This window comes from Mesoplodon bidens (genome assembly GCF_964165515.1).
Source record: "Mesoplodon bidens genome assembly, chromosome: 13".
Classification (NCBI taxonomy): Eukaryota; Metazoa; Chordata; class Mammalia; order Artiodactyla; family Ziphiidae; genus Mesoplodon; species Mesoplodon bidens.
Window position 1 is genome coordinate 80,916,974 of NC_138169.1, and position 288,358 is coordinate 81,205,331.

Genomic DNA, 288,358 nt, shown 5'->3' on the forward strand with positions numbered 1-288,358 from the left:
TTTGTTTCTCCTTCTCTCTCTCTCTCTTTCTCCACCCTAAAAACTGCTCCTTGTGAATGATCACCCAATGGGCCCACATCTCCCACAGGGCATTTTTTCCTCTGAACAATCTACAGATCAGGGGCCAACACCTGATGGAATTGCATAACCAATCTATCACAGGGTACAGTTTCCCCTTGAGCCTAGCATCAGCCACAGCTTTATTCTAAAACACAGGAGGTAGGTTTTGGCTGAAGCATATGACCCAGGGAGGGTCACTTCAAGGAAGACTCCAATCCCATACTCCCATACCTAAATGCCAAGTAATTATCAGATTTAGTCTGGCTAAATCTATAACAGGCTTGGTAGGACTCAACAATGCAACACAAAGTGGACAGCAGTGCAAAGGGCATGCTTGCTATCAAGCAGATTAGCAAAGCAAACAAGAGAAGAAAGACCCATGGTGATGCTGGTCATTGTCTTGACATCCTAATCACAAGGCCAATTTGTTATGGCCCATCTGCCTTTGCAGGTGAACACACCTTCCCAAATAAATGACATAATGCTTGATGGATCCTACTTAAGACAGAACACTTTTATCTTGGTAACCAAACTGCCCACCTCATTTGAGCAACTATTCTTCACTTATTCCATGCCTGGTTGCTAATCACACTTCCCCCATTCTCTTTGGCCACAGGAATGGGTGCTCAGGCCATGGCTAACCAAGCTGAGTATCCTAGGTAACTGACCAAAGTGATTGTTCAAGGATTGGTATATAACTCAGTCTAGGTCAACACCAAGACTTGCCTTGGAATTTTATTTTGGATCTATTTAGTGGAAGAAATAAACTCTCTTTACTGAGGCCTAAGATAATATAAACCTGCAATCACAGTGTTGACAGCTGGAGAAGGTCTATCTGCAGAAAGAGAAGATAAAACCATTTTGCAGAAAGAAACAGGGACAGATTCTGGTTTGGGGTTGGAGAGCAAGACTGTGAGCCAAAGAGAGAGCCAGAGCATGAGAGAGAAAGAAAAAAGAATACAATGAACATTATAATAGGAGTTCATGGATCCCGCAAAGTCTTTATCAGTTATTTAAACATACACACACACACACACAATTTGTTTCAGCTAGTTTGAGCTGGGTTTTCTGATGTGCCAAATATCCCAGATATTATGTATTCGTATGAAAAGTGGGACAGATTTAGTGTGGAAGGAGAAGAGATATTTTTTCCTAATAGCATATCAGCAAGAATGAGTTTGTCTAGCTTATACAATGACCTATTGCCTTGAAAGAAGTAGTCTAGCAATCAGAGACATGATGGATAAGTTTAGAAAGGGGTTTGTTCTATTTCTGGTCCTTATCCCTTTATTATATTTATTGTTGCACATTTTCTTTCTTATGAGACATAAGCAAGGTAAACACAGAACCTACCACTGACATGCTCCTACTACCAATTCCATACTCAATAAATATGTATTGAGTGAATGGATATAAGGGTAGAGCTGAGATAACCTTTCAAATATAAAAAAGTAATGTGAACTTAGATTCTCTGAAATATCAGGTGTCTAACCCCACTTCTGAAAGCTCTCACAAGATGAACTATTTGATCCATTCAGAATATTTCAAAGAGTAACCATCTCACATGGCATAAAAATAAAGATCTTAAGCTCCAAACCTAAAACTTCAAAGGAAAAGGAATGCCAAATATAAACCTTGTGTTTTTTTTAAATTTCTCTATAAATCATTGACTTTGTCTTTCCTGTATTTCTTTTTAGACACTAGTCTTATGGAAAAAAATTAATGTAAAAGTTGAACCATAAATCTGAGATATAATGCAACCAGTGATGAAAGAAAAATAAATATAAATGTGTATATTCTGGACATCTGACTGCCTTAATTTTATTATTCAGCCAAATAAAAATTCTAAATTTACTGATTTACTGGTACCATTCTTCAATATCCCTCTTTATTTTTACCTAATTTATATTATTTCATTACAAATAGATTTACATATATATATGGTGTTTAGAATGATCAAAATGTTGGAGATTCAATTTTTAAATTCTGATGAAAAGTTATGAAGCATCTATTTAGATTCTCTAAATAACTTATACCTATATTTTCTATTTTATGTTTTCTAAAAGATTGAAGCTGACGCATAATGATATTGCTACTGTTCCAGTCTACTTTCTTTTATTGTCTATATTCTGCAATGTTTATTCATCACTTTGAATATGGCTTTAAAGTCATGCATAGAAATACATGGTATTAAAGGGGGTTTTGTTATAGTAAAAGCCATTTTAATCTGAGCTGAACATAAAAAAAATCATTTAGCTCTAGTTCTTGACATATGTTTTTAAATGAATTCTTTGTTTTCTGAAAAGCAATTACAGGTGCAAGTAGTACTTTTCTGCCTCTCAGATCTCAGGGTATGGATCCACAGAATACAAGGAAGGAACTTAGCACCATAATGTAGTGCATTGGGATCAAAGTTAAAGTACTTTCCTTAAATTGGCTCTTTGCAAAAAGCTTTCTGACATAGAGATTGATGTTGGCAGTTAATTCCATAATTTTTATAAATACACAGCACAGTAATGTTGGCTCTTACAGGTCTTTGTGTAATACAATGAGGATTCTCAGAGTACTTGAGAAAAAAGAGACTTATTGAATTTCCAAGATTTCCCCTCCTGCTGTTTTATGAGTCATTTCTGTCTTCGTTGCTAAATTCTAAACAGTTCAAAGCAAGAATTTCACCTTCTTCTTTATATACCTCATGAAAACTTTGAAAATGTTTTGCACACAGGAGTCCCTAAAAACTCTGATGTATTATGGACAGAACTGAAAAAGCTCTGGAATCTGCCAATGATTCAGAAAGAAATTTCATGTATAGAACGATCACCTAAAGCAGCAAGCAAACAAGTTGTAAAACAAATAATTTTCAATGTTTTTGGTTCAATTTTGTTCCTGCATTTGATTTTTACATTTGTTTTTATACTCTTAGGAGACATCTATGATTTTTACCAAAAAAATAAAATAATCAATGCCTTGTTAAAAAAAAAAAAAAAAAGAAATCGTCACCTCAAGGCACTCATTAAAAAGTGAAACTCCTCAGCCAAATGTCCCAGGTTGGAATTCTCTGGTGCTCTGAAGATCTCCATATGCTTCTTATAAATTTTAACTGCTCTATATTCCATGTTCAGTGATCCAAAGTGTACACTTCAACCAAAACTAGTTTTATCCAATCAAGTATGGGGAAAGAGGGAAAAAAGAGGGGAGGAAGGAAGGAGGGGAGGGGGGGAGGCAGGAAGGAAGGGCTTTTCCACCTGACTTCTGCCCAATTAAATAAGACATTTTACTATTTGATGAGGTTCATGTAGAATATTCTACCAAGGACTAAATTAAGCCTGAGAAACTAGCTATTTTTAGGAAAGACCTGTTCACCCATAATGACTTAATTTGTGTATATGCACCGCAAAATGAGGAGAGCATTGGTAATTTTCCAGTCAATTTTATCATCAAACATAAGGAGTTTGGATGTTTTGCTCCATAATGATACTTTCTTTAGTATCTTGCAATCTGAGTTGTATTTTCTTCCTACATAAACCTTTTTATTCCTGTCTCCATACTCTGTACATTTTGAATCCCTCCCACATCTAGTTATTGTCATTTCATACTGTTTCCAATCTGTGCCCACTTCCAAAACTGTGTCTTTACAAATCTTTAAGAAATTAAGGCTCAAAGCATGTTTTCCTTTTTTTTTTTTTCTATTTTCCTAGAGGTGTTTGAGTCTGGCAAAATAAAAGTAAAGTAAAGGTTATTATTGATCTTATATCACTCTTTAAAATCTACCATATATATATATATATATATATATATATATCCAAAAAAAAAGAAGAGCTGTGTAAATTTTGGACAAACCTGGCAAAATAAAAGATTATTATTGATCTTATATCACTCTTTAAAATCTACTATATATATATATATATATATATATCCAAAAAAAATAAGAAGAGCTATGTAAATTTTGGACAAACCTGAATCAAATTTCAAGCAGATTCTTATATGATAATCCTACGGAGTTTACTCTCTTTCATTCTCTGTCTCTGTCTCTGCCTCTGTCTATTTCGATCTCTCTTTTTTTCCCTTGCAGTGCTCCTGTTCCCAGCTGGAGAAGGTGGATTATTTTTAAGTTGATACCTATATATGCTGGCTTCCACAACAGAATACTCTCTGCTTTGTATATATTCTTAAACCAGGATTTGTTTAAAATATTGTTGTTAGCAAAATCTACTATGCAATTGCCAAATTACAGTCAAAGTTAATATGTACTTCCTGAGTGAGACCTCTCCTAGTATACTCTTGGTTTCTAAACTAATGATTAATGTGTACCTATCAGGCACATAATTATACATATCAACAGATATAAATCAATAAAAATACATTTAGTTTTTGTTAATGTGGGGAAACATCTTACCGCTTACAACTAATAAAATCAATAGAAAACATCTCACTGGAAGTATTATTTTTAGAGTATATGCTGCTTATTCTATCCCATAGACATTCAGTTAGAACTTAATGTGTCCGGCTCTGGGCTTTGGTCAGAAGATGGCTCCTCATTTGTTTTTAAAGGAAAAAAAAGAACCAAACAGGTCAATATGTGTGCGATTGTGTTTCACCATGATTAATTCCAGGAAAATTTTTGAGATTTGAAGCTAGGTGAGCATCAGCAGGAAACCTGTGTGATCCCAGAAAAAGAGTACAGACACTTCAAATTATGCTAGTTTTAAAGTCTGAAATTTTCTTATGAAAACAAAAGAATAGGAAATTTCAGACAGCAATTTATTGGCATCTATGATTTCCTATTGTTGAGGTTAATGCATATTTCTTGAGAAAACTTTTACATGTAAATCACTTATTTTGCCATTAGAGAAGAATTGTTTGTTCAAAAAGAATCAATGAAGACTATATCAGAATCACTTGGTGATGAATTTTAACAAGATTTATAATTATAGAGATTCATGTGTTAAGACATTTTGAACTGATCTACAAGAAAAATGTGCATAGATATCTAAAGATATTAAATTACACAAGTCCCATTTCATCTAAATGCCAACTCTTTAAAAAACACTACATTAGCATTCATATGCATATCTGCTTTATAATTTACTATCAACAATCTGATTTTTAATTTACATTAAATAACTGATTTACAAATTAAAATTATCTTTGAAAGCCACATTGATAATATTTACAGTTATGAGAAAACTCCTAGAGTTATTCACATCACCCACATCCACAGGAGGTTCTGTGGAAGCTTCCTACTTACTAAAGAAATCTTTTTTTTTTTTTTTTTTTTTTTTTTTTAATTACCTACTGGACTTTTTTTTAATTAGTTTATTTTTTATTTTTTGGCTGTGTTGGGTCTTTGTTTCTGTGCGAGGGCTTTCTCCAGTTGTGGCAAGCGGGGGCCACTCCTCATCACGGTGCGCAGGCCTCTCACTGACGTGGCCTCTCCTGTGGCGGAGCACAGGCTCCAGACGCGCAGGCTCAGTAGCTGTGGCTCACGGGCCTAGTTGATCCGTGGCATGTGGGATCTTCCCAGACCAGGGCTCGAACCCGTATCCCCTGCATTAGCAGGCAGACTCTCAACCACTGCGCCACCAGGGAAGCCCCCTAAAGAAATCTTTTGAATACACCTTATCATCATTTCATAAGCAATAATTAGTTATAAGTAGCCAATCTATCAAGAAGTAACTATACATAAAGTCCTCTCTTCAATTAGTCTTGGCTTGGGTTAATAATATTGGGATGGCTAGAATATAGGAGAAAAATAAGGAAAAAAAACAGTAATGACTAATTTCTGAAAATGGGAATCTTTGAGAAAAGATAGGAAGAATGAATCAGAGAGGTGATTGTTTTCACAGAATGTCACTTCCTGATGTTGTAGGCACTGAAAAATTATCTTGGTTGACACAATTCTCAAAGGGTTGAGTCATCTCACTATTTGCAATAATAATATTACAATAATTACTGTTTTTATTATTGTTTCACGTCTGTAGTTAGTTAAGATGATAAACATCACTTGCTTATTAACATATATCAAAACCCCAAGTTGGATTTATGCATGTTTTACAAACTGGTTCAAGAGAAAAATGATTCATCAGAAACCTTATATCATGTACTAATGTACTGTGTGCTGCAGCCAAGAGAAGCCATTTGGAGAGTCAAATGTGGAGAGGGGGGTTTATGAAAGTCAACATTCAGCATTGAAAAGAATCAGCCTTACCTCTATAAACATTTAGATTCTGACATAGAGATGCGTATTTAGCACTTGGCAAGAAAAATGGCAGAGATAATATTGTTTCTACTGAGTTTGATTAACTTTTCTGTTGAAACCACAACCTTTGGTATTTACTTTATAGATTCTCAAGAAGAGATGGCCTGCCTGTGACAAATTCAATTAGAAAAAGGCTGATAGCCTGAAACTTAGTTAAGTTTAGTGATAAGGAATGTCATCAATACCTGGCGTGGAGAGTGTCACTTCATTCTGAAGTTGAAAAGTGTTTTCAATGCACAGAATGCTTGTGTTACTATAGTAGCAACTGAATAAAGGGCTGATGATATGTCTTATAAAGAGTTAAACAGGAAGCAAGAGTACAGGAGTGACAAAACAGTCAAAGAGAGAAGTAACAGATGAATTCTCAGAAGAAAAAAAAATAATGCATCTTAGGAAATTTAGAGCCAAGTTAAAACCATATAGTAGACGGGAAAATATTTGTGGAGTGAGGAATGACCAGAAAATATTATTGCTTAGCTAACAGATATTTAGAGTAGCCCAAATAACCTAAATCAGAAGATATAAGTGGAAATGGAAATGATTAAACAGCAAACTCTAAAAAGTCAGTTATTAATGCAAAATTATATAGACCTCTAAAGGGAAAGCAGGTGTTATGAAAGTCCACAGTGCAGCCAAACCTCCAAAATAAGAAGGGAGTGTAGTATTAGAAGGTTCCAGAAAGAAAGTAATTTCCTAAATCCAACGTAATCAGGAAGTTAGTTTCAGGGAGGTCTGGAAGTGGAATATGGTCACGGGAGGTAGAACCCAGAGACTGAATGCCAGTCCTGTCCCTGTCATGAGGAAGGAAAACATAATCCCAGTCCTGAAGTAACAAGGACAAAAAAGAGAGTCAGACATAAACCTATTCAGACCAAGATACATTTTCTAAAACTGTTACAAAGCAAGTGTTTGGGCATAGGGAATTATGGCAAGAACCAAATCACTAAATTAGGAAAATAGAGTGGGGCTCATTTGCAGTCACCACTGTGTAGACCTGTGTTGTTCCCCATTGTAGGCATCATAGGCTGGAATCGTAACTGTGATGTGGGAATGAATAAAGACCACCCAAATGAGAACAGAGACTATTTATTAGGAGCTCGTTCTGGCAAGGGGGTCAGCCACAATCATTCGTGTTTGACAAAGTCCCAAAGGCAGCAGGAAAGTGGGAAAGTTTTAAAGTTAATAAAAAAAAAAAAAAAAAGGAAAGTGTCAGTTCTACCCTAATTGGACTGAAAATTCCAATTTCCTAATTGGGGAAACTGAAAATGGGTTATGTAGAAATGGGACATCTTATGAGATTGTTTAGGGGTACATATTTTATTTTCTCTGCTTAATTCTAAATTGAAAGTGGGAGCAAAATTTAGGGCAGCCAGCAGTTTCTGATCGGGTCCTGCTAATTTGGGATGGATTACTACAGAAGCTGTGATTTGGCTCCCCGGGGTAGTTGCTCAGAGATTGTGGGTCAGAATTCAGTTATAATACAGGATCTGGCCACTGTCTGTTTGTATAGTCTGTCTCTTAATGAGTTAATGGCTTTAAATATAAGATGGGCAAAAGAAAGGGGAAAAGATATAACAAATGGGTTATACCTCTGTCACAGGGAAAAGTCTTGGCACACAGTGAATGGCAATCTGGGAGTTCCTAAACAATAATCAAGCACTCTCATTCCTAGGAGCAATGATAAGAAACAGAACACAATGCCCAGAGGATATGGAGCCCAGAGAAAGGACCATGGGAAGAAGAAATGGAACTAGTCCCCACAAAAATGTGAAGAAACAACTACATTTCTTCACTTTTTATTGAGTTTTAATTGACATATAGCATGTGTAAGTGTGTGTACAATGAGTTGATGTGATAAATTTACATGTTGCAATATGATTACCACCCTAGCTTTAAAACCTTGATCCTGTCACATAATTACCATTTAGTTTTTGTGGTAAGAACATTTAAGATCTAGTTTTAAGAACAGAGTGTGAGCTCTCAAGATTATATTCTTGCTAAAGTACTGACCTATGGAAGCCTAAAAATCAAAAGATTGGAAATAGACCCTAACCTGTATAATATGACAAAGTTTGCAAAAAAGATTGATCTAATCCTGATGGCAGGGACCAGAGGGCTGCAGACCCAGAGGAGATCTCCAAAGACACAGATTTATACCTCAGCAGATACTTACAGACATTGCAAGATTGTTCAGCTTGGAATCAATTCAGAGAAGGGAATGGTGTGGAGAAAATCCTAATTGATTGAATTAAAATTTCAGTAACTTTAGAAAATGAAAAAAAGGATGAAGCAGGAATTGACTGGATTTTACCCTGAAGTCTCTAGATTCATTTTCTACTCTCTGGGACAAATAAGTCTTTTGAAATAAGTAAGATCTATTAAATACATTTAAAAACTTATATTATGTATAGTTGAGTTCAGAGATTGTGGAAATAAGTTCACAGCTATGATATATCTTCTAAATGCCAGTTTCTCCTTCTGGTAGAAGGAGGGCTATCACTTAGGAATGCATCGCCAGACTCAGGTTTAGTGGAAAGAATGAAGTTCTCCAAAGGGGAAAGAAAAAGCAATCCAACAAAAAAAATCAAGAAGTAAAAGATTCCCTTAGAGCATTTTTTTTTGGTTCTTAGAGTAAATTTGCTTTTTATGATTATAAAATTAATGCAAACTCTTCACAGGAAATTTAGAAAGCACAATAATGAAGAAAGAATGAAAATAGAACTATTAAAAGTTGACCTCAAAATAGAAGAAGCTTTCTAAGGGATCATTTTTTTTTAGATTTCAGCAAATAGGTAAATATTGGCTTTAGAAGGACTACTCCAGGAAGATTCTTCTCACAGGGTAATTTGGTGAACACTTACTCCTGACCTACTTCTCTCAGAAAAGAGCTATTCTTCTAAGATGTCTGCAAATGTTGCAGTACACAGTCTTTTCCTTTCGTACATTAATAGATCAAAGGCTCTCAAAAACCCTGTAGTAAGGAAACAAAGTTAATTTACTAAAACCATCAGTCAATTTAACTGTCCTCGATGAAGGGGAGAACATAGCAGAGGCTGAAAAGAGAAAGGGTGGTACACGTAGGCAAAAGCATATGTATGTTGAGCGAGTGACTTTACTCTTCTGAGTTCTCCACTGCTTTTGGAGAACAGCGTCCACTCAGGATGTATTAACATGGTTAAGGAGAGCCACAGGCATAGGAGTTACTTCCGGGACTGTTCCTGCTCAGCTTTGTGAATTTCACCGTGTGGCTCACAGGGCCCTAGCCCTCTGACCTGTGTCAGGCCTGAGCCTCTGAGGTGGGACAGCTGAATTCAGGACATGGACCACCAGAGACCTCCCGGACCCACATAATATCAACTGGCGAGGGCTCTTCCAGGGATATCCATCTCAATGCTAAAATACAGCCAATGACCAGCAAGCTCCACTGCTGGACACCCCATGCCAAACAACTAGCAAGACAGGAACACAACCCCACTCATTAGCAGAGAGGCTGCCTAAAATTATACTAAGTTCACAGACACCCCAAAACACACCACCAGACATGGTCCAGCCCATCAGAAAGACAAGATCAAGACTCATCCACCAGAACACAGGCACCAGCCCCCTCCACCAGGAAGCCTACACAACCCACTGAACCAACCTTACCCACTGAGGGCAGATACCAAAAGCAATGGGAACTATGAACCTGCAGCTTGCGAAAAGGAGACCCCAAACACAGTAAGTAAAACAAAATGAGAAGACAGCGAAATATGCAGCAGATGAAGGAGCAAGGTAAAAAACCACCAGACCAAAAAATGAAGAGGAAATAGGCAGCCTACCTGAAAAAGAATTCAGAGTAATGATGGTAAAGATGATCAAAAATCTTGGAAATAGAATGGAGAAAATACAAGAAATGTTTAACAAGGACCTAGAAGAACTAAAGAACAAACAAACAATGATGAACAACACAATAAATGAAATTAAAAATTCTTTAGAAGGAATCAATATCAGAATAGCAGAGGCAGAAGAAGGGGAAGGTGACCTGGAAGATAAAAGAGTGGAAATAGGGACTTCTCTGGTGGTCCAGTGGCTAAGACTCCGCACTCCTAATGCAGGAGGCCTGGGTTCGAACCCTGGTCAGGGAAGTAGATCCCACATGCCGCAATTAAAGATCTCATATGTGGCAATGAAGATCCTGTGTGCCTGGTGCAGCCAAATAAATAAATAAATATTTAAAAAAAAAAGAGTGGAAATAACTACCACAGAGCAGAATAAAGAAAAAAAGAATGAAAAGAATTGAGGAGAGTCTCAGAGACCTCTGGGACATTAAACACACAAACATTCGAATTATAGGGGTCCCAGAAGAAGAAGAGAATAAGAAAGGGTGTGCAAAACATTTGAAGAGATTATAGCTGAAAACTTCCCTAATATGGGAAAGGAAATTGTCAATCAAGTCCAGGAAACGCAGAGTCCCATACAGGAAAAATCCAAGGAGAAACATGCCAAGACACATATTAATCGAACTATCAAAAATTAAATACAAAGAAAAAAAATTAAAAGCAGCAAGGGAAAAGCAACAAATAACACACAAGGGAATCCCCATAAGGTTAAGAGGTGATTTCTCAGCAGAAGCTCTGCAAGCCAGAAGGGAGAGGCAGGACATTTTTAAAGTGATGAGAGAGAAGAACCTACAAGCAAGATTATTCTACCCAGCAAGGATCTCATTCAGATTCGACGGAAAAATTAAAACCTTTACAGACAAGCAAAAGTGAAGAGAGTTCAGCACCACCAAACCAGCTTTACAACAACTGCAAAAGGAATTTCTCTAGGCAGGAAACACAAGAGAAGGAACAGACCTACATAACAAACCCAAAACAATTAAGAAAATGGGAATAGGAACATACATATAGATAATTACCTTAAATGTAAATGGATTAAATACTCCAACCAAAAGACATAGACTAGTTGAATGGATACAAAAACAAGACCCATATATATGCTGTCTACAAGACCCACTTCAGACCTAGGGACACAAACAGATTGAAAGTCAGGGGATGGAAAAAGATATTCCATGTAAATGGAAATCAAAACAAAGCTGGAGTTGCAATTCTCATATCAGGCAAAATAGATTTTAAAATAATGACTATTACAAGAGACAAAGAAGGGCGCTACACAATGATCAAGGGATCAATCCAAGAAGAAGATATAACAATGGTAAATATTTATGCCCCCAAGAGAGGAGCACCTCAATACTTAAGGCAAATGCTAACAGCCATAAAAGGGGAAATCAACAGTAACACAACAATAGTTGGGGACTTTAACATTCCACTTTCACCAATGGCCAGATCATGCAAAATGAAAATAAATTGGGAAACACAAGCTTTAAATGACACATTAGACGAGATGAACTTAATTGATATTTACATGACATTCCATCCAAAAACAACAGAATACACTTTCTTCTCAAGTGCTCAAGGAACATTCTCCAGGATAGATCATATCTTCAGTCACAAATCAAGCCTCAGTGAATTTAAGAATATTGAAATGGTATCAAACATCTCTTCAGACCACAATGCTATAAGACTAGGTATCAATTACAGGAAAATATTTGTAAAAAATACAAACATATGGAGGCTAAACAATACACTACTAAATAACCAAGAGATCATAGAAGGAATCAAAGAAGAAATAAAAAACTACCCAGAACAAATGATAATGAAAACATGATGACCCAGGATCTATGGGATGCAGCAAAAGTAGTTCTAAGAGGAAAGTTTATAGCAATATTATCCTATCTAAGGAACCAAGAAAAATCTCAAATAAAAAACCTAACCTTACACCTAAAGCAATTAGAGAAAGAACAAAAAAAAAACCCCAAAGTAGCAGAAGGAAAGAAATCATAATGATCAGATCAGAAATAAATGAAAAATAAATGAAGGAAACAATGGCAAAGATCAATAAAACTAAAAGTTGGTTATTTCAGAAGATAAACAAAATTGATAAACATTAGCCAGACTCATCAAGAAAAACAGGGACAGAATTAGAAATGAAAATGGAGAAGTAGCAAATGACAGTGCAGAAATACAAAGGATCATAAGAGATTACTACAAGCAACTCTATGCCAATAAAATGGAAGAAATGGACAAATTCTTAGAAAAGCACAACCTTCTGAGACTGAACCAGGAAGAAAGAGAAAATATAAACAGACCAATCACAAGCACTGAAATTGAGACTGTGACTAAAAATCTTCCAACAAACAAAAGCCCAGGACCAGATGGCTTCACAGGCGAATTCTATCAAACATTTGGAGAAGAGCTAACACCTATCCTTCTCAAACTCTTCCAAAATATAGCAGAGGGAGGAGCACTTCCAGACTCATTCTACAAGGCCACCATCACCCTGATACCGAAACCAGACAAAGATGTCATAAAAAAAGAAAACTACAGGCCAATAACACTGATGAACATAGATACAAAAATCCTCAACAAAATACTAGTAAACAGAATCCAACAGCACATTAAAGGATCATACACCATGATCAAGTAGGGTTTATTCCATGAATACAAGGATTCTTCAATATATGCAAATCAATCAATGTGATACACCATATTAACAAACTGAATGATAAAACCATATGATCATCCCAATAGACGCAGAAAAACTTTCGACAATATTCAACACCCATTTATGATAAAAACGAAAGTAGGCATAGAAGGAACCTACCTCAACATAATAAAGGCCATATATGACAAACCTACAGCCAACATCGTTCTCATTGGTGAAAAATTGAAACCATTTCCTCTAAGATCAGGAACAAGACAAGGTGCCCACTCTCACCGCTATTATTCAACATAGTTTTGGAAGTTTTAGCCACAGCAATCATAGAAGAAAAAAAAAATTAAAAGGAATCCAAATCAGAAAAGAAGAGGTAAAACTGTCACTGTTTACAGATGACATGATAGTATACATAGAGAATCCTAAAGATGCCACCAGAAAACTACTAGAGACAATCAATGAATCTGGTAAAGTAGCAGAATACAAAATTAATGCACAGAAATCTCTTGCAGTCCTATACGGTAATGATGAAAAATCTGAAAGAGAAATTAAGGAAACACTTGCATTTACCACTGCAACAAAAAGAATAAAATACCTAGGAACAAACCTACCTAAGGAGACAAAAGACCTGTATGCAGAAAACTATACAACACTGAAGAAAGAAATTAAAGATGATACAAATAAATGGAGAGATATACCATGTTCTTGGATTGGAAGAATCAACATTGTGAAAATGACTCTACTACACAAAGCACCCTACAGATTCAATGCAATCCCTATAAAACTACCAATGGCGTTTTTCACAGAACTAGAACAAAAAATTTCACAATTTGTATGGAAACACTAAAGATCCCAAATAGCCAAAGCAATCTTGAGATACATAAATGGAGCTGGAGGAATCAGGCTCCCTGACTTTAGACTATACTACAAAGCTACAGTAATCAAGACAATATGGTACTAGCACAGAAACAGAAATATAGATCAATGGAATAGGATAGAAAGCCCAGAGATAAACCCACGCACATATGGTCACCTTATCTTTGATAAAAGAGGCAAGGATATACAGTGGAGAAAAGACAGTCTCTTAAATAAGTGGTGCTGGGAAAACTGGACAGCTACATGTAAAAGAATGAAATTAGAACACTCCCTAACACCGTACACAAAAATAAATTCAAAATGGATTAAAGATCTAAATGTGAGGCCAGAGACTATCAAAGTCTTAGAGGAAAACATAGGCAGAACACTCTATGACATAAATCACAGCAAGATCCTTTTTGACCCACCTCCTAGAGAAATGGGAATAAAAAGAAAAATAAACAAATGGGACCTAATTAAACTTAAAAGCTTATGCACAGCAAAGGAAACCATAAACAAGATGAAAAGACAATGCTCAGAATGGGAGAAAATATTTGCAAATGAAGGAACTGACAAAGGATTAGTCTCCAAAATTTACAAGCAGCTCATGCAACTCAGTATCAGGAAAACAAACAACCCAATCCAAAAATGGCAGAAAACCTAAATAGACTTTTCACCAAAGAAGATATACAGATTGCCAAGAAACACATGAAATCATGCTAAACATCATTAATCATTAGAGAAATGCAAATCAAAAGTACAATGAGATATCATCTCTTACTGGTCAGAATGGCCATCATCAAAAAATCTACAAACAATAAATGCTGGAGAGGGTGTGGAGAAAAGGGAACCCTCTTGCACTGTTGGTGGAAATGTAGATTGCTACAGCCACTATGGGGAACAGTATGGAGGTTCCTTAAAAAACTAAAAATAGAACTATCATACGACCCAGCAATCCCACTACTAGGCATATACCCTGAGAAAACCGTAATTCAAAGAGAGTCACGTACCACAATGTTCATTGCAGCTGTATTTACAATAGCTAGGACATGGAAGCAACCTAAGTGTCCATCAACAGATGGATGGATAAAGAAGCTGTGTCACATATATACAATGGAATATTACTCAGCTATAAAAATAAACGAAATGGAGTTATTTGTAGTGAGTTGGATGGACCTAGAGTCTGGCATACAGAGTGAAGTAAGTCAGAAAGAGAAAAACAAATACCATATGCTAATACATATACATGGAATCTAAAAAAAAAAAAGGTCATGAAGAACCTAGGGGCAAGACTTGAGAATGGACTTGAGGATACGGGGAGGGGGAAGGGTAAGCTGGGACAAAGTGAGAGAGTGGCATGGACATATATACACTACCAAATGTAAAATAGATAGCTAGTGGGAAGCAACCACATAGCACAGGGTGATCAGCTTGGTGCTTTGTGACCACTTGGAGGGGTGGGATAGGGAGGGTGGGAGGGAGGGAGGGAGGGAGACGCAAGAGGGAAGAGATATGGGGATATGTGTACATGTATAACTGATTCACTTTGTTATAAAGCAGAAACTAACACACCATTGTAAAGCAAGTATACTCCAATAAAGATGTTAAAAAAAAAAACCCTAAAAAGTATTCCATAAAACTGAAAAAAAAATTCCATAAATAGACACTCACTTTTAAAAGTGTAGTTAGAAAAAATCATTCTGATTTATGTATCATTTTCAATACACGGTTGAATGTTTTTTAAAAAGGTTTTAAACCAAGTCAATTACTCATTAATTATCCTTTCAATGATTTTCTCATGTAATGTCATTTACCAAAAATGGAAAAGTATTAATTTTCCAAAATAAAAATTAGTAATATTTCTTAACTGGCTGTACATTCATTCTAGGTCAAACTTCTATGTCAATAAGAAAATATCATGAAAATTAACATATATTTTAGAAATTTGAGTTGCTTTATAAATATGAGAATGGTTTTCCTGACTAAGAATAATAAAAACAAAAGTTATTAACCCCATAATGCTAATAACTATTTAATATTATATATGGAAACCTCTATCTTTCATTATAAGTTTGGATTTAAAAATTCAAATTTAGTTCAATTAAAAATAATACATTTTAATAAACCTATACTTTTAAACTTTTTTCATTATAAAAATACAGGAAAGTACAGAAAAATAATGTATAGGTTTAATTGTGTCCTCAAGAAGATATGCTGAAGTCTTAACCCCCAATATCTGGGAAAGTAACCTCATTAAAAAACAGGGTCTTTCCAGGGTTATTTTTGTATTTTTATTGTGAGCATTTGTTTCATAGATAGATAGATAAAATCAAACAAAATACAATCACATAAAAATACATTGGTTTAGATATGACTTTCACTGAAAAATGTTCAAAGTATCTTTGGGTGTCTCAAGATCAATTGGAGAAAATACAAACTGCCTTGCCATATCAGGGGGGCAGAAGATGTCATATAACTTCAAGTATTAAGGTATTCTCTCTTCATGTTTGATGAAGTATTGCATTTTTATATTTTCCACATGTTATATGGGAAAATCAAGCAGAAGTGTAGAACTGCTTGAAAAAATCAAGATATCTTGATACATAATTTTTATTTGTCTCAGTGGGAAACATCTTTGGTGGCCATACATTCCTAATGTTTAAAGCATGGCAACATTCTTGAGGAAAAGTAAAGCTAAATGTCCTAGAACTAATTCTAAAGCCAAAAAAAGATACATGAATTATTCTCCTTAAGATAAATTTGTACAAACATTTTCATTTTTTTGGTAACATGATCCAAGTTAGAGTGCCCCATCTAATTAAATTTAAATCATCCATTGCTTTCAATATCCATGGTCTTCCCTAAGGTGTTTGCAGCTATCAAAATAAGTAGTAGAACAGCTTAGTAGGTAGAATTTTGTTAATGTAATTACAAACGAATTCATAAATAATAGTTTCTGTTTCATTTTTACATAATAATTTCCATCCAGTTGAAACCATTACTTTTTCTTCTGACAGAAAGTTTAGGGTGACAGAAAACAGTGTGGACAGTATGGCCATCCACTATCTGAGTCCCCACCGGTGAGCAGGCAATCTACAGACTCATGGGGCTCATTCAGTCTTTCATTTATAAGCATAAGCACTACATTCTTTTCCCTAGTCACCCCCCAACCTGGCCCAAACTTTGAAAGAGGAGCCAGTGACTCAGAGAAGCAAGGCTTTAAGGACTTCACTTATACAGATAGCACTTATATTACATGGAGAGCAGGTGAGTTTAACAAAGAGAAGGAAGTGGGACCCGTGTGGGGTCATGATTTATAGGATGGACCTGCCTGTGACGGAATCAAGTAATGGATTTAGAGTTTCCAAAGGACTCCTACAATTTAACTCATAGCCTGCCAGTGACTAGAGAAGGGGCAGGGATTGCTCCAGCATCTGAGAAAAAGTTCTTTTGTAAATCATGTAGGTTTTGAAGACTTCAGTCAAAAAGGTTCAAGTCTACTTTATGGCTCAGTCCTAACAAGAAATTGGCATGCACATGTATTTTAAAAGGTGTGGTTTGGCCTCATAAACCAGAAACAAATTAAGAAAGATGTAAAAATTTCAAGTGGCCTTTTATTGTCAGCAAACCTGTGAACTACAGAATCACGAAAAGTGCATACTTTCTTTGTCAATAATATTTGCCCAGATGTATAAATGTATAAGATCTGATAGATAACATTCTAGAACTAATCACAGAGGAATGGTTCCTAACACACAATAGAGTATTATGAGTTTAAGAAGCTTATTTTACAAATGAGAAAACTGATTTCTGAGGACATTAGTTTGCTACAATAAAGCTCACAAAACCACTTAGAAATACTTAAACCTCAAATTTATACATTCTTTCTACAATATTCCCTTGACACTCCTATTAAACTTGCACTGTATATGAAGTACAGACAACATGCTATGTCTTAGCAATGGAAAACACTTTCTTTTTAAGTGTATTACATCCAACAGGAGAGAAATTTGCAAATAAAAAATATAAAAATATTGTACTTCATATTTGAATTACATAGCTGTATTCTGTATGATAATATTCTAAAATTACCAGAATAATTAGAAGTAAAGGATATAGCTAGGAAGAGTTAGCAAAACATATCTAGAAGTGAAGAGTCATTAACATAGCTATAAAAAAATAAAATAAAAGGCTGGTGGAAAAGGAAAAGGGGGACATTCCTAATGAAGAAGAAACAAAGTGTGAAAGAGTCTTATCATATTATGCATATTCATGTTCCGTCTAATGGCCTGGCTGCTCTTCACCTGTGGACACCAGAAGCTCTTCCTCACCATCACTCCACCAATATAGCACAGGCAAGGACACTTGGATCAGTTTTCACCTACTTAGCATATGGAGATGGGTAGCAGTAATTAAATCCTGCCAAGACACCTACTTTAAAACTGCTGCACCTTCACTATAATTACCTCATTGATCATCACCTCCCTGTATCCATACACCATGTCGGCAATGAATGGACAGTTGTTAAAGCCATTAGGCAAAATTTACTTGAAAAATTGGCCTTATGTAATGTTTTAAAGAACATTATGTACAAATTCTATTAAAGTGTACAAAGTGCCTAAGATAAAGGTCCTCTCTGGGTAAATGTTCAAAATAAATTAAAACGACAAACGTCATGTCCTCAGCCTTGCTGGGAATGTTGTAAGTGTAACAGGAACTGTTGATCACTTCTCAGTGGACAACTGATGAGTCCGCAAAGTATCATGGATCTAACCACCGTTCGCTAGAAATCTTGTACCCATTTCAAGTCAAGGATAGATGTGGCCACTCCAAGTTTAAAAAGGCCAGAACAATAGACAAATTTTTTTCCAATATGGGCGAGATGGAGGGCTCTGCACTTACACCACCAAGATCCACAAATATTTAGCCAAGCATTCAGTAAGTTTCTGTTAGATACTAAGGTTATTAATATTTTATACAGAGAATCTCAAAACTTTCTTCATGATAGTAATAATACCTGAGTATATGTACATATAGATATGCAGGCCATGGCTTACTCTATCTCAAAGCAATTATACTGGATTTTCAGCTAGTAGGATCTGCGTATGAGTACTGAAGTTCCAGGTGATTTTACTGTGCACCAAGGACACAATACTTCTTTAGATTGATTAAAACTATTCTTAACAACCTTTGGCTAAAATCAGAGGCCCCTATACATTTCTTAATAGAAGTCAGAATAAATACCCCATTGACATTACAACCATTTACTTTCTATTCATTGAGTATTTAATGTTATAGCATAGTAATACATTATCAGGAATAACCCAGAATCTCTGTACTAGAGAGTGAGCTTTATTTCATTTTCCAGCCAGTTGAACAGGTTGCGGAATTAGGGGTTTCAATACAGGTGAAAGAAAATGAAGGGGCAGTAGATTCAGCATTGAAAATGCAACTCAGTAATATCTGGTCTCCTCTCCTCTGCATAGACTAAGTACACACTAATCAAAGTCCTAGGGAGCCCTCTTGCACTGTTGGTGGGAATGTAAATTGATACAGCCACTATGGAGAACGGTATGGAGGTTCCTTAAAACACTAAAAATAGAACTACCATATGACCCAGCAATCCCACTACTGGGCATATACCCTGAGAAAACCATAATTCAAAAAGAGTCATGTACCACAATGTTCATTGCAGCTCTATTTACAATAGCCAGGACATGGAAGCAACCTACGTGTCCATCAACAGATGAATGGATAAAGAAGATGTGGCACATATATACAATGGAATATTACTCACCCATAAGAGAAACAAAATTGAGTTATTAGTAGTGAGGTGGATGGACCTAGAGTCTGTCATACAGAGTGAAGTAAGTCAGAAAGAGAAAGACAAATACTGTATGCTGACACATATATATGGAATCTAAAAAAAAAAAAAGGTTCTGAAGAACCTAGGGGCAGGACAGGAATAAGGATGCAGACCTACTAGAGAATGGACTTGAGGATACAGGGAGGGGGAAGGGTAAGCTGGGATGAAGTGACAGAGTGGCATGGACATGTATACACTACCAAATGCAAAACAAATAACTAGTGGGAAGCAGCCGCATAGCACAGGGAGATCAGCTCGGTGCTTTGTGACCACCTAGAGGGGTGGGATAGGGAGGGTGAGAGGGAGGGAGACACAAGAGGGAAGAGATATGGGGACATATGTATATGTATAGCTGATTCACTTTGTTATAAAGCAGAAACTAACACACCACTGTAAAGCAATTATACTCCAATAAAGATGTTAAAAAAAAAATCCTATGAACAGCTGCTTCAACACAGCCAGGGTAGAATATTAGTTTCTGAAGTTGAATGTTCAGGTTCTGCCAGATACGGGCAGAGTGACTGAATAGAGGAATGGGAACGGGATCATTTCCCTTTTAATTTAAGGGAGTCTATGTCCTTCATGTTAATGAAGAGGAATTTACCCAAATTTTAGTTAAAGTGACCGACCTATTCATGGCTTTTTTGGCTGTCATTTACATTTCATGTCTGAAGAAGTCAATTAAAGTAATTTGATAAAAGCAAAGTCACAATCTGTTCAGTGTTTAGCGTTTCAAAAAAATTCTCTTTTTGTTTGACATACTTTAACACTAAGCAATGTTTTCTAAAAACCCTATGAACGTTTTCCAATTTTCAGCAACGTAATAATAAAACGTAAATTACAACAAAAGCACAATGTTAATTTCAAGCTCCATTAGAAACACAGGGTGGGGAAAAGCTACTGTTTTCCAATTGAAAAGGATAAAATTAGTAGGGAACCAAATCCCATTTGAAGTCTTAAAAGGGGATTGCAAACAAAAGGCAGGAAAAAAAATTATGCTATGAAAAACTATTCGACAGTATTATTTTAAGGCACATTATCTCACTTAATGGAAAAACATAGTGCTTATTTAATTTCATCAGTTTCTGTAAAATGAGGTAATGTGCTGTAAAAGTTAAGCACCTATAAGGGGGAAAAATTTCAATTTAAAGTTTGATGCTAACTGCTAAAACCCTTTATAGTATCTGTGGCACATATTGCTGTATTCAATGCTATGTTCCATGCTAAGCCTGCCTGAAATAATCAAGAGGTAAGGTTTTATTAAAATTAGTTTAATATATTCAATATACATCCAAAATATTTCTTTAGGTTCCTCAAACAACTGACTGGATATAGTGATGACAAAATTCAATACGAAATGAAAAATTAACATGAATACCTATATTGTAATGGAATATTAATTTGTTTTCAACTTATATTAACTTAATTAATGTCCATGAATATTTGGTGTAATTTCTATCATACACCTCAATGTGCATTTCAAAAATGCGCATCCTCTGTGTTCAAAGGCTCTTTCAATATACTGTTCTATTTTAAATAAAATAAAATTAATAATACTTCAGAGACTAACAATGTTAAACAGAATGGTGTTGGGAAATCTATGCTTCCTGAACTGATTAGGGAACCATCTAAGTGACCTTTATAATCAGCATAATTGGCATAGTCTCTTTGACAGTGTAAATACATTACTGTACATCAATGTCTTTGTACTAGGAAAACTCTGCTTTCCCCTGCAGATCCCAAATATAACCTTTGTTCAAGACAGTATGCTAATTCAAAATGCTTACAACTAGAAATATTTCAAAAACAAAAAAGGTTACTGTAATGTTTTATCCCAAATGAAATAAAAATATTCAGTTAAAAAAATCCCAGCTTGGAACATAAAGAATGTAGCATTGGCTATTAGGTAGCACTGGCTTTCTTTACAGATTAATTTATTAAAAGGAAGTAAGGTTGAAGTAAATTTTATACCATTTCCCTGCTACCCAAGCCTCATGAAAACAGTTTATTTCATACTTGTTACCTATTCTTTTGATCGATGCAAGCTTCAAGCATTGGTAAGAAAAGCACTCTCAGATTACCTCCATAGGAAAAAAAAATGCATAATAACTAGTTAAGACTTAAGTTTCTTTCAAAGGTCAAACTATTTTCATAGTATTTTCAACTGTGTTAAGAACTCATAGAGGGCCTCCCTGGTGGCGCAGTGGTTGAGAGTCCGCCTGCCGATGCAGGGGATACGGGTTCGTGCCCCGGTCTGGGAGGATCCCATATGCCGCGGAGCGGCTGGGCCCATGAGCCATGGCCGCTGGGCCTGCGCATCCGGAGCCTGTGCTCCGAAACGGGAGAGGCCACAACAGTGAGAGGCCCGCATACCGCAAAAAAAAAAAAAAAAAAAAAAAAAAAAAAAGAAAGAACTCATAGATTCTTTACTTCCTGAGGATTTCATCTTCATCTTTTATTCTCTAGTGATCTGATTTCCTTGTTAATCTCAATATCACTAGAAAGTGAAGAAAGAAAAGGAAAAAATAATTCATTCCAACCAGTTGGTCTCAGTCACAGCCAATAGTTTTAACAGTGTTTGAAGTGATCTCATTGTTGGAAACGCTTGCATCCTTTCTCACTTTTTCAGGGCCCCCTGCGGCTGAGTGTCTGTCTTCAGGGTGGTGTTGCAGTAAGTACGTGGTCTGACCTCATGGTGAAGGGAGAATGGATCCTCAGCTCACCTTTATCACCAGCTCTTCACTAGCCAGCTCCATGGCCTGGCGACCACAAGGTCTGGCTGGTTATAGCTGGCTTTGGGGGGCAAGGAAACACTATCTGATGACATTCTCTGCTAGAGTCTGTGGTCCCATCTTTTGCTACTGATCTTGAAGAGTCCAAACAGTATAGAGCCTTCCCTCCAACTCCATGACTCTACCAGAAGGCCAGCCCTCTCAGCATCAAATGCTTCAGTGCAGACTTGTTACATTTTATACAAGTATTGGCTACAGGGAACCAGGAAATGCCACAGAGTTTATTCTATTGAGTTTCTGCCAACAACTCAGTAACATCATTTCCACAGTTTTTTTTTTTTTTTTTTTTTTTTTGTTTGCGGTACGCAGGCCTCTCACTGTTGTGGCCTCTCCCGTTGCGGAGCACAGGCTCCAGACGCGCAAGCTCAGCGGCCATGGTTCACGGGCCCAGCCACTCCACGGCATGTGGGATCTTCCCAGACCGGGGCATGAACCCGTGTCCCCTGCATTGGCAGGCGGACTCTCAACCACTTCGCCACCAGGGAAGCCCCGCCATTTCCACAGATTTTTGAAAGGGGACCTCATTTTTGTTTTTCCTGGTATGTTAAGGGGAGCATGGCACTCTACTACATTTTCTACAGCTCCTCCGTACCTGATGTTTCTAAAGCCCCTCCTCCCACCTGCAGGCCAAGTGTTGGGGGTAGTTAGAGGTTATAGCAAGAATAGGGATTTTCTTGCCTGATTTTCTGCATTCGCCTAAGTGTGCCTGAGTTACCTTCAACTGGGACTGTAAAAAAGCAGGCCCTCTGGAAGAGTATATAAGAAGACTGCCATTCCTTTAACGACCAGTATAGCTCAAGGTCACAACTATAAAGTGCTTTCTAGTTACATGATTTTGAATCCATGGAGAAAAAGCCTGATTGGATTATAATTGCCTTCTACTGAATCTATTTTTCATTAGCTGAATTTTGCAAAATTGACATCCAAACAATATTGAACCTTCTGATCTACAAGCATGGTAAATTTCTATCAGAGATATTTTGAAGTTTTCAGTCTATGGATACCGTGCAAGCTATTTTCCCAAGTAAAATTAAAATCTAGTTTGGTCATTTCTTATAAATTTAAACATAAACTTATACTATGACCCAACAATCCAATTATTAAGTACTAGTCAAAGGCTTATATGAAAATGTTTACAGCATCATTTTCCATAATAGAACACCCTCAGAAGACAAAATATAATCTAAGTGCATTACATTATAAACTGATTTTTAGAAATAAATCTGCTGTTTCAATAAAATGATATTTATTTGTATTTCTGATATTGAAAGTAAAATTGAATTGAACTACACACAAAATAAGTTATTTTTTTAAATAGAGCCTTCATTTGGCATTATAACATTAGATCCCTGAAATTTATAAATTTGCCAGCTAAATATTTTCCTAAATTCTCAAAGCATTTAAATTGGACTCCCCCATGCCTATCCATAATCATGTTTAATCATTTATAAGATAATTTTTTCACATTGTACATTTCTAAAAATTTTGATGCCTTTTACAGTTAATGGTATCTTAGAGACAGTGAAATGCAAATTGCTTCTGAAGTGTTCATTTTAAGGCCAGGTATGGACTGAGAGGCTGAGCAAAGGACAGAGGTCTTGGCTGTTAAGAGTGAAACTAGAAGAGAGTAATTGGACTTAACGATCAGTGTTCCATCTATTGTTAAACACTGTCCTGCTGTGCTCAGAGTAATTCTTTTCTTAAGTACATTGGACATATATCAAAATATTTTTCTCTCAGTCATTTAAAATTTACCCTAATGATGACAATTTATTGCAAGAAGAATGAAAAGAATGGAAAGTGACAATTTTCAGATAAACTGCATTAGTTAGATATTGCTATTCAACAAATTATCCCAAAATTTAGCAGATTAAAAAGACAAACATTTATTATTTCACAGTTTTGAGAAGTTGGGAATCTCAGTTTGATTTATGTAAAATGGACAAATTCCTTAGAAGACTATTCCTTAGAAGACTATAAATACAAAAGCTTATCAAGTAGAAACAAATAGCCTGCATAACATTACAGATAATATGAAAATTAAATTTGTAGTTAGAAGCATTTGTAAAAGAAAAAAAAACCAAACAAACAAACAAAAACTTAAGCCCAGATGGCTTCAGTTGTGTATTTTATAAAATATTTAAAGAAGAAATAATAATAATTCTACATAAACTCTAAACTTTTGATAGATACAACATGGATGAAAATCAAAATAGTTATGATGGATGGAAGAAGCCAGACAAAAGATAGTGCATACGTTACGATTTCATTTATATAAACTCTAGTAAATACAAGCCAATCTTCAGAGACACAAATCAGTTAGTGGTTGCCTGGGGATACAGATAGGGATGTAGGAGAGGAAGTGATTACAGAGGGATTACAAATATGTTGGGCAGATGGGTACCCTCATCATCATTAATTTGTGATGGTTTCATGGGTAATTACACATTTAACAATTGTAATTGTTAAATATGTACACTTTCTTGTATGTCAATTACACCACAAAAGCTGTTTAAAAATAGATATGCAGGGCTTCCCTGGTGGTGCAGTGGTTGAGAGTCCACCTGCCAATGCAGGGGACATGGGTTCATGCCCCGGTCCGGGAAGATCCCACATGCCGCAGAGCAGCTGGGCCCGTGAGCCACGGCCGCTGAGTCTGAGCGTCCGGAGCCTGTGCTCCGCAATGGGAAAGGCCACAACAATGAGAGGCCCACATACCGCAAATAAATAAATAAATAAATAAATAAAATAAAAATTGTTCATCCTGTTGATTTATTGCATAAAAATAATAGTCATTTTTCAATCATAATCATGTTAGAAAATCTTCAAATACTGGCATTTTTATGTTCTATCTCTTTTCCCCTCTTCTCTTTTTAAAAAGAAATGAAATTGAGCTATTTGTAATGAGGTGGATGGACCTAGAGTCTGTCATACAGAGTGAAGTAAGTCAGAAAGAGAAAGACAAATACTGTATGCTGACACATATATATGGAATGTAAGAAAAAAAAATGTCATGAAGAACATAGGGGTAAGACAGGAATAAAGACACAGACCTACTAGAGAATGGACTTGAGGATATGGGGAGGGGGAAGGGTAAGCTGTGACAAAGTGAAAGAGCGGCATGGACATATATACACTACCAAACGTAAGGTAGATAGCTAGTGGGAAGCAGCCGCATAGCACAGGGAGATCAGCTCGGTGCTTTGTGACCGCCTGGAGGGGTGGGATGGGGAGGGTGGGAGGGAGACGCGAAAGGGAGGGGATATGGGAACATATGTATATGTATAACTGATTAAATTTGTTATAAAGCAATAAATAAATAAATAAATAAATAAATAAATAAATAAATAAAAATCATCAAAACTCATAGAATTGTCCCAACTCTTTAATATCATCAACTTAATATCTTTATCAGTTTATACATAATTTACTATAAAAATCATTTCTGATTTATTTTTCTTTGGTTTGTTCTTGGTAATTCTGTAGCTCTAAAATTTTTGAAAGTACAAGTAAAATTCAAGAATATACAATAGTAACTTTTCCCTACCCATTAATTTTACTGCACATATATATGACATCATATATGCCCTCAGGTTCATATGAGCAGCTTTCTCTCACTCTCTCCCTTACCTTACTGGTAAGGCTAGCTGCAATTGATAGGAAATCCAAAATATCAGTTGTTTGAATAAAAGAGAAGTGCAATTATTTCTCATATGGAAGTCTAAACATGCGAAGCCAAACCTAGTGTGGTACTCCATTGTATCATGGATCCAAACATCCTATATTGTGTTTTTCTGTGTTATTTGCCTGTCTTCCTAAGAGAGACTCATTGTCCAAGATGTCTGGTTGAGTGGAGGTATTATGTCTACATTTCAGCCAGCAGGGAGATAAAAAACAGATTAAGAAATGCACCAATGATCTTTTTAAGAATATTTCCAAGAAGTTGAAAAACCTCTTTCTATTTATAGGACGTTGGCCATGACTGAGTCACTTGGTCACATCAAGTGGAAAGAAAAGCTGGGGGAAAGGTCCAGGTAAATATAAGATCAATTATTAAAGAAGAGGGTCATTTTGATGTTGGGGTCAATTAGAAATCTCAGCAGTGTAAGGGAGGAAAAATTCATCTTTACTCTTTTAGAATCTCTGGTTGGGCCTAAGAATCAAAACTAACATAAAACAGATTGAGGGGAGAAAAGCATACAATTTTTATTAAAATTTTTACATACCTTCACAAGAGAATGAAGATGTGGAGAAGTGACTAGAGAAGAAAGCTTTTATACTTTATAGAAAAAGAAACAATAAATTTATGAAGGACTGATAACATAGAGGGGTTTGAGCTACGAGTAGTAAATTGTGCAGAAGGGACCAGGAAGATAAGGGTTACTTTAACAAGGTTTGTACAGACTTTTCTCAGCCTCTGTTCCCCACCTCTCATGATAAAAATGTCTTCCTTCCTCCTGGTACATGGGAGACACTTTTCACAAGGGGAGTTTTATCTCCTGCTTTTGAGAATAAAAAAAAGAAGGTCAGGGGCTTCCCTGGTGGTGCAGTGCATTCCTATACACTAATGATGAAAAATCTGAAAGAGAAATTAAGGAAAACACTCCCATTTACCACTGCAGCAAAAAGAATAAAATACCTAGGAATAAACCTACCTAGGGAGACAAAAGACCTGTATGCAGAAAATTATAAGACACTGAAGAAAGAAATTAAAGATGATACCAACAGATGGAAAGATATACCATGTTCTTGGATTGGAAGAATCAATATTGTGAAAATGACTATACTACCCAAAGCAATCTACAGATTCAATGCAATCCCTATCAAATTGCCAATGGCATTTTTTACGGAACTAAAACAAAAAATCTGAAAATTTGTATGGAGAAACAAAAGACCCCGAATAGCCAAAGCAGTCTTAAGGGAAAAAACGGAGCTGGAGGAATCAGACTCCCTGACTTCAGACTATACTACAAAGCTACAGCAATGAAGACAATATGGTACTGGCACAAAAACAGAAACATAGATTAATGGAACAAGATAGAACGTCCAAAGATAAACCCACGCACCTATGGTCAACTAATCTATGACAAAGGAGGCAAGGATATACAATGGCAATAGACAGCCTCTACAACAAGTGGCGCTGGGAAAACTGGACAGCCACATGTAAAAGAATGAAATTAAAACACTCCCTAACATCATACACAAAAATAAACTCAAAATGGATTAGAGACCTAAATATAAGACCAGACACTATAAAACTGTTAGAGGAAAACACAGGAAGAACACTCTTTGACATAAATCACAGCAAGATCTTTTTTGATCCACCTCCTAGAGTAATGGAAATAAAAACAAAAATAAACAAATGGGACCTAATGAAACTTCTAAGCCTTTGCACAGCAAAGGAAACCATAAACAAGAAGAAAAGACAACCCTCAGATTGGGCGAGAATATTTGCAAACAAATCAACGGACAAAGGATTAATCTCCAAAATATATAAACAGCTCATGCAGATCAATATTAAAAAAACAAATAACCCAATCCAAAAATGGGCAGAAGACCTAAATAGACATTTCTCCAAAGACGACATACAGATGGACAAGAAGCACATGAAAAGCTGCTTAACATAACTAATTATTAGAGAAATGCAAATCAAAACTACAATGATGTATCACCTCACACCAGTTAGAATGGGCATCATCAGAAAATCTACAAACAACAAATGCTGCAGAGGGTGTGGAGAAAAGGGAACTCTCTTGCGCTATTGGTGGGAATGTGAACTGATAGAGCCACTATGGAGAAGAGTATGGAGGTTCCTTAAAAACTGAAAATAGAATTACCATATGACCAAGCAATCCCACTACTGGGCATATACCCAGAAAAAACCACACTTCAAAAAGACACATGCACCCCAATGTTCATTGTAGCACTGTTTACAATAGCCAGGACATGAAAGCAACCTAAATGCCCAATGACAGATGAATGGATAAAGAAGATGTGGTACATATATACAATGGAATAATACTCAGCCATAGAAAGGAATGAAATTGGGTCATTTGTTGAGACGTGGATGGATCTAGAGACTGTCATGCAGAGTGAAGTAAGTCAGAAAGAGAAAAACAAGTACCATATGCTAACACATATATGTGGAACATAGAAAAATGGTACAGATGAACCAGTTTGCACGGCAGAAATTGAGACACAGATGTAGAGAACAAACGTATCGACACCAAAGGGGGAAAGCTGTGGTGGGGGGGTGGTGCGTGGTGGTGGTGTGATGAATTGGGAGATTGGGATTGACATGTATACACTGATGTGTATAAAACTGATGACTAATAAGAACCTGCTGTATAAAAAAAAAAAAGATTTGTTCATATGGTGGTATAAGTAATCCCTCTCTTGTATGTATGTTGTAGTTATCTTTTCTCAACTTGTCTTTTCTATTTTGCCTGGCATTTTACTGTTTCTATAATTATACATATGATTTGTTTTAAAAAAAAAGTAGCATAACTCAGATATAAAGGTATATGACACCACAAAGAAAAGGATAAAACATTACTATAAACCAACTTAATTTATCAATGCATATGTAAAACCTAGCAATAAAACATTACCAGTTGAATCCCACAGTATATTAGAAGAATAACATACCATGAACAAATAGGGTTTTTTCCAGGATAGCTCAACATTAGAATACTATTATCTTGATAGATGTATTTGATAAAGCTCAACAATCATTTCTGATGTAAACTTATAGTAAACTAGAAATAAAAATCTGCCTCCTTAATTTATAAAAGAGCATTAGCAGAAACCAATATCACATATCAAAATTAAAGGAAAAAACAAGAAGTTTCTCATCAAAGTCAGTAACAAAATGAGGATGCCAACTCTCACCACTATTCCTCAGCAAAGCCATGGAGTCCTAGCCAATCCTAGAAATAGGTATAAATGTTGGTGAGGAATATTTATCAACCTAGAAAATTGTAAAGAATCAAACAAAAAACTATTATAACAAAGAAAGTGTAGAAAGATGGCCAGATAGAATATCTTTCTTATACATCCTAGTAATAAGTCAACTGGAAAATTTAGTGGGAGGAACATATCTTTAAAAGAAAAAAAAAAAAACAATTAAACATATGAAAATAAACTAAATGATGCATGTTTGAGACCTAAATAAAGAAAATGCTACAAAGATGATTTAAATAATTTAAGAGATATACAATGCTTCTGGAACTAAGGATCAATATTGTAAAGATGTCAATCCTTCCCAATTTATCTATAAATTAATTGTAATTTGAGTTAAAGCTGTGAGTAACAATGCAGGAACAAACAAATGGAATGATGGAACAAAATAGCATCCGAAAAGAGACTCGGGTACATAAGGAGATTTAGTATTTGATAAAGGTGGAAAAATGATGATTTGTATTATTGAATGAATGCCATTCAATCAAATTACTATCCACTTCGTGGAAAAAAAGTTAGACATTTAACTCTCATCATAAAACAAAAATAAATTCCACATTGATAAAGATCTAAACATATAAACAAGAGTTCTGTAAACCATAAAGAAAAAGATTGACATATTTAATAACATCAAATTTTAAAAAACCTTTATGTGGCTAAAGAGAACTTAAATTGAGAAAAATATTTGCATTATATTACAGAAAAAAGCTTAATATCCATTAAAAAAAGAACTCCTAGTCAATATATAAGAAACACAGCCCAAAGGACATGAATAGAAGAAAATTCACAAAAGAAATAAAATTAAATACTAACCCTCACTAATTAAAGAAATGCAAATTTAAAAGCTCTGTTTTACATTCTCTCTAACACAGTAACTCTACTTCTAGGGCTTTTTTCCTCAAGAAATAATCCCATGGACATGTAAAGATATAAGAATGTTCATTTCAACAGTGTCTCTAAAAGAAAAATATGCTGAAATTGATTAAATAAATTGAGGACAAGACATATAAAATCCTACATATACATAATATGGAATACATAGAAAGAGAACCACAATTATTGTTATATTGAGTTAAAAATAAAAATGTGCTATAGACAGTATGCTATGATCCAATTTTTGTAAATATAAATAAATAAGAGCAAAAAAAAGTTTAAGCGAAAGGGTACATTATTTTAAAAAACCTTCCATTAACCATGAAAATTTGATGAATTATAGCCAATTATAAGTGCATTCAGCACTGTGAGCCACCACAGTTCAAATTATTAATATTTAACATGACAACTACAAAGTTATCAAATACAATGAGGGATTTTTTTTTTTTTTTGGTCTTTGGTTCTATAAGCAAAGGAGGTCAAGGTTTAAATGAGCAGAATAAATTGATTTTAAGCTCCAGCTCTTCCAATAAAAGTGCAACCTAATTAAGTATAACAGCTACAGCTTTAGACAAATGTAAAACATTCAGTAGAAATTTTGACAAAAAATGTATTTGCCACAAATTGGTTGTAGCTATGATGTGTGGAATTGGAAAGGAATGTAATGAGCTGTTAACAGACATTTTTAACCAAGGATATATGAATTGACTTTGGCCACATTTTCCATCTGTTACAATGACTTATATAAGAGCTGATAAAGCAGATGAAGTACCATTGTCCAACAGGAAGTTAACATTAAATTATGTGTACCAGTGAGAAAAGCTACTCTTAAACTCCAGTGAGCTGATTCAAAGATTATTCTTTCTTTTCGCATACAAAAGGGAAATGGTTTTCTAGAGCAAAAGTTAAAAAAAAAAAAAGATCATCTCAGACTGAGGCAGGCAACTGGCATCATAGACTGATTTGGAAAGCACAGAGAAGGAAAAGAAAGAGCAACGGACATGAAACATTTACATCTTCGTGGTTTATCCTGCATTTGGTGTGTTTCCTCCCATCAAAAGCAAACCTGGTTAACCTAGGCTTTTTTTAGATTTAATTTAGGTAATGATCGTGCTCCAAGTGAACAGTAGGAGAAATCTTTCAAAACCAATTTTAAGTTCGATAGAGATTTAAGCTTTGTTTTTAGAAAAGAAATTTATTAATATCTACTTATAGAGCTGTATAAGTTAATTTAACTTTTTATTTTGAAATTTTAGACTTATGGCAGACCTGCAAAAATACTACAGAGGTTTTCTATATACCACCCACTCTCCTTCCCATAAGGTTTGCCACTTGTAAAACCATGGTACGATAATCAAAACTCTAAAGAATAAACATTGGTACAGTACTGTTAACTAAATGACAGACTTCAGTAGGATTTTTGCAGTTTCTCTACTTTTTTGCCTTCTCTGTTCTAGGATCCAAGCCAAGATCCCACATTGCATTTAGTTATCACTTCTCCTCAGTCTCCTCCAGTCCCCTCCAACCTTCATTCTTCCCATGTCTTTCATGACCTTGGCATCTCTGAAGAATGCTGGGCAGATGTTTTGTTTATCTCTCTCAGTTTGAGTTTGTCTTATATGTTCTCATTATTCGATTGAGGTAGGAATTTGGGAGAAGACTACCACAGAGTTAGTATGCCCTGCTCAGCACAACCTATCTGGTGGTACATGATGCCAGTCTGCCATTATTACTGATGATGCTCATCTTGATCATTTGCTTACAGTGGTGTCTGCCTAGTGTCTCCACTGTAAAGTAACTATTTTCCCTTAGTAATTAATAAATATTTTAATTAATAAATATTTCAAAATTATGTAAATATCTTGTTCCTCAAACTTTTGAAGTGGGTGGGTCACAGAAGAATTAGGTAACAATCTGTTACGGAATGGAATTCATTGGTGTAAAATCACGTTAAGGATATATTTTGAACTATATAAATACAAATCAATTCATCTAATGTTGACTCTATGTAAGTGAGAGTTAATTATCCACTTTAAAAGCAGTATTAGGTATTTTACTGCTTTTTATTTTTATTTAGAAGTTTTTGTGAAAACTGAGGAAAAAACTCAATTAGTCTTGAAAAATTTATTGCAAAAAGTGATAGAATTCATACAGTTCTTTCCTGCAATTCAGTTAGAAGAGTATTCCAAAATATCTTAATTTATTTTTTCTTTGTCACACTTGATTTATCTGAAATCAAGAGTTGTAAACATTTTAAGTCTAAATAAAATATGTATTTATTAAAGGTGAGACAAATTATACTTTTACAAATAATTCCATGTTTAACATAAAATTATCAAGACTTTTTCACTCTACAGAATGATTTTTATTTTTTAATTAAGTGAATTAGCATTTGATATAGATATCTGTTAGATTTACAAACTATTTCTCATCAAAATCCAGATTTTGAGTTTAATTTGAAAAGACAGAGAAGATCTGATAATCCTGATCTTATCTCAATATTCCAATAATTCGCCATTCTTGAGATCTGGCTATCATTCTACATTTTGCCACAAATCTTACCAATTTCTACCACATTTATAAACTGACTCATGTATTTAAGATACCTTTTTGAAATCTCTGGACATTCACATTTCCGATCCTTGATGCAGAGTGTACAAGAGAAAGTAACTATTAAAATATCATTAAGGACACCACTAAATGCAGCCACTTGGCTTTTTTGTTTTTTGATTGGTTTTATTTTGCTTTGCTTTTTAATACTACCCTGTGAAAACATAAAGATAGAAGTTATTTTTAACTATCAAATATCACAGTCATGATAATTGGAACATTTCATTACACTAATTTCTGGTAAAATTCTATTTAAAATAGTTGCTATTTATTTTTAAGCAATTTATAAAACTGAATTGCGACAGAAAAAAAAACAGCTGGGGATGAAATTAAAATGGAAACAGCAACTGAATAAAAATTAAGAGAAATCCCTCTATTAGCCAGCACTAATGAGGCTCTGCCCCTTACAAAAGGCTGTTTTAAAGATCAAAGACACTTGACTAGGACCTCTAATTAAAAAGAAGTATTGTGTTACAGAAGACAAGTTTAACTTTTTAAAGTAATCTATTTAAAACTTAAGTTATAATTAATGGGCCAAATGCTCAACATCCCAAGGTTTATCACCTGATGGTTTTAAAGATGACACCATCCCAAAAGCTTTATAAAAGCACAGGAAGAGATTTTGAGAAACATATAAAAAGTAAGCTCTTCGAAAAGTTCTTTATGTAATAATAAGCATTATATAAATAGCAACAGAAGCAAATCAAGCTATACTTTTAAACCAAAGAGCCCTTACAGAAAATCATTTTTATACTCACATTTTACACTATTGTACCTCAATGACACTTCACTCATTTTGTCACTGATGAAATGGAGAAACTAAGAGTGTCTACCTCAGAAGATTGTTTTGAGAATGGATGAATTAATATTCTAAAGTATTTTAAGCAATATTACTATTAATATAAGGGCTAGACAAATACATAACTGAATTCAACCAACATTAATGGAACATTTATCTAGGCACTGGAGTTACAACAGTGAATAAAACAAAGTCAGAGAGACAGTAAATAAATAAACTATGATAGTAGATGCATGGATGTAGATATTAAATAAAAAGCAATGAAGTTATGGCCAAGGACAGAGGTACTGTGAGGTTGGGCACTGTTATTTTATCCGGGGCATCCAGGGAACGCATAAACCATAGTGTAGGACTTGAAAAGTGACAGGAGGCACCTAGGAGTCATGCAAGTATCTGTTAGATGAGCTTTCCAGGGAGAGGTCATAGCTCAAGCACAGACAGGGAAGCTGGAGCTTGGCTAAAGGCACCATGGGATAGTAAGGAGGCCAGCCTAGTTGGAAAATAGCAAGATGGGGTAGAGTGGAGAGAGATGAGACTAAAGATTGGCTACATCATGTGGGGACTTTTATAGAGACTCTGGTTTGTCTACTGAGTAAGAAAGAAAGACCATCTTTCTGGCTGTAACAAAAGTATCATGCAAAAGTGAGAAGTATCGGTTATCTTCTCATGGAAATTTTGACATTTAATATTTAGTTTAAATGGAATAACCCACTGTAGGCAACTTTCTGTTGTCTAGGATCAAACAGGATTATACTCTAGTAACTATTTAAAAATAAAGAATGGAGAAAACTGATCTTGAGCCCTTCCCTTTAGCCTCAGGGACACCTGAAGATTAGCCCTTGGTTGTATTTTCCTACTTTGCAATAATGGTAAGGACTCTTTACCACATACAACAACTGTTCAATTCATGAATTAGCTCAGATGAATCAACACAAAAATAATTTAGAGGAATTTCTCAACAAGAGCCAATAAATAAGAAATGAATTGCTATACATAATAGACTCATAAATATTTATTACCAGCTATTCAAAAAACTGCTCTTTCTCTGATCTTATTAGATCAAACCAATCTTTGATTAAAAATTGAGCAGTCAATATGCTTTGAATACACAGTTGTTAATTATATAGCACCCTAACTAACTATCACAGGTGTGACGGAAGGAGTAACAACCAATTAAATATGTCCACATCCAAATTCCTGGAATCTTTGCCAAACAGGTTACCTTCTATGGCAAAAGGGACTATATAAATAAAAGTTAAGTATCCTGAGATGTGGAGAATATCATGGATTATCCTGATGAGTCCAATCAAAGCACAAGAGTCATTATAAAGGGAAGCAGGAGGTTCAGAGTCAGAGAGAGGGATGGAAGATGCTATCCTTCTGGCTGTGAATATGACATTTTGGGCTACAAGCTAAGGAAACGTGGGCCATTTCTTGAAGCTAGAAAAGACAAGGAAATGGACTCTTCCCAATAGCCTGAAGAAGGAACACAGTCCTGCTCTCGACTTCAGGATTTCTGACTTTCAAAACTATAAGAAAATAATGTTGTTTAAAGCCACTGTGGGGGCTTCCCTGGTGGTGCAGTTGTTGAGAGACCGCCTGCCGATGCAGGGGACACGGGTTCATGCCCCGGTCCGGGAAGATCCCACATACCGCAGAGCGGCTGGGCCCATGAGCTATGGTCGCTGAGCCTGCGCGTCCGGAGCCTGTGCTCCACAATGGGGGAGAGGCCACAACAGTGAGAGGCCCGCGTACCGCAAAAAAAAAAAAAAAAAAAAGCCACTGTGTTTTTGGTAATTTGTTGCAGCAGTAATAGAAAGCTAATATAGCAGGTAAAATAAAAATGCATGATTAGATTTTCTCTGTTTAAAGTTTTTTTGGGTTTTTTTTTCCCTACTTAAATCTAATTAGAGAAGTAAGATTGTTTGCATGGAAAACTGAAAACAGAACAACAAAACCTTAATCCACTTTTGTTATCTGTAAATAATGAGGGTTGAATAGTTATTTCTACCAACTCTGGAATTATTATCACATTTGCCTTTTATTAATAATCCAAAGACGTGTGACTGATCTGCCTCTTCTAATTTTGCACCAACTCTCCAAATTTACAATACAATAATAAGGATTTTAATAAATTATTTTACTTTTTAAAATAATTATTTTACTTTTAGTTATTCTGACATATCAACTTCTCACAAAATATAGGCATCCGGTAAGTATTTCTTGAATAGATCAACATATTAAAATGTACCAACCCATCAAAGCCAACATATCCAAAATTAAACCAATCTTTTGCTCAAACTCATTTGTTTCAATCTGTCTTCCTTAGATTCTCTTAATGAAATTTTCAGTGTCCTAGTTTTCAAGAAATTATTTATTACCAAGCACTTATTTTCCATAGACAAATTATTTTTTCAAGTCAAACAATACAAGGCTATATTTAATTAGAATTACCATATATCTATACTTTAAAATCAGCAGCAAATTAACCTACCTAAATGAAATGAAAAAAGTAAAATTAATTAACTTCTCATAGAGTAATGTGACCTTCTCTTTAAGCTCTAGTTTCACAATAACCTAGGGAAAATGTCAGTAAGATGCATAACTGTTTAACAATTATAACTTTTTTTTTTTTTTTTTTGCGGTACGCGGGCCTCTCACTGTTGTGGCCTCTCCCGTTGCGGAGCACAGGCTCCGGATGCGCAGGCCCAGCGGCCATGGCTCACGGGCCCAGCCGCTCCGCGGCATATGGGATCCTCCCAGACCGGGGCACGAACCCGTATCCCCTGCATCGGCAGGCGGACTCTCAACCACTGCGCCACCAGGGAGGCCCAACAATTATAACTTTTATAGAAGATAATATGGCCACACAGTACTTGGGCATGAAATTAAAAAGGTAGATAGAGAAATTTTAGGCAGAACACATAAAATATATGATAAGAATTAAAGTATTTTATAATGTATTTTTTATGAATGAGGACATATCTAACATTTTTGAACCAGACTACATATAATGTCATCAAATTGGCTTCAAAATATATGCAATATATTTTATATTATAATATATAGTATATCATAATTTATCTTAATATACTATATCTATGAAAAATTAGAAGCCAATTTGTATATTTATATTTTTGTAAATAGGAAACATTTGACCTGGAGAAGACTCTGAGGGAATAAAATATTGTTATCACCAAAATTGTAGAACTGTTTGAGGAATGAGGATTTGGAATTGTCTTTATTTCTCCCCAAAATCAAGCTAGGTCATGAGCAAAAGTTTCCAGTAGCCTACCTAACAGGCTCCAAAATAATTATCTGTAGTGGAGCTTCCTAAAAGTGTTTTGTTTGTTTCTTTGTTTTTTTTAATTTATTTTTTCTTTTTTTTTTAGTTTTATTTATTTTTGGCTGGGTTGGGTCTTCTTTGCTGCACACGGGCTTCCTCTAGTTGCGGCGAGCCAGGGCTACTCTTTGTTGCAGTGCACGGGCTTCTCATTGTTGTGGCTACTCATGTTGTGGAACACTAGGAGCGAGGGCTTCAGTAGTTGTGGCGTGCGGGCTTAGTTGCTCCGTGGCATGTGGGATCTTCTTTGACAGGGCAACAATACAACTTTGACAGGGCCCAAACCCCTGTCCCCTGCATTGGCAGGCAGATTCTTAACCACTGCGCCACCAGGGAAGCCCCCAAAAGTGGTTTTATTTGAGCACAGACCACATGAGTTTGATTCAGATTACAAAGAGTGTTCTTTGTAATATAGTTACTCTTTTATAGTTATATTATATATATAGTTATATTATATAGCAATATAGTTACTCCTTTCTCCAAAAGATTACTGTGTTAAAATAAGTTTGAGGACTTGCTTGATTATTGACAAAGCACTAGCAGAATTAAAACTCTAAAAAGTAACATATGAAAGAAACCTGTATATCTTTTCTAAATCCTTTGTATCCACTAGGAGTATTATGTACTATCCATAGATATTCTTGAAATTTTCCAGGACCTTCAGATATAGATGAGTCCTGAAAAAAAAGTTATTGTCTTTATAATTTAATAAAAGCCTTTGAAAATAATACTAATAAATACTTTAAATGTCTACAAGATATATTGGGTGCTGTTCAGGCACTGCTTATTAATCTGTTAATATGTTTAAGCAAGAATAAAGTGAGTTTGTTCTTAATGGAAAATTATCATTATCAACATAGGATTATGGAATATAAGAAATATGAGATAAATGAGATCTTGGCACATATTTATTATAACACCTCCTTTTTAGGTATTTGAACTGCTGCCTTGAGATCATGTGGATTCTTTCCATTTCCTGAGGGGCTATCTTGGGATAAGTGGAATATGAAATTTATTCTGAAACATAATTTAATAAATGGTCATACTGCATTTTATAGTGTATGCTATTACTACTGCTGATTAACCTGAGAAATGTTAATTTGTTTTTCAGAACTGAAAGTAAATTGAAAATTATAAGCAGAAATACAAGAATTTGATGAATTAATGAATTACTAATTCATTCATTAATGAAGATATGTTTTGCAATATTTACATATTAAGGTAATCTCCAGAAAATTACTAGAATTCATCAGTAATAAAGATACTGTATTTTAAAAATTAAATATTTTCACCTAGTTTTGCTTATTAAAAGTCTTTGTAAATAAATGTTTTGTTTTGCTCATAAAAGACAATAGAAATACAGATATTTGGGGATTAGTAGCAAAATCTGTGGCTCAGGAAATTATTCTGGCTTTAGAATAAGAAAGAATATGAGATGTTTTTATACTGACTTTAGTTTCAGATTAGTGAAATTTATGAGGCTAATAGGATTACATTTTAAAACAAATTCTCTTTATGTTTTCTGAAGTGACATAATGCATTATTGGTAGGATTAAATAGATTAGAGAAATGGAATCAGATAAATATGAGAGACAATAATGTTAAAATTTTTTTACTTGGATGAGACACATTGTGAATACAGTAGTGAAAAGATTCTTGAAAATTTACTAACATTTGTTTACAGATATACAACTTTGATGATGAAAAACTACTGGTAGGAATTTATATTCTCCTATGATTTATTCAAATTAAGTATGCACATAGCCATGATCCAGCAATTACACTCATATATATCTCTAAGAAAATTCTCACAGGTCCATAAAGAAATATGAATAACATTATTTACTGCAGCACAACCTTTTGTTGTGATTAGTGAGAGGCTAACTATTCATCTATCTGGAAGATTGGGTAAGTTTTATACGGAAAATTATTTAGCAAGAAATAATAATGGATATTGAATATATACATAGCAACAAGGTTGGATCTGATATAGTATAGTATTCATTAAAAAAAAAAAGAAACAGATGATGAATGTATATATACATACATACATGTATGTGTACATATGTGAATGATTTACCTAAAAAATAATATTCTGAAAGAATAACGCAAAGAAAAGATACATATTAAACTATATGTATTGATTAGATTGATTATAAGTGTGTAGAAGCAAGAGGAAAACAGGAGAGGGGCATGGGATAAAAAGCAAATAAATTATTAAATAAAAATAGAAAGAGACTTTCTGGAGGTTGATAAAAAATGTACCACAAATTTGGAAATGTATTTACCTCAATCGCTTATTGCAGAACTTTTTATTAGTTTTTTTTCATTTATACAGGTGACAGTGATTCATTTTTTAAATCTATGTTTATTAAGTTCTCAGCAACTGTTGTATCTCATTTTAGATGCTAGCAATGCAGCAATGAATGACACACAAAAATACTTTCCCCAGGGCTTCCCTGGCGGCGCAGTGGTTGAGAGTCTGCCTGCTGATGCAGGGGACACGGGTTCGTGCCCCTGTTTGGGAAGATCCCACATGCCGCGGAGCGGCTGGGCCACTGAGCCTGCGCGTCCGGAGCCTGTGCTCCGCAACGGGAGAGGCCACAGCAGTGAGAGGCCCGTGTACAGCAAAAAAAAAATTCCCTGATAGAACTTACATACTGTTTTAATATAAAAATATTTGAAAGTTATATTTTATATAAAAATTATTGGAACATTCAAATAGAAAATTTAAGATCTTTCCTTGTTTACAAAATTATTTAGAAAAATCAGATCACTGCTATTGGCCAGCAGAAAACATTAAGGTAGACCTAGAATACAAGCCTTAGAGACAGCCAATCAATAAATATTTTTTGAATGTTTGAATAATTTATCCACTCCACTTTCAATTATAAATGCAAAATACACATTTGGAAAGACCAAATTGGTAAATCTATGATAAACTTTAAAGATTTCAATTCACTAAATTGAATTGTTAAAACTCAGAGAGGCAAACTTAATTTTATGTGTAGAATATAGAAGTTTAACTCCATGAAGAAAAAAAAAAAAAGTTAATCCAAGATACTCAAAAGCTAAAGTCAATTCAAAGAGGATTATTTCCCATTAAGGGTTCTGAGCTATTGAACTGTAGCTTCAGAGAGAAGAAAGTGGGAATTTATGGTGGATAGTAAAAGTAATTACAATGTGGAATTAAGTATATCACTTGCAAATACTCTGCTTTTTAACTAGACTTTTAATCTTCAGAAATATTACACCAAATGAAATTTTTCATGGGTTCTTTATAATATGAATAATATGAAAAGGTAAAGTTCAGAAGTAGCTTTCTGCTTTGCTATAAAGGTTTGCTGAGCTCAGAGTTAGGTATTGACTCAATAATGCTAAGGTTAATATTTACCCTCATTTCAGTGCATCTTGTAATTGACAAAAAGCACTGAGCAATTCAATCATAATTAAAATGGGATGAGTATGAATACCATGTAAGACTGCATCCCAGTAAATCTCTTCAGGTAAACTAGAGCTTAATTGAACTGAATGATGACTATTGACTTGAGGCATAATTGGTTGGAGATTATGTAAGGAAAATATTATTTTCTAAAAACTGAATTTTTTGTTGTGATTTTTATTTATGTGAAGGATGCAATTTTATGTGTTTTAAATATGAATCACTATTATGTTTTATTTTATTAGTTTGGGTTCTGTCTCAGTTCAGGCTGCTATAACAAATATACTATAGACTGGGTGGCTTAAGCAACAAACATTTATTTCTCTCAATTCTGGAGGCTAGAAAGTCCAAGATCAAGGTGCCAGTGGAGGGGGTGTCGGGTAAGAGCATGCTTCCTTGTTGGCAGATGACTGCCTTTTTGTATTCCTCACATGACGGAGAGCAGAGGGACAGCAAGCAAGCTCTCAGGTGCCTTCTTATCAGAACACTAACCCCATACATGGGGCCTCCATGTTCATGACCCAGTCACCTCCCAAAGACTCAAGCTCCTAATACCATAACACTGGGAGTTTCAACATGTGGATTTTGAAGGGACACACTCAATCTGTAGCAGTTTCTGCCATATAAAAAGATACTAAAGCAAGGACATTAATATGGGTAGTTTATTCAGAAGGTGACCCTAAGAGACCAGAGTGAAGAAGTGAGGACAAGGATTCAGGAAAGCAGAGTGAGCCAATAAAGTGGACTTGACCAAGTTGCCACAGCATGGCTGTGCCAGTGATTAAGCCATTGTCTCTCAGCTCCAAATCCACCCTTGTACACATATCAGCTCCAAATCCACCCTTGTACACGTATCAGCTCCAAATCCACCCTTGTACACGTATCAGCTCCAAATCCACCCTTGTACACGTAACCTGGGCAATCCCCATTTCTGTTTTTCCAGCTTGCTTACTGTTAGGCTCTGCTAGTAAGACAGCCAAAAGGGGACTATAGGCCTGGAGGGGAAAGAAGCCACTAGCTCCTTCCTCTCTGCCACCAGGTGGCAACTGATTGGCCTGCCATTCCTGTAGGCTCCCTCCTAACAGGCTCTGCTTATACCAGGCAGCAGTTCTTCTGGTAACAACTGTTTTAAAGTTTCTCTACGACTTTCAGAACCAAAACTAATTAAGTTCCCCTCAGAAGCCAGCACCAGAACGCGTCCTTTCTGGGACATCCGGACTACTTGCCACTTCCTGTTACAGCAGGGACAATTAGCTGAATTTCACGATGCTCTTCAAAATTTCAAGACAACCAGGGTTCCTGTGGACTATACTGTGACTAAGAGCAGAGGAGTTTAAATAGCCTCAGTATTTTTCCCACGTAAAAGCTATTTATTAACTATTTTCTCCATTTTCTAAAAGGCTTTGTAAAGAACACATGTGCCACATTAACTTGCTGATCTGATTTAGAAAGACATACCTGGCACCACAGCTGCAGTTGGAACAACCTCTTGGTTAAGATTACAGCAGTCCCCACTCTTATGCAAACATCTATTTGGTAGTTGCAGGGGCTGCAGAATAGATATGGCAGGACAATGTCTTTGATAGTGTCACTAACTACAATTCCACTGCTATGAGGAATCACTATGCTTTATCATCATGGTTAGGGTTGGGAGGGCAGTTTCTGGGACCTCCAACTGGCTTTTTCTATTGTGGCAGCTCTTACTCTGCAGGAAAGGAAATTAATTTAAGGGCTCTGCCAGCTGCTAAGTAGATTCATCCCAATTATGTACTTGAGGACCAAGGCAATGATGACAGAGGACCGACAGCAAGAGACTCCAGCCAGGACTCTATTCACACATGAGCACCATCTGCCTCCACTCTAACTGCCTGGCCATGCTAGCATTTGGGGCCCCCTTCTATCTTCAACTGCTCTCACCTAGCCTGGCATTCTTTTCCTCCAGTGTGCAATCCAGCTGACTAATGGGCACAGACAAATTTGGATAAGATTTGAAAGAGTATTTATGGTTTTTACTTGTAATGATATTTCAGGGTCATTTCCCAGAGGGAACCAGACAATCCACAACCAATGGGTCTCAGATCTGAGATCTGGCTCAGGCGAAAAACTGGGCAAGGCTTCACAATTTTCCCTTTTAGTAGATGACATAAGTTTTCTATTTAGTTGCACTTAATTTTTTTCTGGTTGTATAGGTAAGGAGTATCCTACTGGACTTCTCATCTACATGAACTGTAGGAGCACCAGGCAAGGTCTGTTAGACCTCACCATATATCCCTGCAGGCCACACTCACTGACACCCCAATATTGCTGATCACGACAGTAATTATGTCAACCATGCCCATGACAGGTAAGTGCCACCACCTGCATTCTGCTGATTTAGAATTCTTTCATTCTCATTGACTTTAGGGAGTCCTTGCACAGTGTTGGTGGGAATGTAAATTGATGCAGCCATTGTGGAAAACAGTAAGGAGACTCTGCAAAAAACTAAAAATAGAACCATATGATCCAGCAATTTCACTCCTGGGTATTAATCCAAAGAAAATAAAAACGTTAATTCAAAAAGATACATGCACCCCAATGTTCATAACGGCTTAATTTACACACACACACACACACACACACACACACACATATATATATATATAATGGAATATTGCTCAGCCATAAAAAATGAATGAAATTTTGCCATTTCCAACAACTTGGATGGACCTGGAGGGTATTATGTTTAATGGAATAAGTCAGACAGAGAAAGACAAATACTGTATGATATCACTTATATGTGGAATCTAAAGAAATAAACTAGTGAATGCAACAGAAAAGAAACAGACTCACAGATACAGAGGACAAACTAGTGGTTACCAGTGGGTTGAGGGAAGGGCAAGATAGGGGTAGAGGATTAAGAGGTACAAACCACTGTGTATAAAATAAATAAGCTACAAGGATATATTGTGTAGCACAGAGAAGAAAGCCAATATTTTATAACTATAAATGGAATATAAACTACAAATATTTTGAATCAGTGTTGTACTTCTGAAACTAATAAATGTAAATCAAAAAATAAATAAAATAAAACATACTACACAGACAAAAAATAACTCCATCCTGAGGGACTGCTTTCTTGGGCCACTTTCATTATATCTACCTTATTTTTGTTTGCACCCAAAAGCAGAGCCTGAAACAAAAGTTTGGTTTTAAGCCCATTATTTGGGAGGTAATTTCAGGAACTAGGGGAGAGACTGAGGAGAGTGAGATGGGAAGAGGGGGAGGACGAGGAACCACGCATAATTGATCTGCACTGTTGTGGGAACATGGTGCTCATTCCTGTGGGGGATCCTCTGAGGATCCAGGAAGGATGCCCCTCAGTTTTTTCCTCTGATACGGTAAGAAGAAATGTGTCCACTAACTCCCATCCCATTTGGTTGACTGTTACCTCTGGGGGCCTTAATATTCCAAGATTTTAGGCAGCCTCTTTGTGCTGCTTGGATGACTTTCCTTGCCTTCAGGTCAAAAAAAAAAAAAAAAAAAAGAAAATATGCAGAATGAGGCTGCAGAAACTTGCTTGTGGCAGGGCAGTGGCATCAGAACCACCACTGTTGCAGTGATATCAGATGAGTGGAGGGGAATATAAAATGGGCACAAAATTAATAGATTGTGAAAACAACTGTTGTGTTAGTTGATAGATAAATGAGGGGCTCAGAAGTAGACTCAAGTCCATGTAAAAATGTATGATGAAAACAATATTTCAATTTAATGGACAAAATATATAATTTTCACAATACACCTTCAGAATTAATGAATCATCAGTTCTTTGAATTATTTGACTATCCAATCATCTTTGGAAAAAAATAATGAAACTTATTGCAATGACCGTAACATATTAATGATAACTGAATTCATATAACTGTGTGATTTAATGTCACAACCTTACCCTATACCGCAAGTTTAACAATCACTGTGTCATCTTCAGTTTTCCCAAAGAAAGGCACACATTAGCATTTATACAAAGAAACTCAGTGAATTATTAGTTACCATTGTGTATGAAAAGAATTCAAAGATTTTATTTTGGATATTATCATTTTTAAAAGAGAATGAAAGCTTTTTTTTCAGAAAGCTAAGGTTTTTTAATAAGGCATAATATTCCTGAACAAAATATTGATGCCTAATTTATTTTCCATAAAAATGTAACAGGCAAAATTATATGTACATTTAAAGTAATAACCCTACTAACTATACTATAGAAACAGGGAAAAGAAAAAAGTAGAAAAAGCATCAACGGGAGGATTAGGAGATTTGCCCAAGTTTAAGAGCCTTAGGAATTGATCTAATATTTGAAACCATTTCTGACTCCCAAGAAAATTGACTGTGTGCCTATGAAAGAAAATTACCATCAGAAAGAGCACAGCAGGAAACAGATAAATCTTCTAGAAAAAGTACTTAGGCAATATTTAGAGAGGTTTTGTCTTACGTCTACAGGAGAAACAATGTGAGAACTGAGGATTAAGAGTTCTTCATAGAGAAAGAAAAAAACAAATGAAACAAGATTGACAGCCTACTACTGATAGATTTCATATCCAAGAAAGGAAAAGAAGGAGGAAGAGGAAGAGGAGGAGGAGGAAGGGGCCAAAAATGTGTCAATAAGGACAAAACAGAACTGCTACATAGACTGTATTATACAACAAATGGGAAGTAAAACCAATACAGGCTTCTTCTAATGGGAAAAAAATATCATAAGGAATTTATATTTTAATGATGGTTATAAATGTACCACTTTTCAAGAAGTCTGGACAAAGCCACAAAAATAAATTAAATGCAGTTGCTCTGAGTTTTAAAGAAAGCATTTACTCAGTGACATGAGAAGAAATTTTATCTGATCAAAAAACAGATCAAGAACTAACATATAACATAATAAACAGAGGCAGGGCCTATACACTAAAGAACCTAAAAAAAAAGACTTGAGTCAAGAGAGAGAGCTATGTTTCTTTAGCATGGAAAGTTCCAATGTTATAAAAATAGCAATTCTCTTTTAATTAATCCATAATTAAATCCACTCCCTGTATAAATTTTTATTTTGAATTTGAAAGGATGGCTCTAAAATTTACCCTGAAAATGTGTAAAAATGGCTAGAAAATGTTCTGAAAACAAATGAAAAATAAAGTAAGATTTGCTCTGTCATAAAAATAATAAATTATAAAAATAATTGTGGTGCATGTAGACACTCAGATTAATGAGGAGCCAAAAATAGGCTCAAATTCAGATAAAATCATATTATGTGATGAAGACAATTTATTAATGCAGTGGACAAAATGTATCATACTCACAGTATGATGTTGAGTCAACACATTTTTGGTACAGCAATTCATATTTCTTGTTTTAGTTATGATGTTTAGGACATGCTCATTGTTGATACTGGACCTATAAACAAATATGTTCTCTCTTTGTTTACCAGATTATTCACTAAATTTCTTGAAGCCTATAAATCTCAGTTGTAAGGTGAGGCAACTTTGCCAAAGTAAAATAGCTTGACATTAGTTTGGAATGCTAGGTTGACTTTAAGAGTGTGATTGATTTTCATGACAAATTGAAATAATTGCCAGCTACTTTTATCCTTCAATTCCCAGTTTTTAAATGCCTGAATGCTGTTAATATCTTGATCTCTATATTCAACCCAATTTAAAAAATTCCTGTAGCTTTCTTTCTTAGTCATAATATAGTCATATATAGTACGTAGTGAAAAGCTGTAACATTTAGTTTCCAGTTGGTTGGGGTCCACTTGTTTGAAGTAAAAAGAGCCCACTCTTGTGCTACAATTTGAACAAATTAGACTGTAAATGGGCTAAAATATCTGATATATTAGCTTAGACTCTGTGTGGCTAGCCTACCACAAACTACAACTTAGCAAAAGGCTAAAGGGGCTTCAGATCTCAGTTGGGAGATATAAAGAGCTTGAAAGTTGTAAGTCCCACCTAGAAAACATGAAAAATCTGGACTAACTGAAAGTCAGTGACATTTCTTGGATCCACCAGACAACTAAGTTTCAGGACAGCCTTTCTATTAGGCATCTAGAAAGATGGTCAAATTCAGAAAGAGCCAAGATATGCTTAACTGGAACAGAAGCCACTGGACTCTTTAACTGGTAATAACATGTAAATGGTAATTTTGACAAACTGCTGGAGGCTGAGTGTGAACTAGGATGAGAGTGAGAAACTGTTGAGACCCACAGACTTAGGGGGAACCCCACATATTCATGGGGTAACTTACAGGAACCTAAATAGGTTTTCACAGTGAAGATCCCCAAAAGGTGTCCTCCTAGCCATGGTAGGGAGAAGAGAAGAATAATCCTTGTGAAAACACACTCAGACTCTCCATAAAATATGCCTATTTTCAAGGAAGAAAGATGTTCCAGAGCCTTGACCCAGAGCTGAGGGGGAGAGGCGTTCTTCTCATATCAGCTCCTTCTAACATTCCACATTTACAGGGAGGTAGAGGGAAACTACTGAAGAAAAAACTCGTGTGAAGTTCACAGACCAGAGGCAGAGGTCCACTGAAAGAATGAAATGTAACTGAATTCAACTGGTATCCTCCCTGACACCTCATCTCCACAGCAGCAGGGCTCCAGGATAACAACAGTAGGAACAGACGAAAGAGCTGCTAGACACAGACTCACTCTGAGGAGTGGTACTTAAGAAAGCTCAAATGGGGGAGGCAAAAACAAGAACATTAGAGAAACATGGCAACTCTGGCACTATCACCAAACAAAATGCAACTCCTAGCCAGATTAACACAAATCTTCACACTAGAGGTTTATTTACCTCTACTTCTGTTACCCAGTACAACATATATGGCTTTCAACAACCATCACAAAAACTCACAAGACATACCAAAGGCAAGAAAAGCAAGTCGGAAGAGACAAAACCAGACTCTGAGATGATGAGGTTGGAATTATCAGTGAATTTAAAACAACCATGAATAATATGGTAAGGGCGCGAACGGAAAAAATAGACAAACTGCAAGAACAAATGGGTAGGGTGAGCTAAGAAATGGGAACTCAAACACAAATCAAAAGGAAACCCTAGAAATCAAAAGTACTGTAACAGAAATGAAGGATGTCTGCTATGGGCTCATGAGTATATTCGACACAACCGATGCAAGAATCAGTGAAGGTCATGATAGATCAATGGAAACTCCTCAAACTGATATATAAGGGGAAAATGCTTTAAAAAAAGAACAGAACATGCGAGAACTATGGGACAATTTTTGAAAAATATAGTGTATGCGTAATTTAAATCCCAGAAGGAGAAGAAAGAGCAAATGGTACAGAAGAAATATTTGAAGTAATAATGGCCAAGAATGTTCGAAAATTGATGACAGACAAGAAACACAGATCTGGGAAGTTCAGAGAATACAAAGCAGAAAAAAAAAGTCCTGTAAAAACTGCACTGAAGCATATATTTTAAAAGTAAATAAACAAAACTTAAAACTGTGAAAAGGAAAGGCAAAGAAAAAATCTTGAAAGAAGCCTGTGGGATTAGGAGACAGCTTACACATAGAAGGATAAGAATTACAGCAAACTTCTCAGCAGAAACAATTCAAGCAAGAAAATAGTGATGTTAAATTTTGTAAGTGTTCAAAGAAAAAGCACCAACTTAGAGTTTCCTATCAAATGAAATTAACCTTCAAAAGTGAAGGGAAACTAAAGGTCATCTAGACAAACAAAGAGTGAGGGAATTAATCACCAGAAGACCTGTCCTGTAAGAAATGTTAAAAATTTTTCACCAAGAAGGAAAATCATGTAGGTCAGAAACATGGACCTATGTAAAAAAAAGGAAGAGCATCACTTAAAAATGTATATTATAAACAAAAGATAGTTTTTTTTCAAGTGGTGCTGGAAAAATTGGATATCAGATGGAAAACAATGAACCTCAAGATATTCTTCACATATTATATGAAAGTTAACTCAAATGAATAATAGACAAATATAAAATATAAAAATATGAAATATTTAGAAGAATAGAATCTTCATGATGATGGTTTAAGCAAAGAGTTCTTAAATATGACACTGTAACATAGTCTATAAAAGAAATAAAACTATACACTTAACTTTAGCACAATTAAAATTTTTGTTCCATGTAAGACACTGTCAGTAGAATGAAAAGTCAAACTACAGATGGAAGAATATATATGCAAATTGTATACATCTTACAAAGGACTTGTGTCCAGAATATATAAATATTCTCTAATCACAAAAGTAACAAAAAAGCACAACTCAAAAAGACAAAAAAAATTGGTGAAGGTTTTATAAGAGACTTCACCAAAGAATATATGTGAATGGAAAACAAGCACATGAAAAGATGTTAAATATTATTGATCACTAGGGGAATTAATACTAAAATGAAATACCATTACACACCTATTTAAATGTCTAAAATATAAAATTCTGATGAAACTAAGTACTGGTAGCACACTGGGATCTTCAGCTCATCTGAAATGTATTTTTATGTATGGTATAAATTAGGGGTCAAGGTACACTTGGAAAATCAATCCATCATCAATTATTGAAATTATCACACTTTCCCCACTGCACTGCAATGTCACCTTTGTCATAAATCATCTAATGCAATATGTGTGTTCTTAGACTCTCTCTTACTTTCTATTGATCACTTTGTCTTTGTGCCAAATTTGCACAATAGATATTAATATGTATAGGACCTGGCACATAGATTTGGGGTTTTGTTTTGTTTTTTGTTTGTTTGTTTTTGGCCACACTGCAGGGCATGTAAGATCTTAGTTCCCCAACCAGGGATCGAACCCACACCTCCTGCATTTGGGAGTGTGAAGTCTTAACCACTGGATCGCCAGGGAAGTCCTCTAGGCGCATAGTTTAAATGTTCCAGTTTTCTTCTTCAAAATTGTAGTGGCTGCTCCTAGATGCAAGCTGTTCTGTATTTTTTGAATTTGTGCCCCTTTCCCCAAAGAACTTTTAGGATTTTGATTGAGATTGTTTTGAGTCTATTGATTAATTTGTGGAGAATTTGCAACCTTAAAATGTATAGTTTTCCAGTCTGTGAATGTATTTTTTCTTCCATTCAGTTAGGTCTTCTTTAATTTCATCTACTAATGTTTTGTGATTTTCAAACACAGAGGTTCTGTACATCTTTTGTTAGATTTATGCCAAAGTGTTTGATACTGATTCTAAGTGAGATATTGTTAAATTTTGTTTTTGTTTGTTTACTGCCAGTGTATAGAAATATAATTTAATTTTGTATGTTGGTCTGGTATTTAGAAACACTAATAAATTTATTTATTATTTCTACAAGTTTGTCCAGACTCACTTTTGAATCTTCCACACAGGCAAACATGAAATGAGTGTGTAATGAGAATTTTATTTTTCTTCCAATTTTTATTATTATCTTTTTCATTTCTTTTCACAAAGCCTTATTTTACTGGCCAGGGCCTCTGGTACAATGATAAATAGAAACGGTAAAAGTGAGCATCCTTGTTTCATTCTGCAACTATCAAATGGAACTAAAATAAAATGTTTACAAATGAAAGAATTTCATTTTGAAATATGCTGAAAATAGTCAGAATCTCTCAACAGAAGAAGCCAAAAAAGAGGTGCAACTTAAAGTTTTAAACATTCATAACTGAGATTTTTAGCCTATTACCTCATTTACTTTACCTAAGACAATTGTGTATGCCTATAAAAATAATTATAGCTGATATAAAAATGAGCTTATCAAAATATTAGATTAATATATATCACTTTTCAGACAAAACAATAGCAATGCCAAGAATTCAAATACATTTGTCCCTTCTCAAATTTTCTCCTTCCAAATCTATTGACTTTACCAGTTGCTTTCTAACTATTTGCAAGCACAATAATGTTTAGTTACAGCACAAATAGCAGTGCGTCATTTATATACAATGGAACATAGATACTCTGAAGTGTAAGTCCCAGAGTTGTGTAGAAATGTAAAGAAAGCTTGATGAATAATTCCACTCCATTTAACTGACTGAGGGAGAGTGATTTAACATCTACAAATGGGGAAAAAAATCAATCTCTCCATGTAACACAATTCTCCAAATTATTTCACTTGCAAAGAATAAGCTTAATTCTCAAAGCACACGATAGAGAAGGATAATTGCATTGTTTACAGAGTATATTAGCTACTTTGACTTCCAGAAAAGTAAAACAAAGATGATGTATTGAAATGCAATTTAAATGTAATTTCAAATTGGCTTCAGAGGCTTTTATATTTTATCTCCACATAGTACAATTCAGAACTTCACACCCCAAAATGTGCACATGCACACATACACACAGACACACAGAATTGGCTTAATCTTTATGAACACTTTATACATACTCTGAAACATTTTGTATATCATAGTACAGAAGCTTCAAAATGCTAGTATGAAGATATTCTCCTAACTTATTCTACAATTATTCCAGAAAATGGAATCTGAGCACTAGACATTAAGTTATCAATTATGTTATAAAGATTTCACTTGGGATAAAATAATAATGTTTGTTCTGTAAGTATTTCTGCACATTTCTTTTTCTCCACTGTAGTTGGCTTCTATTGCTGCCATTAAAAAGTACAACAAACATAGTGGCTTCTAACCACACAAGTCTATTATCTCACAGCACATAAGTAAGAAGTCCAATACAGGTCTTACCAGGTTATGATCAAGGTGTGGGCAGATCTGTATCCTTTTCTGGAGGCCCTGGGGGAGAATCTGCTTCTAGGCTCATTTAGATTGTAGAGCTCGGTTATTTGTGGTTACAGGACTGAGGTCTCCATCTCCTTATGGGCTTTCAGCTGAAGATTATTCCAAACTTCTAAAGGTCACTTCATTCCTTGTTTCATGGCTACCTTCCTCCATCTCTAAATCCAGGTCAACAATGGTGAATTGAGTCCCTCTTACACTTAGATCTCCCTTGCTTCTTCTTCTATATCATCTGTCTGACCCACTCTTCTACCTTCCTCTTCAAATTTTAGGGACTCGTGATTACCCAGATGATCTAGGAAAATCTCCCCATCTCAAGGTCCTCAATCTTAATCACAATTGCAAAGATCCTTTTGCCATGTAACATAATATATTGACAAGTTCTGGGGATTAGGGTGTGGGCATCTTTGGGGACCATTATTCTGCACATCCATCTAGACTCTCTGTGATTTTAACTTACTTTTAGAAGTAAGATATTCATTTCCTTCTTCCAGGAAGCTAATCTATAGCGTGGAATTTGTCTCTCAAGGCACTGAAAAATAATATACTGCTACAGTAATAAAGAGGTAACTTACAGATCACCTAAATCATCCTGTAAATGTTCAGACACTGAGTTTCAAGGTAGTACAGCATAGCAAGCATGAACCAAGCCCTCCATTTACTTGCACACAGGGAAATGGGAGAATTAGAGAATATAAGAGCTCTATACTACCATGACACATGATTGCCTGAATATGGCCTTGCACTACAGAAATAGAGTTGAATTTGGGGCACAGGGAAGAAAGCAAAAATGACAGGCTTCAGAGTATGGTTTTAAACCATCCACATAAACATTATCTGGGTAATTTACCGAAAAAGCAAAATTTTGGCTTTACTCAAGGCCTTACAGAGTCAGAATCTCTAAGAATGGTCAAGGGATTTTTAAGTTAGGAAGTACCCCATGTGACACAATGTATTAAGTGTTGCAACAGACTTTATACCTTATATGTAAAGGTTTGCTGGTGTAGTTGCCTAAATATCATAGGTAATATGGGAATATTTGTCCTGATTTATTTATTGAATAAATAGTATTTTATTAAACATAAAGAGATAGATGACTAGACATAAAATCCAGGCTTTGACTTGAAAAGCATGCTGATTACAGAAAACTTGACAAATATTAGTTCTTCTTTGTTCATCGAAATGCAATTATAAAGTAATGGGGGCTGCATTCCCTCCTAAGAGAAAACCAGATGAGCTAAAACGAAAACAATAACCAGAGAAGCATAGGAACTAGGTCCTGAGAAATGAGTACTTTTAGTGTATGCTTAGTTATGAATAAAGAGGAGAAGATTAACACAAAATCTCAGGACCAGTAAGCAAGTAGGAGGCAAAAGCAGGTGAAGGAAATCTCAACTATTTAGACTACCATGAGAGACGTAAGAACAAAACAAAAACAGGCAAATTGACAAAACAAACAAACAAACAACCTATATGTAGGTTTTGAAAGATGATGAATCTATGATGCTATTGAAGGAAAAAAAATTGTACTCAAACTATGTGACTGTTACAGCCAATTAAAAGTTTTAAGGCAAATACAGTTTCCTTTATTTTACGTATTCAACACAGAATCATGTTATGAATAACTGGTAAAAGACGCTTGCCCAAACCCTATTGCCCTGTGCTCTTTGAGTATAAAAGTAGAAGTCTTGTGTGTGTGGAAGATTTGGGAATCATGACAGCTCTACTTCAACACTTAGAATATAAGGGACAGAAAAGAGGAAAAGGTAAATAGGTCTAATGAAACCTGACCAGTTATTATTTGTCTCAGAATGATAACAAATACAGCTCTGCAGAGCTGAAGCCTTTCTGATTAAAGAGGAAGTGGAAAGAAGCCTTTAGAGAAAACGTGTGTTTTGACAAATGCCTACAATGGCCTTTCCAGAGATAACCAAGGATGCTTTAGTTGCTAAGGACCCCATATGAAGTCCACGGAAAATTGGGTATGGCTGACACCTAGGCAGCAACATTCCACCAGGTATCTATGTGGGAGGGACAAGCCCACCCTGAGATATCTAGAAGCTTTCTCCCAAAACAAACACATCCACCAAATCATCTCCAGTAGGAAGGACACATCACACTCCTATGGTGATGACTAAAGTTACCCAGTGTTCTGTAGAGTTCTCAAACTTCTGGTCCTCATCGTCAGAAGGTGGATGTTGGTTAGTTTTTGTCTCTCCTTTCCACAATCCCTTGGACTGCGACACAAAGATTTATCACTAACTTTCACACACATTAATTCCTTTGTTGCAGAAACAGTAACACGTATAACTGGAATTTTCTTGGACACATTTTAACTGCATCACCATGCTTGAGCACCCAAGTATAAGGAAATGTCTAAGTCAAGAAAACAGAGAAAAATTAACTCTGAGTAAAATGTTCACTTGTGTGAGAGAGAAGAGGAAGAGCTAGGGTGACTGAGGCAGTGAGAGACCAAGATAGAGAACAGGTCAAAATACAGTCAAAATAGTAGAAAAATGACCTGTGGAAGTTTAAACAGCAAGTTGAAGAAGACAATGAAATAGTGTTGGAAAGGAAGACAATATTGGGAATAGCAAGAAATAGATCATAATTGATCATAACGGTATTAATCACATGTACTTTATTTTTATATTAACTCATTGATACATGAATTTATCTTTATATATGTATTTATTTGACTTTTCTTAGATTTTTATTTCTTTATCTTTTTGTGTTGGAGATATGACTCATTATAGCCATCCTTTCAAAACCTGGTGCTAAGTACAGTGACTAAAAGAGACATGAGACCTGTTCTTACAGGGTTTACTGTCACGGAACATATTATCTAATACATCATTTGTACTACTATCCATAGAGCTATCCCCACAGTAATAACATTTAATGGACGGCTGACCCCAAATGACTGCAATATTCATCGAATTCCTCATGGAACACATGCAAATATGTCGATTTCATGGTCAATTGTTATTCTGAGTCTTTTATTTGACCACTCTTCCCACTTCCAAACCTGCTTGTAGGAATAAGTAGCAGCATCTACCCACTTGCTGAAGCTCAAAACTTGAACTCATTCTTTTCTCCCTTTTTCTTACTCCACAAATCCAATCTTCCAATTCTTGACAATTCTATCTCCCAAAAATGTCTCTTAGTGTTATTTTACAGCCAATGGCAAAACTTTTTATGCAAGTCATCAAATTATTTTCCCTGGACTACTGGAGGAGACGCTTAGCTTTTTAAAATTTTTCTACTTAAAATTCATTTCATATACAACCACCATAGTTCTATATTCGAAATATAAATTAGGTCATGTCAATTCCATATGTAAACTCTTCTCATTGCTAGGTAGTGCTATTAAAGAATAAATACCAAAATGTTAACCATGGTGCATGAAGACCTTCATGATTTAGCCCTGCCAAACATTCTGAACTTGCCTCTAGCTCATTCTGCTAGAGCCCGTGCCTTTTCTATTCTTTGGGATAATTTATACATTGTTTTTCTCTGCTAGAAGGTTTCTTGTCAAGCTAACCCCTCCTTTTTTGCTTTTTTCTTATTTGCTCCTTTTTATCCTTCAGATTTCAGCACAAAATCTAATAGGTTTTTGTGACCTGGAGTCATAGAAAACCATCACAGAGTATGTTTACCTTGAAGAAGAAGAGACTAGACTGAGAAAGCATAATGAGAAGATAATTCAGTTGTGTTTGAGAAAGAGACCCTCATGAGCAAAAATCCCATTTAAAAGAGTAATCATAGCAAGGATATGGCCACAGTAAGTGTCCAGATATGACTGTGTTTTTTAAACCTGGCAAGGAGCCAGATGACTGTTGAATCATTTTTCAGTTGTGTGAACAACTCAATATGTAGGGGATCAAAACAATCATTTATTTAGCTTACAATTCTGTGAGCTGGAAATTTGGACTGAGCTTAGGTAGATGGTTCTGGTCTGTGCTAGGTTTGGCTGACCTCAGCCTGGCTTGCACATGTGTCTAGGGTTGGGTTCCTGTCACCTGGGGCTGGTTGGCCTAGGATGGCCTCCTCTGGGACAGACTGCCTCTCCTCTGTATGATATCTCAGTTTCCAGTAGGATTGGCTGGGGCTTATTCACAGAGTGGCACAGCAAAGTTTCAAGAAAATAAGTAAAGTATCTAAGGCCTTTTGACGCCTAGGCTTGAAACTGGCATGCTATCCCTCTGATGAGTTCTCTCTGTCAAAGGAAGTCACAAGGCCAATCCAAAGTCAAGGAGTGGGAAAATCTGCAATGTCACATTGCAAGAAGGCATGGGTATAAGAAAGGGAATACCTGTGGCCAATTTTTTTTTTTTTTTTTTTTTTTTTTTTTTACCATCTGTAACTGGATTCAGAATTGGAAGAAAGAAAAGAAACAGAAATAGGAGGTTATTTACCAATCCCTCAAATACCCTAATATTCATGTGTCTTGGTTAGAACTTTTCTGGTTTTAATTAAGAAATCTGAATTGACTGATATAGGTTAAAATGATAGTTTACTTAAATAGTATTTCATAGACTCCAGGGACAAGATGTAACTGTTTTTCTTCTGGTTGTTTGATGGATTTTTATACTAATAAATAGGGTTGTTTCAGTAAGTACTCTACTTTGTAATCTTTAGAGCATTTTCATAGGTATTACCTGCTGGTAATAGTATAATTTTTAAAACATATATTCCCTACCATTAACTTAATGGATTTCAGGCCTCAGTTTTGTAAGCATAATTGTCACAATTATTTAAAGAAAAGATTGTTTTGAAAGAGCAGCCAGCTCTTTCATGACTGCTTCACTCATAATTTTTATTTGAACTCAACCATTTCCTGAAGCATGGATTCAAGTGAAATTTTCAAGTAATGAATACTATAATTCTTCAGTGCTTATGTGACATGGACAATATTCTGTTCCTTTTTACTTGGATGATATCCTGTTTAAGTTGAAAATTTTTTTTGATGTGATTTTTTTTAATTGGAGTATAGTTCCTTTACAATGTTGTGTTAGTTTCTGCTGTACAGCCAAATGAATCAGCTATATGTATACATATATCCCCTCTTTTTTGGATTTCCTTCCCATTTCTGTCACCACAGAGCACTGAGTAGAGTTCCCTGTGCTACACAGTAGGTTCTCATTAGTTATCTATTTTATACATAGTAGTGTATATATGTCAATCCCAATCTCCCAATTCATCCCACCTCCCCTTCCCCCCCACTGGTACTGGTATCCATATGTCCGTTCTCTACGTCTGTGTCTCTATTTCTGCTTTGCAAATAAGTTCATCTGTACCATTTTTCTAGATTCCACATATAAGCGATATTATACAATATTTGTTTTCCTCTTTCTGACTTACTTCACTCTGTATGACAGTCTCTAGGTCCATCCACTTCTCTACAAATGACCCAGTTTCATTCCTTTTTATGGCTGAGTAATATTCCATTGTATATATGTACCACATCTTCTTTATCCATTCATCGGTCAGTGGACATTTAGGTTGCTTCCATGTCCTGGCTATTATAATTAGTGCTGCAATGAACATTGGGGTGCATATGCCTTTTTTTTTAACATCTTAATTGGAGTATAATTGCCTTACAATGGTGTGTTTGTTAGTTTCTGCTTTATAACAAAGTGAATCAGCTATACATATATACATACCCCCATAACTCTTCCCTCTTGGCGTCTCCCTCCCTCCCACCTTCCCTATCCTACTCCTCTAGGTGGTCACAAAGCACCAAGTTGATCTCCCTGTGTTATGCAGCTACTTCCCACTAGCTATCGATTTTACATTTGGTAGTGTATATATGTCCATACCACTCTCTCACTTTGTCCCAGCTTACCCTTCCCCTCCCCGTGTCCTCAAGTCCATTCTCTAGTAGGTGTGCGTCTTTATTCCCATCCTGCCCCTAGGTTCTTCATGACCATTTTCTTTTTTTTTTTTTAGATTCTATATATATTATGTATTAGCATACGGTATTTGTTTTTCTCTGACTTACTTCACTCTGTATGACAGACTCTAAGTCCATCCACCTCACTACAAATACTCAATTTCATTTCTTTTTATCGCTGAGTAATATTCCATTGTATATATGTGCCACATCTTCTTTATCCATTCATCTGTCGATGGACACTTAGGTTGCTTCCATGTCCTGGCTATTGTAATTAGTGCTGCAATGAACATTGGGGTGCATGACTCTTTTTGAATTATGGTTTTCTCAGGGTATATACCCAGTAGTGGGATTGCTGTGTCATATGGTAGTTCTATTTTTAGTTTTTTAAGGAACCTCCATACTGTTCTCCATAGTGGCTGTATCAATTTATGTTCCCACCAACAGTGCAAGAGGGTTCCCTTTTCTCCACACCCTCTAGAGCAAAAAGCTTTTGCATGGCAAAGGAAACCATGAACAAGACGAAAAGACAACCCTCAGAATGGGGAAAATATTTGCAAAGGAAGCAAGTGACAAGGGATTAATCTCCAAAATATACAAACAACTCATGCAGCTCAATATAAAAAAAACACAAACAACCCAATCAAAAAGTTGGTGGAAGACCTAAATAGACATTTCTCCAAAGAAGGCATACATATGGCCAAGAGGCACATGAAAAGATGCTCAATCCCACTAATTATTAGAGAAATGCAAATCAAAACTACAATGAAGTATCACCTCACTCCGTTCAGAAAGGCCATCATCAAAAAAATCTAGATAGAAAATCTTAGAAATAACTATTTGCCCTTAAAATTCTGATAAGATTTTCCATTATCTTCCAGCATCTTGTGTTATGAGAACTCTAGGGCCAGGTTCATTTTTCCCCTAGCTTTAGGGACTTATATTTATTCTGCCTAAATACCCATAAGATAAAGTATTTTTCCAGAAGCTTAGATTTTTTTTATATTAGGAACTCAGTTTTATTGGAACAATGAACAGTATAGCTCTGTATTCATGACATTATTTTTTTTTATATACAAAGTAATCATCCTTAATTCATGATGAATTTTCATTGTATTCTCCTCCATAGGAATAGTTGTTGTACACAATGTTATACACAACTATTGTTACACACAATAGTTGTTATACACAAGGTTAATGAATTAACCTACATTTAATTCCTTTATCACTTGTATTTGATACTATTCCAGTGTGTTCCACACTTTATTTTTTATGCTTTTTTTTTCTGTATATTGATTCCATTTTTTCCAAAATTATTGACCTTACATATTACTTTTTGTAACATTTCTTAAATGATTTTACTCTTTTTCTGTTTTCATACCAGTGTCCAAGGACACTGAAGTAATATACTGGAGTGATGGAGATTGAGAAGACACGAAAGAAAATGTTCTTACACATGGCAGAAAACCCTATCCTACTTTTATGCATCATTCTAGGTGTAGAATTGCAGAAGGATTCCTCTAGAACAGAGTTACACAAAATGTGGTCCATACACCTGCAGCGTCATCATTAGTTGGGAGATCATTAGGAATGCAAAGTCTCAAGCCCTGCCCCATCCTACTGAATTTTTTTCTTTCTTTCTCTCTTTCTTTCTTTCTTTTTCTTTCTTTCTTTCTTTCTTCCTTCCTTCCCTTTCCCTCTCTCTCTCTCTCTCTCTCTCTCTCTCTCTTTCTTCCTTCCTTCCTTCCTTCTCTTTCTCTCTCTCTCTCTCTCTCTCTCTCTTTCTCTCGCCATGCCACACGACTTGCAGGATCTTAGTTCCCTGACCAGGGACTGAACCCAAACCCTTGGGAATGAAAGCGCAGAGTCCTAACCACAGGGAATTCCCCCCATCCTACTGAATTTAAATCTTTGGGACTGGGTCCCAGGAATCTATGTATCACTGACCTGAGGTGGTAGGTTTGAAAGCTAAAGTTTGAAAAGAGGATGCGCCCTGTGCACCATGGAATTGATATCAATGCAGTTGCAGGAAAATGCATATTGAACTTCTGTGAAATAGTTGCAGTAAGTGGATGGACCACTGTAAGGCATACTTGAGTTCTCCCAGTCTAGTCTCCTATAGACATACAGAGCACAATTGTTCAACAGTAACATCTTGATGCCAACAGAGCAACTATGAAGATGACAGTCTCTATAGACCAAGCCCTAAACCCATTCAACAGTTTCTTTACTTCATTTAAGAACTGGATGTTTTAATGTGTCTATGAGTTGGAGCCTAGCCCCAATACAAACCGATGATGAATGTCTTTCCATCTAAGTGTGCAAGTATGGGTGTAGAGATAAACAAACAAACAAACAAACAAAAAACTTCTGATTTAGGGGAAATTTTTAAATGTATTATTTGTTAATATCAAATATTTTAATAAAGTCTATACACACCACACAACTATATTGCACTTTTTTCTGTGAATGTGTTTTCCTTTGTTAAAGGCAGGCTTATACAGTCCTACCATAAACTCAAAAAGATGACGTGGCTTATCCTTTGCCAATTATCTATTTATAGATGAACACTGGTAGGTGTTACCTTTCAGACTTGATCAGGGTTCCATTTAGAAATGCACTGCTTGTGTGAGGTTGAGGTAAAGTGGCCAGAAAGAGAAGAGGTTGGCTAGAAAGCGAACTGCAAAAACACTCAGCTGCTGTCCAGGTCAGATGATCTACAAACACATTTCTTAAAATGTTCTTGGAGCATTTTGTTCATTAGGACCACCTATTTATCAAACCCCTTAGTTCAACTTTTAACAATAACCTAAAGTAATACACTTTTTTGTCTTTAATGTCTCTAGACAATCCATTCACATATCTCTTTTAGAATGAGGTCTCTCTTCTAAGTAATAGGCTTCTAATCCAACTACCTAATCTAGTAGTTTTCAAACCATATTCCATCCCTCTCTAGGATTTGGTTAAAGTGCCCCTGGACTGCTGTTGGATAAGAGAACGAAAATTGATGTGGTTCAGGGTTTCTTTCATTAATCAAATTGCTCCATCTCTATTTGCATCTGTTACATAAAATTTTACTTTTTAAAGGTTCTGGTTGTTAAATTTTCTTTGGGTGTTGAATAAGGTTTGCTTATTTTAAAAAATTCAAAGTTTGAATAATACTTATGTATACTAATACTCAGGGAAATATGTTAGCAAATGATCTAAAGTTCATGGTAAACTCCAATAAAACACTTAACATGTGCTAAGTGTTCTCTGGAGGTAATGTCTCAAACAACCTTATTCTAGCAAAGGAGAATTTAGGTAACCTTGGCAGACTGCTCTGGAATATTTATAAATCAATGATAACTGTGTAAGCACACCCATTAGGAAAAAGCTTAGACTTCTGTCAGTAATATAAAAAGTCACAGAAGGACTAGATATGAGACAGGGATGAAGAAACATCCTTACTCTTTCATATATTATTTTTTACTTTCTATATTATCCAACTTATTTTCTCTAAGGCATTCAAAAATACATAGTAGTTTTCTTTCTCCTTTTAGCACAAAATTTAAATAATGCAGATATTCGCATATTCTCTTACATATTAATTTTTGTAAATGTATTTACTTAAAAATAGAAATTACAATTTTAGATTCAATTGAATATTCTTTGAAAGTAATCGTTTCAACTCCTCTTATTTAATTTCTTTTTCTAATGTAGAATGCCTTTTTTTATTTTAAAGTGATTGGAGCAGAGCCAGAACAATTCTCTTTGTTCATAAAGAAAAAAAAAAAAAATACTGCTGTGTACATACAAAATAAAGGCCCCAAAAAATCAACTTTCAATTTGTTTCATAGTGAAATGCTGGCAGTTGGGAAAAAAAAAAAGATATTAGTTTCAGAACTTATCAGTAGAGTTAGAATTATATTTTATGTTTATTTATTATGTTTCTATTTCTTGTAAGTGTTTGCTGGTATCTAGGAAATAGTATTCTGTCATAGATAAATGCTTAGCTATTTCTCAGAAATCGAAGTCATTCCCAAGAGTGTTAAATTGCCAAGGACTGCTCTGTTTCTGATTAGTACTTTAAAAGACAAGTCACACGCAATAGCATGTGGGTATTCTGTTTTACATTGTAGGTATAGCCCTGATGAAAGTGCTATTAGATACCACATTGTATTGATCATTAAAAACAACAACATCTTGATGACTGCAGCAGTTACTTGGACTTGGCAATGGTGAGTGGAAGAAAGTTCTTTCTCCATGTAAATATTGTTCTCATCTAAACATAGCTGTAGGCTCTTAGACTTTGAATCACCTTACAACAAATTTTAAACATAATGAGGGATAGTGGAAAAGAGAGTTATTGAACTTAGAATGATCAAGTCAGAAATGCCTCAGAGTAGGATTTTAAACATTATATTAAAGAATGGGAGACAGTGAACTTCCTTAAAACTATAAAATTTTCTAATCAATAAGGAACTGATTGAATACAGTAGACAATTTGCCACATTAGATGAAAATGTGTATAAAAGTTTTAGGGATCTGTGATGTGTTATATATATTATATATATGTAAAATCAGAGGCATATAATATATATTTATATATCATCAACCTCCTCTGCTTACAACATATTCTTGAATATTCATATTATGTATTTATAATGCATATCTTAAAAATCCAAAATTTTAGTTTCCTTGAATTATTAATGTTTTATTTTCTCCAAATAGGAATATGAGTTAGGAAATCATAATGTATAAGTGTGACAACTCTTGAGAAATCAAGCACAGTCTTTTATCGTGAGCAGTTTTTCAGACTGCTCCCTACCTTCTGGCTCTAATTAAAACTTGAATCTCCCCTGAGGAGGCTGCTTTCCCAGCAGTTTTTATGTGCCCCGCCCCCCATACACCTTGGCTTGACAATGAGCATGTGATTTCCTACTTCCCTGTTCTGTATTGCATCTTCTAGAGCATCATCTCCCTCTCTGCTTAAAATTCCTCAGCTTTGACTCTCAGCTAAAATCCTGCCTGTTGTAGCTATCACTGACCCAGGTTCACTCCCTCTGTTTCTTTAAAATCGTTATCTCCTTGCTCACTGGATATCTCTATAACACAACCTCTTTTTAATTCTTGATTATTTCAATATACATTTGTGTGATCTTCCCAAATCCTGGCATGTAAGTTATTTGGCCTCAGTCGTCCTTAATCAGTCACTCCCATAACTGTACCTTACACCTTGTTACTACCATTAACTTCAAAACTATAATCCCAGCTTCTGAAATCTTCCTCAAATATTAATAGCCCTTACATGAAGAAATAGAAGGATTAAAGAATATTTCATAAGCTTTCAATGTCAAAAATTATACCCAGTGGTGGTACCCATGTATTTGCTTTTCTCTATTACTGTTAATAATAAATTGTGAGCACCCCAGTAAAAACTAACCTCACTGCTTATGTATCCTGATTTTTTCTCACATTGTCAAGGACAACTCTTAGCAATTATTATCCCTCTCTCCATCATTAAAATATCTTTCCCTCAACCAACACCCATCTTATGTCTCCCTAGAGGAAAAAAAATAATAACCCTTTACAGCAACCGCCATATTGCTCTCGTCTCCTTTATGGAAAAGCTTTTCAAAATCTTGTCCACTGTTTCCAAATTATCTACTATCTCTACTAATCATCATATCTTGAAATCCAATAGTCAACCCTCATCTCTCATTTCTCAGTTATCAGCAACGTGTGATACAGTTGATCATTTTTTTCTTTTGACTTTTTCTTAATCTTGGTATCCAACAAACCACATTTTCTGGACAGTCTGCATTAGTTTCTTTTTCTGGTTTCTGGACACAAATGACTCTTAAATGGCTATATCCTTCCCAAACCTATCTCTGGTCATCAGACTACAATATTTAATTTCTACTTGGACATCAAAAAGACAACTCAAAAAAAAAAAAAAAAAAAAAGAAAAGACATCTCAAACCTAACTTGGGGAATCTCTACTGTCAGTATTTTTAGGTCTTCTAGTCTTCTACCTGGATGGTAAACTCTTCTGGCCACTGGTAAGGTGGGAGCCTCAGGATTTAAAGATTATGGTTCCTTAATCTCACCATTTTTGGTTTGGCTCCCATGTGTTCAGTTATGACTGACACCCTCCAGTCCAGAGTCCTTCTCTTTTATCCCCTCCAGAGAATAAATCTCCAAATTTCTAGAAGAAGGATAGCAGGGCAGTTTGGTATAAGGAAAGTCATGTAGGGATCTAAGTGCTCTCAGAAAACAAGGGTTTATCTTTACTTGAGCCATGCCTTGATTACCTCCCCTTTATTACAAAGCTAATCGTTACCACCAGTTTTGTAATTTTTGAGTTTTCTGCCATGTAAATTTATTGGTTCTTGGTTTTCCATCTTTCTTCACTGTATGCTTGGGATTCAGCTAAATGAATTATCAGTTACCTATCTTTTACCTTATTCCCAAAACTCTGTTGTTGTTTTTTTGGGTTTTGTTTTTTCTCTCTCTCTAACTTTCTTTGCCTTGGTAAATTCATCTCTTAAAACAGTAACAATGATAAAAAGAAAAATAACTTTTACTGGGATTTCTGGAGAGAATAAAATTAGACATATGCATTCAATCCACACCTTAACCCAGAATTAGAGTGGTCATTTCTACAGTCTGGAGGCTAATAAAATGATATAGGCACTTTTAAGACCTAAAAATCACTTTCTCTACAATGTATTTGCTGCAGTTCTCATATTAATTCTTTTTTTTTTTTTTTTTGCAGTATGCGGGCCTCTCACTGTTGTGGCCTCTCCCATTGCAGAGCACAGGCTCTGGACGTGCAGGCTCAGTGGCCATGGCTCACGGGCCCAGCCGCTCCACGGCATGTGGGATCTTCCCGGACCGGGGCACGAACCCGTGTCCCCTAATCGGCAGGCGGACCCTCAACCACTGCGCCACCAGGGAAGCCCATATTAATTCTTTCTTAATACAGTAATTAAATATTAATATATTGATTTAAGGGATTCACATAGTAGCTTTGAATGGTAAAATGACGTACTTAATTCATTTAGGTTAATATAATTTCACAGTGTTATTCAATGTTTCTTTAAAGACTAAATTAAAATATTGCTAAAACTAAAATTGGAAGGAACTATCTCATGACACAGGTAAATTTTAAGTGACAATGTATTGTATATCCTAAGAGCTAGAGGCAATTATTAGGCAAATTGGACATTTATTGCTTGGCATACAGAAAAACTGGATAAGCATTTTTTGAAAAATTAATTAAGGAATAAAACTGAAATGTTCTTTTGATGACCTGTTTTTGTTGTTAGTTATTTAATTATATGCATAAATAAGTAATATTTATTAATTACATAACAAATGTTTCATGTAATTTTCCTAATATTCACAATTATGCAAAGGTCATAACGCTAACCACACTTTATATATGAGAAAACCAGGCTCACAAAATTCAGATAACTTGCCTAATACACTTAACTGAAAAAGCTGGAGTTCAAACTCAAACTTATCTAATTCCAAAGCCTGTCCATACCACTGTGTCCTCTTTTGGCTTGAAAACATTATGATTCTAAATGAAGAATTTATTTTATAGTTAACTAAGGATACAGATCTTCATTAAATGACTGAAAATAACTTTCAGTCAATCTATCAAGATATTTAATACCTATGATGTACCGAGTAGATACAAACACAGCATCTATTTTGTTAAATACTATACAGTACTGATCAAAACAGTCTGTCCTCACAGATCTTATAACCTAAACTTACTTTCTTTCTTCCTAAACTGCTTACAAATATACCTTAAGAAACCTCGTGGATAATAATAAAAATGTTAAACAAATAGCTAATTGAATAATATCAGAGCACAAATGTTGTGAGAGGCATAGATGGTGAGTTACTAGAGACAGAATTCACTGTTATTGAAGGTTAGAGATGTTTCCCTGAAAAAGTTATATTAAGTTGAGTCCAGAAAAAGAAGTTGAAGATACATAAGGGGTAAGTAGAAGTGTGAGGAAGAGGGGAGAGCATATGTAGAAAGTATGATAGAAAGACGAAAGGAAGATGAACTAGATAATGAGGAAGGAATACAGGTACAGAGCCATTCCAAAAATGTCCCCATTCCTCTGTTAATCCTTTGTGCCCTGCTTGGAGAGGTGGAGGGGTGTTCAGTTTAATCTGATCAAGGAGACTGGTCTCATCTTGATAAGATCTTCATTGAAGCCAAACCTCTGTAGGGGCAAGAACATAGGTGACTTCCCAAATCGCTGGCATAATAAAGTTCTCTACTGAGTCCTCCTTCTATTTCTAGACAGCCTTCTTTGACTTGGGGGATCAGGTTACAATCAAAATGTACTATTGATTTAATCCATAAAAATTCCTCCCCTTGCTTTCTATTTTTCAACAGAGTATTTATGCTCAGGGGTAAAAGGTAAAATAATTTTAACAAAGGACTTCTCATAACAGGTTAAAAACCAAAAATCCGAGAAAAGTATTTAGGACCATCATGGTGGGAAGGTATATCATTCCAGCAAAATAGAGATGATGGAAATTTAAATTTCCTTATGAAAACACATTATGAGTCAATAAATCATGGGTGCACTTATTTCATATGCTGAGACACATGTCCACATTATACCTATTATAAATATAAACTTGACCACTGACATCCTGACAATGAACTTTGGGGGTGGGGTTCCGCCACCTGTGCACTAACAAACCTTTTGGTGATTGTGACGCACAGTAAATGTTGGGATTCACTGCCCAGTCGAAGTTGACAAGGTGGCTTGGCTTTATTTCAAGGCCACAGTTTTCATTCCTCTCTTTCCTTCTTCCTAAACTGTTTACTAATATAACTTAAGAAAACTTGGGGATCACAATAAAAAGATTTCTTGCATTAAATAGTTTCTAAGAAGCAACTTGAATTAGCAAATACTCTACTTGCTGATGCTCCTATATTCCATTTGTAATTTACTTGCCTAAACTGAGAATGTGTTTTCATGTGAGAGCAGCCTAGTAAAGAATGATATGCTTCCCAAACTAGATCGCCAGAATGTTCTTCATCAGTGTTAAATGATACATATTTTTAATGAAATATAGTAGAAAACATTGCCACAATAAAAATGCAGATTATTTAATAATATTAGGAATTAAGTATGTTTTTAGTAGTACAAATTATAGCTCAAAGAAGATCTCTTTATTTAGATTATAAAGCTACAGATTAAAAAATAGGCTGATTTTAAAGTAGAGTTATCTTATCCATCAAGGACTTCACTAGTTGGTGGCAATAGTTCTTTGTTAAATCTATTTTCACTTCAAAATATATGCTTTTTTTGTCAATTCAGGTATATCTTGAGCACATTTCTTTTTCATAATCTGGTAAGTTTGGGCCCTTATATAGAATGAAGGGAGAAAGTGAAAAGGAGGTAGTTTTGTGAAGTAAGATAAGTTTGTGAAGAAGGATGGAATTTGAACATAAATTTTCAGTGAAAGTTTGGGAAAATTTAAGATAAGGTTGGGAAGGAAAGAAAGTGGGATAATAGGTCATCTGAAAATAAAGAAGAGAAATGGTGAGTAAATATTAGTTCAGAAAACTGTCTGCACTACCTATGAGGATCTGTTGAACTCTCTTGCTGATTTCCTTGCAGAGCAGAACATGAGGTACAGGAAGAATGGTGAAGGGATCATCAACCAGGTTGGACTGAGGCTGAGCAAAGGAGAACCAAACAGGCTAATTGGTATGCATGAGCTATTTTAAATCTGGGAGTTCTTAACTCTCTCTGAATCTATATTTATTAGATTTATCAGAGGATAAGCATCTTTTTATGCTAAGAAGTTGTTTTCATTTCTTTAAGATGATTATCCTCAGTTCAGCTGTAGATAAACTACATTATACCTGCTCTTGGCAGTTGATAACCTGAAGAATTGGATGACTTCTAACACTGAGAAAACTTCACCTAAGTGTAAATTATGCATGAATGATCATCCTAATTTGCTTACTCTGCTTATAGGGATAAAAATGACTCTAGAAAGCCAGTAGCAATTCTCTTTTCCTATCATCACATTGACATTGCCTGTTATAGTTTATATTTTTTAAATTCTGTAATGCTATACGACAATTCTCAAATTATCAACCCAAAAGTGACATACTTCAACCACATCCACCTACTTAGGGACACTCTATAATGACTGGGTAGCTTTCTCTCCACACAGCTGGTATCTGATATTCAGACTCAGTCAGATTCTAAGGCAATGCAATGCTCTTCCCCACTGAACATTTCTAGACCACATTATCCCTTGGATGGGTTATTTCACATTGAAATTCCTCTCTATAGTGAAATGAATGAATTCATTCAATTTTTCAAACGTTTATTAAGTGCCTATGTTCTAGGCTGGTAATCAATGAAAAATTAAACAAAATTCTAAGTTCTAGCTTCTTGAATATTAAATTCTAAATAATTTCCAAAATACGCTATTATATAAACAAAGGTAATCCCTAGCTTTTAAAAGAATTAAAATTTTTAAAGGATGAATTTAGATCAACAAAAATACAATGAAATTAGAAATATATTGAATTTAGAGAAATGAAGAATGATTTTAAGTTACGCAATGGGGCAAGAATAATCTATCGGTTTTTTGCGAGGTACAGAAGTATCGTATTCTGTAGAAATGAACTAGCAGTAGAGATTCCTAAAGAGGAATCACTCTCATTTGACATCTTAAACATTAAATAGAAGGCAGAGATCCATTAAGTGGTTTTAAGATAATCTTGTTAATGGAAGCTTAGTTTCTAAAGACTTTATCTAAAGTGGAGTTAATGGGGATATATGTATATGTATAGCTGATTCACTTTGTTATAAAACAGAAACTAACACACCATTGTAAAGCAATTATACTCCAATAAAGATATTTTAAAATAAGTAAATAAAAATAAAGTGGACTTAAGCAAATGATCAAGCAGTCCAGCTCTTTTTATCCACAGCAGCAAACAGCTCCTTGTGCTTAATAAGTAAGTATATGAGAGCTGTGGTAGCAGCTCATTACGGCTACATTGCTTCTAGGAACTTCAATTATGATTGTCACTGTACTTTATGTTCAAAAGGACATTTTGATTCGTGTTGCTCTAAAAGTTTTTTTTTCCACTATAGGAATTGGTTTAGTGGATAATTCTATTCTGTTTCCAATAAAAGGCATTAGCTTTGAAATGTACAGATAAATACTATGAAATGTCAATGTGATTAACTATCTGGGAGATAAAAATTGCTTTTGTGAAATTATTTTTTCAAAGATTATATGTTTAATTCAATCCCCTTCCCCAAAATGTATTGAGTGGCCACTCTGTACACGGAAAGTTTATTATTTGTAGGCACCATGGAAGGATGGAAGCATAACAATATACTATCCCTGTCCTAAAAAAGTTTATATCCATAAAAGAAAGATAAAACATGTACCAAAATATCTGTAATATGAGGTAGAAACTGAAATTAAGACATGTTGGATATAATGTAAAAAGTTCATTGTGATCTCACAACCCAACCACTTCCCAAAGTGACACCAAAATCAGAATGTAAATGAGCAGAAAAAGCAAGAACATGAACTTTAATATTACTGGCTAAACCTCAAGGACAAGTACATTTCTAGTTGCTGACCCTGGTGAATATATTGGACCAGGGAAGACACCAAGGACACCTCTCTTAATAAATGCCCAAGAGTAGAGGAAAAGCTGATTCTAGAGTAGTAGTTCCATAACTTTAGTGTCCATCACAATCCCTTGGAGGGTTCATTAAAACAGAGATTGCTGGACATGAGAATTTGCATTTCTCATAATGTCCAAGAAGCTGCTGTTGGTCCAGGGCCTAGACTTAGAGAACCCATTTTCTAAGGGCTAATTGTGAAATTATCCCTGTGACTCTTGCCACATCAAACTCAACTGAAAGCAGACAGAAAGAAGAATATCCTCCTGTAAACTTCAGGCTCAGATATAGTCACCAGTCTACTTACCTTATATTACTTCCCTAGGCATTAAAAAATATCAAACATACTGTTCTTACATGCTCTACTCATATCAGAATATTTGCCTTGAAATTAAAGATGGTTTGTGCATATGTGTCTGGGTTAGAGGTTTGACTTTGAGAGTAAAGAGCTTTGAGTAGCCCTGAGCTCTTCATAAAGCATAAAATATAGATCCACTGTCAAGGTAAAAGCAGGGTGATAACCATGTGTGTAACCAAACAGAATAAAGTTTAAATTTGATCTATTCCACTTACTGGCTGGGTCACCTAGGCCATGTGAGGGTTTTTTTTTAATAGTATAACTATAAAAACACTATATATAGTTATACAATATATTTTTTAATTTATAGTGTAATAGATTGAATACTGTGCCCCAAATTTCATGTCCCCTAGGAGACTATGAATGTTACATTTGGAATAGGGTCTTTGCAGATGTAATCAAGTTAAGATAAAATCATACTGGATTAGTGTAGGGCTTAAATCCCACCCCCCCAAAAAAAGGATATTTCACCGGAAAAATTAATTGCATTTCTGCAGACTCAGAAAGCTGTTTTAATGTGAATGATGTTTTCCATATGCTGACTTTAAAAGTACCATCAAGGTTGCAGTATTACATCGTCCTAAAATGTGTAGGTTTCATTGGTTAAAGCCCTGAAAGTCTAAATAGAAAAGGTATCCTTGCTACAGAGTCACAAGCATTTCAGGAAGGAGTCAATCCAGTGAATGCAAACATTAACAAAAGGGACTGAACTCCGGAAACATACAAAACACTGTGTTGGAGAAAACATGAGGATTATGAACAACCAAAATCAATTTTTTCAAGCAGAAAAAAAAAAATCCTTCTAAAAGGACTTATATTCCGTGTGACCATAATTGTAGGCCTGAATAGAATGTTCTTTCAATTTGGGGGCTGCAATCATTCACTGAAGCATGTATTGATTGAAAAAGCCTCCTGAGAATTCTGATTATCCTAACATTTTTCACTTGGAGTGAAAGGGGCAGCTTTTTTATTTCATTTTATGCAAAATTACAGTAATTGGTGTCTGACCTTTTTGATATGGACTGTTAAGCATTACACTGCTGGGTCTTTTCACAGAATCAATTATTTTAATTATGGCTGTCTGACAAGAAGAATCCAGGACATAAACAAGAAAAGAATATTTAAATAAAATGGAAAACAGACTTTTTTGGTGCATAATACAAAAGTACTATTAATTATAAACTTGACTGTGGTAAGCTTTTAGCACTCATGTTTTTAATCCAATTTTCATTTCCAAAAAACTACACTTTCATAGACAAAGACAATTTATATAATGAATACACTGAATAAAAACATGCATTCTCTCAAAGAAAAGGTAAGGAATATGGAAAAGATAAACAATAATGGAAATCTAAATATAAGACTTAAAAACACCATAGAGATGTCAATATGTTTTAGATTGGCATTTTATTGGAAGACTCAGAAAAAGATAATACAACCTTTTAAGGAGTATATCTTGTACACCAATTTAAACCCATGTCCTTAAGACTCAAATCTATTTAAAAAATAAAAGAAAGAAATGGTAATAAAAACTCTAAGGTTTTATATTATATTAGTTTTCATTTTCAACTAATAGGAATGACTGGAAACTATTTTCATCATATGGCCAAATCCTTAATCCACAAGAAAAGCCTCTAGTGTAGCAAAACCAGCTGAATATTCTTAATCTACCTCTCCCAATATTTTTGTTTAAAACTGACATCTGTAAAACTCTGTACTTGGACACATATAGACAAACAGATTTCATCTTTTCTAGGGGAACCAATTCTAGAAAAACACTGAAATAGTTTACCAAGAGAAGCATACTTATGTATACACAACCAAAAAATATGCAGAGATTTGAGGGAGAAAAATGATTTTACTTTTTTAAAGTGATATTTAAAATAATTTCACCTCTGAAAGGATAAAGAGAAATGTGTGAACATTTTGCTTTCATGTAACTAAGCATTTTCTATTTTTTCTGAAAAGACCTAGGACCTCAGGGTCCTCAAGGACTGATTGTGCTGGCAAGTATGATAGAAAGTAGGTGCTAGTAACGAAAAAGCACGATTGGTAAAGGAGAGGAATGGGAGGTCCAACAAATGGATTTTCTCTTTGCAGAAAAGAAAAGCTGCACTTTGCAGAAAAGAACAAAGCACTTTGCGTTCTTTGGGAATGAATGGTCCCTGTGAAGGGGCCTGAGGATGTCTGTAGAAGGAGGTTGTATAATTTGACTGAGGTAGAAGTTACATGGCCGTATACAAAGATTAAAATTCATCAAACAGTACTCCTAAAATAAGTGCATTTTGTAAATTTTACATGTAAGTTACACCCCAATAAAGCTACTAAATAGGAAGCCTAAACATGTTCATTTTTAAAAAAATTGAACGATTCATTGAAGAATTTGTTTTTAAAAAAAAATGAACAAAATCTCATAGACCTGTGGGACAATATCAAGTGATTCAACAGCCATGTTGATGGAGTCACAACAGCCGTGTGAATGGAGAGGAGAGGGAAAAAGGACAGAAGAAATATTTGAAGAAATAATTTCCAAATCCTTCCAACTAGGGGAAGACAGAACTATTGATATGAGATGAACAATAAACCCCAAGGAAGATATAAAAATGATAACCACACCTAAACAAATCATAGTCAAACCGTTGAAAACCAAAGAGAGACCCTGCAGGTGGCAGCTGGGCCAAAGAGGGCCTAGGAGAGGCAAAGCAATTTTTGGTTACATTTTATAAATAGTCTTTGTATCTAAAGAAGGAACTATTACTACCTGGAATAAATAAGAAGAAAGATTCCTGAATGTAGTGACCACTACATTCAGAGAATACAGAGAATTTTGAAAAAAATGCAATTAAAACTCTTTGGTCAATTGTTAGAAACTATCATTCTGAGAAACAGAAAAAAAACCCACATAGTTACAGAGGCAGGAAAATAAGTGGTAGATTGAAGAACAGTGAGTAATTTAATGTAATGTACAGTTGAGAAAAAGTAGGAGAGAAGAGACAGGATTAGAAAGGTCTGTTACAACATAATATAGTGGACCAACCACAATTCCCAGTCCTGGCTGCCTATTCTAATCAAAGATAAGTTCCAAAATCTTCAGATTCATGGACTTCATCAATTTCAATTCAATATGTCTGTGAGAGCCAATTAGAAGTCACTGAAGGTGTTTGAATATTGAAATGAGTTAGTTTGTGATGGGTCTGAAAAGAAACTTGCTTTCATTTTTGATTGGAGTGAAAAAAATATGGAGGGAGAGATACACAAGAGAAAAACAATAGACTCATCAAATCTCACAGTTGGAAGATACACTAGTGATCATACAATGCCACCCTCTAGATCCAAAAACCCTTCTGAAGCATCCACAACCATCAAATCTGCAACCTGTGTTTATTTTCAAAAACTACTTGTGATAACAACCCAGTTTTACCCATTATGATTTCACGGTCTCTTCTAGAAAGACATTTTTGCATTTTGTCAGGGTAGACATGAATAATTGCTTTTCTAATTTTTATCCTTCCCTCTTCCTTACAACTGATCCATAATTTTATTTGATGTGGCAGTACACATAACTAAAACTAATTAACTTCACAGACACTATTTCATTCAGGGGTAGTCATGTGACAAATTTCTAGTCAATGTGACAGAAGCCAAAGTTGGCTAGCAACTTCTGTATACTGTGTGCTCACTACATTATCTTCCTCTCTTCTTCCTCATCTTCCTCCAAACAGGGCAAAGGTTTGATGCCTGAGATAGAGAGCCATTTTGTGGCCATCAGAGGGAAGATACCTGCTGAGATTTCCTTAGATATGAAAGACATGGGAGGCTGGAACCTTAGAGGCATTCTTGAGAACTCTGAAAGGTCTGCTTTCTTGTCAAGTATTTTAATAATTAAAACAACCTCTACCTAGTTGAACCATATCACTTTCAGCCAAATGCAATCTCAACTGACACATTTATCCAAACCAAAAGACTGGAATTCATGTAGAGAATCTATATACTCACTTGCAATTTTCTGACTAAATTTAAATACAGTGACCTCAGCTTTTGATCCATAGGGTATGTATTACTTTTTCCCCCAGAGAAGAGGTAAATAATTTAGAAATTTACTAGTTCTACATTTTCTCTTCTACATATTCATGTCCTACCACTCTGATGAAACAAAGCATTGAATGGTCAAATGAGACTCACAGGAATCATAGACTTTACTTCGTATCAAATTTTTCATTCATTTTGCTAGTGAATCAAAGGAGGCAAGCAATCATGAGACACAATGCATTATTCTCTTGGAGACACCCAAGACTGTCTGAAAAAATTGCTCAGTAAATGGTCCTTTATCTCTAGCTTCAGGATGCATCCTGGTTTAGATTCAACCTGGGACAATTGTTCTGAGCAATGAATGCTCAGTGATTACTGAGATGTTAAGGAACATCATCATTTGCTATCACATTAATCACGTAGCTTCTGTGACTATACCCTATCTCCCAGCCAGTCATGACCATATATCCATACATCCCAGATTTACTTACAGTAAACAACCTAAGCAGATCTGATATATTCTGATAAAAGTATTTCATGTATAATAGCACTCTGTTATCTTTCTACTGGTAAATACTATTTATGAGTTTATTAGGAGGTCTGCTTACTACAATGATTATAACAAGATTGGACGAGTGCCATGCCTTCTTTCCAGGTTTCTCGGGAAAAGAGAAAGAATGGGTTACCGGCTTCTGACTCTTTCCTTGTCAACCACCTACCACCAAACTGACCTTGCTGTGACTTCATTCTTCTTCCTGCTCCAGGGAAAACTTAAATTGATTCTCAACATTTCCAGTTTGAGGGGCATCAGGTCTGGATTGGCACTGCTAACTTTGGGGTATTTTTGTTCCTCTTTCTCTAATTGCTTTAGGTGTAATCTTAGGTTGTTTATGTGAGATGTTTCTTGTTTCTTAAGGTAGGATTGTATTGCTATAAATGGTGTATAAATTTCTAAAGGCATGAGGAATGTATAAAATTTATGACTCATTTCTCCTATGAATTATTTATTGCTACCTTTTTTGTTTTTCTTCTAAATTGTCTTTATTAACTACAATAATAATGTTTAACTTCCTAGAAAAAATGATTTTTCATTCTACTTTTACTCAAACTCTCTTCTATTCATGTAACTGATTCTCTAGGCAAAACATATCCTTAGTCTCTGTCTTCCTAACTACATCTTTTGACTACCCATAATAATTTTTAAAAAATTATTCAAAACTATAAGCCAGAAAGATATTTAAAACTTACATATACCATCTATATTTGTTACATACAATAGATATACTTCTAGATTCCATCTATATTATCTACCAAAATGCTAGCTAGTTTAACAAAGCTCCAACTGAATAATGGAATAATGGCTGAAAAACACTTGGTATTTAATTTTCGTTCATGTAAAACTGTCCAAAACAGTTCAAGGCAGTTCAATCCTCCTCCCAGCATTAATTGATCCAAACTGACCCACGTTCTTAACATATATATATAAAACATATATTTCCAAGATGGCTCTGGATATCAACATCCAGCCAGCAACAGAGGGAGGAGCATGGAAAGGCGTTTGTGGGATGCTCTGAAGCCCGTGTGGAGATGGCAGGAGTCAATCCTGTTCCATTTTATTGGGGTTGCCAGGTAGAATAAGGGATGTTGTCTAGCCATAGTTTCTAGAAGAAATGGAAACTGGTTTTTATGATCATTATCAGTTCATCCTTAAAGCCAATTCTAAGGCTCTTTTTTTGTTGAAGTTCCAAATTTCAGTTCAAAACAGATAAAATAGCCAGGTCCCCTAATTATTTGGCTTTCTGCCTAGGCATTTTCTAGGGGAGCTAATTATACCCAGTTGATAAGTAGAATATAGTAGTTGGCAGGTTTGGTAAGACAAAGATTTTTCTTCATCATAAGGTGTCACAACAAGACAGTCAGTTATTTCTCATTGGCCAAGACAGATCTGTATGTTCCCACATGTGACAAATACCCATGAGCAAGGAGTCATTGACTGTCATATATATTCCTTCTTTAGCATGCTAGTGAAGAATTCCTTATTCTTTTTCCTGAAGAGCCTTCTTGTTTTTCTGTGATATACGATAAAGCTTCAGAAGATCCAATACTAGATATTTTTCATCTCTAAAAGCAAAGTCGTTCATTGAATAGGGCCACGATTCACATTTTTTCTTCTTTCTTTTCTTTCTATACCCGCAGGGACAGATTTTACTTCCTCCCTATTCATATTGGTTTGTTTCTATTCACCCTATTCAAAATATGTTATATCATTTTTGTACTATTTTTTTCCATCTTGCACACAAAGTGTGTGTTTTTTTCTCTTAAGAGAGAACATAGAACAACTGTAGAGATGGTGTCCCTCAATCCAATCATGAAGATCTACGTGAATTTGTACACATATGGCTGTGCGTTATGAAGCCTTTCCAGAAGATAAATAATGGGAAAATACTGAAGGCTAGACTTAGGGAGTAGCAGTGGGAATAGGGATAAAAAGGAGTTAAATGAGCCATATTGCTGAGATGGAAACACAAAGAATAAAATAACACTGGTTGGTGGGAAGAAGGGTGGACAGGAGAGAGCTAAAGGTAATTTTGAATTGCAACTTTGAGTTAATAGAACAACTGAAGAAATCAGAAGAAGAAATAAATATATACATTTAATTTTAGGTATATGAATCCATAGTGAGAGAGAGATCATAATCACACTGACATTTTAAAAGGTAATTTTCTTTAAGAACATATATTTTTTTTAATCTCAAACACCTCCTTGAACACATGCTGTCATCATCAGATACTATTAGCGACTATCCTGGTTAATTTGTTTATACTAAGGAAATAACTTTATTTCTCTGTAACTCCCCCAAAACACAGACACAATGTACATGCATAATACATGTATTCGGTCTTCAATGGAAGAATTTTCATCATCAATGCCAGCTTATAAGAAGCACAGAACATCAGGATGGGGCAGCCAACTGAGAGGCTCTATGCTGCCTATTTCTAAGTGTCTATGCAACACTGAACATGCTACAAAGTTTCTGGGCTTCATTTTAGTTATCTAAAAATAAAAGTAACAACATATGTTAATACCTGTTACAACTCTAAGATCTTACAAAATTTGCATTACCAGGTGAAGTGTAAGTTAACCAGACAAGAGCCTTGAAATTCTCTGAATAAAGGATAGACCACAAGAACTAAAAAGAACTAAAAAGGATAATTTTTTATCCCATTCTCTCCCTGGTAAAATTCTATATACTAAAATGAATAAAAATATAATCAATTGCCTACCTTTAAAAAGTGTTGATGATATATTAACAAAGTCAGTGTCCCAAAAGCAATTGGAAGAGATTCATTGTAGTGCAAATATGTTGTTTAGTATACTGTCTACACCATACGAACATAATATTCAGGAAATATTATTTCAATACATGGTAACTGTGGCCAGAAAATAAAACAGAACACACTGTACTGAGTTGACTGTTATTATTATTTTAATTTTCTAAAGTTATATAGTCATGCATCTCTGATGTACCGGAAAGGTAATAAAAATCCGAAGAAGAGAAAAAAGAAGAAAAAAGGGAAGAAAAACCTAGCTATTTATATACACAATTGGTATCCCCTATGACTCCATTTTAAAACTTTTAGAGGAAACATTTTCTTCCAATTGAAGAAAGGAAAGAAGGAGAGGGAGGGAGGGGAAAGGGACGGGAAGGGAAGGGAAGGGAAGCGACGGGAAATCTGTTGCCAAACCGAAGCACCTTGTGAGTTGCCCTTCAGCACAGGATGAAAATCATGCAGATCAGAATAAAGCTTCTTTAACTCATTTTATTGCCTAAACTGCCAAATACTCAGCAGCGCAATCACTATAATAATATTACAATGTGTTGAATGAATGAAGAAAAAATACTCTGGAAAAAACTAGTTTCTAAGCTGTATGACTAAGAGAATATGCATTGGATATAGGGAGATAGCGCACAGATACAGTAAAAGAGATTGACCATACTTTCTTAGATTTAAGAAAGATGTATGAATGTACATCAGAAAATCAAGTATAGATGGGAGAATTCACAATGACTAGTTATGGTGTGTTTAATTTTAGTTTAAAATATTTGCAGACCTTCGACAGCCTGGGCTAATTTAAGCAGGCTTGGGTTTTGAAGTTCAATTCAGCTGCAATAGGATGAGCAATAGAGAAAACAGTGTGCAGTGATAACTGGGGTGATGTAATGACATTTATTTATGCACCTCTCCTGGCTGGTGTCAGAATCTTGTTCTGAGTCTCCTAGCAACAGTGATGTGCACATGTGAGTATGTCCATGTAAATAGCAGATGCAATGAATAAAGTTTCTATTCCCTCATAGAGATGACAGCTTGGATTTCCAGATCCTGATGCTACTAAAACAATATGTTTCAAAAGTGCTTCAAAGGAGCCTTGGTCCGGTAGACAACACTATGTAAAACTTCAAAAAGGAGTGTCCGAATTGCCCTAAGCTACTGTGACGTGAGCACAGGTACGGAAGTAGAATGTTATTACGTTCTATGCATTTTGTAGATGTAAGGGGTGCAGAATTTGGAAGGTTTGTGGAAGCAATCTATTTTTCCTAAAATATATAAGATAAGGAAAACATAGATCAACAAATATGATTTTTTTCTTTTCATTTTGAAGTAAACTACTCAAATTTTGTCCTAAAATTGTTTTTTACCTTGGAGGTATTCATGGTCTACCCTGCACATTCACTCTTTGAGTCATGCATCATTATACTTATTAAGACTACTGGGTCAGAGTATTGGCATAGTATTGGCACCTAGACTCAATAATGATCATTAACTATGAGAGTCAAGCATGATTTGTATGTGTATATCAATGTGGTGCTGATTAACCTTTAATTATGCAAAATTATCTATATCTTTATAGTGAAATATATATCTACCGGAATATATTAAGATGAAAAGGAGCAATATAAAGTGATACTGCATCTGTTACCAAAAAGTCATTTTGAATAATGAGTTATATTACAATGCTTCCGTGAGAAGTAACTGTCAGGATGTGGTCTGGTGAGGTGTCCAAAACCACTGTGGCACTAATGAGACTTGGTACACAATCTAATAATTTAGTGCCACGGGGTAACTTTTTAACTTCTCTCTACATGTCTCCTTATGTGTAAAATAAGGTTAGTGGTAACTAGCTCCCAGGATTAAACACAGTACAACATAGCATAGGGTAGGCATTCATTGCTGATTCTCATCCCCTCCTCTCACCCTTATCAAATTTTATGCAAAGTTATGCAAATTTCTATAATATATAAAGCTGTAATGGAGGTGGACTCATCTTCAGTGGTTAAATAACTGTGTTTTCAGTGTATATGAGCACTATTAAAGAATAAATTTAATGTCTTTGTGGAATCAGGCTAATATATTTATGTGTATTCACTAGTTTGGAGCTTCCTTAAATTAAAATAGTTCAAATGCCTCTATTATTAGAGAAATATAATATATCAAATTTGTTAACCACCCATATGACATTACTGATGTCACAAAAAAATAGATGTTTCCAATATAAAGTGTGTGTGTGTCTCAAAACTAGCCACAGGAAATGTGCTGTCATCACTGTATTTTAAGACTTGCCAGTGGAGTCAGTAGGAATAATAATTTAGCACTTTTATTTTTTTCTTACAGACTTCATTAAAACTTTGTCCATTATTTCCTCCAATAAACACTTTTTTGTGTGGTCATTTTCTACATGGTAGGTACAACCCTTTGTTTAGGAGCATCTACAATGAACCATCAATGTGGAGTAGTGCTGGGGCTCTGAGGTGAGAGAGTCTGGCTAGGAACCTGGACTCCATCACTTCCTGTAAGCAAGCAGTGTCCTCTAAGTGCCAGATGCTCCCCCACCTTGTACCCAGGAAAGCATCAGAGGTGTGATTTGCCTTATCAAGGGCAATGTTAGCCCTAGAGGAAAAGCATAGCATGTGGTGGGTAAGAGAGAAAAGAAAAACAAACTATTAAATTTAGTGTCATACATGCTTGCCCTAGAGAGAAATGAAAAGTGCTCCAGAATCACAAGGAGATTCATACTTATAACGTGTGTTGCCTAACTTTTTTCCTCAGTTTTTAGGGTTGGTGTTCTAAGAGAATAAAGAGAAATAGTACACAAAATCAGAAATGGAACAAAATGCAAATAGATGAGGAAAACCAAGCTATACATATTTGAATTTAAAGATAAAATACTTTTAATATGAAAAATTGAATGCAATACACCATAACTGGGGGTTTTTTTTGCATGTGAAATAAAAGTAGTTGAACACCTCTGAGAAGTTGTAGTTAAAATAAGTGGAGAATCATTAAATATCTGGTTCTGAGTTTTAAGCATGCTCTGGCAACATATTTTCAAAGTTTACTTTAAGAATCACATGGTATAAGTTCAAAATGGATTAAAGATGTAAATATATGACCTGAAACCATAAAACTCCTAGAAGAAAATATAGGTAGTACACCCTTTGACATCAGTCTTAGCAATATTTCTTTGGATTTGTCTCCTCATGCAAGGGAAACAAAAGCAAAATTTAACAAATGGGTCTATATCAAACTAAAAAGCTTTTGCACAGCGAAGGAAAAAGAGTTCATACAATTTAACACAAAAACCACAACTTGATTAAAAAATGGGCAGAGGACCTGAAGAGACATTTTTCCAAAGAAGACATACTGATGGCCAATAGATATATTAAAAGATGTTCTACATCACTTATCATCAGAGAAATGCAAATCAAAACCGCAATGAGCTACCACCTCACACTTATCAGAATGGCTACCATCAAAAGACCACAAAGAACAAGAGTTGGTGAGGATGTGGAGAAAAGGGAGCCCTTATGCACTGCTGGGATTGTAAATTGGTGCAGCCACTATGGAAAACGGTATGAAGGTCCCTCAAAAAATTAAAAATAGAACTGCCAAATGATTCAGCAATTTCACTTCGTGATATTTAAGAAAGAATAACAAAAAAACAATAGTTCAAAGAAACATGCATGCCAATGTTCATTGCAGCATTACTCACAAAAGCCAAGATAAGGAAACAATCTAAGTGTCTATCAATAAACAAATGGATAAAGAAGATGTGGTATATACATATATATACAATGGAATATTACTCAGCCACAGAAAAAAATAAAATCTTACCATTTGCAACAAAATGGATGGATCTGAAAGGTATTATGCTAAGTTAGATAAGTCAGACAGAGAAAGACAAACACTGCATGACTACACTTACATGTGGAATAAAAAAAAAAGAACAAAAAAAACAAAAGGTAAACAGACTCACAGATACAAACTGGTGGTTGCCAGAGGGGAGGGTGAGGGTAGTAGGCAAAAGAGGTGAAAGGGATTAAGAGGCACAAACCTCCAATTATATAATAAATAAGTCACAGGTCACAGGGATGTAACATTCAGCATAAGGAATATGGCCAAATATATTGCAATAATCCTGTATGGGGTCAGATAGTTACTAAACTTAACCTGGTATTCATTTCACAGTGTATATAAATGCCAAATCCTTACCTAGTACCCCTGAAACTAACATAATAGTGTATGTCAGCTATATTTCAATAAAATAAATTAATTTTTTTAAAAAAAGAATCACATGGATAACACTTAAAAACAGATTCCGGGTCTCATGTGTTAACTTACTAAATCAGATTTTCAAAGGGAAAGTCCTGAGAATTCATATTTTCAACGAATATTTCTTTTGTTTGAGTAAGTCTGAGAAAGCTATTCTAACACAAAAGGCAATGAAGCTTTCGGAATTACTGTAATTAATGATCAAGTGTAGCTATAAGGGGGTCAGCCAGTGCAGCTCCTCATCTAGTCAGCAGTCCCTTATCTGAAAATGCCCAAATCTGTTCCATCTGCAGGGAAGAAAATGGGTAATTTCAAAGTATTTGCTACTTCATCGAATTACGGCTGGAACTCTCTCTCCTCTCTTGAAGCAGCACGTAATTTCCACGGCTGGAAAGTAGCACCACAGACCTCGTTAAATTGTCCACTGCTGAACTGAGACAGCAAACCTCTTCAGATTCTAAATTGCCACATTATTTTTTCAAAAATAAATAAAACCCTTTCCAGGAATAAAAAAGACTTTGCAAAATTGTGTTCAACCACTAGAGCAAATGGCCTTGCCTTCACCAGGAGGATTTCTTTTTTTCCTCCTAGAATGAAATATTTTTCTTTTTTTTCCCTTCTCCACTTACTAATATGAAGCTCAGGGTAGGCACAAAAGAGGAAATCAAAGTCTAAAGACCTGGGCAAAATCATCCCATTCTGTGGCTGTAAATATTTTGCTCATTGTAAAAGAAAAATTCTTAAATAATTTGTGGTTAGTTACATTTAACCAAAAGTACCAAGATACTAAAAAGAATAAATAGCATTCATAGCCAGGTAAAGCAAATCCCATCTTACTCAAATTCCACATTTCACACAATTTTAGAGGCAATATTTAAAGAAAACATCTAGTTTATTTCATCAGTGGAAGCCTAATGTGTATTTTAATATTTTTAAAAATTTTCATAATTATTAAAGTATAACTGTCTACTGGAGAAAATATGAGAAAATTTACAAGAAAATAGAAGAAAAAAATCTGATACTTTACCATTCAGTGACCATCAATAACACATTGATTATTTGTGTTTATATTTTAAAAAGATTATTTTCAATGTATTTTTTGACCTGCTTTTTAAATCTAAAACTATACCTTTAATGTTTTCCAGATTCTCTAAATATTGTTCAAGACCATTATTTTTAACAACTGCATAGTGTTCTTTAATATGTTATTATTATAATTAATTTAATTCTCCTCTGTTGAACATCATAGGTTTTCTGTTATATATGTTTTATAAATGGTATGGTTAATTTCTTTAATTATGTGAGTGTATACATATTATGTACTTGTATACATATATGTGTGTATGTGTAAATGATATATGTATATTAAAATTTTTCAACTTAAAAATAAAATTGCTGGGCTAAGACAAATATTTTATGGACTGATATTACATGGTCTTAAATTGCATTTCGGGAAGGTTGTACCAAATTACTTTTCTAAGAGTAATACATGAGAATGCACATTTGACCATAAGCTGGTCCATTCCAAATTTGCTAACAGGATGAGAACATAATGAAGATTCAGGCATGTGCTGTGTCTCAATCGGAGATTCATAAACTATAAAACAGCATGCATGTTTTGTTTGTGTGAGCATTTTTCAGGTAGAGAAAACACAAAGCCAAAGCCATGGGGTCTACAGAGTTTTGTCTTGCTCTAAATTACTAATTAGCCTCTGCACTTTTGCCTCTGCCCATCATCCTTGTCTGCTGTTAAAGGTTAGGCAACCAACACTGATCATTTTTGACGGGAAACCCACTGGACCTCAGAAATACCTGGGACAAATATTTAAAGGTAATATAAAAATAATGACTTAATTTCCACTTTGTTTTTGTTACTATGCTAACAAACTTCTTGAGCAAAACCCGGTGATGTTATCTTTTCAAAATTTTGATAAAAATGAATAGTCATTTTCAAAGAGGCTGGAAAATTTGCACTAGAAACAAACTGGCAGTAGATTGTACCGCATTTCTGCTAACATCATAAGAGGCTGTGCATAATTTATAAGAAACTAATTTAGTCTTGAGCATAAATTTTCTGGTGGTGGGGAAAAGCTCTTTATTATGCATGTTTCATGATTTACCCTTTTCTCCTTTCCCTGATGAAACATACAATTGCTGTACTTCCATACGTTAACTTCTGACCGAATAGATTATGAACCAGTAGGGACCACTTGTGAAGTTTTCTAGACACGTGCTTGTTACAGCACATAACAATATTATAAGAATATAATGATAAGAACATTTTCTTTATAATCCAATGAAAACTTGGATTAACATTTTAAACTTCTCTCAGGTACCTCACTTTACAATCTAATAAAATCCCATTCATTCAATAGATACCATTTTGGGGACTGAGCCTGCAAGAAGCATTTCTGTCTTTTAGATTAAAAATATATGTTTCCAAGAGCAAAACTATATATTTTGAACCATATATAAAATTCCATTTTTCTGGTCTCACTGTGAGATATTTTCTTAGCTGCACAGACACTGAGATCTTCGTAAGAATTAGGTGGCAATGTCACTTTGCATGCCCCTGTTTCTGTCACCTTAAATCTCCCTTGATCAAGTACTCAGCATATCCCAGGGATAACTGCATGGCATCCGAGGATAGGCCTGATATAAAAGAAAAGATTATCATACTAAGTGAAGTAAGTCAGACAGAGAAAGACAAATATCATATGATACCACTCATATGTGGAATCTAATTTTTAAAAGATTATATAAATGAACTTATTTACAAAACAGAAAAAGACTCACAGATTTTGAAAACAAACTTATGGCTACCAAAGGGGAAATGTGGAGGGGGAAGGATAAATTAGGAGCTTGGGATTAATACACACACACTACTATATACAAAATAGATAACCAACAAGGACCTACTGTATAGCACAGGGAACTCTACTCAATATTCTGTAATAGCCTATATGGGAAAAGAATCTGAAAAAGAGTGAATATATATATATGTATAACTGAATCACTTTGCTGTACACCTGAAACTAACACAACATCGTAAATCAACTATACTCCAATAAAATTTTTTAAAAAAATTCTTGCTTCTCAGGGAAAGTTTCCAGTCTTCTGTCCCCCTAATTGAAACCCCATCATCCAGTATTCGTAACTGGTCATAAAGGAGTGTTGATTTTGAATGCGCTAGGGTGGTTTTGGAGCATGGAACATTCCCAGAAATGAGGACAGCTAAATGGAGTTATGCCAGGAAAACAGGAAGACACTCAAAGTTGGGGGAAGCAGAAAAGAAAGCAGCTGTGGCTGAAGCATAAATCTAGAGTATCTTAGCTGTGGCTCTTAATAGCTGTTTGATCTTAGATGAAACACCAGTGTTTCCATGATCCCATCTGGAAGGCTGAAAATATCTAACTTGGGAGTTTGCTGGGATCACTGTACCAAAAATACAGGTAAAAACCGGTTGTAAACTACAGATCAACATACATAGATTAAAATATTATTCTTCCAAGCAGGGAGATGGGAATGCATAAGGTGATTTAAAGAGGAAGCCTGACATGGTTTGTCTTTCTCACAATATTGCCCAGTTTTATTTATTTATTTATTTTACCAAAAAAAATTGCATTTGAAATATATGTCTTGTCATCTTGGAGTCAACATATTTAGAAGTTAAAGACTCTTAAAAGGAGAAAGGAAAACAGGGGTTTCTGTAAAATTAAATTTCTAAGTTCAGTTATGCCCCATGATTTATTTTTTATCTCCTTCGGTTATACTTAATAATTACTCAGTAAAGGAAAAAAAAATCAACACCCCACAGAAGTGAATTTTTTGGAATTTTTGCAGTGACTTGGTATAGAAAGAGAATAGAAGACATTGTAAATAATATGAGCATTTTACTGCACAGCATATTGTGTGTGCTTAATAAATCGATGTGTGCTGATTTGTAATTTAAGGTATTCAGGTAGTGAAAGATAAGTGCTTATTCTAAACAAATACATAATTTATAATCGTGTACAATTTAAATAAATTTATCTTGACAAATAGGGGGTTGGATGGGACCATGTCCATTTGGGGACTGTTCATTTTTCCATGTTGCTAATTGAGCCTGTCACAGCTTAGAACCATACAAAACACGCTGCAACTTGGTCCCAGGAAAGATTTAGGGAGCAGAAAACAGCTGCAGGTGTAATGTATATTTACAGAGTTTTTAAGAAGTTTCCCCAAGCTGAGCTCTTCTTTTCAGTGGAGCATGGGAGGCGGAGGACACGCACAATTGGAGCCGATGGTGCAGGACTGCTGAGGATTCTTAGGGCATGTTTGTGAAAAATCTGCGTGTTAGGTCAGCTGCAGCTGTCCACTGATTTGTCTTGCCAAGCAGCTCTAAGGACATGCTAGATGCACTGTTAACACCTGACTATTCCCCTTCAATCAACAGGTGATGCTTCTGAAAAGAAACATGCTAGATAATTAGCATATTTCGTATATAACATGAAATGAATGAAAAAGGGAACTCGCATTGTAGTCATTCTCATTCCTGATGCAGGATGTGAGCTGTGTAAAAAGATGTTTTTCATCAAAGTAGAAGAACAGACTATCAAAGTTACCCAAAGAGACAGAGAGAGAATGGGTTCTTAACTTATTCAAGAAGAGAAACAAATCTCTAGGCCAAAGGTATATCTGAAGTATAGAAACAAAACCCATTCGAACTTTGAGTGTTTCTATGACTTCATGCTTCCTCTAAATTATTCCAAATTTGATTCATGTGTGTGCGTTTTCAGTAATCCTATCACCCATAACAGATTTAATTAGGGTTTTATATATGTTAAGGAAAAAATGGGACAAACACGTATATTTTTCTCTTTTGAAAAAATTAATTCTATGCCATTTTTTTTTAAATACAGAAATTTATTCCTAAATGTTCAGTGTAATTACTGGCTTCTCATCAAGGCCATTTCACCATTAGTATATACTAGTTTCTTTCGACAGCAGTAAATTTGAGAAAAGACAAAAAACTAATATACTTCTATACCTCAACTCCCAAATACATGTTCCCAAATATTTTTAGCAGCATGTATTTTTTTCTGATAAATAAAACTATATATATATATATATAGAGAGAGAGAGTTGAAAGCTAGATCTTAAATCAGGCCTGTAGGCTTTATTCTCCTGAGTAGGTATTTAAATTATTACTAACTATCCAAGATACATAATTTTTATTTTCCTTCTATATTAGCTATCTAGTGTTTCACCACACATTTCCATAAGTTTAGTGGCTTAAAACAGTAAACATGTATTAACTCACAGACTCTGTGGGTCCGGAGTCCAGTCTGGGCTTAGTAAGTTTCCTGCTTCAGGATCTCAGGAACCCACAATCAAGAAATTGCCCAGTGCTGGGTCTAGGCTTCCAAGCTCACCTGGTATTTAAGACTGAGTTCCCTGCGGACATAATGACACCCTCAAGTTTCTTGAAAGGGCAGCTCCCACCATGGCAGCCCTTTTCCTTAATCCAGCAAGGAGAGAGTCTTCAAGCAAGAGGAAGATACCATTCATACAAGGTAATCATGGAAGTGACCTTGTCATGCTCTGTTTGTTAGAAGGAAGTCACAAATCTCTCCCACACTCAAGGGGAGGGGATTAAACAAGAGCTTGAATACTTGGACATGAGCATCATAGGGCTATCCTAGAATAACACAATTTCCATGGTCTAAATTTTAAGAAAACTTAATTACAAGGATTGTGACATCATTTCTTAAAGTCTTGTCAGTACTTGAAGTGAATATTCAATCTCAATTGATTTTGGAAGAATTGTATGGGGATCTCACATAGTCATGAGGCTCACTGTTTATTTTTTGCTCACTGGTCCATACCGATTTCCTACCAAATATTCTGGCTTAGAATTCATTCATGCTCACATATCTTGTTCTGACTTTTTTCCTTAATGTTTTAAGCACAAGTGCTTTCTGGTTCGTTCTTCTTGCTTCATTCATTACTATTATTTTGCCTAAACCCCATAGGACAAGTTTAAGTATAATCAAAGTTTAAGAAATAATTGTTGTTTTTTCCCTTAAAGCAGCCCTTAATGAAGAAAGAATGTGGCTTCCTGAAATACTTGGAGGATATTTATAGTTTGATTCACAAGACAAGAAAGACAATTGATTTAATAGCCTCATTTTTGAAATAAATTTAATTTTCGGTATATACAATCTGCATAGGCATTCAAACCACTCAACATGCATTATTCAATTAGATAATTGCACATATTTAGAAGAAAGATATATCCTACTAAGGAGGAAGTTAAGTGTACATAATTATGCTAGAAAATGAAAAGGAAAGATATAACCGCATGTTAGATAGAGAGCCAAGTAAAGTATTCTGAGGGACAGGAGCCCCAAGTTGGAACTGCAGCTCCAGCTTTAGCATTCGGTGTGATCTCGGAGAAGTCACTTAATTTCTCCAAACATGTCTCGTCTCATCTGTGCCACGAGGGACTGAAGGCTAGATATTTCCCTGGTCCCTCCTGGTACAGTCTCTGTGCCTGTCCTGGAGCCCCAGATTAGAGCTGTGACCACATCCCCTTCCAGGTACCTGCTCCAGGTGTATCTCATCAGCCACATCTCCATGCACTGCAGTGTGGACATGCCCACTCTGAAGAGATACTGCAGACTCCTTTTGTGAAGACTCTCCTACTCCTGTTGCACCTAAACTGGGGGTCTGTATTTATCTGTTGGTGTTGTTTCAGTGGCATCTAGTGGGACAACTTTCTTTTTTTACTGAAATATAGCTTATTTATAATACTATATTAGTTTCAGGTGTACAGCATAGTAATTCAGTATTTTTGCAGATTATACTCCATTATAGGTTATTACAAGATAATGGCTATAATTCCCAGTGTTATACAATATATCTTTGTTGCTTCTCTATTTTACACATATTAATTTGTATTTGTTAATCTCATAGCCCTGTTTTGCCCCCTCCCTCCCCTTTGGTAACCATAAGTTTGTTTTCTGTATCTATGAATTTTTTTCTTGTTTTGCATATATATTCATTTGTATTACTTTTTAGATTCCACATTTAGGTGATATCATACAGTATTTGTCTTTCTCTGTTTGACTTATTTCACTAAGCATAATATTCTCTAGGTCCATCCATGTTGCTGCAAATATCATTCTTTTTATGGCTAATAGTCTGTATGTGTGTGTGTGTATATATATATATATATACATATATATAAAATGTATATATACACCACATCCTCATAATCCAATCATCTATTGATGAGCACTTGGATTGCTTCTGTACTTTTTGACTTTGTTATCACCCAGTCTGCAAAGACTGTCATTTGTTTGGCTCTGTTAGCTCTATAAAATGTTCTCTATTTCTTACCAATCCACTTTATGATGAGAAGGGCCTGTTAATATTTCAAAATGGGATGAGCTATTTGCACTTCATTTATAAATACTGTTTTGTTTTGTTTTCCCGTTCCTGATGGTTGATTTTAGAATAAACCTTTTGGTAAAAGGACCATGGGAACAGAAAGTTAAGACCAGAAGGCTGTTATCAAAGAAAATACAGGGATGTATTTTGGTACTGTATGCTAAGTTTGAGCTGTTTTATCATTTTTTCTTCAGTTCCAATCAAAAGAGAACATTTTAACATCTAGTTCTATTTCTAGTGACAAGCATGTGGGCAATTACACTTTAAAACTGATGATGTTAATGCTATTCTTAAAATGTTCTTTCAAAGGTAGATTAAGAACATTAGAACAGGCACAAACCTCTTGCATAGCTTCATCCACCAGAGGGCAGACAGAAGAACCAAGAAGAAATGCAATTCTGCAGCCTGTGGAATGAAAACCACATTCACAGAAAGGTAGACAAATTGAAAGGGCAGAGGGGTATGTACCAGATGAAGGAACAAGAAAAAAGCCCAGAAAAAGAACTAATGAAGTGGAAATAGGCAACCTTCCAGAAAAAGACCTCAGAATAATGATAGTGAAGATGATCCAGGACCTCGGAAAAAGAATGGAAGCAAAGATCGAGAAGATGCAAGAAATGTTTAACAAAGACCTGAAAGAATTAAAGACCAAACAAACAGAGATGAACAATACAATAACTGAAAGGGACAGAACACTAGAAGGAATCAAACAGAATAACTGAGGCAGAAAAACAGAGAAGTGACCTGGAAGACAGAATGGTGGAATTCATTGCCATGGAACAAAATAAAGAAAAAATAATGAAAAGAAATGAAGACAGCCTAAGAGACCTCTGAGACAAAACTGAATGCACCAACGTTCACATTATAGGGGTCCCAGAAGGAGAAGAGAGAGAGAAAGGAACAAAGAAAATATCTGAAGAGATTATAGTTGAAAACTTCCCTAACATGGGAAAGGAAATAGACACTCAAGTCCAGAAAGCACAGAGAGTCCCAGGCAGGATAAACCTAAGGATAAACATGCCGAGACATGTAGTAATCAAACTGACAAAAATTAAACACAAAGAAAAATTATTAAAAGCAACAAGGGAAAATGACAAATAACATACAAGGGAACTCCCATAAGGTTAACAGCTGACTTCTCAGCAGTAATTCTACAAGGCAGAAGGGAGTGGCATGATATATTTAAGTGATGAAATGGAAGAACCTACAACCAAGATTACTCTTCCCAGCAAGGATCTCATTCAGATTCGATGGAGAAATTAAAACCTTTACAGACAAGCAAAAGCTAAGAGAATTCAACACCACCAAACCAGCTCTACAACAAGTGCTAAAGGAACTTCTCTAAGTGGGAAACACAAGAGAAGAAAAGGACCTACAAAAACAAACCCAAAACAATTAAGAAAATGGTAATAGGAATATACATATCAATAATGTGAATGGATTAAATGCTCCAACCAAAAGACACAGGCTTGCTGAATGGATACAAAAACAAGATCCATATATATTCTGTCTACAAGAGACCCACTTCAGACCTAGGGACACATGCAGACTGAAAGTGAGGAGATAGAAAAAGATATTCCATGTAAATGGAAATCAAAAGAAAGCTGGAGCAGTAATTCTCATATCAGACAAAATAGACTTTCAAATAAAGACTATTACAAGACACAAAGAAGGACACACATAATGATCAAATAATCAATCTAAGAAGAAGATATAGCAATTGTAAATATTTATGCACCCAACATAGGAGCACCTCAATACATAAGGCAAGTGCTAACAGCCATAAAAGGGAAAATCGACAGTAACAGAATCATAGTAGGGGACTTTAACACCCCACTTTCACCAATGAACAGATCATACGAAATGAAAATAAATAAGGAAACACAGCTTTAAATGATCCATTAAACAAGATGGACTTAATTGATATTTATAGGATATTCCATCCAAAAACAACATAATACACTTTCTTCTCAAGTGCTTATGGAACATTCTACAGGATAGATCATATCTTGGGTCACAAATCAAGCCTTGGTAAATTTAAGAAAACTGAAATCGTATCAAATACCTTTTCCGACCACAATGCTATGAGACTATATATCAACTAGAGGAACAAATCTGTATAAAATAGAAACACATGGAGGCTGAACAATACACTACTTAATAACCAAGGTATCACTGAAGAAATTAAAGAGGAAATCAAAAAATACCTAGAAACAAATGACAATGAAAACATGACAACCCAAAACCTATGGGATGCAGCAAAAGCAGTTCTAAGAGGGACGTTTATAGCAATACAATCCTACCTCAAGGAACAATAAACATCTCAAATAAACAACCTAACCTTACGCCTAAAGCAATTAGAGAAAGAAGAACAAAAACCCCCAAAGTCAGCAGAAGGAAAGAAATCATAAAGATCAGATCAGAAATAAATGAACAAGAAATGAAGGAAATGATAGCAAAGATCAATAAAACTAACAGCTGGTTCTTTGAGAAGATAAATAAAATTGATAAACCATTAGCCAGACTCATCAAGAAAAAAGGGAGAAGACTCAAATCAATAGAATTAGAAATGAAAAAGGAGAAGTAACAACTGACACTGCAGAAATACAAAGGTTCATGAGAGATTACTACAAGCAACTCTATGCCAATAAAATGGAAGAAATGGACAAATTCTTAGAAAAGCACAACCTTCTGAGACTGAACCAGGAAGAAAGAGAAAATATAAACAGACCAATCACAAGCATTGAAATTGAGACTGTGACTAAAAATCTTCCAACAAACAAAAGCCCAGGACCAGATGGCTTCACAGGTGAATTCTATCAAACATTTGGAGAAGAGCTAACACCTAGCCTTCTCAAACTCTTCCAAAATGTAGCAGAGGGAGAAACACTCCCAAACTCATACTATGAGGCCACCATCACCCTGATGCCAAAACCTTTGCACAGCAAAGGAAACGAGATGAAAAGACAACCCTCAGAATGGGAGAAAATATTTGCAAATTAATCAACAAACAAAGGATTAATCTCCAAAATATATAAACAGCTCATGCAGCTCAATATTAAAAAAACAAACAACCCAATCAAAAACTGGGCAGAAGACCTAAATAGACATTTCTCCAAAGAAGACATACAGATGGCCAAGAAGCACATGAAAAGCTGCTCAACATCACTAATTATTAGAGAAATGCAAATCAAAACTACAATGAGGTATCACCTCACACTGGTTAGAATGGGCATCATCAAAAACTCTACAAACAACAAATGCAGGAGTGGGTGTGGAGAAAAGGGAACCCTCTTGCACTGTTGGTGGGAATGTAAATTGATACAGCCACTATGGACAACAGTATGGAGGTTCCTTAAAAACTAAAAATAGAATTACCATATGACCAAGCAATCCCACTACTTGACATATACCCAGAGAAAACCGTAATTCAAAAAAGACACACGCACTCCAATGTTCATTGCAGCACTGTTTACAATAGCCAGGTCATGGAAGGAACCTAAATGCCCATCGACAGACGAATGGATAAAGAAGATGTGGTTGGTACATATATACAATAGAATATTACTAAGCCATAAAAAGGAACGGAACTGGGTCATTTGTAGATAGGTGGATGGACCTAGAGACTGGCATACAGATTGAAGTAAGTCAGAGAGAGAAAAACAAATATCATATATTAATGTATATATGTGGAATCTATAAAAATTGTACAGAAGAACCAGTTTGCCGGGCAGAAACAGACACAGATGTAGAAAGTGTATGGATACCAAGGGGGAAAAGTGGAGGGGGAGGTGGTGGTGGTGGGATGAATTGGGAGATTGGGATTGACATGTATACACTAGTATGTATAAAATAGGTAATTAATAAGAACCTGCTGTATATAGAAAAAACATTAGAACGCTTATTATTTATTCTCTATAGCTCCTGTCTTCTCAAAAATTTCATCTTCTGTAAAATAAAAATAGAATCAAACTTTAATTTAAGTGATGAAAAATGTATGGTATTTATACATTAATGATGATTTATGAATAAAGTAAAGAAGAATCTAGGATAAAGAAAAAACTGAAAAAAGACACATTTAAAATTTAATATTTCTGGAAACAACTTAGCAGCAGAATTTCGCTTAGAAAGCTTCTCTTTTGACTATAAATAAGCACCTTTAATAATTTTATCTTCTCTTTTGGAGCTAGTGATCATTTATTTTATAATTTTTCTATTGACAATAGTGGGTTTATATAGTTACAAGCACACATATTCATGGATTATGACTGAAAGAAACTGCTCTAATTATTCAACACACCAGTAACCTAAGTCTTTTATAAATAGTGTGTCTATATGTAAGACACAATTTTCTGAATATTTCAAGATGCATCTTTCTTCCTACCCACTTGCTACTCCCCACCCCCCCACACACATGCAAACAGATATACCTCATAACATTTACCCCCAAGGATGAGAGGTATCACGTTGGTGGAGTCCAGGCCCCCAAAATTGGCATTTTGATGTTAGTGACCTATGTTTAATGTTAATGCCAAAATATATATATAAAATACTGGTCATGGAATATTTTCATGACTTTTTGTAAGAAAATGTTACTCATATCTTAAAGTTAAACATTTAGGACATTTATATTTTGAAATACAGTATCACATCAGAATTAAGTAAGTGCAGAATCCTCTGCAGTGTTTTGTTGTTGTTCTCATGGCTCCTATTTATGACTTGGTTCTCTGGAGGGCCTACTTCACGGATGAGTACATGGCTATTCCTTCTGACAAAAATGTTGTGTTCTCTGTCAGCCTTCAGTATCATTACTAAGATTATTTATAGTGTTTATGTCTAAAAGTCAAAACTTCTCATCTAACAGGAAGAAAGCCAAAGGCCAGTTTGAAGGACAGAACTTCTACTCTACAAATCCATGTGCACGTGTGGCAGTTTATTTAGCTGGTGTTATGAATTGTATCAATTTATCAGTCTATTCTTAGAGTCTATCTATTCCATAGAGTGAGAATTTTGAGAGTGAATGAACAGAGACAGCAGAGCAAGAGATCAGGCAAAGACCTGAGACTGTCATTTGAAGGAACTGTTATATAAGCCTTAAGGTAGAAAGCTTGTAGTGAGATGTGAGATACAATTAATTTTTTTCTTCTCTTCTCTAACTTGATGTTACTGTACTTTCCACTATTTCAAATTAGCAATTATTTTACAAGGAGTTGAAAAGAAAAAATACATTATTTAATACAATGTTTCACCTTCAGGAGATGAAGCAAGGTGAATACAATTTAAAAGTAAAAGCATAGGCTTCTTTTTCTTTGGCTTAAGATCAACATAAGCACAAGAATGGAGCCTACTAATTATGAACTTTTTCATAATGTAGCAATCATTTCTATGTTTTCTGTATCATAGTGTTTCAGGAGATGGTGCCACGTGGTAGGTAAATGAAGGAACTGATGAAAGAAAGATTTGACTGTCAGGCCCCTGGATGAAAAATCAGTAAAGTGCTTATTAGTATAGTTGGTAAGAGTAAAAATGTTGAGCCAGAAGGTCTAAGTTAGATTTAGCCTAATAATGATGAAAAACATTTCACAAAGGGACTTAATTACTAAAAAATAATGTATGTATGTATATTAATAAAATAAAATGTATAAAATAAAAATAATGTATATATGTATGTATATTAATGTATGTATATACATACACTATATAAGTTAGCAGTAATTCAAGAAAAAAAAACATGCTCTATTTCAACTGCATGTCTATACTGATAAAATGTGGTGAAATACTAAAATAGTTTTGTAGCATTTTTGTATATTATGTATGAAAATAATTTTAATGTGCATCTTTCTGTTCCTTTAATCTTGCTAATAATAAAGATCACTTTTTAATTTACTGTTTATAGTCACACCATATAGGGATTAGGGGATCTCTGAATAATCATAAATGCCAAACATTTTGCCTGGTACTTAATAAATTATCTTTTAATCAAACTATAATGTTGGGAGGTATGTGCTATTATCCCTATTTTACAGATAAGAAACTAATGTACGATAAAATAAGGAATCTTGTTCAAGACCTATATGCCTGGGGACAAGTTCTCAGAGCAATTTGCTTCAGAAAATGATGCTCTTTCCATCATAACTCAGTGTGTCACCCACCTCATTTTCCATTACTTGTGCAAGAAATGCTTGTTAAACAGAATTATCCTTTAGATGTTAAAACTTATTTTTAGAGCATCCATAAAGACTTGCTTTACCTTTGTCTTCACATTTTGCATTTAAAAATTTTTTATTTAATTTTTATATAATATCCTATATTTTTGTCCATTATCATTTATAAAATGTATATATATTATTCATATATGTGTATATATATATATATATATATATATATGTGTGATCAGAATTTTTTGGAGTAAGAAAAACATTTGCTGTAATAAATGGAGGGCAGTTTATTTTATGACAGTGAAAGAGCTCCACGGGTTGTTTTTTGTTTGTTTTGTTTTATTTGTTTGTTTTTCCTAGGAGCTCACATGCTCAGAGGTGAATACAAAGCCTTTGTCCCCAACCACTGTTACTATAGTTTCCCTTTCTCCTCCTCTATGCTAGATCATGATTTTTATTTTTATTTGTTTAGACTTTTTATATACATGAATTACTGTAACTTGTCTCTTCTGTTTTTAGGGGAAAATGTAATACAATTATATTTTCTTAAAGAGCAGCTCTGAAGTTCATTTGCTGCATGATCTAAGTAGGGTTTCTCTACCTCTCCTCCTCAACAAGTAACCACCTTTAAATCGATGACTATTCCAGTAGAAAAATAAATAATTATTCTATAATTTTTTACTCCTGAAACCTTAGGGCAGATTCCACCCAGGAAGACATTGTTGTAAATCATCTCTCATGTGTGTAAATCTGAATTTATCCTCCCAGAGAAGGCAGTACATTAGAATGGGCTACTGGGTGTTCTCCCTAATGCAACTTTGGAGTGTCATATAAAGTCTAGTAAATTCTCAGAGAACATCCTGGGAGAAAGGCACTAGTATCTGGTGTTTGACAGATGGATACAAATCATATCCAAATGGAATGAGGCTGGGGTCCCTCTGAAGAGACAGGTTGCATTGTTGATTTTGACTTGTAAACGTTTTCTTCCTCACTTTACCCTGTCACGTCACTCCCTGCACTGTCAGGATTGCAAAGAAGCACAAGGGCAGCACTGGTCAGGCTCAGAAGGGTAACATCTAGGTGCCATCCAGATGTGCCTGGAATTGGTACACCAGCCCAGCCGAAAGCAGGGTTTTTTTCCCCATTTCCCTGTCACAACCAAGGACTAAGGTGTTACAGTCCGGAGAGAATCAACTGCACAGGGCAGTGCAGGGCTGGGGGAAATGAAGGCTCCATCCTGGAGGTGTCACCTCATAGAGGCCCAGCACATCCCATGGTCTAGTCTAAGGTGTGGCAGTGGTGGTTTTCCATTATCAAGAAGATTTCACCATTAACGTGAACTGACCAGACGGTGCTCAAACCAGGGTTTGGAATCCTGGTGCTAATTCTCTCTCCCATCTCCCAACAGTACACCAAGACCAGCCATGACAACAAGTAACCTCAAAGAAGCAAGTAGGTGTCTAAGGATAAGCATTCCAAAAAAAAAGAAAAAAGAAAGAAACCTCCAAATAAATCTAAATCTAAGTATTTACAGTTTAATACAAACAAAGATAAATCAGAATTAATGGAACAGCAGAATAAGAATTTAAAAGAAGCATAATAACTGTCTCCGAAGTGATAAAGAAGGATATTATATCATTTGTCAAAAAAAGATGTTTATAATAAAATAATAACAAGCCAGGATATGAAAAATAAAATAAGGAATTTGATAAAAGTGAATAATAATAGAACATATTCCATTATTATTAAAAATTAATTATGTAGCAATTTTATTTATTAAATGTATATTTATTAATTATATTAATATAATATTTATATTGTACAGCTATTAATTATCAATAATAATGAAATCTTTTTATCTTAAATAGTAATCTGAAATAATATATCAATATTGTATTATATATAGAATATATTTATATATTATGTAAGATTATTAGTATTTTATGTTCTAATAATGTAGTAATATATGTAATATATTGTAATATATTATAACATATATGTATTCTTTGGGATCCATTTATATATTTATACAATTCATTCATTGAACTAATTTTACCTGTTAAATATTTATGTAAGCAAACCAAAAATTATGTTCAGTAAGCCTTTCATTCACCAATTTAATAATCCCAATGGCATAGACCAAGAATTTGGATAATAAGTATTATGCTTCTAAATATTACTGTACTGTGCATAACCTTGTAAATGCACAAAAATAAAAATTCATGTTTAGGATCCCAAGATTAAGAATAAATGTAGAATTAATTTACATTCAATGATTTCAACTGCATGATAGCCTCCTTTACATTTTGAAACCCAAGGTAGAAACTAACCAAGAGCTTAACATTCTTAAAAGCACCCATGATTGCAACTTTCTTTCAGTCTTTTTAACTTGAGACTTACAGTTCAAATATAATTTAATTAAGGTGGAATTAAAGTATCTCAGGCTTATAATAATTTTATTTTATTTTATGAGTGGAACCAGCAGTGCATTAAAAATATGTAATTCATAATGAACAAGAAGGATTTCTCAAAGGATTGAAAGGATTGCTCAACAAGAAGAATCTATAAATGTAATGGCCAAATTAGCAAACTAGAGGAGAAAAATGATTATTACAGTAGATGCAAATGTTAAATTTATGTTGCCCATTCCTATTAAAACTCAGAAAATTAGAAATCGGGGTATGTCCCAACCTTGATAAATCTTGTTCATAATTTTTTAAACATTAGATATATTCTCTTTAATTTGGGTGTAAGTCAAAATACCTATTTTAATCACTGTAACTATTTAATACAGACCTGGAGATCTTTCCTAATATGGTAAGAACTGGGGAAATAATACTCAAAGGAAAAACTTAAATAATCCCATTATTTACAGAAAAATTACTCATCTCCATAAAAAACTCAGGAGAATCACCTAAAAAAAATTTTAAGACTATAAGAAAGTTTATCAAATTTAATACAAACAATATCAAATTTTAAAATAAATAGCATGTCTCCACTTCAGATTAATCAACAGGAAAATAATAAATAATAAAATATTCAGATAATATGCAATTTAATCAAATAATTTGATAACATTTCATTACCAAATAAAAAATAAAATATTCAAATAATATGCAAAATCACTACAAATGATGTATTCTAAATATAATACCCTTTTGACATCTTTATTCTTTACATTACCTCTGGTGACATCCCTATATGTGTTTACTCCCTATTTTTTAAACAAAATTATAAGAGTTTTTAAAAGTTCTCTGTTCAAGTAACTGCGTTGTGTTAACAAGTGCCCCTGCTCCCCTCACCGTTTCCTATCTGTTATTAATTGTGAGTAGTGAGTGGATCATCATGAAGTGTCTCCATATTTGGGTGAAAGGGCATCCAGGAAAGGGAACTGTTTCCTAGCTTCCTCATGTAAACCTAACTACTATCTTGCCACCTGTCCATAGAGAAAAAAAATAGCAGCAATATTAACATAACACACACTTTATGTTTTTCTCTGTGTGGAGAACACTGGAGTATGGTAAAGTTGCAATATTTGGGTTTAAGTTTAGAGGACATTTCAGATATATGCAGGGGTGTAGGTGTTCGTGTGTGTGTGCATGTGCACGTGTGTGTGTGTGTGTTGAAAAGACAAGGCAAGAGATGATGGTGGTATCGGGTGTTGAGATGTACCACATTAACAATGTGCCTTCTGCTAGCTCAGGTACTTGAGCCTGGGAATTATTTTAGGATTTGAGCAATCAAGTCCCTGTTCTGCAGAGTTAGAATTTTTCTAGCACTAAACCTTCATATTACTAAATGTATATGTGATAAATACATATATACTTAATCTTATTATGCGTTGCCTGTTAAATTTAGTTTGAGGTCTTCTTTTGCTTGTAATTGAAGCTGCAGCCACCTGGAAGAAGCTCTTCTCATGATGATGATAGAGGTGCAAAAGGACAAACGGGGGAGGTGGGGTTTAAACTGAGATATGAGAATGCGTAAGCAAGGGAGAGAGCATCTCACAAAACACATTCACATGTATGTGCAGTTATTACAAAAGTTCTATGAAGTCAGGGTATGTATGATTAATCTGATTTTACATACATAGAAAAAAATACTTAGAAAGAATGAGTGACTTCCTAATATCACAAAATAAATGAATAGTATATGTAGGAGTAATTTCAGGGTTTTTTTTCTGGAAGGTGAATGATGAAGTGGGACAAATTCTTTCCAAGTTTTTCATAGTACTTTATTATTTAACTTCAATCTCTTTTACAAACACACACACAAATCACTAAATAATGTTAAACTGAAATAATCTGCTTTTCTTTAGGCTTCCTAAATGTTTTCAATAAAAATAAAATGTTTCATCTGGTATGACAGACCAAAAGTGTGTATGAGTTTTAAAGTTACTAGAATACATTAGAGAAGAAATTCAGAATTAAATGATTAACTCTCAAGGGTTACAGCACAATGCCTACTATAGCTCAAGCCATTGGTAGGTGGCCTATCTGAAAGTAAGAGCACATCCTTTAGCAAATGCATTTGCATGGAATTCTCATCTCCTCTTACCCTGAAGCATAAGTTGAATTTATTTCTAGAAAACAGATATTGAGATGATTTGCCCTGTTTCAGATGGATTGAGAAATAGATTAGATTTTATTTCCTTCATCCAAAATTACCTGAATCTTGATAATGAAAAAGTTTGTTACAGCATCTAAAGTACTAATATTATCTATCTAAAAACGTTACGAATGTTAAAGAACAAGAAAAATGAAGCTTTTTATGAAGCTGTAAGTTCAAAAAAATTTTTGCATGTGTTCTGTGTTACAATTGAAACACTATTAAAATATTACCTTCAAGGGTCAGTTTTTATCACTTCATTATTAGTACTCCAATTTAAGATAATTATGCATGACTACATCCCAGTGTAGTCCATTTCTGAAGCTGTGCTTCATAATTTCCTTTACTCTCACCCTATTGTACCTGATGTTTATTTTTTCCTACCTCAGCTTTGTGCTTAGGGTAATCAATCAAGTACAAATGAGTGCTAAAATATTACAACTCCATTTATCAGCCTTAAAAAAAAAGCAGCCATGACTTCAAATTTTTGTTACTTTCAGTCTATCATTAATTACCTTGCATTTAATGTTTTATGCATACCTCTCACCTTCATACCAAACAATAAAGGACAGGGACACTAAAGAAGACTTCCTTCACAAGTTGATTAAATGTTTCTTATCTGCAAGTTTTATACTGATATGTACATGTAAATTTTATGTATGGTAGACCACAAAAAGCATACATTTCTTGCAGTCTGAGCTTACAAATACGTATTTATGAAAACTTACATATCTCATGATTTTTCAGGAACTCAGTCACTCTGTCAAAACTCAGTGCATTTATTTCTAAAATGAGGATACTAATCCCTGAATACATCATCAAATGATTATGCACAAATGGCTTGATATAAAACATATCAAAACCCTTAGTAACTTAAAAACCATCTATCTATCTATCTGTCTATCTATCTATTAAAATAATCCCACCATATATTATTTGCTTGAGGACAGTGTCTTTCTTCCTCTTGTATTTTTCCCATTGTTTTGTACAGTGCCTAACACAGAACAGCATGATGAACAAGCTTTGTCTTCAACTCTACCGTCTTAGCACAGACTTTTACATTTGCTTGGGATGTTCTTTCTCCCCAAATCTCACTTGGCTATACTTACTCAGTTCAGAATTCATTCCTTTGGGCAGCCACCCTGGATTCACAGACCGAATTAGGGCTCACTGATACCCAGTGTCATGATACTCTAATTGCCCTCGTGATACTTATCAGAGTTAGAATCAATAAAATCCTTGTGCAATTATGTATTGACACCTTTCTGCACTCACATATACAGTTCATAAAGGACTTTATAACTGCCATCTCTCTCAACTTAACATGGTACTCTCCTGATATCTCCATTTGAGAAGATGCATCTTTTAAAAATAAGTACACAACCACGTTACAAAGCACAGGCATGAGATTCAGAAAGAAGGAATGCAGTGACTTCTGTTAGATTTGAACAAGTTACACTCATGAAAGGACAAAACATTCCCTTTTTTTTCTTTCTAAATCAATCATCGATCAGAATAAGTGACTGGAGCTTTTTGAAACTTATCTGCATTGTCTGTGATAGATTTGTAGTAAACAGGAAGAGCCGTCACAAGTGATAGATTTAAAACAAAAACTAAAATTGCTCATATTAGATGACTGTAAATGAATTCATGCAAAATGACTTCAGGGACTAATTATTCAGATCTGAATGATGAGAAGATTCATACCACCAAACACAGAAACAAGGATAGCGACAAAACTCTTAATATTCTGAGACAAAATTACTAATTTCTCATAGGTCTTTTATCTTTAAACCATCAAATTGCCTGAATGGATCTGAATGTGAGAATAGTGAAAAAAAGTTACCATAGAGGAAAACATCTAATATCACGTTTTGCCACAAAAACTATTTTAAATTTTGAAACTGTGTGTATTATTGTTTTAATAAACTAATAAAATATAATATCAATTTAAAAAGAGGAAAACTACAATTACTGTAGTAATATAGCAAATAACTCAATATCTAAAAGGCAGTAAAACACGGATAATTGATCCTTAATCAAACCAAACTGCTTATAGAGTTTGGACAGCACTGTGTGTGGTTCTGAAAATATTAGACAAGAAAATAATCTGAATTTTAAGTCTTTCTATTCCTTATAAAATAGTGGATATGCAATGTCTTTCTTTACTAAAATGACGATCCCCCAAACTAATTGTTAGTTAGGATTATGTCAGAAAAACAGAAGCCATTCTGGATATTCCCTGTAGAAAGGAATTTTGTACCAGAACTTGAGCCTTATAGGACCACTGGAAGGCTTAGGAGCAAAGGTCAGATTGGGCTCTGATGATGGTCTTAGCTGCCTAGAGCAACACATATTCTGCTGACTCAACTCATGCCTCCTTCTATTTCTCCTAAATTCTGTGTAAATGTATCTTAATGGCAGAATCTCATCTAAACCATACAGGAAAAGGATCTTCTGAGATGCAAAGAAAAATACAGGATGAAGTGGCATCAGCTCTAGACTGCTAAGAGAAATTATGGTAAAATAGTATTTGACTATATCACCACATATATGTTAACATGGAGAAAATATAAAATAATATTAATGTGGACTAGAAGGTATGTTATTTTTCATTCATTTACCATCTGTCACGTGTAAGTCTTGGGCTTGACACTGGAAATCAGTATTGAAAATACATAAAGTCACTGTGATGATACAGCTTCCTGTTCAGAGAGGAATCCAGTGATAATCACACAAATAAACACAAACTCCTAACCGTGGTAAGTGGGACTGTCCTGCCATGAACATATTAAATGGGAGCCAGACTTTCTAAAGAGTCAGGAAAGATGATTATTCAACAGTGGAGGTCAGCATTCAATTAGTAATGTTACAGCACTAAAAGAAGTTTAAATAAAACCTAAGAAGCAAAAATAGGGGCGATAAAACTGTTGCCTAAAAATATAGTAGTACGATTTTATGAATAAAGCACATTCATCATGAAACACGTGATATAATGATGCTCATTGGTAGAACCAGTAAAAAGTTAGAATTCTACATTTCAACACTTTCCCATCCCCCAGACTTTAAAGATTCTTTAACAAAACTGACAGTTCTAAGTTCTATACATGTACATCCTTGAAACGTCCACCTCACCCACCAGTGCAGAGGTCTTTGATTCAACATTTCAAGTTGTCTCAATGGAATCACTTTTAAGTGTCTTTGGTCTTTCTCTTTCTACTCTTGACAAAAAATGCCCTTAGTGTAGTAATAGAAATGATGATGGTTATTATTTAGTGACTACTAGCAATGAGTCAGGCAATCTAAATGCATAAATTCACAGAATCTTTGCAGCCACCTTTCGAGATAGGAATAAATAGAAGAGAGATCTGAACGCAGGCAGCTTTCCTCTGGGATTCATCCATATCCATCACTGCCATGCCGCATTACTCAGCCAGGAGCAGTGGGAACATAAACCATGTAGCTTCAAAAAAAGTGAGGCTTCTGGCTCTGTATGATCCCAAAATTTATATAGTTAACTATGTTTAGGGTTTGTCATATGAAATACAGTAGTTATCTCAATGCCTTGGCTCTTAGACTAGTTACTACCCACTGAAAAGAAAAATTTGGACAGAGATTTTACATGTCTCTTCATTCAATCCTTAAAGCATCACCAGGTTGAAGAGATATGAAGACCTGTGATGAAACTGAAGGTCAATGATGTTGTTAGCCATCTAAGATCAATGGCAGATATGGAATGCAAAATCATGAGTACTTGGTCCAACTCTTTTTTAAGGGTGGAGAAGACAGAAAGGTGTCTGTATAAAAATGGTCACCAAAAGAAATTAGTCAAGTTTAGCCCCAAGATACATAACCTTGTAAAATTTAGAATTTACTGTGAAACATTCAAAGAATACATTCTTCATGAAGCAGACCCCAGGGCACAGGTGGAAGGTGAAAAGTCAGTGAGCTCTGCTTTCCCATTGCCCAGTTTCTCACAAGAGACAAACCTGGGTGGGAGGCAGGGAGATTCGGCCTCTGAAGGATGAGGCTATGCAGGTTATGGGAGACCCAAGTGGGCTTTTGTATTACTTTCCTACTACTGATGCGACAAGACAGTACACATACATCAGCTTAAAACAACACAAATTAATTTTACAGTTATAGATCTTGGAAGTCCAAATGCAGTGTCACTAGGCTTAGGTAAAGGTGGGTGCAGGGCTGGTTTCTTCAGGAAGCTCTAGGAGAGCATCTGTTTCCTTGCTTTTCAACCTTCCAGAGGCCACCTGCATTCCATGGCTCATGGCCCCTTTCTGGCCTCACTCCAACATCTTGCTTCCTTCACACTATCTCCTAATACCAACTCTGGTCTCCTGCCACCCTTATAAAGACTCTTGTGATGACCTCAGACCTTCCAGGATAATCTAGGATAATCTCCCCATCTCAAGATCCTTAATATGCAGAATCTCTTTAGCCATAGAAGGTAATATTCACATGGTCCCAGGAATTAGGATATGGGAATCTTCAGGGAAATATTATTCAGTCTACGACAGGGTATTGAGCCTTTCAAACCCCCAGTCTTGTCAATTAAACCAGACATAATTTCTTAGTAGACCACTTGGGTTACATTTTCCTAAGGTTTCCTGGTGATGACTAAACATCACACATTCATGGAACATTGACAGTGGGACTCTTCCTCAGAGCAAGTATGCAGAGGAAGGAATTGCAATGATTCTCCCTTTGCAAGAAATAATCACAACAGCAGGAAGCTTGGGACTCTCTTTGGGGCAAATTGGCAAGAATCTGCCCTGGGGTAGAGGCAGGGATGTGTGGAGCAATCACGCTAATGCTGTGCTGCCCCTCACAGGGCAGTGCCTGCAGAGACAGGGGTGCCCCCAGGCGAGCTCCCCATGTGAACTCAAGCACCACAGACTATGGGTTTTCCAGAGGGGCATAGGTTCCGGGGGTGGGTGGTGGAATTACCAAGAGACCCAGGCCTGTGTGAAAAGGTAAGGGCTTGCATCCAGCACAGTGAATATTAAAATGAATATGACCTAAATCTTACCTTAAATTGATCTGCCCCCCAGACATTAAGGATACATAATAATTTGCAAAGTCACAAATGGAGGATTATCATTATTTCTTGTCTATTTCATCAAGAGTCACTGCAGAAGAATTTTTTGACAAGGTATATTTGTTCAAAAGCAAGGAAAAGTAAACAATCAGAGAGTACGTTGGAGAGAAATAACTGCTACCGAAATGTTTAAAGGCCTCTGTAAGGTGAAATGTCTTACACCATGCATACATTAACACACAAAATAAAATTCTTGGTATGAATCAGTTATTTATTCTTTCAGGTTCCAACAATCCATAAATTACAGACCCTGGAATTGTCCTTGAAGCCATGGTTTCTCAATAGCAGCATTACTGACATTTTGGACCAAATAATTCTTTGTTGTGGGATGCGTCCTGTGTACTCTAGGACGTTTAGCAGCATCCCTGGTCACTACCCGCTAGATGCCATAGCACCTTTTTGTAGTGATAATCAAAAATGTCTCTGGACATTTACTTAATGTTCATTGCCAAATGTCCCTGGGAAAGCATTACCCCCACCTCCTCATTGAGAACCAGTGCATTTAGGCAACGAGCATTTAGCTTAAGTTCAACCTCATGGGTTTACCTCAGAATTGTGTAATGTAAGTAATGCAAGTAAAGACCTTATGTGTCCCAATATTATGTAACTACATAAAGTATATTATTTACCTTGAAAGATAAATCCAGATTAATATTTAAATGTTAAAATCAACATTGATTTAGTTCAATTGTTTTAAGATGAATGTTACAAATGACACTTAGAAAATTTTATTAAAAGCAGAAGGATCATTAAAGTCTTCTGAGGCAAACACAAAAATGTGACTTTTACTCTATAAGGAAGGTTATCTTTTTTAATCCCAGAAAGAAAATAAAAGAGTTAGACAGGAAAATCATATTCAGTGCTTTTCTTATTCTTGTATATCGTGGTAGTAAACAGTGTTCCTGTCATTTGTGATTCTTTGTTCCAAAATGATGTAGATGATGTGAAAAAGCAATTTTAAAATAAAAAGAAGAATCTTTTTATTTTAAATGACATCTTTAGAAAAGAAAAGCAGTTTTTCTCTACTCACAGAATATGTACTTCAAATTACCCACAGTGAATTATACATAGAAACATTTCAAAACAGATGAAACTATAAAAATGTTGACATTATAACTGATAAACTGAGAAGCCTTTTTTCGCTTGAATTATGAAAGAAACTTACCAGAGAACAGTACAAAAATTTAATGTAGAGACACATGATTTTATTTCTTCTGCAGAAAAAGAAGGCACAAAAACGAACTAACCTCTACAGTCATAAAGAAGAATTTTAAAACCAATAAAACCCATGGGTACAATCTTCAAAATGTAAAGGAAACACGGCTAGGGTGGTTTCATTCAACGGTAACCAATGTATCTGTGTATTCCGGTTTTTTATTTATTCACTTAAGACATTTCTCTATAACAGTAAACCTTAGAGAATAATCCATGAAAATGCTGCCTGAAAGAAACACACATTAAAAGTTCAAAGCAGTGATTTCATACCATTGCTCAGATTAAGTTTTTTTATCTCTGGTATTACTGCATGATAAAGAAAATCAAATACATTTCACTCATGAGGTTTTTCCCTAGAGTTCCTGATTGACAGTGAAAATGTCAGGAGAAGATAAGTGCACATTTCCTGCAGTTGCTTTGAGTCTCATAACTAACCCTTTAACTCCTACAGCAATGGGAACGAAGGTACAGGCTTGAGAAAGAACAAGGACAACACCCTAGAAATAGTTGAGTCTCAACTGGTCAGCCATGCAATACCCAGTGTAGAGTTGATTACAATTTAGTGGACTCAGATTGAGATATCATAAAATGGCAATAAGTAAGATATATTTGAATTAATGCAGTCGCAAAATTTAAAAGGGATATTTTGGTCCACACAAGATAGAGTACACACATTTTTCCATTTTCTTCCCACCAGGTACAGCAGAAAACCCTAGATGTGACATACAAAACTCTAAAAGGTGGTGAGAAGCCAGACTTGCTAGGTACCTCCAGACCCAGGGAACAACAGGACAGTGAGTTCCTAGGTTATTTTTAGCCTCTTGTACATCCTGGGCTGGGTGCGGAAGAAGAAGGTAACTGGTAAACCAGCAGTCCAAGAAAAGACTATGTCCTTTTGCCAAAAGATTGGGAAAAGACAGTCTAGGAAAATAACTTGGTAGCAATAACTTCCTTACTCCAAACACAACAGTGGAAAAACACAGCGTATCACACTCTCCTCATCAAAGTTTTAGTGGGAACCTAAATGTCCACTCCGGCCAGCCACAAGGAGTCTGCACATTCCAGTAGTATGATTCCCCTCCTAGCTCTCAGAAAGGACTTTCTGCATGCTAGATAAATAAATTAAGTGCAATCCTATTTCATAGGTAATATTTTACACCTCTTCATCACTCTTCAGATCTTAAGTGTTTTAAGCCTTATAACTACCTATGAAGTAGACAAAGCCAGATTAGTATTCTCACTTCTCTTCTTTTCTACCTCACTCTATGAATTAGGTCATTAAATGTGTCTCCTACTCACTCCTTAATCTACCTTGAAAACAGCTACTCATCTTTCAATTCTCAAATAAAGATGTCATTTCCAAAAAGCCAAGTTCCCTGAAACCCCTAGTGGTAACTGGATTTCTGTGAACTCCATGATATCTTGAACTATTTTAGCTGCCAATTAATGCAATGCAGAAATGACCCTATGCTTTGTCACTTTACAGGAGCAGATTCAATAACAAAAAGAGTGAAAATATAGTTTTCCCCTTTGCATTCTTTTTTTTTTTTTTTTTTTTTTTCCATTTTTTTTTAAGTTTATTTATTCATTTTTTTAATTAGTTTCTGCTTTATAACAAAGTGAATCAGTCATACATATACATCTGTTCCCACATCCCTTCCCTCATGCATCTCCCTCCCTCCCACCCTCCCCATCCCACCCCTCCAGGCGGTCACAAAGCACCGAGCTGATCTCCCTGTGCTCTGCGGCTGCTTCCCACTATCTATCTTGCACTGCTGGTGGGAATGTGAATTGGTACAGCCACTATGGAGAACGGTATGGAGGTTCCTTAAAAAACTACAAATAGAACTACCATATGACCCAGCAATCCCACTACTGGGCATATACCCTGAGAAAACCATAATTCCAAAAGAGACATGTACCAAAATGTTCATTGCAGCTCTATTCACAATAGCCCGGAGCTGGAAACAACCTAAGTGTCCATCATCGGATGAATGGATAAAGAAGATGTGGCACATATATACAATGGAATATTACTCAGCCATAAAAAGAAACGAAACTGAGCTATTTGTAATGAGGTGGATAGACCTAGAGTCTGTCATACAGAGTGAAGTTAGTCAGAAAGAGAAAGACAAATACCGTATGCTAACACATATATACGGAATTTAAAAAAAAATGTCATGAAGAACCTAGGGGCAAAACGGGAATGAAGACGCAGACCTACTTGAGAATGGACTTGAGGATATGGGGAGGGGGAAGGGTGGGCTGTGACAAGGCGAAAGAGAGGCATGGACGTGTATACACTCCCTTTGCATTCTTGAGTTTACTACTGCTGCAAGGAGTAGTCTGCAGGTCTTTTCATGTGTTTCTGTAACCTCATTCAAGGCAATCTCACCACAGCATTTGTTGGCAGGGGGTGGAGGTGGAGTGGAAGTGATGGTCCGTCATGAGAGATGCAACAGAGTCCTCCCAGTAGGGAGAAAAATTAGAACCAGTGGTCTCTGAGGTTAAACTGTGGAAAAGGAGGTAGTGGGAGGAGAGGGAGATAGGTTTCACAGTAGCAGAGATGGGAACCCCACTCCTATGCAGAGCTCGGTGGCCCACCCTGGCCTAATGTCAGAGCCTTGCTCATAGCAACGGAAGAGTGACTGGTCGGCAGAGAGGACCATGTCTTCTGTATCATTAGTGCCAACAGGAGGTGAGGGATTCAGTCTCAGTATTTCTAACAGAGGGAGCAGTGGAATCAACATGGAATAAAGACCAGGAATCAAATTATAACTGTAATGAATGGCCTCAGAGTTCTTGTACAATCTAGTGAGAGAGAGAGACAGAATCTTAAATATTTGGGGCCTGATTTTTTTACATTCTAAAATAAAGTGGCATATCTCACTCTTCTTGAATCCCAGAGTAATTTATGCTTGATATATTTGTCTACTCCTTTATATATTCCACTAGTTTTTAAGCTCTGTGTGAGAAGGGACACATCTGTTTGCTTCATAAATTTATCCTAAATGCCTGGCTATGACCCCCCTTTCTCACATCTAGGTTAAAGGAAAATATTTAAAATAACACTACAAAAACAAAATAAAATAAGAGGAAAAGTTACAACTTTAGCCCATAGGTCACATATGACAAATAGGCCACATATCAAAAAACAGATTATATTTTATAAATAAGTTTTATTTTAGTCAAATAACTTGTTTTCAATGACACCAAGAAATAAACCAGTTTGACTAAGATACTTTCCTTTTAACTTTGGTTTTCTCTTAGGTTAAAATCATTTTTCTTTTTTATATATATATGAAGAGAATGGAGATCTGGCACTGTGTTATTTACATATGAAGAGCCAAATTCTTAACTAGAATTAGGAGTGTCATCAAGATGATTGAAAGAACAACAGAATCAACTAATTTATTTCTTAACTTATATATGCAAATGTATCTAACATATAAATGCATATTTACAACTTTGTACCAACTATTTTTAGCTAATTTTCTGAATCAAGAAGAGATCAAAACATCCTTCAAATGGCATCTGAGTCTAATTTTATATTGCAAAGGATCTTTCAGATAGCAACTCTAGCTTCTCAAAAGAATTATCTGAGATCTACAAGTTCTACTGACCATTATTATAAGCATTATTCTAGATCAAGAACTGTGTACCCAAGAAGAATAGATCAAGCAAACAGGACCACACAGGACATGGAGAACAGTGAAGCTAACCTGCTCTGAGTAATGGAGAAAGAGTATGTTGTTTTAGGTGGTAAGTAGGGGGGAGATGCAGCTGAAAAAGCAGCTCTAGATCCATTTTGTACAACCTCATATTCTGTGCCTTTTGGACAATATTGTCTTCTATAAAAAGTAAAATTTGTAAAATAAAAGACAAATTATGTAGACTTCCCAACAAGACGTGATGTGCAAGTCAAGTTCTGAAAAATGCTAGGTGAAGAGGGGTTTAAAATGCATCCTAAAAAGAGAATCCAGCATTTACAAAACTGTGTATTATTAAGAAAGGAACAGGATATTCAGAGACCAGCAAGTATTTTCTTCTAGAAGTTCATTATAGGGCAAAGCCACTGACCTGTGTAATACCCTATACTCCTAAGTGCTGCTCATAAGCTTTCTGCTCTATCCTGAGATACAGCAGAGGTCCACTAACTGTTCCTAAGCTTACAGTGAAACCCTGTGCTTCTCAGGAGGGCGTGGGCACGTTTCTGCCATATGGAAACCATATGCCTTCTTCATAAAGCCTGTTGTAGGGAACCTAGGGCACTTGGCCATAGCCCCCAGTTCTGTTACATTTCATGCCCAGATAGTGTGGAATGCATATGCAAATCATGCCCCAGGACCAACCCTGATATGTATACACTCTCCAGGGTATATAAATTCTGTTGTGTTTGATAAAGCTTTAGACAAAATTCTTAATTGATTTTCACGAGGCAAAGTAATAATCTATCCTTTGCAGGCATGCTCACCCTTTCAGAAAACAAACACAATTCTTGATAGGCAACGGTTAGACAGAGAAAACCCATTACAGAGAGGCTTGCATTTTTAAGATAAAAATATAGCAGCTTTAGTAGCATTTGAGAGTTTGCAGGTAATTTAGAGGTTACTACTAACTCTATACATCTCAGTAGGGAATAATGTTTCTGCATGCATGTGACAGAATATACACAGCCTTCAGGAACATTTTATCCAGAAAAAAAGTTATCTTTGAAAACTGCCTTTGTCCTTCTCTTCACAAACCATTCATCTCAGTAAGGTATATTATAGTCACACATTTTACACATTTATTTTAAGAAGTAAATGAACAAAAAGTCTTTATTGCTTTTTTTCTTGCATTTAAAAGCAAAGACATAATCTTTATAGATTAAATAAAAAATAGATCTTTTAAAAATAATATTCATACATTAGAAAAGAGAATGTCAAGCTGCCTGCCCCTGGTTGGAGCAGAATAAAGGAATAGAGAGGGTTACTGCCACCCACCTGAGACCCCTAACCACATGAGCTTTTCCTCTTCTCCTCATTATCACTATATTGCTGGGCTACGAATGATGTGTAACAACTAGAGACCCAACAGTCGGCTGCCCTCCCTTCACCTTGGCCTAAAACCAAGGGCAAAGGCCAAAACACTGAAAGTAGATGCTACATTACTCTTTTACCACAGGAAAAATGACTTAGGTTTTCCCTCTCTTGCTCACACAAGCACATACTTCTTTGCAATACAGTTAAAAGTTGTTGCTAAAGAAAGTGGGAAAAAGTAGATAAAGAGACACAAATACAGATTTTTTTTCAGTAACTAGAAGTATTTCATTAGGACCCACATACCCTTTATGAAAGTATTTAGGGAATTAAAGTTGATAAACTCTTGTAGCATGTCCCCATTTTGATGTATCAATATCCTGCGAAAAGAGGGGGTATATTTGGGGGTAAATACAAGTCATATGGTTTTACATTTGCTTAAGTAAACTTTGCTATGCATTAACCTTCTTGAATAAGCAGTATAATTTAAAAAATAAGTTGTGCATCCAGTTAGGAAATAAAAACAAAATTTATTTCTTAAATTATATATGCAAATGTATCCAACATATATAAATATATATTTTCACCTCAGTACCAACCACTGTTAATTTCTAATTGTCTCCAGAGGAGACTTTACCTGCTTCTAGTAGTGTAGTAATAGTTTTTCCAGTAATAGAAGTAATAAGAAAAGGAATAGGAGTAAGAGTAGTAATATTTGTACTAGTACTAGCAGTTGTATTAGCTGTAGTAATAGTAGCAGCATAAAAACCTTTCATTATCTGAGTATAAAACGTTTAAACAAATGTGTTAGTAGATTTGGGGATAACAGGAGCCTATGTTCTATTAATTCAAGTGGGAAAAATAATAACACATTCCCAGCTTACCTTAAATCCCAACAAAAATCCTCAAATAACATCGAAACACTTAAACTTCTATACCATATTCCATCAAAATGCTTTGCAAAATGTAAGTTATTTAAAATGCCAGTTATGGGACTTCCCTGGTGGCGCAGTGGTTAAGAATCCACCTGCCAATTCAGGGGAAACGGGTTTGAGCCCTGGTAGGGGAAGATCTCACATGCCGCGGAGCAACTAAGTCCGTACACCACAACTACTGAGCCTGTGCTCTAGGGCCCATGAGCCACAACTACTGAGTCCGCATGCCACCGCTACTGAAGCCCACACACCTATAGACTGTGCTCCGCAACGAGAAGCCACTGCAATGAGAAGCCCGCGCACCGCAATGAAGAGTAGCCCCCGCTCACCGCAGCTAGAGAAAGCCCACGTGCAGCAATGAAGACTGAAAGCAGCCAAAAATAAATAAATAAATAAAAAATTTAAAATGCCAGTTAGTTATTCCACACTTAAAAATTTTGTCAGTGGCATACTCATTTTCAGTACTTAACAATATTGATACCAATGGTAACAAAATATACTTTTCTTCTACAATGTAGCAAACATATAAGGCAAATAAGAAAGTGGCAAGTTAAAAGTATGTTAAAAATGTACATAACACTTAGTAACGTAAAATAAAGAAATTAAAAGGATGAGATGACTCAACAAATAGAGTGGCTCGTCTTAGTTCAGGCTGCTATAACAAATACTATGGACTGCTGGCTTAACCAACAAACATTTATCCCATTATGAGGGCTCCACCATCAAGATCTAATTATCTCCCAAAGGCCCCACCTGCAAATATCTTCATATTGGTGATTAGATTCCAATATGTGAATTTGGGGGGGATACAAGAATTCATTCAATCCATAGCATTTGCCTGAGTGATTCTGATGGTGAGAAAAAGGGAATGGATCACTGTTTCACTGGTGATTTCCAAATTATGTAGACCTGCCTGGGGCTTTGATCTCATGGACACCGCCAGTCCTGGACCTAATTTTTTCATTCAGATCTATACAACTCAGAGTTGACGTGGAGCTCAGCTTTATTACAGAATTATCTCCCACCTCTCTTAATTTTTTCAGAGCTTTGAAGATGCCCAATACCTTCTGCTGTTCCAACATGATATTCAACACCATTCCAAACTGATGGTGTCTCTCTACCCCCATACATGGAACGTGTATAGTCTTTCAAAAACATTACACCATGTTGAGTAACATATGCAGTTTCCCCAAACCAACTGCACTTTCATACTGTTTCTTTCTTTTTTTTTTTAAGATGTTGGGGGTAGGAGTTTATTAATTAATTTATTTATTTTTTGCTGTGTTGGGTCTTCGTTTCTGTGCGAGGGCTTTCTCTAGTTGTGGCAAGCGGGGGCCACTCCCCATCGCAGTGCGCGGGCCTCTCACTATCGCGGCCTCTCCTGTTGCGGAGCACAGGCTCCAGACGCGCAGGCTCAGTAGTTGTGGCTCACGGGCCCAGCTGCTCCGCGGCACGTGGGATCCTCCCAGACCAAGGCTCGAACCCGTGTCCCCTGCATTAGCAGGCAGACCCTCAACCACTGTGCCACCAGGGAAGCCCTGTTTCTTATTTTTATACTCATAAAAATAATTGTACGGATGACAGCTTGGGCACTCATTCAGGGCTAAACTTACATCTGGTGTTGAACTTACGTCCTTAAATATTTCACCATTTCTACCTTTTCCTTGAATATATGGGTTTCTCTAGGCTTCTTATCCCAACCCCCTTACTTTCTTCGCAAGCATCTCTACTTTTGAAGAAAATATTTGAACTTAATAATATGGGGGAGATGATGGCAATAATAATACAAGTACCATTTCATATTGTAGCCTGAAAGATTTTCAGTAGAGAAAAAAAGTAATAAAATAAAATGTTTTATTTAAAAGTAAGACAAATATAACAAAGAAGAATTGTAAAAAAAAAAGATACAATCATGTTTAGGGATAAATTATTTAGATAGATAGGCACATACATACATACATAGATTGACTATGGTATTAAACAGCGTGTATAATACTAGATATTATGTGTATTAATAAACACTATCTAACTATAATATATATCACAGTCAATGTACAATATATAATAAAGCTACATGAATCCAACAAATAGAAAAGAGGTTAACTTTTCAACAATGTTAGAGGGAAAATTGCCTAATAGAAATACAAATCTAATTAGATCATATATTACAGTCCAAAAGAACTGAGATGGACTAAGAATTAAACAGAAAAATAAAATCAAAGGAAAGAAACACTATAAGCAAAAATAGTGACCATTTTTCTGATTTAGGGCATTGAAAGGCTCCTGACTTTCCTAATTCTTTAAATAGCACAACCATTCCCTGTGTAAGATAAGCTCAAAAAATTCAGTCATCTTTGGTCATCTTTATCTCTCCTGTTACCATATTAATTGCATTATCTTTATTTCTATAGCTCTACATTCCATAAACTGCTTTGAGATTATTCTTTTTGAAGCAGGACTCTGTTTATATCAGACCAGTTTTTAAAAAAATTTTTTTTCTCTTTCCACTGAGTTTTACTTTAGTGTGGTTTCTATCCCAGAATTAAAATGCACCTTTAATATGCTTTCAAATGTCTTTCCAAGTTTATGTTATACCAGAGATATGTCCTACTCTTTTCTACTCTGTGTCTTTGGGTGATTCCCTTCACCTGAAATGTTATATCCTTCTTCACCTGGCCACTTAAAATCCTACCCATGTCTAAGAAGCGAATCTCAATACCATCTTGGCATGCTGGCTTTTCCTACTCCCTCCCCAACTGGAGGTTACCCATTGCTCTTTGGAAGTCCATATAATGTTGTAGAACATACTATGCTCACTTCAAGCCATCTCATGAGCAGTAATTTGTTTGCAGTCTCACTGCATGAGCCATGCATTAAGTATTCAAATATTGGTACCCGGGAAGTGAGAGGAGCATGACAGTGAACAAAATAGATACATACAGGTACAAACAAAAACGAAAACGAAAAGCAGAGAAACAGGGAGATAGATAATTATTTAACTAGGTCAATTAGTGAGCCCAACTGGAATGAATATGAGAGGGAGAGCAAGTATCTGCTTTTTACTGAATTATTTTATTTCTATAATGCTTATCATAGTATAGAAGCTCACCAACCTGGGCATAATTCAACCAGAGAAATAGCTATGTAATCCAACACTGGAGAATTGTCTTGATAGACAGTGGCATTTTTCTCAGGGATGTTCATGGGTGATTCTGCCTATATATGGTTTACGATTTATATGCTCATTCTAAAACTTAAGTCATTTGTCCGATGTTACAGCCACTTGCTTTTCAAACCCTTTCGTTATAGTTGTAAACAACTTGACAAGGATCACTCACCCCTGTAGTTCTTGGTACATACTTTGTATTAAGTGATCTGAAGTATGAAGCTGTTTAACTGAGATTTCAGATTAACTGTTTTCACTAAATTTCTACCTGCACTCCTGAGTACTAACAATCCAATAGGCAAGTTCAAAACACAAACAGAAGAAAAAAAACCTAATTTTATATTTTAGCAGTTGAAGCATAGTCATGGGAGAACAAGGTGATCAACATGGAACTCTAAAAAATATTCGTGTAATATTTTGAAAATTACTTCTTCCTGGTAAAATAATAATAACGATATTTATAACTTAGAAGACTTACATTACAACAAAAACTATGTCAAGTCTTTGAAAATAATGGTCATATAACTCCTTTTCTGACATTTTTCAATCCAGATGGCATTAAGATCACATATTCTTATTTCAGATGAGGAAGATACTATAAAAACTTTCAATAGAAATGAACTGTCTTCTGATTTGCTCATTTTGTAGTAATAGATTTCTGAACGTATTATTATAGCAAGTATTGCCCATATACCCATGTAACAAGAGACTATGGCGCCTGTGTTATGAATTGACATAAAACGGCATTCACACACACACGCGCACAAATACACAAATATACATTTCAACATTTTTTGCCACTACAACCTGATTCTGTGGAATAACCTCTTATTGCAGAATTTTTAAAAACTGTTACCTCACTGGAGAGACATTTCAAATTTAGAACTCATTTTTTAACCTTTCACAAACGTACCATCAGTATCATCAGTAATTGATTATTTATTGAAATAACAGTGCTATTAAATCACAACATGAGAAAAACAACTATCCAAGACTTTAAAAAACAATGCATTTCTTTTAACACATGACCCACCCTACTATAAATATCAACACAAATCTTAAATCTTGTCATTATTCAATACACTGAAGTCTGATTTAAAAAAGAGCAATAAAAGAGTTACTTGTGCATTCATATGGAAAAAAATTACATACAGATCACTAAATGCTTTAAGCACAGGAATGAACATCATTATCTAATTTTCATTCCATTTGAATACATATTTAATGGTGTAAATATAGCTCAGTTTCTTATTTATGGAAGGCAACCATGAAATAATAAACTCACTTTATTATGTTGTTTTATCATGTTTTCTGTTTTGTTTTTCAACGAGAGGAATTATAATGTCCATAATTTTGACCTGCAGCCAAATAACTTAAAACATTTTGCCAATCAAGGTAAATCAACTTTACAAACTCTTCTTTACAACTCTTTTTATCCATCATCTAACTTCGTTAGCAAAGTTGACTGATAGCTTTATACTGTTACTGAAACATAGTCTCCCATCCCCCATCACTGGTTCAGTTGTTATAAAGGAAAAACTCTCTTCTCTCTAGCTAACTCTCTCTAACAAGCTAAAAAGTCCATGATAATTAATAGTTACAAATCAGCTATGTGTTCATGTAGACATTTTAGTTTCTCCATCATCGCTATTGGAAAAAAATGCAATTCAAAACTTTTGATATTACAGTAGACTCATCTGAACACATAAAAATACATCACAAATATCTACATAAACCAAATAAGATAGCAAATTCTAAAGTTAGTTGTTGAGCCTATTAGTTCAGAGGCATCCATCTGTCCTTGTCACGTGTATATATTTTTTAAAATCTAAGATATACATTAAAATATCTCTGAAGTATAAAAAATCTATCTGAGATATATATATATATATATAATATATATATATATAAATATATATATATATATATATAAATATTTAAATCTTTACTCGCCTAGTTAGTTAACAATAACCAGTATGTCTCAAGTCTGATTAAAATTTTATAGGTATACTTAGAACATGTAGAAAAAAAAAAAACAGTTGCTTTAACTGAAAAGTTCATTTAAATGAAAAGACAAGATTCATTTCCTTTTTTTTTATTTTATCATTTACCAGGAGGGTTTACTCTGTGAACTTCGCTGGCCATGCTAGTTTAATATCATGAAGGAAGTTACCAATATCAATACATTTGTTCACAGTTATGATCAATGACAGAAATAAGAACCAGTAGAATCCCTTACATGAAGAATAACAAGTAAAAATTTCAATTTAATCTCTGAGCACACTTCAGCAAGCAAAGTCCAAGTACAAATTTACCAGCAGTGATTTTGTCTCTTCATCTCTTTCCATCTACAGACTCTCTAAAGAGATAGCCCCAAACCTTCACTTTTTGTCTGTTCCTGCAGTCAAGAGTCAGACTGCAAGTTCTCAAGAGCCTTCAAATCAAGTGCAATTCTCAGTGCCACTCCTTCTACATCCAGTTCCCAGCTTTTCTCTCAGTCCAGCCTAGATTGCATCGAACCAATTTCTCTTTGAACAAGTAAAAACCTCACAACACACCTGTGCTCCCCTTACTACTCACTCACAGAAGTGAATGGAGAACAAAATACAGCATTCAGGAACGTAAACTCGTGGCATCAAAGCTAGTTACAAACCAGATCAATTATGATTATATTTGCAAAGAAAGAACACTGAGACCTGCCAATCACCAAAACCAAACCCCACTTCCTATCACCTTCTATTACCCCATCCCAGTAAGACCTCAGCCTGGATAACGGCTCCCCAGTGTATAAGAATTCTGTACTGCAATTAGAAAAGGCATAAACATATTCAGTTGTGAGTAAAAGCAAATCTTAAAACAAGAAGCCAGGCCACATCCACACACCATCCTTTCAACTGTGTAAACTTACTAATTTGCTGACCCACTGAGGTAGAATGGCTCCTTAGATTAGCTGTCCTGCATAATTCTGCTTGGTTTTGACATCAATTTAATCCCCAACCTTGGCGGAAAAATAAAGCAAAGCAATGCCAACCTTTGGATATTACCCCAAAGTAGGCTGCACATCTTACCTGAAAGAAGGTGCTTTGTTGGGCCAGTCAATCACTTCAGGCAGAAGTTGAGGCAAGTGTTGATGGAGGAAAATTTCCTGTAGAAAAAATAGGGTCAGTCCATCTTACCATTTTAGTAAAAACATATGGGTGTGCACACATGGCTTAACATTTTAGCAAAATAATGAGCAATATTTTATTAAATACAGGTTGCTATAGCTTCTGGCATCTTTAAATTTTTAACAAAACAAAGACAAATTAATGGTACTAAGTAGCTTTTTAAAAAAATACTTAATTAGATACTATTTTAATGCAAAGGAATATGAAAGATTTTTTAAAATAATCCTTGACATTAAAACATTTTATTTCACATATACATATATACACCTGTCAGATTCAAGTTTTTTTACCTATAGATCTGACTGTATGGTTTATGACTGATGGCATTTAATATAATCACACTATAACCAAGATGTCATGAAAAGGAACAAAAATATTTAACTGCTGTGGAATCCCCAAAAATGTTATTAAATCATTTCCAAAGCCATTCTTTTAGTTTTTAAATAATTCTCTAATAGAATAAATAATAATTGCATATGAAACTATATGGGCTAAACACCGTGGAGGATATCTCGAAACAAGTTTTTGAAGACCATATTTAACTTTGGTAATATGGATACTCCAACACTATACTAAGCATTGTAGAGGGATATTAAAGATGTATATGATATATTTCCAGCACTAAGAAGTTTTGAATGTTGTTAAAGAGGTAATTTAAACTGCTTCTTATAAAACTATATTATTTTACCCAGTGAACATGTAATTTCTGTATGATATATACCTGCTAGTAAGAATAGCAATATAATAACTGCCCAATGCAACAATTTCATTTGAATTTCCAGAGTAATTTTTCAATATAACCTGTCTCAAATAGGCCATATCACTCATCTTCTTATACTGTAGAATTACAGAACATATATTTGCCATTTTCCGGTACAAGTTTTCTAAAGGTAATTTCTAAAGGTAATTTTCCACCCATTAGTTGTCTCAAATTGATGCTAAACTCAGATTCCTTTCTTTTTTCCTATAATTTGCTTTTCCCTCTCTTTTCACAAAATACTTAACAGATATTTATTTAAATGTCTGAATAAATACAATAAATTCACATATGAATAAACAAGTACCTATATACAAACATAAACATTTATTTATATATATGTTTATATGTGGATAGTGCAGGGCAATGAGACTGCTTAACAACAGCAACGAAGGCTGTCTCTGTCTCCCAAGAGTATATTATGTACAAGAAAGCCAGTACTCAGGAGACTCTCTATGAAGGGAGGCATTTCATATTTCACACTGTACCGTGTCCGCACCTCGTGGTCACTGATCTTCTTTATGGTGACTGGACGTCATTGAGCTTTTCTCTTCTCACCCCCAGTTAATAGCAAGGGAGACTTCTGAGGCATATTTTTGTTTCTGCATCTATCTCAGTGTCTGACATAGTATTTGAAGCTTCCTCCCCTCTCAAAAGTCCAGAGGCAATTATTTAGTGACACCAGAGTTAAAGAAAAATATCGCTTGGCTAAGAATTGTTAAAGACACAAAACCCAAGTCGCTTGCAAAGCCGAGCATGTTTGGTGAACCACAATGCCATCAGCTAAAGGGAAGCTGGAATAGACTGCCAGCCTAAAGTGGAACCACAGCAGACATGGCATCCAAGAGACAAGAGAAGGGCTAGAAAGGCAACATCAGAGAGATGAACCCAAAGTCAGTTGACTAAGAGTGTAGCATATGTGGGACAATTGCGGGAACAGTTGGGAGCCTGTGGCTGGTTTTTATTCTCCAGCTTAAGGAACGGGAGGGAGAGGACCAATCACATTGAAGGGATCAGTGACAATCTGGGCACTAAATAAATACCTGATGGTTGAAGGAGCAACAGGTACAGGGTCACAGAATTGCTAAAAATAGGAAGGGACATTAGAGAATCTAATGTCATCTTTTTTTTTTTTTTCCATGACTTGGGAAACAAGGAAAGAAAGTCATATAATCATTCAGCGGTTGAGTCAGGGCAAGGACCATGACTAGTTATTCCCAAGAAAGCACTCTGCCCACTTTCACACAGGATATTTTTAAAGTCAGTCCGAGCACAATGTCTTCAGGGAGCTTTAGGAAGTTTGGTGTTTGTAAATGAACTTCATGAAACTATGAAATGCAGGGCCATCGGAAAACCTGCCTCCCTTGAGTTAGTTTGACATCCATAGCACATACCATTACCCACTAAAAATGTATTTCTTCTACTTTCCTCTAGACAAATAACCCAGATTTTCTTCTCACCCAAGTATTTTGGGGGCGAGTCCTTCACCAGCTTCAGGACTGCATCTTGAATAGGCTCAGCCACTTGTTACATCACTGCACTCCCCGTGAAAAATGACTGATTTACCAGGAGTCTGGTTCTACCACTGTTTGTTTAAAACATTTGTAGAACAAATCTGTCTTTGTCATTAAAAAGAGGTTATTGGTTTCAAAATTATTTAAGTCTGAGAATAAAAACATGCAACAAAACAAATCTATGTAAAATAGCATTCGGTTCCTTAGGCTTCTAGCTCAATATGTCTTGTAAGGTAACTAAGAAAGTTTCAGAGAGAACTAACTTACAAAGTTCTAAGTAACTTCATATAATCTTTTGTTCTTTGTTTTGTTCTTGTGTGGCTTGACACTACAAAAGCACTTTTATGAAAGATTAAGGGAAATTATTTGCTTCTTGAGGATAAAGAATCTTTGGAACTGCACTTTTGAAATTGTTGCTGTCTCCTTGATCCTGGAATATTTTGACAGGCCTGTCATGACCTTTACTAAGTGAACTTTAGCATTTTTCTTTCCTTACATAACATTAAAAATGTCTATCTGTAAAGTAGATTTCTTTTTTATGTCTGCCTTTTTTCCAACCACTGGACACAAAATAACTTAAAAAGCAAAACATTAAAAATGTGTGCATTGAGAAACCAAATATATAATTTAGTATAATCAAAATTATGTCGAATGAAACCTTCACTTTTGATACTGAACCATAAATATAACACTACCTGAATTACATAAAAATAGAAATACAATTTCTGCAAATATTCTATCTTCTCCATTAACAACCAAGATGAAAATTTAAGGAATTATCAAATAAGAATTAACAGAATTTAATGGTGAGTAATTCTTTTACCTTAACCATGTACTTTCTGCTGAAGAATGAATCCCAACTATTGCATCTTATTATGATGCTTATGATAAAGGTACATTTTTATTTAGAGTTTTAATAAACTCTTGTCTACACATAAGTTTTATATGTTAGCTCTTTTATCCCATCCATTTCAAAAGGTGAAGTTTTGAGAAGACCTTCAAGATGGTGGAGGAGTAAGCTGTGGAGATCACCTTCCTCCCCCCAGATACATCAGAAATACATCTACACGTGGAACAACTCCTACAGAACACCTACTGGACGCTGGCAGAAGACCTCAGACCTCCCAAAAGGCAAGAAACTCCCCACGTAGCTGGGTAGGGCAAAAGAAAAAAGAATAAACAGAGACCAAGAATAGGGACGGGACCTGCACCAGTGGGAGGGAGCCGTGAAGGAGGAAAGGTTTCCACACAGTAGAAGCCCCTTTGCGGGTGGAGACTGCGGGTGGCGGAGGGGGAAAGCTTCGGAGCCACGGAGGAGAGGGCAGCAACAGGGGTGCGGAGGGCAAAGCGGAGAGATTCCCGCACAGAGGATCGGTGCCGACCGGCACTCACCACCCTGAGAGGGTTGTCTGCTCGGCCGCCAGGGCAGGCGGGGCTGGGAGCTGAGGCTCGGGCTTCGGTCGGATCCCAGGGAGAGGACTGGGGTTGGCGGCGTAAACACAGCCTGAAGGGGCTAGGGCACCACGGCTGGCCGGGAGGGAGTCCAGAGAAAAAGTCTGGACCTGCCGAAGAGGCAAGAGACTTTTTCTTCCCTCTTTGTTTCCTGGTGCGCGAGTAGAGGGGATTAAAAGCGCTGCTTAGGGCTTCCCTGGTGGCGCAGTGGTTGAGAGTCCGCCTGCCGATGCAGCGGACATGGGTTCATGCCCCGGTCTGGGAAAATCCCACATGCCGCGGAGCGGCTGGGCCCATGAGCCATGGCCACTGAGCCTGCGCGTCTGGAGCCTGCACTCTGCAACGGGAGAGGCCACAACAGTGAGAGGCCCGCGTACAGCAAAAAAAAAAAAAAAAAAAAGCGCTGCTTAAAGGAGCTCCAGAGACGGGCACGAGCCGCGCCTATCAGCGCGAACCCCAGAGACGGGCATGGGACGCTAAGGCTGCTGCCGCCACCAAGAAGCCTGTGTGTGAGCACAGGTCACTCTCCACACCTCCCCTCCCGGGAGCCTGTGCACCCCCCGCCACCGCCAGGGTCCCGTGATCCAGGGACAACTTCCCCGGGAGAATACATGGTGCGCCTCAGGCTGGTGCAACGTCACGCCAGCCGCTGACACCGCAGGCTCACCCCACATTCCGTCCCCCTCCCTCCCCCCGGCCTGAGTGAGCCAGAGCCCCCTAATCAGCTGCTACTTTAACCCCCTCCTTTCTGGATGGGAACAGACTCTCTCAGGCGACCTACACACAGAGGTGGGGCCAATCCAAAGCTGAACCCCAGGAGCTGTGCGAAAAAGAAGAGAAAGGGAAATCTCTCCCAGCAGCCTCAGGAGCAGCGCATTAAATCTCCACAATCAACTTGATGTACCCTGCATCTGTGGAATACCTGAACCATCAACAAATCATCCCAAAATTGAGGTGGTGGACTTTGTGAGCAACCGTACACTTGGCGTTTGCTGTATGTGACTGATTAGTTTCTGATATTTATGTTTATCTTAGTATACTTTTTAGCAATTGTTATCATTGGTGGTTTGTTCATTGGCTTGCTTGTTCTCTTCCTTTTTTAAATAACTTTATTATTTTTTAATAATATTTTTAATTTTTTTTTTTTTTTTTTTTTTTTTGTGTGTGTGTGGTATGTGGGCCTCTCATTGTTGTGGTCTCTCCCGTTGTGAAGCACAGGCTCCGGACGCGCAGGCTCAGCAGCCATGGCTCACGGGCCCAGCCGCTCCGCGGCATGTGGGATCTTCCCGGACTGGGGCACGAACCCGTGTCCCCTGCATCGGCAGGCGGACTCTCAACCACTGCGCCACCAGGGAAGCCCTAATTTTTTATTTTAATAATATGTTATTTTATTTTTTTCTTTCTCTCTTTTTCTTCCTCCCTTTTCTTCTAAGCTGTGTGGCTGACAGGGTCTTGGTGCTCTGGCCGGGTAACAGGCCTGATCCTCTGTGGTGGAAGAGCCAAGTTCAGGATATTGGTCCACCAGAGAGGTCCAGACCCCACGTAATATCAATCATCAAGAGCTCTACCAGAGATCTCGGTCTCAATGCTAAGACCCAGCTCCACTTAATGACCAGCAAGCTCCAGTGCAGGACACCCCATGCCAAACAACTAGCAAGACAGGAACACAACCCCACCCATTAGCAGAGAGGCTGCCTAAAATCATAATAAGTTCACAAACACCCCAAATCACACGACTGGATGCGGTCTGCCTACCAGAAAGACAAGATGCAGCCTCATCCACCAGAACACAGGGACCAGTCCCCTCCACCAGGAAGTCTACACAATCACTGAACCAACCTCACCCACTGGGGGCAGACACCAAAAACAATGGGAACTATGAACCTGCAGCTTGCAGAAAGGAGACCCCAAACACAGTAAGTTAAGCAAAGTGAGAAGACAGAGAAATACACAGCACATGAAGGAAGAAAGTTAAAACCCACCATACCAAACAAAATGAAATAGGCAGTCTTCATCAAAAAGAATTCAGAGTAATGATAGTAAACATGATCCAAAATCTTGGAAATAGAATGGAGAAAATACAAGAAATGTTTAACAAGGATCTAGAAGAACTAAAGAACAAACAAACAATAATGAACAACACAATAAATGAAATTAAAAATTCTCTAGAAGGAATCAATACCAGAATAACTGAGGTAGAAAAATGGATAAGTGACCTGGAAGATAAAATAGTGGAAATAACTACCTCAGGCAGAATAAAGAAAAAAAAAATGAAAAGAATTGAGGACAGTCTCAGAGACCTCTGGGACAACACTACACACACCAACATTTCAATAATAGGGGGCCCAGAAGAAAAGGAGAAAAAGAAAGGGACTGAGAAAATATTTGAAGAGATTATAGTTGAAAACTTCCCTAATATGGGAAAGGAAATAGTCAATTAAGTTCAGGAGGCACAGAGAGTCCCATACAGCATAAATCCAAGGAGAAACACACCAAGACACCACACTATCAAAAATTAAATACAAAGAAAAAATATTAAAAGCAGCAAGGGAAAAGTAACAAATAATATACAGGGGAATCCCCCTAAGGTTAACAGCTGATCTTTCAGCAGAAACTCTGCAAGCCAGAAGGGTGTGGCAGGACATATTTAAAGTGATGAAAGGGAAAATCCTACAACCAAGATTACTCTATACAACAAAGATCTCATTCAAATTTGATGGAGATATTAAAACCTTTACAGACAAGCAAGAGCTAATACAATTCAGCACCACAAAACCAGCTCTACAACAAATGCTAAAGGAACTTCTCTAGGCAGGAAACACAAGACAAGGAAAACACCTACAATAACGAACCCAAAACATTTACGAAAATGGTAATAGGAACATACATATTGATAATTACCTTAAATGTAAATGGATTAAATGCTCCAAACAAAAGTCACAGACTGGCTGAATGGATACACAAACAAGACCCATATATATGCTGTCTACAAGAGACCCACTTCAGACCTAAGGACACATACAGACTGAAAGTGAGGGGATGGAAAAAGATATTCCATGCAAATGGAAATCAAAAGAAAGCTGGAGTAGCAATTCTCATATCAGACAATATAGACTTTAAAATAAAGACTATTACAAGAGACAAAGAAGGACATTACATAAAGATCAAGAGATCGATCCAAGAAGAAGATTAATTAACAACTTTTAATTAACAACAATTAATTAACAACTGCAAATATTTATGCACTCAACCTAGGAGCACCTCAGTACATATGTCAAATGCTAACAGCCATAAAAAGGGAAAACTACAGTAACACAATCATAGTAGGGGAGGCTAACACCCCACTTTCACCAATGGACGGATCATACAAAATGAAAATAAATAAGGAAACACAAGCTTTAAATGACACATTAAACAAGAGGGACTTAACTGATATTTATAGGACATTCCATCTGAAAACAGCAGAATACACCTTCATCTCAAGTACTCATGGAACATTCTCCAGGGTAGAGCATATCTTGGGTCACAAATCAAGCCTTGGTAAACTTAAGAAAATTGTAACTGTATCAGGTATCTTTTCCGACCACAATGTTATGAGACTAGATATCAACTACAAAAAAAAAAGCAGTAAAAAATACAAACACATGGAGGCTAAACAATACAGTACTAAATAATCAAGAGATCACTGAAGAAATCAAAGAGGAAATCAAAAAGTACCTAGAAACAAATGACAATGAAAACACAACAACCCAAAACCTATGGGATGCAGCAAAAGCAGTTCTAAGATGGAAGTTTATAGAATACAATCCTACCTGAAGAAACAAGAAACACCTCAACAAAACAACCTAACCTTATGCCTAAAGCAATTAGAGAAAGAAGGACCAAAAAAACCCCAAATTAGCAGAAGGAAAGAAATCATAAAGATCACATCAGAAATAAATGAATAAGAAATGAAGGAAACAATAGCAAAGATCAATAAAACTAAATGCTGGTTCTTTGAGAAGATAAACAAAATTGATAAACCATTAGCCAAACTCATCAAGAAAAAAAGGTAAAAGACTCAAATCAACAGAATTAGAACTGAAAAAGGAGAAGTAGCAAATGACACTGCAGAAATACAAAGGATCATGAGAGATGACTACAAGCAACTCTATGCCAATAAAATGGACAATATGGAAGAAATGGACAAATTCTCAGAAAAGCACAATGTTCTGAGACTGAACCAGGAAGAAATCAAAAATATAAACAGACCAATCACAAGCACTGAAATTGAAACTGTAATTAAAAATCTTCCAACAAACAAAAGCCCAGGACCAAATGGTTTCACAGGTGAACTCTATCAAACATTTAGAGAAAAGCTAACACCCATCCTTCTTAAATTCTTCGAAAATATAGGAGAGGGAGGGACACTCCCAAACTCATTCTACAGGGCTACCATCACTCTGATACCAAAACCAGACAAAGATGTCACAAAAAAAGAGAAGTATAGGCCAATATCACTAATGAACAAAGATGCAAAAATCCTCAACAAAATACTAGCAAACAGACTCCAACAGCACATTAAAAGGATCATACACCATGACCAAGTGGGGTTTATCCCAAGAATGCAAGGATTCTTCAATATATGTGAATCAATCAATGTGATTAATCATATTAACAAATTGAAGGAGAAAAACCATATGATCATCTCAATAGATGCAGAAAAAGCATTCAAAAAAATTCAACAGCCATTTATGATAAAAACCCTCCAGAAAGTAGGCATAGAGGGAACTTACCTCAACATAATAAATGCCATATATGACAAACCCACAGCCAACATCGTCCTCAATGGTGAAAAACTGAAACCATTTCCACTAAGATCAGGAAAAAGACAACATTATCCACTCTCACCGCTATTATTCAACATAGTTTTGGAAGTTTTATCCTCAGCAATCAGAGAAGAAAAAGAAATAAAAGGAATACAAATTGGAAAAGAAGAAGTAAAACTGTCACTGTTTACAGATGGCATGATACTATACATAGAGAAACCTAAAGATGCCACCAGAAAACTACTAGAGCTAATCAATGAATTTGGTAAAGTAGCAGGATACAAAATTAATGCACATAAATCTCTTGTATTCCTATACACTAATGATGAAAATCTGAAAGAGAAATTAAGAAAACACCTCCATTTACCACTGCAACAAAAAGAATAAAATACCTAGGAAGAAACCTACCTACGGAGACAAAAGACCTGTATACAGAAAACTATAAGACATTGATGAAAGAAATTAAAGACAATTCAAATAGATCGAGACATATACCATGTTCCTGGATTGGAAGAATCAACATTGTGAAAGTGAGTATACTACCCAAAGCAATCTACAGATTCAGTGTAATCCCTATCAAACTACCAATGGCATTTTTTACAGAACTAGAACAAAAAATTTCACAATTTGTATGGAAACACAAAAGACCCCAAATAGCCAAAGCAGTCTTGAGAAAGAAAAACAGAGCTGGAGGAATAAGGCTCCCTGACTTCAGACTATACTACAAAGCTACAGTAACCGACACAGTATGGTACCAGCAGAAAAACAGAGATACAGATCAATGGAACAGCATAGAAAGCTCAGAGATAAACTCACACACATACTGTCACCTTATCTTTGATAAAGGAGGCAAGAATATACAATGGAGAAAAGACAGCCTCCTCAATAAGTGGTGTTGGGAAAACTGGACAGCTACATGTAAAAGAATGAAATTAGAACACTCCCTAACACCATACACAAAAATAAACTCAAAATGGATTAAAGACGTAAATGTAAGGCCAGACACTATCAAACTCTTAGAGGAAAACATAGGCAGAACACTCTATGACATAAATCATAGCAAGATCCTTTTTGACCCACCTCCCAGATAAATGGAAATAAAAATACAAATAAACAAATGGGACCTAATGAAACTTCAAAGCTTCTGCACAGCAAAGGAAGCCATAAACAAGACGAAAAGACAACCCTCAGAATGGGAGAAAATATTTGTAAACGAAACAACTGACAAAGGATTAATCTCCAAAATATACAAGGAGCTCATGCAGCTCATTATTAAAAAACAAACAACCCAATCCAAAAGTGCGCAGAAGACCTAAATAGACATTTTTCCAAAGAAGATATACAGATTGCCAACAAACACATGAAAGAATGCTCAACATCATTAATCATTAGAGAAATGCAAATCAAAACTACAATGAGGTATCACCTCACACCAGTCAGAATGGCCATCATCAAAAAATCTACAAACAATAAATGCTGGAGAGGGTGTGGAGAAAAGGGAACCCTCTTGCACTGTTGGTGGGAATGTAAATTGATACAGCCACTATGGAGAACAGTATGAAGGTTCCTTAAAGAACTAAAAATAGAACTACCATACGACCCAGCAATCCACTACTGGGCATATACCCTGAGAAAACCATAATTCAAAAAGAGTCCACAATGTTCATTGTAGCTCTATTTACAATAGCCAGTAGATGGAAGCAATCTAAGTGTCCATCAACAGATAAATAGATAAAGAAGATGTGGCACATATATACATGAAATATTTCCCAGTGGTAAAAAGAAACGAAATTGAGTTATTTTTAGTGAGGTGGATGGACCTAGAGTCTGTGATACAGAGTGAAGTAAGTCAGAAAGAGAAAAACAAATACCCTATGCTAACACCTATATATGGAATCTAAAAAAAAAAAAGGCTCTGAAGAACCTAGGGGCAGGACAGGAATAAAGATGCAGATGTAGAGAATGGACTTGAGGACACAGGGAGGGTGAAGCGTAAGCTGGGACGAAGTGAGAGAGCAGCACTGACATACATACACTATGAAATGTAAAATAAATAGCTAGTGGGAAGCCACTGCAGAGTGCAGGGAGATCAGCTAGGTGCTTTTTGACCACCTAGAGGGGTGGGATAGGGAGGGTGGGAGGGACACCCAAGAGGGAGGGGGTATGGGGATATATGTATACATATAGCCGATTCATTTTGTTATACAGCAGAAACTAACACAACAATTTAAAGTAAGTATACTCCAATAAAGATGTTAAAAATGAAAAAAAAAAAGTTGAAGTTTTGTACATAGAACTGGCAAAATGCACTTTTCTACTTTGCCTAAACCCAAAAAACCCAGCTGGGGAAATGTCCTGGACAGTGATGAAGCTTTACTGCTCACACACACCCCAGCAAATATAATAGTGAATCAGTGTACTTGTAAAATCACCAGTTATCATGTTAATAAAAACTTGGGAGTCATGGGATCTTGTCAAGAGCAAAGTAAATCAGTGAAAAGTTGCAGTAGATGTGTTTTGTCTACAATGTACAGCTTACAGGGCTTTGTGAGATTTGAAAGGAGAACATTTTGGCCTGAGTATTAAGTTACTTAAATTCTAAAGTGGAGCTATACGACTCTTTAAAAAATATTTTCTTTGTTAAGTTGGGTGGGGTTCCACCTGAAATCAAATACGCATGCAATGGATGTGAATATTACTTGCATGAAGTGTGGACAGCTGTACATCAGCCAAAAATTGATGAATAAATCCCCCGTCCTTGATTGCTCCAACTTGAATTTATATCTGCCTTGGTGAACTCTTGTAACTTTATTTGTAACATCTCTGTAACACTTCTAACCCAATGTGTGTATTTGTCTTACTGCCACAAATACGTAGGACATTAATGGAGGATAGAAAGCATATCTCATCTGTCTTTGGACTCTAGGAAGCTCCAACAAATCTTTAAGCAAAGATAGCTGTCCTACAAATGAACACACTCTACTGGGGGCCTTAAAAATATAAGAATGAGGTAGATTTATCTCTGTTTCAGCATAGATAGAAAATATACAGGGAAAAGGACAGATAAGAACACTTTTTCCAATGTGCAAAGTGACTGGTCACTCTAAAATTTGGAATTTGATACAAAAAGTAGAAACCAAAATGCAGAGTGTAAAGGTTCAGTTAGATGTTTGTCATCCATGGAAAAGAAGTGTGTGCTTTTCCATTTTACCACTAATGTACATTCTTTTAAAAAAATGACCTCGATACTAATTTTGTGTTAGTAATGAAAACAAAATACCTGTAGAATGTTATAATTCCAACTAACAGTCTTTTTTTTTTTCACTTCCCAAACTAAGTTCTTAGAAAATAATAGGCCTTAACAGTTTCAGGGGAAAGAAGAGTATCTTGTTGTCTCCTGTCCCCAAAGACACCTGCTGAGCAATTTATCACAGTTCAAAGAGCATGGCTATACTATCTCATATTAAATGCAAGAGTCTTATCTAAAGTGTGACCCCTTGTGTATTTAGTGAATTTGGTTTGAAAAAACACATATTTATTCAGATCTTTGTTTTAGTGTTAATCCCCTGTCTGACAGCATCTCAGATCTCTTGGTTAAACATTCCTCTGCAAATGCCACCTCATACTAATTAAAGTGAAAGATTTCAGCCACTGTTTATTTATTAATTCAACCAAGACTTCATGTAAATAAAAAAGGATACAAGAGGGAAAAAGCATATATTTGACTTGCAAATTACATCTGTAGAGTATCAACTTTGTTTCTCAAAATTAATGGTTTGTAACGCAGCTAGTTATTTCCTCTTAGCTTGCATTGTGTATTATGACCCAATTATAAGCAAATAGTAACTTCAATGTAATTACAAATATAATACAGATAAAATAGAAAATTCCATTTGGATTAAAGAAAAGCTTTTCATTCAGTTTGAGGATACTGAATGCAGCAAATTTATAATGAAGTGATTGCTTTCATTTGGATGAAATATCAGTTATCTCTATGAGAAAAGTGGAGATAAAAAGATTGCTGTGTCCCACTTAATATCTTTAAAATTTCTAGAGATCTTTTATTAAAATGAAGAGCAATGAGTTTGGGGTTCTTGACTATATCCCTGCTCCCTGATACAGAATACCACTTGGATCAAGTTTAGAAATATAAGTAATCAATATCTACTCCCCTTTTTATAAAATCATAATAACACAGTTGTTATCTACTACAGCAAAATATATAGACTGTTTCATTATAAGTATTATACTCAAGTTATATTACAGGGGCAAGGATGGAGAACATTAATGAAAAGAGTCAGTAACAAGTACTTCCAAAGCCAGAAAATTTAATACATTCTCTGTACCTTGTTTGGAAATTTCTAGTTTTAAAGTATCTCAGTTGACTTCACTACTGCTGAAGTTGGCCTTTAATATTTACTGATCAGAACCTTTTCTCTCACTATTAATGTGAGAAACTTTCCCTAACTGCTGATATCCTAAAATTGTGGTTGATAAGAATGTACCTAATTTTTTTTTTACCTATTTCAACAGGATAATTGTGAAATTTTAATGAAGATATTTTGCTAAGAGAAACCAAAGAGGTCAATTTTTTCCACCACTTGCTGCTATTTTTTAATGTTTAGAAACTAAAATCTTCAATTCTACATGTGGATTTACAGCGGTGAAATTCTCTTATTTCCCTTTCTATGCCTGCATAGTAAGAATGTGCCTTTAGGGGAAAGGGCCGGCCCTTCCTAGACTTGGCTTAAGGTAGCAATTCATCAATCCAGACATATTATAGAGAACACAGGAGAACAGAATAGATAGAATATGTGCATCCCCCTTCCTTCATGAGTTAATGCCCCTGTTTGAGAAATTGATGTCACGCTAATACACTCTAAATCAAGTATTAGGATGTTCTGAGAGTTTAAATGAGAAACCCTGGCAAGTCTGCTGCAGTACTCATTGTTAGTAACACCCCATGATTTGGAAGAAAAGTACCCGATGAAGTGCATTAGAAGAACCGAATGACGGGTTCTGCAGATGAACTGCAACAAAACAAATTGAACTTCCATGTTAGATAAACACCATATACAAAAAAGAATTGGGCTGACATTAGGGAAGAGGTAAGTATTGTTTAAACTTTCTGTGCTTTGTCTTCTAACGTCTTCTCTAAGGCCTAACAGCTCTCTAATACATCTATTAAAAAATTTATTTCAAATTTTTTCTGATACGACTAAACTCTTTGTTATGCTACATATTTTCTCTCTTGCACAGCCTCTCTACAGGCATAATCTGAAAGGGAGATTGTACTTGAGTAGTAAAAAGGGAGTTTTTACTACTTGACTAGTAATACTTTTATTTTACAAATATGTCCAGGGCATGTGCTGCATGTCAGGCACTGGTCTAAGGGTTTTACAAATGTCATTCATTTAGTCTTCATAATGCCTTATGAAAACAGTACTATTATTATCCATCATTTTCCAAGTGAGGAAACTGAAGCCCAGGGACTTAATGTTATAATCAAACATTTGATAATGTTATTATTACAGACCATATTTACCAGCTAGTAGGTGGTAAATTTGGTATTTGAAGGCAGGCTTCAATACTATTTTCCTCTAGCTTAAGTAAAAAGTGATCATTATAGAAAAGTGTCCAAATGGAAAACAATACATGAAGAATCTTAGTCTGATTTATATTTAAATATTATTAATTAAAAGTAATGTAAATGGGTACAAATCTAAATTAGATAGGAATTTGTTTATCCTTCTTGCTCCTATTAAAACATAAATTTGAAAATTTATTTGCAAATGAAGAGAACCTAAAAATTAATAACATTCAAAGTAACAGCATTAATTTTATATGCTGGACTGAAGATGGATTTTACAGAAAAAGATATTATATCAAGCCTTATATTACATTTAACATTTATAATCACTGAAATCAATAACATAAATATAGACAATTAATATTTTATCAGAATGGAATTATTAATGTGAAAATGTTTTTTTAATTCAGAATAATTGGACCTCATATTTATTCAGAAGAATATTAAGTGAGCAATTCTCAAAATTCATTTGTAATTAGACTTTGAGAACTATAAAGAGTCTTAGCCATATCTGGCGATGTTCCCACATTGGAAAGATGGAAAAACCTTAGAAAGAGATGGAAAGAATAAGACCATCCTTATGATGATTACTTCAATACTTCTATTTATCTTTTTAAGTGTTCCCTGGACAACAAAGTAGCTACCCAAGTTTCTGGACATTAATCCAATTATAAAATTTTTCCTTTCCTTATTTTACTTAAACCCAAAGGCTTAAAATCTGAAGATGCAATGATTCCTATGTTCTTATAGTAGCTGCATTGATTATAATTTACACCTGGCAAATGAGATGTGTCCTAGTTGCTTTATGATCCCTAAATAATAAAGGACATGTTCTGTTTTAATTTTGACTCCAAAATGTGTTTTTAACTTATCTGATAATTGAATTTCTTGGAAAATTGAAGACACTTCTATTTCTCTGTGCATATATTTATAAGATCAGGGGTACCCTACTGTGTTTGATTATTCTATTTTACAGCTCCTATAATTCAGAGAGAAAAGTTATTTTCATAAATTGGTAAATTCTGGGAAATGAAAATTAAATGAGTCAAAGTTTACCTCATAACATAACACTTGTGAACTGTGTTTGCTTCTATCACTTTGTGTACCTTTTACACTCAAAAATATTTAACATTATAAAAAGCAAAATGTGGTTCAGAAAATATTTTGGTTTATACAAACCATATTAAGTTTTTTTTTTTTAATTTCCACAATATTTGTGGTATGGTTCCCTTCTAATTGTTTGAATGTGAATCCATTTCATAGAAAGTAAACAGCAGTACACCTATGGTGAATTCATTTGGTGCTGTTTAACATTTCCATTTCTTCTAATTGAGCTAACATCTGTTCTTCTGGGGAACCAGATGTGTAATAACTCACTTGATATCTACCTTTTCTGTTACTATAGCAGGACTTTTAATAAGGTCAATAAATCCAAATGTCAAATTTCAGATGAAATTGCAAAATGTAATATTGCCTCACAATAGATGCATTTTTATTCTGTAAGAGAACTATAGAAAAATTTATAATTCTTTATGGTACAACCCCAAGCACAGCCCAATTATAGAAGCCATATATTTACTAAATAATTGATAGCATCAGATTTTTAACATTTTTTCATGACAAACAAGTTTCCCTGTTAAACTCATTAATTACAGTTGCCTGTGGAAAAATATATTTCTATAAAAAAAGACAAACAAGAGGTAAATGGGCATGATGTTATATCACTGAAAATGAACCAAACTGATTTTACATATACATCATTATTTTTATGATGTTTTATAAGCAGTATGTTATTGATATGCTTATTCTTAAAATCAAATCCATGCCCCACCATGGTTATCTACTAACTACCTATACAGCCTCACCTTGTACCACTCTCCTGTCATCCTCCACCCTCAGCCAAACTACCTCACTCTGTGATACAAACACACAAAGCTTTTGCTGGCCTTAACACCTTTACTTGGGCATTTCCCTTTGAATGACTGACCCCTTATTTCATTCAAATCTCACTTTTAAATGGCATGTCTTTAAAAGACTCCCTTAACCTTCCAGTGATTCTACTGAGTCTTTGTAGCACTTGGCACTGTCTGACATTTTTCTTGATTTCTTATTCTTAGTTTATTTCTAACTCTCCAATAGAATATACATACTGTAGTGACTAAACTTCTCTGTCTTACTTGCAGCTGTATTACTGTATCCTGAATAATATCTGACACTCTTACTGTGTATATGTTTGACAGAGGCCAATTCATGAAAGAACATATGGGTCTCTGTAAGGAAATTAAAATTTACAATAAGGAAACAATGAAGTTTACAACAGAAATATCAGACATGCCCTTTCCCAGGACATTTCTTTTATGGCTGAATTGGTCTCATTATTCACTTCTCAGTTCAAAAGAGTCCTTTCTTAACCACCACATTCAAATAGATTCACTCTTATTATTCTTGATCATGGCACACAATTTATTTCCTGCATGGCAACATATTATGGACTGATTGTATTAGTTCATTTATTTTACTTTTTTTCTTCTTTTCCTACTGTAAGGCACAGTCCATGAGAGCAGGAATCCTGTTTGTCTTGTTCACAGTCACATACTTTGGTACATAATCCAGTGCCCGGTACATGGCGCTTGAAAATATTGGCAGAGTGAGTGAATAATGGATGTAAGATGTATTTTCCAGGCTACATCTACAGGCTACATATAATCAGTTTGGTGTCAATTCTAATAGGTGTGAAGGAAAAAGAGACAGAGAAAACTAAAAGATGAATTCCATTTTCTGCCCTGGGCAATTTGGGGTAATTAGCTTAAGGAAGGTACCACTTACTAAGAAAACTGAGTGGTGGTGGGGGGAGGGTTAGACAGAGGTAGAAGATATATGTGAAGGGAATGAAGACATAGTATTTATTTTTGAAGTTTATAAGGCATCCAAGTGGATAATCCAAGTAGGCAGTTGGACATACAGGTTGGAAATTCGGTAGAAAGTTCTGGGTTAAGATTTTGTGTTTGTGAACATATAGAAGGTAATGAAAACCATGAGAACTAACCTAAAGAAGACTGTAAATGTTTACAAAGGGAAAATGATACCAGGATTTTCCTTTTAGTTTTCAAAAATATTGAGATTTGAGGGAGGACCCTGAACTGGCTGGGTCAGGAAAAAAAAAAAAAAGACTGATAAAGTAGGAAAAATAAGCAGGAAGTGATGAGAGGAGAGCATTTGAGAAGGAGGAAGTGGTCATCACTTTTTATAAAACAGTCATTTTAAGAGGACTGATGAAATATAGCATTAATCTGGCACACACAAAAATGATTTTTAATCACAATTTAAAGGTTTTAAGACTATTTACAATCCAGCCTGTTAATTTTCTCTACTTGGTGATGAACAATAAAGAAATATTCCAAAATTAATCTGTAACTGGTTAATAGAATGACCTTAGGCAAATTCCTCTGGCCAGTCCAAGATCAGATACACAGCAGGAATTCCATTTTATATGATTAACTCACCCAATAACCATTAGTTTCATTATCCACTCAAATGAGGGGTTACCCAGATGATCACTAAGACTCCTTCAAGTTTTCTATTACACATTCTAAAGGGAAAACAATTTCCTACTATTTAACCAAAAGAATGACTGTAGTTGTGTTTTCTTCTTTAGTTTCTCCTAACATTAATACTTACAAGTTACTTCTGTCTTTCTTGCTTTTAACAGACAAATTTAGTAACTGTAGTTACAGGACAAACAAAGAGTTTTCCAATTTTCACCAATAAATTTAATCCAAAGCAGAACAAAGAAAGGGAATTTAGAAGGATAATAGGTATAAGAAAGAAAATAATAGCTAGTTACAATAGTAATCATTTACCCAAAGCCTAGAAAGATACTTAAATGTAGAAGAGACAAAAGCAAATCCAGGACTGTTTTATAATCTTTATGAATATTTGAAAGGGCATCTGGATCCATGATTACCATCAATTGTTATGAATTTTTCTTTCCCTGTGCAGTTGATGGGCTCTCTATAAAGGGTATATATTATTTCCAAGCTTCACTAAAGAATCACAAGACTTCTAACCAAGAAGATCTTGGGAATCACCAAGAAAGATAAATAACCAGATTTGAATTGAGAGCCAAGTTTCAGATACTCTAATGACTGCAATTATGACTAAATTACTCAGCTCCACTGATTCTTAGATAGGCAACAGGCCTCCCTCAAGTTTTCCGAAGCATACAAAATTCAGAAACCATTTTATGTACACCAGAGAAGGAAAGATGAGTGAATAATAAAAACATTCATTTTCATATAACAAAAGGATTCATTTAGTAATCAGGGGAAAATGTTTAAGACTAAATTGGAAAACAGAACCAAGTTTTCTAGAACACAGGTATATTTTTTTTCCTAAATATCTTTCACATATTTTCTGAATTTTCATGTACTTCTCACTTTTAAAACTTATATTTCCAAATTCTGTTCTCTTCATCTGTATTTTTTTAAACTACCCATATTTTCAATTGATGAAGACAAGTAGTAATTATATATAATTCTCAGAAACAAGGCACTTTAGTAAAATTTATGAGGATATTTTTTCAGTAAGTTAATTGGAAAAAAATTCATTCCTAAACCAAGAGAAGAAAAAGTTCTTAAATCAAATTTTCCTAAAATGTTCACCAAAATAAAATTAAGGTTTATATTAAAATATTTGTAAACCATAGATCAAACAAAATAGAGGTTAATCAAGATATATATGAGCCCAGGCATCTAAGTTAGTTCTTGCCATGTAATGATGGACAGCTTGGGAAAGTCACTTAATTTTCTGAAACCCAGCTTCCTTTTCTCTCTAAAACAGAGTAGAAATATCTCTTGGGACTGGATGAGAGTTTAGTATGATCAATGGAATAGTGTTTTGGACTGATAAAATGCTCTTCTAAATCAAGGTAGCAAAATATTGTCTGGCTGAAATCATGGGCTTTGGAGTTAGAGGAACTGTGCATAGTTCTGACCTCAAAAACAGCATTCCCTTGAAGAAAGTTACTCTGACTCTATGAGCCTCTATTTGAAACCTATACAATATTGACATAATATCTAACCCAGGAGATTACCGTGATTATTGAATAAGAGCAGCAGTTATCATTGTTTCTGGGTCAATACATAGAAGCTATCAATGGGGTAAAATTCTTCTTCTTTTCTATCTGTGAATTCTGTGATCCATAGAAAGTTTCTGAATATAGCTCACAAAAAAAAGTGAAAGCAAAAAGATAATTTAGAAGTGTGCCTGGCATAATAAAAAAAAAACTGGTTACAAGAATATTTTTTGTTTGATCATTAACCCTAATACTGAAAAGATAACTAAAAGGAAAATTGCATTGACAACTAATTGTAAATGTTTATTTTGATCAGCCTCAACACAATAAGTTACAAACATGGAGTGTTTTTATTTTTCCTAATGACTAATATCAAGTTTTTTTTGAAGTTGCCATCACCTGAATCTTAGTGGGATGGGGTGATACAGAGGGTGCAAAGGTATCAGTTAATAGCTTTTCAACTCATTTAACAATTTGTATGATAACATTGCATATTTTAGGTATAATTAAAGTCTCAGTGGCTGTAGAGTTCAAAGTTCCTCTCTCTAATAACCAGAAGACCTATGCACAGCTGCCATGATCTGCCTGCAGAAGGAATAATGTGTGCATTCTGAACTCTGCATCTCACTTTTTCCCACCTGGTTGCATGGGCCAGAGATGCCTGAAGATGTGATGTGGAGAAATGCGTGCTTACTTGAGGAAGGCCTAGTTTGGCATGAACTAAGTGAAAGAACAAAAGAAAGAGAGAAAAGACCTAAAACACAGACTTAGGATATTTCCCAAATTTGTATATTAGATTTAGTATAATTATAACTCCTGATCCTTAGACTAGGTCATGGATTGAACTGTGTCCCCAGCAGATTCACATGTTGAATTCCGAATTCCCTGAACCTTAGAATGTGACTTTATTTGGAGACAGGCCTTTCCATAGGTAACCAAGTTAAACTGGGTCATGAGAGTGGGTACTAACCATATGACTAATGTCCTAATAAAAAGGGGGAAATTTGGACACAGGAAAACACATAGAGGGAAAATGATGTGAAGAGAAACAGAGAGAAGATAGCCATTTACAAGCCAGTAAAAGAGGCTTGAAACAGAGCTTCCCTCACAGCCTCAGAAGGAACCAAATTTGCTGACACTTTGATTTTCAACTTCTAGCCTCCAGAAGTGTGAGAAAATTCATTTCTGTTGTTTAGTCATCTAGTACTTTGTTACAGCAGCCCTCGCAAACTAATACAGTTTCTATCCCAGATCTACTGATATGGATTTCCAAGGCAGCAGCTCGGAAATTTGGTTTTGAGAAAATTATCAGATAATTTTGATATGAACAATGAGTTAAAAACACTGCTCAAAACTTTAGCATCTAGAGGGTGGTGGGAAAACAAGTAGACTAAAAAGAAGGAACTAGAAAGGTAAAGTAGAATCAAAGATGAGAATCAAGGAAACCAAGAGAAAAGAGAGTATGAAGAAGGTAAAGGTCAAGAATAGCAAATCAAAAAAAAATTTTAACAAAGAAAAGAGCAGACAAGGTGAATTGACTTTAATCATTAAGAAATAGCAGCTTCAGGTTGTTAAGTATGCAGAAGATTGTTGACTGTAGTGCATCTCTTTTAGATTTAATTCTTTTGTGATTTTCTACTGAAACCAATTGTTGGATACATTTGGTTAACATAGAACACTGATGCATTTAAGATACATTAACTCTTCAGCAATCATATATTCATGATGTTTAATTGCAACTCTCCTGTTGGGAAGAGTGAAGAACAAATAAATTAGTAGATGAAGAAGTGGCTCCAAACAAGAACTGGCAACTCTTCAGTTATATCCAGAGGATTAATGACTATACTACCCAAGGGAATCAACAGATTCAATGCAATACCTATCAGATTACCAATGGCATTTTTCACAAAACTAGAACAAAAAGTCTCAAAATTTGTGTGGAGAACAAAAGACCCCGGATAGTGAAGGCAGTCTTGAGGGACAAAAACGGAGCTGGAGGAATCAGACTCCCTGTCTTCAGACTATACTACAAAGCTACAGTAATCAAGACAATATGGTACTAGCACAAAAACAGAAACATAGATCAATGGAATAGGATAGAAAGCCCAGAGATAAACCCACACACCTATGGTCAACTAATCTATGACAAAGGAGGCAAGGATATACAGTGGAGAAAAGACAGTCTCTTCAATAAGTGGTGCTGGGAAAACTGGACAGCTACATGTAGAAGAATGAAATTAGAACACTCCCTAACACCATACAAAAATAAACTTAGATGGATTAGATACCTAAATGTAAGACCAGACACTATAAAACTCTTAGAGGAAAACATAGGAAGAACACTCTATGACATAAATAATAACAAGATATTTTATGATCTACCTCCTAAAATAATGGAAATAAAAACAAAAATAAACAAATGGGACCTAATGAAACTTAAAAGCTTTTGCACAGCAAAGGAAACCATAAACAAGACAAAAAGACAGCCCTCTGAATGGGAGTAAATATTTGCAAATGAATCATCGGACAAAGGATTAATCTCCAAAATATATAAACAGCTCATGCAGCTCAATATTAAAAAAACAAGCAACCCAAACCAAAAATGGGCAGAAGACCTAAATAGACATTTCTCCAAAGAAGACAAACAGATGGCCAAGAAGCACATGAAAAGCTGCTCAACATCATTAATTATTAGAGAAATGCAAATCAAAACTACAGTGTGGTATCACTTTACACCAGTTAGAATGGGCATCATCAGAAAGTCTACAAACAAGAAATGCTGGCGAGGGTGTGGAGAAAAGGGAACCCTCTTGCACTGTTGGTGGGAATGTAAATTGATACAGCCACTATGGAGAACAGTATGGAGGTACCTTAAAAAAGTAAAAATAGAACTACCATATGACCCAGCAATCCCACTACTGGGCATATACCCAGAGAATACCATAATTCAAAAGACACATATACCCCAATGTTCATTGCAGCACTATTTACAATAGCCAGGTCATGGAAGCAACCTAAATGCCCATCGACAGACAAAAGGATAAAGAAGATGTGGTACATATATAGAATGGAATATTACTTGGCCATAAAAAGGAACGGAATTGGGTCATTTGTAGAGATGTGGATGCATCTAGAGACTGTCACAGAGAGTGAAGTAAGTAAGAAAAAACAATTATCGTATATTAATGCATATATGTGGAACCTAGAAAATGGTACAGATGAACTGGTTTGCAGAGCATAAACTGAGATACAGATGTAGAGAAAAAATGTATGGACACCAAGGGGGGAAAGTGGTGGGGGGGGGTGGTTGTGGGTTGAACTGGGAGATTGAGATTGACATGTATACACTGATGTGGATAAAATGGATGACTAGTAAGAGAAAATAAATAAACAAACATTAAAAAAATAAAAAGAATAATAAGGAGTTAAAATAAAGAGCTGATCTTCTGGCAGACTGTAAAACTATTCAGAGAAATAAAACCATATAGCATTGTAACACTAAGTGAAGGTTTGTCTAAATGCTGTAACAAAAGCTGATCATATAAATTTTATAGAGTGAGAAAAAGAATGAGGGAGGGAAGGAAGGAAGGAAGGAGGGGGGGAAGGCATTGCTGTTCATTGGCTCTGTTTACAATGGTTTTCATTTTCTTTTTTCATTTTACATTTTTGTTTTCATAGGTTCTCATCTCTTGCCATGCAGATGCTTTATTGAATTCACTGAGTGATCTGGAGCTTGCCTAGATGAGGGAGGGCAATGAGAGCTCTTTTTTTCTCTGATTCACATATTTCCCTATGTTCACATGTCAACTGCAAGGTCCTGAGTGATCCACTGATTTAAATGAACCTTTCATCAACTAAAGAGATAACTGCATGGAAAAAGAATTCAGCATGAACAAATAAAATGAAGAATCCCGTGAGGATAAACAGCTACTGGGGTGCCTAAGGCATATGAGACATTGAATTCAGAGTTTTTAAAGCTTCTCTCGAGGTCATCTGGAACTATTTATGTGGGAACAGTTTTATTGGTGAAGCACTCATTAAATATTTTCTGCCTAAGATGATTTGTATTTCACACAGCTGTTTTAAACATTTTAATATATGGTATATGGATACATTTTGAAGGAGATTAAGTTTCCATAAAGCACTGGAAGTGAGTTAAATAAATTTAAGTAATAATAAAGATTATATCCCACTTTTCAAGCATAAAAAGAGGCAAACATCATAGTTTTTACACACTTTTCCCCTTTTCCTTCAATTTACATTTTTAAGATATGTTATTGACTTTTTATATTAAGAGAGTCCCACTTGATACCCAATTCAATAATTATACTATTACAATATTCTGAAAGTAAAAAATTATACTCAGAAATATAATATATGAGTTAGGAGATAAATAAATAAATAAAGCCTCTTTTTCTTCATTGTCTTTTCTGAATAAATAGTAACCAATTTTAAGAGTTAGTCTATTTGGGAAAAACAATCATTTCTTAAAGTTGCTTAAATATCTAGCATAAAATCATGGTGTCTGGTAGCAAACAATGGTACTTAAAAATTATATCTGTCTGAGCCATGGATATAATAAAGGGTGAGTTCATAATTCAGTCTAATAGATCTCATACATGCTCATCTTTTAAGTGCCTCACATGAGGCTACTTTTGTGCCCATTAAAAAGAAGTGCTATGGACATTCCCTCAGTGTTAATGTTGGAATGTCAATCCTAGTCATTCAGCTCCACTTTATTACTGTTTTCCAGTCAGGATGGCTATCAGCCTAAGTGTCTGAGCATGGCAGAACAAAAACAAAATGAAACAAAACAAAATACAACAAAAAAAAAACCCATAATCTTACTGCTTTTTTTTTTTTTTTTACCATTCCGCAATCCTATGAAGACAGCAACATGTATTTACAATATCTCATTTGCAAAGGCATAAAAGATGAAAGATGATATTCAACTTTGTGAACTACTAGAAACAGGTTGATGCATGAGAAAATAAATGAAACCCTTGGATTCATATGGTATATATTCTACAGATCTTTTTCAAGGAATTTTGCTCTAACGAGCATGTTGATATAAGCAATCTGTTTCCCAAGCTGTTCACATAGAGAATAAAGACCCCAGGCACAAAAAGATGGAGAAATGCTTTTTCTCAACCACTGAAACTGAGAAACTAAAAGTATATACATATAGACTCGTTTCCTAATTATCATATATTTTTATTAAAACAAACATATTTTGGACTAGGATTTCTCATTTTTGTACACTATCTACTTTCCAGATTGATGGCAGATGTATAATAATAGTAATAATTCACATGGAATTTTAGGGTTTGCAACGTATTTCAAGTATGTCATCAATGTGTTACTTCATTCTGAGACTGATCAGTTCTGTCCAAGGAAATATTTCTCTAAGATTTCATTTTGAGTGTTTCAAATATATATATACTTTTATCTTGGATAGTTAAATGTAATGAAACTATTAATTGGTTATCAAGATCTCATTCTAATTTCAAGTAAAAGCATCCCCTCCTATGAAAACAGTATAATTGACCATTCAGCAGATAACACTTCAGTGATCAAATATCCATATGAAATAATAAAACAAATACTTTGTAAATGAAAGTTGATAAGGTAATAAGAGGTTCAGATGCTTTATTATTCTAGCGTTATTAAGACTGAGAGAGCTGAGATGTTCATAGAGATGGCTCAAAGGTGTGCAAGCCCAGAGTAGCTGTCCTGGCCTCCCTCAGTGTAATGGCAGACCCAGAGAACCCCAGGCTGAGGAGCCACCACCCACCACTCAGCAACTCCATAGACCCTTCTTTGTGGGCAAAGCACAAAAGGGACTTGCCTCTCACAAAAGCATACTGAAATTAATAGAATACATTTATATGTATTGCATAATCTTCTGTGCCCCGGTGGGATTCACTGTCTAGGTCAAGGCTGTCCATTATATCTTTTTATAATACTGGAAGTATTCTATATGTACACTCATAAACCTCAGCTGCACATGGCTACTGAGTACTTGAGATATGACTGAGAAACTAATTTTTAAAAATTTTATGTTATTTATGTAATTTAAATGATCACATGTACTTAGTGCCTACTGTATTGGACAGTGCAGTTCTAGGCATTTCTTTCAGTCACCCAACTTAGATGGCCTCTGCAAATTCTTAACATTATATGATAATAAGCAAAACAAGCTTAAATATACATTTTTGCTTAAGAACACACTTTTGATAATTCATTTGAATTACATTTATGTATCTTCATCATCTTTATGAAAATGGATAAAATAGAGTGGCCTGGGGTGAAAAAAATATTACAAGTATTTGCTTTTAAATTAATTCAAAATAACTTTTGGGTCACTAATGAAAGCTTTAATATACTCTAAAGAGGAAAAGGACTCAGAGAATGCCTTTTATCAATAAACATTTTTAAAAGTTTATAAATCCAGAATGCATTTATTAAAGCTTTAAATCATACATAGTAAGATTGGTGACCTCCTTGGAGAAAAAAATCAGCAGATAAAGGAAGGTAATTGGAGCAGCTTGTTTGTTAAATCATACTTTTCTAATTCATGGCAATACTTGACCACACTCCCACCCCCAATTCCTTCTTTCTAAAACTTTACTCCTTCTAATAACGTATTACTGTGTATTTATATTAAAGAAATGACTGAATATCAGAGATAATAACTGAATCAAATGAATGACTTTAGAGAAATGCTGTTGAATAACGTATTCACTTCAAGGAAGTACCAGGAATATGAACATTAGTTTATATGTTTCCCTTGAGTTTTCTGAAGGTGGACACATTTGCATATATTTATATGATAAAGATTTATTATTTTTTAATCTCCCTTGTGCATTAGCAGTATTAGATGCTTACATAACTTTTTCTCCTATTATTGTTTTGACTCTCATTTTATGTTCCTTCAGTGAGGTCATTCTTTGAGTTCTCAATCTGAGTAGGGAAAATAGGGTTTGATATATGTCTTGGTGCAGGGAATAACATACTGAAGTAAAACTGTCACAATGTAGTGGATACATGTTTTTCATTCTGAAGGTTGTTAAATTGCTAGCACCATAATTGTCTGAATCTATGATAATAATTAAAATAGATGTGGTGAAAAGGTACCAGATGTATAGAATAATGGTTAAGAGCTCAGATGTGACTAAGTTCAAAGTGTTTCACTAATTATTTCCTTTAAAAACCTGTCATCTTCTAAGTGGGAACAAATAATATCTTCCTTAGAGGTTTCTGTGAGAATTGACAAGGTATTTTGAATCAATACTTAGCATATTGCCTGACACATAGCTAACTTTTGGAGATACTTATAAACTGTATTATTTTAATTTTTCACTCCAGATTTTTAAAGTAATATAGGTATATGTAAGAATTAACACTAAAATATTTTCATTTGTAGTACAGAAATACTCTTTGTTTATAGTCATCATAAAAAATCTATTTTTGTTATCATTTATAAGTTTCAAAAATTTTAAGAAACCAGACCAATATGAAGCCCAACAGAGAAAACAGATTATAAAATGATGAGAATCTAAATGTAATGTGTAAAGTTTTCAGGATGGAATTTTTCCCTTAGCCACAATATGTTACTTGTTTTTGTCCCACATAAAAGCGGTTTTCATTAATATTAAAATACACAACAGAACTCATGGTTACCTTAAGCTCTCCTGGTATTTTGATTTACCTCACTGAATCAATTTCCTGCAGAAGCCAACCCACAATGTTATACTTCAAAGTCATATCCCTCAAATCTATAAAATAATTCTTAGTATCAAAGTAATTAAAATGGTTCATTGTTTCACTGACAAGGAGAAAAATATTACAATTTGGTTCTTAACATACAATTTCTTCATTGTTTTTTTTGTAAACATGTAGCCTCAAGTCAAGGTAAAATTGCTATCATTTTAAAAGAAGGCAAAAAAGTAAATTGAATACATTATAGTAAGGAAAACTATTTAAAGTAGAAAAACAGCTGATTAAAGAATAAACTCATTTTTTTTAATTGAGAGAGAAGGAAAAAAAATCACATTATCTTAAAGTTTTCCAAACTGTAGGTTTCAACCCACTTGGGAAGACTGAAATAAATTTAATGAATCTTAACTAAAATATTTTTCATGAAATAAAATAAAACAAAATGAAGTAAAATAAAATGGAGATTATCAGGGAGCATCACAATACTGTTTCATGAGAGTTTTGTCTCAGTTGTGTGTGTGTGTGTGTGCGTGCGTGTGTGTCTGTATGTGTGTGTACTGGATCATGAGGAAAAATGTGCTTCTTATTGGGAATCATTATCAAAAATTTGAAAGAATACCTAAACTCTACTAAGCAATTTAAAATACTGGGCTACAGAGAGTAACAGAAAAATAAAAACAAGAAAGTTGTGAATGACTGATCTATTAATGTCAGATTATTTTATTATTTCTCAAGATAAGCTTTTGAGACAGATTTGAGTCACTGAGTTTTCACTGTAGTTTCAATTATAAAATAAAGCAGGGGACAGATTTTTTTTTACTCTCTTTAAGTTTCCTTTGTGAGTAAAACAAAATAGCTTCAAAATAGTCTCAGAGACTATCAGTAGAAAATCTAGTCACTCAGTGATTCAGATAATGTGTCTGGCTTGATCATCAATGGATAGTGATTATTAGGACAACCAGAATCATATCCTTTCAAAGTTTCTGTGAGCAGAAAAGTTTAAGTTACATATCACCTACACATACCTAATGGAAATCAAGGTGGTGGAGCTGTGCTCATAAAGTTAAATTGTTAAACGGCAGGTGAATCCCAGCACATGAAAAACAAATACATTCCCTAGGCACAAATTAGATATAACATGATAGTAACTGCAAAAATTTTAAAGTGCAAAATGGTTGCATTCCCTCGTGTATGATATGAACATGTATTTAGTCACATTAATAATGCAACATAAAAATATCTCTCGGATTTGAAAATCTCTTTTATTCTTTCCAAATTTACAACACTTTAGGAACACAGAAAACTTCAGCCACAGAACATATATTTTTCTAATTTGCCTGTGGCTTTGATGATAATTAGAAGACTGCCATGCAGCCTTATCTACCACTGAACACTAACTCCAGACTTCTGCCCATTAGGAATTTCCCATTTACTTTCTTTCACTCCTGCCTGGGATAAATTTTCAACATCTCTGTCAATGTTTTCCTTATTTTTGAGGTCTAATTTAAATTACTCATTCACTTCTTTCTCCCAGAGATCTTTATTTTTCTTCACAATAGACTTTTTTTGCTGTGTGGTTACATTTATTTTCCAATTACAGATAATTAGTTCCTTGAAGGCAAGATTATCATAATCACCTTTACCTGGTATAATGCCTTGAACATATTTGATAGTCTATGTGGGTATCTGTGAGGATGAGTAAATGGATGAATGAGGGAATGAGTGGATAAATGAATAAATGAATAGTGAATAACACTTACAGATCTATTAAATTGACTTTTGAAAAGGACACTATCAACAGTTTACCATTAATGTTTTCATTTAGAACCAATATTTTGAGTCACCCCACATCTGATTCCCTCTTGAATAGTAAATCACTGCAAAATGTCTGTCAATTCTTCATCAATAATCTAACCAATATCAGCATGCTGAGAATGGGGCGCTGGGTCACTCATTACTGTGGGGTGTTGGTGTTAGTGGATTCCATGTGGTTTACTTATGATACCAACTTTGTCTTGACAGAGCAACATGCATTTCACCTTCTGTTGCCTTTCTGTAACATTCTAAGCATTGACATGAATAAACCACAAAGACTTCTGAAACTCAATTTGGAAATTATCTTAAAACCAAATGTCCAATGTTGTCATAGTAACTAAATGATGCTGCAAAAGTCACTATGTCAAAATAAAGAACAGAAATGCTTAATATTTTTTCATTCATTTTTGGAAAACTGATTTATAATTGAAAGTTTTAGATTGCATACATGTAGTTGCTTAGTAGGAAAGGATTCAAGTAGCATTGTAATTACTGAGAAGTTTCCAGAATACTGTTTTTACAATTTTATCTCCATTTACATCTTTCAAATTCCCTATATTCTAACAACAGATTAGACAGTTTGTGTCTTGATGCCTTTATTGTGGAATGTTGTTTTACATTCTTAATTACTTATCATTCTCACATTCATTTTTCAAAAATTGGTTACAATATTATAATTTATCCACATTTTTAGACACTCTTCTTCCTGGTCAAATTAATCAACCCTCATCTATATATCTATATTTTTAAATTAAATTTAAAGACAACAAATAAATTTTAGTTCTTGGAAATAAAGTATTCCTATTTTGTTTTGTATGTATAGTGTCAGGATATATAGTTCTATGTAATCTTTCTCTCTATGGAGATAAGAAAGAAAAGTCTCATTGCTTTGATAAATTAGAAATGCTAATGCAAGTTAAAACAGAAGAAAAATCATTTACCATTAAAAAATATTCAACCTTTTGAAAAGTCCAAATACAAAGAAAAGATTTTTATAGCCTAGGATATAGATAGTTGGGTTTATCTGATAAATCAGTATTATTATAGTTTGGAGTGGAAAAGAACTTTGAATGGTGTAGTGATTTTTTTAATTAAGTCTTTTAATTATACTTAAAAGAATAGAAAGTGAAAAGTTATGTCTTCTTTCACATTACCTTGGAGTGAGATTTTTATCAGTTCTCCAAGCTAAGCAGAATCAAATCTGTTCATTAATTTCCTGGGAACTGACCAAAGAAAGGTTTCCTGTGTAGCTGGCAATGCAATTGATAGCAGGTACATTTTATGCTGAGTCATATTTCACATTTTAGTGAAGGATTCTGATACCATTGTCTCTAAAAGGAAACAATATCTTGGCTTAAGAATACTATATTCCCGTGATACTTTCCACATGTCATGCAACGTGATAGAACGCGATACAGGTAGATTGTAATAGGTCACAGGTATATTATAGTTTTTAATACCCAGACCAGGGACTGGGAAAACTCTACAAAGCGATTCACTAAAAAATGCTGTAAGCAAATTGAGATGACAACCTGTAAAAAAAAAAAAAAAAAAAAAAAAGTGCAAGTGACTTACAGGAAGATGGGGGAAAAAAGAAACAGAGAGAACAGAGAACAAATAATTTACCAGACTTAAGCCCTAACATATCACTAATTACTGTAAATGTAAATTGTCTAAATATTCCCCAAAAGCCACAGATTAGAAGAGTATATGAAGGGTCAGGACTAGACTATATGCTGTTTACATGAAACTCACGTCAACTTAGATGATATAGGTAGGTTGAAAGAAAAGATGGAAAAAAGATATAGCATGAAAACATTAATTTAAAAAATCAGAAGTAATCATATTTATATAAAGAAAGTAGACTTCAGAGCAAAGAAAACTATTTGAAATAAAGAGGGACATTAAATAATGATAGAAGATTAATCCCAGGAAGACATAATTATTGTAAATGTGTATGCACAAAACCACAGAGCCTCAAAATACTCAAAATGAAAACTGATAGAGATAAAAGGAAAAATAGACAAATTCACAATTAACACATGGGGAATTTAACATCTTCTTTAATAAATTGATATAGCACCTACACAAGGATATAGAAGATCTGAACAACAAAATCAACCAAAAAGACCTAATTAACATGTTTAGAACACTCCAGTAAACAATAGCAGAATATACAATTGTTTCAAGCACTTATGAAGTATTCACCAAAATATCATACTCTAGTCCATAAAACAATCTCAGCAAATATAAAAGAATCAACATCGTACGGATTATGTTGTCTGACCATAAAAGGGAGCAAAATAAAAATCAATACCAGAAAAACTGCAGGAAATTTTCTAAACATGTATGTGGAAATTTAAGTACCCATTTCTAAAATAACCCATAGGTCAAGAGGAAGTCTTAAAGGAAATCTCTGAAAATACATAGAATTGAATGAAAGTGAAAATACAACATATCAAAATGTATAGGACAACGCAGCAGAATGCATGTACTAAGAGACTAAGAGGGAAATTTATAACAGTAAATGATTATATTAGAAAATAGAAAAGGTCTTAAATCAGTAATCTAAGTTACTATCTCAAGAACCTAGAAACAAAAGAGCAACATATAGCCAAAGAGAGAAAAATCAAGGAACTAATAAAGATGAGAGCAGAAATCGGTGTAATTAAAATAAGATAATAGATAAAATCAATAAATCAAAATGCTGATCCTTTGAAATAATTTAAAAATCTTACAAGCCTCTAGCACGACTGACAAGATGAAAAAGAGAGAAGAAACAAGTGACCAATATCAGGAATTAAACAGGGTTTATCCCTACAGACTCTGCTGCCATTAAAAAGATAAGGGATTACTACAAATAACTTTGCACTCATAAAATTCAATAACCTAGAAAATACCACTCAGCAAAAGAAAAGAAAAAAATTGGATACAATAGATTCATATAAAAATTTAGCTGAATTTCCAGAAGATTATACCAAGTGGAAAAAAAAAAAAAGCCATTCCCAGATAGTTACATACTGCATTTATCATACATGCTTAAAGTCACAAATCTGTATAACTGGAGAACAGATTAGTGGTTGCTAGGGTTTAGAGAAAAGCTTGGAGGATGGGGGAGGGAGGGAGGTGTGGCTGTAAAGGGCAGGCAACATGAGGGATCCTTGCAGTGGTGGAAATGTTCTGTATCTTGACTGTATCAATCTCAGTATCCTGGTGGTGATATTGTACTATCATTTTTCGCAAGATGTTACCATTTGGAGAAACTGGATAAAGGATGCACTAATCTCTCTGTATCATTTCATTTACCTGCATGTGACTCTACAAATAGCTCATAATAAAAGTTTAACTTATGAATATGATTTGTTGATTAATACATTAAAATTCATTTATATTTGGTATGCTATGAGTCTATAAATGTGTGAGTCTGTGACTATAAACACGTGGTTATGTACATCCCTACAAATGTACTGCAGAAGTTCTGCTTCCATTGAGCATGTAGTCACTTTAGTAGGTTCAGGGAAGTATAAACAAAAGCAAGAAGATTCTAAGAAAATAGCAATTAAACCAAGATTAGAAATGATCGATTAACAGCAGGGGCCACATGTAAGAAAAAGAAAGCTAACAGTATTGTAAGATAATATATTAGCCAAAAGCCCTGAGAGAAAGTTGGTCAGCACAGAATCTATTCAGATTTTCATTGATATAAAGCCTCTGGATGATGCAAATGACTTTAAGGAAATATTAGTTAAGGTGTAATGAGTAAGTAGTAGGCTCAGGTGGCAAACACTCTACATGAACTTTGGTGCATTTGAGATGTGTGGATTGGAGGAATGGATTAGAGTTCAGGGATGGGTTTGGTGAGTGGAGGAAGATCAGTGTGGCTATAAAGGGACAACATGAGGGTTCCTTGTAAGAATGAAATTTTCTATACAGTCACTGTGTATGATACAACAGAATTGATATCGGGTGAGGAATTAGAAATTGAGAATAGGGGACAGAACAGGACCGAATGAGGTACAAGTCAATTGATTCTAGTACAGAAACAGATTTGTAGGATCTGTCTGGTGAGAATCAATAAAAGGTGTCCTTGCTATATTAACTTTGGTTTCTTATGAGGGAAGACACTTGTACTAATGATGACTGAGGAGAAAACAATCCTCACGGTACAATCTGAATCGAGGCCCTGCTGGTGTATTTCACTTGCTTATAGATTATTTACTGGGCTCTAGGGCAGGAGTTTGCAAACGATGTCCCATGAGCCAAAGCTAGGCCACTGCCTGTTTGAGAAAATAAAGTTTTATTGGCACACAGACTCCCTCACTTGTGTACATAGTGTATATGGCCGCTCTTGTGTTACAACAGCAGTGTTGAGTAGTTGAAATACAGATCACTGGGACCACAAAGCTGAAAATATTTACTAGATAGCCCTTTACAGGAAAAGTTTGCTGACTCTAGGTCTAGAGGTACAAGTCTAAGGTGACGCAACACAGGAAAAAAGCTCTCGAAACATACTGAATATCAATGAGGTCACTCTTCCTGTGGACTGAATGTTAAGTTTCCGTGGCCAGTATTAATCTATAATTACTGTACCTACAACTTTCATTCCATCAGCTACAAAACAGGTAATTGGCAACATGACGACAATTTCAACTTTCATTGTACAGTACAGACTGATCAGCGTTTATATATGGCACATTCAAACCTATTTCTACTGATAAATTTGAAGCTAAAAATCAGTCTACAATTTCAAAGGACAGTCATTAAAGTGTTTTATATTCTAATGTAAGTAACTTGGTGTCAGAAAGAGTTGGTTAAGTTTCCAAATTTGTCTAAGTTGCTCCTGGGCTGACCTTCTTCACTGAGATCATTTGGTTCCTTGTTAAGAATTTTTAAAAGGAATTTTGTGAGAATCTAAGTAATGTGACAAGTGTTGAGCTGAAAACAGATTTAATATGACCTTTCCTTTTGTAGAAAGGAAGAAAATCTTAGTATATATACAGGGAATAAATAAAAAATAAAATGAAGCAAGGCAATTAAAAGTTATATCAAATTTTGTGTTCATGCTTTTAAAGTTACCACACCAACAGGCTCATGGAGAGTAGAATAACAAATCACTAAAAGAATTCTTGTTAGCATTCAAGAACTAAAAAAGTAAAAGAAAGGAGGAAGTCTTTTTAGGAAACTTTTAAAGAAAGAAGTGGCTTCTCAATCAAGCCCATTTTAATTTCTATATTGGTGAAAGGCTGAACTCAACCATGAAGGCCAGAATGCTGAGTCATCTGAGAAGCCCGTCTTTTTTTAATTCCTCACATCTCATCTATTATTAAGTCCTGCCTTTTTTTACCTCATATATACTTCTGAACAGCATTCCTTCCTTTTCAGCTCCATCAAGACTACTGCATACACCCGCACCTGAACCTTTGATTACTAATGGATTTTCTTGTGGCTGGTGGTGTTATATTTAATTCATCACTCTCACTACCTCTAGAATGGTTCCAAACCCAATCACACCAATCCCTCCCTCAAAACATTTTACAACTTCCTTTCTTTTACAGGACCTAGCCCAATTCTATCATGTGCCATGAACAATTCTTCAGGATATGGCTCTAGTCAAAGTCTGAAGATCCTCCCTTTTTTTTTTTTTAACATCTTTACTGGAGTATACTTGCTTTACAAAGGTGTGTTAGTTTCTGTTTTATAACAAAGTGAGTCAGCTTTACATATACGTATATCCCCATATCTCCTGCCTCTTGCATCTCCCTCCCTCCCACCCTCCCTATCCCACCCCTCTAGGTGGTCACAAAGCACGGAGCTGATCACCCTGTGCTATGCAGCTGCTTCCCACTAGCTAGCTATTTTATATTTGGTAGCATATATAAGTCCATGCCACTCTCTCACTTTGTCCCAGCTTACCCTTCCCCCTCCCCATGTCTTCAAGTCCATTCTCTATGTCTGTGTCTTTATTCCTGTCCTGCCCCTAGGTTCTTCAGAACCTTTTTTTTTTTTTAGATTCCATATATACATACAGTATTTGTTTTTCTCTTTCTGACTTACTTCACTCTGTATGACAGACTCTAGGTCCACCCACCTCACTACAAATAATTCAATTTTGTTTCTTTCTATGGCTGAGTAATATTCCATTGTATATATGTGCCACATCTTCTTTATCCATTCATCTGTCAATGGACACTTAGGTTGCTTCCATGTCCTGGCTATTGTAAATAGAGCTACAATGAACATGTGGTATATGACTCTTTTTGAATTATGGTTTTCGCAGGGTATATGCCCAGTATGGGATTGCTGGGTCATATGGTAGTTCTATTTTTAGTTTTTTAAGGAACCTCCATACTGTTCTCCATAGTTGGTGTATCAATCTACATTCCAACAGTTCAAGAGGGTTCCCTTTTCTCCACACCCTCTCTAGCAGTTATTGTTTGTAGATTTTTTGATGATGGCCATTCTGACTGGTGTGAGGTGATACCTCATTGTAGTTTTGATTTGCATTTCTCTAATGATTAGTGATGTTGAGCTTTCTTTCATGTTTGTTGGCAGTTGCAGATCCTCTCTTAATCACCTCCCACCACCCCATTTCTAATGCTACTCCATGCAGAATAATTTGTAGCTCCCTAAAGGTGCCTCAATCTTTATGCCTCTGTGCCTTCACACCTACTCATCCTACTGCATGGAATGCTCCCGCTGGGCCCATCGTTGAAGTAATTATTATATTTCTTTAAAATTTTTCTCAAATATCATCAATTTGGGGGAAATACTTCCTGACCATCTTACCCAGTCTCCTTCCTCTACACCCAGAGTCTTAGCTACTGGCTTTCCTTTGAGAGTTCCTGCTATACTTCCACAGACTGCTTTGCAAATCTCCACTTACCTCTGCTTATTTTCAATCACTGACATAGCTAAGGATCAGTATTGGAAATGTTGAGGTAGATAGTAATTAGAACAATATTTACTGAGCAATTTCTCTGAGTCAGGTACCAAGTATTTCAAAAATACTACGTCATCAAATCCTCAGAGCAAGCTTATAAAATAAAGTGTAAATGATTTATTAACCCTTAAGAAAATTCTACAAGGTAGGTAGTATTATCTACATCATATAGATGAGAAAGCTAAAGATTAGGGAGACCAGAATTCGAAGCCAGGTTTACCTAAAACCAGACAACAAATTCTAAAACAGTGCCTGATAGTGAAGAATTTTCTTGTAGGAATATTTTTTCTCTTCTATTATGCCTAATGTACATAGAATATATAATATACTATATATATCCATATATACACAGCCTCCTCTTTAGTAACTATTAATTCACACATTCAGTAATTAATAAATGTTTATTGAACACCTACTACAGTATGTGTCAGTTGCCTGTCTTAGTGTTTCTGCTCTTCTTCATCTGGGTCCTATTCCCTATGGCCTTGCTCATGAATAAAATTGGAAATAAGAAAACATGTCCTACTCTAAAATGATAATTGGTAAGGCATTGGCAAAAATTTAAAACCCCACAGAAGTATTTGACATTAAGTGGGAATCATGGAAACAAAAAATTAATATTATAAATTAAAACAGTCTAATCATGGAAATTTGAGGATCAAAGGCACACAGGGAGTTGGATGAAAACATATTTTTCTTTATACCTCACCTTAGCAGCAAGGCCATAGTCCTCTAACCTTATGCTTTACCATACAAAATAATATAAAATGTTATAACTTATCTTAAAGCTCCTAACTTCTACTGAATAAAATTAGATAAAATCTGATCAATTCTGCTATCATTTCTGACTTCTTACAACACCTTTCCCAAATGGCAGGTCATAATCTATCACGTTGAAATCTAAAGTTAGTTGATTTTCTCTAAAAAGAAATGGGAACGAAAATTCTCTATATAATCGTTTTTCATTGTTCTTGAAAGTACTGATGAAGTCACATCTTAGCTTTCTCTCTTCATCATAACTAATCACTGTTCCTCTAGTTCTTACAGAGAGGCAATTTACTCAGCTATTCAGTTCAGCCTGGACTTAAATCTGGTGGACTGGCACCAAATTTAAAATAGTTTTTATCTATTTGTTTTAATCAGTAATGTTCATGCATAGTTGTGAGGGGGAGGTGGATCAGAAACACCTACTTGGAATCCAACTAATTTCTCATCTTTTTACAAATCTTGGTGGGTGAAACACACATGGAAAATGTAATCAATGACTAAAGGAAAAACTACCTGTTACTATGCAAACATAAAGTTACTGATGAGTTTTACTAAATAGTACAAAACAGTGACTCTATTAGCTAATATGTATGGAATATACAGGCTTTAGAAATTTTACTTAGACTGCTTCGAAAGATGCAGTACGACAGCTAAGCAAACTCCCTTATGAGAAGGGTTTTTGTTTACCTGTTCACAACAGAGACTAAATACACATTTGTATGTCAGAAATTCAAACGCAGGTAGGTCTGATGTGACCATCAGATGACTAATGTCCCTACCTTCTATCATATTTAGATTTTTTATAGATTTATATAACTGAGAATTGAACTTAGATCAAAAGCTATAACCAATTTACTTTTGAATATGAACTTCAATTCATTATGCAGTAAAATTTCATGGAGTCACTGTGGTTTAAGTGGGTCAAAGTGATCCGAAATATAGATGTGTATCCAGAATGACAGCGCTTGCCTGCCTCAGTAGAAATATGCATTCTGTTTATACTAATTGGCAAACCATTAATGGAGATGACATTGTTACAGAGGCAGGTATATGTACTGACAACTATGTTCTCAGGGTGGCCTCTACACCTCTGGATCCAGCGTGAATTTTACACAGACATGATTTTATTCAGATTTACGCATCTACCACTGATGAGGACAGCATCACCAATAATTATCCCTGCAAGTACTACAGCACTGGTGTGAGCATCAGTGTCTTGGTTTGGGTCAGAATCTTCTGCTTTGTGCACTACATGCTCAGCCTTCTTGGCTTTTCACTGCTATGATTCTGAAACTGGTTTTGTCTTCTCCCTGTTGCTGAAATACTTGCTTCTAGATGATAGCAAAGAGGAAACGCTTTATGAAAGATAAGACTTTCAATTAAGTTGTGGGCTCTAGTTGAAAGGACAACATAAACACTTTATTTACTCTCTCAGAGATGCTTTCTCCCTCTTTTAGAGACTTGTAACCCTTTCCCTGCAGGGGTGACATGACGTAGTATGTAACAGTTCATGGTCAGCTGTTTGATCAATCTGAAAGCAAAGATGGTGCCACTATTTACTAGCTGTGTGACTGCTCAAAATAAGCCTATCATAGGTTTCAATTTTCTTGTCTCTAGAATAGGGACAAGAATTATGACACACCTTTGTATTTTGGGAAATATGCTGCCAAAGACGTTGCCAGTTAAAATATGATATTTAGAATAATTTTGTATGTATTGAAACTAGCTTTCTTAGACCTGATTAGACATAAACTTTTATCACATGGGATTTTTATACATGAATAAAATGAGAAAAACATAAGATAGATAAATTGGTCCAAGTATCTGTGAACCTTGTTCACTTTCAGCATCTGACTTTTCTGAATCACTTTTCGATTCACAATTCATGTACATCTGCTTTCTCTCACACAATGTAGTTCTCTGGGTCATCCAAAAGATTGGCGATTCAGTATTTCTTAACATAATACATAAAAGAACTGACAGCCATTGGTGCTGGATTCCTACGCTGACTTAGGTATTACGGACAGCCAATTTACTTTTGATTCCTGTTGCAGGAAAGTTGTTTAAAACACATGAATTGCCATCTTTCCTTTCCAATATCCATCACCACTTGGTTTCTGTGACTTTAAAGAATGTTTCATTATTGTTTCTGAGGTTTTCCCTCAAACTTCTGACACTGAATCTGAAGTTTTATTCTGGCATTTTTGATGTTCATGAATGCACAGGTAATGGTATCCACATCAGAGTTGCCATCTAACTAACAAAAATCATGAGACATTATGATTGTGAAGTACATCCAGACAGCAAAGACATTTCACATTAAAATGTGAAAATAAAAGTGTATCTCAGAATTGATGAACGGTAGTAATACTTATCTCATGGGTTGTATTAAAAAGATGAATGTATGGTCAATGTGTATGAAGTATGCAAGTGCTCCTGTCATTTACCTCTCTTTACCAGTAATATTAATACAGATCTCCAGATATTATTTTACATCTTTATAGGGGAGGGATTATGAGTCACAGATCTTGATATCCAACATATTTTAACTGGATTGTGTCTCTGATGGAAAAAAACAGAAAACATTAACTCCAAAGTCATTTCAAAGTAAATTGATTTTAGTTATTTATTGTTTTCTGTAACAATAATGTACCTTCTTAAGTGGTTGAAGCTATTTATGAAGTTCCAGTTCCTTCTCTCTTCTCAGATTACAAGTCACCTGTGAAAAAAATATCTTCTCTGGAGAGACTTCCCTCCAATTACTATAGCTTGTCACATGGTTGAAGCAAGTGTGATGTAGTTGATTGGAAGATTAAACAGAGGTAAAGAGGACAATTCCTCTAATGTAAGTCGAAAGACCACAAACTTAGATAAAAGAAGATGGCCATGCAAAGCGTTTTCCCATCAGAGGGTAAAGTTCTCCACAGGCAGCCATCTGCTGATGGTACTGCAGGGCCGTGTGGAAAATCACAATGGGAATGAAGAAGCTTAAACTGGCTTCTTATTAAGGCAGGATTCCTATGACTTTGTGTCACAACATTCTGAGACCAAAGTCTTCCCTTAAAACGACTGTGTCAGAATACCAGGATGTCCTATCTTGTTAGTATTTCCTTAATTGTCTTATCATTGTGTAATTAGTGTGGGGCAGCTCCAGTACAATCTGGACAAATACAGCAGGCAGAGATGAATCACCAAGTCAGCTCAGACATCCTGGAATATGACAACCCTAAACAGGACTGAGCTTTATAGTCTCCCTGCTCCTTGTAGGAGCAAGACTCAGCAACTCCACAGCAGTATTAGCCCAGCAAATCTATCTTTAATTCCTTTTCTTATACATGGTCCACATTTCAAGCAGAAAGGATACTAGGTGTATCCCTGTAGTACTTGTGTTCTTGATTCTTTCCACAACAATACTTTCCAAAAACAATACTCCTAGAGACTCATTACCCTCCAAAACATTTATTCTTATTCCTACATGGTTTACCTGTACCTCTATATAGGCTTCTTCCTATGGCTTTTAAATATAATCAAACAAGGAGAAACCACTATCCCATCCGGTGGGCACAGGTCCTAGGCTATAACTGAATCTACTATGTATTATGCCCCCTTTTTCCTCATTCCTACCCCTTTGGCCTGACAAAAAAAAAAAAAAAAAAGTGAGAAGAAAGTCCCACTGCAGGTTTCCAAAGCCGATATTGGTCCAGGCAACAGGAGGACAAAAATCTTAAATTTCAAGTTGAATTAAGCATGGATCTGTATTTAGTCTAGACTATAGTTTTTATTGGTTTGAAGACTTTCATTATATGAGATTGAAAATCAAACTATGGAGTATTCCTGAGATCTTATCCAAGAGGTGAGAAAGAAAGAACCAGCAAAACAATTTTAAAGGTATAGCAGAAAAAAATAAGGTTGTTTCTTTTTGCACACTCTGAGTCCAGCTTACTTAGTAGTTCTTTTACATTAAATGCTTACCACTCTTATTCATTCAACCAATATTTACTTCATGCTTACTGTGTGCTAGACGTATGTTACAATGTGAGTGATAATAGACATGGAACTTTAATCTAGTAGGGGAAACAGAAATTTAACAACATCACCCCAGTAACCATGCAATTACAACTGTGATTTATGTGGTGAAAGAAAATATATGGGGTTTTTTTTAACATCTCTATTGGAGTATAATTGCTTTACAATGCTGTGTTAGTTTCTGCTGTATAACAAAGTGAATCAGCTATATGTATATATATATCCCCATATCCCCTTGAGATGCATAAACTGGGGACTAATACACCCTAAAGAAAATAAAGAAAATTTAGACCTAAAGCATAATCAGATTAAAGAGAAGGAACGAAGCATATTCAAATGAAACTGCATGTATGACTGTCCTGGTGCTGAAAAGGGCATTTTAGGGAATGGAAACAAAGCCATTGTGATGAGCAGATGGATTTGGCAGGAGACGAGGACTGAGAATTAGGTTGATTAATATGGGACGAATCGCGCAAGACTTAAAATATTTTCAAGGTTGTCCTAATAGTGCTGAGGATCTTTAAAGGTTTCGACCAAGGTAAAGACATGAATGAATTTGCCTTGTAAAACAACTACTTGAGCTGCAGCATGGCTAATCACTAGGAGGTGACAAGGATAAAAATGGATGAAAGAGAGTTTCATTTAGTCATTTGCAGTAGAGGTCATTGTAGCTCAGACAGGGAGAGTGCCAATGAAGATGGAGAGAAAGGAATGTATTCAAAAGACATCGCTGATATAAAATGAGCAGGATTTGATGAAAGATAAGCTATAAGGAAAGAAAGTTATGGGGGATTTTTGGTGTGGGTGCATCAAGGAGGTGTTTATTAAATGGAGAACCCTGAGAAAGGAGGTTTGGAGTTGAAGTATGGGGGGAAAATGTAGAGTTTAGTTTTTTTTTTTTTTAATTTTTTTTTTTTTTTTTTTTTTTTTTTGCTGTACGCGGGCCTCTCACTGCTGTGGCCTCTCCCGTTGCGGAGCACAGGCTCCGGACACACAGGCTCCGCGGCCATGGCTCGCGGGCCCAGCCGCTGCGCGGCATGTGGGATCTTCCGGGATAGGGACACGAACCCGTGTCCCCTGCATCGGCAGGCGGACTCTCAACCACTGCGCCACCAGGGAAGCCCTAGAGTTTAGTTTTGCCGTATTAAACTTAAGATGCGTACGAGACATCCAAGTGAAGGTGGACACACATGGCTAGACCTCAGTAACTTTCTGGGACAGAGACATAAGTTTGGTGGTAACTGGCATTAGGGGGATCATACTGAAAACAAAAATGTAGTCTAAGAACAAGGTCTAAGGATACTCCAGAATGTATCAATAAAGTAGAGAAGGAAGAGCCTGAAGAGAATGACCTAGAAAGGAAGAAGAAAGGCAGTAAAGTGTGATATCATGAAGCCAAAAAGAAAGATGTATTTCAAGGATGAAATATTCAACTGTGAGGTCAAGAAATTGAGAAATGTATTCATTGGATATTTGCCTCATTAAGACATTGGATGAGCATCACAAAAAGTAATTTTTACAGAGTGAAGAGGAAAAGACCCAGACTAGAGTGGGCTCAACAGTGAATGGAAAATGATGAAGTAAAGAGAGTATCTTCAACCTCTGCATAAGAAGGGTGATCACAGTCTTTCCTAGAGAGCTCTGAGTTATCTCTGTTGTCAAGGCAAAGTTACAACTAGCTTCCCCTTTTGAACTAAAAATGTTCTCATTGTATGGTCACCCTATAATGGTAGGAAGGGGTTGAGATATAAATGGTGTGATTATTAGAGTGCAAGAAAGGATCTATGATTATCCAAAAGATAATAATCAGCAAATTGAAAATCTTAAGAAATATGCCATTCTGGATAGTTGAAATTTTCCCTATGGATTTTTAATCATTACAATGTTTTGTTATGTCACAGGTTTAATGGGAATCTTCCTGAAACATATTAAATATTCTCTTATCTTCTAAAATAAAAAAGAATGAATGTGATGTAATCTTTCTGGATCCTCAGCTTATGATCATATGCTGATTTATACTATAATACCCTTGAAAGGATTTCCTTGAAGTTTGTAGGGATATTAGTCATTCTCCAAATTTTATGTGTATGTATTCATTTAGGCTTGTGTGTGGATAATGGGATGGGAGTGTGTGGGTGATTGATGTGGAATATATATGAAACAGGGTGCATGAGAGTGGGAAGGGGGGTGGGAAGAGTGGAGGAAATATGGAATAAAATGGTAATTTCAAGGTGGGTTGGGGAGAGAAGAGAGTAGGTGTGCTGATGCATGTGAATATTGATATATGTGTGTATTAAAAGGTGTATGTGTTGGGGTTGTGAATAATATGTGTATGTTTATATTGGTTGTGGTCTGTGTAGTTATGTATAGTGTTTGGGTGTATTATCTACGTGCATGTTGGGATTTAGAATAGTATATATATTAAGATGAGGTATTGCGTGTATACTGGGATTGGTGTGTGTGTGTGTGTGTGTGTGTGTGTTTGAAAGAGTATCTATGCATTAAGTTGGATGTTTATAGGTGGGTGTTACACGTGCTGTGTGGGCACATGTGTGTCTGTGTTGAAATGTGTTAGTGTGGGGGGGATGCATGAGTATTTGTCTTCATTTATTGTCTTTTCCTTTGTTTTTAACTTCTCATTGCAACCAATATAATTGATTGGTTACAGTAGATATAAATTTCTATATTTAATTTGCTGTAGGACATAAAATCAAATACTCATGCATGTTAAAATTATATGTAAAATAGGACAATACCCTTTGAATAATGACTTGGCATTCTTATTAGTGAGCAAAATTTGCAAGTTAAACCAGTGTGACAAAGAATTGGTGGTTCAGGGATTTTCCTTTGTTCATTTAAAATTCTCAACTTAGTTATGGAATGAGTTTTTGCAAAGTGCTTCTACAGAAATCACATAAACAAAATGGTCATTTCTGTAAATTCACATCCCCATAGATAATACACCTTAGAAAATTTTTGAAAAAAATCTCACAACACATTTAGATAATGGCAAAACTATCATGGCAAAGGAAGAACTGGTCAATATATAGTATAAACAGCAGGGTCTTTGAAGGTCCAAAACAGAATATAAATTTTATCTTATTTCCAACTTTTACCAAAATATTTGTCTTTGAGATTTTTTTGACTAGCATTTCCCACCTGGCTACTAGCCAATCTCCCCTCTTCTTTTCAGCACAATTTATAGCTCCTCCTAGACCACTAGTATTGAGGAAATTAGGGGAATGCTTGGCTGTGATTTCTGGGATGTGTGATCTGCATATAACTAGCCATAGTGAGGTTTATAATAAAACCAGATGGAAAATATACATGCAAGGAAATGCAAGATTTAAGAGTACAAGTAAAATCAAAGAGAGATTTCAGGGTCATTACGAAAATTCCCAACAACTGACAATGTTCTTCTCCCATAAACAGATAAAAGAATAAAAATTAATCAGCTTGAGTGGAGGCTCAAAAGGCATGAAAGGGGCAACTGGAACAACTTAAGCTGAAGCTGCAAGTTCAGGCAGAGAAATTGTCTGATTCAGAGACCTTGGCACAATCCATTTTATCTGACAGCTCAAGAAAGATTTGTAGTAATAAAATCACATTAGGGAATAGAAAACGAAGCACCAGAGGAGAACAAATAGGAAACTTTGCTTTCGCACCAAGGGCAGAGCTAACAGTAAGTTGTTTTAGTTTACTGGATTCAGAGATGGAATGAAAGTATGTTTCCAGTAAGTACCATTGAGGGATTTGTGGGTGCATATTAATACCAATCTTCAAGTACTCTGCTGAGATGACTCAGCTTTAATGTGGTGTCCATTTCCAAATTTAAATTTTCATAGGCATTCCAAAAGACACTGATGCTATAGCCTCCTGAGACACTGGGGGAGAAACTTGTATCACAAATGGCAAAATAACAAATCCTAAATTATTTAGATGTTGGTAGTCCTGTCACTGAACTGTTAGAGTTCTAATTATTCACTTTCTCTCCTACTGATCATTTGCTTCAGATCATTTCCTTCATCAAAAGACAGGTCAGGACCAAAAAAATTAATTTGCTTATCATAATGAAAAGTTTGGATGGGAAAAATGGTTTAAATCAGAGGATGGCAAATATTTATCTACAAACGGACAGCTAGTGAATATTTTTATAATTTCTGAGCAAAAGTTTCTGCTGCAAATATTCATCTCTGCCATTGTAACATGAAAGCAGCCATAAACAATATGTAAATAAATGAGCATGGCTGTGTTCTAATAAAAGTTTATTTACAAAAACAAGTGGTGGTTGATAAAGAAGTCTACCATGCATTTAAAGAAGAATTGTTACCAATTTTAATCAAGTTTCCCATAAAATAAAAAAGGAGGGAATCTTTCTCAATTTACTTTATGAGGCCAGTGTTACCTCAGTCTCAATACCAGAAAATGACAGTGCAATGGATGAAAACTACAGACCAAAATTTCTCAAGAACTTAGATATTTAAAAGTTCAACAAAATATTTGTAAGTCAAATCAAGCAGTATAAAAATAATTATACAACATACCCAAGTGGGATTTATCCAGCTTTGCAAGGCAGGTTCACCATTCAAAAATCTATCAATGTAATTCACCATATCAATAAGTTAAAGAAGAAAATTTATATGACATTAATTGATGCATAAAAATCATATAATAACATGAAGTTATTAAGAATCTACCATACAAATAACCGAACTCCTAGATATATTACAATAGCCCAAAATACTGTGTAAAACATGGTCATTATTCAAACATCTAGCTGCTTATAGTACTGTTGGAAAAGCAATGCATCAAAAAATATATATATATATGCATGGGGTGCAAGAAGTTAATGCAGAATTCTGAGAAGAAAGAAATAATTGTGTGATTAGTTAATTAGTGATGGCTTTGTAGAGAGTTTTTTTATGAGAGAAATATTATGAGAGAAATGTAATTATTTGCTTAGCATAATGGTAAATGTAATATTTAAAATAAAAACAGGGTAAGTAAATAGGAATGGATTATCAGATGAGATAATATCCATATTAATATATTCCACTATAATATTCCAACATTAGCAGTGCATAATATGAGATTAAAATATATATTCTTGCCAAAGCAATCTTGAGAAAGAAGAACAGAGCTGGAGTTACCACACTCTCTGCTGTCAGACTGTACTACAAAACTACAGTAATTCACACAGTATAGTACTGATACAAAAACAGACACATAGATCAATGGCACAGAATAAAGGGCCTAGAAATAAACCCATTCACTTATGGTCAATTAATCTACAACAAAGGAAGCAATAATATACAATGGGAAAAAGACAGTGTGCTCAATAAATTGTGCTGAGAAAACTGGACAGCTACACATAAAAGAATGAAATTAGAACATTTTCTCACACCACACACAAAAATAAACTCAAAATGGATTAAAGACCTAAATGTAAGATCAGACAGAAGGAAACTCCAAGAAGGAAACATAGGCTGATCAGTCTTTAACATAAATCACAGCAATAGTTTTTGGATCTGTCTCCTTAGGCAAAAGAAACAAAAGCAAAATAAACAATTGGGACCTAATTGAACTTAAAAGTTTTTGCACAGTGAAGGAAACCATCAACAAAATGAAAAGACAACCTACTGAATGGGAGAAAATATTTGCAAATAATATAACCTATAAGGGGTTAATATCCAAAATATATGAACAGTTCATACAACGCAGTATCAAAAAAAAAAAAAAACTGATTCAACAATGGGCAGAAAACCTGAATAGACATTTTCCCAAAGACATACAGATGACCAACAGGCACATGAAAAGATGCTCAATATTGCTAATCATCACAGAAATGCAAATCAAAACCACAATGACGTATCACCTCACACCTGTCAGAAAGGCTATCATCAAAAAAACCATAAATAGCAAATGTTGAGAAAAGGTAACCCTTGTACACTGTTGGTGGGAATGTAAATTGGTGCAGCCATTATGAAAAACAGTGTGGAGGTTCCTCAAAAAACTAAAAATAGAACTACCATATGATCCAGCAATTCCACTCCTGGGTATATATCTGAAGAAAATGAAAGCGCTAATTCAAAAAGATACATGCACATCAATGTTCATAGCAGCATTATTTACAATAGCCAAGATATGGAAGCAACCTAGGTGCCCATCAACAGATGAATGGATAAAGAAGATGTGGTATACATACACATACACATATACACACATACACACACACACACACACACACACACAATGGAATACTACTGATCCATAATAAAGAATGAAATTTTGCCATTTACAACAACATGAATGGATGTGGAGGGTATTATACTTAATGAAATAAGTCAGACAAAGACAAATGCTGTATGTTATCACTTATATGTGGAATCTAAAAAATAAAACAAAGAAATGAATATATAAAAAGTATCTATGTACATTAATCATGAATGTATTTGACTTTATATTTTAAAGTCAAAATGCATTTTAAATTTGATACAAATCTGAAAGACTATATATTTTTTGATACAAATCTGAAAGACTATATTTTTGTTTACATATACATAGTTGCATTCAGATACTGTTTACTAGAAAAGCATAAGTAATTGCTCTATTTTTCATTAGGTACAATATAAGCCTCAAAAATGAATAGAAGTCCAGCAAGATACTCAGTCTGCACTAGGTAAATACTAGGTAAAGTATGAATCTTTTAAATCATTTTTTAGAGAAATAATCAAATAGCACATATATATGTATATATTTGTCTCATCACACATATGTCTATTAAATATATATATCCAATATATATGTGCTATTTGAATATCTCTCTAGATATATGTCTAGATATATGTCTAGATATATTTAATAGACATATATCTGGACAGACATATATATTGAATGCAAAATATAATAACAAACATATTTGGCCAAAGGAATAATATGTATAGTTAATACTAAATGTTTACATCCAAACGTGAAATATGATATCATGATTATGGTCATTGCTAATAATATTTAAACAAGAAAAAATGAGGTAAGATAGAATCGTGGGTAGAACAAAACTGAAAGTTCACCAAGAGACAGTTAAAGCATTCAAGAAACCTGTATTTCCAACATTTGTGGTTGCAACACTTTTTAGGTAAGATAGACCCTTCTCTTAAGAGTCCAGAATTACTCATTTTGACCAACAGCCATGAAAGGATCAACTGAAATTCCATTTGAGCTATTAAGAGAGTAAAATAAAAGAGCCAGTAAAAATTAATTAGGAAAATGGTGATCCAACCCTAGAAGCTAAATCCCTTCACTGAACCCAAAGTTGGAACTACAGCAGAAGCAATAAGAATGCTAAAGGACCTTAAAAAAATTGTAAAAATTGTGCAAGCACTGTGGAGAGACAAAAAAAGTGTTAAAGGAAAATAACTTTGGGTTCAAGACAGCGGAGAAGGACGTGCTCTCACTCCCTCTTGCAAGAGCACCAGAATCACAAATAACTGCTGAACAATCATCGACAGGAAGACACTGGAACTCACCAAAAAAGATACCCCACATCCAAAGACAAAGGAGAAGCCATAATGAGACCGGAGGAGGGGTGCAATCACAATAAAATTAAATCCCATAACTGCTGGGTGGGTGACTCACACACTGAAGAACACTTACAACACAGAGGTCCACCCACTGGAGTGAAGGTTCTGAGCCCAACACCAGGTTTCCCAACCTGGGGGTCCGGCAACGGGAGGAGGAATTCCCAGAGAATCAGACTTTGGAGGCTAGTGAGATTTGATTGAAGGACTTCAACAGGACTGGGGGAAACAGAGACTCCATGCTTGGAGAGCACACACAAAGTAGTGTATGCATTGGGACCCAGGGGAAGGAGCAGTGACACCATAGGAGACTAAACCAGAGCTACCTGCTAGTGTTGGAGGGTCTCCTGCAGAGGCGGGGGGTGGCTGTGGCTCAACGTGAGGACAAGGACACTGGCATAAGAAGTTTTGTGAAGAACCCATTGGCATGAGCCCTCCCAAAGTCCACCATTAGCCCCACCAAAGAGTCTGGATAGGCTCCACTGTTGCATCACCTCAGGCCAAACAACCAACAAGGAGGGAACCCAGCCCCACCCATCATCAGACAAGTGGATTAAAGGTTTACTGAGCTCTTGCCACCAGAGCAACAGCCAGCTCTACCCACCAGTCCTTCCCATCAGGAAACTTGCACAAGCCTCTTAGATAGCCTCATCCACCAGAGGGCAGACAGCACAAGCAAGAAGAACTACAATCCTGAGCCTGCCAAACAAAAACCACATTCACAGAAAGATAGAAGATAGACAAGATGAAAAGCCAGAGGGCTGTGTACCAGATGAAGGAAAAAGATAAAACCCCAGAAAAACAACCAAACGAAGTGGAGATATGGAACCTTCCAGAAAAATAATTCAGAATAATGATCGTGAAGATGATCCAGGACCTCGGAAAAAGAGTGGAGGCAAAGATCTAGAAGATGCAAGAAATGTTTAACAAAGACCTAGAAGAATTAAAGAACAAACAAACAGAGATGAATAATACAATAACTGAAATGAAAAATATACTAGAAGGAACCAGTAGCAGAATAACTGAGGCAGAAGAACGAATAAGTAACCTGGAAGACAGAATGGTGGAATTCAAAGCGATGGAAGAGAATAAAGAAAAAAGAATGAAAAGAAATGAAGACAGCCTACGAGACCTCTGGGACAACATTAAACGTAACAACATTTGCATTATAGGGGTCCCAGAAGGAGAAGAGAGAGAGAAAGGACCCAAGAAAATATCTGAGAGATTGAAGTCAAAAACTTACCTAACATGGGAAAGGAAACACTCAGCAAGCCCAGGAAGTGCAGAGAGTCCAATACAGGATAAACCCAAGGAGAAACACACCGAGACACATAGTAATCAAACTGGCAAAAATTAAAGACAAAGAAAAATATATTGAAAGCAGCAAGGGAAAAATGACAAACAACATACAATGGAACTCCCATAAGCTTAACAGCTGATTTCTCAGCAGAAGCTCTACAAGCCAGAAGGGAGTGGCAGGATATATTTAAAGTGATGAAAGGGAAGAAACTACAACCAAGATTACTCTACCCAGCAAGGATCTCAATCAGATTTGATGGAGAAATCAAAAGATTTACAGACAAGCAAAAGCTAAGAGAATTTAGCACCATGAAACCAGCTCTACAATAAATGCTAAAGGAACTTCTCTAAGTGGGAAACACAAGAAAAGAAAAGGACATACAAAAACAAACCCAAAACAATTAAGAAAATGCTAATAGGAACATACATATCGATAATTACCTTAAACATGAATAGATTAAATGCTCCAACCAAAAGACACAGGGTCGCTGAATGGATACAAAAACAAGACCCATATATGCTGTCTACAAGAGACCACTTCAGACCTAGGGACACATACAGACTGAAAGTGAGGGGATGGAAAAAGATATTCCATGCAAATGGAAATAAAAAGAAAGTTGGAGTAGCAATATTCATATCAGATAAAACAGACTTTGAAATAAAGAATGTTACAGGAGACAAATAAGGACATTACATAATGATGAAGGGATCAATCCAAGAAGAAGATATAACAATTACAAATATATATGCTGCCAACATAGGAGCACCTCAATACATAAGGCAACTGCTAACAGCTCTAAAAGAGGAAATCGATAGTAACACAATAATAGTGAGAGAAATTTAACACCTCACTTACACCAATGCACAGATCATCCAAACAGAAAATTAATAAGAAAACACAAGCTTTAAATGACACAATAGACCAGATAGATTTAATCGATATTTATAGAACATTCCATCAAAAGCACTTTCTTCTCAAGTGCTCGTGGAACATGCTCCAGGATAGATCACATCTTGGGTCATAAATTCAGCCTCAGTAAATTTAAGAAAATTGAAATAATATCAAGCATCTTTTCGGACCACAACGCTATGAGATTAGAAATCAATTACAGGGAAAAAATATAAAAAACACAAACACATGGAGGCTAAACAATAAGTACTAAATAACCAAGAGATCACTGAAGAAATCAAAGAGGAAATCAAAAAATACCTAGAGACAAATGACAATGAAAACACAATGATCCAAAACCTATGGGATGCAGCAAAACCAGCTCTAACAGGGAAGTTTATAGCAATACAAGCCTACCTCAAGGAACAAGAACTATCTCAAAAAAACTATCTAACTTTACACCTAAAGGAACTAGAGAAAGAAGAACAAACAAAACCCAAAGTTAGCAGACGGAAAGAAATCATAAAGATCAGAGCAGAAATAAATGAAATAGAAACAAAGAAAACAATAGCAAAGATCAATAAAACTAAAAGCTGGTTCTTTGAGAAGATAAACAAAATTGATAAACCATTAGCCAGACTCATCAAGAAAAAGAGGGAGAGGACTAAATCAATAAAATTAGAAATGAAAAAGAAGTTACCACAGACACCACAGAAATACAAAGCATCCTAAGAGACTATTACAAGCACCTCTATGTGAATAAAATGGACAACCTGGAAGAAATGGACAAATTCTTAGAAAGGTATAACCTTTCAAGACTGAAGCAGGAAGAAACAGAAAATATAAACAGAACAATCACAAGTAATGAAATTGAAACTGTGATTAAAAATCTTCCAACAAACAAAAGTCCAGGACCAGATGGCTTCACAGGTGAATTCTGTCAAACATTTAGAGAAGAGCTAACACCCATCCTTCTCAAACTCTTCCAAAATATTGCAGAGGAAGGAACACTCCCAAACTCATTCCATGAGGCCACCATCACCCTGATACCAAAACCAGACAAAGATCCTACAAAACAAGAAAATTACAGACCAATATCACTGATAACTATAGATGTAAAAATCCTCAACATAATACTAGGAAACAGAATCCAACAACACATTAAAAGGATCATACACCACAATCAAGTGGGATTTATCCCAGGGATGCAAAGATTCTTCAATGTATGCAAATCAATCAATGTGGTACACCATATTAACAAATTGAAGAAGAAAATCCATATGATCATCTCAATAGATGCAGAAAAAGCTTTTGACAAAATTCAACACACATTTATGATAAAAATTCGCCATAAAGTGGGCATGGAAGGAACCTACCTCAACATAATAAAGGCCATATACGACAAACCCACAGCAAACATCATTCTCAATGGTGAAAAACAGAAAGCATTTCCTCTAAGATCAGGAACAAGACAAGGATATCCACTATCACCACTATTATTCAACACAGTTTTTGAAGTCCTAGCCATGGCAATCAGAGAAGAAAAAGAAATAAAAGGAAAACAAATTGGAAAAGAAGAAGAAGTACAACTGTCACTGTTTGCAGATGACATGATACTATACATAGAGAATCCTAAAGATGCTACCAGAAAACTACTAAAGCTAATCAATGAATTTGGTAAAGTAGGAGGATACAAAAGTAATGCACAGAAATCTCTTGCATTCCTATACACTAATGATGAAAATTCTGAAAGAGAAATTAAGGAAACACTCCCATTTACCATTGCAACAAAAAGAATAAAATTCCAAGGAATAAACCTACCTAGGGAGACAAAAGACCTGTATTCAGAAAAGTGTAAGACACTGATGAAAGAAATTAAATATGATACAAACAGATAGAGAGATATACCATGCTCTTGGATTGGAAGAATCAACATTGTGAAAATGACTATACTACCCAAAGCAATCTACTGATTCAATGCAATCCTTATCAAATTACCAATGGCATTATTTACAGAACTAGAACAAAAAATCTTAAAATGTGTATGGAGACACAAAAGACCCCGAATAGGCAAAGCAGTCTGAGGGAAAATAACAGAGCCGGAGGAATCAGACTCCTTGACTTCAGATTACACTACAAAGCTCCAGTAATCAAAACAATATGGTACTGGCACAAAAACAGAGATATAGATCAATGGAACAGGATAGAAAGCCCAGAGATATACCCACGCACCTATGGTCAACTAATCTATGGACAAAGGAGGCAAGGATATACAGTGGAGAAAAGACAGTCTCTTCAATAAGTGGTGCTGGGAAAACTGGACAGCTACATGTAGAAGAATGAAATTAGAACACTCCCTAACACCATACACAAAAATAAACTCAGAATGGATTAGAGATTTAAATGTAAGACCCGACACTATAAAACTCTTAGAGGAAAACATAGGAAGAACACTCTTTGACATAAGTCACAGCAAGATCTTTTTTGATCCACCTCCTAGAGTAATGGAAATAAAAACAAAAATAAATGAATGGGACCTAATGAAACTTAAAAGCTTTTGCAAAGCAAAGGGAACCACAAAGAAGACAAAAAGACAACCCTCAGAATGGGAGAAAATATTTGAAAATGAATCAATAGACAAAGGGTTAATCTCCAAAATATATAAACAGCTCATGCAGTTCAATATTAAAAAATCAAACAATCCAATCCCAAAATGGGTAGAAGACCTATATAGATATTTCTCCAAAGAAGACATACAGATGGCCAAGAAGCACATGAAAAGCTGCCCAACATCACTAATTATTAGAGAAACACAAATCAAAATTACGGTGAGGTATCACCTCATGCCAGTTATAATGGGCATCATCAGAAAATCTACAAACAACAAATGCTGGCGAGGGTGTGGAGAAAAGGGAACCCTCTTGCCCTGTCGGTTGGAATATAAATTGATACAGCCACTATGGAGAACAGTATGGAGGTCCCTTAAAAACCTAAAAATAGAATTACCATATGACCCAGCAATCCCACTACTGGGCACATACCCAGAGAAAACCATAATTCAGAAAGACACATGCACCCCAATGTTCATTGCAGCACTATTTACAATAGCCATGTCATGGAAGCAACCTAAGTGCCCAACAGCAGACGAATGGATAAAGAAGATGTGGTACATATATACAATGGAATATTAGCCATAAAAAGAACAAAATTGCGTCATTCGTAGAGACGTTGATGCATATAGAGACTGTTATACAGAGTGAAGTGAGTCAGAAAGAGAAAAAGAAATATCATATATTAACGCATATATGTGGAACCTAGAAAAATGGTACAGATGAACTGGTTTGCAGGGCAGAAATTGAGCCACAGATGTAGAGAACAAATATATGGTCACCAAGGGAGGAAAGTGGCAGGGTGAGGTGGTGGTGCTGTGATGAATTGGGAGATTGGGATTGACATTTATACCCTAATATGTATAAAATGGATAAATAATAAGAACCTGCTGTATAAAAAATAAAATAAAATTCAAAAAATAAAAAAAGAAAGTAACTTTGAATATATAATTTTGTATCCAAACAATTTTTATTTAAATGAAAGGGTTAAATGAAGATATTATTAATAATGAAACTCTCAAAAGTCTATAACAGAAAAACTTTCTTAGAAAGCTCTCCTGAAAGAATTAATTTGGCTAAGACAGAAATAGATTCATAAGGTCCATATGAGGTAACTGTGAAATACAGGTGATAATTTTGTAAATGATAATGTTGCCTCTAAAATCAGGGGAAAACACAGTGCATCCATGTAATTACCCAACAAAAACATCTCAGATCGGTGCTACCCAATAAAAGTATAATGTAAGGGACTTCCCTGGCAGTCCAGTGGGTAAGACTTCACCTTCCAATACAGGTGGTGTGGGTTCGATCCCTGGTTGGGGAGCTAAGATCCCACATGCCTTGCAGCCAAAAAACCAAAACATAATGAAAAACAGAAGCAATATTGTAACAAATTCAATAAAGACTTTAAAAAATGGTCCACATCAAAAAAATAAAATAAAATAATGTGAACCACAAATGTGAGCTAACCTAGGAATTTCAAGGTTTCTAGTAGCCATATTTAAAACAGTAAAAAGAAACAGGTAAAACGAATTTTAATAATATATCCAAAATATTATACATATCCAATGTTATATATATTCAAAATGTTATCATTGTAAGATGTAATGAATATAAACAATTATTAATGAGATTTTTTACATTTCTGCTTTTTACAAAGTCTTTGAAATCCAGAGTATATTTTACACTTAAATCTCAATTTGGACTGCTTTTCAAGTACTCAATACTTGTCGCGTGTATTTAGGGGCTACCCTATTGGTAGAGACCAGTTCTAGATGACACCAACACGGCAGATGGTCAGCCTGAAAGTGTGTGATATCCCACAGCAAATTACTGTGTGCTGAGTAGGGATGGGCTTTGATGAATGTCTAACAGGTCTGGTAGAAAGAAATGCCAACTATACAGAAAGTTGCTCAATTTATACAAGAATATATTTTGAGTGGTTATTCCTGGCTATGATCACAATTCATTGATGTTTACTTTTGAGCTGCAATTTTTCTGGGTAAAAACATATTTAATAAAAATGTTACATTAAAGTCAGCATAAAATTATGAAACAATTTAAGAAGATATTTTTATTATTTACAGCTGTGATTTTCTTGATCCATTAATCCTTATCCCTTAGCTCATTTTGCACATGACATGTTGAATGCATAATTAATAGACCAGATATTCATCTAGTAGGAAAATAATAGCTTTAATTTTAAGCTGTCATCACCCTAAAAGAGAAACTGCCTTCATGAATCCTGAAGAGTCATCATTCTCTGAAACTAAGCACCATATTTTTTTTTTTTTCAGAATGATTCTCATTCTCACCTAACACACTAAAATCCTCACACACATCTGCAAAAATCCGAAGAATAAACTGCTTTGGGACTCCAAACAGACACTTTACTCAGGCTACTAACGCTGTTTTTGCCTTTTTCGTGTCACTCATGCCTCACAGGCAGCTTCTAGCACCTGCCATTGAATGTCAGGAGTGAAAACCTAAGAAAAAAACGACTAAGTAACTATGATACTGAATGACTGTATGAGTACACAGGGGAGTTGGTCTAATTAGCACAAAGGGATACAGGGTCTAAGATTGATCTTCTACCATTCTCAGAAACAAAGACATGTTAAAAGTGTGACACAAAAAGGAAGAAAGGCAGTATATAAAGTGTACCTCTTTCTTCTTACTGACCTAGCCTCTATTTTTCCCAAAACTCTCCCGGACATGCCTTCCTCAGGTCCTTTACTGCAAAGGATCTGCAGTTCTCTGAACATCCTTCCCTGTTCTCAACGCTGCAGCTTCTACACTTCATCACATACCTCCTCTTTAGAATTCAGCTTAGCCATCTCCTCTGGCCCTAAAGCGAGTGAAATTCTCTCCCTTAAGCATCCCTGCTTTGACACTTACCACACTGTAATCTAACTGTGGGTTTGCTAGTCTATCTCCTCTGACTCAGTTATTCTTATAGCCCAGCATCTTCAGAGTTTGCACTTTAAATATATTCATATAAGAAGCAATACTTCTTAAACATTCAAAGCATCCCAATACCTTTCTTCTGCTCAAAAAAGCATATGAGTTTTGACTTCAAGGTGTATTATGATTCTTTATAAAAGGTAATTGCCACTATTAAGTTCCTCAGTTGACAAGGCTCTGTCACACAATTGCTGTGTCTCAATAAAAAAAGTGAATTCTTTTGAAGATGAGGTGCATAGACCTGCATATATTAACATTTAGTTCTATTTGCAACCTTCGTTTTTAATGACATTACTTACAGGAGAACTCACATTTAGTTACCTTTAGACTCTACATCTCGCATTAAAAGCTGTATGTGAAAAGGTTATCATTGATAATTGTGGCTTGAATTGTTGCATTTTTATGCATTCAGTCACTTTGTTGTTCCTGTTGTTGTTATCCTGGTTGCTGACACAATTATCTAGGTCAGACCACCGATTTTTCTATGTGGAACTATGTGTGCTGGTTCTCGGCTTTTTATTTGATGCTGTTTGAATCCTGAAGAAAACAATAGCTTTCTCCTCACTGCATCCTTCCCTCAGGGATCTGTGTTGATTACCAGTAACTATAATCTCGTTCAAAAGAAAAAAAATACAAGGAATGGGCAAGAATTGGTGTGAACGGTTGTTATGGCCTATCATTTAGTCTCAGCATGTGGGATTTAAGCATATTTTCCCCGCTTCAGATGACTTTAACAGTCCTCACATGTGCTGATAGATATGCTGGTAGCCTCTCTGTGCAAACTGTATGTAATTATACTGAGGGATACCTAAGGGACTGGAGAGAACAAGGGGGAAAATATATATAAAAGGGAGATAAATACTAAATCAGTTTAGGGAGTCTCAGAGCTGGTTATGGCAACCAGGCTAAGAACTAACTCTCCATCTAGTGGCTGACACCCTGACATCTACTCTTCTGTCCTCCATCTTTCTCCTGACTAAGCATGGTGCCTTTACTTTATTTAATTACAAGATGGCAAGAACATTTGGCTAATGTTGCCTCTTCTCATGAGTCAGGGGCCATTCTATATAACTGGAATATACACTAGGCTAGATCTCTTCAGCTTTCTTCAAGCTGCACTTACCAGCTATTTATGTGTTATGCTGGGAGTTTTTCCCCCTACATCTTAAAAAATAATAATAATATTTCAAATAGAATGCTTATGGTGTGTGAATTATCTTAAGTGTCTTAACACAGATTATCTTAGTAAATGGACAATGAAGTTTTGCATGTCTAAAAATGTTGCCAATACACTGTCACTTTTCCACATCATTGCCATTAATATCATGCTAAGTATATCCATATAAAACACTTAGTGACAATGCTCTCAAATGCATCAGGAAACTGGAGTCTTCAAATCAAGACAAGATAGGATCAGAAAGATGAAAGCTTGAAAAAATGATAAACTTTAGCTTTCACCTCTGTTTTTCAGAAAGAATAGAATCTGTTAGTAATTAAATTGTTGAATTGCCACAATCAATCAAATAAAATTGATTTTCAACTGAGACATAAATAAAATTATTCTGAAATGAAAATTTAAAGTAGTTTAACTGCATGTGAAATTCACTTTCTCAAGCACAGTACAGTTTCTATAGATACTCTGTTAAAGATGCAACAAAAGTATCAATGACTTATTTGACATATTTTAAGTGTACATTAAGTGAAGTATTACTACATAAGTACAATCAAAGTACCTAGAAGTAAAAACAATTTACCAAGATGTTCTGAATACTATCTTCTAAATCTACTCTTCTGTAACTTACATTTTCACTTAAAACCATAGTTAAGGAATTTCACACACCCATTTTTTATTAATAATCCTTATCTATTACATAAGAACCAAGGTAACTGTTTTAAAAATCTCCTTGAACCAATGTAAAAGAAGACGCTGTATCTCTTTCATATCAACATATCTGTAACATGGATTTTTTTCAAACCTTACCCCCAACGAAATGATAAAGGCAACACAATATGCAAAGAGAATTTTTTTTAATGAACACTTACAGAATGTTTAAGTATATGCCAGTTGTTCTCAGCACAAACATATGACATCTCTGACTTAGGCATTACTATTATTATCTCTCATTTTACAAGTCATAAAACAAGGCACAGAGAGGCTAAATATTGCACGCAAGGTCACACAGCAAGCAAGCAAGGAAGGAATATTGATTTTCTAAGACACTGCCAGTATTTTATTTCTTGACGTGTATAGTAGTGACGTGGGTATTTGTTTTATTTCTATTATTTTAAAAGGGTATGTATATATTTCATACACTCCTGTCTTTGTATTATAGTGTTCACAATATAAACTAAAATATTTAGAAGTACACATAGAAATGTGCTTGGAAAATTGTTATTTCAAATTTTCACACTAAAAAAAAACGTTCATTCTCTGGGGCACAGAGCTTCAATTTCTAGGAATATATTGTCAGCACATTGTAGGAAGAGTTAGATTTTTTAAATAGAGAAAACAACAATGTCAAAAAATTCAGATCCGAACCTAGCATCTTATGGACAAATGTTGGGCAGTTGCACCTGAGAGTTCAGTCAGGAGAGCAGCCATGAAGACAGGTGTGTGAGACCTGAGGCTGCTCAAAACACCCCTGATGGCAAAATATGAGAGCTGTCATCTTTGTTTAGGATCAGGGGCTTCTGCCTTATTTAACCGTGAGAAGAATGTGGGGAACTCCACCTAGCATAGACTTGGCTTGTTCATCTAACACTGCAGGTAGTCTTTGTCTAATCCTGGCATTTTTCCATTTTCAGATTTTTGAGTTATATATAATCTCTCTCTCTCTGTGTCTCTCCCTCCTCTATATTTTATAAAGAAAGCCTAATACTTTGGGTAGAGTATTCCAAACATGGAGAGTAGCCAAAAAACAAACAACCCAATCCAAAAATGGGCAGAAGACCTAAATAGACATTTCTCCAAAGAAGATATACAGATTGCCAACAAACACATGAAAGAATGCTCAACATCATTAATCATTAGAGAAATGCAAATCAACACTACAATGAGACATCATCTCACACCAGTCAGAATGGCCATCATCAAAAAACCTAGAAACAATAAATGCTGGAGAGGGTGTGGAGAAAAGGGAAGACTCTTGCACTGCTGGTGGGAATGTGAGTTGGTACAGCCACTATGGAGAACAGTATGGAGGTTCCTTAAAAAACTACAAATAGAACTACCATATGACCCAGCAATCCCACTACTAGGCATATACCCTGAGAAAACCATAATTCAAAAAGAGACATGTACCAAAATGTTCATTGCAGCTCTATTCACAATAGCCCAGAGATGGAAACAACCTAAGTGTCCATCATCAGATGAACGGATAAAGAAGATGTGGCACATATATACAATGGAATATTACTCAGCCATAAAAAGAAACGAAACTGAGCTATTTGTAATGAGGTGGATAGACCTAGAGTCTGTCATACAGAGTGAAGAAAGTCAGAAAGAGAAAGACAAATACCATATGCTAACACATATATATGGAATTTAAGAAAAAAAAATGTCATGAAGAACCTAGGGGTAAAACAGGAATAAAGACAGAGACCTACTTGAGAATGGACTTGGGGATATGGGGAGGGGGAAGGGTAAGCTGTGACAAAGTGAGAGAGAGGCATGGACATATATACACTACCAAACGTAAGGTAGATAGATAGTGGGAAGCAGCCGCAGAGCACAGGGAGATCAGCTCGGTGCTTTGTGACCACCTGGAAGGGTGAGATAGGGAGGGTGGGAGGGAGGGAGACGCAAGAGGGAAGGGATATGGGAACAGATGTATATGTATAACTGATTCATTTTGTTATAAAGCAGAGACTAAAAAAAAAAAAAAAAGACAATGTGCTCAAAAAAATTTACTTATACTTTGAAACAAACAGAAAAATAACAATAGGTATATTCACAAATTCTTACAAATTCCTCAGAAACTACAGGGAAGTCAGGTCCTCAACCCTATATATTTAGCAACAACATTTTCCTGATTGTCAAAGTAAGGTACTGTTCAGTGAAGGAGGCATAGCAATTAGTATCCAGGATTCAAGATTTCCCATCTGATATCATAGTAGATTTCCAAATTATATGTATTGAATGACCAAATGGGTTTGGAGGGTATATCAAAATAAATAAATAAATAGAAATACATATCACATATCCAGAGAATTTTTCTGTTATATTTGCTTAGAAATGTCAATCTACTCTCCAATCATAGAAAGATCACAGATTGATACTATAAAATGGCAAAAATATTTTAAGATGCTCTGACATACCCAAAATACAACACTGTAGTTTGAAGGCATTGATGTCAAAGGGGGTATCTGGTAGGATTAAATGGAGTATTTGATAAATAAAAACTCTGCAAACAATAAGTAACAGCAAAGTACACCGTGACTAATAAAGTCAATCTAACTGTAGCTCAGACTTCAGAGAATGCATTATTTTCCCAGTTTGATTTCTCAATGACCATTTTTTCAGAACTCTCCTTAACATGATTAGAAGTAAATCAAGTCAAGAAAACTGCAAATGATCAACTCATACCCAGATTCAGAAAACAAACCAGATAGAGTTCTACGTGAGTGAAGAGACCAGCTCTGAGACTGGAAGCAGAACCTGGCAGCACAGCATCAGGCTGAATGGGATCCGCTGCATCACCACACATCTCTACTGCTCCCCAGGGCTGTGCTCCAAGGACAACCCAAAAGCAGTATCAGAAAGGAGTCACACATTGACATTTCATCCTAATCTCAGCATCTGTTTAGCAGCCTGAATTCCTACTAGATAAACGTCATGTAAAACTGAACTACACTTAAAAAGTTCCAGGTAATCATAAAATTAAAAATTACTTAATATGAAAAATTAAAAAAATGATTCTCTAGTACACCTATTTCATACATCAAGTCTTGGGTTGAAGGTTTCTTAAAGCATATGCAACAATAATCTTTCCTTGTCAAAAAACTTAACTTGTTTCAAAAGCACCTTTGTAGTTTAAAAACAAAAATTTTTTTTCCAACATCACTGCACATGGAGTCAGTGTAGAAAACAGAGAATATTTATTCTGGGAATTGTGAAAATGAATATGTGATCATGATGAATACAACCCACATGGAGGAAAAAATGATCATCTTTTTCATTAATTAATAAAACCTCAACATACCACAGTTTAAGGGACATTTAATGCAGTCACACAGGACTTTCCAAGGTGACCACAACTGTCAATCAAGCGCTGTTAGAAGCTCAAGCTCCAATCTCACTCTTTCTGCCAAAGAGATGGGGCTATAAAACCCACTTCATGATGCAGAACATAGCATTTTACAGGAGGAGCTGAATTGAGGGCACAGACACATAACTCAAATTATTCAGATCAGAGAAAATAGACTGCCACTGAGCCACACCAAAGGAGATAAAAATCATTTAAGGGTGATAAGTGGCTAGCATTAGGAATCTTTCAGTGTGCACCAAAGGGGGGGGGGGGAAATCACTTTTAAGTCAGACAATACCCTTGGTTATTTATTTACAATAAGTGTTTAAAAAAATCACCGATGTGATATAGACCAATTTATCTACAATTAGAATGAAAAGATACAATAAATCTGAGTGTGTGAAGCAAAAAAATGAAAAATAAAAAAGTAGGTTAAGGAAGAAAACAGCACATAGACTGAATGAGAATATAGATAATTTTCTTTACCATATCTGGCTTTTTCATCAATTTGTAATGGGGAGAAATTTGAAGTTATCTCAACACCAATATATGACACATATATAGCATATATTATTATAAATTATATGTAATATGTATTAAGTCCTATTTATCTTAAGTAGATTGCACAGTTCATTATATAATAGTATGTTATGTAGAATGTTGTAAAAACATAACTCTATGGATATGATCAGAAAATAACTTTATTTTGCTTCTTTAGATTTGCACATTGGGGCTCCTGTGTGAAAACTTACTCAGGCTATGTAATTCTCTGGTCAGTCTTATAAAATAGAAAATCTCATAGTCACTGAAAATAATGAACACAATCTCAATACAGTAATTAAATATGTTCAGTTCAAAGCAATTCCATCTTGGGTTATTAAAAGACCTTCCCCCATCACCAGGACTCTGTAACCTGCAGGGTCCTTAATGCAGTAAATTGCATTCCAATTTTAGCTGGTCAGTTAATACTTCATCAGCCCCTATAAATTTGATGACACCTCATTTTCTCTAAGTTGAGTCAGTTTCACCTCTCCCTGGGAATTCATTGAAAAGAACTCAGTACAATTTCACAATTTTTGCATGTGGTCTATACCTGGTCCATGTAAAACACATCCTTTTCCTAAACAAATTCTAAACTGCAGGTCAATACCAGTGTAGTTACTGGGGGTCACATATTAAGCTCTCAGTGTTTCCACTAAACAAGTCTTACTAGGTTTGAGGTGAAGAAGGCATCCCAACATCCTATCCTCCTATTTTCTTAAGTCTGATAAAGTGTGTCTTTAAATGTAGATAGATAGATAGATAGATAGATAGATAGATAGATAGATAGATGATAGATAGATAGATGTCATGGATGGATGGATGGATGGATGGATGGATGGAGAGATAGATAAATAGATAGATGTAAAATATAGACAGCCTTCTCCTTGTAGAACGGGAATGAGACAGAGCTAACTCACTATAGCATCTTCTGGATGTCCCCTCCAGCCCCATTTCCAAAACCATTCATCAATCATTCTGTGAGGCACACGAATGCCACCAGCCAGATGGCATCAACAGTCAGGATAAATTGTACTTATGACCCTCAGATATCCCTCTAAAAACAAAGACTAGCCTCAATTATTCAAACTGAACTGAAATGTTAAAGCCTACCAGCTGACCAGTATACCATATTGGAGGCAGTCAACAGATATCAATCCCCAAGAGATATGAATATCCCTGAGGGGCACCAACAATTGTAAACAGTGTTTTATTTCCAGAGATATTATGTGCACTCCTAAAACTAAATCTTGTATGGAAGCCAGTCATTATCTTCACTTTTTCCTTAAAACATGGTGGCTTGCACTCTAGGGGTGATCATAGAAATATCACCAATAGGTCACATAGGCCTCAGATGGCTGTGGAGATGTCTCAAAAATAAGGCTGACCTGGCCTACTGAGAGAAGATTCCCAAAGGTATAACTTACCCATATATACTATAATTTATGTTTACCCTGCGGGCACTTATCCATACAATGGGAATCCTCCAGTTAGAAAGGACATTACTATATTTGTCCCTGATTTTATCTGACTTGATGAATTACATCACCTTGGCTTTGAAAGGTCATCAGACCATCCTCAATTCACTGGTCAGGATGGTAATGGTGAGAGAATTGCCCTAAACTTCCTCCTAGCTGATCAAGGTAGAGTCTGTGCAACACTCTGATACTTCCTATGCTGCCTGGATTAATATCTCAGGCCAAGTGGAAATGTCAATTACACAAACTTAAGGAGAAAGCTACCTGTATTTCTAAGGTAGACCACAACAGGATTTGTTCAGTTGGATCTGGAACACTGCGGGGACAGAGGGATAGTTGAGGTCAACCCTGAAAGTTGGCCTCATCCTAATATTTGAGATCATGTTGCCAGTAGTCTTAAAGAAATGTTGTTTGAGATGAACTGAACAGATGTGGTTTCAGCTTCTGTTGGTCGTATTTATCAGAGTGGTTGACATAGTACTGTACTTAAAGAGACAATTCTTCGGAAGTTAATATAGAGACAGTTCTCCATGAATCTCTTACATGTCTGCATATCTTTGATGCAGAGGTACTAATTAACCTTTGTTCTGGAACAAAAACTAGTCATGCTTACTGTCCAGTAAAATAAGCATAATCTCTTTTTAGGCAGAGGTCAGGCATGCTTACTAGCCATTATGAAAGACTTGAGTTCTCTAAGATCAGATTCTTCTTCTTTAGTATGTGTACAAGCATCCATCTGGGCACATCAGCAATATCCCCATGGGACTTGTCAGGTAAAAAGAGCCGGTGCAATGATGCAAATGCTCATGCTTCCTTGCTGTGCTGTAAGTAATAAATGCCTTTATCTCTGATCCAGAAGGTTCATGTCTTTTTCCAGGATCCATGAAACTGTGGTAGACTAACTTGTTAGCTTACAGGTAAACTCTTCACAGTACTTCGCTGATGTTGATGGCTATTTTTAGTATTACAAAGTAATATTTTGAGTATACTAAGATTTGTAAAATGTATATTAATTTTACTAAATTTTAGTTTCTTAAATAACTATAAACTCAGTTTTTCCATTACATAGAAAACTACAAAGCCTATGAAAAATATTTTAGTCATTTTCCAAGTTTCCACAATTTTTAACTCAGAAATTCAAGTTGATTCAGAAAACCTGAATCTCTAAATATTAATATTTCAAAGAGCTAGAAAAACCCTTGAGTTAGGCTGCTTTGAGACTTCACTGGAGAAAGAAAGCCAGCTAGCCAAGGTCGTGAAGGGTGTCTGTGACTTTGCTAACATAGATAATGGTGTGAGATTAATCTAGCTGGGAGGATATCACGAACAAAGTGATGGAAACAAAAATCTGTAAAGGAAAAAATGAGACATTTATTCCCAGAAAAGATAAGAAACTTAGTTGGAGTTAGCAAGAGAAAATAAAACAGTGAGAATCAATTGTTTTGTATGGCATAAACTTCAGTATCCAGTGAAAATAATGAGCTCCAAATTTTGGGGCAATTTTCCTGGTTGTATTTATTGAATTCTCTTATTTCTCCAGGACTAAGAAGGTTACTCAGATTCACACTCAAAATGCATTTCTTTTCCCACAGGTGTTTGTCAGCAATAGATCCAGGACATTTAGCTCCCAATGAATCTGAAAGCATTTCATTAATACAGAACACTTGAGTTAACAATTTGCATTCTGCCAAAGATTTCCACCTCACAGTGACAGCGCTATTTCTTCTGAGTAATTCCAAACACTAACCAGGGAGAACAAACATAGGCTTTTGAATCTCTTGATGTTTTTACATAAAAGCTACACATTATTTCCATTCTGGTTCAGCAATCCCAACAATTTTTGAAAGAATCTAGAGGCTTCATTTTGATGCTGATTTGTGGAAGCCATAGTGCTAAACTGAACAGGTAGTGTATTCCCCTGGGCCAGAGCAGGGCAGATGGATCACCCCTCACTGTTGTTAGTCATTAATGGTAAGCAGCTGTCTCCCCAGAAAAGTGAGACAGTGTATGAGTCATCAACCTCATTTTAATGTATTTCTGCAAACAGTGACTCAACCACTTCATTTTAATGGGCTTGGCTAAATATTTTCCTCCTTCCATTATACACCACAGCTTTAGTAATAAAAATGATTGATTCCTAAATACATACAAGTTTCTCCTTTACATACTTTTCTCCTTTAATATATAATTATATATATAATTAAATACATACTTTTCTCCTTTAATATATAATTCTACTGTATAAGTAGGAAGCTGTACCCATTCCATGGTGGATTTGGAGGCAAACCAGCAGTGCTGGCTTCCCCCAAATATTCTTCTTTATTAACTAACACTAGAGCTCCTAAAACATCCACATTGTGTATTTATTCCATCAGTGTAAGACATTTGCCCTCAAGTCTCTTTCTCAAATGCAAATTCTCTTTATAGCAACACTGAACCACTGCAGTTATTAATGAGTTCTTTTGACAGATTTATTCTATTAGGAACAGGGCAAGTGAGTTTTGACATTGGTAGTAACGGCAAGTTTCACAGTGTAAGAGAGTGGTTTATCATGTCTGGCTCTGCACCATGATTTCTTGGAAGCTTTTTAAAAATAAGAGTTTTCAGACTTAATTTCCAGAGACTCCCATTTAGTAAACCTGGCGGGGGGTGGGGGGTCCAGAATGTACTTTTAAGATTGGGTGATGCTGAGGCGGATGGTCTAGTTAGTAGACCAATGTCTGTGAAAAACGGATAGAACCTCACCTACTAAAGATACCATAGATATCATCTGAGACACTGTGAATCCAGGCGTGTTTGTGTGCATACACGTGTGCATGTATGTATGTATATGTGTGTACTGTGGTGGTGGTAGTGGTGGTGGGAGGATGGGGTAGCCCAGTAAACTGTATCCTCCACATCACCAGAAACCATGTGAGGGACACTACTGCCAGTGCCTAAGTGAAGGTCTGCTGCCTAATAAGTGCACAATACTTTTAAAAAATTTTTATTTGGGTATAATTGATTTACAGTGTTGTGTTAGTTTCAGATGTACAGCAAAGTGAATCTGTTATACAAATACATATATCCACTCTTTTTTAGATTCTTTTCCCATATAGACCATTACAGAGTATTGAGTAGAGTTCCCTGTGCTATACAGCAGGTTCTTATTAGTTACCTATTTTATATATAGTAGTGTGTATGTGTCAGTCCCAATCTTCCAATGTATGCCTCCCCACCCCACTTACCTCCCAGTAACCAAAAGTTTATTTTCTACATCTGTAACTCTATTTTGGTTTGTAGATAAGTTCATTTGTAGCCTTTTTTTTTAGATTCCACAATATCATAAGCAATATCGTATGATATTTGTCTTTGTCTGACTTACTTCACTCAGTATGAGAATCTCTAGGTCCATCCATGTTGCTGCAAATGGCATTATCTTGTTCTTTTTTATGGCTGAGTAACATTCCATTGTATATATGTACCACATATTCTTTATCCATTACTAATTATTAGAGAAATGTAAATCAAAACTACAATGAGGTATCCCCTCACACCGGTCAGAATGGCCATCAGCAAAAAATCTACAAACAATAAATGCTGCAGGGGGTGTGAAGAAGAAGGAACCCTCTGTTGGTGGGAATGCAAACTGGTACGGCGACTATGGAGAACAGTATGGAGGTTCCTTAAAAAACTGAAAATAGAGCTACCATCTGATCCAGCAATCCCTCTCCTGGGCATATATCTGGAGAAAACCCTAAGTTGAAAAGATACATGCATCCCAGTGTTCACTGCAGCACTATTCACAATAGCCAGGACATGGAAGTAACCTCAGTGTCCACAATACTTTGTTTAGTTTTTTTTTTTTTGGCGGTACGAGGGCCTCTCACTGTTGTGGCCTCTCCTGTTGCAGAGCACAGGCTCCAGACGCGCAGGCTCAGCGGCCATGGCTCACGGGCCCAGCCGCTCCGCAGCATGTGGGATCTTCCCGGACCGGGGCACAAACCCGTGTCCCCTGCATCGGCAGGCGGACTCTCAACCACTGCGCCACCAGGGAAGCCCCACAATACTTTTTGAATAGATGGATATATAATGACAAGGGTATGAGGGAGAAAATGAGAGAAGGAAGATAAGACAAAGGAAAAACAACCTAATATTAACTATGGCCTGCTCATGTTTTTTTTTTTTTTTCCCCTAATGGGCTAAAAAAAAATGCCATAACAACAGAGCTTAACAATGGTCCTAAATATATTAAGATTTCTCATTTCCTTGTGGCAACAAGAAACGCGTACTGAACAAAATTGGCCCCAGTTGAATGAATGAATGAATGAGAAAATGGGATGGAAAAGTAATGATACAAAATTCTGTAGCTTCAGAATCTGCCTAAGGTCTCCCCAGTCTATTTAAATTATCAAATTATTTTACTTCTCAAACCAGATATTTGCCATGTATGCCCCCAGAAGTTGATATATGAATTAGCCATCAGAAAGAGAAAAGCTGTTGAGAGGAAAATAAAAAGGAATGGAGTTTCAGAGCAGTTCTGAGATTTTGGGTCAGACATTAAAAATCTTTGTGATTCTGTTTTCAATCTGCCAATTCATTAATGCAGCATGAAAAATAATGTGGCATTTTGTAATATGCATTACATGTGATAAAAAGGAATAACAGCATACTGAAGATGAAAGTAATATTATCAGTTTGCTCCTCGCAGCTAGGACATTATTTCTTTATGGGTGTTTTTTTTTTCCCTCTGAAAATTCTGGTCAATGAAAGTAGTTGGATTAGATTAATCTCTTAACTATGTAAATGGTTGAAGAAAGGTTGAGCTTGATTTTCATTTGGAAAGATTCCCATGGCCCTAGGGCCTTCAAGCGGCTACATTCTCTTCTGGTTGCTAACAGGGTAGATTTGGGAACACACAGTAGTATGTACAGATACAGATATGTACAGTATAGTATGTACAGTATATTATATACACATATACATAGGTATATATGTGTATATGGAGAAAGAAAGAGAATTATTAGGATACAATAGATTTCAGAAAAAAATGAGTGAGGAGACAGCAAAACTTTTAAATGATGTTCTTGAAAAGTAATGCAGCTTTTCTCAAAAACTAAATATGGCTCTTGCATGGGTGATTACGTATTTCAGAAGTGCTTTACTACACACTGATGGGGTCCAGGATATAGTCTTGGAGGCTAGTTGGTGATTACAAGTTATCTATTCTGGATTTGAGGGAGACGCTTGTAAGGCTAGCATGTTAGATGGGCGTTCTCCACAGTCATTAAAGTTGGTATATTAGGACCATTAGTTTCCAATATGCTAAAAATAGTCATTTAGTCAGTGTTGTGCTCAGTCTTAACAGTGCTGCCAAGTAGGTACCATGGTGACCCTTTCAATTTGGACTTAGACACATAGAGGTTCAGAAAACTTACCTAAGTTCACATGAATAACAAAATAAAATTTGACTCACTATGGCTTACTGAAACTAGGACCACAAAGGGAAGATAAGATTAGCCAGGAGGAAAACAGAAATCCATCAATTAATAGGGGGGAGGGTGGTTACTGAGCAAGTTTGAGATGAAGGAAAACAACAGAGGTGGGTTGGATTTTATTCACTGGAAAATGATCATAGAAATAAGAACTAAGAAAACTTGCCTCAAGCTTCTTTCCAGAGCTCTGAGGTAAAGTTATTTCTCTGCTGACACAGATAGATGACTGGGCTGTCTCCAAGGCTAAAATGGTTTCGCCTTTGTAGTCCAGTCAGCAACGCACGCCCTTCTTTCAGGACAAGTTACATACACACAGCTCACCCGTGGTGAGAAGCTGATGTGCATATCTCCTCTGAGCCCACTCAGGGGAGCTGCCTGGAAGGTGCATCCAAAGCCAGGTCTCACCTAGTCCTCTGGCCTCCACAGGATGCTGAACTTTGTGGAGTCACGGAAACATTCTCAGAGTTGAGCACTACCCTGCTCTGCTTCACAGGAGAAACCTATGGTGTGATGAAGGTGGCAGAATGGACTGCTTGTCCTGAATTCTGAACCCTTGACATTGTTACAGAACTTAGAAACGCCTATGGAGATTCAAATCTGCTCAGAAACCATGGCCTGCTTTCAGATGTATGGGCTACGGTCTGAGGAGGGAGATTTTTATCTTTACTTGAAAAGTCCGTAAGGACGTTCCTGTCACGGGGGCAGAGCCAACAGCCTCACCTTGAGCACGTGTGGGAAAGCCACAGAGAGTGAAGAACTCCTGGAGCAACGGCTCACTTAGGGATATTTTTGGTCCTGCATCGATGGATGATCTGAATGACTTCCTTTTTTTTCAACTGGTTTCTTCCTAGCCCTTTACCTTGAACCTTGTATGCAAAAATTCTGGTTGACTCTTTTGTCTAGTCACTGTATTTATCTTGAAAAGTTGACACTTTCCTCCCTGACTCTGCCTTACTACTCTAATTTAGATGAAAGAAAAGAATTATGAGAACGAAAACTAACTGTTATTGAACATAATATGTGATAGGAACTGCCCTATGGACTTTACATGTATTCACTTATTTACCCTTTACAAGTGTTTAAGATAGATTCTATTACGTTGTCCACTTTGCGCATGCTAAAACCGAGACACAAAGGAAGTTAAATAACTTTCTCAAGGTCACAGTTCAAATAAGCGGTAGAGCCAAGATCCTAACAGTACAAAGAAATATATAATCCAGTGAATGAGTTCCTAGCATTCAGAGCTGGGAAGGGAAACTCACATGTGAGTATAATCAGAAAAGCTTCTCTGAGAAATTTCAATTTCTGCTAGATCTTAAACTGGCAAAAAGGAATGGGGATGTCATGAAAAAGAAAGAACCTAAATAAAGAGATGAAAGGTATATTAAGACTAGCAGATAGGAGTCAGTAAGGATTGAGATGTAAATGATTATTTGAATACTAGTTAGAAGCAGGGTAATAAAATAACAAAATAATAAAAGTTACTGATCATTAGCTCAAAATTTTAGACAGGAATGGGTAAGCTACCTAAATCCATTCAGGGGCTTTAGTGGAGTGACACGACAAAAACCCTAGTTAATGAAGAATAATCTGACAGCTGTGGAAAGAAAAAATTAGAAGAGAAAAAAATCTTCATTCATGAGTGGATGAAAGGACTTGAAAGAGTATAGCTACAAGAAAAATGCAAAGGATTAAATTCCTGGGACATTACTCTAAAAGAACAGATGGAATCCAGAAATGTTAAATAGTGACTGAGGAGTAAAGTTAAGATGCTTCCACTGTTTTAAATTTGGTCAACAGGAAAAGTAAAGTACTGTTTGCAAGAGAAAAGCTTGAAAATTATGGTTAACATACAGGTTAGAAAATCATTAATTTGCTTTTGGTATCACATGCCTTTAAGTCCTATATGATTGATTTTATCTATGAACCATTTTTTATACAATATAGGAACAAAGAAACATTAATTATAAGACCATGGCTGTAAAGTCAACTTGTCCACTAGTAATGTAATTGTTTATTTAACATCCAGTCAATGAACACTTACTGTATGTCGGATGCTAGATTACTTCCTGAGCATACACTATTGAACAAGATCCCAACTGACTCTGCCTTCAGGGGTAGGATGGATGCTGAGTGAACTAGGATGACAAAAGAGGAAGTATTTGGTATTACGGGTCAATGGAGTTAAGCTGATACTGCCATGAGGAATTATATTTAAATGAGTGTTACAAGAAGAGAAAATTTGGAGACTGTCTGGATTGGGAGTTGAGAAAAAGGGAGGAGTTGATGACATCTCTCCACTGTCAAGGTTAAGATGCATCCATTTGAAAAGACACTCAGGAGAACCACGTTTGAACAGGAAGCACAATGGTGAGTTATAAGAAAACAGTCTTTCTCAGTATTGTCTGTTCAAAGGATAAAAATAGAAAACTATTATATAAATATATAGATGCATTATATTGTATGTTACTTTAAATTTTGGGTAAAAATTACATACTGTGAAGAAATGTGTTAAAATATTTTCAAATTAATTCAAAATTTTAAAAGACTGAGGTGGCAATATTGTACATACAAAAGAAGCTCGTGGACTCAGAGAGAGCCTGATTCAAATCTCACATCTGACAAAGTCATAATTCTCTGAGTCTCAGCTTCAACACTGAGGAAAATCAGAAGCTAATGTTTCTATTTTGCTAGGATTCTTAGGACATTTGGTACAGCAGTAATACAAATACAACATAAAAGCAGTATTTTCTTTATCTCTATGTGCATGAAATAATTCAGCTGATCTCAATATTGAATAAAGTGAGAATTACACCAGTGAAAATCTGAACCTAACAGGAAACTGTGTTCTTATAATACAAGGATATGTTCAACTATTTTCTTTTTGTATCACGCACAGACAAAAGAAAAGCTCCATCGAGAGTATAATGATAGCATATACACAGTAGGCAATTAATAAGTACGTATTGGTTGGATTTCTGTAATAGGTGAAATTTATAGACTACATTGTTAAAATAATTGAGAAGAGGGAAACCCTCTGTAGAGAGCAAGATGAGTTGTGAAACATCCAGTTTACGTTGACAGAGATATTTGGAGATAGAATTTTAGTTTGGGATATTAGCATAAGCAAAGGAAAACTAGAGCTTTAATTGGGATTGTAGGGCAAATGAAGGGGTAAAGACAGTGGAGAATGCGCCATTTGGGGTGAAAGATATGAAAATATTATCTAATCAATCTCTAAAGGTCTTCTTTTTAAAACATATAATTTATATGAGATGATAGATGTTCACTAAACTTACTGTGGTAACCATTCCATGGTGTATATAAGTCAAATCATTATGCTGTACACCTTAACTTATACAGTACTGTATGTCAATTATATCTCAGTAAAACTGGAACAAAACATAAAATAACTTTTAAAAATTAAAAAAAAACATATAATTTAAAAATTGGGATACACCATATTTAAAAATTGACTTTAGTTCAAATTACATCAAGTCTGATAGCATTTTTCTCCAGAAAAGTTAATTCTGCTGAAATGGTCAGTGCTTCACTATACATATCTTATGAGAATATTTTTTCTGCCTTTATTCACTTTCACAGAAAAAATATTATCAAGATTTCATTATTAAAATTTAACAAGGAATTAAAAACCTGAGCACATAAGAATGTAATAGTATATATTTACTTTCAAGTAGTTTTATTAATCTTTTTAGCTAATTAAAAAACTGACTGTTCAAAATGATATCAAACTGTTGAAATGTTTTTGGAAACTTTATTGGCCATATTCATAGCCCCTGTGATATCAGAGTCTGTATCATATCAAAAGGATAGATGTCCAGAACTTTAATTAGATTCTTTGAGGAAAACTTACATTTCTAGCAATGATAAATGGTTATATATACAGTTTTGAAGGTGTTCCACATGGGCAACTTTTCTACAAGGAGAATATCTAATTATGTAAGTATATAGCAAAACTTCAGAAAAGTTTTCCATACTCCAGCTTAATTAGAGCTAAAGATAACCAGTTTCATGAAACCTGTAGTTTGTAATATATTCTGCATACTGATGTTATTACATTGTATAGCTGCAATGAAACCAAGAAATGTGTATTAATCCCCATCACACACATTCTGGCTCAGTCTTTCTGCTAAGCTGTGACCTTTGAGACTACTCAAAATTCAGAATTTAAAAGACTTAGTTATTTGAAAGAAGTTATATTTTTGGTATTGTTCCCTAGGGTAGATGGATGACAGACAGTTTAATAAGTATTTTTTAAATGATTTATAAGGTAAGTTGAAGAATTTCTATTTTAACATCAGTTTAGAAGATTCTTTAAAATTACATTACCTTATCCTCCTTTTCTATAACCATCCTTACCCCATTCCAAAAAGTATCTATTTGTACCATGCATTGGACTGAAGGCATCAGGACCAATGCATTCCTTATGGCTCCTACTGTTGAGAACTCACAATTTGGAAGGGTGGTCCATAAACCATGCTCTCAGTTAATACTGCTGTTCTATAAAAATCAGTCAAGGTGTTTCATTATTAAAAATATATTATGATAGTCTTTTCATAGTTAGCAGAAAATTAAGTTGATTGGCCAAATTTAAGTAGCTCTCTGACACACTTTTCTTAAACCTTTGGCATATGTCATTAGTTACCTGTTAGCAAGAGCTAGATGATAATTTAATGAATGAATAAACTGCAAAAACCTAAAAATGTCACAATTCCTGGCCTATGGTTTGCATTAATTAAATATGTGTTAAATGAACAAATGGGAAAAGTTTAAAAGAATCATGTTTAGCTGCACTATTTTTTTTAAAATTTTTCAGTGAAACCACATGCTTCTGGTACATTCCACAAATATTAATTCAATAAAGAAATCTGTTCAATAACTACATTTCTAGCCCAGTGTTCAGCATTGGGGGTTTGGCAAACCATGGCCTCATGAAGTTTATAGTCTAGTGCACCACTTCTCAAATTTTAATATGTGTATGAATCACTGGGTCATCATTAAAAAAGTGTATTGATTCTGTAGGTCTGAGATCAAACCAAATATTCTGTGGTTCTAACAAGATTCCAGGTGATGACAGTGATGCTATATAGATGGACCACACATTAAATAGAAGGGGTCTAGTAGATGATACTGACACTAATCATATAACTAAACAAAATGTAAAATTACAGTTACGACAACATGCTTCAGAGGAAACATGTAACAGGAAATTTGTCCTGACAGGGTAAAACAGGGAAGTCATTCCTAAGGAAGTAAAAGAATGAGCTGCCATCTGAAATGTAGGAGAAGTTATCTCAGAAAAAGGCAAAGGAAAGAGGATCCATGAAGAGAAGAGAGAAACAGAAGTCAGGCTTTCCTGGCAACAGTACAATCACAAATACTCTTAAATGCATCCATACACACTCAAATATAGAGAATGGTCAAATTAGTCACTTTGTCACCTGATAACTTCTCAGGGCGTAATCTCGAGATGGATGGTTCAATGCGGAATTACATAATTCTTTACATGTCTAGACTTCAATCCATTTTAAATGAATATTTGCCTTCTGAACTAAATATTGTGTCTGGATTCTCAATCCACTTATCAGCACAGACTCTGTGCTGTGAAGTTGTTAAGAAACAGAGTATTGAGTAATGGAATATGTGTGAATAGAGGAGATTTAAATCTAGGTTTTTCAAGTGCTGACTTGATCAGATTCTGAGCAAAAACAGAGCATAATTTCGCACATATGGCAGAATAAGCTCTCTGTAACACTGTACTTCACACCCCCTGTCTGCATGAAACTGGATTTTCTAAAACCATCTTTACAAAAACAGAATATAAAAATAAATTGCTATAAAATTTAAAATATATAATCAATACCAACTATCACAATGATATAAAAATACATGTTATGCCTGTCAAATTTAACTTCATATTATGCTATTTGGTAATAAGGTTTACTAATCTAAAGTTTCTTATATATTTGACTGTATATTTTATGTAGCAAAACTGTTTGAAATTCATAGAATGGAGTTAATAATATTAACACCACAGGTTTATTAAACAAGGGTTTTTACTTTTAGATCCATCAACCAGTTATAGGATATATCTCTTCTTTAAATCTAGTGTGTTTTGCCTTCTTACCAGGAAGAAAACTTTATCAGAGGTGTAAAGTTAAGTAGATGCTCGTCTAAACTCAAAAGCTCACCCCTTCCCCCATGGAATCTCTTTAGTCTACTGAAATATGAAAGAAACATGTGACAGTAAAGGTATATCAAAATCTGAAATTTTCACATTTAGCCCAACATGATTCCAACAGTAAAATACCTATTTTGGCTGAAGGAAATGTTTCAGTGCTTCTTGTCTTGTTGCCTCATCGATCACCTCACCAACAACTAGTAGAGACTGGGAGATTTGCTTGTCAAGAAAGGTGAGAACTGAGACAAAAATGTCAGAAATATGAGAGAAAAAGAGTGAGGGAATTGGTGGAAAGAAGCAGCCAGGGAGCCAGAGTGGAGATAAAAAGAGGAGAACAAATGTCAAAAGAGGAAAAAATTACAACTGGAGAAATTAAGCCCTCAAACCCATGGGCAATTTAGGGGTAGACTTGCCCGTGGTAACATGTAGACAGATGTCAGTGGCTGACTCACGAGAAGTTTGGTTCTTGCTCAGTCTTGGGAAGATGAGACAGTTCATTGGTCCAGTCAGTACAAGGAGAAAAAGCTCTGTTCTACCCAGTAACTCAGGCCACAAACCCCTTCTGTTTGGTGGCTCCAACAGACTCTCAGTCTTTGTGGTCACCTGCATCCAGCCAATCAATGAAAAAGAGAGTGGAAGTCACCACTGGAGGTTTTCTTGGACGTGGCCTGGAAATGACACACATTATTTTGTTCATATGACATTGGTCAAACCTAACTTCAAGGGAAGGGGGGAAATGTAGTCTAGCTGTGGGCTTGGGAAGAAGAAAGAGCAGATTTTAGTAAACAGCTAGTGGTTTACTCCAGGTTAAAATGAATTACAGAGGTCATAAGCATGGCATTACTGAGTAGGTCCAGGTGACACCACATGACTATACCAGATAGATAGATATGATGTATAGGCTATTCCTTTCTAAAAATTGGGGACCCTATTTAGTATGGCATAATCTATTCCATTTTATTGTATCAGCTTTAAAATAAAGCTATTTAAACATAATTAAGGAGAGATATTTTGCATCTCCCATATAAACAGCAAGTATCTACAGAGCTGAACTGACTTCCCTGACTGAACGCTACCCTCCTGCTTCATTTCTTTCTCGTACTTTTGATTGTTTTTCAAAGATTTGGTAATAAACAGTACTAGCTTCTTTAATTGTAAAAGGAGAGCCAGCTATAGATAATCTCATTTGATGACCCAAAGATTTGGTTACAGCCTTTGAGCCATCAGGGCATTGAGCGATGAAGCCTATTTTCATCCATTTGCTTTGCAGGAATTGTGTTAACAGGATTTTGATGTACCTTTGCTGGATGTGAGGGAGTCACATTAAAGTTTCAACTGACATACCCAGGCACCTAAATGTCAGGAAGCACAGATTGCATCTGGAGCTTTTAAACCTGATCTGCACTGCCAATGTGCCAACAGTATATTCTGCCAATATTAAAAATGCCTCTGACTGAGTATTAAGGGACTCAGTTTGGTCTGTTGTTTTATTGATGAGACAAGGATAAATTGGGAGAAGATGCTACAATATGAAAAGTGGACCTAGAGAAATTCTGAGAAACTTACTCCTTTGAGTTAAGGGTAGACTACATATCCTGCCCACATGAAGCTGGCTGACATCCAGAAGCCCATAACAGCTCCTGGTGAAAGACTTCTCAAAAGGACTGTTTGTGAGCATGTGTCAAAGTTTTAGTTCAAGCTTATAATTAAAGGAAATGCTCCTGAGAAAAGCCAATTCAAAGATTTCCTCTTGGCAGAGAAATATTTTAGAAAAAAAAATGTTGGCTACATACTCATTTTCAGACTTGATAACACAAAAAGATTTCTGATTAGGATTATTAGCATAGTCACAAAGCTGGCTAAAGATTGATGTCTTTCAAAGTGAGCTGGGTGTGTGAATCTCACTTCCCAGAAAGCACTTGATTCCAACAATGTCAAATGTTGCTCAAGCGTTTTGCCAGGAATGCTAGGCTTTCCAGGTAGGACTCTCAAGCTCATCAAAAGTTCTTGCCTAGACAATTTCTCTCAGACGTGGGGGAATGTCCTCATTCCCTGTAAGTCAAGCTAATAGTGATCCCTCTTTACGCTATCTCAGGTTGTCCACAGATACAAAATGGTCCCACTGAGACAAGTGACATACAATCCAGATATTTCTGTTAGGATCCCAATAAGTGATCATAATGTGACGAGAAGGCTTAAATTAAAGTCAAAGTGCAGAACAATCAAACACTCTCCATGGAGAATCATCCCTGAGCAAATCTTAGTGGGCCTGTTAACTAGAATAGTGAAGAAGTCGGGGCTGTGTTAAAACCCTGAGATTATCACCAAACTATAAACCCAGCTCATAAACAACACTGAATCGTAGATGAGGCTCAGTGGGAAACAAAACCTTTTTAAAAGCCAAATTATTTCAGGACACCACTTTAAGAAGACAAGGAAGTGTCAAATGCATTTGTCTTTTCACCAAGGTGGTTAAAGTACATGAGTGATATGCATTCACTAATTCAACAGATCTATATGGACCACAGTTGGTGAGATACAGGAATGAGTCGGGTCAGCAAGGCCTTTGCCCTCAGGAGTGGAATACAGTATTCCACTGTATTTCTCAGTGTGGAATATGGATGGTGAGAAGCAAAAACAATGCCATGTGGGAAACGGTCCCTCATTTGGGGGAGTTAGGGAGCTGTGATCCTTAACATCGGTAACCAGACTAGTTTACAGTAGAATTTCTCAACCTCAGCGCTACCAACATTGTGGAAGGTCAGGGAGGACAACCTGTGCCCTATTGGATGCTCAGCAGCATCCCTGGCCCCTACCCATTAGATACCAGTAGCACCTCCCAGCTGTGACAACAAAAAACATCTACAGACATTACTAAATGTCCCCTGGGGGTCAAAATCGCTTCTACTTGAAAGCCACTGCTTTCAAGGCTTATTATGGAAGGCTTCTCGGGGCACAAAGCATTTAAGTTAAAACCTGAGTGTTCTAGGCAGAGAGAACTACATGCAAACAGCCAGGGAAGGTAAGACAGAGTGAACCGTGTGATAAAGGTACATGCTTTGTCATGCCGGCTATTAAAGCATGAGAGGAGAAAGGGTGAAAGCTGGAGATGAAACACCTGCAAAAGCCAGGTCAAGAATGCCTGTGTAAGTCACATTAGGAATTTAAACTATGCTAATGGTGGCCATACATTATGGAAAGGATTTGTAACAGTGATGCTAGTAACACAAGCAGGTTGTATTTTAACCTCATTGTGCTGAACTCAGGGCTTTGAATGAATTGCAGGCAACTGAGACGGTGATAAGGACCTGTTTATATGCCACCACCAAGGCTCTCTGGCTCTCATGCTTAGCCATTAAGCACTTATTAACTGGTCTCAGTCTTTCATCATTCTGCGTGATATCAGTACAACTTAACAGTCACCAACCAATTGCACTGCCTTGTAAGCAACCTTCCCCCATATTTTCCAAAATGTCTGCAGAACTGTACTTGCTGCAGACTTCCTCTATTCCAGGACATCACCTCCAGTGATGTTGTTAGCATGTGAGCTGCTAACTTGTGCCAGAAACCATGTGTGCCCCACCTAGCAACCAAGACAGTGTCCTATTTGCCTACCAGGTGGTGGGAGAGTCAACCCCAACCCCTATACTACATCATATTTTCCTAGAACACGCCTAGTCCCACTCACAGTAGTCTGGGTCCACTGGGGAGTAGATGTCAAGACAGGGTTAAACATGAAATGATTTTACTAAGGAAAATGTCTTTGTATGATAAAATAGGGAGGGCGCTGAGTAAGTCTGGGAGAACTCTCAGGTCATGAGCCATGCCTAAACTTGAGAGCAAGAGAGAGAGAAGTTCAGGTGGAAGCACTCTAGGCTGCCGTGGGATCTAAGGAAGCTTCACCAAAACTGTTAGGGACTCCTGGAGCCACAGGTGACAATCAGAGGACCTCAATGTCCACCAGGGACAGGTCTGCCTTAAGTACACATGTAGCAGGCAGTCACTGCTGGGAGCATAGCCCTGTCACAAATGAGAGTACCGAAGTCAGAAGCACAGCAGCTGGGGCCCTTGATCAATTATGCTCCCTGCAGTGAGAGGCTTGGGAGGCACGTTCTCATTCCTCTATAACCAGGAACATAAACTAATCTGATAAATTATCTGGATAGTAAATCTTCACAAATCCTCTGAGGTCCAGAATTCAGTCATTTAATACTGGTCCTACTAACACATATGAAATGCTATCTAGCAAAGTCCATATAATGTATCTGATAAACAAATGAGTAAATGATCAGTTTAAAGAACAAATATACAAAAGGGGGATCCATTGTCCTTCTTTTCCTTTTTCACTGCTATAAACCAATAAGGCTCTTATGTCCTATCTCAGCTGGTGAGTGAAGCAAATATTGTCTATGTCCATCATCCCTGCAATCAAGTGTGCCCTGTGTAGAGCTAAAACTGCTGTCATCCTTAAAACTACTGTTAATACATCATCCCACTATTAGGAAATATTTGTGGTCATATTGTTTTCCAATAAATAGAGTCCAAACATCCTGACCTGGCCTTCATAGCCCTCTATCCTGTGCCTTAACAACCCTTTGAGTCTTATCAGCAATTTCTGACCTTTAGTGATTATTATATTCCTTGCTATACTCTTACCACCTTTAATTTTTAGTTTCTAGACTTTGGTTAATGCTGTTTAGTCCCTTGAAATGTATTCTTTCCGTCATTTGATAAAATTGTACTTGATCTAAAAATTCCAACATGAACAATGGTCATGGGAATTCCTCTGATCTCCTCATGATGAAATGATCCTTGGTATTTCTAAAACTTTCAGTTTTCTCTTTATACTTGAAATGCAGCCTTGTATTATAATTTCTTATTTATGAATTTTGTGACACCGTTCTGGATCGCAACCCGCAGTTCACAGCAATGGTCATAGACTTCAACACAGTGACTTATGGATATAGGGGCTCAGTAAATATCGGTGACATTAATTATCTAAGAATGAATTTGGTTTCATTTCGGCTGTCCAAAATATGTCCTTTGTTGTTTTGTTGCTCTTGAATTTTTTTCACTGATCAACATTACACCAAAAAGGAAAGAAAAATGAAATTATATCCATTTAATATTGCAAAATTGTATTTTTTCAAATCTGGCATTCAAGGAAGTAGAATCATTTTATACAAAAGGCATCTCTTTTTTTTCCAGTCAATAATACATGTATTGGAAAGCAAGACATACAAAGGCAAAATTCATGTTACTTTTGGCATAATTTTTATTCAAGGATAGAATTTCCATTCTCTTACAACATTCTTTTCACTCTCTTCAAACTCTGAACAGTGCATAATAGAAGTATTTTTAAATGAAGCTATTATGTTTTCCTTTTAAATTATATCTATGCCATTTTTTTTTAAATTGTGTTACTCACAGTATTATGTCAACACTGAAAAGCTGTAAATACCCTCTGAACCCAGAAGAAAAGAATACACCACATATCTCTCCAGCACAGAGGTCTGTGTTGAACAAGAGTAACAATTTTACTTCAAAACGGAGGGGTAAAAAGAATGATTTTTAAAATACAAACATGCCTAGCTTAAAGACAAAAATTCTTAAAAGGAATTAATCTAAAATCCAAGTTCCTTCATAATAAGCCTCCTTGGCAAAGAGAGGCTTTATTCTTTTCTTTTTATTCCATCGATAAAAAGCATGCAATTAAAAAAGTCTACAAGATTCCAGCTTTTGATCTGATGCAGTAATTCTCATCCTAAACTACTTCCTAACTAACTCTTCTTTGTTTAAACTGAAAATAAAATTTTCTTGCAGCAGACTCTGATTTTCACAATTCTCAGCTTTGAGGACCACAAATAAGTCTCATCATAAGCTGGTTTGAAATGAAGGTTAATGTGTTAATGACTGTTATGGGTTGAATCTTGTCCCCCAGATCCATATGTTGAAGTCCTCATCCCCAGAACCTCACAATGTGACCTTGTTTTTAAGTAGGGTAGCTGTGGATATAATTAGTTAGGCTAAGATGAGGTCATACTGGAGTAGAGTGAGCTCCTAACCCAGAATGACTGATGTACTCACGAAAAGGGAAATTTGGACACAGACACAGACAGGGAAAAAAACCACATGAAGACTGGTGTTATGATGCCATAAATCAAATAATGTCATAGAATACTGGGCAACCAGCAGAAGCTAGGAGTGAGGCATGGAACAGGTCCTTCCCTAAGCCTTCAGAGTAGCATGGCCCTACCCACACTTTGATTTTTAAACGTCTAGCCTCCAAATTGTGAGACAATAAATTTCTGTTGTTTAAGCCACTCAGTTTGGTGGCTTTGTTACAGCAGCCCTAGGAAACTAACAGTGACCTAATGTGAAGTTATTATTTAAAGTAGTTTTACTATATGAATATAGTCTCCAAAATATGTCAAATTATAAGCAAAATTCCTTTAAAACAGTTAAAAGGTCCTCAATATCAAAAAGGTCAAATCAAACTCTGAGCGAGTTAGCCAACCTATAGTCAGAGTCCAGAATAAGGGGCTTTTGCTGTACTAGTAAAAATGTTACGATAATTCAGGAAGAGTGCCATTGAAGTGCTAGTATTTTTCACCCTCTCTGAAGAAAATCTTACCATTAACTGTGAAGCAGCTCCGAGTACTGACATCAAGTCAACTGATAATTGAGTATTCTTTAGCCTAGGGCCAGCCCTATCATCCAGACCCACCCAATAAAAGTGCAACTTATGTGCATGAACTGACTCATGATAACAGTTCTCTTGTGATCTAATACTGTTTAGTATAAAAAGCAATTACTATCATATGCTCTCCATGTTTGTCAATTCCCAACTGCATACTTTTGTATTCACAGCGAGGCGCACTGGATCTCTAACAGGACTTCCCTTTTTTGTTTTCTATCAAGAAAAATATTTCTTCAGTTTTGTTCAAGTCTAATATCTCAACATTCCTGGTATATTGCCACATAAGACAGGAAGGGGAAAAAAAGGCAAATTACAAAACAACCTATTAAAACACCATAAAGCAAATAACTGTGGTGCAGGCAAACATGTACACATGCGTGCGCACACACACACACACACACATTCATACACTAATTCAAGAGTCTTGGAGTATTTGGAAGACAAAGGGTAAGGAAAAGATACATTCATAATAACTCCTTATGTCTTTAGATCAAGACCATTTTAGTTACTATAAAGATTTTTGATAGCACAACAATGTACCCTGAAAGGTGCTCTTTTATCTGCAATTCTTAGAATATCAGAAATGTAGTTTTGAACCATTTATTGCCCTTTATACTTTTCTGCATTTTTATTACAACAATCATTATAACACAGTTTCAAAATGTTTAACACACATGCAATTAGTCTCAAAGAGAAAGAAGAGTAAATAAGGCAGAAAAAACTATTTGAAGAAATAATGCCTGAAAATGTCCAAAATTTGTTGAAAGATATACATTCATAGATTTAAGAATCTCAGTAGCCTCCAATTAGACTCTATATTAGGAAAGCTGTGCCGAGACATATCATAGAAAAACTGATGAAAACCAAAGATGCAGTTAAATTCCTGAGAACAATCAACATATTACAAACAAGGGAACAGCATTTTTAAAGTGCTGAAACAAAAGCAAGCAGACCCTTCTCTATACCAGCTGCAGTCACAGATTTCCTAATCTGAAAGTTTGAATTAATTTATACAGAAATATATTGATGGAAATGGACTGCGCATATGCCAAAGCCGTAGGTTTTAAGGATACTCAGAGACTTATGTTCCCCAGGAGTAGTCTGCAAGTGTATTATCACAGTCCCCAAATGTTAATAACTGTTCTCTTTAGAAAGCTTGGAAAAACATGTATTTTGAATGTACAAGCACGAACTCTATTAGACAATATTAGAGCATCTCATTTATCTGTTAGCTTTCACCGTGTCCATTTGGATCAGAATATCATTAGACTAATACTTTCAGTGAAATGGAAAAGTTTATAAGATCCTAAGATAGGAGAATTTTAGTGGGGAATCCCGAAGTATCAGGGGAAGAATGTGAGGCCCAGATACCAGAGAATCCTAGTAGAGAAGACTTCAAAAGAAGTAGGTGGCAAGGATGAAATCTGCCTATTCACATTATAAGTAGGGCTCACTGCAGCAATATATTCTTTTGATATGTTTGCAGCTGCAAAGGTAAGTGAAGTACTATTGAGAGAGAGAGAGAAAGTGACAGGCCTCATCCCTTTCTAGGTTGGCTGGGGGTAAATGGATTCAAATCTGAACAGACTGGAAGTAGAAGGGAACACAAGAGTCTCACACTGAGACCCAAATTTGTGCTAAAAGAGAAAAGAGGTACAGAATCTGCTCCCTCCAGTCAACGTTTGGCTGACTTGAAAATAGCAAAGGTTACAGCAATGTTAAATCCATGGTCTTAACAGAGCTATTACACATTGGGGAAAACTTCTATTAAGGCATAAATGATAATAAATATGATGAGAAATCTTTAAAATAAGGTAACTGTATTATGTTTCACATGCTCTTTCAATGCAGTTTCCTTCCACTCTCATATAGATTTATTTTCATTTAGCTGTTCAAGTGAAAAAAGAAAACCAATTAACCTTTTTTGTCTGTTTGTTTAAAGCAGATAACTTTTTCAAAGTGCAAACAGCTGCAGTGAATGTAAATAACAAACATTGGTCCCAAGTACTGCCAGTTTGAACCCCATACTTAAAGGCACAGGAGAAGACCCTTTTCCTTTCATGGGTGGCTTTTGCTGGATGAAACATAAGGAACATTTTATCATATAGTCACTAAAACACACAAATCTCCACAGTCGCATATGTTGCTGTAATTTTCACCATCTAGGCCACTTGTAAATGTAAGCATTTCCATACTGATTGTCCAAAGGTAAAATGTAAATTACCTAAATAAAATTGAGCATGGTAGAAAAAATGCTGAAGTTCTAAGGCACAGGCCTTTATTGAAATATGAAGACTCTAATTTCTCTAAGTTTTTTTTTTAATTAATATGTGAGAACACAGGCCAAGAATAAACATTTCAATTTCCTAAAACTGATGAAACTCAGAGAGGTAATATTTTATACTTGAGAATTTTTGTTTATAATAAAATAAATAATAGCACTAGAACTAGCTTTTTGAGATGTGAATTCTTAAAAGATGAGACCATTTCTGCCTGGGCATAGAGATAAATTGACATTTTGAAAACCAGAAAGAGTATCTAGTCAACAGGACTTTCAAAATTAATGAGACTTTCTGAGCTATCATTGGATAGTGTAGTTGGGAACAAAACAAAGACACAGCTAAACAACTGTTCCCTGAGTTCTAAAATAAGGAATCACTCGCTGATAAAGTCAATGATACTAAGCATGATTACTACATTTGAATCTATAATTTTATTAGAATGATATTATGTCAGAATAACCTGCTTCACTCCAATGTCCAACCTCAATAATTTTATTTTTTGGTTTAGTTGTTTGTTTTCCACATCAAATAGAGTCAGAAAGAGACTTTAAGACAATATAAAGATATTTAATGTTGTAATTATCAAGGAGCCAAACTTCCCTACACAAAATTATTAAGTAGGAAAATGTGACCTTCACCCTTCCCAATTCATTTTGTTTCTTTTCCTTATTTCTTTGTCAATCTCACTTTTTTTTTTTTTTTTTTTTTTGCGGTACACGGGCCTCTCACTGTTGTGGCCTCTCCCGTTTGGAGCACAGGCTCCGGATGCGCAGGCTCAGCGGCCATGGCTCACAGGCCCAGCCGCTCCACAGCATGTGGGATCTTCCCAGACTGGGGCACGAACCCGTGTCCCCTGCATCGGCAGGCGGACTCTCAACCACTGCGCCACCAGGGAAGCCCCAATCTCATTTTTTAATTCACTGTGTTCACAGTGTCAAAAATACATATACATGTATATTACCTGTACTACAAATGCACCTTAAGTGTAAAATACTTAATATTTTGTCTTTCTCACAGTATGAAATCCTCAGAAAGGAGCACAACTATGAAAACAGTGAATAAATAATTGTGGATCATCCAATTTAAGCCTTAGCAGATGAGAAATGCTGATAGAGAGCACCTTCCTGAATACCCCTTCTATAACACTTCACACCAATTTCTCACAAGGAAAGAAATCTTACTCATGGTGCTTATGAAAAGATTTTGAACTATCTTCATTAAGGAGTTTGAGCAAATTCCCTGGAACAGGTCATTCACTGATTCTCTCAACCATGGAAAGAGCTTCAGCTAGCTGCCAGGACCTGCGTGTGATGGACTACAGACAAAGGTGAATAACAAAATACTTTCCTTGAAGGACCTCATGGTCTATAGAGAAACAGACAGATAATGGCCTTACATTACAAAACTATGTTGCAAATATAGATATGTAGAGAGCCTGCTGGGAGAATACATTTTCAGTACAGAACAATTTCTACTTGATCTAGTTTCTCTAGAAGTAAAAAGTAAGAGTGGGGTATCACCTACAAAACATGGAATCATTTTTATTCTTTTGTAGGTATTCTGTCTTTTCTCTCTGGGTGCTGTTGAGATTCTTTTTGCTCTGTGAAGTTCCACAGATTCACACTGTTTTACCTAGGTCTATATTTATTTTCATTCTTCTTATTCAGGATTACTGAATTTGAGAATTTGTATCTTTTATCAGTCTAGTGATATTCTCAGGATTCTTCTTTCAATACCCTCATGCCCACATTCTATTTTCTCCATACTCTTCTTCTACAACTTCTATTAGATGTTCATTGGAAATCCTTATTTCATTGTTCATGATTCTCGAACTCCCTTTGAAATGTTTTTTGTATATGCTTATCCATATATGCTAAATTCTGAGTTCTCATCATAATCTATTCAGCTCATTAATTATCTTCTCAGCTGTGTCTAATCTGATGATTGCCCATTCCAATATTTTGTTTCTCCCAGCTCCCCTATCTCTAGACTACATACTCTTGAACTTATTTTAGGGATGATCTAGTTACAAGAAACAGAAACCCAATTAGCTTCTATTCAGACTGAGATTTATTTGTGAGGAACCAGAGGAAGTCATGAATGCCAGAGATAGGAAGTGCTCTCATGTTTCAGGTGAGACTGGATGCATACACTGGAAGGCCATCAATCTCTCATTTATGTGTGAATTTTACTTTTTCTATATAAGCTCCAATTTATCTACTTTGATATTAACAGAAGTCAGTGTCCTTTTAAGGCTAGCATCTGTAACAGATTCATTTATTTCTCATCTTAATTCTCAGAGTCTTTGGGAAATATGAAGACCTCTAAAAATGAGCAGAATTATAAAAAATACTTAACAACTCTTTAGGCATAGACAATTGCTAATCAGAAGAAGATTCTGGAGGTCTCCCCCTGTACCCGCAGTTGTGTTATGGGGGTCTGGCGTGCCCTAGCAGTGGTAACTAGGTGGTGGTGGAGCATTAGCAGGCTCAAAGAGTTGGCATCTTTTACTCTATTCAACTATTTATGCGGAACATAATGGTTCTCATAAATGTCCCTTGCCTGAATTTTAATCAATCACATTTAGTAGAGGTTTAATTATTAATGTCACCAATATGACAATTAGACTGTGCTAAAAGTACCGCCCTGAACGAGACTAGCCTCACAGTCCCTCCTTCTTGGGCAAGCACTCACGTGATCCACAACCTGGATTGAAATCAGTTAAGCCAATCATATTTTCTCTCCCAGGAATTGGGAATTGACAGTTAGAAACTCAAGTTAATAAGCTATTGATGCAGGACAATAGCTTATGAAGACATTTAACATTGATTCTTAGAAGTGAACCTGGTTAGAACTCAAGTACATAAAGGGACACAGGTAGGGCGAGATGAAATAAACACACAGAGAAGCAGACAAGACAGGGAGAAAGAGAGAGAGCAAACCTTACTGGCTCATGGCTTCAGCAAATCCTGGTTCCAGTTGCTCTCCAAGCATGACTGTATTTCCTGTCTGTGAGTTCCTTAAGATCTCCTGATTCCTTATAACAGATACCCTTTCTTAAGATTGCTCAGTTAGATTTCTTTTTATCATAATGAAATCATCCTTAAGAAAAAGCCCAGCAATATCTATTCTAGAGTTTGGGGAGGTGGAAGAAACCAAGTATTGGGATGGAATATAAACAGTGATTTGGAAGTGCTTCATCTAGGTTGCTGGTTCTTAGCTTTCAGTTCACAGGTTTCATTAACAGCCTTATGAAAGCTATGAACAAAAATCTAGGCGAGTTATGCTAATACCTACAATGAAATTCAATTACATTTTTTTAAAAAACACATGTTTTCAAACATTAAAAAAAGCATTTCAAAAATACTTACAAAGCATTAGCTGGCATTTGAATTAAAAACTGATCTTATCAACCAAATGAGAAATGTTATATTTTACTAAAAGTTTTCTTTCATGAAGTTAAGACTACAGTGTTCTGGGCCCCATTGAAAATATTATTTAGCAGAAATTAAATTATGTGTCATGGATTATTCAATTTGTTTGAAGATTTCACAAGGTTTCACACATTTTCTCTTCTAAGCTTAAGAACAAAAAATAAGGCAATCTATGTCAAAGCATATAAAATCCCACGTGCATGCAGATCGTGAAGCTTAGATACAAAGTAAATTGCCACAATATAATGTTTTTTTCATTTAAATGAAGATCTATAGAACTGGCAGGGTTTTTTTTTGTTGTTGAAAAATCCAAAATCTTTTATGTACAGGTGTTCTTTCAAAGTGCCTTTCAAAAATGGGGTATACAGAGTACAGTTGCAGGAATACCAAATAGCCAGCCTGCCCAAAAATATCTCTCCTGATGATCTGTCATTTCATCGTCTGAGGTTCATTCTTTGTGAGCGGTCCCTCTGCAGGCATCTACTTTTAAAATGTCATTACTGTCGGTCTAGAAGTGTAGAGAAATGGTAGTTTCGCATAATTGTCTTCCAAAGTTATGTTCTGTTAAAAGGGATTTTTTTTTTTTTTGGTCCCATTAGAAGGCAAAATGTCAATAGCCATTGATTGACAGCCAGTGCAGCCTCTCAGAGACAAAGAGGCAGAAAATTCCCCCAGGGTCATGCATGAAAACAGCCTGAACTACAGAAGCAAAACGAGCAGGGCTTTTCTGCAGGGTGTGTTAAAACTGCAGAGATAAAGCAAGTGAAGGCAGGACAGCAATGTCCAGAAGCAACAGGGAAGAAAACAGTTGTGGTATGAGAGAAAGGACTATTGTAGTAAAAACTTCTTTTTCAGTTTAATGAGAATCAACATGGGGCAGAACTGGCTGTGGCTCTGGGAAAAAATAAGGCCATTAGTTACAGTTTTGAAGAAAATTAATTTTAAAAATTTGACACGGGCTTCCCTGGTGGCGCAGTGGTTGAGAGTCCGTCTGCGGAGGCAGGGGACGCGGGTTCGTGCCCCGGTCTGGGAAGATCCCACATGCCGCAGAGCGGCTAGGCCCGTGAGCCATGGCTGCTGAGCCTGCGCATCCGGAGCCTGTGCTCTGCAAGGGGAGAGGCCACAACAGTGAGAGGCCCGCCTACCGCAAAAAAAAAAAAAAAAAAAAAAAAAAAAAAAAAAAAAAAAAAAAATTTGACACATATAAGGCTTCATGGTAATTTTGAGGTTGCATCATCAGAGCAGCCAGGCCAAAAGAAAAGCAGACATTAAAAAATCTCCACTGTGGGTGAAGTGTTGCATATATAAAGAAAGATAATATTAAGTGAGAGCTCTTGACTGAGGACCTTGATAATAGGATTTACAAAAAAAAAGTTGAAATTAGTAGCCTGAGCTCATAGAGGTGCAATATGGACTTCAGAGAACAGGCTTGGGAGCGATATTGCCTGGGTTCGAATATTCCTCCTCCCGTAGACTCACAATATGATCTTACGCTGTGGGCTGAATATTTCATTATTTGTAAATTGGGGAAAGTTGCCCTTAACTCACAGGACACTGTAGAATAAGTGAGTTAATATGTGGAATGTACCTACAATATGTGTGCCCAGCACATCACACATGATCAATAAATACTAGCTATGATTTTAGTTTTAGAGTGGTGTTTCATCATCTACTGTAAATATTGTTTAGAAAATATGAGGTCTGTAAAGGTATTTTGTGCACTAAATAGTTTACTTTGATTAGCAAAAAAAAAAAAGAAAAGAAAAAAAAAAGTCTGCCAGGTTGGGTTGTGTGACTTTCTTATTTTAGTAATCAACACAGGAGGAAACATTTGCTCCTTCAATCAATGTTAAATTAACAACCCCATTGGCTGTTGACAAGCTGAATGACAGCCCAAAACCCCAAAGTCATTTGCAAATCTCTCAGGACTATGTTGATGGAAACACTTCATTTCCATCATGACAAATGTCAGAAGAAATAGCCCAGTAAGTAAAATGGGAGAGATTCAATTACATAATTTTAGATGGAAAAATGATAGAAATTATCTGAGCGAAGGTCATAATATTGCAGAGAAAAAAACTTGAGGAACAGGGCAGTTAAATGATGTAAATGAAATCCCACAACTATTCAGCATTGCAGAGCAAGACCCCATGCACCATGTCTGAGGATTTAAAGGGTCGGGTTCACGCCGACGCACCAGGCAACCTCCGCTCCCTGACAGCATCAGATTACACACACTGCAACATCACTGAGATATTTTTCTTCCTTGGTATAAGATTTCATAAACAAAAATAATATATAAAAAGGAACCATTTTTCAACTTCACTCTTTTGCCTAGAGGTGAATTGAGATCTCTCTTGGTGCAAAGGCAGGGGACTTAACATGACTGTTCTTAACCGCAATTTGATAGAACGCTGAGCTCTTGTCCGAGTCTAAAGCAGTACCCCTCCCTTCTCTGTTCGCCTGTCATACTAGCTTCTCTTTACTGTTCTTTTCTTAAGTTCACCAGGTTTCCTCATTAAGCCATGTTTCCTCTTCCTCAACTGCATTAGGCATCTCCCTTTGAAAGAGTAAAAGCCTGCACTCTGTGAAAAGAAGAAAATAATAAAAGAGCAAAATCAAGTGTGGTGAGATATTTTTTTTAACGTTCTTTGCCTGAGCCAGATCTTCATTCAAACTCAAAGAACTGGGTTTCAATTCAAAGTTAGTTTCTGTAGCTGCCTCCAGCTCACAAAGCATTTAAAAACTTCTGTTCCCACTGTATTTCCTGGCAGGGTACACTTTTTTTTCTGCGCAGCAGGAACATATTGAAAGATGAACATTTTACCTACTCTCCTCCCTGATGTTAAGATGTTCTCTTTTAATTCCTGTCTTACTGTGTTGACCTCCTCAACCCCACCCTGACCCCCAGCTGAAACTCCTTCTGCTGCTTCTCTTTGGGGCCAGCAAAGTAACCCACAGACTTGCCTATACTCCTCCCATTCTGGGTTATTTCCAGTAGCAACATGGTCTTCTCAGACCCTCAAGAATGAATGCATGTGTTCAGGGGCTTTCCCACTCCTCCTCCAGCTAGTTCATGCCCACCTGCACATCCTCCATCCATTCACAGAGCTTAGAGTTCCAGAATTCTTTCCTATATGAATAAAATTGCAAGAACACTACTGAGTTTTTCATACTTTCCTGAGGAAACTATGAGAAAAATATCACAGTAATGACACTGGTTTACAAACACTTGGTATTCAAGAATGAATTACTAAATATTCTGCCTTTAAAAGCTGTCATTTGGAGATACTATTTCATTTATAATTTTAGCACAGGTGCACATACTTTGGATCTTTAAAATGAAAATCTCAAATCCATATAAGCAACATTGATGTTGATTTTGAAAATGTAATTTTGATTGCAAAGACCTGGTAAATGAAACTTCTTAACTCTAGCGAATCAAATGATTCGTGGCCAGATATCATGGTTCACTGTATACTGTTTTTGTTTTTTTATTACATTCTCAGTTTTCTAGTTTCTTGAATACGATTATTAAATTATTATTATTACAACATATATTATAATATATTGGGTTAACTTAAGTACCAGTTATATGCTTATAATACTCATTTACCAATGAATCATATTGAATTTTTTAAGTAAGGCCCTTCTTATTAAGACATATTATTCTTTATTATTTTTATTATTTTTACACAGGCCTTACTTACATTGGACAAACCTATCCATGCACACTCACAATAAAGAGTATCTTTAATTTTCAGAGTACTATATGGGCCTTCTATGAGAAATAGGATATGATCTTACATAAGCAAATTTCACCAGAATATTCTGAAGATAATTATATCAAACCAATTAAAATTAGAGGAACACCCATGTATCATCTTCTGTTACGGAAGCTAGTTTCTTTATCACAATCATTTACACACTTTAAAAATCAATATTTAAAAATATGATTTATTTTTTAAAACCACTGTAAAATTAGTCTTCCTGAAGCTCATTGTTGAAGTCGGTATACTTTGAAAACCACACAGAGGAAAGGGGGAAATGACCAGAAACTCTGATTCTCAATTAAATAAAGCTCTCTTCCCATAGTAGCTCTGGATTTTAAAAGTATTGCTTTCTAAAAGCTGAATTTTATTAATATTTAAAACACCAGAGACCAACATATATTTATTGAAAAATAAATATACCACTGCACAAATTCCTGGTGGATTGTTATATGTGGTTTATTCACAGAACTAGATGCATTGATAAGAAGTAGCCAATCATTGACCCAAGAATTCCACCTTAATTTTGTTAGCTTAGTAATATATGATGATGGGGTTTATACTAATTAGTCCTTAGAATGTGTTTACAGTCACTCAAAAGCATCTTTCATTAGAAATATAATTGTAGCAGAAAAAAATCTTGCTCAAGTCATTCAAATCAATGTTCTTGAACTTGGCCCATTTATGTACTGTGTTAGTAAGTTGCCAGTGTTTTATATACATTTAACTCTGGATTTCTCACCACCAGACCGGAAATAAAACCTCTGAATCAGAATAAATTGCTGCCAAGTTCATCTTAGTAAATATAAGTATCATTAATGTCTTGTTAGCAGGGATTAATATTCTACAATTTAAGTGGCACTCTTTAAACAAACAACAAAAAAAATCCACCAACTGCTACTCTAGAGTTCAAAACCTCTTGACAATTAACATGCAGCAGAAATCATATAAAGAATAAAATACTGTGAACATCTCAAATAAAAACAATGCAAAATCTTATTCACCAGATTGCATACTGGTATGTTAGCATGATTTTTTTTCAGCTCAATGAAACTATCATTTATAATTTTCTTAGAACTCTATGTTTTCTCATTATGGGTACATATTTGTATTAGTCAGGGTTCTCCAGAGAAACAGAAACAGCAGAACCAATAATCAGCTCACTCAATTAGGGAGGTTGAGAAGTCGCACCCTCTGCCCTCTGCAATGTGGAGAACCAGGAAAGTCTGAAGGCGTGAGAACCAGGAGCGCCGATGCCCAAGGACAGGAGCAGATGCAGGACCCAGCTCAAGCAGAGTGCATTCCCCTTCCTGTGCCTTTTAGCTCTATTTGAGTCCTCTATGGACTGGATGAGAGGGGTCTCACATTGGTGAGAGGGGTCTTCATCATGCAGTCTACTGATTCAAATACTAATCTCTTCCAGAACCACCCTCACAGACAGAACCAGAAACAATATTTTACTAGCTGTCTAGGCATCTTTTGCCCAATCAAGTTGACACATAAACGTAACCATCATAACAATCACATAGCATTTCTTCCATAGAGTCATTCTTCTCTGCCTTCCTACAGCCCATTTTACCTCATTTCCAAACAACATGAAACCAATTAGAAGTAACAAGGATAACACAAAGTATTTCATATTTGGTTTTGGAATGAACTTTTAGCTTTTACTTAAACATGGATTTGACTGAAACACTAGGAATATATTTCCAGTAAAAAAAAAGTCAAAACACTTGGTGAAAGCCTAGTTCATGAGGATTGGAAAACTCTTCAAACTCCTTGTTTTGCTAAATTCATTCCATACCAGCAGTCATCATATCTTTTAGATGGATTTGCCAACATAGGCAAGGCTTCTTTCTATTTCTGGGAAAGTGAATAAAAAGTTGGAATGTCAAAGAGCATCCATGGTGCATAAAAGTGGTCCTTTTAGATACTGTGGCAGAAGGTAAGGGATGCAGTATTCACCTTGAAGACAAGAATTCATTCTCTCAGGCATGAAACAAATATTTTGAGAAGTATGACCAAGTGTAAGATGTCCCTTGTGTCTTTTTCCTCAAGTCTAATAATTTAGCTTAGGCGAGGTATAGAAAACCAGAGAAACATTAACTAGACATGATCTAGTAAAGCGTGTTTTCCAAATTAAATTATAATTCTGCTCTTAAAGAGATGAGGTATAACATTATATAATACAAGTCTAATGTGTTACTATCTTGCTTTTTATAAACCCCAGAGCACTTACTTCTAAATTATCATGTAAATAAAACAAATGAGTAGTAAAGGAATGCACAGACAAGTTTCTAAATATAGATCTGACATTTATAACTCTGTGATATATCCAAGGCCCAACTAACCAACTGCAAAAGAGGGCAAATGCCACCTCATACTGAAATATTTAGGGTTGAGGGAGGAGGAACCAAGATGGTGGAGTAGGAGGACGTGCTCTCACTCCCTCTGGTGAGAACACCAGAATCACAACTAGCTGCTGGACAATCATAGACAGGAAGACACTGGAACTCACATATCCCACATCCAAACACAAAGGAGAAGCCACAACGAGATGGTAGGAGGGGCGCAATCACAGTAAAATCAAATCCCATAATGGCTGGGTGGGTGACTCACAGACTGGAGAACACTTAAAAAACAAAAGTCCACCCACTGGAGAGAAGGTTCTGAGCCCCACATCAGGCTACCCAACCTGTGGGTCTGGCAATGGGAGGAGGAATTCCTACAGAATCAGACTTTGAAGGGTACTGGGATTTGACTGCAGGACTTCAACAGGACTGGGGGAAACAGACTCCACGCTTGGAGGGCACACACAAAGTAGTGTGTGATCGGGACCCAGGGGAAGGAGCAGGACCCCAGGGAAGACTGAACCAGACCTACCTGCTAGTGTTGGAGGGTCTCCTGCAGAGGCAGGGGGTGGCTGTGTGGCTGTGGCTCACCAAGGGAACAAGGACACTGGCAGAAGTTCTGGGAAGTAGTCCTTGGAGTGAGCCCTCCCAGAGTCTGCCATTAGCCCCACCAAACAGCCCAGGTAGGCTCCAGTGTTGGGTTGCTTCAGGCCAAACAACCAACAGGGAGGGAACCCAGCCCTACCCATCAGTAGTCAAGCAGATTAAAGTTTTACTGAGCTCTGCCCACCAGAGCAACAGTCAGCTCTACCCACCACCAGTCCCTCCCATCGGGAAACTTAAACAAGCCTCTCAGATAGCCTCATCCACCACAGGGCAGACAGCAGAAGCAAGGAGAACTACAATCCTGCAGCCTGTGGAACAAAAACCACATTCACAGAAAGATAGACAAGATGAAAAGGCACACGGCTGTGTACCAGATGAAGGAACAAGATAAAACCCCAGAAAAACAACAAAATGAAGTGGATATAGGCAACCTTCCAGAAAAAGAATTCAGAAAAATGATAGTGAAGATGATCCAGGAACTTGGAAAAAGAATGGAGGCAAGATCGAGAAGATGCAAGAAATGTTTAACGAAGACCTAGAAGAATTAAAGAACAAACAAACAGAGATGAAAAATACAATAACTGAAATGAAAACTACACTACGAGGAATCAATAGCAGAATAACTGAGACAGAAGAAAGGATAAGTGACCTGGAAGACAGAATGGTGGAATTCACTGCTGCAGAACAGAATAAAGACAAAAGAATGAAAAGAAATGAAGACAGCCTAAGAGACCTCTGGGACCACATTAAACACAACAACATTTGCATTATAGCGGTCCCAGAAGGAGAAGAGAGAGAGAAAGGACCCAAGAAAATATTTGAGAAATTATAGTCAAAAACTTACCTAACATGGGAAAGGAAATAGACACCCAAGTCCAGGAAACGCAGCGAGTCTGATACAAGATATACCAATGAGAAACACGCCAAGACACACGGTACACAAATTGGCAAAAATTAACGACAAAGAAAAATTACTGAAAGAAAGGGAAAAACGACAAATAATATGCAAGGGAACTCCAATAACATTAACAGCTAATTTCTCAGCAGAAGCTCTACAAGCCAGAAGGGAGTGGCATGATATACTTAAAGTGATTTAATGGAAGAACCTACAACCAAGATTACTCTACCTGGCAAGGATCTCATTCAGATTCGATGGAGAAATCAAAAGCTTTACAGACAAGCAAAAGCTAACAGAATTCAGCACCACCAAACCAGCTCTACAACAAATGCTAAAGGAACTTCTCTAAGTGGGAAACACAGGAGAAGAAAAGGACCTACAAAAACATATCCAAAACAATTAAGAAAATGGTCATAGAAACATGCACATCGATAATTACCTTAAACGTGAATGGATAAAATGTTCCAACCAAAAGACACAGGCTTGCTGAATGGATATAAAAACAAAACCCAACTATAGCTAAACGGGAGAAGCACTGGTTTGAGAAAAGCATGGGTCGCAAGTACACATTGGGACCCTGCCATTAATGGAGGGGAAAAGCGGGGAGACGCCAGCAGATTCCATCCTGTAAGCTGGTAGGAAGCCTGAAGGCTTGATGGGATTCCAGTGTGATAGGAGGCAAGGACATGCTTCAGGACCCCGGAGGAAGATGGCGGAAGAGTAAGACGCGGAGATCACCTTCCTCCCCACAGATACATCAGAAATTCATCTACACGTGGAACAACTCCTACAGAACACCTACTGAACGCTGACAGAAGACCTCAGACCCCCCAAAAGGCAAGAAGCTCCCCACATACCTGGGTAGGGCAAAAGAAAAAAAGAATAAACAGAGACAATAGGATAGGGACGGGACCTGCACCAGTGGGAGGGAGCCGTGAAGGGGGGAAGGTTTCTACACACTACAAGCCCCTTCGCGGGCGGAGACTGTAGGTGGCGGAGGGGGAAAGCTTCGGAGTAGCGGAGGAGAGCACAGCAACAGGGGTGCGGAGGGCAAAGCGGAGAGATTCTGGCACAGAGGACCGGTGCCCTCAGGCACACACCAGTCCGAGAGGCTTGTCTGCTCGGCCGCCGTGGCGGGCGGGGCTGGGAGCTGAGGCTCGGGTATCGGCTTTCAGTCGGAGCGCAGGGAGAGGACTGGGGCTGGCGGCAGGAAGAGAGCCTGAAGGGGTTAGTGCACCACGGCTAGCCCGGAGGGAGTCCGGGGAAAGGGTCTGGAGCTGCTGAAGAGGCAAGAGACTTTTTTCCCTTTTGTTTCCTGGTGCGCGAGGAGAGGGCATTAAGAGGGCTGCTTGGGGAAGCGCCGGAGACAGGCACGAGCCGCGGGTAAGGCACGGACCTCGGAGACGGGCGTGGGCCGCCGCCGCCCGCCGCCGCGGCCCGCCGCCGCCGCGGCCGCCGCCGCCCGCCGCCGCCCGCCGCCGCCGCTGCTGCCGCCGCCGCCGCGGGGCCTGTGTGCGAGCGCGGGTCACTGTCCGCCCCGCCTTCCGGGGGGCCTGTGCACCCCGCCACTGCCGGGGTCCCCGAGACCCGGGGACGGCTTTCCCGGGAAAGCGCACGGAGCGCCACGGGCTGCTGCAACGTCACGCCGGCCTCTGCCGCCGCAGGCCCGCCCCACACTGCGCGCCCCTCCCTCCCCTCTGCCTGAGTGAGCCAGAGCCCCCGAATCAGCGGCTCCTTTAAACCCGTCCTGTCTGAGCGAAGAACGGACGCCCTCCGGCGACCTACGCGCAGAGGCGGGGCCAGGTCCAAGGCTGAGACCCGGGAGCTGTGAGAGCAGAGGCAGGGAAATCTCTCTGTGCAGCCTCGGAGGCAGCGGATTAAAGCTCCACGGTCCATTTGATGTGCCCTGCGTCTGTGGAGTGCATGAATGGACAGCGAATCATCCCAAATTGAGGAAGTGGACTTTGAGGACAAGATTTAAGACTTTCCCCCCTTTTCCTCTTTTTACAACGAATTATTCCAAATTAAGGAGGTGGACTTAGAGAGCAAGATTTCAGACTTCTCGCCCTTTTCCTCTTTTTACAACGAATTATCCCAAATTGAGGAGGTGGACTTGGAGAGCAAGATTTTTGATTTTTCCCCCTGCTCTCTTTTTGTGAATGTGTATGTGTAATCTTCTGTGTAAGATTCTCTCTGTATAGCTTTGCTTCCACCATATGTCTCAGGGTTCTATCGGTCCGGTTTTTTTTTTTTTTTTCAATAATTACTTTCTAATTTTAATAACGCTACTATATTTCATACTTTATTCTATTTTACTTTACCTGCTCTTTCTTTTTTTCCTACTCTCCCTTCCTCCCTCCCTCCCTCCGCTCCTCCTTTCCTTCTTTCTTTTTCTTTCCTCCCTCCCACCCTTCTTCTTTCCACTTTCTTTTTCTTTCCTTCCTCCCTCCCTCCTGTCTTTCTTCCTTTCCTTCCTCCCTCCCTCCTTTCTTTCCTTCTTTCTTTCCATCCTTCCTCCCTCCCTCCCTCCTTTCTTTCTTCCTTCCTTCCTTCCTTCCTTTCTTCCCTTCTTCCTTTCTTTCCCTCTCTCTTTCTTTCTTCTACTAATTCTTTCTTTCTACTTTTTCTCCCTGTTACTCTGAGCCAGGTGGATGAAAGGCTCTTGGTGCTGCAGCCAGGAGCCAGTGCTGTGCCTCTGAAGTGGGAGAGCCAACTTCAGGACACGGGTCCACAAGAGACCTCCCAGCTCCACATAATATCAAGCAGCGAAAATCTCCCAGAGATCTCCATCCCAACACCAGCACCCAGCTTCAGTCAACGACCAGCAAGCTACAGTGCGGGTCACCCTATGCCAAGCAACTAGCAAGGCAGGAACACAACCCCACCCATTAGCAGAGAGGCTACCTAAAAACATAATAAGGCCATAGGCACCCCAAAACACACCACCAGACGTGGACCTGTCCACCAGAAAGACAAGATCGAGCCTCAACCACCAGAGCACAGGAATTAGTCCCCCCCACCAGGAAGCCTACACAACCTACTGAAACAACCTTAGCCACTGGGGTCAGACACCAAAAACAACGGGAACTACGAATCTGCAGCCGGCAAAAAGGAGACCCCAAACACAGTAACATAAGCAAAATGAGAAGGCAGAAAAACACACAGCAGGTGAAGGAGCAAGATAAACACCTACCAGACCTAACAAATGAAGAGGTAATAGGCAGTCTACCTGAAAAAGAATTCAGAATAATGATAGTAAAGCTGATCCAAGATTCTATTTCCATGATCCATAATCTTGGAAATAGAATAGACAACATGCAAGAAACAGTTAACAAGGACCTAGAAGAACTAAAGATGAATCAAGCATCGATTAAAAACACAATAAATGAAATGAAAAATACTCTAGATGGGATCAATAGCAGAATAACTGAGGCAGAAGAACGGATAAGTGAGGTGGAAGATAAAATAGTGGAAATAACTGATGCAGAGCAAAATAAAGAAAAAAGAATGAAAAGAACAGAGGAGAGTCTCAGAGATCTCTGGGACAACATTAAACGCACCAACATTCGAATTATAGGGGTTCCAGAAGAAGAAGAGAAAAAGAAAGGGACTGAGAAAATATTTGAAGAGATTATAGTTGAAAACTTCCCCAATATGGGAAAGGAAATAGTTAATCAAGTCCAGGAGGCACAGAGAGTCCCATACAGAATAAATCCAAGGAGAAATACACCAAGACACATATTAATCAAACTGTCAAAAATTAAACACAAAGAAATCATATTAAAAGCAGCAAGGCAAAAACAACAAATAACACACAAGGGAATCCCCATCAGGTTAACAGCTGATCTCTCAGCAGAAACCCTACAAGCCAGAAGGGAGTGGCAGGACATAATTAAAGTGATGAAGGAGAGAAACCTGCAACCTAGATTACTCTACCCAGCAAGGATCTCATTCAGATTTGATGGAGAAATTAAAACCTTTACAGACAAGCAAAAGCTGAGAGAGTTCAGCACCACCAAACCAGCTTTACAACAAATGCTAAAGGAACTTCTCTAGGCAAGAAACACAACAGAAGGAATATACCTACAATAACGAACCCAAAGCAATTAAGGAAATGGGAATAGGAACATACATATCAATAATTACCTTAAATGTAAATGGACTAAATGCTCCCACCAAAAGACACAGAGTGGCTGAATGGATACAAAAACAAGACCCATATATATGCTGTCTACAAGAGACCCACTTCAGACCTAGAGACACATACAGATTGAAAGTAAAGGGATGGAAAAAGATATTCCATGCAAATGGAAATCAAAAGAAAGCTGGAGTAGCAATTCTTATATCAGACAAAATAGACTTTAAAATAAAGACTATTAGAAGAGACAAGGAAGGACACTACATAACGATAAAGGGATCGATCCAAGAAGAAGATATAACAATTGTAAATATTTATGTACCCAACATAGGAGCACCTCAATACATAAGGCAAATACTAACAGCCATAAAAGGGGAAATCGACAGTAACACAATCATAGTAGGGGACTTTAACACCCCACTTTCACCAATGGACAGATCATCCAAAATGAAAATAAATAAGGAAACACAAGCTTTAAACGATACATTAAACGAGATGGACTTAGTTGATATTTATAGGACATTCCATCCAAAAACAACAGAATACACATTTTTCTCAAGTGCTCATGGAACATTCTCCAGGATAGATCATATCTTGGGTCACAAATCAAGCCTCGGTAATTTTAAGAAAATTGAAATTGTATCAAGTATCTTCTCCGACCACAATGCTATGAGACTAGACATCAATTACAGGAAAAGATGTGTAAAAAATACAAACACATGGAGGCTAAACAATACACTACTCAATAACGAAGTGATCACTGAAGAAATCAAAGAGGAAATTAAAAAATACCTAGAAACAAATGACAATGGAGACACGACGACCCAAAACCTATGGGACGCAGCAAAAGCAGTTCTAAGGGGGAAGTTTATAGCAATACAATCCCACCTTAAGAAACAGGAAGCATTTCGAGTAAACAACCTGACCCTGCACCTAAAGCAATTAGAGAAAGAAGAACAAAAATACCCCAAAGCTAGCAGAAGGAAAGAAATCATAAAGATCAGATCAGAAATAAATGAAAAAGAAATGAAGGAAACGATAGCAAAGATCAACCAAACTAAAAGCTGGTTCTTTGAGAAGATAAACAAAATTGACAAACCATTAGCCAGACTCATCAAGAAAAAAAGGGAGAAGACTCAAATCAATAGAATTAGAAATGAAAAAGGAGAAGTAACAACTGACACTGCAGAAATACAAAAGATTATGAGAGATTACTATAAGCAACTCTATTCCAATAAAATGGACAACCTGGAAGAAATGGACACATTCTTAGAAATGCACAACCTGCCAAGACTGACTCAGGAAGAAATAGAAAATATGAATAGACCAATCACAAGCACTGAAATTGAAACTGTGATTAAAAATCTTCCATCAAACAAAAGCCCAGGACCAGATGGCTTCACAGGTGAATTCTATCAAACATTTAGAGAAGAGCTAACACCTATCCTTCTCAAACTCTTCCAAAATATAGCAGAGGGAGGAACACTCCCAAACTCATTCTATGAGGCCGACATCACCTTGATACCAAAACCAGGCAAGGATGTCACAAAGAAAGAAAACTACAGGCCAATATCACTGATGAACATAGATGCAAAAATCCTCAACAAAATACTAGCAAACAGAATCCAAGAGCACATTAAAAGGATCATACACCATGATCAAGTGGGGTTTATCTCAGGAATGCAAGGATTCTTCAATATACGCAAATCAATCAATGTAATACACCATATTAACAAGTTGAAGGAGAAAAACCATATGATCATCTCAATAGATGCAGAGAAAGCTTTCGACAAAATTCAACACCCATTTATGATAAAAACCCTGCAGAAAGTAGGTATAGAGGGATCTTTCCTCAACATAATAAAGGCCATATATGACAAACCCACAGCCAACATTGTCCTCAATGGTGAAAAACTGAAACCATTTCCACTAAGATCAGGAACAAGACAAGGCTGCCCACTCTCACCACTCTTATTCAACATAGTTTTGGAAGTTTTAGCCACAGCAATCAGAGAAGAAAAGGAAATAAAAGGAATCCAAATTGGAAAAGAAGAAGTAAAGCTGTCACTGTTTGCAGATGACATGATACTATACATAGAGAATCCTAAAGATGCTACCGAAAAACTACTAGAGCTAATCAATGAATTTGGTAAAGTAGCAGGATATAAAATTAATGTACAGAAATCTCTGGCATTCCTGTACACTAATGATGAAAAATCTGAAAATGAAATCAAGAAAACACTCCCATTTACCATCGCAACAAAAAGAATAAAATATCTAGGAATAAACCTACCTAAGGAGACCAAAGACCTGTATGCAGAAAACTATAAGACACTGATGAAAGAAATTAAAGATGATACAAATAGATGGAGAGATATACCATGCTCCTGGATTGGAAGAATCAATATTGTGAAAATGACTCTACTACCGAAAGCAATCTACAGATTCAATGCAATCCCTATCAAACTACCAATGGCATTTTTCACAGAACTAGAACAAAAAATTTCAAAATTTGTTTGGAAAAACAAAAGGCCCCGAATAGCTAAAGCAATCTTGAGAACGAAAAACGGAGCTGGAGGAATCAGGCTCCCTGACTTCAGACTATACTACAAAGCTACAGTAATTAAGACAGTCTGGTACTGGCATAAAAACAGAAAGATAGATCAGTGGATCAGGATAGAAAGCTCAGAGATAAACCCACGCACATATGGCCAACTTATCTTTGATAAAGGAGGCAGGAATGTACAGTGGAGAAAGGACAGCCTCTTCAATAAGTGGTGCTGGGAAAACTGGACAGGGACATGTAAAAGTTTGAGATTAGATCATTCCCTAGCACCATACACAAAAATAAGCTCAAAATGGATTAAAGACTTAAATGTAAGGCCAGAAACTATCAAACTCTTAGAGGAAAACATAGGTAGAACACTCTATGACATAAATCACAGCAAGATCCTTTTGGACCCACCTCCTAGAGAAATGGAAATAAAAACAAAGATAAACAAATGGGACCTAATGAAACTTCAAAGCTTTTGCACAGCAAAGGAAACCATAAAGAAGACCAAAAGACAACCCTCAGAATGGGAGAAAATATTTGCAAATGAAGCAACTGACAAAGGATTAATCTCCAAAATTTATAAACAGCTCATGCAGCTCAATAGCAAAAAAACAGACAACCCAATCCAAAAATGGGCAGAAGACTTAAATAGGCATTTCTCCAAAGAAGATATACAGACTGCCAACAAACACATGAAAGAATGCTCAACATCATTAATCATTAGAGAAATGCAAATCAAAACTACAATGAGATATCATCTCACACCAGTCAGAATGGCCATCATCAAGAAATCTAGAAACAATAAATGCTGGAGAGGGTGTGGAGAAAAGGGAACACTCTTGCACTGCTGGTGGGAATGTGAATTGGTACAGCCACTATGGAGAACGGTATGGAGGTTCCTTAAAAAACTACAAATAGAACTACCATATGACCCAGCAATCCCACTACTGGGCATATACCCTGAGAAAACCATAATTCCAAAAGAGACATGTACCAAAATGTTCATTGCAGCTCTATTCACAATAGCCCGGAGCTGGAAACAACCTAAGTGTCCATCATCGGATGAATGGATAAAGAAGATGTGGCACATATATACAATGGAATATTACTCAGCCATAAAAAGAAACGAAACTGAGCTATTTGTAATGAGGTGGATAGACCTAGAGTCTGTCATACAGAGTGAAGTTAGTCAGAAAGAGAAAGACAAATACCGTATGCTAACACATATATACGGAATTTAAAAAAAAAAATGTCATGAAGAACCTAGGGGCAAAACGGGAATGAAGACGCAGACCTACTTGAGAATGGACTTGAGGATATGGGGAGGGGGAAGGGTGGGCTGTGACAAGGCGAAAGAGGCATGGACGTGTATACACTACCAAACGTAAGGTAGATAGATAGTGGGAAGCAGCCGCAGAGCACAGGGAGATCAGCTCGGTGCTTTGTGACCGCCTGGAGGGGTGGGATGGGGAGGGTGGGAGGGAGGGAGATGCATGAGGGAAGGGATGTGGGAACAGATGTATATGTATGACTGATTCACTTTGTTATAAAGCAGAAACTAATTAAAAAAATAAATAAATAAACTTTAAAAACAAAACAAAACAAAAAAAAAACCCAACTATATGCTGTCTATAACAGACCCACTTCAGACCTAGGGACACGTACAGACTGAAAGTGAGGGGATGGAAAAAGATATTCCGTGCAAATGGAAATCAAAAGAAAGCGGGAGTAGCAATATTCCTGTCAGATAAAATAGACTTTCAAATAAAGAATGTTACAAGAGACAAGGAAGGACACTACGTAATATTCAAGGGATCAATCAAAGAAGAAGATATAACAATTATAAATATATATGCACGCAACAGAGGAGCACCTCAATACATAAGGCAACTGCTAACAGCTCCAAAAGAGGAAATCAACCGTAACATAATAATAGTGGGGGACTTTAACAACTCACTTACACCAATGGAAAGGTCATCCAAAACGAAAATAAATAAGGAAACAGAAGCTTTAAATGACACAATAGACCAGATAGATTTAATTGATATTTATAGGACATTCCATCCAAAAACAGCAGATTACACTTTCCTCTCAAGTGCGCACGGAACATTCTCCAGGATAGATCACATCTTGGGTCACAAATCAAACCTCAGTAAATTTTAGAAAATTGAAATCATATCAAGCATCTTTTCGGACCACAATGCTATGAGATTAGAAATGAATTACAGGGAAAAAAAGTAAAAAACACAAACACATGGAGGCTAAACAATACGTTACTAAATAACCAAGAGATCACTGAAAAAAACCAAAGAGGAAATCAAAAAATACCTAGAGACAAATGACAATGAGAACACTACGATCCAAAACCTATGGGATGCAGCAAAACCAGTTCTAAGAGGGAAGTTTATAGCTATACAAGCTTACCTCAAGAAACAAGAAAAATCTCAAATAAACAATCTAATCTGACACCTGAAGGAACCAGAGAAAGAAGAACAAACAAAACCCAAAGTTAGCAGAAGGAAAGAAATCATAAAGATCAGAGCAGAAATAAATGAAATAGAAACAAAGAAAACAATAGCAAAGATCAATAAAACTAAAAGCTGGTTCTTTGAGAAGGTAAACAAAATTGATAAACCATTAGCCAGACTCATCAAGAAAAAGAGGGAGAAGACTCAGATCAATTAAATTAGAAATGAAAAAGGAGAAGTTACAACAGACCGCAAAAATACAAAACATCCTCAGAGACTACTACAAGCAACCCTATGCCAATAAAATAAATAACCTGGAAGAAATGGACAAATTCTTAGAAAGGTATAACCTTCCAAGACTGAACCAAGAAGAAATAGAAAATATAAATAGAACAATCACAAGTAATGAAATTGAAACTGTGATTAAAAATCTTCCAACAAACAAAAGTCCAGGACCAGATGGTTTCACAGGTGAATTCTATCAAACATTTAGAGAGGAGCTAACACCCATCCTTCTCAAACTCTTCCAAAAAATTGCAGAGGAAGGAACACTCCCTAACTCATTCTATGAGGCCACCATCACCCTGATACCAAAACCAGACAAAGATACTACAAAAAAAGAAAATTGCAGACCAATATCACTGACGAATAGACATGCAAAAATCCTCAACAAAATACTAGGAAACAGAATCCAACATCACATTAAAAGGATCATAAACCATGATCAAGTGGAATTTATCCCAGGCATGCAAGGATTCTTCAATATACGCAAATCAATTAATGTGATGCACCTTATTAACAAACTGAAGAATAAAAACCATACGATCAACTCAATAGATGCAGAAAAAGCTTTTGACAAAATTCAACACCAATTTATGATAAATACTCTCCAGAAAGTGGGCGTAGAGGGAACCTACCTCAACGTAATAAAGGCCATATATGACAAGCCACAGCAAACATCATTCTCAATAGTGAAAAACTGAAAGCATTTCCTCTAAGATCAGGAACAAGACAAGGATATCCACTCTGACCGCTATCATTCAACATAGTTTTGGAAGTCCTAGCCACGGCAATCAGAGAATAAAAAGAAATAAAAGGAATACAAATTGGAAAAGAAAAAGTAAAACTGTCACTGTCTGCAGATGACATGATACTACAGAGAATATAGTATCCTAAAGATAGAGAATAGAGAACATAGAGAATTCTAAAGATGCCACCAGAAAATTACTAGAGCTAATCAATGAATCCGGTAAAGTTGCAAGATACAAGAATAATGCACAGAACTCTCTGGCATTCCTATACACTAATGATGAAAAATCTGAAAGAGAAATTAAGGAAACAATCCCATTTACCATTGCAACAAAAAGAATAAAATACCTAGGAATAAACCTACCTAGGGAGACAAAAGGCCTGTATGCAGAAAACTATAAGATACTGATGAAAGAAATTAAAGATGATACCAACAGATGGAGAGATATACCATATTCTTGGATTGGAAGAATCAGCATTGTGAAAATGACTATACTACCCAAAGCATTCTACAGATTCAATGCAATCCCTATCAAATTACCAATGGGATTTTTTACGGTACTAGAACAAAAAATCTTAAAATTTGTATGGAGACACAGAAGACCCCGAATAGCCAAAGCAGTCTTGAGGAAAAAAAACGGAGCTGGAGGAATCAGACTCCCTGTCTTCAGACTATACTACAAAGCTACAGTAATCAAGACAATATGGTACTAGCACAAAAACAGAAATATAGATCAATGGAAGAGGATAGAAAGCCCAGAGATAAACCCACACACCTATGGTCAACTAATCTATGACAAAGGAGGCAAGGATATACAATGGAGAAAAGACAGTCTCTTCAATAAGTGGTGCTGGGAAAACTGGACAGCTACATGTAAAAGAATGAAATTAGAACACTCCCTAACACCATACACAAAAATAAAGTCAAACGGATTAGAGACCTAAATGCAAGACCAGACACTATAAAACCCTTAGAGGAAAACATAGGAAGAACACTCTTTGACATAAGTCACAGCAAGATCTTTTTTGATCCACTTCCTAGAGTAATGGAGATAAAAACTAAAATAAACAAATGGGACCTAATGAAACTTAAAAGTTTTTGCACAGCAAAGGAAACCATAAACAAGATGAAAAGACAACCTTCAGAATAGGAGAAAATATTTGCAAATGAATCAACAAACAAAAGGATTAATCTCCAAAATATATAAACAGCTCATGCAGGTCAATATTAAAGAAACAAACAACCCAATCCAAAAATGGGCAGAAGACCTAAATAGACATTTCTCCAAAGACATACAGATGGCCAAGAAGTACATGAAAAGCTGCTCAACATCACTAATTATTAGAGAAATGTGAATCAAAACTACAATGAGGTATCACCTCACACCTGTTAGAATGGGCATCATCAGAAAATCTACAAAGAACACATGCTGGAGAGGGTGTGGGGTAAAGGGAACCCTCTTGCACTGTTGGTAGGAATGTAAATTCATACAGCCACTATGGAGAACAGTATGCAGGTTCCTTAAAAAGGTAAAAATAGAATTACCATATGATTCAGCAATACCACTACTGGGCATATACCCAGAGAAAAACAAATTTAAAAAGACACCTGCACCCCAATGTTCATTGCAGCACTATTTACAATGGCCAGGTCACGGAATCAGTAACACTACTTATGAATTTTGGTCATAACATTAAAAAAAAATAAGCTTGTGTGTGCTGAGATGGGTAACTATGATGATAAAAGAGTTAGACAACTTGTTATATGAGGAAAGGTTTAATTAAGTGAAATGTTTAGCTGGAGCAGAAATATATTATGGGAAGAATTACTCACAAATATTTGAAGGACTGTCATAGGAAAGAGGATGAAACACATCTCGTGAGGCTCCAGGGAACAGAACTAGGACCAACGTGTAAAAATGCAGTGAAGCCAACTTTGACAGAGCAAAAATAAAACTTTCCAACACTTCAAACTTCCTGAAATTGGAATCAGCTGCAATATAAAGACTGTCTCTAAAACTAAGCCAGCAGAAATTGAATACTGTAGAGAAAATTCTGCTTTGGATGGGGATCATTAGACTTGAAGATTTTAATGTAATTTAGAATTTTAAAATTCTATAAATCTTGAAACTCTTTCATGTATCACTTTGCAAATAAATTTGGATATTGATTTTTTCATATTGTATTTGTGAAATGAAACATGCTCCTCATTACAAAAAGTTGTAAAATCATACTCATGAGTTACTATGTAAACTTATACAAAAACAGGGTACTCTTAAATACATTTATTATAAATTGGATTTGTTCCCTTACAGAGTAGAGAGAAATAGTATATCTATAACTTGGGAATTTTAAATTTTAAAATGTTTGCATAATATTTTGGCATGTAAAGAAGTACTTATTTTCTAATGTTTAAACTTTTAATGATATAATAATGTCAGTATAACATACCAGATTTTTTAAAATAACCTTCCCTTCATTGTAACAATAATAAAACCCACCAGTTTTTTGACCCCATCTGAGTAAGTGATGCTGTTACCAGGGAGATGGAGATGGAGAAAGTGCAAATTGATATCTTTATGGTCCCATATATGTGGTTCCTCCTGACTTGCAACTGATAGAGAAGCTAAAGAAATTCAAGCAGAAAGAAGTGTCTCTAACCTGAGGTGGTTACTCTTGCAATACTCTTACAATAACCTGCATTTGACATTTGTGTAAATAATTTTTTCACAGGAAAATAATATATATCAGAATATTACACTTAGACCATGCATGCACTATAGAATTAACCTTTGCAACATCATATAAGCAAGGAAGAAAACTCTTAGGAGAGCTAAGTTATTACTCTGCATCCAGAGAAAGTAGCAGAAGGACTACTCCTTAGATTACCAGCCTATGGAGAAACCCTTGTGTGTACAAAACATCTGCACACAAACCAGCAACTTGACATAACATTTTATACTCCATATGTGTCAGGCCTTGGGATCAGGGAAACAATATTCTTTCAGCCTATTTATTCCATCACTAACTGTAACAACCTATGGCAGTTTTAATCTGTAAATACCCAGCAAGTGTACCCTTAAAGGCGGGAGAGACTTGCTCAAATGTTCTGCACACCACAGAGTCTGAGAGCACGCTGACCAAATGCAAAGTGATCGAGTCAATTTTGCCCACAGAACAGCAACATCGTAAGCTGAGTCATGGCTGGAATGCACATCCCAGCAAACTTTCTCAGATACCTGAATTAAGACAGAATCCATACCCATTATGGAGAAGAGGATTTAGGTGAAGGAGGGAGAGGTACAGTCTTGATGGGCTCTGCTCTTTTAGAGAAAGAGGGAATGGAATAAATTATGGTTCTTTATTTGAAAACATAAAAGTGTGAAGAACAAGTTTAGACCTAAAATAATCACAGGTACCTGAGGATAACATGGACTTGTGTAGAAACAGAATGGACCAGTATTCCAAACTGAAACAAAACAAAACAAGAAAGGAATTGCCTGACTCAGTAACTTACCTTGAGCGAGTCAGTCAGCCGCCCCTAGCTTTGGTTCCATCATTTGCAAATGTGTATAATAAATCTGCTGATGTACCTCATCAGATTGCCAGTCATTAAGATATCCTGACCATCTGACACCAAAGTGTGGAGAGACAGAAAGTCTCACAAGGTGCTGGTGGAGGTATAACTTGCTACAATCTTTTTAGTATTTCTTAAAAGCAATAATGTTTATGTCTTTTGATGTAAATATATAATGTAATGAATCTTACTTAGAGAAATGAAAAATTTGCACAGATGGATGAAGCTACAAAAGTATATATATGTATATACATATATACTCACACACATATAGAACACATACATAAAAACAAATGTTTGTTGTTCCACATGTATGTACATGCACACACATATAGATATATATAAAAATATACCTACATTTATGTAGACACAGATTTGGAAAGCTTTGATATATATATATCTCTATGCACACAGGAATATATATATATATACACACGCATGTTATATCTCATATATTTTACATACTATACTAATATATTTGTTAATATACCATCTATACATATGCAGATCCTTGTTTATATTATATAGATAAGACATTACATAGGGGAAAAAGTGGCAAAGTAATGTCTCAAATATTATCCCATTTTCATTGTTAATAAAATGTAATATATGTGAATAATGTTAGAAGTGTGCATATGTGTGTTTCATATATATATATATATATATATATATATATATATATATATATATATATACACATACATATACATATACATATACATAAAAGCAGAGGGCTACACACTAAAGGGTTAACAGCAGGAGAGCAGGACTGAAAGAAAAGTTAGGTCTTCCAAAAGTCACTCCTACCTTTTTCCTCTGCCTCCCCCCACTGGAAAAGTCAGGTATTAACCTACCCAGTGGCCTTGCAGTTAGGGTTGTCCCCGTAATCAAGTGCAGCCAGTGAGGCAAAGGGAAGGTCAGCTAGGGGAATTCTGAGAAATCTTTTGCCTTCGGAATGAAAGGGACAGAGGCAGCTGGCACTGCCTTCCCCTCTCTCCCTTCCTGCCTGAAACTTGAAGGGGAGCAGAACATGCCACCCCAAAACACGACTCATAAGGGTCACCTGGAGCTGACTGTCTTGAGAAGCAGCAGACAGAGGAGAAACTCTGGAGGCGGAGTAGAAGTAAACCTTTTGTAGGGAAAATTTAAATTTATAAGGGAAATCTCCATTTGCAGGGGTGTCTCCTCCCTCTCTGTACCAGGAAGAGGATGAGTAAGTAGCCGGAAACTCTCATCAGTGAAAGAAGCAGAGACTTAAATCTGCACAACACACCCTACCCACATTTAACCCTGCTTCTCCTGGTTATCTCCCCACACCTTTCTTCCTCTTATCAGTAGCTGAAGATGGTATTTAAGCCAGTGGCTTAAGTTGTCTTGAGGAGTTATTCATTTTCCCTGGGTATCTTCCATATATACATGTTAATAAACTTCTATTTGTTTTTATCTTGTTTATCTGTCTTTTATTACAGGGGTCCCTGCTAAGAACTAAGAGCAGAGGAAACATTGTTTTTCCTCTGCTACACACTCAAATATGATTCTTGGAGCTTCAGCAATCGTACTGCAACCATTAGAAACAGCCCCCCACAACTGCAGAGATATAATCAAGACCAGCCACTGCTTACATAAAAGCTTCTGTTTATACGAGAAAAATAAACTTCTATGCATCACTGTTAGCTCGGTTTTCTGTTACTTGAATTCCAAAGCATGTCTGACTGATAAAGGAGAGACTATTAACTTCTCTTCATTGCTTAAGTTGCTGTAATAATCATGCATTTTTATTGCAATTTTTCAAGTGATTTTTTTAAAGTAGAAAAGGTAAAGATAAAATAAAATGAGGCAACTAAAGAAGAAACTTTTAGAAAGATTTATTTATCCTGTGTCATTGCACCCTAAGCATTGTACTTATTTAAACTGAAATACGTTCTGTCACTAGTTTGTTTGTTACTTGTTAAGTAACCCTGAGAAGTATTTAAGATATACCTCCCTTATTCCATAATCAATCATTGAACCCTTTGCTAAATTACTGAAAGACATATCAAGGTTAGTGCTAGCAAAAACAGGTGCTTATTAGGTATCAAGTGTATTTAGAAGTGCTCTACAGCAATCATTATTCTTTCAACAACACTGAATATCTTTTTAAAATGTAAATATTAAAGCTATTCAAAAATTTATTCACACAGATTTGGAGAACCTTTTTTTCCCATCCCAAGGGTATAGGACTCTACAGAAATTTTTCTTTTTGTGATTTGAATTTGAAGCAATTGTGAATCAAATACTCGCTTATTACATTATTTGTTTTAAATGCATAGATAATTAAGTAGTAAGGAGAACCTTTCAGGGTCTATATAAGAAAGGATAATATAGCACTTTACAAGGAAACGTAATATTATTATGAAGGTAGATGGGGTAGGAAGGTAGGGGAGGGAAGAGGGTAAGGGATACTACATGAGAAAGCAGTTAGCACAACTAAGATTTGATGCTTATTGCAAAGATGCTCAAGGGATATAGCAAAAGGCAAAATATATCATTTACACATCAAGTCTTTTTTGTTGTTGTTGGTATTACCAAGAAAACTCTCTTTCACAAGGACTTGGGAGGTTGTTCCCGAAATGTCATCATCAAAAAAGATCTCCCAGTCACTGTGGGAGGCAGAAGCCTAACAGCAAAGACAGATGGCCCAAGCACATTGGCCAACCTCTCTCTTCACATCCTCCAGGGCTTTTCCAGCAAAACTCTCCTGCCTTTATTTCAGCAGAGTTCATCTCTCTCATATTGCAATAATCGTGACACCAACTGCAACAGCCTGCAATGAAGTCTGCCTAGTCTGTTTAACTCTACCTGGTACAGCTTGGCTCTGACAATAGTGTATGCTGGACTGTTACTGCTGCCTTTTCCTGAGGGATGCACCGGCCTGTTCTCCAGCTTCCCTGCTCTGAGGGGGCTCTCTCACCCGCTGTGGGCTCTCTCAACCTCTCTCTCTCTCTCTCTGTTTCTCATTAAGTTTGGATATCTTCTTCTAGACTTCTTTGTAAAAAGTAGTCCTTCAGCAACTCTACTCTCTTTGATGGTTGAAAGTATAGCTTACTCACATATTTCACATATACTGTAGAGTCACTTTATTAACTTTTCTAAAAATTTAAATTTTTAATGGAAGTTGCTACCTGTCTGACGTCAACCTAACTTGGTCATTGGCTCACAATCACAAACACAAAACCAGTCATCTTTGAGCTGCTACCCATCTGCACCCCACTCAGGAGTTTCAGCTGCTCTAAAATTTCTCTCTGGAGGCCTAGCACATCTCTGCTTGTATTTCATATGGATTCTTCTCACAACTGCCTACAGACAACTATGAAAAGATGCTAAATGATGTATTTTAGCCATTTTTATCCATTCCTCAAGCCATGTACTAAAATCAACAGGCCTTAACATTGTTGGTAGAGATGCAAGGGAGCTTGTATTTAAGGTTGGAGTCAATTTTTCAGAATGGCAAATTGGCTAATAGCCTCTATGTCAAAACAAATTATTTGGAACAAAATAATTCATAAAATAATTCTATTGTCAAATTTCAGCCATAAAATCAGTTTCCAGAATAAAGTCAAATATTTCTTTCCAATAGATATTTTAATTTATAAAAATCAACTAAACTTTGGCCCAAGTTTCTTAAGGTTTGGTCACATGAATCTCTAGATTGAAATTATCTGGGTACTTCTGAAAAGTACAGGTCTCAGGGCCCACCCCAGACTCTGGGTAGGAATCCCTGGCAACTCATCTGAGAATCTGTGCATTTTATGTGCACTCAAGGTGTTTTCTACGCTCACTGATATTTGAGAAGCTCAGCCTTAGGCTACTCTATTCTGTGATAAAGGTCTGCCCCTCTGTGAGACCCAAGTACATAAGAACAGAGCATGATAAGCTGTGTTGAAACACCAGGTATGCTTCAAAAGAGTGTGGTTTTTTTCTTTTGGTTACACAACTAAAATATTGAAGCAGGGGTTCCTCTTTATTCTAGCGCAGTAGAAAAATACAAATGGAAAAAAAAATCAAAGCAACAGAATAGAAACAAAACCAGGAAAAAAAAATACCCAAGTGTAAATGTATGTTAATTTATAATAAATGTGTCATCTCAAATTTGTGAACAAAGAATGGCATTTAAGATGCTAAGGACAACTTGATATACAAGGAGATAAAATAAAATTACCATTTCATTATTATAAAGCTAACTTCCAGATTTGTTAAAGATTTCAAAGTTTAAAACTCAACTATAATAATATAGAGATTCTACAGAAACAGAAACCATAGAGATAACTATAGGCTAACATTTAAATGATCAGAGAGTAGAAAAATATAACCAAGGAAAGACATCATAAAGAAAGGCAATATATAGAAAAATTTGACCACACATGGAAATTCTGTACAACTGAAATATAACAATAAACTTATAAATAAAAAACAGCTACCAAACTATCAAGATAAAAACAAATGGAAGTTGGGAAAAACAAGTATTTGCAACGTATTGTTAACTTACTTGTCAATCTTCACCATTTTAAGGGATTTGATTCTTGCTGGTGGAAGTAAGGCTGGGGAGAGCAGTAGAGACAGTAGACTTCTACCCTTGCCAACAATCCAAGGACCCAAGTTACAGAAGGGACAACCCCAGTCCCGGGGTTTTCTCCTATGCAGCCACGTACATCAAGTAGAACAGATGAGGCAGCCTAGGTACATAAGACAGTTATTTTAATTTTTGTATCCATTACCCAAGATTTTAAGGAAGTCTAAAATATGTAGCTTAGCATAGTATCTTTTATTTTCAACCTCAAATATTTTTCCTCTACAAAACTTGCTGAAATACTTCTTCAAGTTAGCACTATGTAAATGTATTTAATCTTGACATCATTTGCATGTTATTGCAATCATCATGAGGAGAAGACCATGACCAGAGCAGCTACATTGAAAGCTTCACAATTTAATCCTGTGGAACCTTGTTCCCACTGGACTGAAACCCTATTATGTCCTTAGTTTATCCGCAAACACCATTGTCTTAGTCTTTATCTCACTTTTTGTCAGATTATTCTTTCTTCTTATCTTGCTGACCAGGATAATTTCATCACAAACCTTAAACCCTCCAAGTATTTATGTCTATATGATCTCTGCCAAACTATTTTCAAATGCAGTTGTAACTTACAGTACTAAAGTCTATCTATATTTCACCATGTATTAATTCTCATATAATAAATATTTTGATTTACTTTGATATAACCTGTCAAGCAAGGGAGTGAGGGAGGACAAAAGGAAGCCAGATATTTTAGATGAAATACATATCATATTTGAAGTTACTATGTTTTACTTGTTACTTGTCCAACAAAAATAATAAAACATTAAATAAAATCAAACAAACATTAACCAAAGTAAAGCACAATGAGCACAGTAAGTAAAAATATAATACGTGTGATAATCAGACTGTTCGCATCTTTCTTTGTATAAAGAAACCTTTCAATATAAAAAGGACATAATAATACACAAGAGAATGACATGTGCATACAACTATCAAAAGAAATAAAAGTGATCTATAAGCATATGAAAATTTGTTAGCCCTGTAATAGTAAAAAGGGGGGAAAAAGCAAGAATAACAAGATAGCATTTTCCATGGAGTAACAGTGCATGTTCACTGACGATGGGCTTTCTGCCAGGTGCTGTTCTAAGAGCTCTACGTGGACTATATAATTTAACCCTCATAGTACTCTTAACACTGTCCGCATTTTACAGACAAGGAAACACGAAGAGAAGATTATCAACTGTTGAGGAGCACACAGGCTGCAGGGCTGAGATTCAGACTCCAGTGGGGCCCAGCTCTGGAGTCCACACCCCTCACCATCACAGGGCAAGCCAGACAAGCATCACTGATTATAAGCAACAACGTTGGCCAGGGTTTTAGGAAGGGAGAACTGTCAAAATGCTCCTGGATGTGGTAGAATCTGGTGAAACTTTGGAAGGCTATCTTAGACCATTCGGGCTGCTATAACCAAAATATCCTACAATGGGTGGCTTAAACAACAAACATTTATTCGTTATAGTTCTGGAGGCTGGAAAGTCCGAGATCAAGTTGCCAACAGATTCAGTGCCTGGTTGAGGGTTCACTTCTTGGATCATAGGCATCTTCTCCTGTGTCTTCTCTTGGTGGAAGAGGTGAGAGAACTCTCTGGGGTCTCTCTACAAGGGCACTAATCCCATTCCTGAGAGCTCTTCCCTCATGACCTAATCACCTCCCATCATGACCTAATCACCTCCCAAAGGCCCCACCTCCAAATACCATCACCTTGAGGGGTGAAGATTTCAACATGTGAATTTGGGGAAAACACAAATATTCAGTCCATAACAAGGGCGACTTAGTCTTAAGTATCAAGAGCATTAAAAAAAAAAAAAAATGCCCATTAAATCAGAAATTCTAATTCCTGAAAGCTATGCTCAGGAAACACAGACCTACAGAAAGTTTTACATAAAAGTTTTTTATTAGTGTTGCTTGTAATAGAAAAAAATAAGAGAGTATGAATACCCACTCAATTGATGATTGGGTAAGTAAAGGATAAAACAGTATACAATTATTTAAACAAACTCTCAAGAATATTTAAGGAATTGAGGAAATGTTAATAATAAATTGCAATGAGAAAAGTGCAAATTAAATAACTATATGTGCAATATAACCTCCAATTTTTTGAAATGTTATACATATACCTATATGTGTAGTCTCATTTTTATACATTTTATATTATATAATAATAATATACTATATAATATTAAATATATAAAATACAATTGAATCTGTAAACATACATTTTTGTATATAGTCTCATATTTTAAGTATTATACAATTAAATAAGTGTAAATATTATGAATATATACATGTATATGTGCACATATATATATGATTGACAAGATAATATATGTGAAAATACTGAGACATTTGATGGGACATTGGGATCACAGATTATTTTTATTAGCTTTCTGTATGTTCTAAATTTTCTATAAGAAACATATGTTTCTTCTATAATAGAAAACTATGAAAAGGAGCTGGAAACCAAGAGGACAAAAGTACATGGGTCTCTCACGACCTCACAGCCTCCAACGGCATCACATCATCCACCTGGCCCTGAAGTCAGACAGGCAGAAAGGGGGTGTCTGTGGGAGCTGAGGTAGCCACAAGGTAACAAATAACAAGTGTGACAGATGGCAACCTGTAAGTAGCAGCAGCAGTGCCTTGCTTCCTGCACCAGCATCAAAGCAAAATACGACTGATGCTTCCTCCCAAATCCGATGCAAAAGAAGAGGGAAACCCCTGTTCACCCACAGAAGGGAATTCTGGAAAATGCAGTTCTAGTTTAGCTAAGTAGACACAGGACAACTCTAATTCAGCCAAGTTTGTCTCCTTACACCACGGATCCCCAAAGGGCTTGCTTTTCAAACAAAGGATCAGTGAGTGAGAAACTGGAAGCAATACCTCAACTTATACAAATACTTCCCTTGACATGTAAAATAACAGTCCCTGCTAACTCCTCAGAATTTGGTTTTCTTATCCAACTCTGATCCCCTTACTCTCAAGAGTAATACAAATTCTTCTGAACATGTAAAATAAAAGAGGTCCCCATAGAATTCCTGAGAGTTTAGTTAAGGAAACCAAACTCCATTTCCCTCCCTTACTCTCAACAGTAAGAGGGGCTTTTAAAATTTTTACTTGGCAGAAGAGAGAATATTTATTAAACGTGAAGCTATTTCTTCCAACCTTTCACTCACAGATCTGTTTCAAAAAAAGAAAGGGAGGAAGGAAGGAAGGAAGGAAGGAAGAAAGGAAGGAAGGAAGGAAGGAAGGAAAGAAGGTCACTCTTAACCAGAAAACAAATAAATTGCCACAGACTAATACCAAAATAGTTAAATTGCTTTATCTTCTCCAGTGAGAACCATTTGCCCCATCTAAAATGTTCACTCCAATTGGTTCCAATAAATTACATTTGGGAAAAGTTCATATGCCCTCCTGGAACAAAGGACCCACATTGCCTAGCCTTTTCTCAGTCCCAATCAAACCTAGCTACCTTCTGTGTACCCGTTAAATAGCCTGGAGCAGAACGTCTACATGCCAAATGTGCTGCAGTCCAAACCCAAAGAGGTCTATCATACTCCCACCTTCTTGTTTTAGTTTTGAGTGGTGTCAGATGCAATAATCTGCCCTTACCTGGGAAGGAAAGCCCAACATACCACAAACCTGTTGAACTCTTAAAAACCTCACTGATATGGCAGGACCCTGAATTGTCACTGGGTTTATTTCCTACGCTCCGTAGTGTAAGTATCAAGACCTCCAACATCCTTGTCACTTCTTGCCCATGTAGTGTGATTAACCTGGCATGATGGCACTGGTATAACGGACCAATAACATGTTCAGCAGACCATCCAGATGGTCCAAGTGCCTGTGCACTATATTGTGAGAGAAGGAAGGGGAGTTAACATAGTCCTGGGGCAAGAGTGACACATATACTGTTAAAGCCTCTTGCCTGCATTACCCAGTTTCCCCATTTCAAGTTTCAAGGTCATGATCTTGGTATAGGAGCTTAGCTGGGGCTATTTCAACCATCTCTAAACTTCCACTACCCTCACAATTAGACCATAAATCTCCCTCATAATTAGACCTTGAGCTTTCCTCTGCTCCGTCTCCCCTCTGGCTGCAGGATATTAGGGTTTCATTAAATGTTATCAAGAAGGTTATCTGACTTTCACATTTTGCCTTGAACTACTGATTAATCACTCTGAGCCTGTCATTATCTTTCTCCACAAGGTGTCAGTGATGCTTAACGGCAGTCACCCAATTCCATAATCTTTAGTTACCACTTCCCTCTTCTCTTACTTCTGCAGTGCCGGAGACACTGCAGCAGCCAGTTCACCACCCCTTGCCCTGCTACGGCAGCGGTGGGCTACCAAAGCTTCATCTACCGCCAGCTATGCTACTCCTCCGGCCTGCTAACAGGAAAATGACCCATCTCCAGTTTCCTGTTTTGTTTTGTTTCGTTTTGTTTTGTTTTGTTTGCCGAACGTGGGCCTCTCACTGTTGTGGCCTCTCCCATTGCGGAGCACAGGCTCAGGACGCGCAGGCTCAGCGGCCATGGCTCACGGGCCCAGCCACTCCGCGGCATGTGGGATCTTCCCGGACTGGGGCACGAACCCGCGTCCCCTGCATCGGCAGGCGGACTCCCAACCACTGCCCCACCAGGGAAGCCCTATTTTCCTGTTTTTGACGGGGTTACCTCTTTTGATACCACCTGTCTCAGACTGAGTTCCCTGGAAATAAACACTGAGATGGAAAATTCCATTTAGAAGGCTTCCCTGGGTGTGTTTCTGTGGAATAAACCAGTAAGGGAATGAGTAAGGTAGTACTAGAAAAAGGGAAAAATCAACTTGTAGTGTGATTACAGCTGAAGCTTAAGATGCTCCTAGAGGGAACCTGGGAGCTGAGATGACAAATTACCCCAAACTGAGGCAAAGAGCAAGGCCTTTTCTGCCATATGAAGCAGTCATTGATCACAGTACCCCTGGGAGGAGGCCCACGTTGCCAGGCGGGGATTATCTATGACTGAGCGTAATTCCTACTTAGGGGATCAGCACTGAGTGGTCAGCAACAGATGGGGGTATCAGTCCTGAAGATGGGGTCTGGACAGAGGCCCCAGTGTCCACTACTCTGCAGTAAAGGTTTTAGGTAAAAAGAATAGCATGCTGGTCCCTGAGACAAGAGAAGAGGATTTGAGTTCTAATTAGAGAGGTTGCTGAAATGTAAGAGAGCTGACAGGCGTTAGAGGAGGCATGGATCCATGCAAACTTCTGCAGGTCTTGAAATTAAGAATTATATATGGTCACAACCAGCAGATCCCTTGGTCTCTAGATGAACGACTAGCAGGACTGGGACAGGTATTTGTTTATATGAGACGTTGCCAAGATTTTGAAGTCAACTTTCTCATGATATATCAACAGGAAGGAGAAAAGACCTCTTTGTGTGTATTGAGATTTTGTACAAACTCTTTTGTGAGCTGTAAAACACAGCACAGTGTGATGGAATTCAGAAAAATTAGGCCCAGGGGAATGGAACTTGCTACTGGATTGATTTAGAGGGAAGCCTTGCAGGGGCAACTTTGACTTCACAGGAGGCCAGAGGGACTTACGGACTTTCACTGTTAGTGAAACTAATTTGGGAGGATGAATAGAAGGAGGTCACATTGACTGCCTCAGAGAATAAAACCAAAGAGAGGAGCTGGATCTGGAGGTTTCTGTTAAGACTTGGAAGCTGGTGTGGCAGCTGTGATTCAGCAGCTTCCTGAGAAGCAGGGATAAGCAGGTCCCCCTTCTCTTAAGAAAAAGTTTCCCAGTACTAGCTCTGGTAGGAAACTTCTTCCACTAATTACCTGAGATGTGAGTGCCCCTATTATCTAAAGGATGGATGTTAAGCTTCTGGGTACTGGGACCCATGATGTATGTCAGAAATGCCTATTTCTGCTACGGGAAAAAAAAACAGACATAGAATCTCCAGAATGTAGGACTAGGGAATGTGGAAGAGAATGGAGCAATTAATAAGTCTTGGCTAGAGTGGATCATTAGTCTGAATTCAAGAAAGTAAATGCCTGGGAAAGACAACCCCACACTTTTTCAGAAAACCAAGTCCCTGAAAAGAAGGGGGAAAGGGGAGGAAGTCCAGCCAATGATACCCCTTCACTGTGGTTCTGTGGGCATTTGAGACACAGGGGTGAATCCTAGGTCTAAGGATGAAGGAGTCAAGAACCCAGACTGGAAACGCTGCCTACTTTCCTATTTTCTTCTGGTGTCAGTGTTCAAACTGACAATGTCAAATCATTCTGCAGTTTTCCAAGACACACAGAAGCAGGACGAGGAGTCCTTGCCTAACAGAACTGAGGTAGAGAAGATGCCCCTGATGAGGAAAGTTCCCTCTGTCTGAGCCAGGGGACAGATCCGACATAAACCCTCGAATAGCCTAGGGCTACACACTGTTGGAGCCAAAAATGCTTGTTGGTCCTCATCTCACATAAAAGCACAAGAATTTGTATTTTACAGTGGCTTTTTGCAAGTCTCTATTTCTTTTCAACTTTCTTGAATCTATTTTTTCTCCTTTAACTTTTGTTTTGACTTATATAAGAGCTTCTCCATCTATCACCCCCCTGCCTTCGAGCCTCTTCATTATTTTGACCTTTTCCTCCATCTTCACCACATTTGGTAAAAATTTCATTCTAATTCCTTCAGATTCACTACCTGTCTCTTTAACTCTACTCAATCAGAGGGCATCCTGCCTTTTGAAAGATTTATTTATATATAAAACTTTTGGTTCTTTTCACATCCATTTATCATTTCATCACATGTTCTTTATGTTATCTCTTCAAGGACACTAACCCTTCTTAAAGCCAGGTTTAGATTACTTTCCTTAGTTTATCTTTTCAGAGCAAGTTGCATCGGGGCTCTTACTTTCTTATGTTAGTTTCCCTTATTTTTTTTGCAGTTACTTCTTAAATGGGTGGAGTTTATTTTTTTATTAGTTTTTTCTCCCTCTCTGCCTGCCTTTACTCCACCTGTCTAGCCTCCTCCCAAAATCTAAGACCCCAAAGTCAGAAACAGTTCTCAGATGGCAGCATGGAACCCTCATTCAGAAATGATCCTCGGATGTCACAGATCACTGCTGAGTGGGAGTGGCTTGACTGACTCACATCCTGGCTGGGGTACTTCTGCTTCTCCTTGCTGGGTGTCCCAAGTAATTAATTTTATATTAGCCATTGCCCTACAGAATAACAAATCTCAGATTTTTTTTTCACCTCCTTAACCTTAGTCCCAGACCTACATCAGATATTTTCAGTAAGCACTGTCCTATAGGAATGTAAACTTGCATGAACAAAGAAAGAAAAAACAAAGCAGTAATCATAAGTAAAGCTCTAGGGCTGAGGTACTCTGAATCTGAAACTGGGAGCAAGTTTTCATGATCTACTCAGAGAACTCTCAGCTACTAAAATGAGAGGCCAAAACGCCTACAGAACTGTGCCGCTTGTCAAGTCAGGACTACATCACAGCACCAAAGTGTCTGTTTTCTTTAATCTAATAAAAGTTATATTAATACCAAGAAAAGGTCAATGGAAAGACAGTCCATGGTGTAACCTGAGACAGAGCCTGATGTTGTTCTTCTTGCCTGGAAATTTCTCTCACCACAAGCAATGTGCTTAGCAAATCACCTTACGTACCATGTGTGCAGGTAACCTGCTGTCTAAGAGAGTAACTACAACAGTCCAAAGGGGTGGATATTTATACTGAAGCCATTTTTCAGTCTAGAAGAGTGAGTGTAAATAAGGTTACAGTTTGAAAGATAAGATCTTACAGGTAGAGAGGCATAGACAGGAATTAACCAGTGCAGCAATCCCCCATATAGCCAATGTAAAGTAGTTATCAATAATTGAAGATTTGTGTTATTTATGTCTTTTTTTTAACATCTTTATTAGAGTATAATTGCTTTACAATGTTGTGTTAGTTTCTGCTGTATAACAAAGTGAATCATCTATACATATACATATATCCCCATATCCCCTCCCTCTTGCGTCTCCCGCCCACCCTCCCTATCCCACCCCTCTGCGTGGACAGAGCACCGAGCTGATCTCCCTGTGCTATGCAGCTGCTTCCCACTAGCTATCGATTTTACATTTGGGAGTGTATATATGTCAGTGTTACTCTCTCACTTCATCCCAGCAAAGGTGGTTTAAAGGAGTTGTCATGTTATTTCAATACTAGCTCCAGTATGCATCTCTGAAAATCAGACACCTTCACACATTATCACAACGTCATAATGTCATTTTCACACCTAACAAGATGAAGAGGATTTTTGCATCTATGTTCATCAGTGATATTGGCCTGTAGTCTTCTTTCTTTGTGACATCCTTATCTGGTTTTGGTATCAGGGTGATGATGGCCTCGTAGAATGAGTTTGGGAGTGTTCCTCCCACTGCTATATTTTGGAAGATGTTGAGAAGGATAGGTGTTAGCTCTTCTCTAAATGTTTGATAGAATTCGTCTGTGAAGCCAACTGGTCCTGGGCTGTTGTTTGTTGAAAGATTTTTAATCACAGTTTCAACTTCAGTGCTTGTGATTGGTCTGTTGATATTTTCAATTTCTTCATGATTCAGTCTTGGCAGGTTGTGCATTTCTAAGAATTTGTCCATTTCTTCCAGGTTGTCCATTTTATTGGCATAGAGTTGTTTGTAGTAATCTCTCATGATCTTTTGTATTTCTGCAGTGTCAGTTGTTACTTCTCCTTTATCATTTCTAATTCTGTTGATTTGAGTCTTCTCCCTTTTTTTCTTGATAAGTCTGGCTAATGGGTTATCAATTTTGTTTATCTTCTCAAAGAACAAGCTTTTAGTTTTATTGATCTTTGCTATCGTTTCCTTCATTTCTTTTTCATTTATTTCTGATCTGATCTTTATGATTTCTTTCCTTCTGCTAACTTTGGAGTTTTTTTGTTCTTCTCTCTCTAATTGCTTTAGGTGCAAGGTTAGGTTGTTTATTCGAGACGTTTCCTGTTTCTTAAGGTAGGATTGTATTGCTATAAACTTCCCTCTTAGAACTGCTTTTGCTGCATCCCACATATGAACACTTTATCTTTGATAAAGGAGGCAGGAATGTACAGTGGAGAAAGGACAGCCTCTTCAATAAGTGGTGCTGGGAAAACTGGACAGCTACATGTAAAAGTATGAGATTAGATCACTCCCTAACACCATACACAAAAATAAACTCAAAATGGATTAAAGACCTAAATGTAAGGCCAGAAACTATGAAACTCTTAGAGGAAAACATAGGCAGACACTCTATGACATAAATCACAGCAAGATGCTTTTTGACCCACCTCCCAGAGAAATGGAAATAAAAAGAAAAATAAACAAATGGGACCTGATTAAACTTCAAAGCTTTTGCACAGCAAAGGAAACCATAAACAAGACCAAAAGACAACCCTCAGAATGGGAGAAAATATTTGCAAATGAAGCAACTGACAAAGGATTAATCACCAAAATTTACAAGCAGCTCATGCAGCTCAATAACAAAAAAACAAACAACCCAATCCAAAAATGGGCAGAAGACCTAAATAGACATTTCTCCAAAGAAGATATACAGATTGCCAACAAACACATGAAAGAATGCTCAACATCATTAATCATTAGAGAAATGCATTCAGAACTACGAGATATCATCTGACACCAGTCAGAATGGCCATCATCAAAAAATCTAGAAACAATAAATGCTGGAGAGGGTGTGGAGAAAAGGGAAGACTCTTGCACTGCTGGTGGGAATGTGAATTGGTACAGCCACTATGGAGAACAGTATGGAGGTTCCTTAAAAAACTACAAATAGAACTACCATATGACCCAGCAATCCCACTACTAGGCATATACCCTGAGAAAACCATAATTCAAAAAGAGTCATGTATCAAAATGTTCATTGCAGCTCTATTTACAATAGCCAGGACATGGAAGCAACCTAAGTGTCCATCAATAGATGAATAGATAAAGAAGATGTGGCACATATATACAATGGAATATTACTCAGCCATAAAAAGAAAAGAAATTGAGCTATTTGTAATGAGGTGGATGGACCTAGAGTCTGTCATACAGAGTGAAGTAAGTCAGAAAGAGAAAGACAAATACCATATGCTAACACATATATATGGAATTTAAGAAAAAAACATGTCACGAAGAACCTAGGGGTAAGACAGGAATAAAGACACAGACCTACTAGAGAATGGACTCGAGGATATGGGGAGGGGTAAGGGTAAGCTGTGACAAAGCGAGAGAGTGGCATGGACATATACACACTACCAAACGTAAAATAGATAGCTAGTGGGAAGCAGCCGCATAGCACAGGGAGATCAGCTCGGTGCTTTGTGACCACCTAGAGGGGTGGGATAGGGAGGGTGGGAGGGAGGGAGACACAAGAGGGAAGAGATATGGGAACATATGTATATGTATAACTGATTCACTTTGTTATAAAGCAGAAACTATCACACCATTGTAAAGCAATTATACTCCAATAAAGATGTAAAAAAAAAAAGATGAAGAATTCCTTAGTAACACCTAAAATTCTGCCTGTAATTAAATTTCCCTAGTTATTTTAAAATACATGTATAAACATTTTTTTTCACATCATCTCTCTCTCTCTCTCTCTCATTCCTGCCTTTTCTCTCTCTCTGTGTGTGTGTGTGTGTGTGTGTGTGTGTGTACTCACCTTCTTCATCAATTATTAGTGACTAAGTTGTTTGGGTCTTCCGTGCCCTTACTAAATTTTTGTCCATTGATCTATTTATGTCTGCAACAAGTCTGTTAAATCCCCTGTTTTTGATGTTGGTTTAATCTCTTTCTCTCTCCTCACATCCCTTAAATTATGTTGTATGCATGTGGCTGCTGTGTTATTTCATGAGTACATATTGATAACTGATTTATCTTCAATATGAATTGTATGCTGTAGTACTATAAACTGTACTTCTCTGTCTTATAAAATGCTTATTTGACCCCAGTTCTATCTAGTCTTCAAAACTGTGACCTATGCTGCTTTAATTTGCATTTATCTGATATATATTTACTGATATAATTAGTTTTTTCTCATGTTCTTTCCTTGAGTGTTTTAAAATGTATTTTTTCCCCACTCTGGCATAAAATTAATTGAGTCAATTCTAAAAATTATCAGATTTTCTTTCCCTTGGATATTTTGTCTGCATATGTAAGGGATTCTTTTTTTTTCTTTATTTAAAGACCAATAGTTTCATTAGGACATATATCAATGTTGTTTATTCTGGTTTGATTTTCCCAGATGCATGTTATTCCCTGTCAATATGTAGATTGTAGATTTCAACATATTGATTTATTTCAGGAACTTTTTCATAAACTCACATTTCTACTTTCTGGTGTCTATCATTATCCACTGGAATGTTATCATGTTTATTTTCTTCTCTTTCCTAATAATAAGTTGTTATGTGTGGATAAAAGGATTAAGGCAGATTAAAGGATGTTTGTGTATAAAGGGTAGTGATCAGCTAGGGTAGAGTTTTTACTTGAAGGGAAGGGTGCCTCCTTACTGCCAGGGGAGGCATGTGAGTCCACAGAGGGGCTTCCTTAAACCAGTTGGCGGTGGTGAGAGTCCCAGCTCCTTCCTCGGCCTTCTGACACACCCTGGTGGGCATTTTGGGACACCTCTCTACAGCTTCACAAAGGTGTCAGGCTCCCTACTTGGCTGGCTTATCCTGGCATGAGCGGGGTAAGGTGACACTTTTTCTGTGTTCTTCGGCTGAAATAGAGTGGTTATTGTCTCAAAGTTGTGTATCTTGCTATTTTGTTCATTTTCTGGTTCTTTGACTAGAGAAAGCAAGCTTCCCTCCACGCCCTACCACACATCAATTCGCTTCTTCCAGGTTGCCCGCTTCTTCAGTTTCAAGTCTAGGAAATATTTGGCAAAAAGAAGATCCAGACAACTCATGACCATGTCATTACCCAGGTTCTGGAGTTTTTATCTGTCCTGACTTCTTCCCTCCACATTTCGGAGTGTTATTATATTTGTTTTATATATCATGTCCCTGTTTTTAGTTGTATTTAGGAGGAATAGGGAAAAGTACAACTATTCCATATCCCCAGATGAAGAATTCACACATGAATTTTTTTAATAAATAATTTTGCTGAGTAAAAATAATTCCATTAATTTTTAATTAATAAATGTCATAAACCTTCATTTTGTAGTCACCTCAAGGTGGAATGAATAGGCAAAAGTGAAACTGAAGAATAAATAAGAATCAACAAAAAGTCAACTAAGAAATAAATGGGATAGGAATAAGTGATACTGGGAACAGTTTTTGAACATATTTCATATAGCCTGAATATTTTCCCAGGAACTTATTTTACATATGGCACAGTATAATTTGCCTTAAAGGCAATACTGGACAATAGCCAAGAATATCAAAGGTAGCTGGAACTGTGGGGCAAAACAATAGATACGGTTCTACTCAGGATCGGGGAGAATTTTGTGAGACAAGGTGAAAATGCTGGAATTCTCAGCCAAATGTTAGAAGACAAATCCTCACCACACCACTTTGCCAGCAGTGGGCTATTTTGAAATGCCCTCTGTTGAGTCTCCAAGGGACTCCGTTCCTGTCTTAAAGTATACATGACTCCTGATTATTTTAAAAAGCCAGAGAAAAAACATTGCTAAACTCTTTGTCTCTTCAATTCTTAGTATCCATTATCAAGATTGAATTTAGATTTTGATATTATTTTCTTCCTCCTCATATGCCTCTTTTTATTAAATTAGTAATATTGCCTATAGTTTTTATAGAGACTATCTCACTTGACCATATTAATTATTAACATTAATAAAATACATCATTGCTATATGTATTAATAATTATTAAATTATTATTTAAATATCTATTGCTACCAAAATCGGCATTATTGTGTTTTCTTTGATTTTTTTAATTACTGAGAAAATTGGTGGCGTACTCAGGGTAGAACCATGTTTAGTGCAAGATAAACGTTCTTTTCTTTAATTAATTTTTATTGGAGTATAGTTGCTTTACAATGTTGTGTTAGTTTCTGCTGTACAGCAAAGTAAATCAGTTACATATATATACATATCCACTCTTTTTTAGATTTCCTACCCATTTAGGTCACCACAGAGCACTGAGTAGAGTTCCCTGTGGTAGACAGTAGGAAGATAAATGTTCTTTTACTTATTTTTTGCATTAAAGTATTTGTTATCCTTCTTTTCTCTGCTTTCTGCTTTCACCAAATACTTCTTTTGCCTGTTAAGCAAATAGACCGGTGTTTACTCAATACAATGTATACCTAGAAAATATTTAATACTTTCTTTTAAATAGTAATTAAATGATGGTTTTATTTCCCCAAAAGAATAAGAAATATTAACTGAAGCATAAAATGAGATATTCGCTAATATAATCCATAGAAATTTTTAACCCAGGAAAATAATATATTATCAAGTAACAGAAAAATAGAACTATTCTCAAGAATATAATGGAATTTTTTAAGCAATGGGTAAATTTCAAAGAAAAATATCTTAAAATTATATCTTGTAACCATGAAATACTTTCCTTGAGAAGTTCCTAAACATCTTATAAACATAAATTGTGTTGTTCTAAGAATTCAGTGAAAATTAGTGAAATTACTACTTCATATTGGAGGCAAGAAAACTAACACAGAACGAATTTCAAAGTCTTGGGTCAAAGCATTTTTAAGGCCGAAATGGAAAACCAATTTATAAATCTGTTTATTCTAAATGGTAAAGCCATAAAAACATGCTTTTGTGAGGATTTACCCAGAATCACGCAGAGGTCAATAAATGGGTTTCTCTCACCTATTTCTCTCTCACACACACACACCTACAAGCATACTAAATTGATAAGTTAAAACGACAGAATGCAATTTTAGAGTAGTCACAAAATTTTAATATTGTTCTAAGACATGAGATTCCTAATTAAAATGTAACACAGGGGCTTCCCTGGTGGCGCAGTGGTTGAGAGTCCGCCTGCTGATGCAGGGGACATGGGTTCATGCCCCGGTCCGGGAAGATCCCACATGCCGCGGGGCACCTGGGCCCGTGAGCCATGGCCGCTGAGCCTGTGCATCCGGAGCCTGTGCTCCACAATGGGAGAGGCCACAACAGTGAGAGGCCCATGTACCGCAAAAAGAAAAAAAAAAAAAGAAATGTAACACAGGAGGAAGAAGCCTTAGGCTTCTGTAATAAGAAAGGCATGGTTTGGAATTTTCAGACTTCTATAAAATCGACTGCTGATTCCTCAAGAGAAATTTGACCGAGTGAAATAGCAATTTTGTTTTTAGCTGATTTTATTGGTTTATTGTCTTTAATTATATCACCAAATTCAATGCTACAACCGCTACCTGTGGGCATAGAGAAGCTGGGTGAAAGCCATTGGGATTATAGCAGGTTCAGAGGTACACGGTGAGAATTGGATTCAAATCACTGAGATGAACATTTGTTGCTGAAATGTCAATGACCATTTTTTGGTTTTGTTTTTACTTTTATTCTTATCTCCCTTATCATTCAGCAACAGTGCAACACACACACACACACTTTGATTTCAAAGTAAATCTATCACTAAGATTGAAAAATCAATTACTTGTAAAAACTCTCCATGAAGGAGATGAGATACTGTGTTTTTTAACAACTAATCCTTGTAGCTGCTTGCATATATTCTATTGAAAAATTAGCAAAACAGTTTACTGCCTTCACTGTCAGCAATACTGACATGTAAGTAAACCGTCACTTCTGTCACTTTTGTAGAAGCTAATAGAAAATGGATAGTTTCAATTAATTTAAAATACCATTAACCTCATTATATATTGTTAACAATACTAAGAGTAGAAATCTCCTAGGCTTGGTATTCCAAGAATGTAAGACATATAAACCATGGCATTTCTTTGATGTGGCAACTGTTGGAATCCATCAGTCTTATAACGAGAAATTGTTTTTTCTCAATAGAAGCCTATTTATTATGTAAAAATAATATCTTTGCACTTTGCTACAGACATTTTAAATACTAACAAGATTTACATTATAAACGTGTGAATTTTTTCACAGTTTCATGAGAATTATTCTAACCTTTTTTTTTCTTTCTTAACATCTGTATTGGAGTATAATTTTTTTTACAACTTAACCTTTATTTCATTTATTCACTTTTTTAATCTTTTTTAAATTTTTTAAATTTATTTTATTTTTAAAATTTTTGTCTGCATTGGGTCTTCGTTGCTGCATGCTGCCTTTCTTTAGTTGTAGCTCGCAGGCTTCTCACTGTCGTGGCTTATCTTGGTGTAGATCACAGGCTATAGGCTCACGGGCTTCAGTAGTTGCAGCACGCGGGCTTCAGTAGTTGCGGCACGTGGGCCCTGGGGCGGGCGAGCTTCAGTAGTTGCGGCAGGCAGGCTTCAGTAGTTGTGGCGTATGGGCTCAGTAGTAGTGGCTCACAGGCTCAGTAGCTGGAGCTCATGGGCTTAGTTGTTCCTCAACATATGGGATCCTCCCAGATCAGGGATCGAACCCGTGTCCCCTGCACTGGCAGGCAGAGTCTTAACCACTGCACCACCAGGTATTTTTTAATTTTCTTTCATCTTTTGGATTTTTCACCTTTTTTTCAGTTATTTCTGTGCATGTCTTATCAAGATCATGAAAAAAAAAGCATTCTGAGGACGATGCATATGATTCATGTTTATATTTAATTAATAAATATGCAGCCAAGTAAATGTGTTGAATGAATTTAATTTGTTTAACTTTAACATACTGCTTCGCTTTTACAGTGGTTTTACAGACACCATCTCACTTGACCACCACAAAAATGTGAAATCAACTCATATTGTATCTTTCCTTTGTATAAGGAGCATAAGAACCAGAGTTGTGTCTCTCAGCTTCCAAGAAGCCAAATCAGTAAAGCACTCGCTCTGATTCCCTAATGTCTAAATCCATGCTCTTCTCTTCCCTCCATTTAATACACCCATATCTAAAGGAATAGGATAAGCCACTTTCTGTCAGGGAACAGACAGTTAAGTCTGAAGCAAAATACCTGGATTGTCACACTTCACCTGCCAACCAGGAACACATCCTCTGCAGATAAGTAGTGGTCAGAGTTTGCCATGGCAGACAGAGTGAACAGTTGTATTGTCAAACTAAGCAACCCATCACTTTTTTATTCAATTTAAGGGGGAGAATTTAACACAAATCCTGAATAACGCCAGACAACAGTGAGTTTAAATTTCTGTTTCAACCAGTTACTAGATGTGTGACTTTGACTCTGTGGGTTAAATTCTCTAAGCTTCAGCTTTCTCATCTGCAAAATGTGAATAATAATACTAATTTCTCAGGGTCACTGTAAAGGTGTCCTTCCCTATTTTTTAAACTCTCCCCAGACACTCGTGTTTGACTATTTTCTTTCATGCAGATACTGATCTCCTAGATGTCAAGAATTCTACCTTTAGTTGGGCAGAAGTGGAGACTATTTAATAACGACTCAGACTGTTGACAAAATGGGAGTACAGTTCAGAGTTGAGGATTGGCTGGGGCATGAACACATGGCATTCTCTTAGATGATACCAAGACCAGATGGCAACTAATAATGACAGCGATGAGAAGAAAAACTCGTGGGTAAAGGACCAGGAAACTTGAGAAGGAGGAATGAACTGCCCCTAAACACCTTCATCCACCTCCATCCCTTTCTACTTCCCCCTGGAGAAAGGTCATGACCATCTTTCTTTATTCTCCATTCTAACTCTTACATTATTAACTCTACATCTACAACCCTCTCAGCCTTCCCTTTTGAGATTCAAAGTTCTAGATCCATGTACCACAAGATAAGGAAAAGCCAAACAAAACCCTTAATCTGTTTTTTTCTTTTTTTCTTTTGCCCTCCTCCTCTAAAAACCCTAGTTCTTTTCCATTTACCAGGAAAGGTTCATTTTTCTAACTTTGTTAAGGTATTAGCTCAATATTTACTCTTTCCAGGGTGTTTGCCTCCTCTCAGGATCAGAAAATTGGGAGAAATTTTCAGATAAAAATTTAAGATCTTATGTCACATAATGTAAATTCAATACATTTTTTTAAAATTGACTCATCAATTACAAAACCATTTTGAGCCCTGCTATGAGCTGAACACTTGGCTAGATGTCAATAGTACAATGATGACTAGAAAGTGCTCCTACCTTTTAGTGATTTCCAGTTAAGTGGGAGAGGCAGCTATGCATACAAATACTTAACACAGGTGCTTAGTATTCAAATAGGGGTTTCAACAGAAGAACAGTCAAGAAAGTTAAGTATCTCATCTTTGAGAACAGTGGAAGAGATACTTGAACTGAGTCTTGAAAAATGAGTAGAAGATTAATATTAACTGAGGTTAAGTGCATTTTAGGTAAAGGAGCTGGCTTGTCCCAAGTAACAGAGATGAGAAACAACATGGCAAAGTTTACCAATGCTTGTTCATGGGAGAATGGCTGAAAACAATAACCAGACATGTTTGTAATACTATAATTGGGGCATCACCTGATAGATAGTAAGTTACTATTACAGTATATTAAGCAGAGGATGGTTACACTGTCTACATGAGGTTTTGTATATACACACACACACACACACACACAGAGTAATTCTTGCAAATGTGCACCAAAACTGAGGCACAAGAATATTCAGAGCAACAATACTTCAGAGTAAAAACAAATGAACTATAGGTACTCATAGCAAGATGACTTTTACTAATATAATGTCCTAAAATATTTAAAAGAGTTTGACACTCTTCATCAACAGATATCAAAGTCACTAAAACAAACAGTATATTTTTCAGGCATAACTACATATGTGAAGAAACTGTTACATATTGCAAGGGAATGATAAACATGTGAATGTACCCTTAACCCAAGGATCCCAAAAACAAAGTGGCTGCAGTATGAAATAACAAGGCCTTCATTGTAGCATTATTTCCAAAAGCAAACCTTTGGAAAAAACTAAAATGTCCATCAATAAGGAAATGGTTATGTAAAGTATGGAACATCAGTACAATTGAATACTATGTAGCCTCAAAAAGATGAAAATATCTGTGTGCTGATACAAAGTGATTTTTAGACTACATTTTTTTAAGAAAGTTTTACTATTTTTCTTCTTCTTCTGTATTATTATTATCTCAACCACTTTATTGGGTTATGATTGACATGCAAAAAGCGTACACATTTAATGTATACAACTCAAGGAATTTGGGGATAAGTATGCACCCATGTAATCTCACCACCATCAAGACCATAATATTGAGAGAAAAAAAAAACAGTCAGCAACAAAATCCAGAGCAGTGCTTATAATATTTGAAAATAAATGCTGGAAGGAGAAATGAAAAACTATAAAATGTTTCCCAAAAGGAGGAGAGAGGGAGTACAGAAGAGGACAAACTTGAAGAATTCTCTTAAATGTACCTTGTGGACATAGTTTTGTTTTTCAAAATACACAAAAGGTTTATGTTTTAAAGAAATAAAAAGAAATGAAAAAATAAATCACTAAAAATTGAAAAGAAACTAAAATGAATAAAACTCACTGCTATATGAAGCTGATAATTCAACCATCCAGGCAAAAACATGGTTTCAAGTGAATTTAGCAAACTTTTGATTGCAGATCCTTAGAGGAGTATTGTCTACGAACTAAAAGAACCTCAGAGAAATCTTAAACTGAATTCAGAAGCCTACTTGTTAGTCATAATTTTTTGGATGACTATTCCAGAGATGCTCCTGGAGCAGGAAGCCAGTGATGACTGTCATTTTAGGAGCCTTAAGATTGATCTTCCTCATGTTTTATTGTATACATTTTGTATTTTATTTCACAAAGCTCCCAGCTTGTTTGATATTTAAAAATGTATTTTAATATTTAAACTTTCTCTCTAAATTACTGAATGAAATTGACCTTCAAAAAGGTGAAATACTTTCATTCTGTAATTTTAAATACCAAAGTTTATTACGGTGACTGCATTTTCATGAGTAGGCTCAAGTAAAGCATGACACCCTCAGAAGTCCTTTGTAAAAATTTGCTGATTAATGATTCATCCTCCTTGTGAAACCACCTATTATGTCGAGGGACTAGACCATGAAAGTGAAGCTCAGCCTAGAAAAGAGAACATTCTTCCTAATCTTATTAGAAATGCTCCTTCAACAAACACTTGTTGTGCCATTCTTAGTGAATTATAATATGTAAGAAATCCTATACATGAATATAAAAGAAATACATTATATATATTTGTGAATACAAAAGAAACCCCATTACAATTTTAGAATATTAGATGAAGGAGAGACTTTACAGCTTATACAGCACCACCTTATACTAAAGACAAGGTTATTGTTATGATCGATAATTGTTCCTTGTGCCTGGGATACGTTGAGGGATGTAAATTATTTCACTGGATCCTCATTCTATTATTATGAATCTGATTTTGTTCTAATATCACAAATGAGGAAACTCAGGCAAAGATTTTCCATCATCCCATATCAGAGCTGAGGATAGAACCAAATGCCCTAGTTTTCAGGCCTTTGTGTTTCAGGTGTCACTGTGAATGTTCTCACTTAAAAATGTTTATACAACTAACAGTGCTACTCGTTTCACTCAGATTTTAGTTGACTTTTGCCAATATCTTGAATTATCTGCCTTATCCCACTTTTTAATTAGAACCAATTTTTCATTTATATCATTAAAAGTATTGAATACTTACATGTCTATCATAATCTAAATACACTATTTAATGCAAAAATAACCCCAATGTCTTTTTAAAATTTAAAATATGGGCCCTTAAAGCTATTGAAACCGTGTTACTTTCCCTAAAAACCTCAATAAATTCATTTAAATTTTATAAATAAAATACAATTTCTGTTTAAAAACAGCATCTCCGACTTCCTCACAGCACGCTCAATAACTTTCTGTGGAAGACATGAAATGCCGTATTTCAGAATGAGGGTCCATTTGTAAAACATACCCAGTGCCTGAAGGAGAGCAAAACTTTCTCACAGCCACACTTGGTGTTCAAATTCTATGAACAAGTTCTTGAGGATGGAGGCTGGAGAATTTGGCTTAGGAATGCTTTAGAAACACATGTCCATATTTTGACAACTCTTTATACACTCAGCAAATAATTGAAGAGAAAAAGCTAACAGAAACCCCCAAAGAACACAGTGCTTAGAATGCAAAGATTGTTCTTAGTGAAAGTGTTGCTCTTTTAAAATTCTGGTGGCTTTGCTCATCTCTATCAGCCAGCCTATGACTGGGGGAAAACCCCACAACTCTCCACTGTTGTAGCCTCCTTACACATCTTTTATAGAATCCATCACTTATGCAGTGAAATGGATTCACGGGTATGACGAATTTTCTATCCTGGGACCACTGCAATCCTATTATATGCAAACAGTTGTATGGCTCTCAAGACCTTTCACTAAACTCCACGCTACCATTTCATCAACATCATTTCCGCTGATTTCCCCGATGCATTCTTCTCAACAGCTCAAGAAAATCTTGCCACGTACTCGTATTTTGTTTTTCTTCAGTGCTGTCAGCTTTAACTTTTCATTTGACTTACTTGAGTTGATCAGTTCAATTTAATTCAACTCGCCAAACATTACTGAGTAGCTGCTATGTACCAGGCATCCTGCGAGGTCTCAGTGATGTACCTATGACAAACTATCTGTATCCGAAGATTCAGACATATAAAAACAGACATGCTTTCGGGCTTCCCTGGTGGCGCAGTGGTCGAGAATCTGCCTGCCAATGAGGGGACACGGGTTCGATCCCTGGTCCGGAAAGATCCTACATGCCACCGGAGCAGCTAAGCCCGTGCGCCACAACTACTGAGCCCGTGTGCCGCAACTACTGAAGCCCGCATGCCTAGAGCCCATGCTCCACAATGAGAGAAGCCACCGCAATGAGAAGCCCGCTCACTGCAATGAAGAGTAGCTCCACTCTCCCCAACTAGAGAAAACCTGCGTGCAGCAACAAAGACCCAGCACATCCAAAAATAAACAAATAAAATAAATAAAGGTATTAAAAAAAAAAAAAACAGACATGCTCCAATCCATCCCCATTTCACTTAATCCACTGCTTCCTCTTTCTTGCCACAAGCTTCTTCTCGAGATGCGCAGAGCAGGCTTCTACTGCTACATTTACAGGCTCTTGTCCCCATTACCTACCTTCCAGATCTACTGCTAGTCCCTAGGTACGTTCCTTTATGACTCTCCTCAGATGTAGGTAGCTTACCATCCTCCTCCTAAGATTTGATTGCAAGAAATGCTTGGTGCTGTGTTTATTCACAGAAGGAAATATAAAAGGAGATAGGGAAATCAGAAATGAACTAAAAATTCCTCACTGATTTCACTGGCGAGTGAAGACCTGTGAGTTTTAGTAGCTACAGGTTCTGTTGGACAGTCATACCTCAAATATCTCACACCTACAAGATGTTCAATGAACATGGAACTGATTTAATAACATAGGGATTGTTAGAGAGATGCCACCACCAAGATCAGTTGACCTCATAGAAGCAAACGATGCATGCCACAAGAGCCTCAGCTTTGTTTTCCTCCAGCTGAGAGCCCTCTGAATTCCTGTGTGGTCTCCTCTGGGCAGGAATTTGGCTGGGAGCCAGATGGTCATTGTGTGGTCAGCATACCTGCTCCACTGGCTGCTCCCAAGCTCTGGATCTCTTCACAGAGCACAGGCTGACCCCAGCCCTGCCTCCCAGGAAGTAACTTTCTTTTTTTTTTTTTTTTTTTAATTTTTATTTATTTATTTATTTATGGCTGTGTTGGCTCTTCGTTTCTGTACGAGGGCTTTCTCTAGTTGTGGCAAGTGGAGGCCACTCCTCATCGCGGTGCGCAGGCCTCTCACTATCGCGGCCTCTCTTGTTGCAGAGCACAGGCTCTAGACGCGCAGGCTCAGTAATTGTGGCTCACGGGGCTAGTTGCTCCGCGGCATGTGGGATCTTCCCAGACCAGGGCTCGAACCCATGTTCCCTGCATTGGCAGGCAGATTCTCAACCACTGCGCCACCAGGGAAGCCCGGAAGTAACTTTCTAAATAGCATAGACCACAGGCTACTTGGAAGATAAGATTTTTTAAAGCTCCCCAAATACACCACTGACTTGAATAAACCAATGATGAAAAACATTCTGTGGAATGAGCGAATACTGAATGCAGGCTGTTATATATTAGGAATTAATATTTACTTTTAGGTGTTAGGATGATCTTATTTTTCAGATTCCTATATATTAGAAGTATACCCTCAAGTATTTATTGGTGAAATAGTATGATGCTAGGAATTTTCTTTAAAATATTCTGCTCAAGATAAATATAGGAGCTTTAGGGCTTCCCTGGTGGCGCAGTGGTTAAGAATCCGCCTGCCAATTCAGGGAACACGGGTTTGAGCCCTGGTCCGGGAAGATCCCACATGCCGCGAAGCAATGAAGTCCATGTGCCACAACTACTTAGCCTGTGCTCTAGAGCCCACGAGCCACAACTACTGAGCCCACGTGCCACAACTATTGAAGCCCACACGCCTAGAGCCCATGCTCTGCAACAAGAGAGGTCACCGCAATGAGAAGCCTGCGCACTGCAACTAAGAGCAGCCCCCGCTCACTGCAACTAGAGAAAGCCCGCGGGCAGCAACGAAGACCCAACGCAGCAATAAATAAATAGATAGATAGATAAATAGATAAATAAATAAAATTTTAAAAGATCAATATAGAAGCTTTAAATGAAACTAGAATGGCAGAATTATGATGACAGTTGAAGCTGGGAAGCTACGTGATGAATACATTCAAAATTCTATTCTCTAAATTTTTGTGATATTTGGATTTAAAAAGTTTTAAAAATGTCCTGAAAACACTGTCAAATGCATTATTTTGGAACAAAACCTACAGTAAAGGTATGTATTAAGTGCTACTGAATCACAGGGGTAACCCTCAACTTACAATAGTATTTGTTACTCAGTCATTAGGACTATTCATTTTCTCAATTTCTGGAAGGTTTTCAAAATATAATTTATCATGACTGATTAAATGACTATTAATTATAGCTGTTACTAGTGTATCTTGTTTATTGCACATGTTCAAAAGCTTTGGAAACTGTTGTTAATTTCAATATACCTTTGCCAGTACCACATTTTTGATAAAATGCTTTTATCATATCATGTACTCTAAATATAACTGTGACCTTAGATGACCAAAATTAAAGTATAAGTTTATGGAAAATGTTTGCTGTTAACCTAATTGAGAAAGTCCTCATCTGCCAATGAACCAAATCGGACCTATCTTCTGTCAAAAAATACAATTTTTCAGTTTTTGTTGGTGAAAAACTTTTCATAATTTTTTTCTATTAATAAGTAACATCAGGAAATACTTGTTTTCTCTAATATATGGAACATTTACTATGTTTTGTTGAAAAAAAATCTCCAAGGAACTATAATGAAAAATAAAATTGTTCTGTTTTTTGGGGAAAAAAAACAAACAAAAAAAACTCCCCATGTGAGTCAAACGTAAGAAGTAAGAACACCTTCTCTACCTGTGTGCACCCAATACTGTGCACAGGATGGTATAGTAAGAAGTAGGTATTGAGAGAAATAGAGTCACAGAAGTAGAAAACAAACTTACAGTTTCCGAGGGGAAAGTGGTGGGGTGAGGGATAAATTGGGAGACTGGACTGACATAAACACACCACTTTATATAAAATAGGTAACTAATAAGTACCTACTGTATAGCACAGGGAACTCTACTTGATACTCTGTAATGACATACATGGAAAAAGAATCTAAAAAAGAGTGGATATATGTATATGTTTAACTGACTCACTTTGCTGTACACCTGAAGATAATGAAACATTGTAAATCAACTGTGCTCCATTAAAAATTAAAAAAATAATAAAATAGCTACTGAGTTGGGCGAGTACCCCCCCATGATTAGCACATCTACTTCAAATACATAAAACTCACAAACATTTGTATAACTGGAAGAAAATATTAAAATGTGTTTAAGATTAATTATATATATAATACAAGAAGCAACAATTCTTTCAACAAATTATATGACTTTATGAAACATAAAATCCCATGAGAAAATACAGGATTTGACTATTAAATTAACTGCAGGGTGTCTATATATTAAAAAAAATAGCTCAACATGCCTCATGCCCCTCAAGAGCTTTAAACCTTACAGAAAATGTCACCAAAATATCCAGTTTCATGCAGATTTTTTATTATTAGTTATTTTAAATAGTATATGTAATCATTATTAAATATCATTAATTATTTTATTATTATTCAAATATCTTTCATTATTTAATTATTCTGTACAGATTTTATTTTAATTAATGTTATTTAATTATTACTTATTTTAACTGTTAATAATTTAATTATTTTAATAATTGTAAAATGCTGGGGGGGTTTGTTTTTGTTTTTTGAATTTTATTTTATTTATATTTTTATACAGCAGGTTCTTATTAGTCATCAATTTTATACACATCACTGTATACATGTCAATCCCAATCACGCAATTCATCACACCACCATCCCCACCACCCCGGGGCTTTCCCGCCTTGGTGTCCATAGACTTGTTCTCTACATCTGTGCCTCAACTTCTGCCCTGCAAACCGGTTCATCTGTACCATTTTTCTAGGTTATATATACATGCGTTAATATACAATATTTGTTTTACTCAGTTTCTGACTTATTTCACTCTGTATGACAGTCTCTATATCCATTCACGTCTCAGCAAATGACCCAATTTCGTTCCTTTTTATGGTTGAGTAATATTCCATTGTATATATGTACCACATCTTCTTTATCCATTCGTCTGTCGATGGGCATTTAGGTTGTTTCCATGACCTGGTTTTTGTAAACAGTGCTGCAGTGAACACTGGGGTGAAGGTGTCTTTTTGAATTATGGTTTTCTCTGGGTATATGCCCAGGAGTGGGATTGCTGGATCATATGGTAATTCTATTTTTAGCTTTTTAAGGAACCTGCATACTCTTCTCCATAGTGGCTGTATCAATTTACATTCCCACCAACAGTGCAAGAGGGTTCCCCTTTCTCCACACCCTTGTCAGCATTTGTTGTTTGTAGATTTTCTGATGATGCCCATCCTAACTGCTGTGAGGTGATACCTCATTGTAGTTTTGATTTTCATTTCTCTAATAATTAGGGATGTTTAGCAGCTTTTCATGTGCTCCTTGGCCATCCATATGCCTCCTTTAGAGAAATGTCTATTTAGGTCTTCTGCCCATTTTTGGATTGGGTTGTTTGTTTTTTTAATATTGAGTTGCATGAGCTGTTTATGTATTTTGGAGATTAATCCATTGTCTTCTGATTTGTTTGCAAATATTTTCTCCCATTCTGAAGGCTGTTTTTTTTGTCTTGTTTATGGTTTCATTTGTTGTGCAAAAGCTATGACGTTTCATTAGGTCCCATTTGTTTATTTTTGTTTTTATTTCTATTACTCTAGGAGGTGGATCAAGAAGGATCTTACTGGGCTTCTCTGGTGGCACAGTGGTTGAGACTCCACCGGCCGATGCAGGGGACACGGGTTTGTGCTCTGATCCGGGAAGATCCCACATGCCACGGAGTAGCTATGCCCATGAGCCATGGCCCCTGACCCTGCATGTCCGGAGCCTGTGTGCCACAACAGTGAGAGGCCCGCGTACCGCAAAAAAAAAAAAAAAAAAAAAAACCTAAATTCTTACAATGCTACTTCTGAAACATATTAATAAATAATGTAAATATTTTAAAAAATGGATCTTACTGTGATTTATATCAAAGAGGGTTCTTCCTATGTTTTCCTCTAAGAGTTTTATAGCGTCTGGTCTTACATTTATGTCTCTAATCCATTTCTCTTTTTTTTTTTTTTTTTTTTTTGCGGTACGCGGGCCTCTCACTGTAGTGGCCTCACCCATTGTGGAACACAGGCTCAGGACGCGCAGGCTCAGTGGCCATGGCTCACGGGCCCAGCCGCTCCACAGCATGTGGGATTTTCCCAGACTGGGGCACAAACCCGTGTCCCCTGCATCGGCAGGCGGACTCTCAACCACTGCACCACCAGGGAAGCTCTCTAATCCATTTTGATTTATTTTTCTGTATGGTGTTAAGGAGTGTTCTAATTTCACTCTTTTACATGTAGCTGTCCAGTTTTCCCAGCACCACTTATTGAAGAGACTGTCTTTTCTCCATTGTATATCCTTGCCTCCTTTGTCATAGATTAGTTGACCATAAGTGCGTGGGTTTATCTCTGGGCTTTCTATCTTGTTCCATTGATCTATGTTTCTGTTTTTGTGCCAGTACCATATTGTCTTGATTAATGTAGCTGTGTAGTATAGTCTGAAGTCAGGGAGTCTGATTCCTCCAGCTCCGTTTTTTTCCCTCTAGACTGCTTTGGCTATTCGGGGTCTTTTGTGTCTGCATACAAATTTTAAGATTTTTTGTTCTAGTACCGTAAAAAATGCCATTGGTAATTTGATAGGGATTGCATTGAATCTGTCGATTGCTTTGGGTAGTATAGTTATTTTCACAATATTGATTCTTACAATCCAAGAATGTGGTATATCTCTCCATGTGTTGGTATCATCTTTAATTTCTTTCATCAGTATCTTATAGTTTTCTGCATATAGGTCTTTTGTCTCCCTAGTTAGGTTTATTCCTAGGTATTTTATTCTTTTTGTTGCAATGGTAAATGGGAGTGTTTCCTGAAATTCTCTTTCAGATTTTTCATCATTAGTGTATAGGAATGCAAGAGATTTCTGTGCATTAATTTTGTATCCTGCAACTTTACCAAATTCATTGAATAGCTCTAGTAGTTTTCTGGTGGCATCTTTAGGATTCTCTATGTATAGTATCATGTCATCTGCAAACAGTGACAGGTTTATTTCTTCTTTTCCAATTTGTATTCCTTTTATTTCTTTTTCTTCTCTGATGGCCATGGCTAGGACTTCCAAAACTATGTTGAATAATAGTGGTGAGAGTGGACATCCTTGTCTTATTCCTGATCTTAGAGGAAATGCTGTCAGTTTTTCACCATTGAGACTGATGTTTTCTGTGGGTTTGTCATATATGGCCTTTATTATGTTGAGGTAGGTTCCCTCCATGCTCACTTTATGGAGAATTTTTATTATAAATGGGTATTGAATTTTGTCAAAAGCTTTTTCTGCATCTATTGAGATGATCATATGGTTTTTCTCCTTCAATTTGTTAATATGGTGTATCACATTGATTGATTTGCGTATATAGAAGAATACTTGCATGCCTGGCATAATTCCCACTTGCTCATGTTGTATGATCCTTTTAATGTGATATTGGATTTTGTTTGATAGCATTTTTGAGGATTTTTGCATCTATATTCATCAGTGATATTGGTCTGTAATTTTCTTTTTTCTGTAGCATCTTTGTCTGGTTTTGGTGTCAGGGTGATGGTGGCCTCATAGAATGAGTTAGGGAGTGTTTCTTCCTCTGCAATTTTCTGGAAGACTTTGAGAAGGATGGGTGTTAGCTCTTCTCTAAATGTTTGATAGAATTCACCTGTGAAGCCATCTGGCCCTGGACTCTTGTTTGTTGGAAGATTTTTAATCACAGTTTCAATTTCATTACTTGTGATTGGTCTGTTCATATTTTCTATTTATTCCTGGTTCAGTCTTGGATGGTTATACCTTTCTAAGAATTTGTCCTTTGCCTCCATTCTCTTTCCAAGGTCCTGGATCATCTTCACTATCATTATTCTGAATTCTCTTTCTGGAAGGTTGCCTATCTCCACTTCATTTAGTTGTTTTTCTGGGGTTTTATCTTGTTCCTTCATCTCGTACATAACCCTCTGCCTTTTCATCTTATCTGTCTTTCTGTGGTTTTTGTTCCACAGGCTGCAGGATTGTAGTTCTTCTTGCTTCTGCTGTCTGCCCTCTGGTGGATCATTGCTGGTGTTTTTAATTCCTGTATTTTCTATCATTTTATACATGTGTAAAGGTAGTGCCAGCGATATTTAATTAAAAGTGCACTTAGGGCTTCCCTGGTGGTGCAGTGGTTGAGAATCTGCCTGCCAGTGCAGGGGACACGGGTTCGAGCCCCGGTCTGGGAAGATCCCACATGCCGTGGAGCAACTAGGCCCATGAGCCACAGCTACTGAGCCTGCACGACCGGAGCCTGTGCTCTGTAACAAGAGAGGCCGCGATAGTGAGAGGCCCGTACACCGCGATGAAGAGTGGCCCCCGCTCAAAGCAGCTAGAGAAAGCACTCGCACAGAAATGAAGACCCAACACAGCCAAAAATAAATAAATAAATTTATTTAAAAAAAAAAAAGTGCACTTATACAGCTATGACAGATGTAAATACATAGCAGAAATACTTTATAATTCAGGTAATTTTTTTAGTGTCACATGCACAACTGAAGTAAGACATCTGGTGCTTTCCATTTCTCTACACCAATTCTGGATTACTTAGAGCCATAGTCACATATTCCTCCATATCTGCTGTCTTTGGCTTATCCCAGGATAAGTGGCCAAGGAAATGGCTAAGTGCAATATAATCCAATGTGGCATCTCATCAAAGCAAGCATGTCCAGAAGCCAAGGCACTAAGCATGGCTCTTCCAGTGGCAGCATCTGGTCTCTTGGCAGGCTCCACTGGCAGATGGCTTTATGTTTCCCACATGTACTGTATTTACTTTTGATACATTCTGTGTCTTACAGAAACAAGTGTCGTCCACTTAGAACATTATTATAATTTGTTAGGGTCAAAATTTTCAAATGATAATAAGGTAGTGGCTTTATAATAAACAGAATTGGAAATTCTATTCTGTTCTCTTTCAAAGAAATATTAGTTTGTTTAACCACTTACCATTTACTCTACAAATATGAAGTTGAAATAAATGAGTGGTTAGGGCCTTGTTAGAGAAACAATGGTACAAGGAATTATTTGTCCATTATATAACAAACCAGGAGCAAATTTGAGACAAGTTGTCAGACCTTTCAGAGATTCCAGAAAAGAATAATTTGTAAACATTTCCTTTACTTTGTGAAAATACTGCATAAAACATCAATTGGTATTAATTATAATAATGTGACATAGACTGAGTTTTGGAAAGCTGTTAGAGATTGGGTATGTTTACATAAACCTTTGTTTGTCTATAGATAATTGTAGAGCAAAATCATTAAAAAGTAAAATCTTGCACTTATAGATAGTGGATTTTGTTGGTGATATGCAATAGGTTTATATTTTAGTTATAAGTTTTTCTAGGTGCAAATTCAATACATATTCATCGTATAAAAAAATTAATTACCAATAATAAAAAAAGAAACCCTCTTATAATTGGTAACTTTTTCCCAAAAAGAGCTTCATTTACAGATCACAACTGGAAAGTCACACTGAATCCCACCTTTCTCTCCATGTCCCCCAGGTGCTTCAAGTTGCCTAGAATGCCCACCTCCTGTAGGACTTGTGTACATGTCCTGAACTTGTGGCTGAGGGGCTGCCCACACAGGCTGGGTGCCACAAATTCCTGTGCAGAATTTCAGGACACAGATAAACCATCACTTCATACCAAACAAGTGATACTGATATGGGGTCACTATGGGTTAGTGATCCTCATCCAGGAGCAACCAAGACGGGTAACTCATTACTCGACTTCACACACTCCTGGTGTGCAGAAGGGTGGTGCTTCATCTGCCAGAGGCTCACAGTTTCTGACCTTCAGCTTCCCCATGTTGCCCACCAATGGTGTTGTCTAATCCAGTCTTTCAATGTAGTGTGCACCCCAATTCTCCCTCTTACACTTAGATCTACAACCTGCAAATTTGATAATTCAGAGTTTGTAGTTACTGTTTTTCTGATTTTGCAGTGAATGACTTATAACTGAGGAATCCCAACTGTAAGGACAAAGAGGACAAGTGGAGGAATTTCAGCACATCTTTTCATACTTAAAAATGTTACTTTTCCAAAAATAATAAGAATGGTGAGAATGCTTCAGAACTTGTGTGAAAATTTCTTTATACATGTATGTAAAAATTTTTTAAATGAGAGTAAGAATTGGAGGCATAAAAGAATTACAGAATGTTCCTTTCATATTTGGAAAAAGAAATTTCTGATTTCTGGCAAGAAATCAACCTCAGATTGGATTATATGTGTGGTTTTATGATGGGACTATAAATGCATGAGTGCAATTTATAGACACAGGAAGAAATGGAAACTGTTTTATTGACTAAACAACACCCTAGAGATCAATGCAAGAATGAGATTTGTCACAGCCAGAATATCTTTTATAATACCTTCTAATATACAGATATTCTCACAAAACATATATATATATAATGTAAATAAGTGCATTTTATGAAACATGCTCATATTTATACGCATACATATTTTAAGACTGAATCAATCTAAATCTATCTTTTTTATATATTTCTATCATTTAGTTTAGGTCCCACTAAAAGCAGAGCCCAATACAAGGATTGAGTGATGGCTGGGTGAAGGTAGTATATTTGAGATGAGGGAGCATATATACAAATCACTGTATATAAATCACACATAAATCACCTTTATAAGCATCCCAAAATTTAAATAATATTTTAAAATAAATTATTTAATGCATTTATGTAGACTCCATTTTTCTATTTGAATATGAAAATGATTATCTAAAAATACGTGGTTTTTCAATGGGGGTTATACCTGATATGTAACCTTTGAAAGACGGCAATTAGGGAATAGAGTACAGCAACGTAAAAGAACGATTACTCGTTTATAAATAAAAATAGTAATGGTAACATCAACATGAATGCGCTTAAAGTTCCTGCATGTATTGACTGATGCTGTGGTATGATAGGGTATGATGCTTTATTGCAAAGGCTACTCTAGAGATTTCAAGTCTCTTAGGACCCAGGTTCTGCAATTCTCTACCTATGTGGCTTTTGATTTTAATTCAAGTTTCTCTGAAATATTAGAGAAACTTATTTCTCTAAGTTTCTTTGTGGACCTATAGTTTTATGGCTTTAAAAGATAGGAAAACCAGATTGAGTACTTTAAGGAATGAGTAGATAAACAACATTGGTCATGTAAACTGTTTTTTCATAATCATGAAAAATTATTTTAGAAAGACTAGAAGAATGTCATCTGCCTCTAACAACCTGATAATCTTTTTAAGTGATATGTAAAGAAAAGGTTTATACTGTTTTTTTTGTTTGTTTGTTTTTTGCGGTATGCGGGCCTCTCACTGTTGTGGCCTTTTCCATTGCGGAGCACAGGCTCCGACGCGCAGGCTCAGCGGCCATGGTTTACGTGCCCAGCCGCTCCGCGGTATGTGGGATCTTCTCGGACCGGGGCACGAATCCATGTCCCCTGCATCGGCAGGTGGACTCTCAACCACTGCGCCACCAGGGAAGCCCTGTTTAGTGTTTTTTAAGTAGCACCCTAAAACCCTTGGGGATCCTTTTCTCACTTCCCATGTCTGAACACAGAGGTAAAAATCCTAAATATCAATATGATATCAACACATCAAATCCAGGAACATATTACAAGGAAAACACGTCAGGATTGAAAGGTTAAGCAAAAATGCAAAGATGTTTTAAAGGCTTAAAAAAATTATTACTATAATTTACTATATTAATTTGCCAATTTTAGGGGAAAAACACATGATATTCTCCCTAAATGACAAGAGAGTATTTGGTAAAATTCAACCAATATTCCCAACTCAAATATATTTCCTTAATTTGATAAAGGTTATATAGCAAAACCTAATTACAAACAATATAACTACTGGAGGAAATTAGAAGAATTTTATTAAAGTTAAGGAAAAAATTAAGGATGCCCATTATTACCATCATTATCTTGCATCTCCCTAGAATTCCAGCAAATGCAATAAGAATATAAAAATAAATAAAATTTAAATTATTGGAAAAAATAATCAAAACTGGCATAACTGGTAAACATTTTAACTGTCCACCTAAAAATCCAAGAAAATCAACTAAGGTAATCATAACAAAAAGGAGTATTCAGGGCTTCCCTGGTGGCGCAGTGGTTGAGAGTCCGCCTGCCGATGCAGGGGACACGGGTTCGTGCCCCGGTCTGGGAAGATCCCACATGCCGCGGAGCGGCTGGGTCCGTGCGCCATGGCCGCTGAGCCTGCGCATCCGGAGCCTGTGCTCCGCAACGGGAGAGGCCACAGCAGTGAGAAGCCCGCGTAACGCAAAAAAAAAAAAAAAAAAAAAAAAAAAAAAAAGGAGTATTCAGTAATGTAACTAGATACAAAATTAACATGCAAAAATTGAAAATTATCCTGTAAAATAGCAAAATTTAATTAAAAAACAATAAAAGGGACATCTCAATTTATAATAGTAAATAAATTAAATTGCACATAAATGAATAAAACCAGAAATGTCCAAGACTTTTATAAAGAAAAGTATAAAACTTCACTGGGAAGTATAAAAGTGTTGAATACAAGGAAAGACATACTATGTTTGTGGATGAAAAGACTCAACCTGATGAACATATCAGTCTTCTCTGAATTTTTTCTTTCAATGAAAACTTCCATAGAATTTTAAAAACGGAACTTGATAAGATGACCTTAAATTTCACTTGAAAAAAAATAAATGGGAACTATCAATTTTGTTTTGTAAGAACTATAAGGAACAATTTGTCCTAACATTTGTTAAAATATACTCAAAAGGTATTGAAAAAAGTTAGTGTGATATTTATTGGTACAAGTTAGACAAATATATCAATGTAACAATCGAAAGTATAGAAACAGACCCAAGGATATATGGAATTTTATAGTAGATAAAGATGTTATTTCAAATAAGTGGACTTCAATAACAGAATTGGGACAGTTGGAGGTTATATACATATATATGTGCAATTTATATCATGCATTCACACTGTCTGCAAAAGTGAATTCTAGGCAGAATAATGAGCTAAATATTGTTATGCTCTAAAAAAACTAGATGAAACCATTGAACAATGCTAGTTTAGTCTCTTATCTTACAAAAGATTAATGGCAAAAGCCATAAATGAAATATTGACAAATTTAAGTACATAATATGAAGCTTCCATGCTTCAAAAGACATTACAAAGTTAAAAGAGAAAAATGGGAAAAATATGTGCAACACATGTAACAAAAAAAATGATATCCATAGTAGATGAATAATCTTTAAAATCAACAAGAAAGAAGACAAAAGTTACAATAGGAGATTTATAACAGGAACAACTCGGAAAAAGAAATAATTATGAGTAATTAGACAACTGCATGTTGAAGCCATAATGAGACACCATGTCTTATCCATATGATTGCAAAAAGTGTGAAGGCTTATAATAACTGGGGTCGGCAATAGGGTAGGGAAATGGGAATTTTCATCCATCATTGTTAAGACTTCTGAATGGACAACTTAACAAAATCTGTCAATAAAAAATATGCATGATTTTTGGTGCACTATGTCTGTCCCCTTTTGGAAATCTTTTCTACAAAAATGTTCACGTTACATGGTGTGTAATACAAAAAATTTTCAAAGTCACATCTATAAACAGCACAGTCTTTAATATGTTGTAAGCCATACCATAAAGTTTAGAAAGAAAAAAAAAACCTCATCGTCTATATGAAAAGATCCTTAAGATATAATGTTAACTGACAAATGTACATTCTACCTAGAGAAATTATGGTTAGTTCTAGAACATGTTAAAATATAAGGCTTTCACTCCATCACTGCCTATTGGATGCCATCTGCCCTGCTGTGATCTCTCAGACCTATAAAATGCAGGAAAAAAGTCATTAAAGAAGAGATGATTTGAGGGACATATAATCTCTGAACGAATCATAAATGTACCTGCTTTGTATTAGGAGCTATAAAGCAAGGGCGAAGAGAGAAAATAAAATGAGTAAGATTCACTATTACAGTCCTGGTGAAATAAAAAGTTGAATTTTAAGAAGGGGAATAAAAACAAGGCACAAATAGTTATGAAATAAAGCTGTATGAATCGGTCTTGAGAGAGAAATCACATCAAGCTGGGCTTCATGAAAGAGATGGCAGTTTAGCCAGGCCTGAGTGACAGCTAGAAATCTGAAAGTTTGGGACAGAGTGAGTGCAGATTTCAGACAAAGGGAACAGCGTGATGTAAGCTGAGATGTGCGGGGTATATAATTAGAACAGGATGTTGCCTGGTGCTGCCAGAGCACTGAGTCTATGAAATTGTGGAAGACAAAGCTAGAAAAGGGAGATTGATTGTCCTCTGATGCGGAGGGTCATCAACATTTCAAATATTCACAGCTTAACACAGCAGAGTCACTCAAGAAGATAGCTGTTTTTGTTAGCTTAGCAGGGATTTAGCAATGGGTAGCACTCTAGCATTATCTGATAAAGCCGATGCAGCATACCTCTCCTCTGTCCTATTTCCTTCCACACTTTGTATTCTCTATGTTTTTCCACTCATTTTATTTCTAAGCACTTAGACTTAAAAATGTCTTAAGCCTTGCTTTTTAACTTTCCTAAGAATCTTACATTATCCTCACGGTCGTCTTTACCCACACAGTACATAGAATAATTTTAGACTCTATCTATAGGAAAATTTAAAGAGCATTCAATGCAAGTAATCCAATTCTTTTATAGATAAGGAAACTGAGGCATGGTTTTTAATAAAATGATTAATAACGAAAATCAACAACCATATACTTTGCCTTAGGTTTAGGTATAGTAGATAAGTCTCTAGTATTATGTGAGAAAAAATAGAGCTTTTTGTTTTAAAGGAATTCACTCTGAACTAAAGACAAATAATAAATGAGTGTGTGGATTTCTTGGGGTTACTATTATAAAATATAACCTTTTGACAGGAGACTTGTAGAATTGCATTGAAACTGAATATCTTGCCCCAATTGGGCTTATTTAGTACAAAATACGTTACTTTTTTTGAAACTGGCTATTTAAAATTCTCACTTTAAATTCAATTGATTTTAAGCAATTGATTCTGTTAGAAGGAAGAAAAAAGATACATGGATTATTAATGGGTGAAAGATCAACTCTGATGGCGGGTTCAGTTTACACTTGGGAATGCAAGGAAAAGAAAGTTAAAAATACTTCTTTCGTTGAAAACTAAGGTATTTCGTTCAAGAGAAACGGCATTGTATTCGATCAGTAAAGAAAAAGAGGATGAGACCTAATGGGTGGTAGTAAGTTTGAATGAGAACAGAAATCTCTCAGCTAGAGTCACTGGGGAAGTTTTACTTCTCTCAAGGATCTTTGGAATCTTAAACTTGAAAGAATAACATAGGTTGCAGGTTTTCTTGTTTAAACTATTCATCTTTATTCCCATACCATGCAAATAAAAATCCAGTAATTAAGCCCATAGAGGTAATACAACACAAAATCAGAAATTATGCAGAAAATGATTTTGACAACTGAACATTCTATCAGACATAAAATTTGCCCTCTTTATTCCCATTCCAAACTCAAGAGTTACACTGCCTTGTATAGACGCAAGAAGCAAGGTCTGTACCTTACCCACTTTTCTATATATAATTGAAACTACATTGCAATATATAAAAAAAAAGAAATTGACAACTCTGGCTGCCTTTGCCACAAACCAATACATATCTTGACAATCCTGATTTTTTTTTTTTGGCACTGATTCCTCCCAAAATATAGAAGAATCTTGGAATTTTAGTCTTTAAAATAATACGGTAATGCTAATTGCCATTAGACTGATGGAAAATACGTATTCTTATAAATCTCAATGTGTTTTATCACAGATGCTTATTTATCTATTAGAAATTACCCCACCTAATTTCAAATAGAATTTGAGGTAATCTATTTACAATAACTACCATACGCATACATATAGGATAACACTCACAGATATGAACGTTAACAAGTAATACACTAAGACATAACTGAACTATGTACATTAAAATCAGCAGCTCAAGTAAGTGGAAGATTGTTAGCATCTAACCCTGGGATGAATAATTTAGTTTTCCAAAGACTTGGAGTTTCTCTCTATTCAAGAAGGGGTTATATTCTGAAGGAATTCTAAAGGATTCCAAAGGGATTTATGACGACAACTTTCTCTTGGGAAGTTGTATAGCATCAAAATTACTGATCCAGGAAAACTTGCCCACATTTTAGAAAACGTCTTAGTACACCTCTTCTATTTCATCTAGTATTGTAGTTTTTCAGGAAGTTTTTACTGATTCAAACATTCATCATCAAAGTATTTACTGAGTAACTGCTATGTGTTAACCAAGATTTTTAATAGATACTAAGCTAAATAAACCACTTTCTTTAACCTATAGGAGAAGCCCATGTGGTGGAAGGGAAAATAAAGGGATTCGGACATGTGAATAAATAGCTCAGTTATAAACACAACTACTAGTGTAGTCAATTATATTATAATATCTATGTATTATTCTTCAATCACTGATACCCAAGAGACTCAGTAGAATAATATGGAAGTTAGACTTTAATAAACATATATTTTTAAAAATATAAAATGAAGTAATTTGGGAAGAGTATTATATTTCAAAATCATTGTGAATGATGACTCTGCCTTTCTTAAATCTTCATCTTATCCCTTATGTTTAGTTTATTTTTAACTTTGGTCTGTTCTTTTTCTTCCTTTTAAAGCTGCAAAAGGAATTTTTCCTTGTCAGATTTCTCTACAACCTTTATTACCTCTGATATTTTACATTGCTTCATTATTATTAAACCCCCTAGAATTAGTTTACACCTATTACATTTCAAGATGCCTCAGGAGACTAATTAACTTAAATGTGTCCTGTAAAAACACAACAAAAACTGTAACTTTTACACAGTAAAGAATAATATTTCTGCATATATATATATGCTCTGGAATATTATACAGAAAATAAAGAACTGAATGTATGCGTGATACTTTCTGTACAGTACAAAAATATCTCAACAGGTGCCACACAATAATCACTGGCCTTGTAGTAATTTGATATTAGAAGAGAATATCATGATATAAGAGGGTCATTTTTGGTTTAACCTTAGGTTTAATACAAAAACTTTATTCTCCACACACACAAAAAAACTTATTGTGCTCTTTTTTACGTGCAAGTTTATCATTAAGTCACAGAAACAGTCTCTTTTACCGTTTTTACTTTCTGTTGATATAGTATCTAAAACCTGATGTTTTCCTAAATTAAATTTTTAAATTAAAAAAATTTTTTAATTAAAAATGAAACCTGATGTTTAATTCATGCAGTCCTAACTTATCACTGTTCATTCCAGCTGTGACGTATCTGAATAGATAGACGCTACAGACAATAAATAAGCTATATATTATTTAGCCAACACATACATTTAACTATGAATGTTTTTCTTAAATAATTATTAAAGTTGAAGTATGCATAGAGTACATGCTAACACAGAGCTAACAAGTCCTGTAAACCATTATGTTAGGAAATTATGTGGCTGGTCAGTCAATCACCTAGCAGAAATTAGAAGTGAGAAGGATTTGGGCTCTAAACATTTATAATTTTTAAGGCAACTCAGGGAGAAGGTGAACTAAAGGAGATTGAATACACAAGGGCTAACAGTGATAAATTATTTTTAGTAGTATTGGCATATATCTAATTAGTAAAGACTTAGTTATAAGTCAACATATGGTCCAAAGTTTTCATATGGAAACTAATCTAAGCCCTATAAGTGGTAAAAACGGTATTTTTAAGGAAATCACCCCTCTTCATGAAATTTATAAAGAATGGGATACAGTGATAAGCAACAATTATGCCATTCTCCAATACTGATTTTGAATAAAGCAGTGCTTCCCCAAGCTCAGTTCCTAGGGGCTGACTCATTGTATCTTTCATGTCTTTATACCGGTGACATTGGGACTGTCTGGAAGAGAAACCTAGTAAATTATTTAGAGGTGAGATGCTTATTGGTGAAACTAGAATCCTTCAGTCAGAAAGATCTTTGCTAACACAACCACGAGACGTGATCCCCTGGAATACTAGCCAACATTGTCATAACACTCATCTATGGCTATGTTTTGTTTGCATTCTAGTAGAATAGAACACACTAGGTATTCCCAGACATTCATAGATTAAAAAAAAAAATCAAACAAAAATTTTAAAAAGAAAAACATCTCCATACGAGCACATCATCCACATTTATGATCTTTGACTTAAAGCTTTTTGAAAATACATCCAGAGGTCTAGTAGTAAACTTCCTGAGATTGTTTCAGTACACAGCTATAGAGTTGGTAAAGCCAAATGACATGGATCGGTAAAGCCCTCAGTGTAAGAGAGGATCCAGCTGAAATCTTATTTCTGTCAGCTGCTAGCTGTTAACACTGGGCAGTGTTAATTAACTGCTGTGAGCCTCTGATTTCTCATCTGGAAATTGGGGGTAATTTAGTACTCACATCATTCGGTTATGGTGAAAATTAAAGGTAAAGTGCCAATAAATTTAAGTTTTTATAGACATTACTATCATTATTAATGTTATTCAAAATGGAAGACGTGCAGTGACATTTCTAAAATAGTTTATCTGGGTATTATTTTAATTCACACTTTTAACATTTTAACTAAGTTAGATTATAAGTGTTTATGAATCATAGAAGAATAATGCTTTTGAGGAAGAACCTTACATAAGAGACAATGCCTCTTGAAAAATAATATTTATTTTATGTACAGAGAAATATGATTCTGAAAACTCACCTTACACTTGATAAAACTATCTGTTTTGTCACCTAATGCTGATAAACAGATGCCACTGAATGACTTCATCATATGATGACAACCTATAGTCTAAATAATTCCACTTGGTAAATTAAAATAAATTATTTAAAAATCTATTATCTGGGATAATATTCATTACAGTATACCTATAATATTAAAACAATCTATAATAAGTGATCAAATACTCAATATATATTGGCTTAATGTAATATACAGCTATGAACCATGATAACATTATGAAGACTAACAATTTGAAAAAAAAGTTCAGTGATCTAATGTTAATGACATGCATAGCAATATAAAAACATACATTTAGAATGACAAGAAATATGTAATATCTAACTACAATGATAAAATCATAAGTAAACACTGTCTTAACATTTTAATTAATGCTACTAAAATAGGGTTCCTAACAATAAAAATACTGATAAATTAAAATGGTAGAACTATTGGAACTATTCTGTAACTAGGAAGAATATAAACAAGACAGAGTGTCATACAACTAGGAAGTGGGTTTTCTGTATATTCCAAAATTTTTTAAAAATGAGTTTGTCATAATTTAATGTCATATAATTCTGTTTTTTAACATGTTTATATTTTCAGATCAATTAATTATTTGCAGAAACATCTTTTTGTCAGTCTGTAAGGCATTAAAGTTAAGGAGTTAGAAAAGAATGATAGTTATTCCCTTGACTTCTGTTGATTTACCCCTTTTGAAGCAGACAGAATTTTCCTTTAGGTATTAAAAAAAAATGAGTCTACTACACAACAAACACTCATACTCTCTCTATATAAATTCCAATAAAAGCAATAAAACAAACCACATAAGCCACTGTGAATCAAAGAAGATTCATATCATTGCTGTTGGGTTTTTGGTTTTTTTTCCTCTTTGTTCTTTTGTGAGGATATAGATTTCTGGGTACAAAATTTAGTCTTTATTTTCAAGTGGTTTCCAGTTAATTGAGGGAATCATTCCACATCAAACCTCTTTTTCTGTATTACACTTACACAGGGAAGAATTTCAGTAGAGTGTTGGAGCTGGCTTGTACTGGCTCACTAAAGCCAAATATTAAATTTTCGGGAATATTGCAAACTGGTTGTTAAAGCATTGGTGGTTGAAATTAGCCATTGTGAGAGAATTTACACCACAGAAATCATCAAACCTACCAATCAGAACCTTTTTTTTCCCCTTCTGTGGTGCTTAAGCATTTACCAGCACTGCACTGGCCAGAAGATGCTTGCATGTAGGATTTTTACGAGTGTATCGCTTAACTCGATGGATCCTCCCTGTGAAACAGTGCATCCAAGCACATCCCTGGAGTAAGAGTCAGCACATAGAGTGGTCTGCACTCCAATTGACCAGAGCCACTGTGTAGCATAGCCACTTCCTTTCCTATGAAAATATTGACCCCTTGGAAGGAGCATTCTCCCCTGGAAATTTCTTTACACCATTTATGAGCTTCCTGCAGAGATGAAGAAATAATGAATTAAAAGAACCCAACAATTAACACAAGAGGTGAGTTGTGCCCAAATTAAAGGAGGGCTATCTGTCGGTCTAACAGCTGATAGTCTTATTAACCTTGCTGCTACAGTAAGGATCCGATAAAAATTATTTTTCTTGATGATGCCAATGAGGTCCTGGATTATCATAAAATACCTTTAAATATCCAGAGAAAGAAGAACTCATGTTAAATGCCATTTTACTGTATTCTACCTTTTATTTTACGTTTTTACAAATCACTTATCCATAGACAGTAATGATATATGTTGAACTTCTATTAATTACAGATAATTGGTCATGTTGGGTAAAGGAAAATTTATTCTTTCAAAACATACAATTATAATTCACTACCCAGAAAAATGAAGAGAATGGTAGTTTTCCTGTCTTTTTATTTTTGTTACAAGATGATGTGAGAATAATAAATTATGCTTCAGCATTCTTGGGTGTAATACTACTTTTCAAAGGTGAGTAATGATTTCTGCTAGGTAAGTAGTAGAAGTGACTAAGTTGATTTCAACACTTTCCTAGTTCCTGGAAAAGGTTATAAACTAATACACACACACCTCTCAGGAGCTAGTACTATGTGCTACTTATTAGCAAGACTATTTTAGGACTAGATGACATAAAAAGTTAAGATTTATCTTTCTATTAGTTTGTGGTAGGAGTCACTTAACTTGATTGTAAAATAAAATAATGGGTGATAACTCTTGACAATCTCAAAGGCGCTTGAATCCCCAAGTAGTAAATATTTACAAAGGCCTGGGGATCCCTTAGTACAAAAAAAGGATTAACGATTATTTATTTTGTCATGGCAAGGGGTACTCAAACTAGTATAGCTAAACAAGAAACCATGAGCATTTTATTGTGATTATTTATTCACCTAAAAATACATGAGATTACAAAGAATCATTTTCTTACCACTGAAGTTATAATTCTGGTTATATAAATAGGATCAGTGTAACAAGAGTAGTCTCAGCTTGAATTCTGCTATAATTTTTGACTGAGATCGAAAAAAAAGAGCAGTCCCTGATATCTGCAAACTGATCTGACTCTCACAGGTAAACTATGTTGAAAGGGATTTCAAATGAAATAGGTTTAAAACGTCTAAAGATATAAAAGGAATAATCAAACCATAAAACAAAAGTGGGAGATAATGAAATAAAAAAGAAAGAATGTGAAGAAGGACCAAGTAAAAATCCTAAAAGTAAAAATACAGTCACTGAAACAAAAATGAAAACAGATGGCTTATACATAGACCACACATAGTTAAAGAGAGAATTAGGGTCTAAAACAAAACAGGCAGATAGAAATTACCAGAATTCCACACATAGACATAAGAAAAGATATAAAAAATTTCAAAGGTTAGAGAAATATTAGATCAAAAAGCCTCAATATTTATCTAAAAGAAACTACAAAAAAAAGAGAATAAAATAGAGTTAGTATTTGACTGAAAATTTTCCAGAATTCAACAAAAATGACTCCTCAAGTTGGGAAAAAATGTGTATTATCTCATTTAACTCTTACAACCATTTGTATTAAGGATTATTTCTGGTGAAGAAAATAAGCACAGAGAGGATAAGTAAATTGGTTAAATCCACTCACTGACCAAGGGGTGGACCAGTCACCTTAATTCCCAGGCTCTGTTCCTTCTCTGTGGACACCTACATCTGGGTCAATGCCTCATGGTGGCATGGACCTAATTCAAAGACCCTCCACATTCTTGACTACCTGTTTGCTATGATCACCTGGGTAGATCAAATAAACTCCAGAGAAACAGTGTTTGAAAAGATAAGCAAGACTGAGCATCCATCTGGGCAAATAAAAAGCCAACAGCACAAACAAAACCATTTTCACAAGAGTAACTAAGTGCTTTTAGCTAGAAAAGGGACCATTTTCTAGCTAAATACTAGGCTGTTTGAATTCAACTTTGTACACTGGACGTGAACTATTTCTTCACTGTGCCATAAGTCCCTGGAGCCAATGGCATGTCTTATTCACCTTGTTTTCACGACAGCATCAGTAAAGCACCACACCAGGGAGAGACCCTTCTTAGATGTGTGATGAGTTTGAGAACTAGAACACCCACATTTAGGGAAAAGAAACAGAAAAGGGAACCAAATAAGACAGATTTTTTGATCATGGCCATTCTGAGCAGTGTGAGATGATATCTCATTATAGTTTTGATTTGCATTTCTCTAATGATTAATGATGTTGAGCATTCTTTCATGTGTTTGTTGGCAGTCTGTATATCTTCTTTGGAGAAATGTCTATTTAGGTCTTCTGCCCATTTTTGGATGGGTTGTTTGTTTTTTTGTTATTGAGCTGCATGAGCTGCTTGTAAATTTTGGAGACTAATCCTTTGTCAGTTGCTTCATTTGTAAATATTTTCTCCCATTCTGAGGGTTGTCTTTTGGTCTTGTTTATGGTTTCCTTTGCTGTGCAAAAGCTTTTAAGTTTCATTAGGTCCCATTTGTTTATTTTGGGTTTTATTTCCATTTCTCTAGGAAGTGGGTCAAAAAGGATCTTGCTGTGATTTATGTCATAGAGTGTTCTGCCTATGTTTTGGAGAGGGTGTGGAGAAAAGGGAACACTCTTGCACTGTTGGTGGGAATGTAAATTGATACAGCCACTATGGAGAACAGTATGGAGGTTCCTTAAAAAACTACAAATAGAACTACCATATGACCCAGCAATCCCACTACTGGGCATATACCCTGAGAAAACCATAATTCAAAAAGAGTCATGTACCAAAATGTTCATTGCAGTTCTATTTACAATAGCCAGGACATGGAAGCAACCTAAGTGTCCATCAACAAATGAATGGATAAAGAAGATGTGGCACATATATACAATGGAATATTACTCAGCCATGAAAAGAAACGAAATTGAGTTATTTGTAGCAAGGTGGATGCACCTAGAGTCTGTCATACAGAGTGAAGTAAGTCAGAAAGAGAAAAACAAATACCATATGCTAACACATATATATGGAATCTAAGAAAAAAAAAAAAAAGGTCATGAAGAACCTAGGGGTAAGATGGAAATAAAGACACAGACCTACTAGAGCATGGACTTGAGGATATGGGGAGGGGGAAGGGGAAGCTGTGACAAAGTGAGAGAGTGGCATGGACATATATACACTACCAAATGTAAAACAGATAGCTAGTGGGAAGTAGCCATATAGCACAGGGAGATCAGCTAGGTGGTTTGTGGCCACCTAGAGGGGTGGGATAGGGAGGGTAGGAGGGAGGGAGATGCAAGAGGGAAATATATGTAAACATATGTATATGTATAACTGATTCACTTTGATATAAAGCAGAAACTAACACACCATTGTAAAGCAATTATATTCCAATAAAGATGTTAAAAAAAAAAGAAGACAGGGAAAAGTTCAAAGAGATAAAAGGATAATACAGCATTAAGGAAGTTAAAAGAAAGTCTAAAAAAGAGGAAGTAGTAATCAATTCCCAATGTCTTCGAGAGGAAAAAATGATCAAAGATCTGTAAAGACCATTGGATGTGGTAACTGAGAGATGAGTAGTGAACTCTGTAGAGTATACTTTCTGTAAAAGAAGAGAAACCAGGTACAACATATAATCTCTGCCTCCTAGAAATTTACAGTCCAACTGGGAGCACAAGATGTAATCAAATGTAATGAGAAGTAAGAGTTATGAGTCAGGGCTTCCCTGGTGGCGCAGTGGTTGAGAGTCCGCCTGCCGATGCAGGGGACGCGGGTTCGTGCCCCGGTCTGGGAAGATCCCACATGCTGCGGAGCAGCTGGGCCCGTGAGCCATGGCCGCTGAGCCTGCGCATCCGGAGCCTGTGCTCCGCAACGGGAGAGGCCACAACAGTGAGAGGCCCGCGTACCACAAAAAAAAAAAAAAAAAAAAAAGAGTTATGAGTCAAAACATTTTTAGAATTTTTACAATCTGTCTTTGTTGTTTATGTAAAATTATCTCTACTAACTTATTAGAAAAAACAGAAAAATAATCTAATTTGGAGAATATCTTGAGATAGGCAAAGATAATCAACACTAGAAAGATTGAATGTTATAAGTTCATATTGTATGTTATAGTTAACTAAAACAGTAACCTTTTATTATTATATAATCTTCCTAGATTTGAAAACACATACCTCACAATCTATTTATTCCTTGAAAATAGAAATAGCACTCACAGTGCTCATTTTAGAAATAGTATTTTTCTCTCTTAAAACTTAATATGGAATAAACTTAATATGGAGAGTGTTACTGCTTATTATCTTAGAAGTTTGGATTTTATAGCACATGCCCTTTAAAAAATAATTTTTTCTCTAAGACTTATGGGAAAGTTTTTTTTTTCTATATCCTTCTTTGAAAGACACAATCAGGCTTTGCTCATGATATTATCATTCTTATTTATTCCTTGCAAAATTAACACTGAATAGTTTTATATACAGTTGACCCTTGAACAACGTGGATTTGAAGTGTATGGGACCACTTATGCATAAATTTTATTCAATAGTAAATACTACAGTACTATACAATCTGAGGTTGGTTGAACCATCAGATGTGGAACCACAGAAATCAAGAAACCATGGGTGCAGAGGGCCGACTATAAATTATAGGCAGATTTTTGATTGTGGGAAGGGTTCACATCCCTAATCCCTGCATTGTTCAAGGGTCAAGTATATTTGTAAATATAAGATATACATAGTGTATGTATACCCACCTAGTCACAGCCCACATAGAGTAGGAAGGACTTACCTCCTGGGGCCTGAGTAAGAAAACTGTAAGTAGTCTGCTAACCTTTTCAATCCAGGCCAAGATAGAAAAGTAAGCCAAAAAATATGTATAATTGATATTAATGAGAAAGATTCTAATTAACTTCTTAGCAAAGCAAATGAGTTTCATCAGCAAAAGCTTCTTATAAATAATATCTGTTTATGCTCCCATGTGCTTTCTTCCTTTAAAATCAAAGCTCTCAAGAGAGGAACAGCTGACAGCTACATTCAGGTCCAACAGAATAACAGAAAATGAATCAGACAGTTTGCTTTTACAGAGAAAAATAACTGCAATCTAATGTTTACAAATATATCAAATGACCAACTGACTTTTTTCTGAATTTTTCACTTCCCTCAATTAAGGCTTTTATCTTGATGTTATTATTTTTATTTATTTATTTTCTTTTTATACCAAAATTGTCATGTTAAATAGAGACTTGTAGGAATCAAAGACTTCAGATCTGTGTAGAACATGGTCTTAGCAGTAGTATTAATCAAGGGTGCAGGACAGCACCAAATGGGAAATACTTTCCAAATATGTATGCACCGTGTGGGCTTGTCAATCCCCAGTGCTATTCTGTTACAAAGTTCTGGGTCAGAACCAATTGTGTAAATTATTTAGAAATTACCAGCATGGCCAGTAAATGTATCAATGAGTCAATCAATAACTTGCTTTAAGTTAATTGTTTGGATTCTCAAAAATTTACTTTTGCATGTAAACAATATGAATTAGATGTCAGGGTACATCTTCGCCCTTTCTCTGGAACTGCTTTTTTTTCATCTACATTTTAACAGTTTCTTGTCGTTTGCAAGTTAAAAACAAAAAGGGATCCTGAATCCTGCTGGTCCCTCCAGCCATCTGTCTCTCTCTCTCACTTGATCTTTTCAACAAGTCTTCCGAAAGTTGTCTGTTTTTACTTTCCATTCCTCAAGACATTTAAAAATAGCCTCTGACCTCACAACTTCAGCATTTACCAATATTTGTGCTAGCTACTGCATTTAGGGCAGCCACTCCTACAGAGCAGGACCTAGGGTTTGAGAGGTTGGGTCGGTAACGAGGGAACAGGTGCATAGGAGGACCTGTTGGTATAAATCCCTATGGTATTTCTAATTACTTTGACAATTTTTTCTCCTCTAGGTCCCAGATATTGGTTACATGTTGTCTTAAGTTGATGGAGTTATTCCAACATTGACAGAGAATACTCGAATACAGAGAATACTCGAATTAAAACACAGCCCCCACAGAATGACAGCTCTGTTTTTGTTTATCTACTGATATTTAATGCCCAGACAGACAAACCCTTGTTCCACCATTGATTTTTATTTCAGGGGAAGATAGCAAATTTAAGCTATGATGGAAGGGAATGTGGACAGAGTCAGAGGTTGACTAAACACCTGGCAAGGGCAGAAATAATAGTAAAGATAAACTCGATTTCAACACACAAAAAATTCCTTCATCTTGGATTGAAGACAATTTGCTAATGTGAACTATAAATCTACTTCACCTGTTGATGTTCTGTGACTCCCAGCAAATTATTTCTATACTTTGTGAGCCAGTTTCCACATGTAAAGATTAATAAGATTAACTCTGGCTTTCTAGGGATGTTGGAAAGATAAATGAGGTAATATTTCAGAAAGTGTGAAGAACTTCCTTAGAAGAAAATTATTATATTAATTTAAGGTATAAATGCAATTACAAGAATAACCTTCTCGTTATGAATTGACCTAAGAACTTTATCTAAGTCTTATGAAAGGATTTGGCATTGTTGATGTGGGGCTAGTGAAACCAAGGGAGATCAGAGCAATTGTCTTATAGCATTTTATTCATCAAATCACCTTACATATTTGTAGATGTATAAATACACATATATGTAGATGAACATGTAGATTTATATGTGCATAGATAGTAACTCTAGGTACACAGCACTGTGCTAGGTACTGCAGGATATTTTAAAAATAGTTATTGTTTTCCAGAGTTTAAAATAATGTTAGCAAAATAATGCAGTTATATAGGCTTGTGTATGTTTATTCATACTTTTCAGATAGTTTGACACAGATCAAATATATAATAGTTTTAAACATTCTTCCCTAAAAATTATATACTAGCAAATACTTTGTTCTTTTTTTTTTTTTTTTGCGGTACGCCGGCCTTTCACTATTGTGGCCTCTCCCGTTGCGGAGCACAGGCTCCGGACCCGCAGGCTCAGCGGCCATGTCTCACGGGCCCAGCCGCTCCGCAGCATGTGGGATCTTCCTGGACCAGGACACGAGCCCGTGTCCCCTGCATCTGCAGGTGGACTCGCAACCACTGCGCCACCAGGGAAGCCCAAATACTTTGTTCTTGATTTAAGAAATTCAAATATCATATATTAAGACTGACTGCATGAAAATAGAGATCTTCAGAAGATTAAAAAGTACTTTTAAAGAAAGTCTATGTAGCAGCTTTCAGAATTAGACAAATAGATTCATGCAAACAGAAGCAATTATCATTAGAGATTTTATTTTGTGAAACTGGCAGTCTAAACATTTTAAGAAATTTGTGTCTGTTCTAAAAACTTCTACCACAAGGACAGTTATCAAAATATAAACCATATCATTGTTTAATTTCATGATGCTACTTTCATATGATACAACAAAAATCTACCTATATACAAAATTTAATATATAAACATATATTACATACATGAAAGATGAGGAAAGAGGGAGAAAGATATAAAGCAAATATAGCAAAACATGAATAATTGTTACATTTAAGTTGAGAGTACGTGGATTTTTATTGTACCACTTTTCTAAATTTTTGAAAATTTGCATAATGATTCGGGATAAAAATTCATGATGCCATCCTGGAATGGTGTACTATCATTATATATATATTATAAATATATAATATATATATAATATATATATATATATTTCTAGTTTACAAGTAGATGACTATTTGAAAGCTTATATGAAAGATGTGCAAATGATTATTTCCTGCCATGAAAACCATCGCATCAAACTAATCCCAACATCCTTTTTGTTTTTAGATTAAAACTTTACTTCATTCATTCCTTAAATAAGAGTCATCATTTGAGATTTCTCTCAACTTCTCACTGTCATACCAAGAAACCAAACTGTCTCTGCAAACATGCTGTTAAAATGGAAGTGACATCTTTCTTTTCCTAATTTTGGGGATTCCAAATCCTCCCTCAATGTTTTTCTGAATCCCCAATCTAAATGATCTTCTTTCCCCAATATCATTCTTCTCTCACAACAGAAAATTTCGTTCATAGATTTATTGTAATGTATAATTATATATTTATTTGTGTCCATGCATTTATTTTGTCTTCTCATTAAACAGTAAGCTGCATGAGTGAGACCCTGTGTTCCTGACAGTATATCCACTACCTCAGACCTATTAAGTGTCAATATATCACCCTGACACTTAAAAATAACTTGTTAAATGGATCAGTGATCTTCAAACTAAGACATCCAAAGTGGAAGTTTCACCATGCCCTCATACTTACTTTCCAAAATGTACATTTTTTTTCCAGAAAATGGCACTATATCCACCTGGTTGATAAACAATTAAATATCATTTTTCACTAATTCCTTTCTCCTATGTCCTCATCCAATAATTATCACAAAGTATCCATTCTACTTCTTTAGTATTTCTCATATTCAACTCTTTCTATTTCTATTACTACTATCATATTTTAGGGCATCTATCAATTTTACTTATATAATGAAATATTCTCCTAATTGGTTTTTCATTCCCTCATTCTTGCACCCCTTCTTAACCAAGCTCCTTCTCCGAACCCATTCCCTACAATCAGACAGAGATCTTTCTGAAACTCTAATGGGAACATGTGTTTTCTTCCTCACATGAAATGGATCAACGATCCCCCATCTGCCTTAGGCTATCTCCTGTCCCTTAAGTTTGCTCATAAGGTACTCTGTGGTCTCACCCTTGTTTATCTCCTCCACCCACACCTACGTAGTGCTCTATTGAGAAGCCACCAAATACTTTCTCTCCTTTGAATGAACTTCTGTGAATTTTTACTTGTTGTCCAGTCTTCCCTAATCACTCTGCAAGTTCCATCCTGGTGGTAGGTGGGGTACTGATAGACCTTTGCATACAGCAGTTGCACAATTGTTAATACGTTCACCAGTAGTAAACTGAGATGGCAAACCTGTGTAAGAGGATGCACAGAATGGACAAAGTATCAGGCACTTGGAAGTCTGAGGGGTGGGGAAGAGTAGTGAAGAAGACAATGGACTTGGGTGACTGTTGCTGAGAGTCATAGATGTTTTGGGAAAAGACAAGGGAAGCCAGAGGTTAGCAATTAAGGTTCAAGGTGAAAGTCAGAGGGCCTGATGGTAGCATTTGCGAACAGAAAAGGCTGAGTCCCAACACTTAATCAAAGGAGTAGCAGAACTGAAGAAAAATTTGGATTCTCAGCTCTGGAAGGTTTTATGTACAAAGGTCAGAACACTGAAGGAGGACGGGCAGCATGGGTTAAAAGCTGGGCATCTGTACTGATGCACTCAAAACACATGAAATCCCAGATGCCCGTGAACCCTCTAGTCCTGCCAAATTGGCCACTGCCTGAAGACAAGGTGGACTCTGCCTCGAAGGTAAAAGTATGGTAATGTAAGGACAAATACAGGTGAAAAATAAGAAGCTTAATTCTGCCTGTTAAAATAAGGGAAGTTTCGGGGCTTCCCTGGTGGCGCAGTGGTTGAGGGTCCGCCTGCCGATGCAGGGAACGCGGGTTCGTGCCCCGGTCCGGGAGGATCCCACATGCCCCGGAGTGGCTGGGCCCCTGAGCTATGGCCGCTGAGCCTGCGCGTCCGGAGCCTGTGCTCCGCAACGGGAGAGGCCACAGCAGTGAGAGGCCCGCGTATCGCAAAAAAAAAATAAAAATAAAAAAATAAGGGAAGTTTCCTCCACTCCTCCACTTCTTAGAGCATTGACTTTAAGAAAACTTGTAAGTTCTTTCTCTATCACTTTAAAATATATGTAAATCTTTTTAAAGGCTAAATAAGCCTCTTATCAACTTTACAACCCAGTAATGTCTTTTTTAAGAACCCGGGAACCATCTCTTTGAAATGTAATCTTCAGGGAATATAGCTGTCTTATCTCCCAGTTTCTGTGGGAAAGAAGGAGCCTAACTTCAGAAGCCCCTCACTCCAAGTTGCAAAACTACCTCTAGTCTTAATCATATAGTCCCTTTGGATAAAGTGAATTAGCAAACACAGATGATAACTCCAATTAGCAGGTGAATCTGAGATGAACTATGTGTGATAAATGGCCTGTCAAGTCCTCTGACTTGATCTAGTTATTGATTAGCTTGAGAACATGTGTGTAGTGGTTTGTGTTTGTATTTGCTTGGCTCTATAAAAGGATGAGATTTCTGCCTTGGCAATCTCTTAATGGATTTCCTGTGATGCACGTCACATTCCATTGTAATGCTTATTCAGTAATAAAATTGTTTCTCTTCTACCTCTGTGGAGAGGTTTTCTGGGTTGGAAGAAAATTTTGGTTTTAATTGTATTTCTCCAACAACTCCATGCTCAGTTTAGCCTCTTCCCTCTCTCTGACACTAGATCAATAACCAACAAGAGGCCTGGGTCCGCTAAGGGAGACAGGGCCACACTAGAAGAGCTGCAGGACATGGTTAAGATAAACCATAGGAAATGTGTGAGCCTGAAGTAAGTCTGAGAATGGTGGGTCAACGGGAGAAGAATGTAGAGCTGCATAAAGTAATTTTTCAGTATGGGAGCATTCTCAAGAGATGGAATTTAACCCCCTAGTAGAGGTCTTGGGAGACTTTTCTAATGTTACTGCTGGATGACATTTGAAGGCTTAGAAAAAGTGATGGCTCATATTAAATGTAGTTAAAATGGTAGAACTGCAGTGGCAAACGCTGCAGGATGGAATCAAAGGTTTGCTGAAGAGGGCTTGCTGAATTGGCTCTGCTATCTGAGATCCAAACACCTACCAAATGACCCTGCCTGTGGGAAGGATCTGCCTGATGCTCTCCCTATCCAAGCAGTAAGGACGGTTTATCTCAGTTTATCAGAGCAAAGAGGAATATACTATATCTTACCAGCATCATTAAGAAGTGGTGCCTATCTTCTTAGGCTACGGATGATGGTAAGAGAGACTCTTACAGAACTCAGCTCCCTGATAGCAATGGGAATAATAGGATTTCAAAGTAGGAGGACAGGTATTGTTCAACCTCCATGGGTGCAATTATCATAATGAACAAACAAAATGATGTGGCAGCCACCTGAGCTGCAGGAGTATTTGAACTGTTAACAGAAGATGACCTTTCCAGATATATGGGTATCAGAAAAGGATACTGTCAATTTATACAATTAAAAGGACTCAAGCATGGATGACTTGGAGGCTGTGAGTGACCACTCCCATGAGAAGTCACAATCCCTTGCCTAGTTGCTGGACATGAGCCAGTTTTCAAGTCTGGAACACATTTTCTGAAGGAGAGGCTGAGTTTCAAGCAGAATGCACCCAAAACACCATGGTAAGTGTATATGGTAACAATTCCTCCAGTTCTTCCCCGAAAGATCTATGGCCACTTACTCAGATAACCATATATTCCTAAAAGGGAAATACTCATACATTTTGAGGTCTATTGGGCAGAGGACCTGAGTAGTCATTGAGACTTAGGAAGACAAAGCATCATCATGTCCCTCTACGAGACAGTAGAAGGCATATGTGGGCCAGGTAATAAATGAACACCTGGCCCAAGTTCAACTCATATTGGGTCCATTGGGACAATGCACTCTACTACTGGATTAGACATATTAGTAGTTAGCTTGGTTTGGTGAGTTAAGACTTCTCATAGTGGGAAAGACCAGGTGGAAGCTTTCTAAACCACTCCTACCCTTTGTTGCCCAGAATGTAAATCAAGCATTATATTGCATCCTGGGGTCTAGGTTAGAGATCAAAACCAACCTTTAGGACCTAAAGGTTACTGGGATGTTGCACTCCATTATATCTCCATTTAATTCACTGATGTACACAAGCAGTTGGCAAACTTTTTCTGTAAAGGGATAGTAAATACTTCAGGCTTTGTGGAGCATACAGTCTCTGTCACAATCATTCAACTCTGCCTTTGTAGCACAAGCAGCCATAGACAATACCTAAACAAATAGTGTGGCTATGTTCCAGTAAAACTTTACCTACAAAAATAGACAGAGGGGGCCCACAGGTTGTAGTTTGCTGACCTGAAATCTAGACAATATTTTTTTAAAATAACTCATTTATTGAGAATTTATCATATGCCAGGTATGATCAAATTCTTTGACTTATTGTGTATTCCTTACTATAGCCATAAAATTAAATTCATTATTGTCCCCAGTTTTAAAATACAGCTTTTTTTGCTTTGGGTAAAGTACAAAAAATATTTAGATCTTCGATAAGTAAGCAAACCAGTGGGAAAATAGGCAACTGACATGCCTAGGACATTCACAAAAGACAAAATTCCAGTAGCCACTAAACATATAAAAGACACCCAATGAGATACCGTTTCATAGGTAACAGTGTCCTAAGAGTAACAGATTATATTCTGTTCAAAATACGCTCCTCTCCTCCTGGAAGAGGAGTATACCTATCCATCCCACTAACGTCAGGCTTGGTATGTGACTTGAAACGGTGTGTGCTTTAGCGAGTGTCTCCCTGACATCAGGCATAGCCATGTGACTGTGCCCTACCCTAAGGGAGAATGATGTATGATCAGCCCCTTGACTTCAGGAGTGGTCCTGTGACTTGCTGTGGAAGATGAGATGTAGACCGAAGTGACGTGTGCCACTTCCAAGCAGGAGCTCTAGGAGCCAGCTTGCTGCTGTGATTTCCTCTTCCCTCTGCCATGAGACAAACCATGTCCTGACAGAGGATGTTCCTTCCGCCAGGCTGACTAAACAAGATGTGGAATAAGGCAGCCGCTGACGAACGACGGGCTTGCAACAGGAGGGACATGGGGAAAGGGGATTTCTTATCCATTTGCACTGGTTGTAGGTAGGGCCACTTAGATGGGATTTGAACCTATTCGGCTCCTTTTTAGGGATATCACTTTGGAAGAGCTGCTAAACCTCACTCTGCCTTCATTTCCTAATCTGTAGCTAATGACAGTATTTTTAGAGATAAGTGTGCTTTGAAGATGAAGTGAATTAATACCTGTAGCACACCCAGAATAGCGCTTAGCGCTTGGCAGAGTCAATGTAATTTCCATGATTCACTTCACTTAGGGAAATCAGTACTAGTTATGCTAAAAAGCTGATTTGGAGGCGGCAGGGGCGGGGGGAGTACAGGGAGTAGGGTGATAGAATCAGCAGCTACTTATAAAATTCGTTGCCTTTCTTTAGTCTTGAAACCTCCCCTGCTATTATTTTGTATCCGGATGTTTGTTTTGAGCAGGAGACCCTCAGGAACAATGGGTCCAGCTTGGCAGATGGCCCCTCGGAGAGCTGAGGAAGGGAAGATGTGACAAGCCACTAGACTGAAAAGAGCTTTCTTACAAAGTAGAATGTGTATTCAAAAGAAAAAGAAAACAGTGTGTAGGAGGGGCAATGGGGGAGATAGGATTATCTGCAGGAAAGAATAAAAGAAATCTGAAAGTCATAGTAATGTTATCTAATCTTTGAATCTTCATATATAAAACATTCCTTCTGATGCCCAGTGAAGTTTGGTATTGTAATCACTGTGATATTTACATATGAAAAGCATCTAGGTAATTATATTCTGACTGTTTCACTTGTGTGAAAAAGATAATCAAAACAAAAAAGGGGGCTTCCCTGGTGGCGCAGTGGTTGAGAGCCCGCCTGCTGATGCAGGGGACACGGGTTCGTGCCCCAGTCCGGGAAGATCCCACATGCCGCGGAGTGACTAGGCCCGTGAGCCATGGCCGCTGAGCCTGCGCGTCGGAGCCTGTGCTCTGTAACGGAAGAGGCCACAATAGTGAGAGGCCCGCGTACCGCAAAAAAAAAAAAAAAAAAAAAAAAGGGTCAGAAAGAACATACAACATTCATAAGCAGTCCAAAGGAGCTCAACCTCCAGACAAGTGGGAGATGCTATTGCTAAATTGGAAGTGTCTTGTAGGTCCTAATATCACTGTTAGGACTTAAAGGAATCTTAGGGTTCATGTTAGTGCCACCAGCATGTCTGGCATGTCTAATGTGGGCCCGGCTCTGCTAGTCTCTGGAGACAGAAAGGACAGTGATTATGAGCACTGGCTGCCCAAAGGAACCCTAGCCTTCCTGGAGTACACAGGACTCGTAAACACGTAAAGACATCTAATTATAAAAGCCAATAAGGAGTACAGAAATACATAAAGGGGGAAGTAAGTCTGTCTTCTTGAGTCAGAAAAAAAAGCTTCAGGAAAGAGTAAAATCCCATTATTATAAATTCCAAAAAAAGTGAATTATTAAAAGTTACTGACGTGGCTAACATCAGCAATAGGATTTGAACTACAGACTTATTTTTTGTTATACAGAAGTCTGAAAAATTTTTTGGTTTTGCTCATCCTAGGTCCATGTCTTTCCAAAATGTAAATTTAAAATATTCCCAGTTTGGGACTTCCCTGGTGGATCAGTGGTTAAGAATCCGCCTGCCAATGCAGGGGACATGGGTTTGAGCCCTGGTCCGGGAAGATCCCACGTGGTGGAGCAACTAAGCCCGTGCGCCACAACTACAGAGCCTGGGCTCTAGAGCCCGTGAGCCACAACTACTGAGCCTGCGAGCCACAACTACTGAAGCCTGCGCGCCTAGAGCCCATGCTCTGCAACAAGAGAAGCCACTGCAATGAGAACCCCGTGCAGTGCAACGAAGAGTAGCCCCCACTCGCCGCAACTAGAGAAAGCCCGCATGCAGCAACAACCACCAAACACAGCCAAAAATAAATAAATAAATTTATATTTAAAAAATTCCCATTTTTAAAATAGCATCAAATCTGAATTTTCATTAGGACAGAGAATTATTCTGTCAATGCAAGGATTAAAATATTGTTTCAAATTCAAACCTAGGGAAATTCAAACTAAATCAGCAGGATTAAATAGCTAATATGGAAAGCATATGGTAGAGAGTATTTGGTAACTCATATGTATGGAAAAAATGCCATTATTCTAAAACATTACCTCCTTCTGAAAAGAAATAGAAAAAAAGTAATATAAACATGTGAACTTCCTTTAGACACTTGGGACAAATTTAAATTGCTTTTGAATTTATGTAGTTATTTGGTAATACTACCTTGTAAGTGCTTGGGATTTGGCCCTTTTTTTATAACATCTTTATTGGAGTATAAATACTTTACAATGGTGTGTTAGTTTCTACTGTATAACAAAGTGAATCAGCTATACATAAACATATATCCCCATATCTCCTCCCACCTGTGTCTCCCTCCCACCCTCCGTATCCCACCCCTCTAGGTGGTCACAAAGCACTGAGCTGATCTCCCTGTGCTATGTGGCTGCTTCCCACTAGCTATCTATTTTACATTTGGTAGTGTATATATGTCCATGCCACTCTCTCACTTCATCCCAGCTTACCCTTCCCCCTTCCCGTGTCCTCAAGTCCATTCTCTACGTCTGCGTCTTTATTCCTGTCCTGCCCCTAGGTTCTTCAGAACCACTTTTGTTTGTTAGATTCCATATATATGTGTTAGCATACGGTATTTGTTTTCCTCTTTCTGACTTACTTCACTCTGTATGACAGTCTCTAGGTCCATCCACCTCACTACAAATAACTCAATTTCGTTTCTCTTTATGGCTGAGTAATATTCCATTGTATATACGTGCTACATCTTCTTTATCCATTCATCTGTCGATGGACACTTAGGTTGCTTCCATGTCCTGGTAATTGTAAATAGAGCTGCAATGAACACTGTGGTACATGACTCTTTTTGAATTACGTTTTCTCAGGGTATATGCCCAGTAGTGGGATTGCTAGGTCATATGGTAGTTCTATTTTTAGTTGTTTAAGGAAGCTCCATACTGTTCTCCATAGTGGCTGTATCAATTTACATTCTCACCAACAGTGCAAGAGGGTTCCCTTTTCTCCACACCCTCTCCAGCATTTATTGTTTGTAGATTTTTTGATGATGGCCATTCTGACTGGTGTGAGGTGATACCTCACTGTAGTTTTGATTTGCATTTCTCTAATGATTAGTGATGTTGAGCATCCTTTCATGTGTTTGTTGGCAATTTGTATATCTTCTTTGCAGAAATGTCTATTTGGGTCTTCTGCCCATTTTTGGATTGGGTTGTTTGTTCTTTTGATATTGAGCTGCATTAGCTGCCTGTAGGATTTGGCCTTTTTGTCTACTGCTCTATTCCTGGCATCTAATAAAAAGCCTGTTATATTAGTCAGGGTTCTGCAGAGAAACAGAACCCATAGGATGTACATATTATATAGAAGGAAATTTATTAAAAGCAATTGGCACATGCAATTATAGAACCTAAGAAGTTTTAAGATCTGCAGTCAGCAATCTGAAGACCCAGGGGTGCTGATAGTGTAGCTCTAGTCCAAGTTCAAAGGCCTGAGAACCAGGAAAGCCAAAGATGCAAGTTCCAGTGTGAAAACCAGCAGCCTTCAGACCAAAGAGAAGCAAATGCTTCAGTCCGAAGGCTAGAAAAAAAAAAAATGTCCCAGCTCCAGGCACTCAGGCAGGAATTTTCTCTTCCTCAGGGGGGCGCACCCACACTGAGGAGGGCAACCTGCTTTACTAAGTCTACTGATTCACTTGTTAAGCTCGTCCAGACACAATTTCACAGACACACATGGAATCATGTTTGATCAAAAGTCTGGTCACCCTGTGGCCAAGGCAAGTTGACACGAAAAATTAACCATCACAGGTGGTAAACAATTAAAAGCCAATCAACACTGCTTGAATGAAGAAAGCCATGAAAAGAGACCAGAAAATGTGTAAAGAAAAAGTTGTATTTAAGTGCTGGATTGGAAAAATGTTATAATTTCTTCCTAATGAAAAGAAAGGATCTTTAATCAAAGGAAACTAATGAAAAATATTAACTGAACCTCAACAGCCTGAGCTTTCCTGATTCTTACAAATGATGATCAAGTGGCTTGGGAGGACACCTTCCCCTGTCTGAGCACATGAGGTCCACACTTCACCATCTGGTTTGTGGCTGGCGCTTCCACTGCAAACACTGATAGCTGTGAGGTTTCAAACTTCCACTGAGGAAGTGAACACAACCAGAATAGGATTCACCAGTCTCTTCACAGGCAGCTGGCTGCCTTCCTCAGCAAGAAGTCAAAGGACATTGTAATTCAAACTGTTTTCAATTTATTTCGACCTGAGAGCCTTGTCTCCCAAGGGATTCTACAATTGCCCTTGGAATGGTTGAACCTCCCACATGCAGTGAGAAATCTGCCTTATCTGCAAAACTTTTAGGTTGTCTTCTCACTGTGAGTGTGTTTTAACTAACAGCTTCCTTCCTATTGCTGGTTGCAGCTCCCTCACTTCACAGCATCATCTGACCTAATCTCTGTTTTGCAATATTTTCTACTGATACACGTGAACCTATTTCATTTTACCTAAAAGATAAAAAGAAATGTGTGTATAGGTCTATGTGACTTTCAGTTGTTTCAACTGTTGTAACTGTTAAATGAAATAATGAATGGTAAGGACTTATCTCCTTGGTATTATGCTGTTATCATTATTGTTATCTTCCATAAAAAATTACTTTCTAAAACAAAATGACATATTATAATCCCAGCAGTCATTTAAAT